General features: G+C 48.0%; 1 protein-coding gene and 1 non-coding gene across 2 annotated transcripts; both read left to right on the top strand.

Annotated features, from left to right (window-relative positions):
- Nucleotides 1-56,959: 56,959 nt before the first annotated feature.
- On the top strand, nt 56,960-270,122 carry PLXNA2 (plexin A2). Its single transcript, XM_058539765.1, has 32 exons — nt 56,960-57,587; nt 82,742-84,009; nt 89,224-89,406; nt 154,116-154,250; nt 191,040-191,140; nt 194,401-194,524; nt 196,317-196,470; nt 197,090-197,186; nt 200,319-200,433; nt 208,393-208,593; nt 210,611-210,707; nt 214,121-214,311; nt 230,664-230,815; nt 237,370-237,487; nt 239,428-239,564; nt 240,497-240,664; nt 240,811-240,904; nt 245,172-245,411; nt 246,062-246,205; nt 246,489-246,723; nt 248,869-249,011; nt 249,715-249,983; nt 251,906-251,972; nt 252,165-252,311; nt 252,972-253,131; nt 253,518-253,621; nt 257,930-258,029; nt 258,985-259,175; nt 260,575-260,744; nt 263,231-263,443; nt 264,134-264,284; nt 265,034-270,122. The coding sequence occupies exons 2-32, from the start codon at nt 82,822-82,824 to the stop codon at nt 265,127-265,129; spliced, it is 5,685 nt and encodes a 1,894-aa protein (XP_058395748.1). The 5' UTR covers nt 56,960-57,587; nt 82,742-82,821; the 3' UTR covers nt 265,130-270,122.
- LOC131405063 (U6 spliceosomal RNA) lies at nt 211,504-211,607 on the top strand. The gene has a single exon (XR_009219924.1). It is a non-coding gene; the product is annotated as a U6 spliceosomal RNA (small nuclear RNA).
- Nucleotides 270,123-288,358: the final 18,236 nt, after the last annotated feature.

The raw sequence follows: 288,358 nt of genomic DNA, 5'->3' as shown, positions 1-288,358 counted from the left end.
TGACTTTTGACAAGTCCAAAACCTCTTTTAGTCTCAGTTTCCTCAGCTGTAAAATTGAAATGACAATTCCTTGACAGGATTTTTATGAAGATCAAAATATAATATAGAAGAGATCAGCATCATAGTGGAGAGAGTTGTTTCCTTTGTCTCTCCCCTCTAAGTTACAACTAAACACGCACTCATTAACCAACACAGGATTCCCCACACAGCACAACAGGACTTCTGAGAGATCCATGCAGCTATACATCCGAAGGTGGGTGGACTGTATCCCCGGGAAGCAGTGGAACTAGATGAGCAGACTCCTCCCCCTCCCCAGCAGCAGGAATCCAGGTTGTGAGTCCTCATACAGCAGCCAGTGTGACTGTAAGAGGAGGTGGTGGCAGCCTGGCCTGTGCATGAATGCTTTCAGAATGGTAGCCTGGCACATAGGAGCACCCACTGTGCCACAGCTGCCATGCCTGTGATAATGCTCCCCACCAAGTGGTGCAGCTCAGCTCCCACAAAGGAGCTCCCACCAAACACAGCAGCATAGCCAAACTGCCTGTGAGCACAGAGCTGGCCTACATGTGAAAGAAAGCACCCCTCCTCTCTGACCTAGTGCAGCAGCTCAGCCGGGCCCCTGCAGAGCAACAAGACCGACCTGCCAGCAGAGCACAGAGGTCCCACTTGCAAGTGCATGTGTGACCTGCCAAGTGGCTGCAGCCAGCACACAAATGCAGAGCAGCCCTACCGGCACAGCTTCCAGCAGACAGGATGGGATCAGAAAACACAGCTTCTGCCCATGCACCCACCAACCCCAACAGTGGCAGGTGGAATCTGTGACCTGGGTGGATGGTGGATACTACCACAAATGTGCCAGCAAAGGATCAATTCACCAAACAGCATGAAGAAATACAGTAACAGTTCAGAGCAGAAGGAAAATGACAAGTCTTCAGAAAGCAATCCTGAAGTCACAGGAATTTACAATCTAAATGTCAGAGAATTCAAAATAGTTGTCATAAAGAAAGTCAACAAGTTATAAGAAAACTCCGAAAGACAGTTCAATGAGCTCAGGAATAAAATTAATGAGCAGAATGAATACTTCACCAAAGAGATTAAAACTCTAAAAAAACACCAAACAGAAATTCTGGATATGAAGAAAAAAATTAATGAGATAAAAAATAATTTGGAATCTATAAAAAAATAGATCTGGCATTATAGAGGACAGAATTAGTGATTTAGGGGATAGAAATATAGAAATGCTTCAGGTGGAGGAGGAGAGAGAACTAAGATTTTTATAAAAATGAAGAAATTCTTCAAGAAATATCTGAATGAATTAGGAAAAGCAACATAAGGATTATAGGTATTCCAGAGGGAGAAGAAAGGGAGAAAGGAACAGAGAGATTGTTCAAAGAAATAATAGTTGAGAACTTCCCAAACCTGGGGAAAGAACTTACAAGTACATGAAACCAATAGAACTCTTAATTATGTCCATGCAAAAAAGACCTTCTCCAAGGTATATAATATTAAAACTGGCAAAAGTCAACAACAAAGAAAAAATACTAAGGGCAGCAAGGCAGAGGAAAATAAACTACAAAGGAACCCCTATCAGGCTTTCAGCAGAAACCTTACAGGCTAGGAGAGAATGGAATGATATATTCAAAATACAGAAAGACAAAAACTGGGGCTGGCACCATGGCTTAGCAGTTAGGTGTGTGTGCTCTGCTAGTGGTGGGCCAGGTTCGGATCCCAGGCACGCACCAGTGCACCTCTTGTCTGGCCATGCTGAGGCTGCATCCCACATACAGCAACTAGCAGGATGTGCAACTATGACATACAACTATCTACTGGGGCTTTGGGGAGAAAAAAGGGGGAAAAAGGAGGAGGAATGGCAACAGATGTTAGCTCAGGGCTGGTCTTCCTCAGCAAAAAGAAGAGGATTGGTATCGATGTTAGCTCAGGGCTGATCTTCCTCAAAAAAAAAAGAAAAACAAAAACTTTCAGCCAAGAATACTCTATCCAGTAAAAACATCCTTTAGATACAATGGAGAAATGAAAGTTTTCCCAGATAAACAAAAGCTAAGGGAGTTCATCACCAGTAGGGCTGCCTTACAAGAAAGGTTAAAAGGAGTCCTGCCATCTGAAACTAAAAAGCGGAGGTTTATAAAACCTTGAGCCAAAAGATAAAAAGACAGATAGAATCAAAAATTGCAGTTCTATAACAGAATAAGTTAGTAAACACTTAATTATAACATAAAAGACAAAGGGAAGGAAAGCATCAAAAATAACTATAAACACTTCAGTTTAGTCACAAACTCACAACACAGAAAGGAACAATTTGTGACAACAATAACTAAGAAGAGGAAGAAGAAAGGGATGGAACATGCTTAGGCTAATGGAGATAAGACGCTATCAGAAAATGGACTATCTCATTTATGAGATCTTTTATACAAATCTCATGGTAACCACTAAATAAAAAATCAAAACAGAGCCACAAATCATAAATAAAGAGAAGACTGAGAAAGCCATTACAGAAAACCATCAAACTGAAATGGCAGTAAGAAACACAAGGGAAAAGAAACAATGGAAATATAGAGCAACCGGGAAACAAGAGATAAAACGGCAGTATTAAGCCCTCAGATATCAATAATCACTCTAAATGTAAATGGATTGAATTCTCCAATCAAAAGACACAGAGTCAGTGGCCTGCCCAGTGGCACAGCAGTTAAGTACGTGCTCCACTTCAGTGGCCCACGGTTCACAGGTTCAGATCCCAGGCACACAACGACACACCACTTGTCAAGCTATGCTGTGGCGGCGTCCCATATAAAGCAGAGGAAGATGTCACAGATGTTAGCCCAGGGCCAATCTTCCTCAGCAAAAAAGAGGAGGATTGGCAATGGAGGTTAGCTCAGGGCTGATCTTCCTCACACACACAAAAAAAAACACAGAGTGGCTGGATGGATTAAAAAACAAGACCCAACACTATCCTTCCTCCAGGGAACATGTCTCAGCTCTAAAGATAAACATAGGCTCAGAGTGAAGGGATGGAAGATGATACTCCAAGCAAATGACAAGCAAAAGAAAGCAGATATTGCCATACTTACATCAGACAAAGCAGACTTCAAGATAAAAAAGGCAATGAGAGACAAAGAGGGGCAGCATATAATGATAAAAGGGATATTCCACCAAGAGGATACAACACTTATGAATATATATGCACCTAACACACGAGCACCAAAGTATACAAAGCGACTACTAACAGACCTATTGGGATAAACTGACAGCAACACAACAATCATAGGAGACCTCAACACCCCACTTACATCAATCAATAGATCATCCAGACAGAAAGTTAACAAGGAAACAGTGGCCTTAAATGAAATACTAGACCAGATGGATTTAATAGACATATATAGACTGTTCCATCCAAAAATAGCAGAATACGCATTCTTCTCAAGTGCACATGGAACTTTCTCAAAGATAGACTATTTTTTGAAGCAAGGCAAGCCTCAATTAATTTAACAAGATTGAGATCATAACAAGCATCTTTTCTGACTATAATGCTATGAAACTAGAAATCAGCTACAAGGAAAAGTCTGGGAAAGGCACAAATATGTGGTAACTAAACAACATGCTACTGAACAACCATTGGATCAATGAAGAAATCAAAGAGGAAATCAAAAATTTCCTGGAGAAAAAAATGAAAATGAAAACACAACATACCAACTCTTACACAATGCAGCAAAAGTGGTGCTAAGAGGTAAACTTATAGCAATACAAGCCTACCTCAACAAACAAGAAAAATCTCAAATAAGTAATATTAAACTACATCTAACAGAATTAGAAAAAGAACAAAGCCCAAAGTCAGCAGAAAGAGGGAAATAATAAAAATTAGAGCAGAAATAAATGAAATTGAGACTAAAAAACAATACAAATGATCAATGAAACTAGGAGCTGGTTCTCTGAGAAGATAAACAAAATAGACAAACTCTTACCCAGACTTACCAAGAAAAAAAGAGAGAAGGCTCAAATAAATAAAATTAAAAATTCAAGAGGAGAAATTACAATGGCTACCACAGAAATACAAAGGAATACAAGAAAATACTATGAAAAACTATATGCCAACAAATTGAACAAACTAGAAGAAATGGATAAATTCTTAACCTCATACAACCTCCCAAAACTGAATCAAGAAGAAATAGAGAATCTCAATAGACCAATCATGACTAAAGAGATTGAAACAGTAATCAAAAACCTCCTCCCAAAAAAAGTCCTGAACCAGATGGCTTCTCTGGAGAATTCTACCAAACATTCAAAGAAGATTAACCTATCCTTCCCAAACTATTCCAAAAAATTGAAGAAGACAAAATTCTTCCTAACTCATTCTATGAGGCCAACATTACCCTGATAACAAAACCAGACAAAGACAACACAAAGAAGGAAAATTACAGGCCAATATCACTGGTGAATATAGAGGCAAAAATCCTCAACAAAATATTGCCAAATCAAATACAACAATACATTAAAAGGATGAGACATCATTATCAAGTGGGATTTATACCAGGGATGCAGGGATGGTTCAACATCCACAAAGCAATCAACGTGAGACACCACATTAACAAAATGAGGAATAAAAATCACATGATCATCTCAATAAACACAGAGAAAGCATTTGATAAGATCCAACATCCACTTATGATAAAAACTCTGAATAAAATGGGTATAGAAGGAAAGTACCTCAACATAATAAAGGCTATATATGACAAACCCACAGCCAACACCATACTTAACAGTGGAAAACTGAAAGCCATCCCTCTGAGAACAGGAACAAGACAAGAGTGCCCAGTCTCACCACTCCTATTCAACATAGTACTGGAGGGTTTGGCCAGAGCAATTAGGCAAGAAAAAGAAATAAAAGTTATCCAAATTGGAAAGGAAGAAGTAAAACTCTCACTGTTTGAGGACATGATTTTATATAGAGAAAATCCTAAAGAATCCACCAGAAAACTATTAGAAATAATCACCAACAATAGCAAAGTTGCAAGGTACAAAATCAACTTAAAAAATCAGTTTCATTTCTATACACTAATAACAAAATAGCAGAAAGAGAAGTCAAGAATACAATCCCATTTACAATCACAACAAAAAGAATAAAATATCTAGGAATAAATTTAACCAAGGAGGTGAAAGACTTATACAATGAAAACTATAAGACATTATTGAAAGAAATCAAAGAAGACATAAATAAATGGAAAGATATTCCATGCTCATGGATTGGAAGAATAAACATAGTTAGAATGTCCATATTACCTAAAGCAATTTATAGGTTCAGTGCAATCCCAATCAGAATCCCAATGACATTCTTCACGGAAATAGAACAAAGAATCCTAAAATTCATATGGACAACAAAAGACCTGGAATAGCCAAAGCAATCCTGAGAAAAAGAACAAAGCTGGAGGCATCACAATTACTGACTTCAAAATATACTACAAAGCTATAGTAATCAAAACAACGTGGTACTGGCAGAAAAGCAGACACACAGATCAATGGAACAGAATTGAAAGCCCAGAAATAAAACCGCACGTCTACGGACAGCTAATCTTCAACAAAGGAGCCAAGAGCATACAATGGAGAAAGGACAGTCTCTTCAATAAATGGTGTTGGGAAAACCGGACAGCCACATGCAAAAGAATGAAAGTAGACCATTATCTTGCACCACACACAAAAATTAACTCAAAATGGATTAAAGACTTGAATGTAAGACCTGAAACCATAAAACTCCCAGAAGAAAATATAGGTAGTAGACTCTTTGACATTGGTCTTAGCAGCATCTTTTTGAATACCATGTCTACTCAGGCAAGGGAAAGAAAAGAAAAAATAAACAAATGGGACCACATCAGACTAAAAAGTTTCGGCAAGGCAAAGGAAACCATGAACAAAATGAAACAACAACCCACAAATTGGGAGAAAATATTTGCAAATCACATATCTGACAAGGGGCTAATTTCCAAAATGTATGAAGAATTCACACAACTCAACAATAAAAACACAAACAACTCTATCAAAAAATGGGCAGAGGATATGAACAGACATTTTTCCAAAGAAGATATACAGATGGCCAACAGGCACATGAAAAGATGTTCAACATCACTAATTATTAGGGAAATGCAAATCAAAACTACAATGAGATATCATCTCACACCTGTCAGAATGGCTATAACTAACAAGACAAGAAATAATAAGTTCTGGAGAGGATATGGAGAAAACAGGACCCTCATACACTGCTGGGGGGAATGCGAACTGGTGCAGCCACTATGGAAAACAGTATGGGGATTTCCCAAAAAATTAGAAATAGAAATACCATATGATCCAGCTATCCCACTACTGGGTATTTATCCAAAGAACATGAAATCAACAATACAAAGAGATCTATGCACCCTATGTTCATTGCAGCATTATTCACAATAGCCAAGATGTGGAAGCAACCCAAATGCCCATCAACTGATGAATGGATAAAGATGTGGTGTATATATATATGATGGAATACTACTCAGCCATAGAAAAAGACAAAATCATCCCATGTGCAACAACATAGATGGACCTTGAGGGTATTATGTTAAGCAAAATAAGCCAGGCAGAGAAAGACAAACACTGTATGATTTCACTCATATGTGGAAGATAAAAAAAACACATGGATAAAGAGAACAGTTTAATGGTTACCAGAGGGGAAAGGGGTGCTCATTGTGGTGAACATGGTGCAGTCTATACAGAAAATTGTATATAATAATGTACACCTGAAATTACACAACGTTATAAACCAATATGACCTCAACAAAATTTAAAAAAAGAAAAAAGAAGTGCTCTAAACCAGCAATTTTCAAACTTTCTGTCCTGAAGATTAGCAAAGATTAAAAGATTGATAATATCTGACATTGATGAGGATAGAGGGAAACACTTTTCTATTCTGTTTGTGCTAATATAGAAATAATAATAATAATATATGTGAAAGTGTTCTCTAGGCCATAAAGTCTAAATATCAACTTTTAAGTTTTTTTTTTTCCTGTAAAAGATCTGGAGTGATAAGTAAATTAAATCTGAAAGCAGTTCCTATAATGGAACTTAAAAGTCATTGCAATGGGAGCAAGAATAACAGCATTCACTGTAGAGCTCCCAAGGAGACAACTTTCAATGGCCAAACTCATATATATACATTTCCTTCATCTGGTCAGCCAGTCAACAAATGTTCTTTGAGTACCTAGAAGTGCCAAACTCTGTTAGACTCAGGGAATGCACGCAGCCCCTTTTCCTCTAAAAGCCTACAATGGAACGTGACTAGACATCTAACATTTACTTTCCATTTATCTCATTACTTTATAGTTAGATCTGGTATAAACAAATGACAACTGCAGAGCAACATTAGAAACTTCCTGAGGCTTCCAAGTGTCTACAAAATGCTTTGAAAAATAAAAAGTGCTCCCATAACATGTGCCAAAAGAGAGAGTGAACAAGTGCGGGTGAGTAAGACCCATGGAGATGGTAGACTAAAGGGCACAAGGGGAAAGTTTCAGGAAGGAAGTTAGGGTGGAACCGAGTTGGGAGTGTCCCCCACAGCTCCAGAGGACCCCCTCCCCCTTACCAAAAGCCACTCACTTCCTTTTCTCCGTCTCTTCTCTAGTGCTGTAACCTAGATGGGAACCGCCATTTTCAAGAGCAGCACAGCACCATGTAGAAGAGCCGCCATTTTAAATTCCTCCTTTAGACCCAGTCTGATTTTATGTTAGATTTTTTCTGCATCACAGACAATGATTTATTGTAGCCTAGAGGAAGAACATGCAGGAGACCTGCATGACCTCGTCATGTCAATTCCCTCTCTGAATCCATTTCCTCATCTATAAAAGAAAGGACTTGAGCCAAAGGACCATCAAGGTCCATTTCAGCTCAAAGATTCTGTGATCCTCTGCCATTTCGAAAGGCAGCACTGTGACCGGAAGGAGTTAACTCATCTTGCAGAATATTTTAAACCTTGCATCAGCATAGGTGAGACACAGAATATAAGGAGAATCACCCCCACCCCCTTCCCAAGAAGAAAAAGCCGCCCATCATTTGCCTTTTCTTAATTTTCTTCCTAAGGAAAGTCACAGCTCCAATCAGGCTTCTAATCAATGGCTGCACTACTCACGCACAAATGAGCTAGATTTATTAAAGGAGTCCTCTCTTCGATGGAAATGGGCTCCCTGCTGGGGCTGCAAATACAGGCTAAGATTGACTGCTCCCAGAATAGGTAAAGATGTAAAGAAAATGAGAGCAGGCAAGTGATGGGGAAGAGGGCACCTGAGGCTTGTCTATGACCACACCACCACCGTGACCATGAACGGATGGTCACTGGTGGTGACCTGGATATTTGCCTGTCATTTAGGTTGATCCTGGCACACTAACCAGTAGTGATTCACAAGCAAGCATCGTCTGTCACTTCTCTACATGCCCTAAGAAAAGAAGTTCACCCAAAAACAAACTAAAGGAGAGACTCTTCCAGTGGAGACCCTCACAGAAACCTAGAGTTTCTAGGCTGTCAGAGCTGGAAAGAAACTTTGAGGATGATGTACAGCCACGAATTGAGGGGGTATTCTGTGAAAGGACCCCAATATTTCTGAATCATTGATCCCAGAAGCAGAAGAAATTAATATTTCAACACTGTAGAAATTATTCATGCTAGATAAAAATTACATATTTATGTATTCATATTTGGGGGCTGAGAGTTCCTTGTTGATAGGAAGTGGACACTTTGTTATATACAGAGGAAGCCAATGAAGATGCTGTGGACAAGGAAAACTTAATCTGTTTGACAAAATAATGTCAAGCTCTGTCTTCATTGTGGGTAGATCTGTATTTCTGGAAATTACAACTATGTTTCCCAGGGCAGAGGGTGGGGTGATGGGGAAATCAATTTCTTGTTAGTTTCCCTTTGAAACTTCAGAGAAATCTGAGATGCCTGGACCTCAGTGCAGAATATGAGCAAAGACACTTATGTGGTAGTCAGGTATCTGGACCCCGTAACACGATGGAAGATGCGAGAGAGAAAGAGAGTGAGAGAGACAGAGAGAGACAGCCAGAATAAGAGTCCTGTGCTATAAATAATAGAAGCCAAGTTGCTTAGTATCTTGTTTTAAAAATTTTTATTCTCAGTTATAATTCCCTTCTATCACCCTCAAACCTTAGTTTTGCTCAACACGTCAGCCTGAGAGAGAGCAATCTAGAAAAACAAAGCAGTTGCAAGATGGTAAGAAGAGCCAACATAGCAGAGATCCAGAGTAAAATAGACACAGAGATGATGAGGATCAAGCAGGAAGGATTTGTGGAATGTGTAAATAGTCCTCAGATAAACCACCCTTCAAAACTGTGGGAACCTGGAAGAAGGTTTGACTCTACAGCTAGGGGGAAAAGGTGGCTAGTGCTGATTCTGAATAATAAAGGGAAGGCTGGAAAACTCAGGGTCATCTGGATTCTTTAAGGAACAAAGTCCAGAGGGAGACATTAAGTGACTTGCCCAGGGTCACATAGCTGGTTAATGACAGACACAAATTCAGATAGAGACTTTGTGATTCCTAATCTTGAGTTCTCTGTAAGCCTGGACTCACCACATCTCTCCCTGCTTGCCGAGTCCAGCCAAGCTTTAAGTCACTGGTGCTTACTACTCAGAGAGAGAGAGTGGGAGGAAGAGGGCAGACAGGAGAGGCATGGACGGACAGGAAGAGGAGGAGGGGATTCATTCAGTGCTCAGGAGAAGTATACTTTCTAGAGTTATTCTTGTTTCTCACATTTTTCTTGACCTGGTTCTGCTTTTTGAGACTTGCAGCCTGTTGGGAGTTAGAAGATCAGTTAATCCTCTCGTTTTTACAGATGAGGAAGACTTCCCAGACAGTGGAAGTGGGTTGCCTAAAATTACTGGCAACTAAGAGTGAAAGTGTGTTTGGAAGCATAGAACAAAAGCAGCAAAGACAAAATGTGGAGGGAAAATAAAGAAGAATCACTCCGGTAAGCCTGTAGCTGGACTTCAGAGAGTGGTTTTGGGATTAACCTTTGGATGTCTTCCCGTCCTCCCTTCTCCACAGGCTCCCCTAAGTATGCCAACTCTCTTACTCTTCCCTTCCTTGAGCCTCTAAAATAAGTAGAGTGAGAAAATATAGCATCTTACTACTCTCCATTCCATTTTGTCTTACCCTGTCCTAATTCACCTCGTGTGAGTCTTGTTTCCCCAACACACCCAGCTCCTTCAGGGTAGGCACTGGATTCCAGGGGCACCGTACCACATGCTTTTCTTCTATAAAACACCTTGCACAATTTGGAATAAGCAATTTGTGCTCAATAAATATCTATTTGTTGCTTCATCTTTGAGAAAACTTATAAAACTTCTCAAGGTGCAAATTCTTAAATTAGAGGGAAAAATTTGCAGGTGAGAAAATGAGACTCAGTTTCCTAATCTGAAAAATGGAGAATGAGAGATTCAATGGCGTCTTGCCAGACCTTCTTCTCTCAGATGCGTCATTCTGTGAACAAAATTTAGCTGTTGTATTGAAACATCACAGTTTGCACAGAACATTCTTATACTGTGAGGCTTTCTCCCTTTCTCTGCCATCCCCTTCTCTCTCATCCCACACAAAACCTTACAAAAGCCTTGCCACATAGAGGGCTCAGATGTAACCAAAGCCTTGAAGGACTCCAGCAGTGACACAGGCAGAAATTTGCCAGGTACCTGTGAAAAGGTGGCTGCTTTTTATTGCCTTTATATTTGTTTTGTTTCAATTGAAACTCTGAGTCTGAAAGTGAGGAATGACGGTTCTGAGTGCATTTGCAGTAGTGGGAGCTGTCAGAACACGGAGTTCGCTTTGCCTGCTGGGATGGGGAACAGTCAGAGTTTGGGCTAGAAGTTGGAACTGGAAAACATTTCTCAGGCAGGTGAGAAATGTAGAGAAATGTATCAGTTGCTCACTCTCCCCAACATCTCCTTCTCCAAATCTACCAGCCTAATTCCCTCTTTGTGTCCGTGTATCATTAAAATTTTACCCATAATATACAATGCCACCCCGAAGTTCTAAGGTAACTACAGGAGCTATAAAACTATTTATGAAAAGCTTGAATTTTTAAGCTGTCTCCTCTCCTCATCGCAAAACATTTTAGGGAGTTGTGGGGAGGAGGGGGAGACCCACTCAGACAGTCTTCTTTGTCAACTGGGAGATGGTGACAAAAGATTGGAGAGAAGCAACTATGTTCCTGCCTAAACTATCCATTACTAAACCTTTGCCTGGCATTATGCAGTCGCTTAACCTTTTCCACTTGAAAAGCAGACTCCAAATTTATTTTTTATCAAGCCAGGTCACAGCTCCAAAGTCCTGCCAGAGAGGAACCACATGCAGCATCCACCCTTTCATTCTGGCAAATTTAGGCAGAGCTAAAGACAGGCTTCACTCTGTTCCCCATCCTCTGACCTTCACTTCTGAAAGCCACTTGCTTTCAAGGTGAACAAGTCTTGTCTTGGAACCAATTAAATATACATACCACAGTGACTGGAGTGTTCTTGAAAGGATGTGCAAGGGGAGTACCAAGAAAGAGGAAGCACTTCAGAATGAATTATTGATCAAGATTTCTCTTATACACATAGACACGTCCAAGGGTCTAGCATTCCCTGCCAGGGGGAGATTGCATCTTGTGCGGTCTTCACAGGGTTAAGAAAGATAACCTCTTTGCTCTAAACTCTATTTATTTGGTAGATGGGAAATGCATTTACATCTCTGTGTATTTCCTTTTGTTTGGTTTTCCAGGAAAGCCTGAATCAGCACATTTCAGAAGAAAGCTAACACGTCTGACGGGCTTAGAGAAATGATATGTGCCACACGAAAAAATTAATTGAAAAAAAAAACACTTTTCACCTATATAGCAGTTTTTATTCCAGTCTCTAAACAGATTATGTGTATTAATTAGATGTTGTCATGCATCATTTGTCACCTTGGTTTTATTAACCCAAGTGGAAACCTCAGGTTTGATGACTGTTAGAGGTGGAAAAACTGAGGCAGTGTAGAAGGACAGTGACCGAGGAAGTTAAAGGAACTGTTGTCTCTATGGACTACTCCAATCTCATTCATCTCATGAGAACTGCTATGGAGATGACAAACGAGGTACAGTTCACACGAATCCTGGCACCCTCACTCCCAGTGGTTGCCATTTTCTGTTAACCCACCTGATTGAGCTGTCTCCTGGCAGGTCAACTTCAAGGCCATTACTAGAGTATTAGTCATCTGTGGCTGTATAACCAACTACCACAAATTTATAAGCTTAAACAATATGCATTTATTGTCTCACAGTGTCTGTAGGTCAGAAGTCTGAGCATGACTCAGCTGGGTCTCAGCTTAGGGTCTCACATGGATGCGATCAAGTGTCCACCAGGGCTGGGTTCTCATCTGGAAGCTCAGTAGAGGAAGAATCTGCTTCCCTGCTCTCACAGTTTTGGCAGCATTCTGCTCCTTGCAGCTGTTTTGTGCTGGCTGTCAGCAGTAGCTCCTAAAGGCCACTCACAGCTCCATGCCACATAGGCTTTCTCAACATGACCACTTACTCATCAAGTCAGTAAGGAGAGTGTTTAGAGTCTGTTATCAAGACAGTCTTATATAACATAAGGTAACCACATTATGTGCTTTGTGATTACAAAAGGGGACATCTCATCACTTTTGCTGTATCCTATTGGTTAAAAGGAAGCTGCGGGTCTCACTCACATTCAAGGGGAGAGAATTACACAAAGCTGTGAACATCAAGAGTCAGGGATGGGGTGGGGGGGCTGTGGAGGCTGTCTGCCACACCCAGAAATCTGGAAATAGAAACTCCTTCATACCCTTAAGCTCTGTGGCAGGCTTCCAAGAAAAAAAGGTAAGAAGTTGGTCAGATTGTTTGATATTATCTATCTGCAGAAAATAGGACAACCCAGCAGAATGCTGAACTCATACAAAAACAAGTGTTTGAGAAAGATCTCAGGGGAGCCCCAGTAATTTAGCTGATTAATTGAGATGTACAGGATTAATATACTCAACTAGCAGCCACAGCACTAAAAAGGCCACCTTCAGATCCCCTTTTTTAGTTTCACGAATAAGGAAGTTTAAACAAGAGAAATTCGTTTCAATGCAATAAAGATTTATTCTACGTCCACTTTTTGCTCCCACCATCCTAAAAGCTGGGCATGAGACACAGGATGCTTTCAGACTGGTGCTGTGTTTCCCCAAGTGTGGTCCTCAGCAGGATCAGAGCTACCTGAAGCGTGTGTGATGACAGGCAAGTTTCTGGGTGTCATCTCAGACCTAGTGAGTCGACTCTTTGGGTGCAGAACCAAGTAATCTGCATTTTAACAAGAACCCCTGGGAATCTCATTCACATTGAAGTTTGAGTGTGGAGCAGCACTTGGAAATTTTAACATGCATACGGCTCAACTGAGGTCTTGTTAGAATGCAGATTCTGGTGCAGTAGGTCTGGAGTAATTCTAACAAGCTCCCAGATGATGTCGTTGTTGCTGGTCCTCCGAGCACACTTTGCATAGAGAGAGTAGAAGAGGAAGACTGAAAGAGCTAAACAGCAAAATTCTCCCTGTACCCAAAGTAACTGTGAATTATGGGAGTTTAAGTAATTTAAATATTTTAAATGAAAATCTCTGAAAACTTCCCAGAGCCAGATGGGAACTGCCTTTTTCTGTGCACATGGCATATTGTGAATTTGGGAGGAAAGTGATATTTAGGCTTGGGGGGAAAGGGCTTGGGTCAGGAGAGTGAGTGATGCCCAGGGGTGAAATTGTGACATTAGTGGGTACATGGTTAGAGAAATAAGAACACACAGAGGAAACAGCAAGGGCTCAGGAAGGCTAGAGCTTGGTCAGAGCTAGCTATAATAGCCTAGACAGAGAGATACCCTCCCTCTAGCAGGACCTAAGGGAGGGACAAGCACAGAGCATGTTGGTATGGGATCACCCAGAGGGAGGCAAAAAAAAAAAAGACAAAAAGGAGACAAGAGTTTTAACAATTATGGATCAGAATCAACCAAAGCCTCTGACCAAATGCACAAAATAGAATAGAGAGCAAGTGGGATTTCCTAGAAGAAGCTAGAGGGTCGCTGGCAGTTGGTAAGGGAGAGGGCCACTGATTTAGTTTTCCACCAGTAGTTGACAGCGGTACATTTCAAAGGCAAAAGTTTGATCTGAGCTAGAGAGTGGGAGCAGGGAAAATGCCTGGGAGGTCCAAGGTGCTAATTAATATTTTAAACCTGAGTTAAGCTAACTTAATCGTGGGAGTACTACCATTTTGGAAGGCCCGAGGCCATGTGATCTGGAGGAAAGACCATAGAACTGGGAGTCAGGAGACCTGGCTTCTCCTTTTGGTTCTTTTATTTATTCATTACAAATTTATTGAGTGTCTACCAGATTCTATGGCCTATGCTAAGTTCTGGAAAGCTTAAAATAATAAAAAATAACAAAAATGATATAATAATAATGTTAATAATATCATTTTGATTGATTTATTTGTGCTAAGTAACATCCTAAGTAGTTCATATTTATTGAGTACTTTAAAATAGTAGGACAGTCTATTGAAGTGGGTAGTGTTTTTATGCCCATTTTTCAGATGTAGAAACTGAGGTAAAGAAATAACAAGACAGACTATTTTTGATCTAATGGAACTAATATTCTAACAGTCATGTCTCCAATTAACAGAATAACTTTTGGTGACTTTCCAATCTGTTTCCTCTTCTATAACCATGCAATAATAGCTAAAAATGTTAAGAGCTCACTCTGAGTCAGACATATTATCTCATTTAATCATGAGATAATGTTATAAGGTTATCATCTTATAACCTTATAAGGTTATATATATAATAACTTATAAGGTAATTACTATTATCATCCCCATTTTACAGATGAGGAAACTAAGGTTCAGAGAAACTAAGTAATTTTCCCAAAAGTCCACATCCAGGATTTTAAGCCCAAGCAGTCTAACTTCAGACTAAAATATAACACAACTGCAAATTAGGAGATTGGACTGAATCTCTGAGATCACATCTCTCTGGAATGTTCTATCACATTCCTATAAGTTCCATGAATCTCATGTAGTTTATGACCCAGCTACTTTTGTATCTGAACCAGCTATGTATGCTAACAGACTACAGGAGGGAGACTGAAGAAAAGGCCACAACCAAAGGGCAAGTCATGACAGGGAAAAAATCCTTTTGACGTCCCTGAGCAATGGCAATGAAGAGCAAATTCAAGCCCTCCTTTCTGTGGTTGATGGCACAAGACAGGCTGTGCCCCTGTGTGGACCCAGACCCAGCACTGCATGGGGATGCTTTTGCATCTTCAGCTTGCAGACCTCAAGGCACAAGGAATAATTGACTCTGCGAGTGTAGGGATTTGTTTCAGCACAGATCCAAAATGCAACCTTTCCTGATCGAGTTGAACAGGAAAGGATTTAAATTGAGGTCCTGAACTGAAAGGAGTGCACATTAATCATGCTCATTGCCGGAGTCAGAAACAAATTCATTTTTCCAGTAAGGAGTGTTATCAAGCAGGAAATCAAGTCTGCAGGTGAGCGAGGTGGTGAGGTGCCCGAGGGAAATGACAGCGGTGCCCGGGCACGCACTAGAGGAAGTGTGTCTCCAGACTCCGTAGGACTTCACACACAAAAAATCTCCATAGATCATGTGCAACCTTTTGGCTTACATAATGGATGAACGAAAATTTAATGGATGCTCCAAAATTTGAGAGCTTCAACTTGTCCAGAGTCAAAGTGATTCATTTATTCACCCAACAAATACTTAGTCAGTGCCTACTAAGCTCCAGGCCTAAGGAATTTAGCAGAGAACCAAATAAAAATTGACCTTGCCTTTTTCAAGCTTGTTTCTAGATACAGAAAATTATCAAAGAGCCTGATAGTCATAGAAAAACCAATAGGTAGACAAGACAAATTTAGACGATGATAAATGTTATGAGGGGTGCACACGGGATGATCTGATAGAGAGAGGCTGGAGATGGGGCTATCTTAGATACAGTGGTCAGGAAAGACCTCTATTATGAGGTGACATTGGATCTGAGACCTGAAGGGTGAAAAGGAATCCATGTAATGGGCAGAGAGAACAGAGTGCTAGCAAAAGGCAGGAGCAAGCACAAAGGCCTCTGAAGCAGGAGCCAGCTTGGTCTGTTTGAGGACCTGACAGGAGGCTGCCATGGCTGGTGGGTAACGGGGAGCACAGGGGAGGAGATGTGAGAGAAGAAGCCAGGGCAGGGCAGGATCACACGGGGCATCTGCACCCTGCTAAGGAGGTAGGTTGTATTCTAAGAGCGAGTGAAGATTTTTAAGCAGAGAAGTAACTTCATTTGCTTTACGAAAAACATCACTTCGCTACAGTGTGCAGAATGAATTATAAGGGTTCCAGAATGGTGGCAGGGAGACCAATTAGAAGACTATTGCAAGTCATGCAAGTGGGAGATGATAGTGACGTGGATTCAAGTGAGGGGCAAGGGAGCTGGAAAAAAGTGGATGGATTTAAGAGCTATTCTGGAGGTGGAACTGATAGGACTTGCTAATGGATTCTGTGTGGGGATGAGTAAAAAGGCACATTTGTGCCTTAATATCACAATTTTTCTATACTTGAAGCGCTTCTTCATGAATTCGGTTTGGCTTCATACAATAGAGATATTCCCCTTGTGTGAAGCATAGTTAACCAGTCTGAGTTTCTCCTGCTCTTCTCTCGTGCTGATGACCACGACCAAAGGCAGACCACAGGAGCAAGCAGAGAGAGCCAAGGGCCCGGATGACCCACCACCTGGACCTGCAGCCTCCAGGCATAATCAGCTTCTGGGCTGGTTTGGCCAAGAGAGCAGCACCTGGAGGAAGCCAACAAGGCAAAGTGTTGGGCACAGAACATTGGACGATGGCCTTGCCCGCCATTTCAGATTTACCTCATCCCATCAATGAGGAACAAGCAACAAGATCAGGATGAGCACATGCTCTGTGTGTGTGTGTGTGTGTGTGTGTGTGTGTGTGTGTGTGTGTGTGTGTGTAGGGAAGCTGGGGTTAAAGCTTGAAAGCGTGGAAAGCAGAGGCAGGCTTGCTGTTGTCTTTAGATAGAAAGGGTTCTCCTTGGCTGCCTTAAATTAACAGAAAGAAAAACAACTGCAGCTAAGTCCTGGATGTCTCTGAACTTATGAGAATTTGTCTCTGATTTGCAGCACAGATGAGACAGGGGTGGTAAAAATTTGACCGGAACATTATTCCATAACTCAGGTTCACTCCCTCCCCAGTACCACAGGTCCCCTCTCCAAGCAGGCCCCTCCAGGTGGACCCTGGCATGCTGAGGCCAGGTCATGGGCTGGAGGGTATCGTGGAAATGCTGCCCTTTCGGGAGCTAGTCATAGCCAATTAGCCGTAAAGAGAAGGAGACATAGATCTTTAAAATTTTTTCTTTAAAACGAAATATAAATCCAGAGCTGGGCCTGAGTGGTCTGCCTTGAAAAATCAGAGAAAATGAAGTGGAATCTTAGGTGGGAGGAAAAGCAGGATTGCTGAAGGGAGATTGGAAGGGAAGGTTTTGTTTGGCCTGTGATAAAAGGGAGAGAGCCAGCAAGGAGAGGTGCTCCTCTGACCACTCAGAGATGGGGCTCCTTTCCTCTAAGCCCTTAATATCCACATGTTTTGACAAGTTACTTAACCCCTTGGGCCTTCATTGCTTTATAAGTAAAAGAGAAGGGAAAACACATAATAAGACCTTAATTGCCTAGAGACAGAGGGCTGGACCAAATCATCTCTTGAGGTCATTTCAAGGTCTAAGGCGTATGATTCTATGCGGGAGGCGGTATCGTACCATGGTAAAGAATGCGGAGTAGAAAGTAAGTTTATGCCCCAGCTCTGCAGTATCCCAGGTGAGTAGCCTGGGACAAGTCATTTATCTTCTCTGTACCTCAATTTCCTAATTTGTAAGGTACAGATCATGATAGAGTTGTTGTGAGGATCGAATGAGTAAATACAAGTAAATTGCTTAGAACAGTGCCTGGCACATGATTATTGCTCCATAAATATTAGATGTGTTTTCTCAGAAAACCAGTCTTCTGTACAATCACCCTATTATTTTGGCTCCAAAAAATTCAACACAAGGATCCTTAGGCTACCAGAATGATCTGGAGTCATCCTGTCTACTCTCCTGCTTCCGTGGTAACTTTGTCTAAACTATCCCAGAGAGATGGGAGATTGTGCCACACAATATAATTTGGGGAAGCACCCTGAGGAGTCTGGTTTCCATGGCTACCATCACAGCTGGTTGGCTCAGATGAGACCAGGAGGTCCTCTCTAGGAGAACTTGTGGATACCACAGCCACCGTAAATGAGGCCAACCAACCTCAAAAAATCAGGCGCTTGGGCAAAAGATCACCATAGGGGCTGTTTTCAAACATCAGAAAGTAACATAAAGAGCCAACTCAAGCTCTCACCCCCTGATCAATATTCCAGGGACTCATGGAGCAGAATAATCACTCCCCAAACTTGTTTTACTTAGTAAGGCCAAAGATTCGTTAGTTAACCATTAGTCTCATTAAAAGAAGAGACACGACTTCACAAAACATTGGGGACCCACGGTTCTCAGAGCCAGGAGTGGAGGCTGTCAGGAAAGGCGGAAAGACAACAGCAACTTTGTGACCTGGCTTGGGAGCTAGAGAATATCCACAAGTCTTCCCTTCTTTAGTACAATTTTGAATATTTCTCCAAAATATGAATAATAAATGGTGTGTAGGTGAGTCCACTATCTAACAAACTCAAGAGACCTTCAGGAGCAACTGCTACCTTATTCATTCCAGAAGAAAGAAGCAGCATTGCAAATGCCTTCCCTTATTTAATACAGGGACAGCTGAGGTCCAGAGAAATAGAACTTATCCAAGATCGCAGAGCAGTAGAAAGACTTGAAGATGAACTCCACCGTTCCACTTCCAGCTACTCAGGCAGACTCATACCTGATATTGTAAGCGAGGCACAAAAGATGTCTTCCCACAGAATCTTTTGGTTAACTCTCTTGCTTGACCCAAAGGAGCAATAATGTTTTGGAAAGAACAGAGAGATCATCCCTTAACTGGTCTCACTGCATCTGGTCCCTTCCCCTAAAATCCAATACTGTTGCCAGAGTGATTTTTCTAAAACTTAAATCTGCTCACGTCACTCCCCTGGTTAAGTCCTTAAATGACTCCCTATTCACTTTAGGATAAAATCCAAAGGTCTTGTAATAAGACTGTTCATTAATTGGTTCCTGATTCCCTCACCAATTTCATCCCTTCCTGCCCCCCAACACAGGGAGGGGGCACACTACATTCCACCCCTCAGAAGCTTCCCACCGGCCCCCAATAACTATACTCTCTCTCTTTTCTCCTTTCTCCAAGGTACAGAATACACTGCACACTGCCTGTCCATCCTTTCCAACTTTCCAACTTCAATTCCACCATAGCCAGATATCACCTCCTTCAGGACGCCTTCCCTCACCTTCAGGCTGAGTGAGGTTCCCTGTCAGTGCTCTTCAGGACACTGAGGAGACCCCTTAGCCAGGTTGTGTCACGACCTTTTGAGTTGTCCCTTTGCCAGTCTGCCTGTGAGCTCCCTCTAGGGCAGATGCTGCAAATATTCCTGTCTTACTCCCAGCCCCTGGTACAGTGCCTGGCACAGGGTAGATGCCTAATAGATAGGTAACAAATGCCTCTCTCACCTAAAGTAGGCCCCTTTCCTTCAGTAATTTTATATATAACTATTTACATGGTTATTTAGTTATAACCCAGAAAAAAAATGGGGAGCAGAATCAATCGTTAATTACTCTGAAAATGATAATCACCTGCTGTATCAAAGAAATAAAGTGGCATCAATAATTCCACTCAACAGATGATCCAGAAGTCATGTCTAGCTGGTTTTGTGTACGTGATGTTATGGGATAGGAGTGTGTGTGTGTCTGTGTGTGCGTGCGTGTGTGTGGAGGGAAGGGGCATGTGCAATTATGTGTGAGGTTTACTTTATTTTTGCTGATAGTGTCTTTGTGCCTGTTCCCTAAGAGCAAACTCACTAACAAAGAGAGTGAAGGGGAGAAAATGGGAAGAACTTGGAAGAAATAAGTCTGGTATTACAAATTGCCCAAAGACATACTGTCCACCAAATGGATAACACACAATGCCCTAGGAATTTAGCAACAAGCTATCAACATTCATGATCCCTTTCTCATAATAACCCCGTCCATTTACGTTGCATGCTAGAACTTACAAAACTTTTACGTTACAGTACTCATTTGCTTCTGACAACATCCCGAAAGGTATGAAGAATATTTTATCTTGTCTTGTTTTGTCTTTAAATAGTGTAATAAGCAGCCATATACCTATAAACAACACAAAAATTAGAAGCTTGATGAAAACTTGTACCTGTCAGTGTTGTGGTCTTCTCCATTGCATCCACTTCCCCGTCCCACGTCCCTTATCACCATGCTAAAGGAAACCATTGGCTTTCTTTTATAAGTATTTCTAAAAAGCATACTTTTTATTCTAGTTTTTAACTTTATGAAATGAGCATCATGCTACATAAGATATTTATGCTTTACAGTCATCCCTAGGTATCCTCAGGGGATTGGTTCCAGGACCCCAGCAGATACCAAAATCTGCAAATGCTCAAGTCCCTTATGTAAAATGGGATAGTATTTGCATATAACCTACCACATCCTCTCATATACTTTAAATCATCTCTAGATTACTTACAATACCTAATACAGTGTAAACGCTATGTAAATAATTATTATACTGTATTTTTTAGGGAATAATGACAAGAAAAAATGTCTGTACCTGTTTAGTACAGACTCAACCATCCTAGGCCTTTGATCCACGGTTGGTTGAATCCACAGAACAGGAACTCGCAGATATGGAAGGCCAACTGTATGTTTTTTTTAACTTAATATCATATTGCTAAGTTTCGGCCATATTGTTACAGGAGCTGTGGTTTATTCCTTTTGCCTGCTAGATAATATTCCATTATATAACCGACTATACCACAGTTTACTCAGCCCCTTCTCCCTCAATGGGTACTTGAGTTGTTTATATTTTTTCTGTTGAACAGTGCTACTATGAATATTCTTATGCATACATCCTGGTACACATGTGCAGAAGTATATCTTGGGTATTTACATAGTAGGTAATTGCAAGGTGATAGAGAAAGTGAATGTTTAACTTTACAGAATAACGTCAAACTGTCTTATAAAATGGTGGTACCAAATTGCATACCCGCCAGCAGAGTATAGGAGAACCCATCACTCTGTATCCTCTCCAACAATAGAGGTGACCTGAATGACCAAGAGTGATAAAACATGAGTCTCAAACTAGCATCTTTTGAGCCAAATAAGGTTACTTGTCTTGCAGAGCATTTTTCTAGTTGTTGTTGTTTTGTTTTAAATTTGAATTTGAAAGCATTTCGATGGACACTATTGAATACTATGGGCTCCACTATTCCCTGATGTCTTATACATGGGCTAATTCACACATTTATTTCATCTCCTGGCCTCTGTAGGCTTTTGAGTGAAATCCCTGTAATTCATAAAGTCTATGAATTAAGCCTTAGGGAAGAAGAGTGAATCCCAGCAAACATGCTTTCTAAAAGAATACAGGAAGAACTCAGTTGAATGCCCTGTAGATTTTTTCTAAGTTATATCTAAAAACTGAAATTGTGGATATTCTGCACCTGACAGAGTCATAAACTAAGGAGTTGGTGGGATTCAAGTTCAAGTGACAGGTGGGAATGGGATGGTACTTGAAATAAATAAAGTGTGCTGCCACAATTAACCCTCACGCCAATTCTTAGAGGTATGTATTATTAGCCCCATTTTATGTCCAAAGAAAATGAAGCATAGGGAAGGTCATTGGCTTCCCAAGCTAGTAAGTAGGGGAGAGCTGGGATCTGAATTTATGGCTGAACAACTGAATCCAAAATCCAGGCACAGCACACCATAGCACACTGTCTCCTAAATAACGCTAAGTATGTCCTCTCTGTTAGTCAGAGCACTCACCAGTTTTATGGGAAACACCAAATTTAACCCCCCAATTGTGCCCCAAGGTGGTTATAGCACTTGCTCTTGCTGTTTTGTAGAAACAGGAAATTGAAGTCTAGAGAAGGTAAGGGGCTTGCCCAAGACTACCTGGGGAGTAAGCGAAGGAACTAAGATATGAACATATTCTCCCACACTAACACCAACTTCTTATTCCATACAGACTGAGCATCAAGTTCATACCAAGAGGCCCAGAGAGGAGTCATGGCAAGCTGATATAATTTATTCTTCCTGGATAGAACCACAAGTATCCTCATAACCAGGCACAGAAGGTGATGGACCCAGAAAGGGCAAGTCTGGAAAAGGAGAGAATGATTTTACCTATACTGATCTAGAAATTGAATACTTTCACAGATGTCGATGTTGGGCATCACTCTGAGTATAATTATCTCCTTTGGAAGCCTGCTAAAATAGGAGGCACATGCCAGAGCTTAGAGATACCCTAATCCTCATGAAAAGAAGAGAAATGTTTGCAAAGCAGTCTTCCAAAGAAAAGTAACATCCTTCCTAGAAACAGTGACAGAGAGCGGCAACCTCTTCCATCAAGTTTTAATGTGATGCTCTTCTCCTTCTCAAAATAGGTTTGGAATGTTGCGAGAATAAACTGGTCACCTTTGAGAATACATTAAACTTTGAATTTTTCCAGTTCAGGTCAGCTTCCCTCCATGCTGGGTCCTGTGAAGGTTATATTGTAGAGACCAGGAGAACCCTCCAACTTCAGAATAATCCCACGGAGGAGTTATCACTGAGTTACTTACCAACAACAATTCAGATTCCATATCTGTTGAGAGAGAGAAAGTTCCTGAAAGATTGAGATGTTATTAGCATGAGCTGCTCCAAGCTTTAATGGAAGCTGTCTCTTCCCTGGTCCCTACTTCCACCCTGTAACCTTGGGGACGTCTTGGGATGAGGACCACTTGCCTTCCTTCAGGCACAGAAGTAGACACATAAGATAGACCTTGCCCTCAAAGATCTTACAGTTCAGTAGGGAAGGCATATATAGATCAGGCACAAATCAGGGGACCATGTACAGTGATACAAGCATGCAGCCAAGCCTGAAGAAGGGGGGAGAGTGATTAGTACTCTCAGTGGTGGAGAAAACCGTACAGAAAGGAGACATGAGAGCTGAGTTTTAAGGATGGATGTAATGCTCGGTTCTATCCCTTGGATCTCAAACATGTTCCTGGAACTCTTTGTCTTGGGTTTTCTCTTGACCAAAAAGGCAGAGTAGTTATCTCCTGTGTGGCAGAGAATTAACACTTTCATTTGTAGAGCTGAGATTCAACGATTCTAAGACTAAAGAGCAAATATATCACCTTGAAAGGCATTCCTATAGAGTGCAGCCCTTTTCCTGTAGTACAGGAAGAAAATAGATCTCCACCCAAGGGTTCTCCACCTATCTGGATTCGTTTCATACCTGTGGAGACAGAGGCTGAAATGAGGACCTTCAGCAGTAGCATCCTGCCTCTTATCTTTCTCCCTATTATCCAGCAATAATAGCAGCCTCTTCTATTGTCTCAGAAACCACAAGTTCAAACTGACATCTCTATCTCCTGTGACCATCAGATAACCAGAGGTGACTGCCTCTGCTTTCCTCTCCAGAGAAACTACAGGTTAATTTTGTTCCAAAGTAGTGGAGGAGAAAAGTGGGGGGTAAAGAATTGTCATCACATATTCCCCAGCAATTATGGCATCCTCACTCCTCCTGTCCTCCTCTCTCCCATCGAAGTCAAACAAAGCCAACCATTCCATCCTGATCTGTCCCTTTCCCCTGTACTATATAAAGCTAGCTACAGATGGCATGCACGGATTGATGCTCCAAAACTCCCCAGTGCCCACTCCCTTCCATCAAGCTGGTTCCTAAATCTGTGGATGCAGCAGACTTCAGAAGAGAAAGCGGTGTGATCACGCAGCATGAGCTTTGGCACAATGGAGTCTGGGCTGTGCCAGGGCCATGATGCCCAAGCCTCACCCACTCTGATGCAGCACTTGGAATGGCATCTGGTTGCCCTACTGCCCACGTGATGGGAGCCTGGTGCTGAAAGCCAAGTTTCTCTCTTTAGTGCACCCTGGGTAGTAGGTAAAGAAATTCTTGATAAAGTGGAGAGAAAGGAAAAAGAAAATGATCAGAGGGAAAGTAGTTGAGGGGATTTGAGGAAACACAGCCTTGAATACATCCTTCTCTGCTCATTCATTTTCCTGCATGCAGCTTCCCAAGGGGGGTTCTTGGGAAGAGCCAGCCAAGGAATTGTAATAAAGATTTTGGGGACCCTTTCTCCCTTGGGCATTTTTGTACTCTTCCCAATACTCCCGCCCCCAGTCATCCTAAATTCTGCCCCAGAATACTTAACAACCATAATACTCATTTACTGATATTTATTATGTTCCAAGCATTGGATAAATGTTTTATACTCATTTTCTCATTTAGTCCTTAGGCAAAACTGAAGGCTATTTCCTCCTGTTTTTTAGAAGAGAAAACAGAGATGTTAAAGAAGTTGCCAAGATCACACAGCTCTTAAATGGTGGAGCCAAGATTCAAACCCAGGTCTGTAGGATTTCAAAGCCTTTATTCCTAAAGGATCTCGTCAACCTCAACCCGTTGTCGTAACAGAGCCAAATAGTACTACCTGAAGCTCTCTATCTCAGAGGTATTTACATTTTAATAGCCTGTCTCATAAGGAGACTTCAATCAGCAAAGAAATGAATTGCTTGTAATGCTATTTGGGGCACTGTAATAAGTCATAGACGAAATACATGGGGTCAGAGGTGTCTTAAATAACCATGTGTAGTCTGTTGTCTATCTCAAGTCCATATAATGAAGCCAGGCCCATCTGAAGGAAGATTGAAGCTACTGCTCTGCATTTATTCTAGTAGAAACTATGCTTATTGGAGTTATAACCAGGAGAAATTTTGTTTGGATATAGGAAAGGCTGCCTAGTGTGGGAGCCTGTGGAAGTCTGGTAGGTGACTGTAACACACACACGCACACACACCCTCAGCTCTCACCCCCCAGCCTGCAAGAGGTTCAGTCCTGCCTGGTCCCAGAGAGACGAGCAAGGTGATGCCCAGAAAAACTCTTGGCCTTAACTGGGAACCTTGAACTTTGCCTCGGAGTATTTCGTTTTATTTCCCAGGACTTCCTAAAGACACACATGTAGTTGACATTTTCTGTCCTTAAAACAACATTAGATAAGCAAAGCAAGAGACTTCCAACACATTCTTGGAAAAGAAAAACATTTTCCCAGACTTGGGTCAAGACTGAGTTGTCCAACCAATAACATTTGGGGATTCGATTGCCACCCTCCTCCAGGCTTCCAGATCTCTCAACCCAAGTTGACTTTCTGTCCTCCTAGACCAACTCATATTGGAAATTATTTCCTGACAGGCTACCAAAGACAACTCCTTGAAAGCAACAGCAGACTCAAGTGTTTTTACCTTTGTTTCTCCCCTCCTGCTGTGTAGAGAGAGCCCATCTCCAGTGGAAGAAGATACAAGTGGTGCTGACCTGCCCCATCCTGAGACTGGCAGAGGCTGGGGACCAGTTCCTTCCTCAGGTGCTCCCTCTCACCTCCGCCTTCCCTCCTGGAGTGCTCCTGAGGCTGCCCTACCAGAAAGGGAGACGAGAGAAAGCATCAGCCTCAAGAGGACAACTCTAACAGTCCATCAATCAGATCCTGCCATACGCAAATGAATAATGAAAGGAAATTTAAACAGGGCTCAACACATTCATCCCAGAGATATGAACGCAAGTGAGCTAGATGAATATGGGCTTAAATATCCCAGGGTCACCCCTCTATGCCCTCTTCATCCTTTTAGCACAGGCAGGAAGCCCTGAATATTCTAGTTTCATCCTATCAACAAAGATATATGTTCTTTCACAAATACTTTCATAATTAGCTATTAGTCACCCAAGGTACATTTTCGTCCTAGGGGCATTTGCACTTAAGAAAAGATGCTCAAACTGGTCAATGTAAGAGCCAAAGTAAAAGCCAAAGTCCCTATTGTAGTGTCCTACAAGCCCTTTCGCAATTTGTTCCCCCACTCCCCCAAACCCACCCACTCCCAAGCTCATTTCTTACTGCTTGACTTCGTGGTTCTCCACTCACTCCCCTCCTGCCAAAATGGTCTCCTGACTGCATCTCCCATTTTATGGTCTTTGCCCTGGCTATTCTTTTTGACTGCAATCCGATTTCCTCAGAAATCTCCTTGACTCTCTCCCTTACTACATCAAGTCTTCAGTCAAATACCACCCTCCAAGGAGATCTTCTCCTTCCCTAAGCATCCTAATAGGAATTCTACCTTACCCATACCACTGCCCACCCCGTGCTCTCCCCACACCCCCTTCCCCCTGTGTTATTTTCTCTTTTTCCATACCACTTGTCATTTTATAACATGCTGCATACTTTACTTGTTTATTGTGTTTACTGTTTATTTTCCTTTATCCTCATACCCTGCTAGCACGTAAACTCTATGAGAGCAGGGATTTTTGAGTTTTTTCATCACTGATGTCTCCCAAATGTCTAGGATAATACCTGCCACGTAATAGATGCTCAAGGAATGTTGGCTGAATGAATGCTGAGCGAGAGGAATACACCTCTAATGGAGGGATTTCAAATACTCCCTAGACCCAGATATCCACTCCTACCTACCCAGGCAGTCAGGTTCACTGGACGTGTGCAGTATCTCCAAAGAGCAGGCTCCCCCGCCTCTTGTACTCACAGCTTCAATTGTCAGTCCCCTTAGATCTATTTTCCTTTGCACATTTCACACTCTGCACCCAAACATGCAGTAAATCCTCCCAACTTTTTACCTCCTGATTCGCTTCTCATTGTAGATTTTAAGGGCCCATAACCCGTCAATTTGCTTCTTTACTTGCCTGCAATTCAGGCTTTTCTCGCCACCCTCCGGTTCAGATCTCCTGGGGCTTCGTGCCACAAGGTTCAGCTTGGATGCTGGGCTCCTCTTCCTGGAACGGCCCCCACAGGCACCCCGCTGGGCTCAGAAAGGCCCTTCCAGGGAAACTTGGACCCTAGGAGGAAGTAATACTCTTGAAGCTATCTTCATTCACTGTTATCAATAATATCCGAATATGTTTAAGTAAACAGCAACAAGTTCTCAGCTCCATCAGGAAACAAGTTGAATGAAGAGTATGAGGCACAATTACGCCTCTCTTTGTTCTGAATGTCAGAACTAACCTTGAATTTGTACATCAATATGATAAGAGCAAAACATGTAAGAACCTGAAGCCACGATGATGACAATCTGTCCCCAAATTGCACATGTATTTTACAGAAAATTTCTTCTGGTCTAACTCTCTGACAGCTAAAATCAAATGATACTTTACTTTTCAACAGCTACTCAATCTCAAAGCCGGGCAGCCACTTTTTAAACTGTCAACAGCCATACTGTCAACTTTATAGCATGGAAACTCAGCGCTCCAGTCTGAGGCGAGGCTCATGCATACGCGGAGTGCTGTCTGTAGGCCTGTTACATCTGGGGAACTTCGGAGACTCCATTAATCAGAACTTCCCCCAGTGGAACTCGCCATTCCCAGCTCTGCAGTAGCTATCTGTCTCAACTTCATAGCTTCATTCTTTGCCATCCCTGCCCACAATACAAACATGATACCTACCATGAGTATATCACTTTAGAGATTCTAGGTACATTTACATCCATACCCTAATTTTACCCCCCTTGCAACACTGTAGAGTGAGCCTTATTGTCCATGTATTATGAAAGTAGTAACCAAAGTTCTGAAAATATGAGGGACTTGTGCAAGGCTCACAGCTGGGTCACTGTGAGTTAAGTTCAAACTCAGACCCTTGAGTCCACAGCCCGGGCTCAGCCTTCTCATCCCTGCTGCCTGACTCCATCACTCAGCTCTCAGTGCTTTTCAGCTCCCCAGTTAATACTTCTGCAGGTAAACTCCTTTCTTGCTGCTGACATGCTTCTCCTCATCCTAACTGCATATCAATACTGTCTCATTTGTGGACGTGCAACATTTATTTCAGGTTCAGACACCAAACATAATTCTCTACTCCATCTCCCTTCCTCCTTTGTGCTCTTGATCCACACCTTGACTACTGCACTTATCACATTGTTTGGCAGTTACTTGCTTGTGCATCACTCTCCTCCTAAGGGCTCCTTCAGGACAGGGGTTGTGTCTTACTCAACTGTATTATCCCAGATTTTAGTACAGTACTTGACATGGAAGTTTTCAATAAAGGTATGTTTTTTTTTTTTTTTATTTTGGTAAGGAAGATTGTCCCTGAGCTAACATCCATGCCAGTCTTCGTCTTTTTTTTTGTATGTGGGATGCCGCCACAGCATGGCTTGATGAGCGGTGTGTAGGTCCGTACCCAGGATCCGAACCTGCAAACCCCAGGCCGCCAAAGAAGAATGCACGAACTTAACTACTATGCCACTGGGACGGCCCCAAGACATGCACTTTTTGAGATGTTGAATGAATGACAATCATGCCCAAGAGAAGAGGGAGCATCCCTCAGAGTCCAGATCCATACCCCCACCCCCTGGCCCACTTGCATTGTCACAGCCACACAGACCCCTCTGGAGCTCACCAGGCAGAGGCATATTGCACAGTTACAACTCACTTCAAGATCTAACATCCCAGGGACCCCTCAGTACTACTGCTCCAAGAGTCTATGGGGAAACTGAACTCAGAGAAGTGAAGAGATGATAGGGACAGAAACATAGAAATGGAGGGGAGAAGAGCTGTCAGAAGGGCAGGGGGATGGAGGGATGCGGAAGGAGCATCAGCTACACCTCCAGTCCTTACCTTGATGTGGCAGGTCCTGAGAAGTCTCTGTGCTAAGAGTGATCAGACTCTGAGGCTCCTACAAGGAGAGCAACAGCTGAGTCAAGAAAAGGCTTATGTTTCAATCTAGAATTGTCTTCTCTGTAAGAAAAATCCCAAGCTCCCTGAAAAATGGCCCAGCTCTGTAGTTAGCTTTATCTCCATAAAGCCTTGCTCCAAATCCCTCTTCCTGTTGGAGCCTCTCTCCTACACACACACGCACACCATCTCCTGGGACCAAGCTCAAACATGTATCACAATGATGTAACCTGGAGATTTCTCAGCTATCTGTACGAATCAGTTAAATTGAGCTAATGTGTTAAGGCCTCCTATGTGTTCAGCAATGTTTAGGGCATACAAACTGAATAAACATGACTCCTGCCCGCATGAGCTCTCAGTCAAGTAGATCAGATAAACCTATAGAGAAGTTAGGGAAGGTATAACAAGTAATAGAGATGCTGTAAGATTAAGGGAAGGGAGAAATTAATTCCACTTGAAGAGGATCAGAACCCCTGCTGGAGTAGGTTTGAGTTAAGCTGAGCCTTGAAGGATGGCATTAGGGCCACTTTGGGAGTGACTACCTAGGTCTCTGTGTAGAACTCCCGTCACTGTCATGATTTCCACTCCAGGGAAGAACTCAGACAGGACTAGTATGCTCTCCCAAGGGCAGAAAAAGTCAACCAGGAAGCTAAAATGCAAAGACTTTGGGTTTAGATGCCTTCTCATTTTGGAACTGTGGAAGATGCTTGTCCACTAAGCATGCCATGGAATGATGCTAACTCACTTGGTAGTTGTGAGGACTCGAGATAGTAAATGAAAGCATGAATATAAAATGCGCAGAACAACACCTCGATGAAATCACCCTCTAGCACCTGTTTTTTCTTACCATCTTACATCTAACCATCTTACATCTTACCACCTTACACTCTTTAATTTACTTTCATACTTGATCCCCGGTGCTAGCTCCTGTTCCCAGTCTTGGTATCAAATCTAAATACAGGAAAATTGTGGAGGGGAGCACCATTCTATGGGAATAGGGGCACTCAGGACATGTCAGGGAATGGAGAATACTTCCACACTGCTTAACAGGGGACAAGTAAGTGAGGATAGTGGGAGGTAGTGTTGCCAAAGTATTTGGAGTTCAGAGCATCTGGGGCCATGAATGCCAAGCTAAGGAATTTCGATTGGATGGTGCCTGCAGAGTGGACCGGCGAAAGCTACTGAGGAGTGAATTGATCTGATCAGGTCTCTGCTGGCTTTCCTGAGACCGGTATCTTCACCTCAGGAAGTCACCACCCTACAGAGAAAATGGTGTTAATTCTATTCCTAAAAGATCGGGAAGGCCTTTGCCGCCTCTGTGGTCTACACTCTATTTAGGTGCGTGGAACTCCATCTTTGTACAGATATCTCTGAGGGTCTTCAATGCCATGGACTCATCTAGACGTTGAACACTGACAGGTGAGCCACAGGTGAGCACTGATGTGGCTGTCTCAGCCCTTGGTGAGGGGACCAACAGGCCTGTCTGTGCCGAGCCTTCTGCCTAATAGCATTCATGTCCCTAGATGGTTCAAGCCAAGCAAATATGGTATATCCTTTCTCATTCAAGACACATATTCTCCACCTTCCCTGAAAGCCTCTCAAGGAGAATGTGTTGTTACCTCAGTAACATGCAGTCATTTTCATTACAAATGTATGGTATTGGCCAAACCATGGGGATGGATTTCCAGTGAGCCATGCATTATTCCTTTGTCCAGCCCAAAAGGTAACATGTATTAACTACTTGGGGGCCATGAGTAACCCACCCTTGCCAGGTAAGGGCATTCCAGTGAAAGCAAGTAAACCCTAGTCATTAAAGGCAAGAATGAATAGTGGTGTGTCCAATCTTGCTCTTTGAAGAGAAAGGAAGTGCAGTTGATATTACCTAGCTAATTATATTCAAATTCCCCTCCAGCCTGAAATCCCTGGATTAGTAGGCTTGGGTGGAGCTGGGGCAGAAACCATTTAGTCAGTAGAAGTAAGGCTTTGTTCTTCTGGTTTTTGGGTTATCAAGGACTAGAGAGTGTTTCCATGGCAAAATAAATAATCTGATAGTTATAAGGAACATATTTTTTTTAAAACATAAAAATTGGACATATGGTTTGACAAGTATGAATGTACTTTGGAAAATATAAGAAAAAAGGCATTTAAAATTGCAGCTGTTCCTGAAAAATCTTTGGCATGTGGTCACCTTCACACAGTGCCCTTACTGAAGAGGAATACAGTACATATAATGCAGGAGAAGCCAATTAACACAAATCACTAATTGCAACTCTGGCTACTCTTTGGTCTATATGTAAGAATTCATCAGCACTGCTCAGCTGAGCCTCTTTGTGACTCTCAACAGCTAAGCTGGTCACTCAGATGTCTTGGCATCCTACAAGCAAGGGAGCCTTCATCTCTGCGTGTCAGGAGGTAACAAAACCCTGGCCAGTGCAGCCCTCGTGGGCAGACAGAGGCTAATCAAGTTAAAGGGAGAAATACACACTGTCCTCCCAGAGAGCCTACTCTGAGGGATTTATCCATCTCTTTTTGACCAACTTAGACCAGGATGAAGTAACTGCTTTTCTTACTCCCTATTCTCATCTGCAAAATGCATAGCTGGTCTTGCTCGCAACAATACACATACACACACCTCCATGACAATCAGTCTCTCTCTCTCTCTCTCTCTCTCACACACACACACACACACACACAAACACAGGGGATGTAAGAGCAGGCTCCATTTGATTGTAGCTCCTGGAAGGGATGCAAAATGGAGCCAAATTTGCATAGCATGCCAGACTAGCCCTCCGGCCCCTGAAACTTCACACCTGTCCCCTTGCCAGTACCCAAAGTGCCATCTGCTTCTCCGGGAAAGCCAGACACGAGACCCCCCTCTTTATGCCTTTGGTAGATGATGAGAAAACCTGGCGCAAGAAGCCTTAATTGCTCAAAAATAACTCCATGGTATGCAACATATAGTTACATGAAGACTCGCAGAAAAAGCCTTGGCAGTTTTTTACAAACGTTCAGGATAATGGTCGGGGCATGCAAAAGGGAAACTATTTAAGGATTCAACCTAGTCCCAAATTATTTCCACTGCCAAGAACTCTACAAGTGAGGAGTGTTATGTGGAGTAGAAAGTCCCACAAAAAAGGAATATGAGGCATCCAGGAAGGATCATATTTTTTCACCTACTCCACTCTGAATTTGAGATGCTCTCCTAAAGATTTTTCTACCACCTCACATAAATAATTTTACTTTAATGCTACTTTTAAAATGCAGCTCTATCTCCAGTCATGAGAGCAGAGCAGAGGGAAATTTCTTCTCCCCGGTCTATACAGCTGTGCCTGAACAGAGGCCAGCCACCTGAAACAGGAGACTTGAGAGAAGCAGGATGATTTTCAGGGTAGTTTGAGCACAGGACTGTCTTGAGGCAAGAGGGCACAAGCTTGTCAACGGTGGCACTACCAACATTCAAGGCTGGATAATTCTTCATTGTGCGAGGCTGTGCTGTGCATTGTAGGATGTTTCACAGCATCCCTGGCCTCAACCCACTACATGCCAGTAGTACCCCCTCCCTCAGGGTGACAACCAAAAATGTCTCCATACCTTGTCAAATGACCCCTGGGGAGCAAAATCACCCCTTTTGAGAGCTACTGGACTAGATGATCTCTTGAGGTCTCATCAAAGCCCATTATTGGGGGATGTGGGTGGCAGAGAGTGTTCTGATAGCACAGCGTTTATGACAGAGTGCTATCCGCTTGTTTATGAGTCTGTCTCCCATTAGATTGTAGTTTTGTGAGGACAGGAACCATTTCTGTCTGAGCACTGCTGTCTCTCCAGCCCATGGCCTGGTACCTGGTGCAAGCATTAAAGGAATGACTCAGTGACTGAATGAATGGCAGCTGGATCCCAGTCTCCTTTCTCCATCGTGTTCCCTGTGCCAAGTGCTGTGTCTTTGTGTTGGTGATGGGGGCAGGGGGAGACATCTTTAGAAAACTAATAAAATAAATGACTAAATAAATGGAACCTCTTGTCTAAAGAACACAAAGATAAGATAAATCATTTTGAGTCCTGGGAAAATTATCTCCCCCATCCTGCCCCGGTTTCTCCGTTCAGCCAGAAAACATTTTAATTTATCTTGTGAAATTTTTCATCCGCCAGACAAACATTAAGTATTTCTTTCTTCTTTTTATTTAATATTCGTTTCTCCACAAAGGTGGGTTGGCTCTCAACTCATTGGAATAAAAGCTCCATTAGCCTCAGTGCACGTAAGGCTTGTGAGGTTGGCCTGGATTCAGGGCCAGCAGAAGGATAAAGAAACCTGACACTCATTCTTCACGTAATTAGAGTTGGTAAAATAAACTGTGTGCATTTCATTAAGGGAATGGATCCATCAGGCCCAGAACAGGGCAGGAATGCCATGCTCACAGCACCAGCCTTTTGTCTCAAATTAACCCCAGCTGATAAAAACCCTCCCTGCGGAGTCACTGGGGAACATTCCTGTACCCCACCTCTTATCCCTTCATGTCATTTGGTCTCTGAGCCCACATAGCGTCTCAGCTGGCTCAAACCCAGCAAACACTATATACAGCTGTCCTCTTACACATGGCATATGTTCTCCGACTCCCCCTAAAGTCCCTTCATAGGGTGCTTCCTTCCCTCAGTAATATGATGTCATTTGCAAATACGATTCCAGGAACCCACTCCTGGTCAAGAGGGCATTGCTTTTCCATGCTTGTCAGTAGCCAAGATGGGGTTGCACTGAGAAATCCACACTTTTGACCAGCTTTGTGGCAAGTATCAACATGAATGCGATCATTGATTAGGAATCAACAGAATAATCTGTGACAATGAAATAAATTCTCTTTGAAAAGTAAACAGCCCCTTCTTAAATTCAAATTATGGTTCTTAGTTATGTTAGTACCCTCTTCCAAAAATCTGAGCCAACTAAACGCAACCTAGCTTTCAAAAAGCCAAGGTCTTTGAAACTTCATTCTGCATTCTTGGATTACCGATTGGAAGCTTCAGTCGTAGCTCCGTGTCATCTCCCTCTCTGTCATCGCTCTCTATCCTGCCCTCTCTTTAGCTAACTTAAAATCAGTATTAATTTCCTCTAATGGTCCTCTCGCAGGACATTTCCTAGGAGATGCTCCTATTTTTCTGCGTATTTGATCTATAAGACGGAGAGGAAGGCAGGTGGGAAATAAGGCAGGCTTAGATAAGAGGCAAGCCAGCTCTCCACTGACCATGGAAGAACATCTCAAGCAAGAGCCAAGAAAGGAGCCAGAAGAATAGCACGGGACTGTTAGGAAGTAAAGACAGTCTTCCAAATAGTCAGGCTGAGGAAGAGGTTACAGAAGATAGGAGTTGTTTTGTCCGGAGAGCATCCTGGCAATTTCCCCTTATCAAGTACTTCTAAGGCTCTGATGGCTGGTACTGCACAGTTGTGCCCAATCATGGCAGAGCCGAGGGAAACAGCCAAGGCTACAATATGAGCTTAATGAGCGCTGATGATGAGGGCTGTGAAACACGGCTTTCACTGTTTCTGGGAGTCTTCAAGTTTAGGAGAGGCAGTCGCTTATCCTGGAAAAACGATACTGAGCTAGCCTGTATGAGTTCTTAGGAGCATTTCTAATTCTAGAAAGCTATGAAAGTCTAGGGGCTATACCCAGGGCAGAATGTAGCACCAGAGCAGGCTTGGGATTGGGGAAGGTAGGGCTAGCAGGAGCCTAGCTCTGTCCAGTGGCTCAGTTCTTCAACTCAGCCTGGATCTCCTCTGGCTTAAACATGTTCTCAGTGTCTGGTATATTTCCCCATAGTCCTGATGGACATATTTTGTGGTGTTTTCTCTTTCATTGTCTCATTGATAGTAGTGTGTGTGTATTTCTATGCACACGTGTTTCCTTGGCCATTTGCCCCATGGGAAGTTTTCCGGAGGCATTTCCATGAGTATAGAAGCTTCAGGAGACAAGGAGCAGACAGAGATGGCTTTGGGGGTTGGGAGGGGCTCTGTTCATGCCTGTGCCTCCTTCTTCTCCATGAACTCAGCTATTTGGCATCCATGACGTCTCTCGCTTTAAGCTCACCGGAGAGTGAGCTTCCCTGCTGTTCTTTGCACACCCTCCTCCCTCCCTGCCTCCTTGACCCCTTCTATTCCCTGCTCTCCTTCTCCCCGCTGGTTTCTTCAATTTCAATGAGTTTATTGGCATGACGAATGTTACCAAAGCCAATAGCACTGAGTCTCAGTGTCTGAGGATGGATTTCACAGTGGGAAGGGGGTGACCAGGGCCTCGGACCACATTCCCACTGCGGGTTTCTACCTCAGTCTGAGGCAGGCTGCCAGGAACCTTGTTCACTTGGGTTTCCAGTCTCAGCTGAACTTACCAGCCTTGTCTCCAGACAGAAAGAAAGTTCTTATTATGGCAGAGGTCATGTCTGGAGCCTCAGGTCTAGGAGAGGGGGGGCTTCGAGCTTATGTTTTCAAGGAGCAGTTTAATAAACAAATCCCACACTGTCCTGTACAAACAGCACTGTGAAAACTCCAGCCTCCCACTGACACGGCAAATTCATAGACTGCGACCAGGGTGACAAAGACAGGCAGCTCTCAGCCCAGGCATTCACAGATTAGAAAGTGTCCTTGATGGTCTTCTAAACAAGGGAGAGTCTTACCTTTTTCCATAGGCCCTCTTCCAACCCACACACAAGAAGAACAATTTGGAGAATCAGAGATAGGCAAGAGAAAATGGATATTGTTACAACTAGAGAGCCTCAAACATCCATCTCAAACGAGTTCTAGCTAAGGAAGTCTCCTTCCTAATGAACGAAACTTATGAGGCTTATCAACCTCCTATTTTCTCTCTCTCTCTCTTTCTCTCTCCTTCTTTCTCATTTTCTCAGACACACACACACACACACACACACACACACACACCTTGTCAGCACAGCAGACTTTCCCCTCCAGTGTGCCTCAGCTGATGGAAATTTCTATTTGCAATGAAAATCAACTTTGGAAAACGTCACAGCAAGGGGCCTTTTTGCTGGCTGCCCCAAGATTGATCTGGTCCATAGGATGGCCCAGATCATTGCATTCGGTAATTTCATTCTGCTTATGATCTATTTCTTATATGATCAATATGATAAATGCGATGGAGAGCAAAGTGGGTTACGGCCCGACGCTGGTGAAGTGAGGAGGAGAAGGGAGCACTGGGCTACCGCACTGTGTGTCTCATGAAGCAGAAAAGTAATTCAGTCAGACTAAAGGCTACAGACAAGGCGGTATATTCTCTGTGATAAATGCAAATGATGTGACTACATTTCCCCCAGCACAAATCGGGGCGGGGGGCGGCGGGGAGAGAAAAGTCCTGCTGTCTGGGATCAGAGCATTCTGTTAGGAACCTATAGAAAATCTGCACAAGGCAAGCATATTCGGGGAGGTGGTGAGAGTAGGGGTGCTAGGAGGGAAGAGTTAGAATTTTCTTAAATAATCAGTGCTAATGGCAAGCCTGCTTTTCCTGACCTGACCATGCCTCTGAGCATTGCCATTTTTTTTATTTATTTATTTATTTTTTTTAGCATTGTCATTTTTAAAGCATAAACAACAGAATCAGGCATCCCGTGAGCAGAGAGCCACAAGGAAATATTGGACAGTGCACTGATCCATGAGAACCCCCTCATCTTCTCTGAGCATCAGAGTTCCCTTGGCTACAAGTCTTGTTAGATAGCAATCAGTTTCACTGTCCCCATTGTTATTTTGTGCCAGGGTCTTCTGTTTTCCCACACAAGCTGACGTATCTAGGCATCCTTGAACAAGCCATTGAATTCTCTGTATCCAAGTTTTATCATCTGTTAACGGGATCAATTATATCTCTGCTGCTGCGGGAGAGTATCTGTATGAGGATGGAATGAAATAATGTAGATAGTTTCTAAGTATATATCGTGTGCTCAAAGTGTGAAGTATTGGCTGTGGTAGGCACTAAAAGGAGAAAGAGAGGTCACTGCCCTCAGAAAGCTTAGAGATTCATGGGGAAGATGGGTCAACTGCACGAAAAGGAGAAGCAAGACAAGTTCATACGGAAGAAAGAGCCCTGGGTCAGAGGGTGCAAACCCTGAGTTGTAAGCAGGGCTCTACCACTCCCTCATTGAGTGGTTGTACGAGTTCCTTCCCCATATGGGTCTCAGTTTCCCCAAAGGACCATGAGACAGTTGAGTGATCTCCAAGGCCATTCGAGGCTCTGACTTTTTATGATGTTATAAGAAATTTAGCCATAATAAGGATACAGATGTTAAAGAGTGACCTGAGCTTCAGAAGGAAATGAAATAGAGCCAGACTGTAGAACAGGGGAAGGGCATGCTTTGGAAAATGGGATGGCAAGGACATTCCAAATGTGGACATCAACCTTGCTAAGTTCCCTAAGTGGGAGTGAGCAAGTCCCAATCAAGCATGTTCAAAGACTTCAGGTGGCTGGGACCTAGAGAAGGAGAGTAAGGAGAAAGGTGAAGAGCCATGGAAGATGCCTTTGGCTTCTGAGTCTTGCCTGGGATGAGGGAGATGGAGAGGAAGGAATGGACAGTGCTGTTGGGATGGGTAAGCTCTTCAAGCTGCAGTCAAGAGGAGCCTGACCTGCTCTGTCACCCTCTCATCTATATCAAAAGAACCATAGCCTTAGGGATCTTGCTCAGGAGGAGTACTCTGTCACCACAACGCTGCTGTTTTTTGTGTCCTTTCAGGAAATTAAATTTGAAGTTGGTCAGCCCTGCTAGTGTTTGATCCCTCACAGACACTTTCCCCCTCCTGCTACAGAAAGCCTGAGGCTGGCTGGGGAAGGTAGGTGAAGGAGGGAGTGCGGTGGGTGGGGCTGTCATGGTAAGATGGATTCCAGAAACTCTCTGCATTGGTGATCTGCTGCCCTCCCACACCTCCCTCTGCATGGAATTCTGGTCTCTGGAAAGGGACAGACAGAAGGCCCCTTCCATTTTCTCATCAAGATGGCAGACGTTATGATGAGATCTTCATTGGGAATATTGATTAAGTGGCCACTGCTCCAAGAGCAGAGCTGGGAACTGTGATCACACTGATAACTAAGCCATACAGCCCATGATGGTCAAGTCAACTCACCTGGACATTTTCCATTTGCAGGGGCATCAGGGGAATTGTGTTCTAGTATGTACTGTGTCTAACAAAGGTGTATCTTAGATTTCATTCAAGATGACCATTCGTTTGCTCATTTGATATACTTTTACCCCTGGGAAAAAGAGCTCCAGAGCACTAAAGCATTGAATCCCTTCTCTATGACTGAGATGGCTGAGGCCTGCCCAGGGTCAGACAGATGGTAATTAGAAGACCCACAGGTCTAGACCAGTCTCATTTTTGAAGGAGAAGTGGACTGGGGTGGGAAGAGGGCCATGTGCACTGCTGAGTCACATGCAGCTGTTTGCAAATTAAGAGAAGAAATAAAACTTTAAAAAATGGGAACTGCTTATTTTAATCAAAGCTTTCTCATTTTTTCTCCATCCAAACGTCTCAGCAATTGTGACGTTCAGAAGGGAGTGCGGGGCCGGCCCCATGGCGTAGTGGTTGGGTGCGTGTGCTCCGCTGCTGGCGGCCCGGGTTCGGATCCCGGGCGCACACCGATGCCCTGCTTGTCTGGCCATGCTGAGGCCGCATCCCACATACAGCAACTAGAAGGATGTGCAGCTATGACATACAACTATCTACTGGGGCTTTGGGGGAAAAAAATAAATTAAAAAAAAAAAAGAAGGGAGTGTGGAGTGGTGTCAAGGATCAAAGGGCAAGGCCTACCCTCTTTGACCTTCATGAAATGAGTTGTCTATACAGACAGCATCAGCTTCCTTATCGGTGACTGAGGATCATTAGCAAAGCAAAAAAATTTTATGGGCTTGCCATCCGAAAAAGAGGAAAATATTGTTCTTCCTCACCCTCCTCCCTTCAGAGTTAATTTTCTATTGACTTTACTTAAGCTTCGTTGGGTTCTTGGCTTGAAGAGATTTCTGACTTGCTCTTTGCCAGCAGCTGGGGCTGCTCCTCTTTTGTTAGTAATGAGTTCAACTCACATGAAAAGCCAGGGCTTGCTTCTGAGGCATTCAGCAAGTCCCAGGCAACACTTCTGCCACTGCCGCTTGCCTGAAAATTCCTCTCAAGTCCCCAAACAACTTAGACTCTGCTCCTTCCAGACCGCTCTCAACGCTCCAGAATAAGTCAAATACCAAAAATCAATGGGAATTTTCCAGTGGGAAGACTTCCAAAATCACCAAAGACTTGAATTACCTTTCCATAATTGGGAAAGTCCACCAAATAGCAGAGAAATTATCTCTTTCTTTTTCCCCTGGCTTGCCAATCGAAACACCGTCTGTTCCCAATCCAAGGCATGTCATGAGGCCTATTCCCAGCGAGCTCAACCCCAGTAATTGGAAGCAGCCCTGCTTTGCCTTTGGTCTTGGGTATTTTCATCATTGGACAGTTTGAGCCAAGACATACGTTTTGCCAAGGAAAACTTTCCTTTGAGACCTCCATCTTATCCAAATAGAGAGTTGGAATTGACTGTTGGCAGCTCCAAAGATAGTTCTGAATTATGAAAAATAGTACATATGTGTCAGCCAATCTATGAGATTGTCCTCAAGTTGAAAAAAGCAGACTTGCGCATGAACCCATCTTTCCTTCCTGTAAACTGATAAAGCCAGTGCACCTGCAACAACTTCAGAGCCCTGCTGTGTTGCCCTTTGAAGCCACCTGTCCAGTTCCTCTGAGTGTGACCCCCAAATCATTCTACTGAAAGGGGTTTGTGAGGCAAAAGAGAAAAGGCTGTGAAATGAAAGGGAAGACCTGGGGTATATAGAAATTTAGTTGCATTCTTCAGGGGGAGACATTCAAACTCCAGCTCTTGCAAGATTACAGTTTGGGGAAGGTTTGGTCCAACTTTAAGGAATTGCAGTTTTGGAAAACAGCATTTCTAGGCACTCTCTCCTTGGGGAGTGGAGTGGGTCCTCGTGAAAGGAACCCTGTTTATGCCCAGAAGCTGATGAAAACATTTTGCAAATATTCAAACCAATATCAGACCTGGAGGGGGTATGCGATCTCCAAACAGGGCAGATCTGTTATGCGATCTGCAGAACAGGGGCCTGGTAAGGGAGAGAAAGGCCCTTCACAAGGAATTCCAGGCTCTGTGAATTCTCTGCCCTGTGCTGCCTCATCCTGGGTTACTGATTTCTCTCCTAGCGGCCTGCATAGTTCCTGGAGGTGAAGTATTGCCACATCACATCCTCAGGACATTCACTTCAGTGGAGAAGAAAACTACTTAGAATCACGGAATCTCATAACTAGGCATGACCTGAGAGCACATGTAGTCAGATCACCCATCTCATGCTGGAATGCCTGCACAACAGCGTACACCCCCAATGACAAGAGAGTCCCTGCCAACAGCACAGGGTGAGATGCAGGACTGCAGAGCGCCACATCATCTCAAGTGGTAACCAGATGACAATGCAGATGAACCTACTTTGCCAGCTTGGGAGATGACTGGTAGTTAGGATCGTGGGCTTAGACTGCCTGGAGCAGACTCCCTGAGTTCAAATCCTGGCTCCACCATTAACGCCTACGTGACCTTGGGCAACCTACCTGACCTGTCTGTGCCTCAGTTCCTCACCTGTAAAATAGGAATAAAGATAAAACCTACCTCATTTGGTATTTGTGAGATTAAAATGAGCTAATACGAGTTAAGCACCTAGAATATTGCTATTCCACCAAATCAACCAACAGAGATCATTTTTTAAAACTTTTTATTATAAATAATTTTGTATATATACAAAAGCATAAATATCAGCATAAGGAGCCCGTATATATCAAAATAGCATAATGATTGCCTCACCTAGCTTCAACAATGATCAACACATGGTCATTCTAGCTTTATCTTCACTCTACCCACTTCACTCCCACCCCTGATTATTTTGAAGCAAACCATATTTAATCTTTAAATATTTCAGCATGTATCAATAAAAAGGGGGACTCTCTAAAAAATTAATAACCATAATAGCATTATCACACTCTCCCAAAAACATAAAAATAATGCCAAAATACCAAATATCAATTATTGTCTTTTATATGTTTCTCTCTCTCTGTCATTTTCTCTCTCTCTTTTGGAAATGATATGAAAAAGGGTCCACACATTGCAATTGGTTGATACCTTTCTTAAGTATCTTTTAATTTTTAGGTTCCCCTCTTCAATTTTTCTGTTTTACTGTTTTTCCCCTTGCAACTTTTTAGTCGTGAGATTAGATCATTTGTTGTATAATGTTTCTGACACTCTGGATTTTGCTGATTGTACATCATTTAACATATTCCTTTGTCCCTCTGTATTTCCTGTAAATTGGTAGTTAGATCTGCAGGCTTGACTGATTCAGGTTCAATAATTTGACAAGACTACTTCATGGGTCGTAGTATGTATTTCTCTCAGGAGGTTCACAATGTCTGGTTGGTTCTTTTATTGTGATGTTAACAGTATCAATGATCACTGTCTAGATTTATTAACTCACGGTCAGGTTGCCAGATAAAGTACAGGATGTCCAGTTACATTTGAATTTCAGGTAAACAACAAATGATTGTTTAGTGTGAGTGTATCCCAAATATACTTATACTAAGCAGTTATTTTTTATCTGAAATTTATATTTAACTGGGGGTTCTATGTTTTTATTTGCTAAATCTGGCAACCCTAATTAGGGGCTGCAAAATGGTGACATCCTAATTCTATGATTCCTTCTTTTTTTGTTAGCTGTAATACTTTTATGAAGAGAAACCTCATAAAATCTCCTCATCTATTTGATAGCCCTGAAATACAGATTAAATATGAGTAGGAGGACAAATGCTTGATTTTTTTCCTTTTATTTTTAATTTAAAAATAATGAGATTGTTCCTTCAATGATCAATAGAGGTATCATAATGAACTCACAGATGTGAATATATTTGTCGTAAATTTCAATCCTTTGCAGTTATTATCCTTTCTGGTGCTTAAACCATCCCATCTCCAGTCAGTGAGAATCTGTTCTAGCAGGCTCCTGAGTCCTTTTGACATGACACTAGAAGTGTTTGATATTTGGTTTGCTTTCTGACATGACAAGGTTTTCCAGGCTCATCTTGTATATTTCCTGCTCTGGATCTGGAATCAGACGTTTCTTCAAGAAATCCTATTACCTTTTAATAGAAAATGGTATTTAGAAAACATAATCTGGGAGCTGGGGATGCTCCATGCTACTGATTTGTTCATTATTTTTAGGTTTTCTCAATAGAGCCAGTAAACATTAAAAGATAATATAGATCACAAGTTCATAATTTCAATACAAATGCAGAACCATACAAATGGAGGCTTTTCTTCACCTCCTTGATCTCACGTCTTTTTTCTCCCATAATAAAGATCCATGTTCTCTATGACATTCATGTATTTACTCACATACAACACATACACATAAAACAGTATATGTATACAACATACAACTTCAAGTACTCTACAACTTCAGAGTAATGATACCAACTCGGAACAACGATACCAACTCTACCACCAACAATATGATTGCTAAAAATAGCTTAAAGTTTTTTTTCATTTTGTAGTTCTTTTTGTTCTTAGAGCATATCCCACTAGGGATATAAAAAATAGACACTTATTTTTTAAAGTCACTTGAAATACTTTCTTGGTGTGGTTATGCTCCAACCAGATATACATTTGAGTTCTCTTTCATTTTTCCTTTTTAAATTTTTAGGAATTGCTTTTTTGTATTTTGTTTTAAAATTATGTAAAAATATTTATATACTTCCGAAGGCAAATCTATAAAACATGGTATATTCAAAGAAGTCTAGTGCCTATCATGGTCTCCTCCACTCTATTCCCTCTCTTCTTCTGAAGGTAAAGATGTTATTTTTATGATTTATCCTTCATTGGTTTATCCATCTATAGTTACTTTAATCTAAGCAAATACAAAGATATACCTGTGTCCTCATTCTTCAAAGCTCAGTTCCAATGTTACTCCTCTGAGGCCTCACCACTAGGAATAGAGTACTCATGAAATTAATTACAGCCTGACAGTATACTAGTTTGGTCACACTAATTGTTTACACGTTGTCCCCATTCTGATTGTTCACTTCTCTATTCTAATTGGTTTTACCTGATTACAGTCCATTGTATTCACATCTGCCTCCCTTGGTAGCAAAAGTTACTAGAATTTTCTAGAGAGCCAAGACCAGACCAACCTTACATATTGTTTTATATTCCATACAGTCACAGCATCAATGAAACTTTGTTGAATTGGATGCATAAATCAGTGCCTCTTAGCCCTGGATAAGCATTCAAATTACCCATACAGCTGTATCAGCTTTTGTGAAAATACAGGTTACCAAGTTCAACCCAAGACCCACTGAATCAGAATCTCGAAACGTGATCACCAAGAATCTGAATTAAACAATAAAGTGTGACTCTTTTATACAAACAGTTTGAGAGCCATTGAGCAACAGCCACTCGGTATAAATGCCTCAATAGAGCACAAACAAGACCTTGCAAGGGATGCTTCTTAATAGATTCTCCCTCTGCTGTTTGAGATGGTGCAAGTCTGTGTCAGCAAAGCCAAAAGGAAAACTTACCTAGTCACTTAATTTACCCTGATGATTTTCTTCAGAGAAAACTTGAAGAACTGTGGAGGGTGGGTTTATGCCTTTGAAAGAGAATTGGTTGCATATAAAGGTTAATTACTTTTTGAGGTCACACAGTTTGTCAACACCTAGGATGAAACTGGCTTTGTGATCTTCTGGCCCAGAGCTCTGTCATCGTTAGCAAAACAGCTGCTTCCCTTTATCAATCCTAGGATTTCCCGAGGGCAGAGATGATACAAATCTTCTCATCCATCCAAGGGCGTTTCCATCCCCAGGCAGGATTTGAAAGCCAGAAGGGATTGTAGAGATCTAATTCAATCCCTAAGGTGAGAAAACTGTGGCCTGGGTCAGAAAGGCAGTTCAAGGCAGCACTAGGACTAGAATTCAAGTCTTCTGCCTTCCTGGTTGATGGCAGGCTTTTTACTTCCCTTGCTGCTTCAGCAATCTCACCCATTCTCGAACCATCACAGCTCACAGCCAATGCATTGATGCCTTGTGGTGTGAATGAAGCTAAATTAGAGTTGTTGACATCTAATCTCAGCCAAAGGGACTAATATCACATGTCTGCAACTGTGTAGAAGACAAGAATCAGACCCTACTCCATGTGTCTAAGCTTTAGTGACGAAAGCCATGCCAGACCTGTGTCCGGGAAGTTACACCCCATGTGAGCTAAGAGGAAGTGTGGGGAGTGGGCTGAGAAAAGATTATCTCCTCCTCCTACAATAACTCTAAAAGAGCTCTCTCATTTGATTTTTCTTGATCATCTAGCAGTGAAAAGAGGCAGTGGGTGGCAGGGATGTCCACGAGCAGGGGGCCTCCAGAAGTAGTGGCACAGTTGGCTTCCTCCAAGTCTGCCTTTTCACTTCTATCCCCAGGGCTCCGTAGGCCAGAGATAGTCTAATTGGTGTCCTGGTGGAAAGAGGTGGCGGCTGAGCTCTATAGAAACAAGGCTTAGGTTATCCTTCCATTGTGCCGGCCTACATAATCCTCACCATTGCCTGTCCCCTGCCCGCAGTTTGAACCAAAGGCAGAAACTGGAGGTGGTCCACTTGGTACATCTGGCTATTTTGGAAAGCTCCAAGGAGGCAGTCATCATGGTAATCGAATGCATCAATTAAACCCAGCAGATCTTTTTCAATCACAGGCAGCATATGCACACACACACACACACACACATGCACACATATGCACAAACACAAATACAATCGCTGGTCTCAATGTACTCCCAGGGCTCACTCTGGCCTCCCTGGCTCCCACATTGTGAGGCAAGGCAAAAAATCTATTCAGGCCATAAGGTTGAGGTGATGGGGGGTGAAGGAAACCAGAGGGGGTGGGCAAGCATGCTAGTGAACTTGAATGTATGCCAGAGAAGGGGGCTGAAGGGCTTTGAAAGCAAGAGTCCTATGGGGATGCTAATCATGAGTATTTTATTGTGATAATTTTGGGTCTCTTTCTCTCACTGGGATGCACACAAATCTGCGATGTGGGATGGGAGCCTCCCAGCTGCTCACTATATTGCCATTGGATAAAAGGTAACAGAGAAAAGCCTTCTGCCCAAGGCTGTTGGAGAAATCATTGCTTTGACTGGATTAGGTTCAAAAGGAAAATTTAGGCTAGAATTTAAGAATGTTCCAGGCTAAAAGTACTGTAAAACTATAACAGGTACCAAGAGTATTAGTAATATATTCTAGACCTCTTAAAAGTTATAAAGTGGTAAATGCCTTATCATTGGATGGATACAAAGAGATATAGAATGACTGCTTACTGAGTCGATGTAGGAGATATTTTTATAGAGGGTGTAGTGAGGTTGAATTGTATCCCCTCCAAAAATATGTTCAAGTCCTAACCCCTAGTACCCCTGAATGTGACCTTATTTGGAAATAAGGTCTTGGTAGATGTAATCAAGTTAAGATGAGGTCATACTGGATTAGAGTGGGCCCAAATCCAATGACTGGTGTCCTTATGAGAAGGCCATGTGAACACATGCACACGGACACACACACACACACACACACACACACAGAGGGAAGAGGGCTATGTGAAGACAAGCAGAAATTGGAGTATTGCAGCTACAGACTAAGGAATGTCAAGGATTGTGGACAACATACAGAAGCTGGAAGAGGCAAGGATTCTTCCCTGGAGGCTTCAGAGGGAGCAGGGCCCTGCTGAAACCTTGATTCTGACTTCTAGCCTCCAACATTGTGAGACAATATCTGTCGTTTTAAGAAGTCACCTAGTTTGTGGTCCTTTGTTATGGCAGCCTTAGGAAATGAATACAGGGTAAGATTCAATGCCTGGAGGGTCTCTTCCAATTGCAATAGGCTACAGCCCTCAGTTTGTGGGAGTTTCTTTGCTGGGAGTTTATACAGAAACATCTTTCTGGCCTAATTTCCACACAGTCCTATCATAAGAGAGAGGGAAGCCTGGGTGTAAATGAGAAGTGGGGAAACGTGAAAGCCATCGTAGGCCCTGCAGAAAGAGCCTCAATTGGACTCTTTTGCTCAAGAAAGGGTCAGATTTTGTCATACTAGGAAATTCTCTCACACGTGCACTCCCTTTCTCCTCCTCCTCATGAAAAACAACTGCATACTTTGTGCTTGCTCTAGGGGACAGGAACCAGACCCCAGTCCCCAGGGCTGTCAAGTGGGATTCCTGACTCAAGAGTGCCATTCAATCCCAAACAATTAAGATAATCCAATCAACATCGCAGACGGCACACACTAATGTCATTAGAGGCAAAATCTCCCAGGGCAGTGGGGGGAGGAGGAGGAGGGGAAACAAAGCAGAGTGGGCTCAGTCTCAAGGTCACTGTGTTCTCCTAGACTGAGTTACCTGAGACAGACGGTTCTGAAGCAACACCACGGTTCTCAGAGGCGAACGACACCGGTGTCCTCCTCTAGGGAAACCACGGCCAAAAATATAGAAGGCATAAGCTCAAAGGACAAGGAATCATCCAGAGACTTGTGGGAGAGCCCACACATGTCCATGAAGAGTGCACAGACCTAGACTCAGCAGACCTTGTTTTGATCCTGGCTTCTCCATTTATCAGCTGCATCTCCATTTATCAGCTGCAACCCCTTGGGGAAAGCACCTAATCCCCCAAACCTCAGTTTCCACATTTGAAAACAGGGACCCACTTCCTATCTTTCTATGTCGTTCTGCAGACCAAAATGTTCCAGGATTCAAGGCTTCTCACCTTACAGAGGAGGAAAATGATGCTACCTAACTTCCCCAGGGCCGCACCACCAGTTTGTGACAAACAGAGGCTGGCACAGAGTAACTGCCCTGTAAGTAGCAGTTTTTCTTGTGCCAGACTCTGGTTTACAAGACTCTCGTTTAATTCCCATAACAACTCTGTGATGTCCGCATTCTTCTGCTGTTTTACCATTAAGGAGGCTGAAGTTAGTGAGAGGTTAAGTAACTTGACTGAGACCCCAGAGGAATCAGTAGCAGAGCCAAGAATCAAACCCACTCTGGAATCTATGCTCTTAGCAAGTGCAGTTGAACCCAGCAATCTTCTTAGTATATATCTACCTGCTTCTAATGTACATGAAAACTTTGCCAATGGTAACTTGCTATACATACTATTACAATAGTTATTAATATTAACTGTTAAATATTATTACATTAAGAGAAGCAAGCGTTACTTTGACTTTGAAGCTCATCAAAAGCACAGAGGTGATTCATAGGTCCCGGGATGAGGTGGATGTAGAAATTGGAAAGCAATTTGGCACATTCTTCTGTCAAAGAGTCTTTTCTGAGCTCATCAGTCAACAGGGAAGAGAGGACAGTACCTTGTTTAAACAAGGCTGGAGGTGTTAGTGGCTGTCCCTGATGGTAGAACTGGCAGCAATGAAACTGAAAGCATCTCTAATGTCACAAAGGAGGAGACATTTGGCCTCCTGACATTCCCGTGTCATTATGTTCCTGTATGAAAGAGAGACTCAGATCAAGAGCGCAGAGCTGGATGGCTTCTGGTGTCAGCCTTAGAGAGGAACATAGAACATGGCTGTTGTCCAATGCTGATCCACAGGAGACCCCAGCATCAGAACCCACACTTTCCAAAATTTGGTCCCATGATGTTTAGCCAGTTTTTGACAAACTGGAGAAAAGTTGGGGTGAAGTGGTTATGGGAGATTGATAAACAACTTTCACCTCCAATGTAAGGTACAAGAAAAACATAAGCCATGGTCCCTGCCCATGAGGAATTTGCAATCTGATGAGAAAAATGAAGTGCTGAAGTTAAGCACACTGATGAGTAATAGGAGAGGTCAGAGGGGACTGCAGTAGGAATGCAGCAGAGCAGAATGGAAAGGATCCTGGATGTGGAATTAAAACACCTGAGTACCAGTATCTTCTCTGCCACTTACTGGACCTGTGATCTACACATTACTTAACCTCTCTGAACATCCTTACCTTTATCATCTCTGAAATGGGTAAACAATGGCAGGTTCCATTAGTGAAAGTAATTCAGTAAACATTTATTAAATGACTTCTCTATGCCAAGCTTACAATGGGTAGGAACAAGTTTATAAATTCTTAAACACTGTCTGAGCATAAAGCGCCCTTAGCAAAGGTTGGAAAAGATATAAAAGAGATGGATCTTGAGAAGGTCCTAAAGATTGTTCAGGCATTGGATGGCTAGGGGCAGTGAGGAAGGGGAATGACACATTCCAGACTGCAGGAATAACGTGAGCAGAAGTTCAGGGGATCAAATGAGCTTAGCGATTTCAAGGGACCAAGAGGGAACAAGTATGGCTGGGGTGAGTGCGTAGCAGTTGTTAGAAATAAGACTGAACACAGAGGGTTGGGCAAGATTATTAAATACCTGGGAAAACGGCCTGTAAGTCCTCTGATATTATGGTTATGGGGTGTTATTTTTATTCAAGGGAAGAAAAAAGAAAAGAAATCCATACTGCTCACCCAAACATCAGGACATTCTGTTCCTCTGTGATTGTGCTTCGTGAAAATGCTCTCCAGCAAAAAAGAAAAAGAATGATTAAGGGAAAAAAATAACTAGAGCCACATTCATTGCAGCTCCAGTGAAAGCACAGCGGGAGGAAGTAGCTGTGTTTGCCAAACTCCAGAAAGAGACACAATTGATGGGGGGCGGGGAGGGGGAGGGGGGGCGGGGAGGGGGCGATGGGGAGGAGGGGTCCAGGGTTGTTTTATTCTCCCAGGAAGATATTGTAAATAATGGAGAGGTATAGTGCATGGAAGGGGAAATTACTCTGACAGGGCCCTCTTAGGGAGGAAAATGGAACTAAATACACGTTCCATTATTCCTGATCTTTCCTTCTACTCCCCATTTACATGGGGGCTCCCGGGAGCTGATGTTTCCCCTTTGCTGTCATAAGTAGTCATTGAATGGAGCCGATCATTTCAAAATAACGGGCTGCAATCCTTCCATTGTCGTGATTAACACAGGGTAATAATTATTAGCCACACTGAAAACTGCAGAGGAGAGGTAACCGCAGTGCCCAGCTTTTCTGAAGCCAGGAAAGTTCCCCGTCGTTCCACCAGGGGGGGTGATGTCCCCGAGAGACCACAGAAGGCTTTCTGTTCTCCAGCTTCTCTCGAGGAGGCCAGGAGCTGGGGCTCCCACGTCCTGGGCAGTAGCCAGAACTGGGATTTGCTGTCACCCCGGGACCTTGTGGAACAACGCAAAATAGGGATTCCACAAGACAGGAGGCTGGAGAGCAAGGTAGGTAGGGGAAGAAGAGAGAAGGTAAATCACGATACCCCAACTTCCCATACTTTCGGCCTTTGAAACATCAGGAAATGTTGTCAGCTGCATGAATGGAAGGGGCTGGAGCCACCCATGACTCAGAAAGATTCGTAACACCAGAGCCCTAAACTGAAGAGTTTATCAAAGGCAGGCAGAGAGAAAAATCATCGAACTTGAGACAATTCAAAGGCAAAATCCTATTTCTAGGCTCTGTCCCTGTATTGCACTCCCTCGTCAATTTTTTAGGCACCAGGCTTTCTTAGCCATTGCGAGAAGGCTTTTTGTGCCCAGCGTCCTTCCTCCATTCTCCAAGGAGAGAGTTCGAGTGACGACAGTGGGCAGTGCTAGGAGAGACGGGCGTACAGAGCCTAATTCTGCTTTCTATAGTTAGGAAACCAGCACCAAATTGGGGAGGGGACTTGTGCCAGGCCAGAGAACAGCAGAAGCAGGATTAGAACCCAGGTCTCCTGACACCCAAGAGGGGGTTTTCCAACCTCTGTTTTTTAAGGGACTTAGCAGTCTTCTCATTGGAATGTTGATTCTGAGTGAATAGAAGCCATTCCAGAAAAATGGTGCTGTGACCCCACAGAGAAAGAGGATAGAAACACAGAATTACTCGTGTTGATCTTTCCTTCCCATCTCATCACTACCCAGAACATCCAGCATACGAGTATTTCACAAAATGAACAATTGTGAACTTAATATTAAACTGATGAGGAGGGGAAGTATGGACCTTTCTTTCTAGGAATTCAAAACTCGGAATACAGAAAACAACATTAAAGTGTTGTTTTCCGTTGGCTATTAATTGTTTCATGACGTGGGTGATGATGCAGCTGATTCCTGCCTGCCAGGAGCTTGTGCCATTTCTGGATTTTTCTTTTTAGACCTTAGTAGTTCACACCCTGCTCTAAATTTGCAGCATTAAAGCAAGCACTGGGGTTTGCACCTGTATGTCAGGGTATTGGACTCACTGAATCAGTGTGTTTATTTATTTCTGCATGGCGCGACGGACTTTATCCTCTGCCAGCCTCCTCTCAGGGCAAGGCCCCACCCACCTCCGCCCCCACAGGGCCCTGGACCAGCCCCCACCTGTCTGGCTTGAGGCCTCGAAGACTGCCCCAACCAGCAGACCGGAGACAGGCCCTGGGGCCGAGTCTAGCTTTTCCAACCAGCCCCTGTTCATCACTCTCATCACACGTGGGCTCCAGTCCCAGGGAGGGCCTGGCACTGTGTTGGGTACTCCAGATATCAGTCAGGAAAGAGAAGTCGGAGGCTGGGGGCAGGCAGAGGGAGAGCTTAATGTTCTGTCCCTGAAGAGTTTGCAGTCAGAGGCAGGAAGAAATTCTTCTGCTATCATTCTTGTCTTCCTTTCTCCCCTAATTAAGAAGAGATGTAAGTTTAATTCTGTTGGGGTTTGTAGGGCACAGACGCAATCAAGGAGAAGGCAGACAGTGGTGTGTTGCTCACCCTCCTCCCTGTGGGTTCCCACAGAGACCGACTGGCATGCTCTCGCTGAGGGGTGGGCGCGCCACACGCTGCACCCAATTATCCCATTATTTTGATAGGCAGGCGTGGCCACGTAGGTGGCATCGTGGGGGGCAGAGGTGACATAAGCTAGTGGACATTTGCATGTGTTGGCAACTTCTTTCCTCTGGGCCAACTCTCATTGTTAAACACACGCACCCTGCAAAATAGGGGAGAATTGAGCTCATTAGAGTGATTGTTTGTAATAATCGTGATAACAATTGCAACATGCTCTCCTTTGTAAGAGAAAATGACACTCCCGACCCTCAGTAGAACTGAAGCCAGCGATGTTTTGCTGGATTTGTGATGAGTCTGTAGGAGCCGTCCTGCTGCAGGGGCTCCCGGTCGCTGGCTGGTTGAGTGCGAAGAAGAGGGATAAAGCCCAGTGCCTCCTCCCGCTTCCTGGCATAGAGAAAACTGATGTCAGATAAACCCGGGTTCAAATCCTGACCACACCACCTACTACCTGGGTGACCATGGGACCAATATCTTGACTTTCTGATGATCATCAGTTTCTGCATCTGTGAAATGGGGTGATAATACTTACCCGGTAAGATTAGACTTTTGAGGATGAGGCATCACATAGGTAAACGGCCAAGCACTGCAACTGAAACAGAGTGGGCACCCAGTACATTTCAGCACTTACCATTAGATAATGATAACAATAAGCAACTGAAGGGAAGGTATCATTTTGTCTAATTGAAGAAATCTGGACAAAAAGATCACTTCCAATTGGTTCTGAGAGTTCCGATCTCAAAGGGATAAATTGCACTGGCTTTGTTCAGTCTTACTCATTCTCAGCCCAGAAGGCCCTGAGTGTGCCTGCCCACAAGACACTGAATCCTCAGAAAGCCCAGCTCCAACTGATGCTCTGAGGGAAATTGTCATCAGAACCAGGCTGGGTCATCAAAGCCAAGGAGGTTGGTACAGGGCTTCCTGGCAGGTGGGGGCTGCTGAGCAGGGAAGGACCCCAAAAGTGCGTCTTCATAATACATCTCAGGCAATGGGGGTCAGTGCTGTTCTAATTCCTGTACAATCAAGGGGTGTTCTCCGTGGCACCTCAGCCACTCCCCATCTTCTCTGCCTGCCTGAGAGAGCATGGGTACCTATGTGGACTGCCTAGCAATGAGTGCCAACTCCAGCATGGATGTGCTTTGCGATTCCATATGGGAAGGTAACTAGACAGAATCTATTTTGGTCTGTAGCATTTTCCAGTGGAGGCATGGGAGAAAAGGAAGGACCTCGAAGTGATGGGAGATCATGCTGTCACCCCAAAAGCAGAGGGGTATTTCTAATGAGCCCAGGAGTTTTCCCTTGAAAACTGAGTAAGAGAATGAACTGTAGAATTGTAGTTATAGCAGTCAAGAAGTAGGCTTGGATCTGGAAGGAACTTCTAGATTTTAAGACAACATCCCCACGCATTAGTATAATACTTTCTGATTCACAGCCAGTATCTTGTTTGATTCTTGTGAAGCAGAATATGTAGGGCCAGGGATATTATTTCCACTTTATAGATGAGGAAACTGAGGCACCAAGAGGCTTAGCCAGGGATTACATGACCAAAGACGTAGTGTCTCCATTTTTGGAATCTCTTAAAAACAATAAGGGAAGAGGGCCCTTTCTCAGACCTTCAGTGCCAGGCACGGAGCAGCAGCAGAAGTCAGGATCCCGAGCTGAGGCCTCCACCTCACCCTCACTGTCCATGCCTGAAGCCAGTAGTCCACGCTCGCTCCTTGTCCTGCAACGTTCTTACCTTGCAGGATTCTTGCAAATTGTTCCGGGGACCTGTTTCAGTAGGTTTAAGGCTGCAGTTGGCTGGGCCTCACAGAGAATATTCTCCTCACAGAGCAACATTCTAGATGGATGGACAGAGGGAGAGAGGGTTAGGGAAAGAGGGCAAGGTATACAGGGACACCAGCTCCACTTGTGAGAAGGTTAGCAAGAAAGGAGTGAACTCCCCCTTTGTTTGATTTGGAGCCTTAACAGGCTTGCTACTGTTAGAAGTACACAGGCAAATGGGATTTGTGAGGGGATGGGAGGGGAGGACAGTGGAGGGTGACATCTTCATGAACCCTACTGGGAATCCTGGAGCAGGTGCTCTGTTGCTGTGTGCTGGGCCCTTGTCCCCAGTGCCCGGCCTGAGACCAGCCACTCTGGCATCTCAGCAGCCTCCTCTTCCATTCATGGGACTTGGCCCACACACTCCAGTCTGGCGGTCAGACCAATCCTCTTGTTCCCAACGAGGTGGGCGGTACAGAGGGCTGCTGCTTCTGCACGGCGGCTGCCTGACAGCGCCTGCTGGGTGAAGGTGAGGTACAGCACAGAAGGGCCCACCCACAAGGAGAACGTGTCCCTGCCTTACAATGTGAAAGGGTCCCGGCAAGTGAAAGATGACACGCATCTTAGGGCAGAGATAGATCGAGTTGGTCGTGCTATCAGTGGTTTCAGCTTTAGGATCCAGACGCAAGCCTGGTAACAGACATAGACTGCCCAAAGATCACCCACAGCTGACATTGGTGGACAGGCACCCACTCGCCTCCCAACCACAGGTCCAGGCACACAGCCTCCCAAGCCCAGCCCCCATCCCACTCAAAGCTCCCTAAACGTATGCGCGCGCACACTCGCAGGCAGCATTCCCATGCTAACCACTGAGGGCTTGCCACCCCCCACCTCTGAAAGGAGCAGACTTCGTGCTGAAAGCCTGCCAAAGTGTGGCTGGCTTCCAGCACCAAAAATACCTCCTGTGATCTGAGGGGCTACCGTACTGGCATCTATTTGTGGGGCTGGAGCTGCTGCTGTGACAGAGAGAAGACTTCCCCTGGGGCTCGGCCAGTTGCCCATTTGGGCTTATTCTCCCGAAGTCTAAGGCTCGCTTTCAAGGGCCTGAGGAACCCTGCTCAGCCAGACTCGCCTCCGCCAGAAAAATACTCATTTCTCCCAGGAAAAATTCAGCTCAATCTAGAGTACTGTTGCCTTGTCCTCTCCTACTTCTCTTACCTCTTTCCCAAGTCACTCATCTAGTGACAAGCAAAGAAGAGGCCTGGGGCCGGGGATGACAATGCAGTAGCCACAGAGAACCATGCAAGGGTAAGGTTCCAGGAGTACCATGACTGTTGCAGGTGGGTGGGTTGGGGTGGAGGAGAACTCTGTTGAGCTTGCTAGGATTTTCCAAAAATGAGGGTTTGGCATAAGACAAACACATCCCCATCCATCCATCCATCCATCCATTCATTCATTCATTTGATAAATATTTATTAAATACCCATGATTTGCCCAGAACTGTGCTGGGCTGTGGCCATCCCTCCTGATGGAAATGAGGATGGACTGCAAGGCACTGGCAAAGACTTGATGAGTCCCCAGGGGCTGTTTGACATCAGCTGGATGAGAAAGAAGACATCAAAGGCCAGATAGATACCAGAAAACTCAAGTCCCAGAAAGACACAGACAGGTCTGAGGGTATGGAATCTATTGAATTATTGGTACGATTTCTTAAAAAATATGTGTGGAAGAGATAATCCTGTACTGTATACAATTCCATTAAAGGAAGAAATCTAATAAATTTGCTCCTAATAAATAATATTTGTGGAATGAATGAATACGCAGTGATCAAAAGGATATGGTTATTTGTGATTATTGAAGACTAAAGGCTCATGTATATTGCCATTGCCTCAGAGGATGTTATATCTAAATACAAACTATAAACCTGAGTTGTTCTTTTTTTATTCTGAAGATACATTGTTACAATTATGGGCTTAACTAGTAAGATCCATATTTGTTCTCGTCTCTTAGGACTAAAAACGTGAACAAATCTTTCCACTTTAATGATACTATTAATTCTTTTAACATTTTTACATATATCTGTTTTAATTTCCTCAACTGTCTGAAGATTGAAAGTAGAAATTCTCGTCTTACAGATGGACAAACTGAGGCCCAGTGATGTTAAGGGAACTTCATCCAGGGTACATTCCAGTAGACCAGGTTAGTGTTCTTCCCATTGTTATGGTGAGCATGGGCACTCCCATCACCTCACAGGACTCAGATCTCGGACCCTGTTCAGTGGCAATGTGGAAACTGGGTGACATTGTGTCATGCTGTCTGTCTTCTCTCTCTCTTCCTCCCTCTCTTTTTCTCTCCCTTTATTTGGGAAGGGCTGGGGAGGCTGGGAGCGAAGGATGAGGTGAATGGAGGAGTCTGTTTCATTTTATCCCTCCTCACTCTTCATTGTAGGCTTTATTTCTGGACCACAGGTGGGAGAAGTGGTATTAGAAAATTATTTAAATTGTATTATAATCTTCCCAAGACATGATTAAATTGAGGCAGGGAGCAGAGGTGTGACCTCTCCCAGGGTCACACAACTCTTGATGTAGAACCGAAAGTCCCTAATTTTCAGCTTCCAACTTTATCAACTAGATGTTTCCAACCCTAACACTGACTGCCTCAGGTGTAGCTGGCCAGACCAATGCTCCATGTATCAAACAAATGGGAGAAATTTGTTACAAAAGCTTCTAGCATCTTCTTCAAGTCATCTTCCTTAATAAATTGTGGTTTAGATTCCATCTACCCAGAGATAAGAAGGTAGACTAGACTTTCTGAATGGGGAGAGAAGATCTATTTATAAAGACAAATAACAATATAGGGTAACCTGTGATAATTGCCTGGAGGGGTGCCAACAATAAATGCTAAAGAAGTTCAGAGAAAAGAACAGGTTTGGATGAGGGAAGACAGCTTAGACAGACTCTTTGTGGCTCCACAGGACACCAGGGATAACCAGTGAAAGTCACAGGGAGACAAATTTCAGCTAATTACAATGAAGAAAGAACTTTTGAAGACTTAGCTAATTTCTGTAGGTGAAGTAAAGCCTAGATTTTTCCCATTCCTGTACTGAATGGATGATTGTGCAAGATGACCGGTGAGTTTAAATTCTTTTTTTTTTAAAGGCCCCTACTGCTCTGAGAATTTCATGTGATTCCCTTGAGGATTTCAGAGGAGTGAATTTTTTTTCTACTTATACCACTGAAGACTGTGGCCACGAGAGGGCAGTAGAGGGAGTTTAGCAGAATACTTAGACGTGTTGAGTCAACTCGCGTGTGCTCTAATCGCGAGCATGGACTACGCAGATCCTGCGAACTCGCTGGTGTCTAGTTTGCAGGCCCCTTTCGGAAAGCTGCGTCCAGAGGCTGCGGAGATCCTGAGACTCTATATGGCACCGAATCAATGGTCGTAAAGGCACCGAGGCATTGCCATCCGGAAACCTCTCTCACCTTAGGTTATTAAAATAAGTTGTCTTACCGCCACCTCTCTGATTCCCCTGCCAGGCAGCCTCCCTTGGTCTGGATATAGAAAGCTCCTGTCTGGTGCCCCAGGCTTGCCAGGTGCCCAGGATCCCTAACAGGGCTGGAAGCTTGAGATTCAGAGCAAGGCTTATCTTTGTATTATAAAAATAACAACAACAACAACTTCAAAACTCATTTGACAGCTTGTTGGCTTTTTGAAATTCACGAGCAAAGAAAATTTGCTCCTGCAAATTCCAAGACCCCCTTCTCAACCTCATCAGGCAGGGCTGGTTCCTCCCCACTCACCCCTCCCTCAAATTAAAGATGAAGAGGGAAGTGTGCAGGATGTGCGCGGTGACAGGTGATGCTAAGGGAGGGGGAGCCCACGTCCCCACTGCCCTCACCCACTCTGCCTGCGTCCTGAGCTCCCCGCCCCCAGGGCTAAGCCAGCGGGGCTCGCAAGGCCTCGACCGGAATCCTCAGGCCCTGGCAGGATTTCGTTGCCCCCTTGGCCACTTAAAGTGGCCAGTGGGTCCAGGCTGAGCTGCGCGCAGGGCGGGCAGCGGGGTGGCCTCCCGATGCCAAACCCTATCCTCCTTTGTTGACAGCTCGGGGAGGAGGAAGTCTGGGCGGGCGGGGGAGGGGGCAGGGGGCTGGCTGCGGCGGGCGGTGCCAGCGGCGGGCGCGGCCCGGGCCCGGGCGGACGCGGCCGGCAGGGAGGGGGTTAACGCGCGCGGCCTCTATGATAATGAGCTGCATGGTAATATAGGGAGGCCGGCGCTGAGGGCTCCGCCGCCGCCGCCGCCACCGCCACCGCGGGAGCCGGAGCTGCCGGGCGGAGCGGCGTCCGCGCCAGACTGGAGCGGGAGGGCGGCTGAGCGCAGTTGCTGGGAATTTTTCAGCCGGAAGGGCGAGCGATCCAGAGAGAGACCCCGAGAGCTGGGGAGCGGCGGGGAGCGCGAGCGCGGGAGCGAGCGAGGCAAACCTCGAAATAGATCTCGAAAGCCAGGTTCCCGGAGGAAATGGGACTGTGAACGAACCGGGGAGCAAGAAGGGAAGGAAGCGCCGGGATTGCTGATGTCAGAGGAGCCCGGAAAGTCGCGCTGGAAAAATCTGAAGACAGCCGGGGCTCTGCTGCTTCCCAAGGAGAGACACCGCCAGCCACCCCCACACGCCCCCTCGGCGCCTCCGGGTTCCCCCCGCGAGCCGGCGACAGCGCCCGGTGGGGCTGCTGCGGGGCGACGGAGGACGGAGGGGCGCGCGGACCGGAGACCGAGGGGCCACTTCAGGAATACAGATAAGTGGCTGGTGGCTTGACGTGGATTTTAATGAATTTGGACTCCATGTGGCTTTGGTCGTCCCCGTGATTTCGAGCTGCGGGCAGCGAGGGGGCAGCGCGCCGCCCTCGGCAGCCGCCGCCGGCCGAGGCGGACAGACCGGGGACGGAAGGACAGACCGACGTCGCCGAGCTGGGTAAGTCGGCAGCGCCCTCCGCCCTCTCCCCAGTCGCGCGCACACCCCGCGGCGGCTCCTCCCGCGCCCGCCTCTCTGGGGTCCCGGGCCCAGGCCCCCGGGCTCGGCTGCGGCGGGCGAGTCCCCGCACCGGTTCGGCCACTTTCGCGGGCCGGAACGCGGCGCGCGCGCGTGCGAGCGGACTCCGAGCCGCTGCCTCCCGCCCCGGGCTTCCCAGCCGGCACCGGCTTCCCAGCCACCGGCTGCTGGCGACGGCGCTCCGCGGCGCGCCTCCACCGCGCACCTGCCGGCTCTCTGCGGCTTTGGGGAGCACAGGGGTGGTGGGGCTGTCCCGACAGCTGGAGCCCAAAGCGGGCCTCGGTAGCATGAGCAAGAGAGCCCAAGGCCACAGTGGCCAGTGCTCGATTTGGGGGCGTTCACTTGGGTGCTGGAGTCCCTGGCGGCTGCTGGCTGTTCGTGCCGATCAGGGGACTTGGGAATCGAAGGGGGAATGCATCATTTGCGCGGGGTCCGTGAGGCTCGGGGAGCAATTCCAAGGCGCTGAATGGGGATAAGTGCCCCTCGACCCCCTCTGTGCTGCCTCGTGATGAAGCACCCATCAGGACCATCCCTTGGTTTGAGCAGCACCAGAGGGTTGGGGGCTGAAGTAGGAGCTTGCCTAAACTCTGAGAGGCTACTTGTTAACCATTTGAGAATATTTCCCTCCGTGTGCTCCTTCTTGCCCGCCCCCCCCCCCACAAGTGATGTGGGGATCTCAGAAAATTCTAGCTCTTTTTATCCATCCCACAGGTAGTGTCTGTAAATGTTAATCACAGTCTGGATGGGCAAGGACAGAGTCACCAGAAACTGCCATTCCAGGTCCCTGACAAATGTCCACCTGTTTGGCATGACCCTTGCTCTAAGAGGAGCTACTTACTCAAACAGCTCTGAGTGATGGAGATAGTAGGGAGGGGGGAGCTGGGTAAAAGACTTGGGGTTCTGGGTCAGTTCAGAGTCTAGAAATGAGAGCCTCGTTGGGTGGGCAATGGAAATCCAATCAGGTCTCCTGTTGGAATCTAAGATCCTAGGCTAATAGTGGCATACCAGTAGTGGGTATCCGAGGGACATAACAACAGGACCAGTTTGAGGGAGTGGGGCTGCTTGAGGCAGTGGCTTGGGGGTCCAGCAGCTTGGAGGAACCCACAGAAATTTTGGGACCCACTCATCCCGGTCCTTGTATTCACGAGCACAGTGGACAAGGTTTATGAGCAGCAGACTCAGATGAATATCAGGGCTGGGCTGGACATTTTGGGAGCAGGACTGGGGTTCAGCTCTCCCCCTCCTACACAATAGCGGGCTCCTGTCTTGCTGGGCTTCTTTCCCAGACCTTGAAACTTCACTCTTCCCTCTGGGCAGGCTTTGGATTCTGGGGCCTTCAACAGAGTGACAGAGCCTGGGGAAGAGATAGCTCTGGCTGGAGGAATTCAGCTATTCCTCATTGAAATGCACAACTTTTGTGCAATCACCCCAGAAAGCTCCTGGAGTTTCTAGTAGCCCTCTCTCCTCTGACCTCCTGGCAAGAAGAGAGAAGAATTCATTAACTTCCCCCTCACCTCACATAGCACCATTTGAATTAATTACCTGCGATCTCTCCTCCTTGGCCTGGGGGGTGCAGGGTGGGGGGTGGTGGTGAGGAGAGAGGGTAGGGAACCAAGGAAACTGAGAGAGCAATCTGTCAAGATACCCTAGCGAGGTTGTTTTTCTTTTCCCTTCTTCCACCTGGCATCTCTGCCTTTCATCCCGACCCTTCCTCATCCCGGAACTTGCTTTCACTGTCAGCATTACCCAAAAGAGCTGTTCCCCTCTGTCCCCTAGCCAACCCTCTCCAGAGACCCGCTGATAAAGAGAAGGCAGTGCAGACTGCCCTCTCTGCTCCCTCACTGTCCTCAGCAAATTGCATTAGGATGGGGCAAATTGGCTTGCAAAGCAGTTAAATGGAAGTGACATTTGGAGCGATGTGCAGTGGAGATGCTGCTGAGGAGCAGCAGGATCCGAAGTGGTAAAGTGCCAGAAGGTCTCCTCTGCCCGGGGACCACGAGTCTGGCCAGGGGATCCCACCTGGCCCTTCTCTTTGACCGCACATAAGGATGAGGGTACCTCGCAGCCTGCAGCAGGGCAGAGGGGCCGGTTGGGCTTTCAGCCCAAGTCTAAATGAAGAATAGATGGTACTGTCGCATGTCCATCCCCTGAAAGAAACCATGTCATTACAAAGTTGGTGACCTCCTTTCAGAGCCGGCCTGAATACCCACCCGTGTCCCCAAAGCACCAGAGAACGTTCACGCTCCAACTCTCTTGACCATCAAAAGCTGCAGGTGTGGATGTAAAAGTTCACCATCTGTTGCACTCGAGTCTGCGCTTAAAATGAGGTTAAAAAGAAAACCCTCAAAGAAGAGCTACATCTCTCCTAGGCCCCTTTCCCATTTACAGATACTTCTGATGAGTTCACTAATCTTTATTTCATGGGCATGTTACAAGAAAGCACACGAGCGGGAGGCAAAACCAGTGACACAGTTAAATATACAAGGCAGCAGCTGGCAGCAGCCTAAACACGCCAGTTCAGGTACTATGAAATATTTATGGTGCTGGAGTTGTCACTGTTTGGGGGTTTTATAATCTCTATCCTGCCTCCTTTTCTACAGCAGTCTCCCCGAGATATGGGGTTTAGTGTGGTCTCCAGCAGCAACACTGCCCCCAGCCCCCAGCTGTCTCCCTACATTGCCACACAGCTGTCTCCACACACACAGAATGGGGCCCAATATACTTCTGTCCATCATGGCAAATGGAGAGGCAAGGAGCGCCAAGCCGAGCCCCCCACCCCCACCCCTACCCCCACTCTGATCATAAAGAGACCGGAGCATTGTGTTACAGTCTGTTAACTGCAAATAATTCAGGACCGTCCGCAGGGAAACTAGTGGAAGCAGGCTTGGAGGTACTGTCCTTTTATAGCTCATGTGCACACCCCCTGCCCTCCATCACTACCACCCTCCCCAGGGGGGCAGTCTTTTATCAATTCACTATATGTGAATATTCTGTTTCTCCCCTTCACATATGCTCAGTTCAAACAATGATGAATGGAACTGATTCCCTTATGGGAAACAGTTTTTTCCCTTAGGTACAAAGACTTCATGCCTGATTAGAGTAAATGAGGGGTGGGTGTGCGTTCACTTCTTCTTCGGTCATTTCTGAAGGTGAGCCCCATGGTGAGAGAGAGAGAGGCTGTTCCTCCTGGGGTCAAACAGCTGGTCCCAAGGGCCTGGGAGGGATGTATGGTAAGAACAGGACACCCTCTTTCTCCTCGGCTTAGCCCTCAGGCTCTCTAGGGCCCCATTCCCTGGCATTGGGGCATATGGAACCTCTTTATCTAGCTCCACACTGTTCCATCTGGAATTTGAGGTCAGCAAGAGAGGCGAGAAAGTTCTTTGTTGGGGAGCAGGGTCCCTACTGGGTAAGAGTGTAATGGGAGAGGAGAAAGGGAGGATGAGAGCTGAAAGGCAAGTTCCCTGCTCCCGCAGTTGGTTAACCATTAACCCCCTGCCCTTCCCTGGCCATATCTCCCGCTTGGGTGGAAGGATATCTCTCGGAAACCTAGAGGACCAGCAGGTTTTCCTCTCTCGCCCCAACAGAACATTTGCTCTGTCTCCCCTCATGGCCTTCAGCCCCAGCCTCAGTCCTGGCCCCCACTCACCTTTTCTCTCCCTCTTCCCTGGCACCTGCACCCTCTTCCCACCCCCTGCCAGCTGTCCCTTCACTCAGGCATTGCCGCAGGTTGTTTGCATAGCAGGGTGCATGTCAGAGACTGGGAAGCAGGCGGGGTGGTGGGGAGCATTAACTGAGGGGAGCGAGCTGGTGTCACATAGGACTTCAAAGCAGGAGCTCCAAGCACAGTTATGGACTGCTTCAGACATATAGATCAACTCACCAGGCCCAAGTGTGCTTGGAGGGTGGAGATGGGGAGGCAGTTTTTGCCAAAGTTCTATGCCTCCAGGAACACTTGATTGCCCTCGTGTTTCTCCCTGTGATCTGGTTTGGGTCTGTTTTGGGCTTCTGAGATTAGGGCATTTGATCCATGGTCTTGTCAAAGCATTTCCAGCTTGTCACACCTGGCATCCTGAACTTCAGAAAAAACCAGCAGATGGACCAGAGATACAGACCGAGATGCGGGAGCGAAGGCACACGTGGACAGCTTCAAGTCAAGATGTGGAAACAGTCAGAGATAAATGGAGAGAGGCAAGGGGGAAAGAAAAGGAAGATAAAGACAGAGAGACTGACAGTGTGCATGGAGTGCATAGAGCCCAGAGCAAACACGGCAAGGAGGGGGAAAGACCAGTCCAGGCAGAAGGGGGCTCCTCTCAGTCATCCCAGACAAGGGCAGGCTCTGTGTGGGCTGAGTTGGGAAGCTGAAGTAGCAAGTTACCTCCACTAGAGGGGACTCTTGAAAACCAGGCTTGGCCCTCAACAGTGGCTTTTGTGCTTTTTTTTGGGGGGGGGGAAGAAAAAAATAGATGAGATATATTAGAAACTCCCAGCTGTCACTACCCGGAGACCACAACTGGTAGGGTCCTGTTGCCAGTGGGACCTCTGGGCCCCCGTCTGGTTGCAGGGGAGTGGGAGAGGCGCCTGCAGCATTAAGCGGAGGTGCCCGGGTTGTGCTAGCAGCTCAGGGAGAGGCCTGTCCTGACAGGATGCGTCTGGGGGTGGGGGGCGGGGGGCGGGGGGTAGGGGGGATGCATTCTCCAGTTAGCAGGCAGTCCAGTCGGCTGGCTGGCTGGCCCGCCAAGAGCTCTTGCCTTTCTTTATCAGCAATACAAGTTTTTGGCTCATCCCCAAGGCGCCTTCACATGCCTTCCCTTCTTCCAGCTCCCTAAATGCGGATTTTTGAAACCCTCTCAGGTGGTGGCAAAACTGCTCCTGAGGAGACTTTTTTAAAAAGACCTTTCAGGAACTCAACGCATGTCAGTGTTGTTATCACTGATTCCATCTTTGTCTTCATTTTCTCTGTGGGAACCTTTCTCTGAATTTTAATTCCCCCTTTCATTTTAGCAGAGGACAATATGGAGAGAGAGCAGAGTCCAGAGGCTTTTCTCATCTGAGGAGATAATAACTGTCTAACAGGGATATGGAAAAATATTAAAGTTTTAGGAAGGGCAGGGGGCCAGAAAGTAGCATCTTTTCAGATCTGAGACCATCCTCTGATATTTAATATGGGCTTCCCTTTGTCTCAGATGTACCTGGGGTCAAGCAGGGAGGGAAGGGAGGAGAGAGAAAAGAAAAAAGAAAAACAAGATGAATGTATCATGTTATGAAAGTTTAATCCTGCTTTTCCTTGGCTAAAATTACTTTCAGTATGAGAGATAAAAGGCAGTGGAGTTGCCCTTGGAAAGTTCAACTTGTCTTCGAGAAGGAAAAGGAGGAGGGATCCTGGGGCTCAGACTGAATAGCCGGTGGATGAACCTCTCTCCTCTGTGCCCCTCCAACACACACGTTTCCTCTGAAGCTTGGAGAGAGAGGACAGCAGCTTCTGACAGAGGCACCTCCAGTGCTTCTCTGCGCTGTCTGGGGAATTCAACTCCCAGGCTTTCTCTTTTTGTATTTAAACAGGCTCTTTTCCCACCCTAGTTTCTTGCTTGGATATGGAGGGATAGAAAAAAGAGGAGTGAGGAAGAACTCAACACCCCCTCCAACTTCAATCTTCACATTTGAGTTGTTACACCACACTTCTTGCCCTTGCACTGAGCCAAATAGGAAGACCCCGAAAGCAGGAATTGGAATCCATTTAAGTTTAAACAAATAGAAATCGATCACTTATGTAGTGCTGGGAATGCTCCTGGTACAGAGATGAACACGCAGTAGATCCTCCCTTCAAGAAACTTACAGAATCCTGGGAGGAGGGAGAATTACATAAGCCAGGTACCCTCAAAGAACTTTAGTGTAAGCAGAATAGAGTTAACTGTGTACTGGGAGGTCAGAGGAAATGAAGGCACGGAAGCTTCTGGAAGCTTTTGCTCTAGTCAGTGGAAGGTATAGATTTCCAGGAGACTCAGTTGCCTGAGAATGTCACAGTTGCCTGTCAAGAATGACTATCTAATGCTCTCGCATTCTTCAACCTCTCAGATCTACCCTCAACCATTTTTTCCCTCATTCTCCTCTGGATTTTAAGCTAACAACACTGAACTGGTTTTCTATTGTCAACATCCTAGAGCAGGAGCGTCACATCGCACACTCCCGAGGGGCTTTCATGTTGTATTCTATGTAAATTGCATTCCTTTCTGGTCCCCTAGAGCTGGCAGCGTGGACTGTCAGTGTGGTTCGTCAGGAACCATGTTATTACTCATCTGTATTCACATTTAAGTGTCCAGCACCCTGCTGTTAACTCACCCACTCTTATCTGAATGAATTTATTAAATAGATCGGACTGGAGAAAAAAATTTGGATTTTACCCCTACACCTTGGCTGAGCAGGAGAGCCTACTCCACCAGCCGTCTCTGCCATGTTTGCTGCCTGGAGAAGGAACCATTTCTCTCCAGAAAGAAGGCAGAGGAGGATTAAAGGGAGAGAGGTTAGAAGGAGGCAGATTTCAATTCAATGTAAAAACTGGCTCTAATCCTATAATGGAAGGTAGTGGTCTTCCTGCATCTTGAAGTGTTCAAATCAAGACTGGGGTGGGGGGACCCCTGTCCTGGGATGGACAGAACTAGGTGCATACTTGGGCTTTAAGAAGACTTTGAAACTCTTGCAAGTCTATGCTTTCAAGAAATATGTGGGGGGAGAAATATATATATATGTATATTTCGGAAGAGAAGGAGTTTATGACCTTCCCCCCTCAATGTGAAGAACCACTAGACTCTAGTCTCCAGGGCCTTCTACCCTCAGTTTCTGCTTTCTGCTCTGGTGGTGGAATGGGGTCTTGGGATGAGGAACTGTAACTCCAGTGCCTCCCCCACGTCCTGTGTGGCAGACGATTCACTGTCCGAGTAAAAATGAGAAAGCCGGGGATAAGACAGGCTCATAATGTCAGCAGAACCCAGGTGTTGTCATTGCTCTGCAACTATGGACAAGTCATTGAACCTCTCTCAGCGGGAGGCAGAGCAGAGGGCTCCTCCCTTTAAGGGAGAGAGGGCAGAAGGTTCAGGAGGAGAGGAAGGGGTGGGTGAAAAAGCCCTGCCTGCCCCATCCAGGCAGGAGGACCAGTGGGCAGACAGAAGAGGCAAAGGGGACGTTGCCGCTTTGAAGTGGTTTCCTGCTTCATAAAAGCGAAAGGCCTCGGCTGGGCTGGGTAAATATTACGTTGGCCTCTGACCTCCCACCTCCCCTGACTGCTCCCCGGGCTTCCCATTTTTTTCTCCTGAGCAACAAAGATACCTGAGGGAGAAGAGCCTATTTTCTGAACTTTGGGGTCGTCTGGCCAAGCCAGACAGGAAGACCAGGCTCCTTCCCTGTACCCAGACAGGAGAGTCCTCTCCTGGGTCAGCAAGTTCTACCGGGTCCCTGGTCCCCGCTCCACGTTGGCAGGTGGTGGTGTTTTCCAGGAAAGAGGCGGTCAGGATTTCACAGTCCACTGACAAGACTGGCCCCCAACCCTCACCCCAGCCGCCTAGACCTTCCTGACAAGTCCCTGGACTCTGTGGAATTAAACCCACGCCCCCAGGGTTTCTGCTAGGCAAACACCCCCCTGAGGTTTATCCGGGAATTAACAAAATTCAAGTCTATTGCCCCACTCTGAGTGACCCCCAGGGTGTGAAGCCTTCTTCGGCTTTCTGGGCCCAAGGACCCAGCTGTGAGAGACTTAGAGAAAATGATCTGAACTCCCTGTGAATCTGGGAAGCCACACCCGGCACCTTCGTGTGGGAGGTTCAGGCCCTACTGAGGGGCATCAGAACAGATGGTCAGGAAGAGACGGGTGTCAGAATGGGGTCCTGACACACGGGAACAAAGGGCCTTCCTTCACACTTGTAGCTCTTCCCTCTTCCTAAAAGATTTCTCACCTGCCGGCCAGTGCTTATCCTCCATTTGCTCCCTGGTCACCGGAGGGAGATGAGAGGAGGAGCCGCAAGACACTCTGGGAGAGCTGGCTCTTGCCCCTTACCCTGCACCTCAGTTTCTCCATCTGTACAGTGGGAATGAATGCTTTTCATGACTCCTCCGGCGCCCTTATTTGCCTTTGTTTCTGGAGCCAGGAATAGGAAGATGGTGTGAGGGGATTCGGGAAAATGACAATTGTTGCAAATGTGCAAAACTGTTCTAAAATTTAGAGCAGGAATAAAGCAGAGCTAGGGACATTTTTCCTCCCTCTCTCTGAATTTGTTTGGAATTTTCTGGGAAAAATAAGATTTTATTTAAAGAAAATCTGTGTGCTAAAGGTTTTTGTATATAAAAATAGATAAAAGGCTGAAGACTCAGTGGAGACTGGAAACTGAGAGGAAAGCAAAGGTGATCTCGCATTGGGGCCACGTGCGTGGATCAAGGTTAGCACTTAACCAGTGGGGCTGGAATTTGAATTCTGAACTTGCTACCCTTGGGGTTTTGATGCCTTCAGGTCTAAGAGTAGACGTGAACGATACTGTCGTAGAACTGGTAAGCTGGCATTTTTCTGGGAGACAACCTCCTATGGTAGGGGAAGGGGCAGATCTCACTGGGCCTCTGGCTGCCTGCCTGCAATAAGGCTTGCATCTCTCCTGCAGAGAGAGCTCCTCGGAGCGTGAGTATGAATGGGCCAGACACAGCAGGAAGAGTATTAGCAGGAGCTGGGCCCCTGAGCCCCAGCGTGACCTGGGGCTCAGGGATTGGATCTTTGGCCAGCACTGATCATTAGTCAGAACATAGCAGGATGTCTGCGGAGACACATCAGCTTCTTCTGCTAGCCCCAGAAGCTCCTGCATGGCCCTCCCAGCTGAAGCACAAGGGGCCCTGTCCCTTGTTGGAAGTGCAGAGCATGGGAAGGTGGCTCTGAGAGGAGAGAGCCCTGTGCATTCGACAGCACTGTTCTAGAGCCAGCTGTGGAAAATGAGTGTGACAAGGTGCCTCGACTTTATTCTCCAAATTGTTATCAAGAAAACAGAATTACAAAAGGAGGTGTTATGTGTAGAATACTTGGGAAATGTTTCTGAGTAATAGCAGCTTTTACCTAGGTCCACATAACAAATTTGAAACCCAAGTGCACACGGGATGAGTGGATTGCCCCAAGTCACACAGCAAGTGGCCATTCGAGGCTCTGCATTTGAGGGGTTTGTGTGCCCCAGCCTAGCCCAGCACACTCTCTTGATTCGCCCACTTAGCCACCTTCTCTTTCCAGTCTCTTGTTCTCCAGCTGGACAGGTGGTACCCAGCGACCTCCCCCGTCTCTCTCTCTCCTAGGTTTGAGCAGGCAAGCACCTCACGGTGAAGCAGTATTCCCTGAGAACTGACCTCTTCCCTTCTCGGCCACTCTTCTGGCCCTTAGGACACACCGACTGCCTCCCCATGGCGCTAGGAGGTGTGGTGTAGAAAGACCCCCTCTCTTAAATAGCTCCAACCAGCTTTCCTCCATCCCCAGCAAGCCTTGCTATTTGCACAGTCAATGGCTCGGGCAAGGCCGAGCCCCGCCCCCCCCCCCCCCCCCCCCCCGCCCTGAGAGGCACAGTGGGCACTGTTTGTGTTTCCGTCTCTATAGACTCAGCATTCACAACTTGAAGAGGGTGAGACAATGACCCGAGCAGCTGCCTGCAGACTGTGCGGCTGGGAGGCTGCCGGGGAGCGAGAGGCGGATAGTGTCCGGCCAGCCAGGGTTTGTGCACCATGCACCTGGGAGCTTTCTCAGACGAACCCGGAGAGAATGAGAGGCAGAATTGGGATCTAGATGACCCGGTCCAGGCCACCTGATTGGCTTCCTCTGCATGCCCCCAGCTTCATTGGCCAAGCTTTCCACCAGCTGTGTAGTCCCTGGGGACCTGGAGGACAAAGTGGGGCCCTGGCTCCTGCGGAAGCAGCCATTTCTGGCCTAAGGACAGGAAGAGGCAGAACACTTGTCCAGGTAGAGAAAAACAGGAAGCTTCACCAGGCACCTGCCCAGGTAGGAGAAAGGTACGATACTTACAAGGAGATTGAAATTGGCACAAATAGTTTAATTTGATTGAACAAACATTTATTGAATATCGACTATGTGCCAAGTATTATGGGAAGAAGGCAAGTCACCATCCTGGCTCTTGAGGAGTTACAGTGTGCCAAAGGAGAAAGGGAATGCACACAAATAATGGCCATACAAGTTAAATATAAGTATTGCAGGAGGACAGAAGAGAGAGAGATTAACTAGAGCCATCCAGCCCCAGAAGGAGCTATCTAGGGAGGGAATGAGCTCTACATCATGTGGGGAATTCAAGCAGAGTTGGAAGGTGAAGACCAGGTCTCAAGAAGGGATGCCTGTGTGGAGCAGACAGGTGTAGTAGGTGATGGCTGAGATCCCCACCCACATCCAAATCCTCTAACCTTGAGTCTTCCCATTTGCTGCTTGGTAAATTCAACAGAGGAAAAGACGCTGTTGAGGAGTGAAGTTGAGTGTCAAGTCCGTGAGGACCCGCAGCTGCTGGCCTTAATTCCATAGTAAATAGAGCTGGTTCTCACACCTTCACCCCCACGAAACCCCTCCAAAGTAAGGTGCCAGGAAGGCTAGGCTGGGATAAGCCCTGCTCTCCCCTGGAGCCAGAATTCTCCTAATCACGTTAAAATGAGCACTCCCTCTACAAGCAGGGACAGACCCCTCTGAACCGAGACTTGGTCAGCTCTCTGCCTGCACAGCTCTAACTTCTCATCATTGTCATAAACAGGACGGAAGCAGCTGCTCGCTCCAGTCTATTATCAGCTTGGTTGGAGACAGAGAAATTTAAATGACAGTAAGATGCTTAGCAAAGAAACGAAAGTCGGTGTTAAAAATAAAGAAAACAAGACAGCTTGTTTCATCGAAATAGAAGGGTTATTAAACAGCCCTGAATTAATCAGTGATCTGCCAGGGTTGAGAATTGAAGCGCAGCAGGGCCCAGGGCCCGGGTAGAGAGCTGGGAGGAGATGGGTGGGGAGAGAAGTCAGGGGCAGGTAGGAGCTGCCTGTGCTCTCCTCTCGGTCTGGCTGCAGGGACTGTGGAAATGTCCTGGTCTTCAGAGGGGGAGTCAGCAGCTAGTTTTCTGCACCACATATAATAGCAGGTTGGGTGGGGAGGGGACGTTGGCACCCCAGCCTCCCTCCCTGCAAAGTCCTGCTTCTGGACCCTTTCCATCTGCCACCACCAGCGCCAGCCCCTGAGGCTGTCTCCAGTCCTCAGCCCCTCCTCAGCCGTGCTTCCCTCCAGCCAGGGCTGGGCGAGAGCCAAATGTCATTTGGTGGATGACCAGAAGCTCCCAGCCAGGCCTTTTCCTCTTTCACAGGGGGTCCCCAAGAACTCAGGTCTGAGTTGACCGCCATTCCAGAAGAGTGCTAACAGTGTACCCCGAGTATGGCAGAGTCTCCCCTACCTGAAGGCAGAGGATGATCTCTGGAGGGAGTGCTCTCTCCTTGAAGGTGTCAGTTGGTGGCATCTACAACTCCAGGCAGCAGAGCAGCAGGGTGACATGTTTAACTCTGAGAGCCCCAAGTTCAAGCCTTTCCTCCGCATCTGGTACCTTCACTAAAATATTTCACCTCGAATATGCTTAAGTCTTCTCACCTGTGAAACGCTGCTGCTGATGCTGCTGTCTCTCATAGGTCTGCGTGAGGGGTATGTTAATGGATAATGTACGTGAAATTCTTAGTGAACTATGAAATCACTGCACAAATGCTCATTTATGTTACAGTGGGGTCCCTTGGGGCCTCAGAACAAAACATCAGAAGAAAAGCTGTCCAGAGGGCACAGAATGGGTCTGGGAGAAAAGCAGACTTGCTCCCACCTTGGCAGGGGCGTGGGAGGGGAGGCCGTGGCCGAGCACATCTGTGTGCCTATGTGCACCCATCCGGGTGTGCAACATGTTGGATCTTGAATCAATCACTCCAGGAGCATTTTCTTTGCTCTTTGACCTCAACATTCTTTCTCCTCACCCCTCCCTCCCTCCTGGCTGTTTACCCTTTTCCAAGCTCCTCTCTCACACCCCATTCATCATCGGCGACCAGATTCTCACTCAGGGAGTTCTTTTCATCTCCTGCCCCAGGTCCCCCCATGCTGCACCGGCCTGCCGTTCCCTCCTGCTTCCCCTCCAGCACATTCTTCTCCTTGTGCTGGGAGCCTCTCTGATAGTTGTGCCCTTCACTTTCCCTCACGGTGGGACTGGGGTCCTAGACGCCTGGAGCTGATAAGGCTGCAAGGGCCTCAAAAGTCTCTTCTCTCCTGTCCGCTCACCACCGAGGGGCTGATGCCACTCTGGGTGTTAAGGGTCCCTCAGGCCGAGTGCGTGTGCATTTTGGCACAGACCTCTGCCCAGAATGCTATCCACCCCGCAGTCTCCGCGTGTCTCTTTCATCCGGCTCCACAGCACTTCCCCTGCTCAGTGTGTGTGCGCGTGCGAACGTGCCTGTTACTTAAGAGGGGCTGCTTGACAGCTCGGGATCTTTTCTGCAAGAGCTCAGAGTCTCAGACAAAGAGAGAAAAATAATAGAGATGGAAGGTGGGAAGGTACAGGGTGGGGACACAGCCTGCTTAAGAAGCTTCCTCATAAAAAGGAATTACAGCTTTTTATTTGAAGGCTGGCTGTCGGTTCAGAAAAGCACCGGAGAGGAGGAGAGGCAGGGGAAGATAAGGAAGGGGAATTTCATCCGACATGCTGGCTAGACCCAGGATGGCAAGAGCCCCAAGAATGTGGAGCTCCAGCCACGGGAACCATCCTCGGCATCGTCTCCTCCTCCTCTTCCAATGGGCCAACTTTCCTCTTTCCTCTTTCTGCCAAGTGCGCCTGCATGAATCACCAAGAGCAGCAGAAGTGGCCCTTAAATCACCCTCAAGGCTATGAGAGGAAGTGGGGGGTGATCTGGACAGCCTGGGGCCGAGGGGACTGGGGAGAATGGCTACCAGGGCCCAGCAGCACCCAGTTCCTTCCAAGAGGCCAGGATCTCGGGAGCTGGGTCACCATGTTCTGGTGCATGAGAGTCACTCCTCACTTGGCTGAAGCAGAGCCCTCAGCGTTCTCGCCATCATACAGGGCAGCCGGCACTGCCAAGGAGATGATGCCCTTGTCCAGTGTGTCTCCAAAAACAGAAACAAGAGTAATTGGTGTTTATTCAAAGCTGGAGAGTTTACAAAACACTTTCACATCCATTAGCTCATTGATTCTCGCCACAATCCTGTGAGGTGTCCTTTTACAGCTGAGGAAACTGAGGTTCTGAAAAGTTAAACAACATGTTCAAGGTCACTGAACTAGGAAGTGATACAGCAAGACTGGAGCCCAGGTCTGTCTCCAAAGCTCATAGCCTTTTCTCTGTACCTGCTGCCTGGCACGCCATAGTGAGTCTGACCTCCTTGTAGATGAGCCTGTTCTGAAACCTTCCTAGGGGAATCTCACCCCACCCCACTCTGCTCTTGATCACTTTAAGTTGCCAATTGGCCATTTATTACTAAATGCTTTTTATGTGATCTATGATATTATATGATTTGTGGCTTTGGAGTTCTCCTGCCAAGACTTTTCCTGCACAAGCCATCTGCATTGTGCATTCTTCAAAGGCAGAGCTGGTATCTTCTCATTCTTCTCCATGCTTCTCCCCATCTCATCCACCAAACCAATGACATTTGCTCTTCGCCCAGTGGGTTCAAGATGAACAACAGCCAGGATTCTTCCCAATCAGTTTACTCCTTTCTTCACTACCTCCAAAAGATCAATTATGACAAATCATTAAGCCAAGTGTGTTAGTTTAAACCATGTCTTAGGGCAGACTAGTAGATGAGAAAAGCAAATGAGCATCCCCATCTCCTCTCGCCCTTGCTCCCCATCGTTCAGTCTAAGTACAGTACTCATCGCACTAGCCCTGCACAGGATGCTGAAGAGCACGAGGTATTGTTCCTGCCCTCAAAGAGCCTCTAATTCAATGGGAAGATAGGACATAGTCACATAAAAAAAGAGAGCCACACTGCCATGCAGCATGTGCTAAAAATAGCAGTTAATTGACTTTGGAGGAGAGATGGGGTGGGGGTGGGGAGGTCCTAGAGGCTTCACGAGGCTTTGAAGGATGGACAAAGTTTGGATGGAAAGAAGAAAGTGGAAATGGGCGTTCCACACAGGGGGAAGAGGGGACCACAGAGGTGAAACTGTGCAAGGTGTTCTGGGGACTCAACAAATGAACCAGTTTGTTGGGAGTGGAGTCACTCTAGGAGAGGTGGGAAGGGAGGCTGGAGAAAGACAGAAGGGCCAGCTTGGGAAGGACTTGAACTTGGGTGCTTAACAGTTCAGCCTTGAGTCTATCTGAACAACAGAAGGTGTTTCTGTAGGTGGATGTCACACTCTGGCCCTGTGCCTGGCAAAGTTAGACAAGGAGTCTAAGGCACAAGAAATGAAGCAGTACAAGGCCACACCTGGCAGGATAGCTATGGCTGGATTTTAGCTGCCAGTGGCTTTCACCAGGGTCCCTCTCCATGGATAGTCTCTGTGACTATCTTACATGCACCATTTTCAGGGAAGCAATACCAGGCTTGCTGGTAAAGAGGCCCACTCTTCTGAACTTTGGGGAACCCTGACTTCTGGAAATGGACAGTGTTAAAAAATGTACCTTGTTCTGGCACTAATGGCCACTGTCCGTGATGCAAGGATGAAGTCCCTAAAGCACTTAGAGGCTGGCCTTGGGAGCCACTGGGGGCAGAAAGGCAGGAGGGTCTGCAAGAGAAACAGGAAGTACTCTCACCCTGGGACTCCTAGGGGCCATTAAAATTTTTCTTCAAGAGGAGAAAGATGTGGACAGTTTCTGGGGAAAGTAAGTGGGGTTTTAGGGCCAGTCCACTGCTTGAGAGCTGAAATGAACGCCTGGTGTTTTGTTTGGATTTTTTCTTTCCCCCGTTTTTTCCCTCCCTTTCCCTCTCACTGCTGTGCATTGGAACTGTGTCATTATTCTTTGAAAACATTACGGTTAATGGCGGCATAATATGCCATTATGTGGAGTAACTGTAATTTATTTAACCATTTAATTGGGCACTTTTTACCCTGTGGCCTGCTGTCCTCCCCATTTCTATCTCAAAGAGTCTCTGGCTCTTCTGTGTACAGTAAGGATGGGGTGAAAAGGCAGGAGATACATCTCCAGGATCCTTGGAAAGGTCGTTTGGAATTTCTTTGAAAGGTGACTGCTGGCTAGCAAACCTCTTGCCACAAAACACCCCTGAACTCCACCTTGTAACAGGTAACTACAACCCACACCACCCCCACCCCCAGCCCTGCTCCATTATCAAAATAAAATGGGAGCCTCAAGTTTTGACCTTTAAAATAAAGTACTCACCAAGTCTTACTTAACATTCGAGTGAGTCTTCACAGACCAGCAATAAGAGGGTTTGGTTGAAAAATAAATTTAAAATATCTAGGAATGTGGAATAGTGGGGAAAGCATGGGCATCAGAAAGTTCTGCTTCCTAGCAGAATGATACCAGTCTAGTTATTCAGGCTTCCTGAGATTCCATTTTCTCATCTGTGAGATGGGAAGAATAATACCCATCTTGCAAGGTAATCACAAAATTAGCCATTGATATGCAAAGAATCTAGCACAGTGTGCCACGTAGCAGGTGGTTAAGAAATAATAATAAGAGCTGCTCTTCTTTATTACTTTTGTTGTAGAAAACAAATGGGTGTTGCTGTTATTATGCTATTCATGGCCCTTAGGGTATGAGGCCTCCCAACAGAAATTTGGGCTAGAGTTAGCAAAGCCGTATCCCCACTTTTATTCCCTTACCTGCCTTTGGAAGGAGCTTGAGAATTCCTCTTCCTGTCCTTTAATCCCATAATACCTACCAGAACAGCAGTCCCACTACTAGGATTGTGTAAGCAGGGTCCAGTTTAGAGTCAGGGGAGAAGTGGGGTGACCTTTCTGAGCCCCCCATAGTTCAAGGGGCAGGCGCACTCCCAGGGCCTGCTGCTCCAGAAATTCTTTCTGTCCCAGGGGTGAGGTGGCCGTGGCAAGGCGGTGCTTCTCCCTAGCCCACCCCCAGAGGGGGTTGAAGAGGGCAGAGCCCACGGAAGGGGGAAGGGGAGGGGCGGCAGGGAAGGCAGCTGCTTGAAATTGATTGCTCTTGTAGTTTAGTTTATACCGTGGGCTCTCTCAGCGCTGCCCGGGTGGCGACCTTTAGATAATAAAGGGAATTCTGGGAGATTTCTGACAGGCCCATGACATATGGGGCAGGTCTGCAGGGTCAGGCGGTGTATCTCCCTGCTCCCGGCCCCAGGGTAATGAATCTTGTTTTGACTTTGCAAAGCCAGTCCAGCCAGTGCCCCAGAAATGAGCCGATCCCCTCCCCTCCGCAACCCCTCAAATAAGTGCATGTCTTTAGAGCCCTTCATAATTCAGAGAGACAACTCCAAACTTTTATAGCCTGTGAGAGGAAAGGACAAACACTGGATGTTTTGCTAAGGCCCTGGGAGAGCTGGTACGGTTTCCAGGGCTCGATTAGAGCCCACTGGGAGACCTGGGAAGAAAACCAACAGAAAAACCCTCCCAGGAGTGAAAAGGCAATGGTCCTGGGACAGGCCAGAAAAGGAGCTGGGGTAGGGATGGAAGAAGATCACTCACTGGCCTGGAGTCACAAAATATCCCATAGGGTTCTTGGGGTCTGGCAAGTGACACACCGACTCTTCTGGGAAGGAGCAGAAGAGCGCAGGGGAACCAAAAAGGTGAGGAACCATTTTGCAGGAAAACCCCGAGAAGTGAGAGATGGGCCAATCCCAATTCTTTTTTTTTTTTTTTTTATATAGTTTCTTTTTTTTTTTTTCCCCCCAAAGCCCCAGTAGGTAGTTGTATGTCATAGTTGCACATCCTTCTAGTTGCTGTATGTGGGACGCGGCCTCAGCATGGCCAGACAAGCGGTGCATCGGTGCACGCCCGGGATCCGAACCCGGGCCGCCAGCAGCGGAGTGCGCACACTTAACCGCTAAGCCACAGGGCCGGCCCGGGCCAATCCCAATTCTAACCCCACCGGGGACAAAGCTGGGAGAGGCAGAGCAAGTGAGTTCTCTGGGCCACTGCTTTCAGCTGGGTGAAAGAGGAAGCGAGTTGTGCTGCCTTCAGTTCTCACAGAGATGTTAAGAGACCTGCTCTCTAAGTGTCTTGCCTTGTGATAGCTTGTTCAAACATGGGTGCTTGTGGGTGCATACACACACGCCCCTTTTCTTTAAAAGAACAATTCCTAAGCCAAGATGTTAGAGTACCTTATTCCTCCCTGCCATATTAGTGTGCTAGGGCTGCTGTAAAGAAGTTCCACAGACTGGGGGGCTTAAACAACAGAAATGTATTGCCTCACGGTTCTGGAGGCCAGGAGTCAAGGTGTCCGCAGGGTTGGTTCCTTCTGAGGGCCATGAAGGAAGGATCTGTTCCAGGCCTCTCTCCTGGGCTTTTAGATGACCATCTTCTCCCTGTCTCTTCAGTCATCTTCATTCTGTGCCTGTCTGTCTCTGTGTCCAAATGTCCCCTTTTTATAAGGACACCAATCAGTTGGATTAGGGCCCACCCTAATGACCTCATTTTAACTTAATTACCTCTATAAAGGCCCTGTCTCCAAACACAGTCACATGCAGAGGTACTAGGGGGTAGGGCTTCAACATATGAATTTTGGGGGTACACGATTCAATCCTTAACACCTGCCATCTTGCCTTTCTCGCCAGGACCCAGCCCCTGCTCTTCGCCCTGTCACCCTGCATCTGCCCACTGTGCCATCTGAGTGGTAGAGAGTCCATCACTGTCAGGCAGTCACATGGGATCAAAGGGCCTTGCTCCCTCCCTTTGCCAGAGCAGAGAGCCACACACAGCTCCCATCTTGCAGCCCCTCACTGCCTCACCACCCGGAATATGAGTTCTTCCCTTACTGCTGATCAGGAATGTCCCAGCCTCCCCGAATTTCCTTCTGTTACTCCTTGGTCATTGGAGATTGGCTCTGGTTTATCCACCTGTGAAAGGAATCACATATAATGACAAGTCAGGGATCTCCCTTCTTTTTTTTTTTTGTGAGAAAGATCAGCCCTGAGCTAACATCTGATGCCAAGTCTCCTCTTTTTTGCTGAGGAGGATTGGCCCTGGGCTAACATCCATGCCCGTCTTCCTCTACTTTATATGGGACATCACCACAGCATGGCTTGACAAGCCGTGCATCGGTGCACAACCAGGATCCGAACCTGCGAACCGTGGGGCCACGGAAGCGGAGTGCACACACTCAACTGCTACGCCACAGGGCCACTCCCCGGCATCTCCCTTATAGTGAGAGAAGGTGACTGGATAGACGTTGTCACCCAAAGTTGTGTTGACACACACTGGGAGGGGGCCACAGTAGCACCTATTTCACCTTCTAAGGGAAGATGCCAAGAAGGCATGGTAGGCAGAGTCCCGTTTTCCTCCTCTGTCTCACCTCACTTTCCCTCTCTCGCTCTGGGGTGAGATGTAGCCACTTAGCTTCAGATAACTGCACAGAGTCTGGGGAAAAAATGACATTCGATTAATGAAGCAAACGCAGCTGGTATAGCAGTGACATCTAAATTGTTCCTTTGGTCCTGTTATTTTCTGTAGGAAATTCTCCCTCTCCCCATGCCACCCCCCTTTCCCTTTAAATCGTGTGCATAAAATACGCTAATAACAATCTTCGGTGTCTGTGCATGAGTGACAGCTGAAATAAGAAAAAGACTAATCGTACCTCCTGCAGCCCTGTCACATGGAGATTAAATGAGTCTCTCTCCCACCCCCTCCCTGCTCACCACCCCTCTCCCCCTCTCTCTCATGGGCTCTTCTCAATGAGAATCATGGGCATTTGAATAATAATATTATAGACACCATCAGGGTGACAGTGGGGAAAAAATCAGCTCAAACCTATGATTATTCCTTCAATCTAATAATTATTTAAATACCAGATAACTCCTTTCACTCTAATTGAGGCCTTTCAGCTGTCGGCATTACCCAGGGCTTTTGCCTTCGCCCTCTCGCTCACCTTGGGCTCCCCAACGTGCCTGGACTACCTCTGAGGTCGGTGTTAGACAGAGTGACGCTTGGAATGTTTGCATGTACAGCCGCGCAAATGACGTTATGACGGGTCCTTCAGGATCATTCCACCCACAGGGGACAAGCGGAGGCCCCAGAATCTCAGATTTAGACATTTTATCCTCATGGGCTTTAATTCATAGAAATCTTAAACCAAAAGGAACCTTCTGAGGTCATTGGGACCAATCCCCTGCCTCTGGGTAAACTTATTTCTAGACAGCTGTTGGGAAAATTCAATGTCAGAAAATTCCATAGTCTTCTTGGCAGTATGCCCCCGCTTAATAACTCACTTTAGTCCATTCTGCTGCATTTCTAACTCTTTGGGAAGAAGCTTCCTGTGTTTAAGCTAAACCTGACCTGTCTATATGGTTATCTATAGCCCAGAGGGATATGGCATGGGTTACCATAGCTCCCAAGTCACAATGTAGGTGCCATTCTTGGGTGTGACAGCTGCCTGGGCCTGCCTGGGCCTAGAGCAGGTCAGAGGAGGTCATTATCCCCAACACTGAAGGGTGACATTCTGGCAGTGTCTCTTTCACAACCCCTGCCCCTTAATCCTACCACCTCCATATCCAGGCCCAGTGCTAGGCTCATTTCTGCCCATCGTTGGGCCACCATGATCAAAAGGCACCTTTTTTCCCCCAAACAGGGCAGCCTCGAGGCAGAATATAGTTGACTCCCAGGACCCTTTCACCTACAATGGAGGAAGCACTAAACTTTTTGTGACAAGGTCTAGGTTCTGATTGCAGCTTGTCCCTGACTCATTTTGGGTCACCGTGGACAATTCGTCTCTTTCTATAAGCTTTAATTTTTTTCATCTTAAAAAAAAAGTAGTGGATTGGAGTAATCTTATGATCACCTTCGGCACTGGCCCTGAATTCCTGCTTTAAAGGCGCTACTAATTAGAAAGGAGAGCTGAGGGAGAGGACGGGCTTCCTTCTGCCATGGGGGAGGAAGGAGGTTGGGGTGAATCCCGGGAGCAGCTGCTAACTCCTCTGACATCACAGCCCTCGTTGCCATGCTTGCCTTTTCTCTGTCACCATCTGGGTCCTCAGGATCCTGGCTGTGTGAGCCACCTAGTAGGTGCAGTCGTAATAATAATCACCTTTTACTGTTATTGTTATAAAAAACATCATAGCCAGAATGGTGCTGGTAATGATGGTGCAGGTGGTGGTGATGGAGGTGGTGACAGTGATGATAGAATGGAGATAGTGGTGGTGGAGCTACAGATGGGTCCCAGGGTGTGAGATCTACTATCATGAACTTGGACTCAATTTGGCAAAAATCATATCTTGACTCTGACTCCTCTTCCTACCAGCTGCTTTTGCAATGAGGGCGGGCAAGTGAAAGCATAGAGGCATGTGCTCCCAGGTCTCCTGAAAAAGGCAACAGAGGGTGGAGAGAATCCTGCACTGAGCTGAACTGGAGATGCTTGATTGTCATTTCCTCCCTGCTTTGCCACTGACGCCTGCAGCAGCTGATCAGGAAGGTATTAGATGCCTTCACTGGCTGTCACCAACACCTGCCTCCTGAATCCTGATCGGGGAGATGGTGTCATCAGGCCCTCCAAATAAAATATTTAGTGACACTTGCTTCCCAAAGAGGCAAGCGTGGCCCCTCCTTAGCATCGGGAGTACTCTGAGTAAGCTGTCGTGCCTAGCTCCACTGCTAGGGCGAGTGTCCCAGAGCAACGTGTTCTGGTTTGAGACTTGGAGTGGGGGAGAGGGAGGCTGGGAAGAAAACAGAGAGTAGGCAACTTTTGGCTCTTGACAATGCATGTGACAAAGTGACTTTACAAACTAGACAGAGAGAGGAGATATGACAGAAAGAAGGAGGCATCACGATTAAGAGAAAACTCCTGAGGTTGACATTCGCAGAAAATTGGGGTTAGGAGGAAATGCTAGGTGTACAAAGTCACAGGCCCGTGTTTACTGGCTTCTACCAAATTGAGGATGGAAAATTCATTCCGAGACAGATCAAGGAATGAATGGAGGTGAAGAGCTGGAAATATTGACAAATAAATTACTATGAATAAAGGCTGATGTATCTCAAACACTTAAAATGTGCCAGGCACTGTTCTAAGTGCTTTATATGTGTTAACTGATTTCATCATAATGATCCTATGAGGTAGATGCTAGTACTAATCCCGTTTTATATAGATAGTAAGACAGCATCACAGAATAGCTAAGTACCTTGACCAAGTTTACAGAGCTATCCGCTCTGTTTGAATCCAAGCATACATCTAAATTCAGAGCTCATGCGTTTAACCATTACACCACACTGCCTCTCATCAAAGGTACAAAGGTGGGTGCTCTTCCCCTTTCCTCTGAACTTGGGTGGGAGACTTGATCCTTGTCAGCTGGGCCCTGCTTTGGAACAGCCACCTGGTAACATCAGTCTTGGCATGGAAAGACGGAGGCTATCAACTTGCTGTTGAAGTCAGTTGTCCTTGTGAAAGCCACACTCCCAAGGTGGAGTGTGAGTCTTCCCTGCCACTGCTGTACTTTAGGAGACCATGCCTTCTCTTGACTCCAAGGCACCAGCACCTGCTACTCCCAGATGGGTGACCTTTGAGCCCCATGGGATGAATTCACTTGGCTGGTCACCAGGGGCAGTCTGTTCCAGAGCAGACACTGATTGAGGAGTGAAAGGAAAACAGCCCACCTGTAGTGGTCTGTTGAGAACTCCTGGCCTAACCAGTCTTACCAGGTAGGACAGAAGGACCTCAGCTGCTATCACAATCACAGACTGTAGAAGCTGAAGGAAGCAAGCCTCAAGGTATCATTTCATCTGAAAGGAGAAATCTTACAAATCAGTTAATTCAAAAACCCTTTATTTTAAGATCAAGAAGTAGGTTCAGGAAGATGCTAGACTAATCTAAAGCCATATAACTCATGGATGACATAGGCAGGATTTGAATCCAGGGCTCCTGTGTCCCCCACTCTTCCTCTTGCCCCATGACATCATGCCTTCTAGCCGCCAGGCCAATTTTCCCATTCATAGTTCAACTCTCAGGATCCTGCACCTCCACCAGCCTCCCTGCAGGCTGCAGAGAGGCTATGTTGGGACTTGTGCAGTAGTATAATAGAGAAGATCACCTTGGATCTAGTGCCTTTCCCCTGACACATGCTTCCCAGGATGAGCCCCTTCACAGAGTCAGGGAGGGCTCGGGATCAAAGGTCTGCACACAATGTTCATTCCCTTGGAAAGAAAGAATATGAGCAAAAAGAGAAGTCAGGGGCCGGCCCCGTGGCTTAGCGGTTAAGTGCGCGCGCTCCGCTACTGGCGGCCTGGGTTCGGATCCCGGGCGCACACCGATGCACCGCTTATCCCGCCATGCTGAGGCCGCGTCCCACATACAGCAACTGGAAGGATGTGCAGCTGTGACATGCAACTATCTACTGGGGCTTTGGGGGAAAAATAAATAAATAAAAATTAAAAAAAAAAAAAAAAAAGTCAGGAACTCTGGCAGGAGTGCGGTCTCCTGCGGTGGCTTCAATGATAATACTAACAACTAGCATAAGTTGAGCGTTCCGTGTGCCAGCCACTGTGCTAAGACGTTTCCCTGCATTATCTTATTTACTCTGATGACAACCTGAGAGGTAGATACTGTAGTCACCCCCATTCTGCCAGAAAGGGAGGTAAGACTTGACTTGCCCAAGGTCCCAAATTTGTTCCCGAATTCTACCTAATAACAAAAGCCACTCACTATGTAAACTGTGTCTCTGGAGAAGATGGGGCAGAGAGATGAGATAGCTGATCTTAACCTCACCCTGTGTCCTTTGGTGTTATCTTTGCTACCAAGGCCTTCTGCCTCCACCTACAGGCTGAACACGTGTGCGTGTATGTTATGGAGAAGGCAGGAGTGTACTCCACAAACTCACTGCCACAGGGTCTTAGAGAGCACTTTCTAAAAGGCAAAACCCCAAGAGCAGTGAGGTAACAATTATAATCCTCCTCACAGCCCCTCATGGGACACACTGCCCTCCACCTGAGGCCAAAGGAGCTTTCCTACCCAGAGACAGGGGCGTGCACAGAATGGCCTCTTGCAGTTCCCTATGCAGCTGGGGAATGTGAGGATTCTGTTATTTCCTTTCCACAGCTCCTCTTGAGGAATTCACGTCCTGCTACCGGCCCCAGGACACAGCTAAAAATAACCTCTGGTTTTCAAACCGAAAGCTCTGTCTGTCGGGAGGCTTTGCCGGTGTGCGCGTGGGGCCGGAAGGGCTGTGTCCGAGTCTCTGAGGTCAGCCTGGGCCTCATGCTGCCATTGCCTTCCTCTTTCCAAGGAAGCCTGGGGCCTCATGAATCACCCAGAACACCCCAGTGGAGCCTGGTTGGAGGAGAGCAGTCAGGTGGGGCCACCTCTGGCACCGTGGTGGCTGTCAGGCCTAGGATGCAGAGTTGAGGAGGAGGAAGGAGAGTTACTAAAGATACAGAGCAAAAACCGTGGGGCTGCCCAAAGTGGCATCTGTTCTCATTCTCACCCTGTCCAGCCAGATGGGGGGTGGGGTGGGGGTGGGGCGGGGTGGAAGGAGGCAGGACTCTCCTAAGCTGCCTTGGAGCAAATTCTTCATCCTTGGCTTGGGTGTTTCCACCCCTGCTGGCTCGTGTGCCCAGAGTTCTGTCTGGGCTTGTCTGAGAAGGCTGCCGGACAATCTGTCCAGCTGGAGAAAAGCTTTCTCTGCTAGACAGCTCACTGCCCCCTCCTGCTGCTGCTGCCTGCTGCCACCACTGTCGCTCTCCATATGAATCAGGAGCAGTGCTGTTAGAGTGATGGTCAGGCTCCGCTCTCCCACCCCCTGCCCAGGAGTCTCCAGAAGCTCTCCCGGGAGCCCCACCTTGCCCCTCTGGCCAGCTTCCTCGGAATATGGAAAAGCTGCAGAGCCTGGGGGTCTGGAGGGAGGGGAAGGAGCAAAGGAGTCAGGACTGGAGACTGACTGGGCTTCGGGCAGGGCAGGCTGAGGCCCCGGGGTTGACTTCACGGATCCTGAAAGAGTCCCGAGGCCACAGCAGTGGCTGGAACAAGACTGACCGTCAACGTGTCTCCCTTTGCTCCTCCCTATGTTTGGAGGAGTAGGATAGCCAGCCCCCATCCCCTTTAGCGAGGAGGCTGGCTCCCCCTGTGCTCCACCTGCAAAGAAGCAGAAGTTGAAGCAATTTCCCCAGGACCTGGCCGCCCGCTCACTGGGGAGGCAGTGGCTGGCATCCTCCTGTGCCCGGGAAGCAAGGGGGGTTGTCCACCCATCTCCCTGGGGCTTTGCAGGCTCCTGAATGGCACGTGTGGGAATCCTGGTCCTACTGGCCACAGCGCATTTCACTTTTCTAACCAGTTTTAACAGCTAATGATCAGGGATTCTTCTTCCTGGAGAGGACAAGGCTGAGGGGCAGCAAGAGGCACTGTTATTCAGGGTGACAGCCCTTCTCCTTCCCTGTGGAGGACGGAGCCTGAGAAAGTGAGGAAACACAGCAGCGTGAGGGGATGGAGTCTGAAGTAAGAAGGAATTATATTTGTGTTATCAGACTCTGGGAGCAGTTGATGGGGAGAGCCTGGGAGATGGCCTTCCTGACAAGCTTTTAAAAACAGGAGAGATTTCCACTTGACTGGGAGAGGACAGACGTGACAACTGGGTAGGGAAGACCAGCTTTCGTCCGACAACAGGATCGACTGGCTGGGTGAACTTAAACAGCCTTTTAACCTCTCTGAGAGATAAAAAATGATGTCTTAAGAGGACAGAAATAGAGATGCTTTATAAAGTGAAAAAAAAGGCATTTTACAGCGTAAAGGCGGGAGACCAAAATAGATAATAGGATTCCCTGAACATCTCGAGGAGGGAGAAAGTATGTTAAAAATAGAAAAACTGAAATATAGACGGAAAGGACTCACAGAGCAAGCCAGGATTGGGACCCTGGGTCAAGCAATCCTATTCACTCCTCCCAGGACTTATTTCTCATCTGACCACTCTGCCTTGTGTTTTCCAGAACCATGTGAGGGACAATCCAGGAAGGTGGAGTAGGTGAGAGCTCAGAGGATCTGTCTCCTCGTCCTTGCCCCACTCAGAATGGAACAGTGGAGGCCCTGGCCACGGGCCGCAGAGGTTGACAGCTGGTCTATGGTCCTGCTCTCAGTGGTCTGGGTGCTGCTGGCCCCCCAGGCAGCCGGCATGCCTCAGTTCAGCACTTTCCACTCTGAGAATCGTGACTGGACCTTCAACCACTTGACTGTACACCGAGGGACGGGGGCGGTGTATGTGGGGGCCATCAACCGGGTGTACAAGCTGACGGGCAACCTGACCATCCAGGTGGCTCACAAGACAGGGCCGGAAGAGGACAACAAGTCTTGTTACCCACCCCTCATCGTGCAGCCCTGCAGCGAGGTGCTGACCCTCACCAACAATGTCAACAAGCTGCTCATCATTGACTACTCTGAGAACCGCCTGCTGGCCTGTGGCAGCCTCTACCAGGGGGTCTGCAAGCTGCTGCGGTTGGATGACCTCTTCATCCTGGTGGAGCCGTCCCACAAGAAGGAACACTACCTGTCCAGCGTCAACAAGACGGGTACAATGTACGGGGTGATCGTGCGCTCCGAGGGTGAGGATGGCAAGCTCTTCATCGGCACTGCCGTGGATGGAAAGCAGGATTACTTTCCGACTCTGTCCAGTCGGAAGCTGCCCCGTGACCCCGAGTCTTCCGCCATGCTCGACTATGAGCTACATAGCGATTTCGTCTCCTCCCTCATCAAGATCCCCTCCGACACCCTGGCCCTGGTCTCCCACTTTGACATCTTCTACATCTACGGCTTCGCCAGCGGAGGCTTCGTCTACTTCCTCACTGTCCAGCCCGAGACCCCTGAGGGCGTGGCCATCAACTCTGCTGGAGACCTCTTCTACACCTCACGCATCGTACGTCTCTGCAAGGATGACCCCAAGTTCCACTCCTACGTGTCCCTGCCCTTCGGCTGCACTCGGGCTGGGGTGGAATACCGCCTCCTGCAGGCTGCTTACCTCGCCAAGCCCGGGGACTCCCTGGCCCAGGCCTTCAATATCAGCAGCCAGGATGACGTGCTCTTCGCCATCTTCTCCAAAGGGCAGAAGCAATATCACCACCCGCCAGATGATTCTGCCCTCTGTGCCTTCCCCATCCGGGCCGTCAACTTGCAGATCAAGGAGCGCCTGCAGTCCTGCTACCAGGGCGAGGGCAACCTGGAGCTCAACTGGCTGCTGGGGAAAGATGTCCAGTGCACCAAGGCGGTAAGGAGGACTCACCTCGCTCTATGCCTGATCCGAGATTCGGGCTCTGGCTTTCCTGCCGGTGCCCCATTGCACACCCTGCTCCCAGACCACCACAGGCCTGAAATGAGAGAGGCTTTCAGGCTCACGTTATTAGGGGGTAACTAATAACAGAGAGTCTGGCATATACCAGACACTTGGGGCATGTTTGTTGATCCATTGAATCATTCCAAATATATATATTAAGTTCCTACACACCAGGCACTGTTGTAGGCTCTGCTGGCTTCAGTGGGAACCATACAGTGAAGCTCCCTGCCCTCATGGAGATTTCATTAGTGAGGCAAGACAATAAATACATAAAACAGGTCGTCTTTCAAATGGTGACAGTTGCTGTAGAGAAAAATAAAGCTGAGAAGGGGGAGAGTTAGTACCCAAGAGGATTGATTCATTGAGCAAAGACTGAGGAAGTTAAGGAAAGGAGCCACGAGGGTATCTGGGAAAGCAGTCCAGAGAAAGGGAGCAGCAAGTGCAAAGAATTCAGGGCCTGCCTGGCGTGTGTGAGGAATGGCAGAGAGATCGTCATAGCCAGCTCAGAGCATGTGGGAGAAAGAATGGTAGGAGAAGAGGCCAGTCACAGGTCACGGGGACCAGATCATGTACATGTGGGGCCTTTTAGGCCACTGTGAAGCCAAGTCAGGGGATGGAGTAGGCAAGTGGATATGTAGGAGGAGAAGGAAGGGAGTCTAGCTTAACTGACAGAATGACAACTGGAGAAGAAGAATCAGGAGTCTGGGCAAAGGGAAAAGAAGAGAGGAAGGGTAGCTCAGGATCCAGACCTGAGGACAGCAGAGTCAAGAAAATTTGTAATGAGCATCATCCTGTGAGTAGCAAGTTGCTGCCATCTAATTGGTCACCATGATCCACTCATCTATCCATCACTCCATCCATCCGTCTACCCATCTCTCCGTCCATCCATTCATCTCTCCCTCTATCCATCCATCACCCCTCCATCCACTCATCCCTCCATCCATTTATAAGAGAGTATTGAAGATATTCTGAGTGCCCAGCACTCTATTGGGCACTGGGGATGCAAATATAAAAAGACATGATCACTACTCTCACATATCTCATAATCTAGTGGAGGAGAGAGAGAGAGAAAAATAGCTGTCAATTTAATGTAGTAGGTAAGAGTTTGGGCATCAGAGACAAAGTTGAGATTCCATCTGTGCTGCTTCCTGGCTTCAGAAGTAACTTAACATCTCTACATTATCGTCTGTGAAATGGGAATCATAATGCCCACTTCATGGGATGATCAGATGAGATAATATATGGCAAGATTAGCACCATGCCTGGCACGTTAGGTTTACCATTATTAGTTAACTGTTATGCCATGTGGCAAGTGCTCAGATAGATTTCTGTGCAAATTGCTTCGGACACTGGATCTGCAGCCTGGGAAAAAATCTGACACCAAGGGGCCCATATGGCTGCCCTCTGAGTACCCTAAATTAAAGGTGCCTGCCATTGGGACCAAAAACCACTGCTTAAAGCAGGAAAACAGATCATGCCCAAGCTCTGCTTTTGTTCCTACCATCATTTGCTTGGTATGATAGGATAGCGGTTAAGACAGTAGGCTTTGAAATCCAGCAGATATGTATTTAAAAATCAGTTCTACCACTTAAAACTATGTGACTTTGGACACATTATGTCCGTGGTCTGAGCTATAATTTTTTCATTTTTAAAACAGAGATAATAATGCCCTCTTTTATGGTTATTATGAGGATCAAATAGAAAAATGTATATAAAATGCTTAGCACAATACCTGGCACATAATAAGCATTCAATAAATGGCAGCTATAATTATTAATATTAATCATCATAATAAAGAACCAGTTGTTTGCTGTTGTTTAACTTTTATAAAATGAGGAGGTTGAACTAGATAATTTCCAGAGTTCTTTATAGCACTGAAATTCTATAACCTGTGGCCACAACCAATCAGGAGAAGTGGAGAGGAAACGCAAGAGTTAACTCACTTACAGAGTCCGCGGTTCCCATTGCCCAGAGGGGACCTTGTCAGGAGGAAACTGCTGATTCCTGCCTGCTTCTGAGCCAGAGAGAAGAGGAAGCCGACACCCTTCTCTGGCTCCAGTGGTTTGCAGAGAGACAAGCCCGGGCTAGTGACCAAAGACCAGCACAGGCACTGGGAGAGAGGTGACAGCAGGTAGGACCAGGAATTCAGAGAGAACAGCCCCTCACTGCCACCCCCGCCAGCCCTTGAGCTTCACACTCATCTGGTGCAGCCTTGACAGCGGGTAGGAGGGTTACAACAAGAGAGGCCTCTTAAAATCCTTATAATTCAAGGAGTCCCAGACCTGGGGACCCAGAGACATTGTGGTCCCAGGGCTTAATTTTAACATGATCTCTGGACTGACGTGGAACTCACAGATAAAGGATTTAAGCTCTGCCTCCAGAAAAGGGATGAGGAAAGGAATATCACTCACTGAATAGCAGCTATGTCCTAAAGGCTATGCTGGGCAATGTGAGTGTTATCTCACTTGATCCTCAGTATGATCCTATAAAACAAAGGTTATCGTCCCTATTTGACAGATGGAAAAACATGGTAAAACAAAGACTCACAAAAACTAAATAAACTGCTTAAATCCATACAACTATAAATGACAAAGCAGGGATGGGAATTCAGTTTAGTCCATATGACTTCTGAGTCCAAGCTCTTTCTATGTAGCTATGCTGCTTCTAAGGAAAGCCACACTCCAAGCTCTTACTATTTGAGCAAAAGTAAAGAGGCATCAGGTGTTTGGGAATATCTGATAAGGCAGAGAAGAAAGAAAGGCCAGCCAACCCCTGGGGCTTAGGATCAGAACAAGCCATTTCCTTTACAATCTGGAGATTCTAGAGTCAAGAAGGATGTAGAGAAATCCACAATCACTGGCAAGTTTTTTGCTTCTGTCATCATTACTCAGAACCTGGCTTGAGCTACGCCTGTGCCCAGACTCTGCATCTTTACCAGCTCCCGGAGAAAGTGGGAAAGAAATTGAAGTCATGAAGTCAAGGACTTTCAGAGCTGAAAAGAAGCTTGACGATTGCTTGGTCCAATCCTTTCACTTTACAGATGAGAAAATTCAGACTCAGAGAAGGTACATGACATATCAAGGTCACATGGCTAGATAGTGGTACAGACAGGACTACAGTCTCGTTTTCCTCAGTCTTACCAGGGTACCTGCTGCCTATAGTGTAGAGATGAGAGAGAGAAGTAGACAATGTAAAAAGTGGTATCTGATTCCTCTGACCTGCCTTTGTAGGAAGCCTGCAATTTCCATCATTGGCTCCCGTGATTTGCTGGTAAATATTAAACAAATGGCTATATGCAGGCAGTGGTGGTGGCAGGTGGGGAGCCTTGATTAGAAGCATTTGCCAATTTTCATGGTGTAAATACTCCCACAATGGATGATTTTAAGCCACCAACGTGATGTTGCTTTTAATGCAGAGTGCAGAGATGTACAGTCATCCCTCATGAGCTGGCTCCAGCATACCAGTGCTTCCCACCCTTCCTGAGAAGCTTATACCTTTTGCTGTGTGGGGCTCCATATTATCCAGAGTTCAAGGTTATCCTTAACCTAAAACAAGTTCCTCTTCCTAAAGAATACACACACACACAACACGCACACACGCATACAAGGGCCTCACTACCATTCCTACCAGTAACAAGAGCAGCAGCTCTTTACAAAACACTAAGGAATCACAAGATACGAGTCTCTGTTCCCTTTGGATCTGAGACGGGAATGGAAGGGTAGTTCCTGGTTTGCAAAAAATCACATGCCCTAGCTCATAAACCCGTTATTCCAAGGAAATGAGGCTGTCAGGGAGTGATGCGTCAACCCGCTCTTCCCTGGTCAGGGTGAGAAGGAGGTTGAAGGGAACAGGTTCCAGGTTTCTCCCCCATGTTTTCTATGCTTCCCACAATAGTCATTTCCTTCCTCCTCTGGGATGCCTTTCTAGACCCAGAAGGAGCAGCTGCCACAGGACTCAGGGCTCTTTCTGGCCCAGAGTCTGCAGCCTTTGCCTACAGAATTCCATGTTGTGCAATCAACTGGAGGGTTTCAGAGGACCTGTCATGGCCAGCCCCAGGATAGGCACTGTGCAGAGACACAAGCCCTCCACAGCTCGCGTCCTCAGGAAGGATAGTCTTTTTTTTTCTTTTAAACTGAATGAGATCTTAGAAATAATCAATTTAACATCCCGTTTAACAGCCCTGAAAGAAGATGTTACTGGGTCCAAGTTGACACAGCCACTTAGCGGTAGAGCAGAGGCTGGAATTCAGGTCTTCCTACTTTTTGTCCAGCGATGTTTTCATTTGCTCAACGTGATCATCTTTCAAGAGTGCCCCAGTCTCTCCTGAAAGATACTCTCTGTACAGGCACACCACCACTCCCTTCAAAAGCCTGGTAATAGGAAGGCCATCACCTCCAGAATTCTCTTTTATTTGTACGTACATGAACATTGTTGAGGACCTATAATGTTTAATAGTGGAAACCATGGTGCCATGCAACGAAACTCTTTTGCATGCATCATTTCATTTGCTCCTCAGTAATTCTCTCAGAAAGACAGGCAGGTAGTATGACAAATGAAGAAACTGAGGTTTATGTAGATTATGTAGATTCCAAAGTATAAGGCCCTGCTCAATATTATGATGACCCTTTTTAATGTCTCCCCAGTATAGGATGTGGTGAATAACTGAATGGCTTAAAATTCCTATGCCCAAAGGCAGACCTTGCAGCCCAAGGAACAAACAAGAAACCCTTTCCAGGCTGGTAGAAATCCTATAGTGTTGCCTCTAGATTGAAACTCTGTTGTCTAAATAGAAAGATCACCACAGAATGGCATGGTCCACAGGGACATTAAAATGATCAGAAAATGAGTTCAAGCAATCAGCCTTACAAATTGCCCCTGGATCTCTTAGCAGAAAAGTGAATGGGTGACTGCAGGTGAGTCTGAGGCAGGCTGCTGGTTCCTTGGTCTGGTTTCACAGGAGCCAGTGTGGGATTCGTGGGTCAGCTGGTGAGACATTTCTGTTTGCAGCTTGGGTTGTGCCGCATAACCCCATGTCTGTACCTCTCAGTGGCCTGGTGTCCTAGGGTTGGTGGTTGGGGGTGGGCAGTGTAGAGTGACTCTGCCATGCCTTCGCTGCTCTTCACCCCAATTCCCTCCCCTTCCCTCCAGCCGGTCCCCATCGATGACAACTTCTGTGGACTGGACATCAACCAGCCACTTGGAGGCTCAACTCCAGTGGAGGGCCTGACCCTGTACACCACCAGCCGGGACCGCATGACCTCGGTGGCCTCCTACGTTTACAATGGCTACAGCGTGGTTTTCGTGGGGACTAAAAGCGGCAAGCTGAAAAAGGTAAGAGTCTGTGAGCCCAGATGCCCCGTTGCCGTTCAGCTCCTCAGCTGAGAGCCCCTTCTGGAAGGGAGCTGTTGGTGGACATTTAACTATAGGCAACTCTTAATTTTCTTGGGGAGGTGTAGAATGAGGGGGTAGGTAGGGGGTAATTTTGTGGCTTATCTTCTAGCTGCTTCCCCCAGCCATTAGTCACTGAGCGTTTAGGGAATGCAAACATTTCAATATTGCCCAAACTTCAAGGAATTAGGAAGGTGCATCTGCCTAAGGGAGGAAAAAAAATCACTCGTTATCTCCAAATCAAGTACAACTGATTTTTTGATTATCTATATTATGAATCACCCACATCACACATCCCTCTGAACAGCCTTGTGGAGTTGATTGTCCTGGTCAAAAGTCTTTGTTGAATTCAAAGCAGCTGGTTGAAGCAGATTATGGATCCCACTGCTAAGAACCCGGGCAAATGATGGTGCTGCTCTCTGATGGCATATGGTGCCATTCTGCTGTCTTTCCTCTTCCTGCAATCACAGGCTCTTCCCCTCCCCTCCACCCCCACCCTCCAAAACCTGAGCTGCCAGGAGGGAGTAGACATCTAATCCCGTGCCTGCCCTGGGCACCTCTGCCAGCTAGAGGGCACAGGCTATCTGGGGCTGGCGGCACTGGAGGCCTCTTGTGCGGCAGGCCAAAGCCAACAGCTTGTACCTGCTTGTCTAGTGCTTAGGGTGCAGAGACGGAGCACAGTCTGGTTCATTATGTGGGATTACAGCAACCACATTCTTTCCGGTCCCAGCTAATCCCTTTTCCCAAGCTTACCCTCCTGCCACCGTGCCCCAGTCCCACCACCTGTGGATCAAGGCACATGCAAGACCTCACTGAATCTCACCCTTTGATGTTGACATCCCCCCTGTAGCTCTTTCCTTCTAATCCATTTAGAGCCTCTGGAGAGATGTTGTTTGGGAGTGTGGAAGGAGGGTGGCAGAGAGGGAGCCTGAGGAAGAATCTCCGTGTTCTGCTTGTTCTGAGTTGCTGCCAGAGGAGGTGAGAAAAACTGGTCTGGGTTTATGTGGAGATGCTGAACCTTCCAGACCTCTTCTGATTCTCGTGATACCAAAGCGCTTTAACCCTTTCCCGCCTCTATGGAGAGGTTCCTATGTGTTCCTGTCCTGTGCCCTCTACTCTACCTGGGTCCACAGTCTTGTGCTTTTAGGCACATGGAAGAGAGGATGAGTGTGGTCCCTGCATTTGCTTTCCCAGTGGGGGAGGGAAGGAGTCACCTTATGAGATTCCACCAGGATTTGAAAGTGGCATATTCTACAAGGACAGGGTTCAACTTGGACCCCTGAGGCTGGCTACTTCCCTGCTCTCAGCCAGGGTTACCGATACAGTTGGATAGATTGTGCCTTGCATAGGGACGTTGGGCCAAGGGGCTTGTGGGAGTTGAAATCCAGCATTAGCTCTCCTTGTCAAGCCATGTACCCTAGGGTACAAATGTCCACCCAGAGGGGCTCCTCTTACTAATTCATCTGCCCATAGAGAACACCTGTTTCTAAATTGCACAAAGGCTTTCTGGGAGCCAGCAGTAGCCACAACTAGGCTGGTGCTCAGCACCTCCCTCTATCCTTCCTGCATCTTCAATCACTGTTCTGGATATTCTGTGACTCTGTCTTCTTTATTCTCTTGAAAGTTCTATTAAAGGCAGGGGTCATATTTGTTTCCTTTATTTGTGGGGACTTATTCATATTTTTTAATGAATTTTTTGTATTTATTCATATTTATTTCCTTCTTCCTGCCCAATCCTTTCACCAAGTGTTCACATATGGGATAGGCCCCAAAACTGTTTTGGAAAATAGAACCACTCTCTAAGGAACCTTAGAGATCATCTGGCCCAATACCCTCATTATTCTGCAGGGAAACTGAGACCCAGAGAAGGAGAATGACTTTCCCAAGCATAGAGACTAGGACAAGTTGCTTCTTGCCCTAACATTCAATTTGGCACCCCAAAGAAGCAACCACGGAGCTGGAGGATGGAGGCTGAGAACAATCTTCAGGTCCAGGCTTGCTACAGAGGTCAGCCAGGGGCCACTCTCTTGGGTCCTAGATCTGAGTGAAGAAATTAATGTTTGCTGAATGGAGGGATGAGGACAGAATAAAGGAAGAATGACCCAGCCAGACTCTGAGCAACCCTTGTGCTGACCTTCCCCATTTCTCTCTGCATCTTGTGCAGCACAAACAGGGGCTGCCAGGGGGATTTTTCCAAGCCACACACCTGAGTTAGCCAAGTTCTCTTGGCCCTGTCAGAACCCTGGCAGACAAGTCGCTGTGGAGACAAGTCAGCGGGTTCAAGGGCAAGGCTAGGGGCGTGGCCGCCCACAGCTTGTTCCAACCTGCAAGTTGGCTGCTCTTTCTCACTCTTTACTTGGCCTTTCTGTGGCTGTTTCTATGAGCTCATAATACCCTTCCTTCTCCTCTGTGCAATTCACCCTTCCTTTCCACCCACACTCCTTTGAGGCACCTGATACTCATACCCGGGCTCCTGCTGGCCTCCCCTTTACCCACCCACGTGCCCCCACCCTCTCTAGAGAAACAGTCCGTGAGGAATTTATGGAATGTCCCCAGGAAACTCTACCATGGTCCAGGCCCCCATAGCTCTTTCAACACAGGAAGGAAAATGAAGAAAAAAACTAGCTAAGAGTTTGGAGAGGGGAGGGAAGCAGGGTGCGTCAGAACTGCTCACTTCTTCCCTGCCTGACCAGGCGTCTGTCAGACTGTCCAGCCCTCATCCACTGTAGCCCGTAGGAACAGGATGTCCCTGAGAGGGGAAGTTTAGAGGATGCAGAGACTCACTAGAAGTGGCATGACCGTTATGTGCTGTGTCACATACATGCTCATACACTGTTCTCTGCTAGACACATGGAGAACATTGCAGACGAGGCCACTGCTGTCTGAGCCACAAACATGCAGGAGGAACAGGCAGAATAAGGACAAGACCTCAAAACCAAGATGTGTAAGACTTGCGTAGGCTAAGGGTCAGTGTGTTACATGATAAGAAGACAGGCAGATTCACCACAAGGATGGAACAATCTCAGAGAAACCAGCTGCTATAATGTGATTAACCTGGAAAGTCTTATCAAGGAGGGAGATTACCAGGATTTGCTTAAAGACTGAATGAGACAGATAAACTGATGAGTTGGGGGTGAGAGAGAAGGGCATTCTAGACCTCAGGTGCCACATTGAGAAGATGCAAAGCACATGCAGGGAGGGTCTGGAGTGCACAGAGGTGCTTGGAGGACCTGGCGAGGTGGAAGGTGGAGGTAGATAGAGCACTGTGAGGATCCAGGCTCTAAGAGAACCAAGTGAGAAGGATCTTGGGATTTTTGCTGACCGCAAGGTCGACATGAGCCAACTGTGTGATGCGGCTTTACCAAAGTTAATTAGTCTTCACCACACTAATAGAACAATTTCCAGGTCGTGAGAAGTGGTAACTCCTCTTTAAATTGGAGATAACATTGTAAGGCAGTGTTAGTCCAGTGAAAGTGCGAGATAAACAAGAGCTGGAAGGATGTAGGAGTCACACTACGTGAAGAATATTTTTAAAAGGATGTTAACCCAAGGAAAGCAGAATAAAGCAGGAGACAAAACAGCTTTCTTCAGATAATATAATTTATGGAGCATTTATTATGAGTCAGGTGTTATTCTAAGATCTTTATATCTATTAACTCATTTAGTCTTTATATAACTCTATGAGGTAGGTGTTGTTACACTTCCATTCTACAGATGAGGAAATAGAGGCCAAGAAAGGTAAAGAAATGTCTCCAAGGCCACATGGCAAGTAAGCGGCAGAGCCAGGATTTGAACCTCGGTCATCTGGTTTCACAGTCGGCGTGCTTCGCCATTAAGCTGTGGGAGATGAATTAGACTTATTCGGTGTGGCCCCAGAGGGCAGAGTGGGGCCACTGGATAGGAGTCACAGTAAAGTAGCTTTCCACTTAATACAAGGAAGAAGTTTCTTGCAGCCAAACTGTCCCATAATGGAAAGAGTTGACTCAAGAGGGAATGAGCTCCCAGTCAGTGGAAATATTCAAGCAGAGACTGGGTGGTCACTAATGAAGGAAGCTGAGCGGGGCCTCCTGCACCCACCCCATGACCTTTTCCATTATGCTGCCACTATTTCTCTAACTCCTTCTGTAGGAGTGGGTGGTAAGAGGGGGCAGGCTGTGGCAGAGAAGAGGAGCAAAGAGGGAGGCCAAGGCACTCTGCGTGTGGGCTTTGAAGTCATGTCTGGATTCGCGCTTGCCCTCAGAGCATAGCAGAAAGCCCCTCAGGGTCAAGGAGGAGATACTTGGCACAGATGGGGCAAGGCATGGCCAAGATGATGAGGGCAGGCAGGCGTGGGGCAAGATGTAGGGGCGGGAAGCAGGGTGTTCTGGGGCTGGCACGGTGGACACTGATGACATTCCTCCTGGCTAAGAGCGGGCTGTGGGAGTCCAGATAAGAGATGCTAGGAGCTAATACCAAAGCAGATGGAGGGAGAGCAGTGGGAACAGAAACTGCAAGCTCATCTCATAGGACTTCCCAGGTTGAAGGGAGGAGTCCAGGGGGCAATCCAAGCACAAGTGACGCGCGCAGGAGGGAAAGGGCCGAGCTGAGAAGGCAGAAGATAGCAGGACATGGGAGGAAGGACTCTTAGCGTTCGGGGAAAAGTCCCTCTGGTTCCATCCTTCCATTTGCAGCTGCTCAACTGCTGCCTCAGCCCTGGCTTTACGACCCTGCAGGCCTCCTCTAGCCCCTCTGCCTGGGGCCTTACAGCAGCGGGAGTCGTGGGTCCTCTGTTCTCTGTCCCCACTGGAAGCCTCACCTCCTGCTTAAGGGCTGCTGACATCTCCTCTACCATTGAGAGTAGCACCCTCCTCAGACCCCATACAGCATGTAGTTTTGCTCCGACAGCATCTGACATGGGAGCAGCTGCTAATGTGTCCACTTCTCTTGAGAGTTACAGACCCCAAAGGACAGGGAACCTCTTTTTCGTATTTATGTCACTCATCCCCACTGCCAGATCCAACATCTCTCACACATTAGGTGTTTATTAAATTTATCTGAAATTTCTCAGGTACCTACTCCATGCCAGACACCTATTTGCATTGACTGGAATAGAACCAGACACCAAGAGTGACTCCTGTTGACGTGGCTAGTTTGCAAAGGAAGGAAGTTAGGATGAGTTGGATAGGCTAGAGGGGGAGGAGGTGGGGGAGGGTTGCGGTGGCGGTGGGATGAGCAGTCAAGAAAACAAGAGAACCGCTGGTGGGTAACAGGAAAGGAGTCTGTTTTCTGGTTAACAGCATTTGGGAGAGGGTGGAGTGGTACTTTCAGAAATGTTGACTGGGGTGGAAGAAGGGACAGCGTTTACACTGTTGCCTGGACATCGCTAGAATGGCGTGGACAGCCTTCTGCCTCACCTGGATCAGATGTAGGCTTGCCTTCAGCAGGGAGGCAGGTACAAAGGCCCAGGTCACCACCGCCCGCACCCGCCAGCCCTCTGTTTACAGGACTCCTGGACATGTTTGCAAATCCACAGCGACTTAGTCCTTTTCAAGTTCTGAGGAGGGCCCTGGCCTCTTTTGGCACCACCTTCTTTCCCATTAGCTAACCGTGGCCACTAAAATGCCTGTGACATTCTTGAGGAAAATTCTTTCTGACTTTCCCTAAGGGACATACCAACCCAAGGTCTCCAGTCCGCAGCCCACAGGAAGCCCTGACATCCCAATCCTATTCTTCTCTTTATAATCTCACAAACAGTTTACTAAGCAAAGCCAGGAAAGCTGTGAGCTTAAGCACTGGGAAGAATCCATCAGGAGCACCAAAGTATTAACTCTCTCAGGCCCTGGGGTCATTGCTCAGTTGTTTGATAACACTGATTATTTCTGAGATACTTTTCGATGGTCCTTTCCATCTTCCTCAGATACTTCAACTAAGTATGGTGATTGCTCCCTGCCTCTCTGCCCCGTTTCACAGATGTGAAAGACTGAGCCACAGAGATATTGGGTATCTTGCCCAAAGTGATATGGCCCCTCCATTGGCAATATTGACATTGGCATTTATACTTCCTCTCAAAACACACAGAAGTTCCTAATCTGTTACTTGGCTCCCTCATGGGTGGGGTTGTCTTGGCGGACAGGAGGCTAAGTTGGATGAAAAGCTGAGAAACATGCCTTTCTGTCTGTGCCACCCCTACCAAACAATAGCCACTCATTCCTCTGAGTGGAAATGATTCACTCGTCTCTCAATGTGAACCCTGGATCAAGTAAACAGCCGGGGCTGCGGGTCCAATTCTAGGAGACCTAGCGGCTCTTCTAGGTCAGTGACCGCTGACCTGATGCCCCAACTTCCCTGGGGCATCTCAGCAGTGCTGGGGGCTGGGATAGTGGGGAGCAGGCCCCCTCTCCCGTTCCCCAGAGCCTGCATGGAAGAGGTGAGGTGGTGGCTCGGAGCTCACCACCACATCCCTAGTAATGAGTTTGGCTCCCTGCCCAGGCTCCTGCCGCCAAAGTCACTGTTTGTTTTGTTGTTTTATAGGCCTCTTGGGTCCCGAGAACTGGTCTTCTGAAAGCTGGGAAAGGCAGCATTTGGTTGGCACAAGGAAGGAGGCATATTTACAGAATCCCCCCACACCCCTGCCCCCGGCCACCACATCCCCCTGCTTGACCATGACAGGTGTGGAGAGAGGGAGTGGGTTTCTATCCGGAGCCCCAGCTGACCCCCGGGAGGAGGCCCTGATCTCCCAGAGCCATTCTGAAAGGGAAGAAACTAAAGATTCATTCATTTTCGCACCTTTTGTGCAGCGCCTTATACACTTCAATCTCCGGCAGTCCCTGGATGAGACATCAGGCTGTGTGTTCAGCAGGCTGCTTTGCAATCCAAGAGGCAGTGCCTAGAGCGCAAGGCTTTATCATGGGACAGGTGCAGCACAGGGAACAGTGTTTCGGGGCCGGGGGAGGGGGTTATGCTTCAGGCTCACAGAATCCACGTGACCCACGTAGGCTGTGCAAAATTTTCAAGTGGCCATGGTGCTAATGTTTACAGAGCTCTCCTCTTTAGGAAAATACAAACCACATAGATGCACATCCTTGAGCCTTGCCTGCCTGTGGATACAGAGCGTGGACATATATCTCAGGGCTGGAAGGGACCTCCAAAGACCACCTGGTCCATTCCTCTGCCTTTGAGTGGGAACCTATTTGCATAACAAAGAGCATTTGAGCTCAGGATGCAGTCCTGACACCAATCCACTAGCTGTGTGACCTCTGAGCTTGTTTCCTCATCTGTAAAATGGAGACAATTATAGTACCTGCCTCATGAGATTCTAACGAGGATTAAATAAAATCATCATTGCATGAAAATTTATCGAATACCTACTATGTGCCATTTGCTGGGCATACAGTAGTCAACAGAACTGTGAAAAATGCCTGCTCTAATGAAGGTTATATCTTAATGTGGGAAGACAGACCAAGAAAACATAATTAAGCACAACATATATAGTATGTTTAGGAGATAATAAGTGCTAATGGAAAAAATAGAGCATAATGAAATAATTCATGTACAGCGTGGTGCTGAGCTGGAACATATATGCACTTAAATGTTACTACTATTGTTTCTTAACTTGTGAGCCTCAATTTTTGTCTTCCATGGAGTGGGGTAGGAATAAACACTTTGCGTTTAGTTGTAAGGACTAAATGAAATCAAGTATGAAAAGTACTTAACTATAGTGCTTGGCACAAAAGTGCTCTCCATTATTGTTACTAACATCTTTGAGGCTTCCCCCAAAGCCCACTTCTACTCTGGCTCCCTGGGGAAGTGGAGCTGTCAGATCAGCCTCCTTTTTAGTGACATGTTTGCAAGTTCAGATGGAAGAAGAGAATCCTGCCCCCTGCCCCCAGCTCTGAGTCATGGGAAAAAATACTTAGAAGACTAGACCAGCTGAGCCGAACTAATCTAATCCCGCTGGACATTGCCATCCAGCTGCATTAGTCACCAGTGAGAGGTTTCCGAGTCCCATATCACCAAACAATATGTGCTGACCCCTCCCCAGGGCAGGGCTGGAGGAAGTGGCGGTTCCACTCTTGCAGCTTTGCAGAATTAACTAAAACAGGACCGTTCTCTGCCCTTTGCATGCTCTCAAGCCAACCATAACATCCTCCTGCTGCACAGGTCTGCCTCAGATTAACTGTGTGATTTTGGGGGGACCTCAATTTCCTCAACTGGTCCACTAATGCTGCCTTGCAAGATTGCTATGCCCACCAGACACGGGGGATGTAAAGTACCTAACACAGAACCCAATGCATAGTAGGTGCCTAATAAATGGCAGCCATTGCTGCTATTAGCACTAATGTTATGAGTGTGAGTCTCACTAGTATTACTACAGCCGCTCCTATGCTATTACCATGCTTTTCTTCAGAGGGCCTGGATTCCCTTGGTTTCTATTACCTCATTAATCCCATAACATTTTATTTATTTATTTATTTATTTATTTATTTATTTATTTATTTTTTGTGAGGAAGATCAGCCCTGAGCTAACATCTGCCAATCCGCCGCTTTTCGCTGAGGAAGACTGGCCCTGGGCCAACATCCATGCCCATCTTCCTCTACTTTATATGGGACGCCGCCACAGCATGGCTTCACAAGCAGTGCGTTGGTGTGTGCCCGGGATCTGAACTGGCAAACCCCGGGCCGCCGCAGCGGAGCGCGCACACTTAACCACCTGCACCACCAGGCCGGCCCCCCATAACATTTTCTGATGAACAGGAATGGTCGGGATATTTCTCTGCTCTGTTGCAGATGATCATACTGAAATTCAGAGAGATTATGGACTTGCTTGGGGTCACAGGGTCCACTGGGGGAAGATGTGGGAATTGGAACCAGAGCTACAAATATTTCAGGTGCAGACGGGGCCAGCATACACCTAGGTCGCTTGTATAATCCAGGACGATGGAGCTAAAAGCTTGCGGCTACTGAAACTTCTCTTTCCTTCTTGTTATCATGTGTCCTTCTGTCCAGGGAAGCAGGAAATATATGGAGATACAAGGTGGTGAAGGTCAACCTGAGATTCTGTCCTTTGAAGTCTCTTCCCGGGATTCTATCCCTCTCCTGGCCTCAGCCTCCAGAAAGGTTTCTAGACTCCAAAGTTGGGCAGAAGTTTAGGAGCTGGTGCCATTAGGGTTGTCCCAGTCAGCCATTGCTCTCCTATACTGCATTCTGATTTTCTACTTTAAAGGTGACTCCACCAGCTGGGTGTCCCCGCCTAACCTGGAAAGAGCAATGGCATCCACAGACTTTAGTGACAAATCAGGAATTCTCACGCTTTCCTGTTCAGGGATGGGTGAGAGCGCACCAAGGAAGGGGGAGAGGCCGTGGAGTTGGGGCCCTGCAGAGGGGTCAGGACCCCTGGGGAGAAGGTGGACTCCATCATGAAAGATCAGGAATCTTCCCCTGATTTTATAGCTAGAAAGGACCTCAGAAAACCAGTCCAGCCTACAGACTTTGGGCAGGTGAGATGTTTATTATTCTATTTTATGGGTAAGACAGCTGAGGCCTGGAAAGGTTAAGTGATCTGCTCAAAATCACCCAGGTTCTTAGCCCCAGGGGCAAGACTAAAATCCAGGATTTTAGATTCCAATTTTTGAGCCCCTCTGTCTATATCATATGGAAGAACGTTCCCACTGCAAAAAACATCAGACTAACCTCCACCTCTCCCTAGCATGCAATCATTCCCTAATCAGAACCTAAAATTGGTCTGGGGATCATTCTCCGCCAGGCAGGAGTCTAGCTTAGCTTCCTATCCCAGGTCTGACCATGCAGGCTTGCTCTGGTTGACCAGCATCCCTAAGCCCTCACTCTGTGTATCTTGGGGATCTTACTAGAGCCTGGCCACCAAGGAGCTTACTTAACCAAAAAGAACGCTTGCCATAGGGCTAAGAAGTTCTGACAAATCAGAACACTGAATTGGGAATCTCAAGTCTTCCATGTTAGTCCTCTCTCGAGACACACTACTTTTTTTGAGGGAGGGGGGTTATTATAAATTAATTAATTTTTAATAATTAGTATGCTAAGCCCTGCGCTAAGTGGGTTTTTTTCAGTGAAGCCTCATCATACCCTTTTCAGGTAAGTATTAATATTATGTCCATTTTCCACGTGAGCAAACTGAGGCTCAACAAAGTTAAATAACTTGACAAAGTCACATTGCTACTAAGTAGAGAGCTGGAATTTGAATCCAGATCTCTCTGACTCCAGACCTTTGCTTTTAACCACTGGCTTTTAGCACTCTATTGGACTTCTCTAAGATTCTGTTTGTCCATCTGTAACCCACCACCTACCCTACAGAGACCTGCAAGAAGATGCACGAATTAGTGTTTTTCTCTTCTTTGGATAAATACCCAGAAGTGGAATAGCTGGATCATATGGTATTTCTACTTTGAATTTTTTTGAGGAATCTCCGTACTGTTTTCCATAGTGGCTGCACCAATTTACATTCCCACCAGCAGACCAGCAGTGTACAAGGGTTCCCTTTTCTCCACGTCCTCTCCAACACTTGTTATTTCTTATCTTTTTAGTAATAGCCATTCTTACAGGCATGAGGTGATGTAATCTATACAGAAGTCGAAACATAATGATGCACCCTTGAAATTTATATAATGTTATAAACCAATGTGACCTCAATAAAAAAAAAAGAGAGAGAGAAATGCACAAGAGAAGAGTGGAAGGACTAACACTTTGCACTCTTTCAAGAGAAAATGCCCTGGAAACCCTGGACATGGCAGCTGTCACCTCGGCACATGCTGCCTTGTGTCACTCCCCTCGGCCTCCTCCTCCCCCTCCCCACCCATCTCAGCCTAGGCCACAATGGATGGGGTGGCAGCTTTTGTGCCACACACAGTTCCCAGCTGACTCCCTGTTCTCCGGGCATCATTGTTTGCTGTGAGCTTTCTGACGGGGAGACAAAGGAGTGTTGCTGACAAGGCCAAGAGCTGCTGTGTAAAGCGTGGGGCCGGGGCCCGTCACCCGAGCATCTCTTAGAGCCCCAGGCTCTTCTTCAAAGATGCTGTCTGGGATCTTTTGTCTGCCAGTCATACCCATTCAGAGCAGGCTGGGCAAAGGTTTTAGGGGGAGGAGGACATTGAGAAATGGAGTCATTTTGATCTGGCAAAATTGGAAGAGACATTAATGCAATAGTTAACAGCAAACCACTGCTGGGGGGATGGGTCCGAATGCTTGTTCTCTGTTTATGGGACTTATGCAATTCCATCAATATTGATGTCTGATGCCTTTGATTCTGACACTAATCATTGCTATGAATTAAATTTGCAGCCATATAATTAGGATTGCTGTTAATAGGGCCCTGAGCTAAGCACTACCATGCAGCATGTCTTTTTCTTGATAGAAAATGGCATCCTTGGAACTCTGCTAATGGGGCGCACCTGGGATTTGCCAAGAATGATGTGAAAATTATACGTTCTGTATTTGTATTGGGCCTTTACTGAAATACCTGCAAGTAAAGGTAAGGCTGGAGGGAAGGTTCTCTCCTGCCCGGTGCCGTGGGCAGCAATTAGGTATCTCTCCCGCTCTTTAAAGTCTTTAGGAAAGGATATTCCAGAGCCAATGTTGGTCGCTCATGGTCAAGCCTCAGACAGCTCACAGTCAGGAAGGTCTTCCTTAGTCTAACCTAGTACTGGTCGGCTTAGGCTAAGAGACTAGATACTGTGGTGATTTCTTTCTCAGACTTTAGGGTGGCTATGAGCCAACTAAGGGAAGAGGAACATTTCTTTATGCCCTAAGCTTGGTTAAAAGGGGCTGAGCCAAACTCCTATTGCTAGGCCCGGTTGGGACTCATTTCCAGAAGGATGATTGGGCAAGACCCCCACTCACAACTGATTTCAAGGGTCCCCCACCAGAGAGCTCCCTGGGCCACAGAGTACCAGTTAACCTCGCACATAAAAGAACCTGCTGCTGCACATGGTGGGAAAGGATGAGCTCTCTCTCATGTTGAGATGCTTTTCCAGGTAAGTTTGCAGCGTATTTAGTCCCCGAGGAGCCCAGTCTTTTATTGTGATCAGGCCCCCAGTTCAACACTGGAGACTCTAGCTGCTGCGTTCACTCTCAGTCTGAATAGTCACGTGTCATCATGCACACAAGGGCTCGCCAATCCTTTTCCAACAATAGCACATGTGGTGACCCCTCCCTTGTCACTTGGAATCATAATATGCACCAGTTGGCATAAGGGATGCATTAGTCCCTGCTCTTTTGACCTTCAGACTGAAAATTTTTCCTCCAAACCGGCATTTATTGATTTTTTTACTTTCATTTTTTAAGTCATTGTGAGAAGACAGTGGTTTGAGTTCAAGTCCTAACTCTAGTATTTATTAAGTATGTGACCCTGGCTATGTTACTTAACCTCTTGGAAACTCAGAATTGAGAGTTCTCACCTTTAAAAAGGAGATAATAATATCTACTTAATAAAGATCATGATAAGGTTAAAGAAATATCTAAATTGCTTATCACAGGTCTGCTACACCTAATGACATTTCTCACCCCCCTTTCTCTTTCTCCTCTCACATATACCAGATACAGAAGACGAAAGTGATAGCTCTTGGTACGCATCGCATTCAGAAGAATGCCACTTTATTTTCCACCCATTCTCAGGGTCAGCACACAGAAAATTAACTCCTCTCAAACAAGTAGTGAACAGGAACATGAATTCCAATTGTCTCCAGTCTTTTTCTCACCATACACTAAAAGGCTGAACAGGGGCTTCTCACCCCACTGAAGGCTCCAGGGTCCCTTAATTCTCAAGTAGTGCCAGGTCTTAGGTGGATTGAATCCTTCCTTGAGTGCAGGGCCCAGAGCTCCACCACAACCCATAGGTGCTGAGTGCTTCAAGGGTATGAAGAACAGGCAAGAACATCTTAGCGTAACCCAAAATGGAGGCTCTTTTTATACAGTATTTTTATTCACTTCTGCCTCCTGCCCCCCACATGCTGTACATTTACCCATTCCATGTAAGTTCACACTTAAAGGCAAACGTGTGGATAGGTAGCAGCTGGCCAGTGGCCAACATTAACCAGAGAATGTAGGTACTTTTCCATATAAAACCCTAGAAAACAATGTATGTGGTCGAGTCCTCAAGTACCCGAATTTTTCATTAATTAACAAACAGGTATTTTACTCTTCTTACCTGAAGTTGAGAGGGGATGGAGATCCTTGTTGGGTTATTGTTGGGGTTGCTTTTGATTTGGTTATCACTAAGTAGAGAACATTAAATCAGTCCCTTTAATATTGAAAATTAGCCTGATGTTGGGCAGGAACATAGTTACTCTATATGCATGCAAGCACACATTCAACGTGATTATCCTCACCTCGTTCTGTTCTCTTGTCACTTGCAAGATCTTGGATGATACAAACAAAACCCAAAACTGACTCACCCTATGAGGCAATGTGATGCACCCACAAATCCTCCTGCACCTCCAGTCTTTCCAAGAGTCTGACTATTCTGGAAGCCGTAAAACATTGAGTAGCTTCAGTCTCAGACAGATTGGTGGTATCCCCAGAAGAATGGCCACAGTCAGAGAAATAGAGGAAAAATTATGCCCAACCTCTCCCCACCATCAAATCAAAGAAATAAAAATTCTGTCTCCTTGGTGCCTCCCCAATATTTATGTCTGAGCTCAGCAGACACCCCTGGGCTGCAGCCAGTCTGTGTATTAGCATTAGTCCATTACGCTTTTTATGATGCATGTTACCCACCCTCCACCCCCCTCCCATGCAACATTTTATGACTGTCCTTTTCATTTCTGGAAAGAGCTTCACAGAATGGCAGATGCTTGCATTTCCCCACTCTTTGGGGAGCTATTTGTAGGCAGCCTGTCTCAGGCCATAAACAACGGGAGATAAACCATAGCCACTGGCAGGAAATGCATCCAAGGCCAAGGAGGTACACAAAGTAGGGGGCTGGGGTAAGCTTGGTGGGGTCTGTATAAGCCCAGTGGCTGGCAGGTCTAGGGTAGATGCTTCCCACAGAAGGAGAGTCAAGGGGCTGGTGCAGAAGTGCATGCCACTCTCCCAGATTTCTGCAAAAACTAGAGGGAAATCCTACCACTCTCCCTCATGCCCGTCTCCCCCACTGAAGCCACTTGTCCCTTAACTGTGATCAGAACCAGTAAACTTTCCAATAAGGAGAGGATGGTTCCTTTTGGCCTCGTTTTCTCCTGCCAGTTCATGTTGCTACATAGATTACTATGTGCCACTCATCTCCCATTGAGGCTTCTAGATCTTGGAGCAACTTCTTGCAAGTTTGTCTGCCATCTCCCACCCTCTCTTCCTGGGACATCCACCTCCACCCCTTCCTTCTTCCCTCTCCAATACTCTTCCGCCCCTCATGCCCAAGACCAAGGCTTTCCAATCAATCACCACTACTTCTGGCTCATTAAAACTTCAGCCAACATTCTTGTGGCCACTGCAATGGTGTTTATTTATTTATTTCAGCTTTGGAGCTGCACCCACAAGAAAGTCACTTGTGCGCTGTAGGAGACAGAACCTGTAGCCAGCTTTGCTCCATAAAAGGCACCCCTGAGAGAAGAAAACAAAATTCTGAATGAATAATTGGTCTAGTGGAGATTTCAGATTCTTCCTACACACACAAACGGCAACCAAAAACAAGGACTAGAGCAAAGGTAGAGGGGGGTGGGAAGTGGAGAAGGGCAGCCAGCAAAGCCCGGAATAATTAGTGTATCGAAGAGTTTTCTTTCTCATCAACCCCATCTTAGTGGCAGGACATAGACACAGTGTGGAGGTGATGGTTTTTTTTCCTCCTCCTTATTTGGTTTTGGACTCCACATCAAATGGAAACATGTAGATGAAAGTGATGTGCATTTAAAATGTATGTACACATCAGACTGCTGGAGATAGTAGCTATTATACTGCGTGTATGTTTTTTTGCAGTAAGCTGCTAAATTATTTATTGGGCACTGGGCTTTAATCTCATAAACCTGCCTGCGGGCCCCAGGCACCAGCAGCCTTAGCGCTGCATAAAACACATGCATGGGGCGGGCTGTACCAGTGCTCCGGCGACTCTGGGTAGTGATTGTTCGTTTCCACTCCTTCTTTTCCCCCAGATCAGCTCATTAACAGCAGGCAGACCCTATGAAGAATCTCCTCATCTTCCCATCACTGCCAACTTGAAAGTGATTTGCATCTTGTAGCAGACATGGGCCCCAACCTGAGCATACAGGAGCAGGGGGGCTGTTGCAAGAGTCTGTTCCCAGGGTCTCTTTCCTTGGCCAAGGGACGACAGCCTCAGACAAGGGAGCAAATGACTCCAGGGCCACTGGGGTTGCTAGGATTATCCAGACCTAAGTGCTCTAAGCTTTGAGCTGCCTCTGCCACTTCCAGGACTTACTGATGGATGACCCTGGACAAATCATTTTATATCTTGGGCCTCGATTTGCCCCTTTTAAGTAAAAGTGATCTCCATTATTCTCTCTGGTTTCCAGTCCAGATGGCAACTCTCCTGGTACAATTCTCCCCGTCAGTCTCTGAACGCCAAGAATACAACACCCTTAAATTTGTTTAGTGGTTTGAGGTATATGAAGAGCTTTCATGTATATGTCACCCCTTTTGAGCTCATCAGAGTAATCCTAGCTACCCCATGGGCTGTGATCCTATGGATAAGGATACTGGCCCTGAGGAGTCAGGGATTTGCCCAGCATCACCCAGCAATGACACTGAGATTGGAACGTGGATGCCCATCCTTTGTCCATTCTGATCGTAGCCTAGATATGTGAGCTCACTAGCATTCAGCTAGTGTGGAAACTGAGGCACAAATCATCTCTGACACCCAGGCCCCCTAGGGCTGGTTGTGTGGGAGCAATGTTATCATCAATGCCCCTGTCATAGAAATTTGAGCACAAGAAGGTTGTGCTTTCCAAAGCCTGGGCCTCTGCTCTCTTGGAGCAAACGAAGCAATGTTGGGGCGGTCTGGGTTTCATCATTCGCTGTGCTGCAGCCGCCCACATCTTACAACTCTCCCCGGCGAAGTCAGAGGGGCAGGGAGACCCAGTAGGAGGATATGACAGAAGTTGGATGCACAGGATTTTTAACCTGTCTTCCAGGATTTAAGGGGTCCATGTTCTACCACAAAAAAATATTATGCAAACATTTGTATGTCTATAATTTTTGTGTAGAGAGCCCATTGCTTTCATCAGATTCTCAAAGCTGTCTGTGGCCCTAAAATGTGAAGACTCTTTGTCTAATCGTTTTAGTCAGTGTGCCTTTGAACTCTAGGGTGACCACTTCAATCTCCCAGTTCCATTCTCTTTCAGTCAGAGCATCTTGCTTTCATCTATTTTATGTGTATCAGGGTTATGAGTATTATTTTTTCGTTGTTAACAAAATCAGGTTCAAATGACAGATGATGAAATGTTGCGCCTGCCTGACCATCACTTGGTGTATACCCCTTGTAACAGGCATACATACGCCATGCTCACCACCTGCCATACACATACACACACACACACACACACTCACTCACATATATACAACACACACAAACTCCCACCCCCAAACCTCGGGTCAGTGGCAGCAGAACAAGGCAAGGCTGAAAGAACCCAGATTATGGCCAAGAGGTGAGCCAGAGGATGAGGCAGGGGGAATAGATCAGGCACGGGGGAGGAGTGGGACGTTGAGGACTACACCTGCGGGAGACGGAGTAGAGGCCACAGTCTTGGTTGTAAAGCCAAATCAGACAGCACAGGCTGGGAGAGGAGGCCAAATAGGTGGCTCTGAGTGAGTGTCCGGAGAACCAGACCAGGCCAGAAGGTAGGAGTCCTGTCAGCTGGGTGGGCCATGAGGCCAGGGGAGGGGAGTCCACACGGGGAGGATAAGAATTGCCCCATGGAAACTTGATGCGTTTCCATGCTCCTTTCCCCCTCGGATGGACTTTGTGTGTGTTGTTCTCTCAGACTAGGAATACTTCTCCCTTCCCCTAGCTCAGCTAAAACCTCATATTCAAGATGCTGTGGCATCACCTCCTCCAGGAAGTCCCCCTTTGTGTGCTTCATAGCACCCCATCACATGGCTGTCAGAGCGGAAGAGCACAGTGTTTGAGAAGAGCCAAGGAGTCCTGGATTCCACTCCTAATTCTGCCCCTTAATATCTGGGTGACAGTGTGAATCACTTTGCCTCACTGTGCCTGTTTCTTTGTCTGCAAACTGGAAATGATAATAGTTTCCGCTCACAGGCTTGTTGTGAGGGACATGTAAATGAGTGCATACATGTAAAGCACATAGATCAGTGTCCAAAATAGAATAAGTGCTCAGTAAATGTTACCTATTATTATTATATATGTTGTAACTCTCCTTTTTCTTTTCTCTGTCCCTCCATACACTCAGCAACTTTAGGATAGATGCTGCGTTTATCATTTCTGTGCCTAGAATACCAACCAATGTTTAAAAGGGAAGAAAGGAGAGGGGGAAAGTGGGGAGGGGGAAGGAAAGGAGAAATCCTAGGACAGGAGCCACCTCTCGGCCCCAGTCATAAGGCATCTTCTTGATGTGAGTCAAAAGAGGCGTTCAGGTGTGTGCTATGTTCCAAGTAAGGTGGGACTTAGGGGTTCCTACCAGTGTCTGTGGCTGGCCATGGGCAAAGGATGAGGTTCTTTGGAGAGAGCACATGATTCCAGCAATCACATCTCCTACACAGAAATTCAAGCCATCATTGCTGCAGGCAAATCCCTTTCAGACTGCCCTCTCCCAGAGGGGAAAATTCCTCCAGCCTCACTTAGCTCACGGCCTCACTTACCTGTCAGTGCTCCATCTGCAAACCCCAGCAGATGCCAGGTCTGCACCAAAAGAAAGCTGGCAGCAGAGACACCAAGGTGGGCCGGGTGGTGCCCTTCCCCACCCCCTCTGTGATTCCATCAACCATCTAAAGTCCAGAACTTAGAAGACTGTACTCCTCCTGCCACCAAGGGTTTGAAGATGCAGAACTATGCCCATTATTACTTAGTGTGTCCATTCATACATTCACTCACTCACTCGTGCTTTCAAATACATCACTTGTTGCTAATATCTCTATTAATTACATTAAGCCAATATTTCTCAACTGGGCAATTCTGTGGACATCTGGCAACGTCGGGAGACTTTTTTTTTCTGAAAATATTTTTTATTGATGTCATAATAGTTTATAACATTGTGAGATTCCAGTTGTACGTTACTATTTGTCAGTCACCATATAAATGCGCCCCTTCACCCCTTGTGCCCACCTCCCACCTCCCTCTCCCCTAGTAACCACCAAACTGTTCTCTCTGTCTGTGTGTTAGTTTATATTCCACATATGAGAGAGGTCATACAATGTTTGTCTTTGTCTGTCTGGCTTATTTCACTTAACATAATACCCTCCAGGTCCATCCATGTTGTTGCAAATGGGACGATTTTGTCTTTTTTTATGACTAAGTAGTATTCCATTGTATATATATATACCACATCTTCTTTATCCAATCATCTGTTGTTGGACGCTTGGGTTGCTTCCACGTCTTGGCTATAGTGAATAATGCTGCAGTGAACATAGGGGTGTATAAGCCTCTTTGGATTGTTGATTTCAAGTCCTTTGGATAAACACCCAGTAGTGGGATAGCTGGATCATAGGGTATTTCTATTTTTAATTTTTCGAGGTATTCTGGAGACATTTTTGATTGTTAAGTCTGAGACAGGAGGTGATACTGGCATCTAGTGGATAGAGACCAGGGATGGTACTAAACATTCTACAATGCACAGAACAGCCCCAACAACAAAGAATTATCCCACCCAAATGTCAATAATGCTGAGGTTGAGAAACTGATCAAAGCAACAAACATTTATTGAGCATCAACTATGTGCCAACCATCGTGCTAAGCACTTTACTTCATTTAATCCTCCTGCAACGCAGGTACTATGACTATTTATCTTTCCAGATGAGAAAACTAAGGCTCGGGGAGGTTAAATTATTTCCCATTCATTCATGTAATATGGATTTATTGGACAACTCAGTAGGTGGTGGATTTGGAGAGCAAACCCAGGTCTGCCGGCCTTAAAGTCTGTGCTCATCCATTAGACTATGCTAGCTCTCTGCACAATGTCAGGAAAGAGTGTTGAAATAAGTAAGTGAAGGAGAAGCATAAATTTTGGAAGGGGACTGCAGTTGATAAATGCCACTGGGTATGAAAAATGATATTCTTTCTCCTTTCCCGCCGACTTCTTTCCCTCTCCCCTACACATACTCACAGAGTCACAAACACACATACAAGAAATTGAACAAAATCCTTGAGGCCCCAGTTTGCCTTCAGGTTTATTTTGGTGTGGGTGGTGATTTTAGCTTGAGATTGCTCCCTCTTTTCTCTCCCCGCAAAATGTTTCTCATCTTGCAAACACAGCCAACCTTTGGCTGGGAGAAGGGCAGAGATATTTCTCCTGCTCTTGAAGTGTCTTGATAAAGATCTGCTCTCCCCCAGCCTCCAGCTTTTCCTGGTGCTGATTTAGTGCAGACTGTAGGAGGTGTGGTATTTTATTTGGAGCTCTTGCCTGGTAGGCTGTTTGGACAGGGGCAGCCTGCGTAATGGGAAAAATATAGACTGTGGAATCAGACCATCTGGGTTCAAGTCCTATCTTTGCCATCTACGAGGTAGACGAAATTGGGAACATTAGTTAACCTTATTGAGATTTGGTTTCTTCATCTGCGAAATGAGAATGATGATACCTACCTTGAAGGGTGCTTTGAAAATTAAATGAGGTCAGGTATGTTCATCTTTTAGCACGGTGCATGGCCAAGAGTGAGTCCTTGAGAAATGCTAGCCCGTATGCACTTCCTTCCAGGTTGGCTTTTTCCAGGGGATCAGACAAATGGGGAGGTGCTTTAACTGCTGCCCCAAAGCCTATGTCCTCCTTCCATCAATTACATATGTTACATTTGTGATGGTAGGTTAAAATACCACCACCACCCCATTAAAAAAAACAAACAAACATAAATTGAGCAAATCCCTAGAGAGAGACCCAGACACCTGCAGGTTCTATCCCAGAAATACATGGCTTGGTGATGCCCTGCAGGTGGAGGAAAAGAAGGCCAGGAACTTTCACAAGATCTTGGTCATTGTCCCAACAGGAAGGGGAGCAACAGTTCAGGGAGGGCAGAGTACTCTGAAGACAACTTGCCGCAGCTCTGGCTGTCCTGCTCTCTCCGAGGAAGATTTTTGACATGAGAGGTCTTCAGGTCTGCTTCACGAGGTCAGTGGTAGGGAACTAGGCTGTCAGCACAGAGCAGAGAAGAATTTCAGATTCCGAGTGTTCCTGAGGAATGCCCTCGCTGTGAAGTCTCTGTCACTACTGCTCCACTCCCTTCCAAATCCAGCCTCCCAGTGTCTCTCACACACTGTGGAACTGAGATCAGCTAGGTAACAAAAATGTCTTCCTCTTGCTGGTCTGTGACACGCCCCTGCCAGTCTGAAAGCCATTACCTTTTCCAGATGTGGAATAATTGCAGAGCTAATCACCCCTGGGGTCTGCTGGGATCCCTCTCCAAGGGACTCCAGGTCCTTTTATTTAATCCTCATGACAGTCACTAACAATAAGAAGAAAGTGGAGATGCAGAGTAGAGGAGCTAAGATATTTGCCCAGAGACACAGTGAGCTGCTCGTAATTCCAGCTCAAAATTCTTAGGCCTGCAAAACACTGAAATATGTCTCTTGTCCCTCCCCCCTTACTTCCTACAAGAAGAATTTTATACAAAATAACATTGCAATTCCCAGGGCAGCACTCCAGTCCTTAGCTACCTCTCTGCAGATGTGGGGCCACCTACTCCTCCCTCATCCCATTTTCTCCATCACCGCCTCCTGCCTCCGAGCCTACCTTCCTGAAAGACATTCTTGACACTGTCATTAAACAGCTGCCAGCAACACCTGCTGGCATTCTCTGTTGCAAGGATAACAACCCAACTTGAAAAAGAAAGAAGACTGAACAAGAAAACCTATAGGAGGTGGACTTGTGGGTTTGGGGCTTTTTGTTTTTTGCTTTTTTGCCAAATTACATTTTCTGCATTTCTCTGTTGATTCTCCTAGTCCTTCCTTTGCATTTTCCACTCTCTACCTATGCATCTCCTCTTCCAACGCCCACTTTGAAAATCAAGAAAAGAAAACCTGTTTGAGGATTAAATATGGTGTCATCATGTGGCTAGGATCTTGATACCTCAAAGAAAAGTCACAGGGCCTGTTTCCACCCACCCATGCCTTTAACAGTAGAGAGACAAACAAAGACAGAAGAGCCAGCCTTTCCCTCCTCCCTTCCTGGGCCCCCTTCCGACAAATCCTGATGCAGGGTGATGAAGATAGTGTTCTCAGAACCTGAGCCTAATGATAACTCCCTCAGAAAGTCATTACCTGGGTGGCTTTTCCAGCTCTGTGCCTGCACCCTGCAGTTTCGCCTGTTTATCCAAGGAGCCGTCACAAGGAGACCTGCCACATCTTTGCTTACTGCCCCAGTGGTTGCTAAGCCTTCACAGATGCCTCCTCAGCAGGCCCTACCATACTGCCCACAGAGGTCTAGCCCACTTGGAAACCACCAGCACCTGTCTTTGCCCACACTGTCCCTAAGTGCCATGGGATCCCGCTGCCCAGCTAATTTCTTCCTGCAGCCAGCTGGAGCTCAGATAAAAGCCTATTATTTTTTTAAGATGATAGGTCAAAAGCAATGGATTTTTCTGCTTTCAGACAGAGGCCAACAAGGAGTAAAGCGGCAGCTTTAGGAAACCGAGTTGTATTTTGTGGTTGCCACAGAGTTGGGGCTGGTAAGGGCTGGAGGGGTTGAGTTACTGGAAGCAGGGTTCAAGGGAGCTTTCAAAGGTCAACCCGGGTGGAATTTGTGGGAACGATGGAACTGATGACTCCGCTGGTTTTCTATTGTGTCGTGGAAAAGGCTTCCAGGGAATTTTTGCCAAGTCTTTAGAAGAAAAGATATATATAGCTAAGGATATGTATATTTATAGGGAGATATATGGATATATTTATGCCAATCATGCCAATTAGCTCTGCAGGGAGGAGGAGGTGCTTCTGGAAGGAGAGTGGAGCACCAGGATCTCCCTGCAGCTCTTTCGGGCCCTTGGGAGAAGAAAATAGCATCACGGAAGATACCAGGATCCTTGGCCTTCATCCCCAGGGGCCCCATCTCCTGGACTGAGAGAGGCTCCCTAATGGAGGCCATGCCTCTCAGCCCAGAATTTTCCTTTGAACTGTTCAGGCAGGTCCCCATAGTCTAGAGGACATCTTGGAATGAAATATTTCTGGGAGTCTGTGATCCCTGAGTAACCTAATCTGCAGAGCAGAATGTGAGAGGCAAGGAGTCCATATGGGAAAGTGCAGGGATGCCAAGGGGGAGGAGGGAGGTTTGAGGGCTTGATGCCCGAAGAAGGGAAGGAATGGCTCTGAATTCCTTTGCTTTCCACCTGTAGGAACAAAGCTTAATTGGCCTTCGAGGGACCCAGACTCTGATTTTAGAGGCACTGAGTGGCTTGCCTGCTTAGCTGGGACCATCTGCTGGCCCCCTTGGAGCCTGGGAGAATAGCTGAGGCTTACTGAGAAATTGTGCTAAAGATTCTTTCCGGAAATCTCCCTGGAACTACATGGTGTATGTGTGTGTATGTATGTGTTTGTGTGTGGTATGTATGTGTGTGGTGTGTGTATGTGCATGCATGTGTGGTATGTGTGTACATGTGAGGCGTGTGTGGTATGTGTGTGCATGGTGTGTGTGCGCACACATGCGTGCATGTGTGGTATGGGGGGATGTGGTGTGTGTATGGTGTATATGTATGTATGTGTCTATGTCTGTGGTGTGTGTGTGCATGTATGTGTGTACATGTGGGGTAAGAGTGTGGTGTGTGTGTGTGATGTTTGTGTGTGTCTGTGTGCATGCATGCACGTGAGGTGTGTGTGTGCACGTGTGGTGGGCAGTATATGGTATGTGTGTGTGGTGTGTGTCTGTATGTGTCTGTATGCATGGTGTGCATGTGGAGTGTGGCGTGTGTGAATGTGGTGTATATGTATGTATGTGTGTATGTGCATGCATGTATGGTGTGCATGTGGAGTGTGTGTGTTTGTGGTATATATGTATGTATGTATTTGTGTGTGTTGTGTGTGCATGCTTGTGTGGTGTGTGTGTATGCATGCGTGCATGTGCTCTTCCTGACTTCTCTCCATCAAGGGACCTCCTGGAGTGGGTAAAGCAGCCAGGCCCATGAGGGAGTTGGGTGGGAGGCTTAGCTGGGCGTGCCCAGTATCTGACCCTGCATCTCTCATACCATCTCCATCATGTCAACAACTTTCAAAATTGACTGAAGCATAACCACTTGCCTCATCCCAGCCTGTGTCCCCCGTCCCCATCCCTGTCTCTGCCTGCCCCAGTGGAGGCCCCGGGGTGTGATGAGTAAGTTAGGCTACTGACTACACTACACCCACCTTATCTAGGATTGCCCTTGCTATACCTTCCTTGATGTTTCTGAAGCAGTGGCGGGGATGGGAGGCAGGATGTTATTGCAAAACCCATTTGGCTGTAGGTTCTGCCTGAATTCCTCCTCTGCTACAGACAGCCGCGCCCTCCTCCCCAGGCAAACTGAATAGCTTAGTACTAGCAACGAGACTCAAGGCCTAAAGAAGCATAGAGGTTGGCAGAAAAAACATAATAGACATTCTTACACCTCCCTCCCCTCCGCCCCTCACCCCACCACACGCCCATCCTTAGGGCCAGTCATTCCCTCATTCCTAAGAAACAGGCTAGTGTGTGAGCATCTGGAGAAATTGAGAATGAAAGTTAGACTCAAGTAAGAACTTTCTAGAACAGCACTGTCCAAAATAACTTTCTGTGATGATGGAAACTTTTTCTATCTGTATCATCCAATACAGTAGCCACTAGCCACAAGTGGCTATTGAGAGATTGAGATGTGTTAGTGTGCTTGGGGAAATGAATTTCTGATTTTACTTAATTTTAATTAATTTGAATTTAAATAGCTACCTGTGACTAGTGGCTACTGTACTGGATGGTGCAGTTCTAGAATAGGAAGTAGAAACAACTTAGAAGTTGAGGACAACTTTAAAGCCTTAAGGAGAATCCTCCGACTCTCAGTCTTGTTTGCAAAGGGGCAGTTTTGTAAGATGACACAGTGCAGTTTATTTTCCATCTGCCCCAGAGTGAGCCAAATTCCCAGCCTAAACACCAGACAGACCTCCTTCTATGATCCGTTCCCCAGGCAAAAGAAGCTGAGGGATGAAGTAAGCAGGAGAGGGGCCCAGCCCTCCCGCTGAGAACCACCCTCCATGGCACCTGGCCCTGGCTCCCCATCCCCAGCAGGGACCCCAGGAGGCAGTGGGGGTGGGGGCACGCTGCAGAGTGGTCCTGCAGCTGCAGACATCTGCTCTCCCTCCGTCTCTGCCCCTTCATTTCTTTTCTGTCAGCAACAGCTCATGGCGGCTGATGGTCAGCAGAGTCAGAGAGGCCCTGCAGACCTCTTTTCCGGCTCCCTCTGGTCCCCCTTCCCTGCTGAGGAAGGTTAAGGGGGAAAGAGGAAAAAAAGAGACAGGAAGGCAGACTGAGGGTGAAAGGAAATGTGAGTGACATTCAAGAAAGTGACTTCATAGTGCCCTCGCTGCCCTCCCTCCGGATTCAGGATGAACCTTGTCTGGTTTGTAAGCCATCGGTGCCTTCTCCCCTTTCTGAGTCATCAAACCCCGGCGCCCCCATCCCCCAGCCCTCCCGTACACGCAAGAACACATGTGCCTCTCCCATACCATGGCAGGTCCATCTGTGACCTTTATTCTTCTGACCTCACCCTTGGAGGGGGAGGGAGCCCCAGAAGAGCTTTCACTCCCTATCCCAGACTGAATAAATTCCACCTTCTTCCCTGACTTCAGCCTTCCCAGTTCCTCCCCGTATGCAGGAGGAGGAGAGGACAAGGTCTCTTTCTGGGCCGGGAGGTTGGCAGCCCCGGCTGGATTCCACATGTGGAGAAAACCGGGTGGGGAGGAAGTGTTCCTTTTCTGATCCAGGCCCCTTGGCCTCTGCTGGCTCCCCCGGCCAGGGAGGTGACCACCCTGCAAAGTTGCATTAATTCACCGGGCCGCCCAGCTGCCAGATTTTCCTCAGAGACGGGCTGAGCTGCCCCTCCTAAGGTGGGCGAGGACCCAGGGGAACTGGGTGCAAATTCCTTCCACAGCTCTGCTCAGCTGTCCGGCAGCCCTTCAAGCCCCTTTCCTTTCTCATACTGCAGAGGACAGCAGAAGAGCCCTCATTTTGCTACCAACCAGCAAAATGATGGTGGATACACCTCAGTTTCCCTATCTGCAAAATGAGGAGATTGCACTGTAAGGCCCTTCTAGAGCTAACATTCCATGAATGTAATTTCCAGAAAACTCCACTCGTGTGGGCTAAGGAGGGTACTTTTAGCAGCTATGGAATTGCAGTGAAATCCTCTTGTGGTCCAGCTCCTCATCTTCCTGAACTAGTTTGAGTCACTCAATGCCTCATGTTCTGCGCTTTGGAGGTGAGCTGAGCTAGACTGAACAGGCCAGTGAGAGAGAGGAAGGATATTAAATAAGTTAGCCTCTGTTTGTGTAGCAGCTAGAGCAGAGGGCAGTTGAAGTGAGATAATAGAAAGAACTTCCTAAATCGGCTCAGTACTTCCTAAATCGGCTGAGTTCTCAGGGGATTGCAGCATGATCTTTCCTAGCAAAATGTCCCACTAAGCAAGTGAGAGGGGTACATTTGAATCTCGAAAGTTATTTTTCAGGGCATGGTTTAAAAACACACGTTCTCCTCCTATCTATCTGCACGCCACCACTTCCCATCCCCAGACCCTTTCTCTACCTTCCCAGGCCCACGGGGGCCTGGTCTACAGATGGTGGGATGAGGTGGGCTCTGGAGGAGGGGGTCCTGCCAGAGAGTGAGGGTGACATTCCCCTCCCAGCCCTTCACTGACTCCTGACCTCTGCACCTTTCCTGCCAGTGATCCCTAAATTACTGAGCTGTCTGCCCCTCTCTGGGGAGGAGGGAAGCAAACACGGCTGACAGGAGGTGGAGCGGAGAAAGTATGAGGTGGAGGTCAGGGGTCCTTTCACAGTATGTTTTGGCAAAGAAGGCCTGTGGAGCAGCCAGTGGGATCAGACTTTCATCCTTCCAGAACTTCTCTAACACAGAAAGCAAAAGCTGTCACTTGAGCGGTGATTTGGAGCACATGCTCTGGGGAACCGGGACACACCCCCCAGGGTCCAGCTACCTGGGGGAGGATTAGATAGCAGACACAGCCATACCCTGCGTCACTCCTGCAACCTCTCTTCTCAACCTGGTGAGGTGACAAAAGTGCCTGGAAAGGCAGCAGCCTCTCTTTGAGGGGGCTGCTCAGGATGAGGAAGGCTCAGTCAAGAGGGTGGATGGGAGGGTCCTCAGAGCCCCAGCCAGGATGGAGCTTCTGTGATGCTCCTCATCGCCCTCAACATCACCACGTTGCTCCAGAGAACCACCCGTGGAAGTCTGTCTCCTGTGCAGGCAAATGCAGGTCTGAAAGGAAGGAAGAGTCGCAGGCTCAGGGCCTGGACGTTAGAGTTTTCCTGCTGAGTGCTAGAGGGCTTGGACGGCTGGGAGTTTGGGGTTCCAGAAGAGCCAGCCCCCATCATCTCTTCTCAAACCTGGGCAGAAGGGAGACACCAAAAGCTTGAGCTGCCCAGGGACATAGCTGTTGCGATTCTTGCCCATGATGGCCCCACTCTCTTTCCCACACGCCCAGCTTAGTGTCCTCTGCCCCAGCTCCCCTTGGCTGCTTTGGGTTGGGAGAGGGCAGCAGCAGCAAATACAAATAATAGTTCCTGAGGGGCAGGAACTCCATACAATGAGGTGGTCTTAACCAGAGCAAAGTCTCCAAAAATACTCAGGCCATGGTATCCTGTGTCCACCACCTGCTAACTGTGTGACTTCAGGCAAAGCACTTAACCACTGTGACCCTCAGTATCCTCATCAGTAAAATGGGGATAATAATAGTGCCTCCCCACATGCATGTGGATTCACTGTAAAAGTAGATGCAGAACACACAGCACACTGCCTGATACGAGGAAGTACTTGGTCCATGTTAGCTCTTTTCTGTTCTCTTTCTCAGCTCTCTTCTCTGTTGGTGGCTCTCTAACACATACCTGGTGACAGTCCACTCCTAGGCAGCCACAGCCACTGCCATGGCCAAGGCACGGACTGAGTGATAAACCCTTTTCCCTGCCCTCATCCTGCCCCCAGCCATCTGGGTGCAGAGGTGCCTCTTAGGCCCCTGAGCCAAGCCCTTCTCCCACTCCCCGATGCAGAGGCGTTTCCTCTGTTGACAGCCTGAAGACAGGTCATTTTTCTTCTCTTCCCATATAATGGCCTTTACTCCTCTACCCACCACCCCCTTTTCAAACCTTAATGACTTTAACATACACGCAGTTCTTTAAAAAAAAAGAAAAATACAAGCCCCCAGTGAGCTGCCCCAAACCTCTTGTAGTGGAGGAGAAACAACCTAAGCACATGTTCACAAGTCACTGCCTGCGATGACAGGGGGCCCCGTGCTAATTTCCTGTGGTGTTTGAAGCCCAGCGTGGGGGCGGGGCGGCAGGCAGCCAGACGGGAGAGATGGAGGGGTTGGGTATGTGGTTGTTCCCTTTGATCCTCCTAGAAACGCTGTAGCGTTTGGGGAAATATTTCATCCTGGGAAATCTTGAAGAATAAGAGAGATGGGTTGGGCGGGTGGCGGGGTGTATTGTGGAAGGAGAATGCTACCACACGACCTTTCCTCTCCTTGAGATTCTGAAGCTCCACTCCGTCTTGTCCCTCTGGGCAAAGGGAGGGAAGAGAGATCTCTGAGGAGAGACTCTAGCTCCACGTATTTATGGATATGCTGAAGCCTCCTACCCAACGTGCATGGTTTCTGCCTCCAGTTTCTCTTTGTGGCTTGCCTGAGAGACGTGGAGGCCAGCAGAGCCCCGGGGCCCTCATCTCTCAATGCATGCAGCATCCAGGGTGAACCTCTCCTGCTGCCTTCCTCAGGGCTATCTCCTGACTTCCAGGGCTGGCATCTAGTCTGTGAATGAATACCCACGGATGGGCCGGTGGGGGTGGAAGGCGGGTACTGCCTGCCTCTTGGCTGTCTCCCCAGCCCCTCACCTGCCCAGACAGACCCCAGAGCCAGGAGGGAGGAGTTGACTGACTGGAGGGAGGATCCAGCAGAAGGAAGGGAGGACACAGGGCTAGGAGCCCTGGCTACACCCCCTGGCGTGGAAATGGAGCTGGCTGGGTTCCAGGGTTTTCTCTAAAGCAGAAGCAAATGCACCAAAGCTGCAACCTTACCCCTGACCGAAGATGGGAAAGTGCCTGTCTGACCTCACGTTATTGGTGCTATTATCATCATTATTGGTAATATCACCATCATCATCCTGTAATTTACCAGTTTTAATGGCAGGGGGGCTTAGGCCTCCTCTGGGCTTTCATGTTAAGAGAAAATGAGTTGTGGCAGCCTCCCCGCCTCTCTCCTCCCCCTTTACCACCCACAGGGCCTCTCCCGTCCTGTCACTAGAGACTTTCCCTGGCCCAGGCCCAACACGCCTTCATGCTTGTGGGGACGCTGTGTGTCAGGGTTAGATGCCAGGGCAAGGGGGAGGCCCCTTTGCTGTGAGGTAGCACATGTCCCTCTTCTTCCAAACAAGAAAGACTTCAACCCATGCCCTAAACCAGTGGTTCTCAAACTTGGGCACACATCAGCATCCCCTGCAAAATTGTTACAACAAAGATTGCTGGGCCCCACCTGTACAGTTTGGATTTAATAGATATGGGATGGGGCCTGAAAATGTGCATTGCCCTGATGCTGATTTTGCAAGTTCCCAGAGGACGCTGATGCTCTTGGTCTGGAGACCATGCTTTGCAAACCACTGCCCTAAATCATCCTAAATTGGGTGTATTTAAGGGGTGAGTCACTTGAACTCCCCTTCTCCTCCCATCCTCATGGATACAGGTGTTTGCACTGTGCCTCATTCAATACCCTCCAAATTGGGTTCCCAGTTGCGGGGGTGGAGGGCCCAGGTGCAGTGTGAGGTAAGGGAGTGCTGCTGGCTCTCACGCATAAGGACCCCGTGGAGAGAAGGCGGAGGCGGGCAGCACCCCCATCCCCACCCCCTGAGGATTTATTCCTTCTTTTGGCATTTCAGGCCTTCCTCAGGAGGGGGCTGGGGCCAGCCTGACTCACCATGTAAACCTTTGTCGGGAACACTGGGCCCCAGCCAAGCCCTCCTCCTTCATTCTTCCCCACCTGTTCCTCTAGCTGAGCTTCAGGCTCAGCGGAGAGTGGCAATGTCCCTGTGGACACTGTCCCCACGCCCATGAGAGAATGGGCACCCAGGGTGCACATTGTGAGCACTCATTCTCAAAGCAAGGCTCCCACAATTCTGTGCTCTAGCTCTCCCCTCCTCGCTACTACAAAAAGCTCAGGGATTCTCCTCCAAAAGCAGCCCTGGGAACATGGCTTTTTCTCTTTCATCCTTCTAGTACCACTTGTTTGCAAGGAAAGGAGGAAAGAGGGTAGCAACTGACACTTGGTGAGTTCCTACTGCATAGCAGAGACCATGCAGATCATCTGCTATCAACAGGGGTGTTTTCTCCCTAATATTTGCTGCAGTCCTCAGGGTAAGGCCCCAGACTTGTTCTGCAATAGCAGGTTTGAAATCGCAGGGCATATACTGTACCCAGGTAATAAGAGATGGGCAAAGTCTGGCCCAGTGGTCCTCAGACTTGAGCAGTGTGTATCAGAATCACCCGAGAGCTTGTTCAAACACTGCTGGGCCCCACCCCCAGGGTTTCTGATTCAGTAGCCCTGGGCTGGGGTGAGACCTGAGAATTTGCATTTCTAACAAGTTCCAAGTGGGGCTGACGCTGCTGGTCTGAGGACCACACTTTGAGAACCACTGGTCTGGTTCTACAGCCCATCGATCAGGCTTTTGCTGGCTGTAATTCCATGTTTCATGTCATCATAACTTTATTTCTACCCGTACACTCTTTATGAGTTCTTCTGAGGTGACTAAGGAAAAATGTGACCAGCTTGCTAATTCCATGTTGTTTATTCATTCAAAAGATAATAATCATTGTAGTAAACCCTTATGTAGTGCTTACTAAGTGCCACTGTCCTAGAGCTTTGCATATATTAACTCTTTTAATCTTCATAATGATCCTATCTGTAATTATTATCCCCATTTTCCAAATGAGGCAACTGAGGCACAGAGAAGTTAAGGTTATACAGTTAATCAGAGGCAGAGCAGGGATTCAAACCAGGCAGCCTGGTTCTAGAATCTGTACTCTTAACCAATCCTTGACTCTCTGAGTGTCTAAGTTAGGCACTATGCTGGACTCTGAATGGGTTAGGTAGGAAGAATACACAGATGAATGTCACATTTTTTCCGTATTAACAAATGGAATGCCATAGGATATGTACCAAGTACCAAGGCAGAAACATATACCACCTGCTGAGGGCCTAAAGCAGAGAGAATGAATGACTTGGCCTGGGAAAGTTGGAGAAGCCATCAAAGAAGAGTGGGCATTCGAGCTCAGCTTTATAAATATAAGAAGGAGTTCTGAGCTAGACAAGAGGCTAAAGGCCCCTCCCCAGCAGTAGCCAAAACAGTCTATGCAAAGAAAGACACTGTGTACGCGAGCACAGCGAGCACAGGAGACTATGAGTGGCTCGGTGCTCAAGGAGCCCAGGGCTCTAGAGGACGGGAATAGGCAGAGAGGGTAAGCCACCGCAGACGCAGGCTGGGGCCAGGTGGTAAGCCATCATGAATGGCATGCTCACGGGCTGGACTTAGGTAAGCAAGGGGGAGCCATTTAAGGTCTTTGAGCAAGTCAAGGATGTAATCAGATATATAATTGTGAAAGATAACTCCAGGTTTTAGCCTTTGATCCAGCATGGGCTACAAGGCAGACACACCAAGAGCTAACCTCCCCCTTCTTCCTCAGTCACTTACATTCCCCTGAGTAAAATCACTCTTTCTCTGGCATTTTCTATCTACCTGGACAACATCCCTTGATTATCTGTTTCCCACCTTGGGGTTTTTTCTAGTTGATCTTTGTCATTCTTCTCAAGGCTTTTCCAACCTGTATCAACCTAATTCTGACCTTGTCACTCCCCATCTTTGGGTCTTATTCTCCATGACCCCAAGTCATGTTGCTATATAGCCTCAAAGCCCACACTTGGGTTGACCAAGTCTCCTGCTCTGGCAAGTAAAAGTACACATGGATACACACAGAATTCAAGAACTATAGGGGTCACAGCCCTCCCTCCTACCCACACCCATGGAAATGGATGGGCCCAGAGTTCATTACAGACCATTTGGACCCCCTCTGCAGTGCCCATCTCCACTGCATTTAAAAGGCTTTGCAAGATCTATCTCACTGGGCTCTTATCGTCTGATTGGAAATGCTGATGGGAACTAATGCTAGAAGCAACATCCTTCAACCTCCATTTCCTCACCTGTGAAATGGCAATAAGTCCCCACCCATTTATTCAACAGATTTTTTGTGACCTTAAATCAAACCTGACTTTGAAAGCATTTTGTAAACTGTAAAACACCAAATAGGAGGTAGAAGGAGGGTACACAAGTCTGGTTGCTTCAGACGGGAACAGAATTAAGCCATCAATTCACTTCAAACAAAACCCTGAGATACCACTAAATGGGAGGCCAACCCGTGTCCAGCCCTTTACCCATCCAATGAGTCCCTAGGCACTTTTTAACTATCTTTTAAACTGTAGGGTCTTCTGTCTTGGGCTGTCAGGTTTTCTTGGGCACTCTCTTAGGAAGACTCGCCTTTCTTATACCCTTTCTCCAGCCTGACCTCTGCCTCCGGGGCCTCAGGTTGTAGCTCCATTCCCTGCTGGGACTATGGATAACCTTTCCAGAGTTCCAGTCCATTCCCCAGGAGAGCAGTGACTACTGGTGTGGAGCCAGCTGGCCCAAGACCACCCAGCAGAGGATATAAACCTCACCAGGCTGCCTAGAATTTTAAGGGATACAGGCAAAGGTAGGCCTTGTTCACCCTAATAGGATCTTTCAGAGGTCATTTACCTCTTTCTCTTCCTTTAGGCCAGGTAGCCTCTATCCTTTCCTACTTGGATGCTGGAGCCTTTGTGTCTCTCATTTAGAGGACTCCGGTGTGGCAGCCATACCAGCCCTGGGGGATCCAGTGGGGGAGAAAGGAGGCACCTCTCCCCAGAAGGAGCAGCTCCGCTTGCCCAGCAATGGGCTATAGTCCATAATGGAGTCCACATTTCACTGTCGGATGCTGAGCTGGCGTGAGTGGCCCTGGGTGGAAGACCCACACTTTGTTCTTGACCTAGCACATCCCCATTGTGCCACCCCTTAGGGTGCATGATGTGCCACCCCACAGTCACCCCTTAGGCTTCCTTCCCATTCTCCTTCAGTCTAGTTTTGGAGTCTTCTTCAGGTAAAGGGTCTCCACGTGTTCCACTTCACTCATCACACACCTCCTCCCAAAGATTTCTGCAGGATCAGCCAATCTGCTCACTGCTGGAGGGCCGGTGGATGTGCTGTTGAGTTCTGTTTTCTGAGGGGTCTGGGAGCTCCCACAGAGTTGCCAGTGTGCAAAGTTCCAACCACAGCTGACTCCCAGCTGAGCCAGCTCCCCCAAAGACGCCAATTCCCCAGGCCTGGCCAGAGAGTTCCCAGCACCAGGGGTGAAATTCAATTTTGCGTGCCAGAGACATTGAGGGAGACCAGGAAATACCAACACATTTCCTTGAAGGGATTTCTCCTGTGTTCGCTACTGCAGTCTTGGGAATGTTGTCACTTTGCAGCAGTGAACTTGAGGATGTAAAGGAGAAGAGGAGGCAGAAGGACTAGTGCAGGGAAGCGGGGTACTGTGGAGCTCGAGTCGTGGTGGAGACTTAAAGAGGAGGAACTGGGCAGAGCCTCCAGCAGGAGGACCTGACAGTCCCTGAGGTCCTGGCATACCAAGCAGCTTAGCAGGAGGCCTGGGAACACCTCCCACTTCTCCCTCTGATGGCATCACTCGGCCGACCAATTTAGGTGAGCCGCCTTCTTTACCTGCCTCTGATGCCCTTCCCAGCCATCCCCCCCTCATTTTGTCCTCTTCTTCTCCCCACCCCCGCCCCCAGCCCAGCTCCTCCATATGGTCTCCACATCTGGCTGATGACCATCTAGAGAGTTTGACAATGCCTTCTTCCCTCCCTCAGCAGCCCTTACGTCCTCCCACCCCCACCCGCTGAGTCTCCTTATGACTCTACCTTCTGTGTTCCTCCTTGCCTCCCCCAGGTGCCTCTGCAAGAATAGAACAAGAACACAGGCTCTCAGAAGAGTTCTCTCTTCTCTCCCCACCCCCAGCCCCCTACACAACCGTAGGCCACCAGGCCTTATCAAGTCCCTACTCCCCTTCTTCCTACATTCAGAAGCCCCTCTCACGGACAGGAGCTGAGGCCAGTCAGTGGCAGGGCCCCGCCATTACCAAGCAAGCCCTAGACACATTTGCAGAGACCAATCTCCTCACGACTCCCAGACTCTGGCCTTTGACCCAGTACCCTCCTCAGAGGGGCTCGGCATAGGGAGAAGACCCACATATGTCACTAATTTCTCTTCTTTCCAAGGATCTGCATCCTCAGGCCCCGAATTCTGTCCCTGGTGTGAGTGTGTGCCTGCGTGTGGGTGTGTGTACATACACACATCACATCTTGGCATCCCGGTGCCTGTGCAGCGTTCCCAGGCGGGATAGAGGAAATGAAAGTCGAGCAGACTGGAGCAGCAGATGTTAATGGGAGTTCTTCGTCCTGACTAGTGCTGCCCATCCCTCTGCAGGTCAAGCCAGTAATGAGAGGATTAATTTTAGTTTCCCTTCAATCTCAGCCCCAATAAGGCTGGCTAATGCTGGTTCAGCTGGTAACATTTTCATTGGCAAATCCCCCACCCACCCTTGAGACGGGCTCAGCATACACACTTAGGCCCAGAACTGGATCTGCCTGGAACCAGAGCCTTGGCCCAAAATCTTGGCCAGATATGACAGCTTGGTATCAAAGGACCGATCCTTTGTCCCATTACAGACAGATTAGAGTGGAAAGAGGACTGGGTGGGACTGTGTGCGAATCCTGGCTCTGCCATGTGTTAGCTATGTGACCCTGAGAACTTCACTTAAATTCTCTGAGCTTTGATTTTGTCATTTCTTAATTAGCATAATAACCTGGGACTCATAGGACTTGTTACGAGGATTAAATACAATAATATATTCACATGTAGTAAGCGCTCAGCAAATGCTAGTTAAGTCTCAAGCTAAACGGTGCTCACAGTGCAGGGAAATAGAACCATAGACTTTTCAGAGCCCTTAAAAAGGCTCGCTAGTCCACACCCTCAGTGCAGTGGTAGTGGCAGCAGTAATACTAGTAAATACACCTAATGTTTCCTGGGCCAGGTTATGTTCTAAGTGCTGTATATGTATTAATTCATAATCCTGCACCAACCCATTTTACAAATGAGGAAATTCGGCTCATGGAGGTTAAATACCTTGCCCCAGGTTATGCAACTCCGTAGTGGTACAGCCAGGAGCCAAACCTAAGAAGGGCTCCAGGCTTCGCTCTCCACTACTGCCCTCCGCTGCCTTCAGATGTGCCAGTGAGGCAGTTCCAGCCCAGACAGGGCAGAGACGTGTTCGAGGTCACCCAGCTGTTAATCTTCTCCCTCCTAGGCCTGAGCTCTTTCCATGGCATCGGGCTGATTGGCCACATTCTTTAGTAGGTGCTGGAGTGACCCATCTTCTGCAGCCAGCCAGCCCCAAAGCAACAGTTACTCCTCTCTCCCCTGCTGCTGGAGAAAGTGTCCCCTGAACACAAACAGCAGCTGTGTGCAGGCTCCTAAGGGGAATCCCAGGTAAGGCCAGAGCCCGCCCAGCACCCCCTTGTGCACAGACAGACAGTGGACTCAGCACTCTCCCAGGACACGAGGAGATCAGCTCCGTTTGCCCTCCAGAATGTTTTAGGAAGAGAAGACAGCTTCCTTGGGGGCAGTTGCCACCCAGGAACTCAGAAGCCCAGCTCCCCGGTGGTGAGATAAGTGTCAGGGCATGTGCTCTGCTCAGCCTGCCCAGGCTGAGATCAGAGCCTTGTGAGCCCTGGGTGTCAGCTGCAGACGTGGACAGTGCTGTGGGCATATCTAGCAGGCAGAGGCATCAGAAATGGAAGAAAAGGGGGCAGCAGTAAGTTGCAGGTACTTAGGATTGCTTTTAAGGCAGTGGCAAAGTAGAGAGCCAGAAATAGAGGGGAGAACTGAACATTCCCTTTCACAAGGCAAAATCCAAGCATCCCAGGCCTTTCATAATATGACCCCACCTCCCTTTCCAATTGTACTTCCTCCAGCCAAAAAAATGTTTCTCCATGAGTTAATAGAGGCCCAGAGCAGTGGCTTTCACATAAGTGTACAAACATGATGTGCATCTCTCCCTCAGAGCCATGATCCTGATGCTCACGCGAATATTTATGAAGCACCTGCCATGTACCAGGCTCTGCGCTAAGTGCATCGCATGCATTTTCCCATTTAATCCTCACAACATAATCCTATTCGGGAGGAGCTACTATCATCATCATTTAATAGTTAAAGAAATCTGAGTTTAGAGAGTAGATGACGTAATTTAGGCAAGTTTCTTAAACTCGCCGTGCCTCCTCGCGTCTCTCACCTCTAAAATGGGGAACTACCTCATCATTTTACTTTGAAGATGAAATGAGATGGTGCATGTAAAACATTTAGAATAGTGTTGGCCAGAGTAAGCATTCAAAAAAAGTTAGCGATGATTATGATTGTGATTACCACCAAGTCTGATGGAAAGCACCCCACCCCATTCCCAGAGGACTTAAATCTTATTGACCCTTAGGCTCAAGTTGTGGGCAGCCCCCTACTTCCACCACCCTCACTACTCTTCTTTAGTATGGACAATTTGTCTCTTTCCAAGTTTGTCAAAGCTACTTACCTTTAATCTGTGTCCCCTTGTTCCATCTTGCAGTCAGATTGCAGCCCTTAGTGAAATGGTTCCACCTATTATAGCACCACTGCCAATGACACCTCCTCCAGGAAGCCTTCCCGCCTCGGCCCCAACTGATCCCTGAATTCCAGGCATGACCATCATCTGTATCAGGCATTTGCTCACTGACATTGCTCCCTTTTATTTTTCTTTCCTTGTCTTGTCCTCTGCATCAGATCCTGGGATTCTTGAGAGCCAGGACTGTATTTTATTTCTCTTTATACTGCTAAGATATTTATCACTCAGGAGGACCTTAAAGAACTTGTTGATTGGTGGATCACCCCATCATGGTTAATTGTTCATGAAAAACAATATAGATTATTAGAGTAGAAGGCAATTTTTGTCAGTGTTGAGGCCTATTCTGAAGACTAAAATAATTTTGGGGTCACAGAATCATATCCTGAACGCTGTTCGACTTTGACCACACCAGATTTGTTCCATCTTCTTGTGCTTGGCTGAACTAGCCCCTTTCTAAGCACCCCTACAGATGGCTCTTGCCGACAGGCCAGCCCCTTAACCCCCGATCTGGCAGGCACCCAACCCCACAGGACCTTCTGCTCCCCCGCCTCTGTAGGTGGCTGTGCCTCTCCTCCTAGCTGCAGTTAAGATCCCACCCACTCCCGCTTCCCCTCAGCCTGTCAATCACGAGTCTCTGGAGATGGTCCCCAGGGCACATCCCCATTCTCCCCAGCCTCTAGTCACAAATGACTGCTCCAAGGCAGGCTGGTCTTTGTTTAGCATTCCTTTCATTTGACTTTGGGCTAAAGAGGAAGATAAATGACATTCTGTCTCTTTAAGGTAAAAAAGAGACATAAAAAAAAGAGACCTCTATTTTTTTGCCTTTTAAGAGAAAAAAATCCTCCAAGTTATTAAGGGAAAGAAAATAATTTGACTTGAGCAGCCTCTGGCAGTCTGGTGATGCTGAGACAATATACCTGTCAGCATCTATCAGGTTTGGAAAACAAAGCCATCTGCATATGGGAAAATGCAGGGGGGCCGGGGAGTGAGAAGAGGTGGTGAATATCTAATGAGGGATGCACAGGGCACCCCACACCTAGCTGGAAAAGTCCTTGGAGATCCTGGCTTCCGTGGTTGGCGGTGACCAGAAAAATCCAGACGTTTGGGGAGGGAGTAATAAGTTTGGAATTTTAGAATTTTTTAAAATAGTAAAGATTTTAGAGTTCATCCAACCTAAGCCCTTCATTTTGGGGGGTAAAGAAACTCAAGACCATAAAAGGGAAGTGACTTGCTCAAAGCCACACTCCATTTGTGCCAAAACCAGGGCTAGAATCCAGTTTTCTTGGCATTGTGGGTTTTGTTCTCTCCTCTGCTGACTGAAGTCCTTGTCTCACCTGTTGAGAATGCTCTTTCGTGTTCTTCTTCCTCTCCCATCCCCCGAGCCCTGCCTCAAATCTGTTTTCCATTCTTCTGGGCTTCTCCAGATTTTGCCCATGTGAACCCCAATGTAATCTTCAAGTCCAAGTCCGAGTCTCTTAACTCGTTGATGCTCCAAGCCCGTTGCCTGCTTGCTCACAAGGCTGGGGTCACTCTAAAGCATATTTTCTAGGAAACAGGCTCTGGCTTATTTCTAGACAAGGCCAGATGTACCCCAAATATACTTTTGGACAGAGCACCAATCTGCCCTGGGGCTGGGTCTCTGCAACATCCAGTCCACTGTGGGAGACAGAGAAATATTCATGATGAGTTAAAGTTCTGCCAACACACAAGGCTGATGGTCCAAGACTTTGCTGATCATGCGTAACCCATCTGAACTCTCCCTGTGTCTTGTCGTCACGCCATTAATCTGCAATTATTTATCAGTTTTTTAGTATGTGTCATGTCTGGGTCTGGAGCATGTGGCCTGTTGCTCCCATCTGCCCATGACTCTCACAGTTCAGTCACTTCTTTCCTCTGTCTTTCTCTGTAGCATACGAGGAGCACAGTACAGTGAGGGGCTTGCCTTTACCCCAGCCCAGCTGTTCCACGTCTGGTAACTTGGTCTGGGAGCATCCGCAGACCTGAGAGAGGACAGTAAGGACCCTCTCTAGGGAGTTCATGCTAAAGAGTACAAGATGCGCTGATGATTAGCTCAGCCTTGTACGAAACCGCTGAAGGGGCATATTTTTTTTAAATGAACTTGGGGGTGGAGTCTTGAGTCCACAATCCTGGAGGAGTCCAGCCTTCTGCTTCGCAGAGGTCCCACCTCTTGTGTCTGCTGAGACGTTCTCTTTCCATGGTCTCGTGTCCTGGTTGAAACTGAGACTTACTGGGATACCATAACCTGGCCACAGACTGCCAATTGCGAACGGTGTTGGGGCCCACTAGTCTCTCAAGAGCAATGCCTATCATTCTTTAAAACCACTCATACTTTATCTTCTTTCTCTTTTTATTTTCCCTGTTTCAAAAATTAGCAACTCCGCAAGCATTTAGAGCCCACTGAAGGCACCAGAAAGAGCACTTGGGTCAGACACCTGAGTTTTTATCCGAGGATAAAAAATCCTAGCTGTCGTGCCTTGGGCAAGGCACTCAACCTCTCTGAGCCTATTTATTCTTCAGCAAAATGTGGCAATATACTCCAACACATGGGGTTGTTATGAGGATTCAATAAAAGAAAGTATGTCAATCATTTATTTATTCAGTAAGTATTTCCTGAGCAACTGCTAACTATTGGTCACAATTCTAGGGGTTAGGGATACATCAGTGAACAAAACAGATTAGAGCCTCTTGCATTCTAGTGACCCGTTTTAAATTTAAATGAATGTGCCATAAACTGAAATCTGAGTGTGAGGTACTGTTCACCCCTATCGTCCATTCCCTCCTCTGCACAGATGCCTCCGCTCCTCATCCAGACATGGCTATGTGTGAAGAGAGGAGAGGAAAGGGAGAGGAGCACTAACATTCCTCATAAATGACACCTTCTAACCTCACCTGTGATGTGGGTGTCTTTGTGCCCACTTTCCATATAAGAAAACCAAAGCTCCAAGTGCCCTCCTAAATGGCCACTTGCCTAGGGTTTCATAACCAGTAAGTAGCAACACCAGGATTTGAACCCAGGCCTTCTGAATCTAAGGCCCTGCCCTTTCGGGTCCATCAGGCTGCATCCATGTGGCAAGTTCACCTTGTCACCCATCTCAGCATTAATAATGCTGGGCCCCCAAAGTCAAAGAGTGTTTCTGTGATGGATTGTGGGGGTAAGCGGGGACGGGGCAGCACGCAGGTGCTGTGTTTGCGTCTGCTGCGTCTGTCTGTGTATGTGTGTGGGGTTTCAATGATGGGGATCTCAGTAGGGAATTGGTATTTGGGCTGCTAAATCACCACAATTTGTATTAAGCAAAAACATAGTCATTATGCACCACGTGCGGGCTGCTGCGGCTGACTCTGACTCGCATTAGAGAAGCAGGAAGCTGATGGCACTTTGGCCTGGGGTCTGGCAAGAAGCTTCCGCCAGGGGTCCTGAGATGCCCTTCTGGGGGCAGGATGTAGGGGACAGGTGGTGGGGAAGCGAGAAGAGAGGGGGACTGGGCGTACGCACCTCAACTTCATGCAGACATGTGCTTCACCCCCTCCTACCTCTATGGGCCTCTCATCAGTGAGGCCATTCCAATTCTCATTAACACAAGTAAACACGCATCCCAGCACTGGGCAGGGGCCACATGTGTTGATATTTAATTATATAGTGTGCACTGAGTATATTATGGTGCCTCCAGGGAATAGCAGCTGCAGACAATGAGGTGAAATGGAGTGCATTCAAAACTACTTAGTTAATTAATGCATTAGTGTCTCACTTTGTTGGGAGGCGGGCTTGGGGGAGAGGACACCACGTATTTTCCTGGTGTCCTCCTCTCCCTTCCTGTTCCTCTCTTCCTCTGAGTTTTTTCTTCCAGAAGCTCTATGAAATTCTCAACAGTCAGGGCAGTCCCCAGTAGGAACTGTGGTCAAAGATTTCGTGAGCCACGAGGGTTAAAACTCGGCGCTGACATAAGGAAGTGACGCTTGGAAATCACTTGTGGATTTCCTTTGTCTGGTTGATGCCAGTCCCCAGCGACCTAGAGACTCAGGGAATCAATCGGCAAGCTGACATCCCAACGCAGCTCCGAGCTCCACTCTCTATTTTGGGAACTCCCTCACCCGTTCCCAGCCCCAGGTGCAGACAGGTACTGAGTTGCACGGATTCCCATTATACTGGGAACTGAGTGGTTGGGGGCGAGCACGAGGGAAGAGTGCTGTGAGTGAGCCACCCAAGGTGCCTGCGAGGAACTGAAGCCAGAGGTTAGCAATCCATCCACTGAGAATCTGAAAGGGGAGAGGCCCTTTCTCCTGAGTTCCTGCCAACGTGTGCCTCCCCTCCTCTAGCTCCACGCTCCTTCCTGCCTTTGGTTAATCATCATGTCAATGCATGACGCCCTCATTTTGTGTTCTTTGCAAATCTCATTCCTGTAGTACTTTGCACATTTGTTGATTTTCCTTTCTTCACCCCCTACCTTGTGGACTTTATCTCTCATTCTTTTGGACTTCCGGAACATTTTCCAAATGACTCCGTGTGCATTTGTCATTCAGCCTTGGAGTTATCTGTATTGCTCCTTCCCAGTACAAGCTGCTGGGGGCCAGGCCCAGATCACAGCCAGCTTTCTGGGCCCAGCCCCGTTCTCTGCACAGTAGGCATTGGAGCAATGTTTGAAGTCATGCATTCTGTCCTCATGAGATCTTCAGGAAGTCCCTGCAGGTCGGTGATCAGGTCGTCTTGGTCTTTTGGAATCCCTGTTCGCCCCTCAGTGGGCAGAGCCTGTTGAGGGTTCCAGCAGTGCTGAGCACTGGCTGCTTGATTTCCAGCCAGCCTAATACCAGCTCTTAGGGCAGCTGCCGAAGCCAGAGACCTCACCGAGGGAAGGGGAGACTGGGAGTGGAGCTCAGGTAACCAGCTGCTGGTGTTTCTGTGGGAGTTCCCAGTCAGTTGAGATTTCTTTTCTCTCTCTTCCAAAATCTCACTACTTTGGGTTGATTTCTTTCCACTCCATGTGTTAAATGTGAGAAATGTAATCTGCCCTTCCTTGGGGTGATGGGGATGAGGTCCCTTTTCAGAGTCCTGTCTCCTTGGACCACTGGAGATGGGTCCTGCCCTCTCATGGGAAGTAACCCTCAGTTTATCTGCACAGAATAAATAGCCCTCAGCGGTAGCAGGACATTAACCCTTAGAGGGGACTTTCTGAGCAGGAGGGAGGAAGGAGTGTAGTAAGCGCTGAATCAGTTTGCCAATGGAAACTGTAGAACATTTGTTCTCTTCGGCCAAGATATGAGACCCAGATCCCCTGGCCCACAAAGAGGGTGAACTCTCACCTGGAAGCGGGGGGGCTCCTCTCAGTCCTGGGACTCTGCAGCTCTAAGCTGAGGAAGGGACGCCCCAGCTGCAAGCTTCCCTCCAGGTCCTGAGGGAGTGAAGACAAATGGCCCCAAGACCAGCCCAGTGCTAGACCAGCCCTGGGACTAGTAGAGGCAGCTGGGCTTGTGGGTTTTTAAGACAAATGAAATGGAATGAGGGCTGTTAGGGAGGGCTCCACGGGTTTTTCCCTGGTAGGAGGATTCAGAGGAGCCAAAACTCTGAGAGAGTAGAAGATACAAGATGAGACATGGGCAGGAAATCAGAAAACCCTCATTCAAGTCCACACTCTGCCACTTCCCAGGTACATGACCTTGGGCAAGTCTCATAAACTCTCAGAGCCTTGTTTCCCCATATATAAAATTGGGATAATAATTCTCACCTCGTGGGCAAGTGGTGAGGCTGCAATGAGGTATTGTATGTGAAAACACTTCGGAAGCAATAAAAACATTCTATAAATGTAGGGTATTATTATTCCCTCCCATCCATTACTTGGTTCCTTTTCCTGGGTGAGAGAATGTGCGCTATAAAATGAATCAGATCTTGGGCACCCACCACCCCAAGCAGAGAGGGCTAGGTGACTGCAAGTAGTCCCGCCTACTACGTGGCTGTCCAGACCTTATAGAAGCGGCACAATGAGTCCCTCCATCTCCACGCTCCTGGGCAAATTCAAATTCAAAATTGGCAAATTCAAATTGGAGGCATAATAGAAGCTGAGGGGCCGGCACCGTGGGTTCCATTCCTGGCTTCCTGTCCAGAGGCTTCTCATCACTGTAATTCCAGGGCACCGCCCCCGCCTAACGCTCTTTGCTAACAGAGTGTTTTTAACCTGCCACCTCCTTCCGCTTTGCCGATCTGCAGACAAGGGTCCCTGCAAGATAACAGAATCCATTAGTGCCGCTAGTGTCAGGCTTTGCCTGCTAAGTATGTCCTGAGGATCTCCCTCCGCCCCTCCCCCAGTGGAGCCACTGCCAGCAGAGGGACACTCTGAGGGTGAGGCAGGCTGGCTCTGGGGCTCAGGTGAAGGAAGCTCCAGTGCAGGCCCTGAAAGGAGTTTGCATTCCCCTTTCTTCAGAGTTTACAAAGATGGTCCCAGCCCTTGCTTGTTGAGGAGCCAAATTATCCCACTTCTGAGAGCGAGGATCAGATGCTCTTGTCTTCCCTTTTCCTTTAAAATCCTGCAGGGATTTGGGAGAAAGTATTTCTTAGAAAGTGTCTGGAACTGGCCCTCAAAGGAAGACACCACCAAGTGGTAACTGGTGGTACACCTATTGTGGGGTGGGGAGGAAGGCCCCCCCTTGCAATCTCTTACCTCTTGGAGATAGGAGCAGGGGAACAGGATCTCCAGAGTCCTGAAAAGGATTCTGGGAACTGGGGGACAGAAATCTTGGCTCCTCTCTCTTACCCTCCTCAGGTCGGTCATCTTGGTCGTGGTGGAGCAGAGGAGTCAGGGAGAGCACAGAAGGGGCAGAGGAGGATCGGCTGGGAGGGGCAGGCTGGGGCAGGGAAACCAAAGATCTCTTCAGCTGGAGCTTGCCGGGCTGAAGGTGTCCCCTAGCCAAATGCTCTCTAATCACACATGCATACACCAGCCCCCTCCTGCTAAGGCCAATTTCCATGCTAAACTGTTCATTATTGCCACCCAGCAACACTGTATGGAAGTGTCAGAACCCATCAGTGTGGGGAGAGTGGACAGGTGAACACACGAATACATCTCCCACCCTGCGCTCCGCGGGTAGGCCCAGACCCTGGGGAAAGGCGATGAGAAGCTGCGACGCTGACCTCCAAGGGTAGGAGAAGGGCATCCAGCCCAGAGGCAGGGCTAAGTTCACTGAGCGAGTATTTCCTGAGCATCCACGTGCCTGTGCTGTGTCAGGCACTGGGACACAGGACAGAACTAAGCACGGGGCGATGGGGAAAAGGACATCAGCGAGTGACTGCACCAGTCACTGCTTGTTACAGTGGTGGCCAGTGTTAAAGAGATGTCCAAGGTCCCATAAGCAGGTGAGAACCTGTAATAGGGGAGCAAAGCTATTGGGGGTGGGGAGTCGGAAAAGGCTTCCCTGGGGAAGTGATATGCAAGCAGGGTTGTAAATGCTTCACCAGCCTGTTTCACCCTGGTGTGCACAGATTAGAGCCCTGCCCCACACCCCTCCGGGCACCGTCCTCATTTCTCCTCCCTCGCCCTCATCCCACAGTCAGTTCTTGGTCTCATCCAGGTGCCCCACCTGACCTCCCTTACTCCAGCCCTCGACAGTCTCTTCCTGAACTTGTGCTGGCTCCTGCACTCCCCGCCCTCAAGTTAGTGTCCACACTCCATAACCCTTTACCAGCTGCCCACAGCTTTTCAGATGGAGCTCAACTCCAGAGCCAGGCCCTGGCATCCCGCCACCAGGATCGCTTCATCTCTCCCTGCACCCTTCCCCACACCACCTCTGCCACGCTCACCCTTGGTTCCAGCTCTGCTGGTCCCCTCGCTCTTCCCTAAGTGCCCCTTCTCAGCCCATGGCTGTGCCTTAGCTCAAGCAGTTCCCGCCACGTCTCCACCTCCCTACCCTTCACTTGAGGCTCAACTCCCATCCTACCTCCTCAGTGAAGCCTTCCTAGATTTGTCCTTTCTGACTGGGTTGTCCCTTTATAAGCCCATCGTCCTTGTCGTTGGCTCCAGCACTTAGCAGCACTGGCCCTGTATGTGAGTTATTTGTATTCCTTTCCCCTAGGGCCGGCCCCGTGGCTTAGCAGTTAAGTGCACGCGCTCTGCTACTGGCGGCCCGGGTTCGGATCCCGGGCGCACACCGACGCACCGTTTGTCCGGCCATGCTGAGGCCACGTCCCACATACAGCAACTAGAAGGATGTGCAACTATGACATACAACTATCTACTGGGGCTTTGGGGAAAAAAAAAAGGAGGAAGATTGGCAATAGATGTTAGCTCAGAGCCAGTCTTCCTCAACAAAAAGAGGAGGATTAGCATGGATGTTAGCTCAGGGCTGATCTTCCTCACAAAAAAAAAAAAAAAATTCCTTTCCCCGAGGCAGTGTGCACAGTGGTGAGTGTCACAGACTTCAGAGTGAGACTGTCTAGGTTCAAAACCTGGTCTGGCCATTTTCTAGCAGTGAGACTTTGGACAAGTTACGTAACTTCTCTGTGCCTTACTTTTGTCATCAGCAAAACATGGGGCTAATCGTAGTGCCTATCTCAAGGACTGTCTTGGGTAGTTAATGTTCTTAAAGCACACAGAACAGTGCCTGCTTGCTATTATTTTTCTTTCATTTGTTGTTGATGCCTGGTCTCCTAGCCTGATTGTGAAGTCCTTGAGGTCAAGAAGCACACAGACGTCATCGTCCCCCAAAGAGATTTTGCTTCTCCCCGTGGTCTCCTCTCGTAACTTCTCCCAGAAAGAAGCACAAAAGGCTCAAACTAGGAAGGACCTCAGAGATCATCTTGAGTAAATGCCGATTTTACAGATCAGTAAACTGAGGCCCAGATGAGCTGAAGGCCTTGCTCAAATCACACAGCCAGTCAGCAACAGTGCTAGAAACCTAGCAATCAGGGGTGTCATACCTGGGTCTAACTCTCATCTCTCCTGCTCCAGTGCAAATGCTATTTCTATCTCCTTTCTGGTGACCTCTCCAGCCTTCCCTTGGCATATCATTGAGCCCCACTTTCAACCCACCCTTCAGCCTCTACCCTCCCTGCTAATGGGTCTCAGCTGTCCTCAGCCCTTTGGCCCTTCCTCACGAGGCAGGATTTCCTACCTTCCAGTCAGGGTGTTGTGTGTTCTTTAAATAGGGAGCTGTGCGCTGGTTTGGGGCTCAGCCTTACAGAGACTCCAGGGCAGAGAGAGACCAAGTCCAGGCAGACAGAGGCTGGCCCCTGATCCCCACCCACAACCAGCACCCGCCCTGCCAGGAACCCGGGCCACAGTCTGTCTCCTCCCTCCACTGTGGATTTGATACAATCTGGAAAATGCATTAAACATTACACAGTGTAGTTGACGCATAATTAATAAAGTACGGATTTTGGCTGGAAGCCTCAACTTAAAATAGCACCATGACTGTGGGGAGAGGAAAAGCAGGGGAGGGCGGCTCAGAAGATGGCATGTGATGAGCACTGAGACCTTATCTCTGAGAATAACGGGTCCACTTCTCTCGGAAATTAGGGAAGGAGGAGAAAGATAATTTTATTTGTTTTTTATTAATAAGGGTGAGACTGGGGCTCAGAGAGGCTAAGTGTCTCATGCAAGGTCACTCAGGCATCACAGGATAAGAACCAGGGACCTGAGCTGGGCCAGGCCCTTTGACACTTGTCCAAGCTCTCAGGTAGTAGAAGACCACCACTGTCTATCGCGGAACCACTCTCCGGTGAAGTTGCATTCCAGGACTGTTTTTAATTTGAGAGATGTTTTAATGACATTTTGAGACAGCCTGTTCCCTCGCCGATTCTCCAGAGAGGCTGGAGGGAGCTTCACATCTTCTTTGAAGAAGCCAAAAAAAGAGCCTTTTCTTCTGCAAGCATGTTCAGAGAGCCCTTTGCTGCAGTTAACCAGCCTTCTGGTGTGAGGGGAGAGGTGAGGAAGGGGCTTGAGGAAGTGGAAGGAAGGGGGAGAAAAGGCTTCTGTGGTTAATTCAAATGCCTGGCCTCGGGGGCATTCTCTATTGAAGCTGGAGCCCTGCTGCTTTCTGCCAGCCAGAGCCCAAACTGGTTTTCTGAAGCAGAATGCAAATTTCAGCCCAACTAATCAACCCTGCCATGGCAGCATCACCTCCAGCCTGCCAGTCATTAACAGACAACCCAAGGCAGACCTGAGAGATGAAGAGTGCCAGCCCTGGGTGGAAGAGGCTGAGTTGGAAGGTTCTAGAAACTTCAAAATCAAATCACCTAAAGCATAACCTTGATACCAAAAGGGAAACTGAGGCACATTTCACCAGACACAAAATCCTGATATAATCCTCTCATGCCACTGGCAATACTTTCTTCTTCTTTCTACAGGCAGAAATGAACTTGATCTTGTTTAAACAGCCATGAATGGGTGAGGACATGTGAAAGTCTATTATATAATGAGACCCTGTGGGCCATCTATGAGAATAATTAATCTATTAATTATGTGGCATAAGGAAAATAGCACTGGCTTCTGTGGCATGACCTGTGTTGCGTTTGTTTCTATATGCACAAAGCATACACACTATTCTTGGCACATAGTAGGTCTTCAAAAATGTTTGCAGCCAGATTCAGGAGACCAAAATCCAATCTTTGCTGTAAACCTCCCAGAGCCCAAGTCTATTCAACTGTAGGATGGGGACAAAAGTCTTTCCTTTCCTCCGGCCTGTTGGCTGGATTGAATGAGATGCGTTGTCCGTCTGGAAGCCGTGCAGTGGTGCAATGCTGGGTGATGTCAGATATCTGGCTGCCTTGTTCTGCCTAGTTCTTGGTTCTCCCTTCTTCCCTCTCATGCCTGGGTCAGAGCCAGCTAGACATATCTGGCAATCAGAAGGACACAAGGACTTTCTGCCCTCGACCCCCGGGCTCCCCATGCAGGCACCTTCTTCTCAAATATCCAGAACTCGAACCCAGAACCTTATACAGCTACTTCCCAGGGGGAAATAGGTCAGAGATCCAGAGCTGGGGCCCAGCCATCAATCAAATTCCCAGCCTAACCCTTTCTACTTGTGGGGGTGGGGTTGTACTAATGAAGGAGAGAAGGGCAGAGAAGAAACGCACTATCTCTGGTGCAGAGGGAGTGTGGGGGAGGCTGGTGGGAGGGGCGGGTTGGGTTTCACCGGCGTTCCATAGCGGGTGTTTTTGCTGTGCAGCTGAATCAGAGCTGAGGGAGCTGCTGAGACCAGGGGAGCCTCCGTGTCGACTGTGGGCAAACCTGATAGCCCATCTGGAATCCATCCATGGCCTGCCTCCCTCCCCCACGTCCTGAGCTCATTGGTGGAGCCACAGTGGGGAAGCAGGCTGGGCAAATCCCCAGGTGCCAGCCCACAGGTCCCTGCTGCTCCTCCCAGCTCTGGAAGCACAGGTCCCCCACGCCCTTTCCCCTCAGAACCAGAGAGAGCTAATCTTATGTCTCCGAGTAGTGCAGAAGAAAGGGGAAGAAGCCTCAGAGTTCTAGCCATACCAAGGTTATTCAGAGGCCCTGAGAATACGGGCCGCATTCCATGTCAGGAAGAAGTCTGGATGGGCATCAAGGTAGCATTGGGCTTTCAGAATCTTCACAGAGGAGTCCACCAGCCCTTGGCTGTCAGAGTCCTAAATCTCCTTGGATATCTGGTCACACATCTCCCATCACTCCAATATCTTAAATGCCCAAACTCTGGCGACGGAAGGATCCTGGAGCTGGAAGACATGGGGTTGTGCAAAGAACAGGGACAACCAGCTGGCTGGGACCTTGTGCTCTACCCTCAGCTCTGCCACGGTGGTTTGCTTTGTGACCTTGAGGGAGTCATTTGCCTTCTCAGGGACGCAGTTTCCTCTTCTATAATAAAATACCTACCCTCGCAGGATGATCATAAGGATCATGGAAGGAAATTTTAGATGACAGAAACAAAACACAAAATGTCATTACCACCGTCTCTGCAGAGCAGATGGTAATGCAGTGCCAATTACATCAATAAGTGCCAGCCTCAGCTGGGGAACTCTGACCCCAGGCCCCTATCGGCTGCTACTCTGCAGAGTCCTCCCCAAAGCCTGTGGGAGAAGGATTTATTTCCCCATTTTCCTGACATATCCCCTACTCCCTGAGTCAGTAGGAGTCGTGGCGGTCTTGTTGTCACCCACCATGTTTTATTAACCTTTAACCACCACCCCTCCAGCCTTTGAGGGTGGGTACCTGTGGGGCTCTCTTCCCTCTCGTGTGGAGACATGCATACTCCCCTCTGTGAGCAGGAAGGGGTACCCTCCCTGGGAATACCTCCGCCTGCTGTGCTGCACAGAGCTGCTATGGGGAGGATCCTGAAAGCTGGGAAAAGTTAACCCATTTGTGAGAGAACCCGAGAGGGTCAGAGGCAGCTCAGACCACCTGGAGGAAACTAGGCCCTTTGCCCACTGCAAATCTTTTTTAACAACAAACTTTGAGAACAGCCTGTTACCCAGTGCAGCTTCCTGCATAGTGTTTGCCTAATCCGTCTGTCCAAAATCCCTCTCCAAACACGAGGTTTCCTGCCCAGCGCTAGCAATCAGAGAGCTAATTATCTGAGATTAGAGGTGGAGTGGGGGGGTTCCCTTTTAATTGCAGGAAAAAATTAGCCCAACTGATGTTGGCAAGGCCACTGGGATTAGAACTGAAGTCCAGGTTTGGACACAGGTCACTTAGGGAGGTGGGAGTGCCCTGTGCTCTGGGCTGGTGTCTTCTGCTCTTGACTGTCTCTAGAGTCTGTGAGATGAGGGTAGAAGGAGGGATCCAAGAGAGGGGTGTGTGTGTGTGTGTTTGTGTGTGTGGGTGGGTGGGTGGGTGTTAGAGAGAGAAACAGGGAGAGAAGCAAAGAGACAGCACAGAGAAAGACAAAGAGAGATAACAGACACACAGAAAAACAGGAATTGACAGGAGAAACACTAGGAAGAGAGGGAGAAAGAGATGCGCAAGTGGGAGTTAAAAGGAGATTGCTAGTGAAAACAGACAGACGCATGCTTAGACGCCCCTCTCTCTCCACACAGTTCTTGTGGGTCAACATTTCTGCCCCTTCCGCTTCCGAGGGGGGAGGAGCAGAAAGGCAGCAGAAGCAGGCCCCCTCCTGCCTTCCTCTTCTCCCTCTCCCCACTTTCCCTCTTCTAGTGTCCAGCACACTGACCACGTTTTGTCACACACAGTGCAGGTGACGAAGGCTCTCAGCCCGGCAGGGGACAGGGATGGGGTGGGGAGCTTGGACTCCACTGGGCTCCCAGTGATCTTGAGTTTCCTCTGTGACCTGAAGATGGGGCTTCCTGCCAAACAGTCCTTGCCTTCTCTCCTATGAGAAGAATCTCTTGGCTCAGAGAAGCATTCATTCATTAATTTATGAATTCATTCTTCCATTTTACAAATAGGTAGGGAGCATTATTATAGGCCAGACCCGTAACTGATCTATGGATTTTTATTAGCCCAGCAGAAGGCAAATTGAACTCAGGCTCTAAGTTTTGAGTGGTATATCCCCACCTCTTGCCTCTCTTCCAATGCCTCAAATATACTTAAACCATCCTGGGAACAGTCCAAGCCCTCACTCAGAAACACCCGCTGGCCAGTTCCTACCCACAGAGACAAAGAATATGAGCATCCAGTGTCAAGGCAGCATACATCGGAGTGCAAATTCATACGGTGCATACAAAGTATATTAGTGTGTGGGTATAATTATTTTTATGTATTCATATCCCACTTCTTTCCACAGAAGGAATTAGGTGACTTATAATAAAAGATTTGGCAAACATATATAATGGAAACTCACATGGAACTAGAAAATCCAAGCCACAAAAGAGGAGTGGAAATAAATATGCTAACAATAAAGCCAATATAGGCACCAAGACCCAAAATCAGATTTGGCCTGAGTATCCTAGCAGCCAAATCAAAAAGGGAAATGGGAAGAACTAGAAATCCTTACTCTGATAGAAGAAAGTATACCTGTTTTTCAGGAGAGACAATTCCCAGACGTTACATTCTGAAAGTGATTTATCATGTGAGACTTTGTACAGAAACCAGGACAAAAGTTTGACGTCAAAATCAGAGGTGTCTTTTATGTGGCAATTTCTTATATTAACTCCCACTAAAGTGCCAAGGCTCTGACATCCATGTAACAATGAACACTCAATGAATTACTCTCATGGAGTAGCCAAGAATAAAAAGGAAGTAGATGAGCCATTAAGGAAAGTGAAGCTTGCTAGTTAAGTTTTTGTGGTCCAAGTTTGTGGCTTTCTGGAGTTCCAACTTGACTCAAGGTTAGAATGCAATTTTTAAAGCACCCCATTGTGCTTGGCATTCTGCTAAAAGTTGAATAAAATGAACTATGTAGATTCAGCGTCTACATTTGGGAATTTATCATTTTTGTTGGCACTTCTATAGGGGCTCAGACAGAAAAATAAGAGTTTAGAATGATAGACAGTAAGATGTTAACATCATAAACAAGACAAAAGTGAATGCATTTTTGGGAAGCATGTGGCTTAATAAAAGATTGCATAATCGAGGCCGGTCTGGTGGCAAAGCAGTTAAGTTCATGCGTTCCGCTTTGGCGGCCCAGGGTTTGCCGGTTCGGATCCTGGGTGTGGACCTACTCACCACTCATCAAGCCGTGCTGAGGCGGCATCCCACATAGAAGAACTAGAAGGACCTACAACTAGGATATACAACTATGTACTGGGGCTTTGGAGAGAAAAAAGAAAAAGAGAACGATTGGCAACAGATGTTAGCTCAGGGCCAATCTTCCTCAAAAAAAAAGATTGTGTAATCAAACTGACCCAGGTTCCAATGTCTCTCTACCATTTACTGGTTGCATTACCTAAGGCAAGTTACCCAACCTCTCTGAGCCCCACTTTCTTCAGTGAAATGGGTTTTGGGGATTCGAGTAGATATTTTGTGTAAGGCACCTGGTGCCCCATCCAGAACGTAGTATGTGCTCAATAAGTGCTAACTCTACTCCGTTCTAAGATTACTAAATAAGGCTAGATTCCTAGTGTGGGGGGAAGAGCCTTGAGCAAGGCAAGGAGACTCAGAAATTCTCTGATCCTCGCCAGGGCAGATGAGGACCCATTGCCCCTTCCGAGAAATCCCCTCAAGGCCATCACTTCCTAATGGTTGGGAGTATCAAAGCCAATTCTGCAGATGTTCCAACCATAGTTTCTCTCTCAGGGAGCCCCAGAATTTTCTCTCTCTTTGCTCTGTTTCTATCACAACTTGACTGGGAAATCCACGACCCTCCTTTCTCTCACCTGTTTTCTTTCCTCTTTGGAAATGCCCAGGACTTGGATTTCGCTGCCCTGTAAGGTCGTTGTTTAGGTCCACTCTTCCTTGCCCAGCGCCATAGTCTACCCACACCTCAACCCTCAGGTGCCCCTCCTCTGCTTGTCATGGGAAGTTCAAGTGTCAGGTAGGGTGAGGGGCACTAACTTCTGCCTCTCCTTGAGGTATCCTTCATCCAGATTGGATGTCAGCCAGCCTCCAGGCGACAGCAGAAAGGGGTAAGGACAGGAAGCCATGTGACGCTCCCCTCCCACCCCACCCCACCTCCCTGACAGCTGGGGACCCAGAACACTCTTGAGACGCAAAGCTGGACGGGAAGAGAGAGGCAGATCCAGAGCATCCAGGTGTTGGGCCAGGGGCCAGCACACACCAGGCTGGTCCTTCAGACACACCCCTTTGCCCACTCTCTCCCGCTCTGCTTCTTTGCAGTTTCTCTGGTACTTTCCAGCTCACTGCCAAATTGTCAAAACCTACGAGCGGCAAAGTGCTGTTCAGTTAATGATTCCAGTCCCTGGAGAGGGGGAGCGCTCTTTTAAGAGAAAAAAATACAGAGGAGTGGGGGTGTGGGAGAGGCAGAAGAGGGGGCTGCTTTAGTACTTTACACAAAAGCTAAGCTGCAGCTCCTTCTAGCTCTTTCTGAGGAGCAGATTAGAAGTGGGGAGGTTTGCCCCGAGCGGCCTTTTCTCTATGGGGAAAAGCCTGGAGCCTCCCCCTCACTCTTCTCTTTTTCACAAAGTAAAAAGGGTCTGAATTAGAAGGCTGCCATCCTTTCGGCCCCAGTGGCCTCAGCCCTCTGTGTCCCCAGCACAGGTCCTGTGGAGACCCTAGCAAAACCATTCCTTCTCACTCAGAGAGGCTGCCTTCAAAAGCAGACTGCAAACTCCCACAATGCAAAGGGCTCCTGCTCTGCACTCCTGCAGCTCCCTCCTCCTCCTCATCCTCCCCCTCCTCCTCCTCCCCATCCCCCTTCTCCTCCTCCTCCCCTCCATCCTTCTTCTCCCCTTCCTTCTCCTCCTCCTCCCCATCCCCCTTCTCCTCCTTGTCCCCTCCATCCTCCTTCTCCCCCTTCTCCTCCTTCTCCTCTTCCCCCAGCCTGCTCCCTTGGAAAGGACAGACGGTGGGGGTGACCAATTGCCCCAATGGGCCCTTGAAGAATTCCCTCCCTGCCCAGTTTTCCTCCTCAGCCTGGTCCCACCCAAGTCTCTGGATCAAAAGTAAATCAATCAAAAATTCTTCACCTCCATGCAGCCCTTTCCAGTGTCCCAAATGCCTTCCTGTTCCCTGTCTAATTTGTTCCCACCACAGCCTTGTCGAGTAGGCAGCATTGTTTTTCCCAGTTTTGCAGATGAGGAAAGTGAGAATTAACTGCTTGGCCGAGTGCCCCTGTGTGGCCTCTACCCCAGCGAGTTAAAACATCAGCCCTGACTGAACAGTCAACACCTATCAGAAGGGAAGATTGAAGTGTGGGGCTTGAAAGATCTAGAAAGGAAACTGAAAAACCTATGAAGAAGCTGCCTGAGATGAGACCTGTGTGCTCCTTAATTTCCGTCATCTCCAAGAGTGATCTGGCTTCATGGGGCATTTTTTAGGTTATTTTGTTCCACATTGTCCCTAGAATAGTTCCCTGCGGTCCTGGTCCCTGTCATCTGCTCACATCCTCATACAAAGAATTCCGTCGGCTGCAGAAATGCAGCCACTCCTCGTGTGCGGTGATGTGTGGCAGCCCAGGGTCCAGGAACACATAGCATCCTGGGTAGTGGAAACCTCTCAGAGGTTGGAGGATGTGGGGAGGGTGGAGAAGAAGAACAGGGGCTGCACATTGCTGACCGTTGAGCCCACTGGATATTCTGCTAATGCTCGAAGAAAAAGCGTTAGAAGTTTGCTCCTCATCTGGCCAAGCCCCGCTTCCCTCCTTCACCCTCCCTGGTGAGAACCCGGCACCTGCTGTACTGTTGTACCCAGCCACCAGCAGGGTCTGTGTGCTGGCACTGTGCCGGGCAGCTATGGGGCGTCAGCACAAGGAGAGGGTAAGCATTGAGGAGAAGCAGGTGTCCAGCCAAAGAGAACAAGGTGACCAGAGGGTCTCAGAGCAGTGATGTCAGGAGTGGAGCTAGAGTCAATGGCAGGTCAGATTGGATCAGACAATCCTCACTCACCAGCCCCTACCTCACCCTACCTTGATTAGAATGATCTGGCCCCAGAAGAATAGCAATGAATTAATTAGGGGTCTGTTGTCATGAAGTAGCTCATTATTAAAGTCCCTCTCCTGGGAAGGGAGATGGGGAAAGGTGTGAAGACAACAGCTATTCAAACAGAATCTTTTAAAAGAGCTAGACCCTCCCCCAGCTGTCTGTTCTGCCCTTGGGCTCTGCCGGGAAGTCAGATATACCGGTCAACCGCCTGCGCTGGCTACCTGGCTACTGCTCAAGATTTCAGGGGATGCAGACGTTCTGGCCTCAACTCCCGTCCCTTCTCCTCTGACAGTGTTTCTCAGGTCCCAACTCTGACCACCTAGTCACCACCTTAACCGCCGCTTTCCATCTCCTTGGAGCCAGCGGAGCTCCAGCTTAGTGGCCCTGGAGTTCTCTTCATAGCAGCTCCTTGAGTGTCTGTATAGTACTTTCCTTCCAAGAGCTCTTACCAGTTCGTTGGGGAGCCAAAAAGATCATCTCGACAGAAGCAAATGTGTATAGTGTGTTTATGTACCGGATTCCAGAAGATTTGGTGGAGGGCAGGGGGCTGTGTGCAGCACGATTTCCTCTCTCTACCCATTCTTTTCTAGAGATGGGAAAACAGAGGCCTAGAAAAGTGAAGGCCTAACAGAGTTGAGATTCTGGCTCTTCTGCCTACGAGCTCTGTGACCTTGAGGAAGTTACCTCACCCCTCTGTGCCTCAGTTTCCTCATCTATAACATGGGAATAATAGAGTTGTTGTGATGATTGAATGAGAAAATGTGTCTAAAGCCCTTAGCGAGATGTCTAACAATAATAGAGGTTAAATAAATGTGAGCTATGACTAATCTTCCACTCCTGCCCAGTTCAGCAACAGAGATTCCTTCATTCCCTTAGCTTGTGTTACTATGTACATCATGTAGTACCAAATGCAGTAAGGCATATGAAGCTGTACAAGACATGGTGTCTGTTTTCTAGAAACTTACAATCCTAGGAAAGATAACTGCATGTGTTCACAAGTAACTGTGCCAAGAGACACACTAGGTGCTATGGGAGTTCAAAGGAGGGATCAGGACAGGCTTCATGGAGGAGGTGGCATTTAGGTTGGGCCTTGAAGAATGATTAGGATCTAGGAGGTAACATAAGTTATCAAGCAAAGGCAAGACCAAAAACCTAGAGACACAATTGGAAAATGATGAGAAGGCCCTGTTAGCTAGACCCTTGAATGACAAATTGAAGAATGTGAACTTTTCTAAATTATCAATGGGGGCAATTAAAGGTGTTGTGTGTGTGTGTGCATGTGTGCATGCAATGATTTATTTTTTTTCATATTCCAAAAGTAGTGTATGTTCATCATAAAAAAAATTAGGGGACCGAGATAAGCAAGAGAAAGAAAATTACAAACACCTGAAATTTAAGGATTTTGCATACAGAAAAGGCAGGATCAAATAAGTGTTTTAAAAAGATTAATCTGGCAGTGTTGGGTAGAACAGATTAGAGCAGGAATATGCTGGAGGTAGGGAGATTTCTCAGGTTACTGCAGTGGCACAGATAAGAGGCAATGAAGAATCAGGCCTAGCCTGTTAGCAATGAGAAGAGAAATACAGTGACATGGAGGTGGTCTCCGTTTCTCTCGGTTACGGCACATTTTCCGACCCTGGTGTACCCATGGCACATGCGTTGTTTCAATGACTTTTCCTTTTAAATCTCAGGGAGGGCCGGCCCCGTGGCTTAGCGGTTAAGTGCGCGCGCTCCGCTGCTGGCGGCCCGGGTTCAGATCCTGGGCGCGCACCAACGCACCGCTTCTCTGGCCAAGCTGAGGCCGCGTCCCACATACAGCAACTAGAAGGATGTGCAGCTATGACATACAACTATCTACTGGGGCTTTGGGGAAAAAAAATAAATAAATAAAAATTAAAAAAAAAAAAAAATCTCAGGGAGTCTCCTGCATTCAGGCAAAAGCCCAGTGTCAGGGAGCTGTGCTCACAAATCTAGACCTCCCTTCCCATCCTTACAGCCCAAAATGCCATCCTCGGTGTTAATGAAAGCAAGAGATTACTGTTCCAGATTATAAAATGTAGGACAATTTTCCGCCATTGAAAAGAATGAGTTAATTAAAGAGGGTAATAACCCTCCTCACGCCCCACCCTTGGCTCCTTTTCCAGACTGCAGGTGGCCTTCTTTGTCACATGGAGGAGACAGCCATATGATCTATTTTGTTCCCCAGGACTTATCTCCAGGGGCACCCAGCACTTTTTAGATGTAATTTTTAGTCCCAATGCAGGCATTGTCCTCTTGTTTGACTAGGGGAAAACCAAGGCCCCAGAGGGAGGCAGAATGAAAGAGACAGAGCCCAGCCTTGGAGTCAAGCAGACCCAGTGAGCCTTGCTCTGCTACTTACTAACTGTGCAATCTTGTTCTAAACACTTAACATTTCTTGTTCTATGAAACAGGGAGGCCTACCTCGTAGAGTCTTCAAGATTATTCGTGTTCATATCTCCAACTTTTTGCACACTGGTTATTAACATGCTCAAAACACGTTCAATTAATATATTGAACTAAATTGATAAAGGGAGATAAGTGATTCAAAAGACCGATGTATATCCAGTCCCAGAAAGTTCTCATTTCCTTTGCCTACTCCCTCCCTGGGAGCGGGATGGGGCATTTCCAAGGTGGTTAACCTGTGTGTCAACAGGCCTAATTCTCACCACACCCCATTCCAGAGCTTAGTGAGGAAGGCTGCACCACCCTTCACATGGACCCTGAAGGGTGGTTCTAAATCATGCTCAGTTCAAAAAGCCTAAGAGGTTAGATTCTCTCCTGAAACAGCCAGGGCATCCCCGGGCAAGTAACCTGTGTGCAGCACCTTGCGTGGAGAGTCTGAGAGCCCTCCAATTGCTAGAGCTTTGGGTGAACAGAGATCTCGATTTGGCAGAGGTTGCTTATTACTCATTATTAATTCCTCCTCCCACCCCCTTGGCTCCCCCCAGTTCCGTGCACTCCCTGTGAGTTATTGCTTTGATGCCGTGTGATTTGATTTCATCTGAGGCTGCTTGATACCTCTGTTGTCCCTCGCTGTGTTTATCTTATTGTTTCCCAGAACAATCAAGAGCTTCCTCTGCCCCTGGCAGCTTCATCTTGTTCCCGGAGCCTCCTGACCCGATCAAGTCTTGAGCAGGAGCAGCGTTGACAGGTGGAGCTGGTCTAAGGCCAGACCCCTGTGCTCCGGAACTGCCCAACGTCATTCACCTCTCTAAGCTCTCACCCCTTCCTGGGCCTTGGAGCTCAAAGCCCTCCCTGACCGGTAGAACCAAGAGATTGGATTCTTTTGCTTCTAGGTCTTGATGTCACTCTCCCCTGAGTCGGAAAGGGAGAGGCCCCTTTCCGGGATGGGGGAGTTGATGCCCTTGGAAGTGCGGTTTGTCAAACCACAGGAAGGCGTGAAGCAGAGGCTGCTCCTCTCGGTTCTATGCGCAGCATGGATCCGTGATTGCTTGGCCGTCTACCCCCGGCTGATGAGGAGCAGAGAAGCCACGATAGAAAAAGAGACTCCCACTCTAGCCAACCTCCTCAACCTAACCGCTGAAAACTTACCTTACTCATACTAAGCGCTCAGTAAATGTTCACTACTTCCCCTATCCTTATGAGCCAGGCTCTTCATTCTCAGACTGTTCCAAGATGCAGAAGTCCAGAGAATAAGTGGTTCCTCTTGGGACCTGCTCCCCGCATTCCAGGAGAAAGCCCTCCACGGCCTTCTGAAATCCAGGACCCTCTAGCCCCGTGCACCCCATTGCTAGCCCGTCCACCCCCGGATTAATATCTAGGGCAGCTTCCTAATATGCACAGAAATAGAAATAATTGTACATGGAAATGTCAATCTCCAGTGTCAGCCCTGGTGATTGACCGACAACTCACTGGGGACCAGTGCTGGAAGCATCTGCATGTGTGTGGGAGGGTGTCTGTGTGTGCGTATGCAAGGGTGGGAGCAGCCCGAATGTTCAAAGTTTAGCATGTCTTAGTGGCCTCCTTCCTTTTCACGGACAGGAGGGAACTTTGCCTTGTCTCCCCTCTTCCTCTCCTCTCCTGTCTCAGTGCAACCCCCAGGCCAAGTTATCCAGGCTCCTGTGTCCCTCTCCGATTATCAGAGCATTTAGGGCCAGGCTCCCAGCTGTGCTCCAGGGAGCCTCGGCCTGCTGGGCTGTGACTCTGCATGGTTAGTTAACATTTGCACAGCTCCAGGGGGTGGGGTAGGGGGTGGGGGGCAAGCCAGAAGCACCCTGGAAGTTGCTGCTGCTCCTTTGTGTGTGTGTGCACGTGTGTGTGTGCACGCATGCGCAGGGTAGAAGAAGGAAGAACCTCAGAGGCTGAATTTACCAACGACTTCAATCTATAAATAATTCGGGTCATGAAGCTCTACAAAAATAAACTTCAGCATGAATCGTCTCTCTCGCAACCCGAAATGCACAGCTGCAGATACACTTGCTCATTAACTCACTCCCGAGTTCAGTCTGAGCAGCACCAGGCCTTCTCCACCTTTCCCCTCTTTAAAGGTCTAAACATGTGAACACACACACGCAGACAAACGCACGTACACATGTGCACACACGTACACACATGCAGATACACACACACATGTACACATGCACACACACACACACACACGAACACACATACACATAGACACACGCACACATTCATTCACCATGCAAGCCCAGAGTCCTGAGGCAGAGATAAAATCAAGTAATAAAACCTCTTCCTAAGTGAATTTTGGGAGAAAAGGTACCAAGAGCTGCTGAAATTGTTGCTGAGCCCTCAGTAACTGCATGTCAAAGGCCTCACCCTCTCTGAATACTCAGGTCTGAGAGACCAAGTTTCCAAGAAATCTGGGCTCAGACATAACAATAACACTTTTATACTTACATCACACTTTAAATTTGCCAAAGAACTCAATTTCCACTCTTGCTTTTCAGTTTAGGTATCCCCTCCTCCAGGAAGCCCCCACACAGGACCTTCCTCAGTCTGGGTGAGGTGCGGCCTTGCCCTCCGTGTTGGCCTCCCTGGTTTCCTCGGGCAAACCTCCTCTCACAAGGGGTGGCCCCTGTGTTTGTGAAGACAGCTTGGATTGTCCATTACCCCATTCCTCCGGCCTCCTAAGGGGATCCTTCCTCCCAGTGTCCCCCGCTCTTAGCAGAGGCCTGGCTTGCGGTAGGCATGTACTCGATGAGCATTGGACAATGCTGAAATTCATAGCTAATAACTCATTTCATTCTCACAACATCCTTTCCGAGCTAGTAAAGACAGGAGTTACCACCCTTATTTGGCAGCTACGGAAACTATTACACAAACAAGTGAAGTCACTTGCCTGAAGTCACATAGCCAATTAATGAGAAAGTTGGGATTAGATCCCAGCCCTCCAGACACGAACCACTGGTTCCCTCTGCGTGGTCATGCCTCGCAAACCAATCTGTTTCCTACTGAGAGGCCCAAGAAGAAGATTCCCAGTTCTATTGCTCTGCAGCAGCTCTTGCAAAAAAAGAAAAAATACTACTACTACTAATAATAATAAAGTGATATTAGAGTGCCAAATCCCAATCAAGCACTCCATAATTTAGGGCTAACTAGAGAAGAAATACGTGCACAAGAAAACGAGTTTAGAGAGACATGCAGGTAAGCTAGTTAATTGGTTATGCTGATTTGAATTGGATGTTCAAGTAAAGAGTCTGGCATTAATTTCTGTACAGACCTAGCTGTGATTTAAAGGAGAGCTACTAATAAGATTACTCGTTCATTCTCATTTCAGAGAGGTCTCTCCCACCTGGAGGACCAGACAGTACATCTTCCCTGGATCTCACCTCACATAATCCTGCCCCAAAGCCAGCCCTGAAAAACTGACTTTTAGCCTCCAAGCAAGGTCTCCCAAAATTAGATTCTGAGTTTATTGTTGTCTCCAGGAAGTAGGTAATTGTCCCACTTTGACCTTGGGATCTAAAGGAGGAGGAGTGGATGAAGAGAGAATTTGCACTTTCAGTCTACCCATCTGCTCTGTTCTCAGTTGCAGTGAACAGCTGGACTTGCCTAACGTTATCCTCTCTTAAGAGAGTCACAGAGTAGCTGAGAAATCAGGATCCATGTGGGAATCCCAGTGCTACCATCCTTTGGCTGTGCGATCTTGGGAAAGTCACCTAAGTCTCCATGTCTCAAATTTCCTATCTGTAAAATGGAAATTATAATAGTATTTGCCTCAGGGGTTCTTGTAAGGATGAAATGAGTTAATGTTGGTTAAGTACTTTCCACAGTACCTGGCACATTGTAAAAGCGATAGAAGTGGTAGCTATTATTAAATTCTTTGGGTGAACGGGGCCCTTTGAAAATTTACCATGTCCATCCTACCACCTTCAGGAAGGACCGCATATAACCATGAAGAAAGGTTATCTCATGTACAGAACCCTCTTGAGAAGGAGGTTACAGCCTCCTGTGGTCACTCATTCTGCAGTCAGGGCTCCCCACAACAGGAATTCTTACTAGATCGAGCCTAAATCTCCTTGTGTAACAGTTTACCCACATTGTGTCATTTGCTGGTCTCAGTAAAGACTGTCACCCTCCACTGTAGCACACTGTCCTTCTTATCATATCTTCCGAGCTTTGTCCAAGCAAAATGGTGCCAGGAGCTTCTGCATGTCTGCTGAGGTCCAGCCCTCCCAGGAGCAGAGGAGCCCAACTAGAAAGACATGTTCAAATGACTCAATTCCACCCATCAGTGTCACCTCCCTCCTCTGCCCTGTCCCCTACCTGGTTGGACGTCAGGACCTGTGCAGCTCGGTCTAATAATGCCCTTCTCTTGGGCTGGCTTCATGACCTATTTCAGTTTATTATGTCCTTGTAATCATTGAAACCTGGCCCTGGAAACACAAGCTTAACAGCTGAAGAGAACTGTCACTTTGTGGGACACCACAGAATAGGCTCAATCAGTTGGATTTTAAAATCCCACCTTTGTTTGTGACTCTCTGACAGCTCTCTCACCACCACCATCGTATGTCTGGCAAGGGTGGAGGACAACTTTGAAACTCAAACCTTTCTATCCAAGACAGAAGAATCTGGGGAATCGTGTGCTTGAACCCTTCTCCCTAGTAGGACCCTTCTCCCTGTCCACAGTCTCCATCAGCCATGTACTTTCCTCTGGACCACACCGGCTGGGGAGCCCGTTTGAGCCCCAGTTCCACCACGACTAGCTGTGTGCCTTGAAGGGAGAAGCTCAGAGGAGATGGGCACCAAAGCCCTTGCAGGTCCAGCAGTTTTTACAAGTCTGTGATTCGCCTGTGATAGGCACTGAGCAGATTGCTTCTTCCCATGCTTCAGAGAGGAAAACTGAGGCTCAGGGTGATGAGATGACTGATCTGAAAGTGTACCATTAGGGAGAAATCAAGCCCAGGTGAGAACAGAGTCAGACCGGAAACCGGGGAAGCCTGAGTCCCAGACCTATACTCCGCCCACCTCGGAGTGTTGCCCAGAGCGAGCAAAGGGAATTAGGGAGGGGAAGGGTCTCTGCTGCCCAGCGGCCTCCCCTGCCTTCTGCCTGCTAGCCCTGCCCCCACCTCATTCCCCTTGATCCCCTGGCCTCCTGGCCCTATTCTCCATCTTCTCTGCCCTCCTGTAAGTATCCTGGAGGGCTACAACAGCTCGAGGCAGAGAGCGTGGGCCAAGGGAGTAAGTGGGCAGGCGCAGACTTCCTGGGCAATAATGCTTCTCTCTCGAGGGATTTAGAGTGAATGAAATAGGATAGCTTAGTTCAGGTTCAATACCAAGAACATTTTCTCTTCTGGTTTGGTTTTAGCTCTACCATTTGAGAGTTAGGTAGGTTTGATGCTGGCTTCAACTGATTTATTAAAAGATTGAGGTTGCAGATGGAAAAAAAATCCTGCTAAGGTCTCTGATTCAGGAAAGAGTGAATGGCTGAGATTGGTCCTAACTGGGAGGCAGCAGAGTGTGTGATGATAAGTTGTATTTGGTTCACTTCCAGCTCCAACCTGGTGATGGGTACCATTTAGTCCCAGGGACCACAGAGGGAGGGCCAGACTTGTGGCTTTCCTCCTTCTGACTTTGTGTCCAGGACTTGCCAGGGATCCAGGCAAATGCCCAGGCTCATGGGTTGGGAGGCTGCTGTGCGTGGCAGAGGGTTAACCAGCCTCCGCAGGCAGGGAGATCCTGGGCCGGGCCTGAGGGAGGGGCTGGTTCTGCAGCTCCTGGGGCTGAGTCAGTGTCTTGAGACTTTAATCTCCTTGGAAAGGAGCAGCTGTCACAGGGAGGGTGGTAAGAGGCATGGGACATTTCCCTTGCCGAGGAAGAAGCCGAGCCTCTACTCCCCATTTTACGGAGACAGAAAACTGAGGTCAACCCAACCAGAAGTCATGACTATCACGCCTTCCCTCTACCTCCTGCAATAGCTGAGAACTTTTGTGGTCAAAAGCTACTGCATTTCTGGAAGAACCTCATGGAAATTTGGGATCTGTCCATGTAAGAGAGAATGCTGCTTTGAATATTAAGGGGAACGCTTTTAATTGTGGTGCATTTTCCAAAATAGAGACCCTTGTTCTTCCCTCTGCTTGAATCCATAATCAGATTTGCTCCCCCGTGCGGGTGGAGGATAGTAGCCTCAGCCCCATAACATCATCTCTGACCCCAGAGTCTTCCTCTACCCTATGAGAATGAGGTAAATGGCCCCTTGACCCCTCCCCTGGAAGGAGGGGCTTTGGTGACAGTTGCCAAGGCAACAGCTTTGAACAGCAGGAAGCCCCTAGCTAGGCAGAATAAGGGCAAAAGAGGAGCTTAGGGGAGAGAGGAGAATCCAACCCACAAGGAGAGTTACTGGGGTAGGAATGGCTGAGAGTTTCTTTGGTTCCATTGAGGTCACCTCATCTTCAAGCCCAGAGCCCCCCAAGTCACTCACCAAAGCAGGTGAGGACATGGTATCCCTGACTCTAGGCCTGGCCCCACTGTTCCCACCTCTGAGGTCTAGACACAGGGCCTCAGGCAGGAGTCTGCTATTTCTGCCACTAGGAGCTCCAAGGCCACAGTTTCCCACCCCACAATGGGCTCGTGGTTTGCTTCCCACCCACTCCAGTCTAGCCCAACCCAACAGGTGCAGACTGTGCCCAGGATCAGGCCCCTCAAGTATGCAGATTCTCAGGAGGGTAGACAAATATGAATGGAAGCACTGGTCCTACTCCCCCAAGTCTGCAATAAATAGCGCTCTTGACCCTCCCTCCCTGGCCCATGGGAACTGAAAATGCATCCATTTTTCCATCCTTAAATGTTCATTGTGGCATCAGCCACCAAGCTTGGCCTTTGGGATGAATAACTCATGGTCTTTGCTCTCAGGAGCTCTCGGTAGGATGGGAGAAGTGGGCAGAGGGAAGGAAATGGTTAGAGGTACAAGAGGGAAATCAAAGGGAATAGGAAGGGGAAGCCTTAATCTTCAAATCTTTCAGAGAAAATGTCTTTTGACCTCACTTTGATTTAGCACTAAAGAGTCCACGATACTTCATCGGCTGGTCCATAGTTCATGTCCTTTCAACAAGCATTTCTCAAGCATTCCCTTTTATCCATCACCAGCTATGTTCCCAGCCCCGTTCTAGTCCTCAGAGGGTTATACAAGAAATAGAATACACATCCCTGCCTTCAAAATGTTGACGAACTTCCACAAATGTGAAGCAATTATAGAACCACTTAAGTAGGTGGTCAATACATGTTAGCTAGTACATATGCAATGAGCAAATCAATTGATTATAATCCTAGGACACAATGTCTGGTAGGAAAAAAGCCATCAGGGCGAGGAGAAATTAGTGTGGTGGAGAGATTGGGGAAGGCTTCATGGGGAAGTGAGGCTTGAGCTAGAGGGGTTTCAGATAGGCAGAGGGCAAAGAAAAGGAGCCAGGGTAGGGAATGTGGATCAACAGTCAGCTGCTGTGCTGGGAACAAGAAACCTGGGGGTGAGGACACATTCAAACCAAGGACTCCCAGCCACTAACTTTTTGTTTGACCTTAGGGACCTCTCTCTGGGTGGAGTCTCAGTATTCTATACAGAGGTTAGCTTAGATTAGCGTTTCTCAAACCCCCGGACCAGCAGCATCCATATCACCCGGGAATTTGTTAGAAATGAAAATTCTCAGGCCTCATTCCTACTGAACCAGAAACTCTGGGGGTGGGCCCAGCAAAGTGGTTTACCAAGCCCCCCAGGTGACCTCAGGGCACGCTGGTTTGAGAACCACTGGGCCACATCAGTGCGTCTAGACCCTGGCCGCTCATGAGATTCACCTGGAGAGCTTCGATACCCAGAGGAGATGCCTAGGCCCTAGGCACAGAGATTCTGATGAATGGATCCAGCCCTGGCATCCATATTTTTTTAACCTCCTCAGATGATTCTGATGTGCAGCCAGGGCTGGGAAGCTCTGGGCCAGATGGCATCAGGTCCTTTCTGACTTATTATCCTGAGATGGGCTCTGAGAGACTGAGCCAGGATCCCTGGCTCACCAAAATCACTGGGTGGATTTGAACACATTCGGTGGATATGTCTGGGGGCAGAAAGACCTTCCTCAGATCCTAAAACCTTGAATCTCTTGATGACCAGCTTTTTGATGGTTTATGTGATTGTCCCACCATTCTCCTTACCTGCATAAGGCAGAAACACTGTGTGCAAATGTTGACTCTCCTAACCCAAAGACAAATAAGTATGCATAAGCACACACTCACTTGCACACACACTCATCACTGTGCTGTAAATATATGTAGACACACACAAGAATAACCACATAGGGATATTCAGAATCACATCTAAGGGCATATAGGCACATACAAATAAACTCATCAGCAAGCCCAGACCCAGCACGCTCAGACCGTTTGGGAAAGGATTCCTCATGGTGGAAACTGGGCTGTTTGAACTTAGGAGCACCTCTATCTTCCCTGCAACCTAGCCTGGTTGAGGGTGGCAATGGGGGCAGGATGGGGGGATTATCTTCTGTAAATGATCTGCTCTAGGCTGAGGCAGCTAACCCACAGAGGACTGCTGAGTACAGATGCTGAAGACACCCTTGTTTCTTTCGCAGATTCGAGCCGATGGGCCCCCCCATGGTGGGGTTCAGTACGAGATGGTCTCTGTGCTCAAAGACGGGAGCCCCATCCTCCGGGACATGGCCTTCTCCATCGATCAGCGCTACCTGTACATCATGTCTGAGAGACAGGTAACTACCGACACCAATCCCTCCTTTTCAAAGCCCAGGAGGAGCTAATAACCTGTGACCTTTGTTCAGAAGCTGTTCCATCTAATAAGAGAGAGCTCTGGGCTTGCTGCTTGGGTGTTCTGGGAGAGGCAGAGTCCCTGGAGGCTTTTGGGGGAGCCAGAGAGAAGTAACTGAGGCCAGCCACTTCCCGGAGGCCTCTCTCTGGGCCACAGCCCCTGTCTCAGTGCATGATGAACAGCCCCGCAAGAACGGGCCAGACTGCACGGAGCAGCTGGGTGTGATTAGAAGGTAGATTTACTGCTCCAAGGCCCACAGAGTCTGCAGCTCAAGGGAGCCAAAGAGGTGTAAATAATCCAGGCCTCCAGGCTGGGCCCAATCCTGGGAGAGACGGACCCAAGATAGGGTCCCAGAAGGAGATAAAAATCTTGGCCTGAGTCTTAGACTGGTGCAAGGTAGAAGCCGGCCAGGTCTGGGAAGCTGAAGGACTGCCCTCAGAGATGGGGAACCTTGAGAAAGAAGCGTCTACCCTCTGCTGGGTAACAACTGAGCACGTTCCCCACCCTCTCAGATGGAGAGTTATTCCTCTGGACTCTATTTACTTTGAATATGTGTGAGCAGAGAGAAGGCAAATGCAGGGAGAGCCGTGGTGAAGGGGAAGAGGAAGAAGCAGGGAAAACAGGATTCACCAAATCAGTGGAGATGCAGAAAGCAAAGCCAAGACCTTCAGAAAGGCTAGTTCCTCCCATTCAGTCAGTGAGTCTCCCGTTGTTCAGCAGGAGCAGCGGTCTTGGCATTGACCTCAACGTGGTAAGTAAGATAAAGGCCAAAGAAGGAGAAAAAGGATTGTGAATCTGTCCTGGTGCTGAGGACACTGACTTCCCAGCAAGCTTTCACGAGGTGCCTCCTAGCTCATATGTCATTCTCAAAATAATCTGCTAAGATTCCAGGTGTCTTTGATCAGCATCACCCTGCCCAGAGGTCTCTTTCGCTCCTTTCTTTTTGAATGAAGAATTCTGAATCCGGGGACGAGGGATGAGTAGAGGGAGGACAGAATGGGCACATGACAGCATAAGGGAAGCAGTGACGCAGCTCTAACTTGAGAATTACTTCTTGAGAAGAGATGACACAAATCATATGCTAATTGCATGCAAATTGCATCCAGATCCTCTTGAACCCACCTGTCTTTTTACCTTCTCTTGTGTGGCCCCTGCGGTTGAGGCATAAACAGGTCCAGATGGGAATTTGGTAGAGCTGGAGGAGGCTTTGCCTAACCTGGAATAGGTAAGACAGTCTTGGAAATAAACACTGACCTATCATTCAATAAAACATCGCTGGGTCCTAAAAACACCCATTTCAGGGCACATAGTTATTGGGAACAGCATGCTGGGAAAACATCAAAATGAATGGGACTTGGTCACTACCCTTAGGTTGCTTACAATCTAACGAGGGAGAGAGACACATACCCAGATTATCTGTAACATTAGCCTGTAGTCTGTAAATGCTCTGCTTTTTCTTCCTATTTTCCTTTGTTTATAGACAAAGGTTATTTTTTAAACAAAAATAGTAGATGCTTAGCATACAAATTCAAACAATACACACAGAAAAGTAAATAGAACTAGTCTACAAACCCCACTACCCAAAATGTAACACCCTCTTAACACTTGGTGAGTACCATTCCAGACACTTCTGCAGGAATATATACAGATAGGATAGATGGATAGATGGCAACCTAGATAGGTGGATAAATGGATGATCAGAGGGATCAAAGAGACACACATTATACATGATATTTTCAAAAGACATTACGTGTGGCTGAGGACCAGGCAGGTAACTCTGGGAAAAAGCTCTTTCCTGACTTCTCTCAACCCAGTGAATTGGAAAAGCAGAAATAGCAAACAGAACTGACCAATGAGACCTTAGTGGAACTGAGAAGATGCCAAGGCACATATTTTGGCTGCATGCTTTTCCTCAAATGGGATGCTTTCTGAAATTGCATTCAAAATGTAGCCAAAGTAGAGGGCCTGAGTCAGGACTGGAGGCTCATGAGTGGCCTTCAGGGAATATAATGACCTCTTGAAACCGTATCTGATGTCGCCTCTGAGAGCATTAGCTCTGGCTAAACCAAGTGTCCACATAGCTTATATCTAAATATCCTCTCCTTCGTCTTTATCTTCTGCCTCAGCTGCCCAATTCTTGTCCATCTGCACCAAACAGAGGGGTTTAGGAGTAGCCAGTCATGCTGAGCAGATATAGGAAGAATTTGAGTTTAATGCCACGGGGCTGTATCGAGATATTAGTCAAAGTGAGATAGTTGAGGGAGCTCTCTGTGCCTGGTAGAGCTGTGATCAGCAGGCAAAATCTAAGGGAGATTTGTGGTGGAGCTCTGAGGCCTGTCACCTGGAGAGCCGTAAATCGTGTAGAAATAGGTAGCCAGGTGGTTTCACCAGGAGCTGGGTCCAGAGACAAGGGCCGGGAAGAGCTCAGGGGGGCCGTCTGTCTGAGGCTGAGCACCTATGAGGACAGAGTCTTCATAGACAGCTCAGACCTCTTCAAGGAAACAGTTGAATGTGTAGCAAGAGAACAATCAATGAAAATGAAGTCAGATGATCTGGGTTCTAGTCCAGCTTTTGCTATAGCCAGAAGTATGGCCCTCTCACAGCTTCCGTTTCCTCTCTTTTAACGTAGAGGAATTGCATCCGGTAATAGGATTGTCTCTGCAGTCCGAAGTCCTGATTCGGGTCCCATCTCAACATCTGATATCCGGATGGCCTCAGACAAGTCACTTCACCTCAGTGTGTTTCACAAGGGTCAACGTGAGCTTCAGTGGAGATAATAAATGAGGAATTTCTTTCACGCTGCCTCACACGCCACACAGATACTCATCCTTCAGATTCTCTGTGGCGCCTTCCAGCTCTCAGCCATTACGATTCCGTTACTTGGGAGGGTAGTGACTACGAGTGGTGATTAGGAAGAAAGTAAGCAGCAATGTGGCACCGCCCGGGGGCCTCAGGCTGAGCCAGGCGGCCTATGTTCTAGTCCTGGTCCACCTCTAACTAGCTGGGTGACCTAGACCCTTAACTCCTCACCTTTAAAGATGGAGGTAATAAATCTAACTCTAGAGTCTCTTTCAGGTCTTAAAGAGACTTGGCTAAGATCTTGGGATCTGGACTCTTCTCCATCTCCAGTAGCACAGTAGACAGTCTTGAGGTTAGACCAAAAGAAGAACTTTCTGAATGAGAGTTTTATAAGGCTATGTGTGCTCATACAAACTTCTTCCCTGAAGGTGAACACTGTAGAGAGAGTAGAAATGCTGGCTGGTCATGGGTAAGCGTATTCCTGTTTTGAGGCAGTGATTTAAGACTTTGAAGTTCTCTAAAAGACCTAAGACCTTATAAGACCTCATGGCAATGGGGTTTCCCATTACTTTACAATAAATCTCCAGGCAGCCTACCCTCATCCTTGTCTTCACCTTGTCCCCAACTCTTGTCTCTCTGTCCCCCTCCCCCGCTCCCAAATCATGGCACCTGTTGTATCCTTGATGCCATCTGACAGTAGAGCCAAGTCCCTTGTCTCTAATTCTGCCTAGAGAGGTTTTCATCTCCCCATAGAGCTAGACCAATCCAATATAACTCATGGGCACTCTCTCTCTGTCTCTCTCTCAGTTAATTAAAAGTAATTAAGAAATAAGACTAGTAAGAAGTGTTGGGTCATTAGTGCCACTGCCTAACAAGTCGATGTTAATATACTGTTAATAGAGCTCAGGCTGGCCAGTCCCAGGGGAAAATTTGGGAACTGGCTCCCCAATCCTGCTAATTGCCCAGGTACTCCACTGATAGGATGCCTGGCTCTTCCCTAGAAAGCCAGCCCCAGCTTCCTCAACAGCGAGTCGACAGACAGATGTTGTGGGCGTGAGTACAAGTCGCTCCCATATCCTCAGTGTCTAATGGAAGTCAGACAGCGAGTCCGGGGAAAATCAAGCTATGAGCCAAGTGAAAAGCCAAGCAACAAGATGAAAAGAAACTTGATAGCCCCAGTTTCCACCCAACTTGTCAGGCTGGCCACTCCCAGTAAGGGAATATAGCTCAGTACTCAGGGTAGATGGGAAAAGAGTATGGGGATGGAAGCAATTATTCTATTTTATACTTTAATTAGTTTGAATTAGCAGAGGGAATAGAGGCATAAAATGATCCAGCGAAGGGTGAAATGGAAAAAGGGAGTCACAGTGGCGAATGGCTCCGTGCAGCCTGGAAAGGGCCTTGGGAACAGCAAAAAGGCTGGCGATGGGGAGTGTGTGTGTTTAGGGTGGGTGGGGGCATGGGATGCTGCTGTCTATTTCAAGGCCTGGAGAGGCACTATAGCATAGTGATCAAGAGCTGGAGCATGGGAGTCAGACCAACCTCCACTCAATCCATAGCCACTTACTAGGCATATGGCTTTGAGAAAGTTATTTCTCTTCTCTAAACCTCAGTTTCTTCGTCTGTACAATAGGCCTAATAATGCTTACTGTTGTGAGGATTGAGAGAATATACATAAATTACCTAGTACTGTGTGAGACATAGTCAGTGCTTTCAATAAGTGGTAGTGATTATTATCATTATCGTATTGTTAGTAGTAGTAGTATTAGAACTTCTGGGATCAGAGAGCACTAGAATCATCTCCATTGTAAATTATGGCTGAGACAGAGATCCCAGTCTCAGGCAAACACCTCTAACCTGCCATTCCTGCTGCTCTCTGCCAAGGGACACCACAGAAGCCTCTGGGCTGGCTGAATGACAGCATCAGGCTGAGTTGCTCATAATCTGCTATTTATTTTTAAAATCCAGGAATGTGCCCAGCAGACTAAACAGTCCTGCTCCCCTCGATACATGTGGAGGCAGCCCTGGGGCCATGTGTGAGGCCCAGGAGGCTGGTATTGCAGGCGTCTGTGGACAGAAGGGAGGGGGACCCTGAGCCCTGGTCATCCCCCAAGCCTTGAGGACCCTATCTGGCTGCATGTGCAGACACTTGGCCAGAAAGGGGCTATCCATGGGACTTTTCATTTCTGGCCTCTCCAGGTGAGTAAACCAAGTCTCAAGCTCATTGCAAAAGATGAGGCTGCCATTCTCCAGGTAGTGGGCACTCAGACCCTGGTTTTGAATGCCCTTATGTGTGTCAGTAGTCAGCACACTATTCTGGTTATTTATGGCTATGTAGCAAACCACTTCAAAATTTAGCGGCATAAAACAACCATGTTTATTATGCTCACAAACTGTGTAAGCCAGGAATTCAGACAGGCTGCACCAAGAGAGGGCTTTTCTCTTCTCTACAACATCTGGAGCCTCTGCTGGGATGACATGAATGGATCGAGGTGACTAGAATGACTAGGGGCTAGAATCATTTGGAAACTTCTCTCACATGTCTAGCAACTGGGAACTAGAAGTCTGGAATCAGCTGGGACTATTGACCAGAGTGCCTTAAACAAGGCCTCTCCATGTGTCTTGGGCTTCCTCACAACATGGTGGCCTCAAGATAGTCAGACTTCTTGAGCATGGCAGCTCGTGGCAGACATGACAGCTAAGGGGTCTGAGAGTGAGTATTCCCACAAATAAGGTAAAAATATTGTTGCCTTTTTTATGACTTAGGCTTAGAAGTCACATGGTTCTCTCTTCTACCTGCCTCCTCACTTCTCTATTGCCAGTCACCCCAGATGATTCTGATGCATGTGCCCATGAGCAGACTTTGAGAAACAAGGCTCAGGGAAGATAAATACATGGTTTCTTGTCTCCCTGGGTCATGAACCACAGAGCATCAGAGCTGGTAAGGACTTCAGAGCTCACCCATCCTGACCCCAGATGGGAAATAGGAGGCTCACAGAGCACCATGCAGGTTAGCTGCCCTTTCAGCATCGTGCAACACCCAAGTCCAGAGTTATCAGAACTGGTTTGATTTTCCAAAACTCATAGGAAATGCCAGTAGCTTTAAAGGTTGCTGTGGATTTGCTGAAGGTTGTGTTGAGTCCTAAATGAGGCCCTCAAAGGTCTGGGGGCTCTGAAAGTGCTTCTGAGAAGCCTTTGAGGGAGTCCGTCAAGAGCAGGATCACACTGCCTGGAGAGTGCCCAGACAGTGGCGTGTGGCTTTAAAGTGTTCTCCTGGGCGGTCTCTCTGTGGCAATATTGCATCAGCCCACTCAGAAGGTGGTCCTCCTCGTGATCCACCTTCTGTTAGCAGGACAATGGGACTTCACCCCCGTGGATTACAGGAAACTGACTTTTTAACCAAGTAATTTAAGAGAGTTGGGGCAGGAAGAACTTTGGCATGGAGTTATTAGAAACAAAAATTATTTGGAAAAGATGGTGAAGCCACCCTTCTCTGAAGGTCTCAAGTGCCGGGGAGACACCCCCACCCCCCAGCTCCTTTCATTGGTTTAAGACCTTGCGCAGGGCGGGGAGGAGGGATGGAAAGATAGCCCAGACCCCTCTAACGTGCCATCCCAGCAGTGTCCCACCTGCTTTACCAGAGAACTAATTTTGATTTCCTTGGTTTGGGGTGGAAGGCCTGTCGACTACAAACCTGGACCTAGGACCCAAAATAAGAAGCGTTTTCAAAGGGCCGATTGTGACACAAAGGTATTAAGTCTCCTACCTGTGGCCACAGCCACTGAAGTGCCCAGCCCCTGAGGCATCTAAAGACTTGGAGAAGGGAAAGAAAAAATGTGGGGCACCACACTTCCAGATGTTCCCTGCTCATTTATTTTGACATCTCAGGCTATTATTTTGATTGTGCACATTTGTTTAGTCCAGGCGATAAGGCTTCCCAGGGCGCAGGCAGAGCGTGCCAAGGTGTATTTTTACAAGGCGGTGGAAGTCTCAGTAACAGGAGCCCTCCCTTCTGCCTGGGCTGGGAGGCCTGGGCTGAGCCACGGGGGAGGAGGGAATGTGAGAGGCAGGAGCTGGAGGAGAGCCTGAGGGACTTTGGGGAGAATTACAGAGTTTGCGGATTAGGAAAGTGAGGATAAGCGAATTTCTGCTGTACTTTTGTTTTCAAATGTGTCACTTTCAATCCGAGCCTTTGATGCACATGTGTTTCTGGTTAAGGATGCAGGACCCCAGTGTGGCCGAGGAGCTGAGAGCACTCATCTCAGGGCCTTTCCCAAAGGAGGGGCGGAATCCTGCCTCCTTGGGGAGGAGGCGTAGGAATAGTAACCACTTCAAGCCTGAGTTTTGATTTTTTCCTCTTATCTCCCCCCATTTCAAATGTCAAGGAACAAAGAGGCTGACACGGAGCTGATTCTCTGGCTATTAACAGTCTCATTGGAGCATTTTTTATAAATATTTTCGCATGAGGGAAAGGAAATGAAAACCCACCCTATTAATCAGACGCTTGGCTTGTTGTATTTAAGAGAGAAAACTCCAGCCTCTTATTTTAAAATCTTTTGGAAAGAAATGATTGAACACAATGCCCAAGCTGGGAGAATGGGTGCCAAACTAACTCATTTCTCCAAATGGGCAGGGGGGCTGGAGACTTTCTCTAATCCTTGGCAATGGATTTGATTTCTCTGTCTAGTTAGGTATTGCTGAATGCTGACACTCTGACGGCCCAGAATGAAGATCCTATGACTGAGAGATGAGAATTTTAGTGCCCCAATACCAGAAGGAAACTCTCCCCTTATTTTAAAGATGAGGAAACTGATGCTCAGAGAGAGGACTCACTGGCCCCAGTCATCGTCTGAATTGCCAGAAGAACCAGAATTAATCCTAATTAACATGATCCAGCCCCGCATTCTTTTCCCAATTCAACAATGCTTCTCTCAGCATAGGCAAGAAAGAAAACTAGTTGTGTGTAAAGACTTTCAATTAAAAAAAGTTAAAAACAACCTGGGCCCAAGAGAGTCCCTGAAGATGTTCCCAAGGGTCAAATTAAAATAGGGAACGATTTGCATCTCATTTGCATACATCCACTCATTCATTCAACAGACCGTTAAGTGTGTACCATGTATAATGCATAGAGCTGTCCACTGACAAGTCATTTGCATATGCAGATATAGATAGGGCAGTCTATCTAAGTAATATTCCAGCAAAGATCTTAGAAATAGGCTGCCCCGAAGATAGCTACCTTTTGATTTCTTTCCGCTCTTTTCAGTGCAACAACAGCACTGCTAAATGTGCTTTTGTGTAGAGATAAATAAAACAGAATCCCTGCCCTCAGGGAGGTCACATTCTGGAGGGAAAGAATAATGTATAGATAAATTACAATATAAAGTGAGCAGTGCCATAGCAGAGCTATACAGCTTGCTCCATGATTGAAGTAACTTATACCAACCAGGGAGAGACCTATCCTTGTCCCTCCATACTTGGGATCACTCAGAGGACTCACCCTGTCCCCGACACAGCAATCCAGAGCTAGTTGAGCCTCAGAGATTATCTATTGAAGAGCAGACCTTTATTTTTCAGATGAGGACTGGAGATCTGAGGGAGAAGGGGGGGTCTACCAAGCCAGAGTGTGAAGAAGCAGATAGTGATCAATGATAGACAGTTTCCTGCCCCATGAAGAACGTGAGCTCTAGACTCTGCCTGCCTGACTCCACCATTTATTGCTGTGTGACCTTGGGCAAGTTGCTTTACCTCTCTGTTCTTCAGTTTCCTTATCTGTAAAATGGGCATAATTATGACATCTGCTTGAGGGTTAAATTAAACAAATTAATACATAAAAAGCACTCAGAAAAGTCCCTGGCACATATTATTACCTGCTTAGTAAATGTTGGTAGTAGTAATTATATTTTTACAGTTGTGCCCTGGTGTATAATCACCAGGCCAAGCCCTGCAGATCGTGCTCTGCATAGAGCCACACCTAAAAAAGAAACTTAACCCCCCTGCCTCACCTCTGAGCTCTACTTTATTTAAGATGTGTTGAAATCTAACTAACATTTAGTTCGTGTTTTTCTTGTTTTAATTTACAAACATGACCCCAGCTAATCCAACAATCCCATGAGATAAGTAGTATTGTCCTGGCGTTTTTTACCGATAAGAAAACTGAAATTGTATCTGGCTAAGTAATTTGCCTGGGGCCACCAAGCTGGCAAACAGCAGGGCTGGCCCTTCAACCCCACACTTCTGAAGCCAAATCCACTCCTCCTGCTTCCTGAGACGGCGCCCCCTGGCCGCCGCGTGGTGCGGCAGGCACCTCCCCTCCTGCTCCCTCTCCTCCGGCTCCAAATTCAGGAACGGGCTCAGAGGCCGCTTTCAAGGATCCAGGAGACCGACCAACACAGACTCACATCTCCTCACTTGACACCCCCAAAGAGACCGGAGCAGTGCACTGTTTTGTTTAAAACACAAGTAAAGGGAAGTGAGCACTGCCCTGGGCCTTGCATGAACAGTCACAGGATGTGTCTCTGGTGGTGAGAGTGGAGGGAGAGAGAGCACAGTGCCTGAGGAAGTTACCGCTGCTGTTTATCCTGTGCAGCAGGCCAGGCGCCTCACGAGCATTATCTTGACTCCTACGACAACCTCGCAAGACAGGTGTGATCGCCCCCGTTTGACACATGAGGAAGGCTCGGCAAGGTTAAGTGACCTGAGCCAGGCCGTTCATAGGACTCTTAGGAGGCAGAGCTAGGGTTGAGGTGCATGTCTGTTGGTTGCAAAGTTGCAAAGCTCCTGCCCCGCCCGCCTTCTCTCCACCACTGAGAAGGCTTATCCGGGGACCCCAGTGGGTGATGTCATGACTCCTCTGCATCTCTACCTCCATCCACAGCTCAGCCTGTCGGGCAAAGGAAAACCTTTGCAAGGAGGGCGAGTGCAGAGCACGTGAGAGGCCTTGCACCGAGGCCCCAGTTCAGCCTCCCCGGTGCAGCTCCAGGTGTGAACCAGGCAAACCGGTATTGGCTCAACCGCTGGCCCTTAACCAGGGGTTCTTAGGCTCTGGAAAGCTTTCTGTGCTCACCATCTTGAGTCTTATCCAGCCAAATGCGGGGGCCTGTGGTGACGCCCCAGAACTCTGCAGCCTGCTTTTTAGCTCCTTCCCGGAGCTCCCCCTCGCGCTCCCTGTGTTGAGTTTCTGTAATTGAATGTGTTTTATTTAGACCGTAACAGTTAGTGCCACTTTGGATTTCCAATTAGGCTTCAATCAGAAGCCGAGAGTCTGATTTGTTTTGTTGTTTTGATCAACACAAAAGATGGCAACATCAGAGGAGCCGTCGTGAAAAGTTATTTCCATCCACTGATGACTAGGACAGTTGCTGTGATGTGAAGATACAGCTTCAGAGGTGCCGAGAGATGCACCAGGTGTCAGGGAAGGGGGAGGGAGGACGGGGCAGTCAGCGAACCCTTGGAAGGAAGCACGATTGAAGTTCTGAGGTGATGTACTACATCGTCTCCCCCAGAGCAGGTGGGGAGGTGGGTGTGGGGCATAGGTGACTTGATGAGGCTCCTTCCTGTGTGGGTAAGGGTCCTGGGTGCCCCTGCAGGAAGGAAAAGGAGTTGGTCTCCACTTCAGCTGGTTTCTCACACAAATGGCTCAGGCCTTTTATCCAGGAGAAGCTCCATGAACACAGGGTTCCCGTGAGGCGGGAAGCTGACCATGGATCGATTTCTCCAGAGAAAGTCCTCTGAGCTCCTCAGCCAGAAGTGACCAGCTGTGCTGGTTTGCAGAAATATTTGGGGGGCTTTTCCTCACTGCCTGTGAGTTCTGGCCAGCTGCTTACACATGCTGCCCTCAGACAAGGTTTTTCTCTGGGGACTGGTCCCAGGGACAAAATTAAGAATCCAACTTGGAGCTGCTGGGGAGTTGGGGGGAGGGAGGTGGAGGGACGGCAGAGGGGTGGGGAATTGGTAAGTTAGGATTCTGCCATTGGTAAAACATCATATAGTCCCACCAGTGCATCTGAGTTAAGGCCGCCTGGAGCCTCAGTTTCCCCAGTGATAAAATGTATTTGAATGCCCCCTGTGGCTGTGACATTTGGTGCATTCCTTCTGGCCATGAATATGTTTCCAACAGTGGCTGTGTGCACGGCACTTGGAGGCTGACCCAGGTCTGGGTGTGCGTGTGCTTCTGAGGACAGGGGTGTGTAGGGGGTGAGTGAGAGGAGAGCAGGCGTTCCTGTGTGTTCTGGGGGTGTAGAAGGAGATCTGCTCTAACACAGCTCCTTCATGCAACAGGGCAGGGTTGTGCTCGCTGGGGGAAGAGCAGGTCCGGGCTCCTTCTACTCACGGCTTGCTCTGTTTTCAGAACCCCGCTTGGCTGCATTTTTCCAGCTGGCCCTTTGGTCTTTCTGTAGCCTGCCCAGCTCAGGGCCCCAGCATCTCAGCCACGTTCTCCACTTCTGAGTTTGCATGCCACAGGCCACATAGTTCAATTCCCTGAGCCTTTGCCACTCTGCACGGAGTAACCTTTGTCACTCGCCCTCCGGGTTATCCCCACTCCTCATCTCTGCAAACAGGTTGGGGTTTGAAATTTGCACCAGGTGGAGGGAGAAATGGCTGTGTCATCAGCTGCTGGTGGCTTAGCAAACAGTCTGGGTTCAGCCTCTGTCCCTTAAGTAATATTTAATGATGAGAGGAGGGAGATGGGCAGAGATGAGAGTCAGGCAGAGGGAAGATTGGAAAGAGAAAAATGAACAGAGCTGAGAAAATGTCTTAGTTAACCACTCAGCCACGAGTAATTCATCAAACAATCTTTGAGGACCTATTGTGCGCCCAGAGCTCATCCTCACAAAATCACATGTACACCAGGAAAACACTATTACAATACAGTATGCAGAGTGTGGGGAATGTGTGAGAGGATGCTACCTGAAAAAGCCTGTGAGTCAAGGAAGGCTTCCTGGAGGAGGCGATGCCCTAGGTGAATTCCTGAAAGGGGAGGGATTGACCAAGTGGAATAAAAAGCAAAGGAGCATTTCTTAAGTGAAGGGAAAGCATGGAGGCATGAAGAGTTTGGCATATTTAGGGAATATTCCCCCAGATTTGATATTGTTAGAGCTGAAGGCAAGGATTAGGAGGCATCAACCTTTGAAGAATATCCATAGCACACAGGGGAGCAGCCTTCAGATAGGCTCAACCCACCTACCCTTACCAGGATGAGAGGAGCCTGGGCCCAAAGAGAAGCGCTTCAGCCTCCGCCAGCTCCTGCTGCTACAACATAGGACTTGGGAGAAAACAAGCATGCACCCGGCTCCCCGTGCTTCTCCTTCTCTGGCACAAGCCCACCAGCAGGCCCCCTGGGCAGGCCATGGATCTAAGCAGCACAGTCAAGAAAAAGGATGCCAGGGCTGGGCAGAGCCCACTGCGGTAGCCCTTCAGATCAGGCCCATCCCGCCCCGGACAGCCACTTCTCTGTACAGCGAGGAAACCTCCGTCCATCTCAGGTTCATAGGAAGAGGAAAAGAGACATAGTGAACCCGTTTTGTTCATTCATTTGGTCATTGCAACATTTCTTGGTGGCAGAGACCTTGCCTCTCTGGGCTGCTTCTGTCTCCCCAAGAGATCGTACAGTGTTTGGCCCTTACTAGGAGCTCAAAAGGAGGGAGACAAGAAGGAGAACATACAGAAAGGAGACATCATAGGATAGTGTGAGGAGCTCATCCTTGGGGGCAGAGCCATATTCAAATCTTGGCTCTGCCGCTCTTCAGTAGGGCCTGGCTTATCCTCTCTAAACCTCAGTTTTCTCTTCTGTAAAGTGGGGATAACAATAACCCTGCCTAATAGGGTTGCTGAGACCATTAAATGACTAATCTCTGCAAAGTGCCTGGGACAGAGCATGAGCCAAACCCAGAAATGGCTCCTGCTAAGCCCTGTTGCTTCTCTCTGTTCTCTCAGGAGCTCCCTGTTGCACTGCCGCTGAGCCCCCCACCACTAACATGTTGCTCATTTTTCATCCTTAAGTCATCTGCCAGTTGCATCTATTTCTAGTCTCTGTCTTGTGAGACAAGAATAAGGAAGGGAAACAGATAACTGCAGAGGCTCATTTGCCAATTGTCAGCTCCTGCCGTCAGCAGAGCTCTCTGTCTGCTTCTCCCTGGGTGCCTGGAAAAATCATTGTGACCTTTTATTTACTGGTTGATCTAGTCAGCTCTGGGCTCCGGGTCTCTCTGCCTCCCCCCTCTCCAGCCCGCCCCCAACATCGCCCAGCGCTGGCTCCCTGCCTCCCAGGCCCCATCACACTGCAAGATGGGCAAGCTACGCTGTTCCCTCTGAGCCTCCCTGTCTTCATGACCAGATTCTTAAAAACCTGTGGACACAGAGGAGGAAGAACCAGAATTATTGATCTCTCCTGCTCGATCTTCCTGCCAGGGAGGATTTCTGCTGCTGATCTTCTTCTTCAGGCCTCTTCATCTGTGCCCATTTCACTGAGGAGCTAAACTGAGATTTAGGCCAGCAACTGACCTGCCCCAGAGTTGCTCAGTGAGTCAGCAGCATTGCCCAGAAGAGCGTGTGTTTCTCCCAGCCCCTCATCCCAGAGTTTGCCCTTGGTGCTTTACCATGGGCTTCTCTTTTCATCCATTTCCCCTCAACCTCTACCCCTCCCTGCAAGGCCTGCTGGCCTGGCTAGCCTGCCATGGCCAGCAGCTATTTCTGCTTTGCTTTCTCCTTCCTCCCTGAGCCCAGCCATGTGTTCACTGACAGCCCCTTGGAGCCAATTGGTCTGAGGTGTGCAGCCCCGGAGGGCGTGGGGGTGGTGACAACCATAGTGGTGACAAGGAGACAGAGATGGCTAACGAGTAGGTGCTGACAAGAAGATATACCACAGAGGTCCCGAGAGGCCAGGAATGAGTCAGGCAGACCCAAACTACCCATATCTTGATTGGCCACAGGAGTTAATTGGGTCTGCAGCATGTCTGTGTGTGTGTGAGTGTGTGCTCACGCACACATATGGGTATGATACACATATCAGCTTCCAGAAAAAATTGTCCAAGGTAGAATATGGCTTCTTACTCCATCGCCTTCAGGCTGTCTGCCTTGGACTTCCCAAAGCCTTTGTGGCCCATCTCAGAATTGGCCTCCCTTTGAATTTGGGGAAAGGAATTTTAAAAGCCTCTTGGGTAAGTCACCTCCCTGCTTTCCAAGCTCTCTTCTTGGCCCTCGCTGTCAGCATCAATTTTCTACAGGGAGTGATTTAACCTTCATTTATTCATTAATTCTTTTTTCCCCTTAACTTCATTAGGTAAGATTTATAAAGGTGCTGAATTGGAAAGGTCACCTGTCCCTGGGCCCAGGACACAGTGTGCCTTCATCTCCTCTCATGAGCTTCCTTCCAGGAGTGCTCTGGAGACAAGGAGGGGAGGGGAGGAGCAGAGGAGAGAGCAAAAGCAGAGCCTCCCCAGGAAGGCAGGGCACGCAAGGGGATGCCACAGATTCTGAATGCGCTCCATGTTACGTGCTTGCTTGCTGTCGGGAGGCCCGACAGCATGGGGGATGGGCAGGCTCTGTTAAGCATGTCTGGAATCCTGGCTCCACGTCTCACTAAATTGACCTTTGCCAAATTATCTAATCTCGTTAAGCCCACAGTTTCCTTTTAGAAAAATTGTTGGTAATGATAGATTGTGCTTCATCATCAGGTTGTTGCAGAGTTTAAACGAGGTGATGTCTGTAGAGCACTGAGCACGGTGGCCGGCACACAGCAAACACTCAAGAAGCAGTAGCTTTTTAAAAAGATCTGTAATTGTCCTGGTTGAGCCCTGGCAGTCGTTAGCTCAGTAACTGCTAGAGACTGGTACGCAGGGAGTCTGATTCCTTCAAGAAGAGAAAGCCCACATATTCCACGATTGATCCCATCTCCAGAACCACAGGAAAGCTTTAGCTTGTGGAGGAGCCAGAAAGAACCAAGCCAGCACCCCTTGGTGTCAAGATTGCTTCCCGGGGCCCAGCAGATTTCTGCAGGCTAAGCTGGCATCGTGCTGTCTGCCGTGGCCTGGCCATGCTCACTGTGCCAGGCCCACCCGGGGATTATCCAGAATCCTGGGCCTTCCCCATGTCTCTGAGGCCTGCTGGGCTCAGCCTTTAGCCATCTCATCTCAAGGAGCTGTCTCTCTCATTAACAACCTCCCTCGAAGGAGGGGAAACAGACTACAGGCTAAAGAACCTTGCAGGTGTTTTGAACTTGTAGAAAGACAAGAGCATCTTGCTGCCACCTGCATGTGTCTTGCTCCTCGTGCCCCCAACAGAACTCAAAACCATCCCAATCAGCATGAAGTCAGCTCTCTGAGCGTCTTTAACTTAATGATAAAAACTGCATTTCTGGTGAATGTCTGTGTATTTGGTGCCTTCGCCATTAGGCTCTAAGCTACTAGGGCACCGGATGTGGGTCAGAGGTACCCCATGCACTCCTAGTGCCGACTGTACAGCCAGAACTCAATCAGTGTTTGAGGAAATAATTTTAATAGGAAAGCACAGAGCAAAGCAGGCAGGCAAACCTATTCTGTGTGCCAAGCTGAGGATATCGGGTTTGAATATGATCACAGAGGATTACAAGAATTAATTTTATTTTATCTAATATTCTTAGAGTTGGGGCCTCTGGAATTCTGCATGCAAATTTATACTCATAGTGCAAACTGGAGCATGCCCAGATTAATGGAGAAAATGCTAGTCACCTCACTTTTTCCAGAACCCTGTTTCCCTCACCTGGGATCATATATTTGTTTGCCAAAGATGTGCTAAAGAGTAAATTCCAACAGAAGAAGGAACTCTACAGCTGGGTGGATCTGACCAGTGCCTCGTCTATGCTAGATGCAATGAACAATAGCCCTCCAAGGAGCGTGGGGACTTCTGGGCAGTAGGCACAGGAGACCCAAACTGCTAGTCTGCTCCCAGGGCAGACCTCAGTGGTATGCAGATCACTTCACATGTGTGATATTTGTTTGTACTGTCCTCATGCTCTGGGATTTAATGGGATTTGTTGGGCATTGTTCATAAACAATGCTTGACCTTTTTAGAGTGGCAACATTGCATCATTTTATTTCATGAAATAGGGCCCTACACGACAGGCCATTTGGTATAGTTATTGTTCCATTTTCAGATGAATTTAGTTCTAAAAACGGATTTGGTTCTGCGACTCTCACCGTATCTGCTAAGATCACAGGAGAGACTCGTCACTGAATAGCCCAGATAGGAAGTATCATACCTGATCTTCACGGTCACTCCTCATTATCAGAGTTCTTCCCTGGTTCTCTAGCTGTGGCCACGACTGCAGCCACCATGCCTGGCATCTAAGGACAATGTAGCTTGTGGCACTATCTTGGCCTGGCTGTGGACAATTTCCACTCCCTGTAATTCAAGCCAAGTCAATATTGGAATTTGTAGGAAAGAAAGAAGGCCTCACATAGCCCTCTTTAGTTGAGCTTGCCTGATGCATCAGTATTAGTGAGTGGTACATCTGGTTCTATTTTGCATGAAGTTCAATTTCTTTACCTGTGGCCCTAGGCTAGCATCTAGTGGCCTTGGGGTAATGATGGTAGGCATCAGCACAGAGAGCAAAGCTGCACACACAGTTCAGTCTTTAAATATTTTCTGTCTCTGGGGTCAATTGGACAGAATAGATACCGTATCATTCCTGAAGCTCTCAGGATGGCTGCCCTAAGGGACACATCTCACTTCAGTTATAAAACTAAGGTGATTGATGGTTCCTGAGTCCAATGAAGAGCCTAGTCCTTTTCAATACAGATTATAAACCCCTCCTACTTCAGCGACTGCCTTTGGCCCAGAGGCGTCGCTTTCCTGCCTCCGAAGGCTACAGTCTTAATGTATAAAATTACTTTAAATGTAAACAATGACAGATAACCATTAGAGGAGAGGCATTCTTTTACATTGTAAAAATAGATTTGGGAATTGTCACTTTTAAGAGGTAAGAGAGAGACATATGGACAGAATACCAAGAGACTCTCGTTTGTCTCTTACCATTAAATCTAAATCGTAAAACCATAGACAAGAGACTCTTATATTTGGAACCTGTTTTGTTTTCCTTTGTTCGTGAGAAGCGTATGGAGGGTACAAAAAGCACACACTCAAAAAAATGTGTCATTTCACTGCATTCTGGTTTCCCCCAAAATGAAGACTCCATCTGCCTGATCTCTAGATCTATAACTTAGTGACTAACCTTGCTCCAGTGAGATTTCTTGGGGCAAACAATGGGACAGTTTCCATTATGACGCTTGGTTATGTGTGGGTATATTAAGCTCTGTTCCTTTACCTTCTTGGCTTTGAATTAAGAAATTTGGGAAGTTACTAATACATGCTGCAATGTGGATGAACCTTGAAAACATAATGTTAAGTGAAAGAAACCAACCAGAAAAGACCACGTGTTGTATGCTTCCATTTATATGAAATGTCCAGAATAGGCAAATCCATAGAGACAGAAGGTCAATTGGTGGTTGCCTAGGGCTGGAGCAGTTGGCGGGGGCATAGTGGGTGGCAGGGAGAATGGGGAGTGACTGCTAATATAGAGTTTCTTTTAGGGAGTGAGGAAAACATTCTGAAATTAATTGTGGCAATGATTGCACAACTCTGTGAATATACTAAAAACCATTGAATCGCACACTTTAAGTGGGTGAATTTTATGATATGTGAATTATATCTCAATAAAGCTGTTATTTAAAAAAACTTAGGGGGGCCGATCCCGTGGCATAGCGGTTAAGTGCACGTGCTCCACTGCTGGCACCCCAGGTTCGGATCCCGGGCGCGCACCAATGCACCGCTCGTCAGGCCATGCTGTGGCAGTGTCCCGTATAAAGTGGAGGAAGATGGGCACAGATGTTAGCCCAGGGCCAGTCTTCCTCAGCAAAAAGAGGAGGATTGGCATGGATGTTAGCTCAGGGCTGATCTTCCTCACGAAAAAATAAATAAATAAAGTCTTAGGAAGGCTGGGCCATAATTGTGTGGCTGCTCCGTAACATCTCCTTCTCCTGGTAGCCACCACCCAAGAAGGCCTGGCCAACCCCCGAGGGAGGAGGCCAGCGTGCATCATCCGAGGGGTCTGCTCTCCTTCTCGTTTTCTCTTCCTTTTCCTGTCTTCTCTTTGCTCTTCTCCTGCCTCGCTCTTCTGCTCTTTCTTATTCCTTCTATCTCCCTTCTTTTTCCTTCTCCCCCTACTGATCCCACCAGCCATTGGGCTTTCCTTGACCCCAGGAAGCTGAAAGGGGAGGAAACAAGAGATAACAGTGAAAATTAATCGTAACTGTAGTAATAAACTACGAATATTATTATAAATTATTATTAGAGCTGTCCGGGACTTAATTTAATCTCCACAACATCCCTATTAGGGGGATAATTGTCCACATTTTATAGATGAATAAACTGAGACTCTTCTCAGTAACATGCCCCAGCTTGTCAGGGGCAAAACCAGAATTCAAACCCAGGTCTGTCTGGCCTCAGAGCCTATTTTCTGAAGCATGATAAGACCTTAAATATGAGGCTGGGCTTGGTTATTTATTGATGAATTATAATAGAAGTAATTTGATGGGGTTCCAAACTGCAGTCTAAGATCTCATCTGTTGGTCTGATATTTATGGCCATTTATGGGTGATATCTATGTGGCTGTTCCATTCATTATGGTTTTCATTAAGTCTCTAATCCTGTTTAGAAGTCTGTTTGTCATTTTTAACTTCTCTGTTTAATCTTGGGCAGCCCTAATCCTTCCTCACTACAAGCCAGAGGGAGACAGCTCCCGATGGCTCTTTTCTTCTCACAATTGGATGCAGGCGGGGGTGGGAGGAGGCGATGAGTGTGTTAGGAACGTCTATGTGTTGTGAGTGTGTGTGACATGTATATGTGTACGGAATATCAGTGCGAGCGTGTGATGTGAGTATGTGTGAAGTGTGTGTGGTGTCAGCGTGTTGGTGTGGAATGTGAGTGTATGGTATAAATGTGTGTTTGTGTTCATGAATGTGTTTGTATAAGAGCATGTGTTTGTGGAGTGATGGGGCATGTGTGTATGTCAGGGGGCTATCGTTCATAGTATTCTTTTTTCAGAAGCACAAAAATTCTTGAGTTAGGGCCTAACCATTCGTTTCCAAAGCACAGGGGGTCTTCCCCCCGCCCCCTTCTATGTGTATAGATCCCCCTGGGATGAGAGGTTGTAGAGAATTCAGGAAGACCTAAGGAGCCTGCCAGGCTGTGTCCCCTGAGATCATCTTGGGAGTTGGTGGGGGTTCCTCTCACTCATCATGGACCTTGAGCCTCTACTTGGAGTCCCTCTGTGATGGAAATCTCCCTCCCTCCTGGAGTTGTTGGTTTATAGAAAAATTCTTCCACTGGGCTATGCTTCCCTGAGGGAGGCCTAGAGTTGTTTTCTTTTTTGATTCTTATTTAAAATGCCTACTCTCAAGGAATCAGTAAGAAAAGAAATCTGAACGGAGACATCCTTTATTGCGTCCTTCGCTGTCCCCAGAGCACACCCCAAAACTCATTCTCTCTGCTTTGGCTTATGACGTTCCCCCCCACCCCTCCTCAAGTCCTACCCTCTATGGAGCCTTCCCTGCTCATCAACCCACACTCAACTCTCACCTTCTCTGGACCCCGCAACTCCCCACAGGGCTTGTAAGAGGCATTATGTTTAGCACTTAAAAATATTCTGTCTCTGGCTCAGCTAGGCTGGAACTCCAGGAGACCCACACCACACATTTTAACTCCCTATTTCCCTAGAGACTTTGGGCATCAGGGCCATCAGATATGCTGGTTCAGGTTGTGTACTGCACAAAGGCATCTGACTAAGGGGCAAGTGGAGGCTGAAACCGAGTCCTCCCTCATCTTACCAAGCCATGCACCTAGAGGGGGGGCCTTTTTCAAGTTGCACAAAAGTGCTATACTGGCTGGAGGTTGCCCAGACAGGGAACTCGATCCTGTTGTCTCAAGGCCTCCAGTAGCAGCCAGAAGAATGCTTAATGAGGGAGACAAAGGGTGCAGCCTTCCCTTCCCCAGGCCTCAGCAGATGAAGTCTGGACCCCACAGTCCTCCTTCAGAGGCCTTTACTCTGTCTCTGATTAATCCCATCGCACTCTGATCACCACTTAACTCCACATGCCCACGTCTGGCTCCAGCTTAATTTTCACATCTCAGTATCTGCCTTTTAAGTGTCCTAAATCTTTTTTTCGCATCTTTGTTATGTCCTTCCAGCTAGTTAGCAAGCTCTATGAGGGCAGAGAGCGTGTTTCCATCTCCTTTGCTTTGGGCCACCCCTGTGACATCTATCCCAGGATTCTGCCCCAGTGGGGGCTAAATCAGTGCTGTTGACACACTGAGCCACCAGCTGAAGGAGCAGAGAAACTGGAGTTCTGTGCTCAGGGCCATGGGCCAGGGCATCGACCCCTCTCCCCAAACACGAGCTCAGCCAGGCGTCTCGGGGGATCCAAACACAGCCACTCAGCCTCCCTTCAGCTCTGGACCTAGTGACCCACAAAATGTCCCTAAGGATTAGAAAGTTCTAGAAAAACTCAGCCCTTCTCATGGTCTCTCTCTAGGGTGACACAAAGCGCGGGACAGGGAAATTAAGAAGTGGTCCTTGCTCTTCGCCAGATTAATCTTTAGTTATGACTGAGTGAATGATCCATTGGATTCCTGATGTTCAGTAGCTTGGTAGGGACTAAAGCTGTCCCCCTCCGGATGTGTGTTTGGTTTGGATGAGGAGCTGGCCCATGCAAAGGCAGTGCATCCTGGGACATGGCCCTTAGCTGGGTCTGTGACATTCTGGCTTGGTTATTCCCCTGCAGAACAATGTATAAGGCATGTCTAGCCCACAGCAGCCAGAAAAAGTATCTCCTGCCTTTCCTTTCTGAAGACCTCCAACCCCAGGCCCTTGGCTGACCCACTTCACTTCCATCCCCACCTTTCAGCATCGGTGCCCCCGTGCCCCCCAACACACTCCCACACTCCAAAATAAAGCATTCAGGCAGTATCTAAATAGCGGTATTGACACTCCATCCCCACATGCCCTGAAATGGTAATGTATCACCCGTGGTGCGGATCCAGACGGAGCCCGATTACGCTCAGGTGGGTAGAAGTCCAGGTCTAATTAGAGTTCCAGGGAACCAAGCCATTGTATTATTAATGATTCTCCAGCAACGTTCTGATTAAAACAGTAATTTTAATAAGCACAGCTCGATGCTAAGTGTTCACTGAGCACCTAATTACATCAGTTATAACTCCAAAATTATTTAAAATTCCCCTTTTTTCCAGCAGACCTGGCATGCACCAAATAAAATAGAGACTCAGACAACTCGGTGATTATTTGCTCTAATTGACTTCCTAAACACCTGCTAAAAAAAAAAAACGAAAAGAATCTTTTGTCTCTCTTCTGTCTCCCCACGTTCCCCTCCACACCTCTCTATCCCCAGAGGCTCTGTGACATTGGATACATCTGAGGCCACCATTGAAGGAGGCCAGGACGAGAAAGCAGTGAGGAAGGTAAAGATTTGAACAGTCCCCGCCACCACCCTCCAGGCGAGGGGAGGCTGCAAAGCTCCAGTCCCGCTGCTTGCTCAGGCAGGGCTGGGGGAGGCAGGACACCCAGAGGGCTTCTAACCAGGAGCCAGTTCCTCATGACACGCTTGTCTTCGTTAGACCAGCTCTGGATGTCATATTTAATGACCACGCTTGCATCTCCTGGAAGGCAGAGGCAAACGGGTCAAGAGGCTTCCCAGTGTGGTAGTTCTCAAATTCTTTTGACCCGCGAGCCACTTGAGTTGAAAAAGAGACCTCACACCTGTTCACTCCCTAGAAGGACACCAGGATTTCAGAAAGAATGGTCTGCTGAATTATCTGAGAGTTGAGTTCCAGAGTTTTCTTTTTTCAAAAAGGCAAGTGATCAGTAAGTAAGATAGACCAGACTTGTGCAATAAACGTGATCCTGAACAATGCAATGTTGTGGCTCTCACTTCATGAGACCCTCCTGACGGCATGCGAGTCAGGAAGGGCAATCCGTAGCGTTCTCGGGCCCCAACAGTGTGCTGGGAGATGGAATCAACACGCAGCTTTATTTCGCGTCCCACAATCCCTTGGCCTACGTCTCTGGCAGGCTGTGTAGCTCAACAGCTCACTCTTGCATGATGAAAGTCCTTCAAGTCTCAAACGCAGTCTCAATTCAAAATTATAATGTCCGGTTCCAGACCAGATGTAAAACTCTGCTCTTGACTGACGCTCAGATCTTTCCCCTCCCCCAGGACCTACTGTACCCTCCCCACCTGCAGCCATGAGGGGTGGGAGGCGTGTTTCTTCTCTTTTCTCCTTTATCTTTCTCCACTTGGGCTGTTGTTACTGACCACTTCAGAGGAAGGGCAGGGGAAGGGTCAGAGAGGTCCTTTCTCACTTGAACTGGAATTGTCACAAGAGAGCCTCATGTTCTCCGAGCTGGCTGACGTTTCTGACTCTTTCAGGGCTGGGTCCTCCGTGGGCCCCTGGACCCCCCTCTGCTGAGCTTCTCTGGCTCTAGCTCCCATCAGGCAGGTGGTGCTTCCTCTTGTCCTGGCACTCTCCCCTCAGGCCTGATACCCAGCCACGTAGATGCTCCCAATAGGGTCCCAACCCCACCTCCGGGGGGTCCTCTTGGATAGGTCTTAAAATGCTGCCAGGCCAGCTCTCCTTACTCAGTCCACATCTGGATCTGATGCAAGGAAGCACACATCCTCGGCTTGCCACCATCACGGGGAGGGGCTCAGTGACTTTCCAAGGCCCTGCCTTCACTCTGTCCCCTAAGAGCTGACCAGCCCACCCTCTGGATTTCCTGCCTTCTGGATTTTCCTGTTCACTCTGTGCCCTACAGTCCACGGCATGCATCTCAAGCTTTCCAAGTGGTCCTGTTGAAGGGTAGCTAGGTTACAATGTTCCAAGAACTTTCTCCAAACATCTCACAAAATCCCCTCTTTTTCATTCCTTCGACCCTTTCATTGCATTGATCTGGGTCGGGGACCCAGAGTAAAGGGCAGAAGAATCATGAACTTGGATCTTAAGAATCTGCTCTGAAAACTTGCGTGACAGTCCACCACCTTACTTTAGCATGCAGCATTCATTGTATCTCAGTGCCTTATGGATGCTTTAATTTTGACAATAATATTTCCAGTAATATTTACAAATGTAGAAACTGAGGCTCAGAGAGGTTACGTGGTTTACCTAGCACAGTTGAGTACATGGTAAAGCTGAGCCATGTTCTCCTAACATGAACAGTCGTGTCCTTTCCATGACACCACACACGTTTGCTGAGTTACAAACATTGTCTATTTAAAAAAAAAAAAAAAAAGCCCTCACGTTGCCTAATGGATCCCAGCAGAATGCCAGGGCCTCAGCCATACCTAGAGATCTTTCTTCGCCTAGTTCTTAGTACATTTACTTAAGGAGCTTAAAATAAAACCTGGATCACTGGGCAAGTGCGATTAGCTTCTCAGCAGGTATTTATAGACCTATTTTGTGTAAGAAACTGAAGTTGCAGCATACAAGGATATCTCATATGAAGAAATAAAAAGCAGAGCCCTATGAGTAACCTAAAAAGATAGAGACCTAAGAGGAGTTTAAAAAGTGTGTTAGAGTCCTGCTGGTTGGGCGGGGAGTTGGATTCTAGATTTGGAGAGAGAGGTCACAGAGGTTGGTCAAGGAAGGGTTCATGGAGGAAGGAGAGCCCAGGGATTTGCACGTGAGCAGGAGAGGTGAGGACATTCTGATTAGCAGGGCTGTGTGAGCACAGTTAGGGAGGCAGAACTGTGTAGAGCGTGAGTGCAGGCCGGCCTGCCAGGAGCAAAGGGTTCATGCTAACAGGAGGGGTTGAGAGTAGAAACGTCAGCCTGGGTGGGGAAGCATCAGACTGGGGTGTTTGGGCTATAAACTTCACCAAGAGGCAGTTTTTTCTTGTTTTTGAATTGAGGAGTGGTGGTATTATTTCGGTTTTTTAGCTGAGGCCATCATTACAAAACACTGCCTCTTGGAAGCCTTCCCTGATCTGCCCTTCCCCTTTGCTCTTGTACCTATACCACATCTCGATCATAGCACTAATATTTCATGATAATTTGGGAAGTTTGTCTATCTTCCTGACAACACTGTGAGTACTTTAGGGTCAGGGCCATGTCTGTTCACTCCTTGAACTTCATGCCTGCACAGAATATATACCAGGTGCTTAATATATATGTATTAATAATAACTAACAGCTATATGCCAGACATTAAGCTAAGCATTTTCTAATCCTGTGCCATCCTTCATGCCTAAGAGGCAATTTAGTGTAGAAGTTAAGAGCCTGAGTTCTGCAGCCAGCCTGCCTAGGTTCGAATCCCAGCTCTACAGCTTACTGGCTATGTGACTTTAAATGATTCACTAAGACTCACTGTGCCTATTTCTTCCTCATCTGCAGATAGTAAGTCTCATATAAGCATGTGGTATTATCATCATCTACAAATCAGCAAATGAAGCTCAGAGCTGAGGAATATGCCTAAGGTCACACATTTCATAAGCCAAGGGGCTGGGATTTGACCCAGGCAGTCTGACTCTAGGGCCCACCCTCACCTTTACCCCTTAACCTTTTTGAAGAAGAGGAAAAATGAGAGTGTGCAGAGCACATCTAGTATGGAAAGAACAGAAGGGAACACAGTGAGGCCATCAGCCACCATCCTGCTGTGAGGACGTGGGCCTGCAGCTGGGGAGGGAGGCCACAGGAGTGTAATGACAGGAACGGACATGGGACACATCATGAAAGAGGAAATGCAGAACTTCTCCTTTTCCTCCGTTCTGTTCTGTTTCCACCACCCTGACCTTCTATGATGTTCCCTCAAATCACTTTTCTTCTCAGCAAACTTGCCCTGATACATACCCATTCCTGGACTTCTCCATGCACCTTTTTATGTTTGTTCTTTGCTCATGATCTTATCTCCTCATAGAATGTCCTTCCTGTATGCCTGCCAATCAAAATGTCACCAGGTTTTCAAGGCCTGCCACAAAAGATGACACCTTCCTGGTCCCTTCAGCCAGAAGTAATCACTCCCAGCTTGGAACCTCTTGTATGACATTTTTGACTTTCTAGCTTACCCACCAGAGGATATGCTTCTTGAGGGCACTATAGGGCCTGGACTAACTCCTATTTTTTACCACCACAGTACAAGACTTGATACCTGGTCTGTTAAACAAGTGACTAGATGAAGGAATGAAGGGTTCACACCTGGATGGACTAATGAATGAGTGAATGAATGAATAAACAAGCAAATGAAAAAATTATAAGTGCCAAGTGTATTTCAACCATATGCAGGTCTACTTGGTTATAAATCAAGTCTACAGGAATGCAGATTCACAAAGCCGGGCCAATCAACCCATACGGACTAGCCCCCGGGTACAGAGCACTGTGTCTGTGCAATCCTTGCTGCCTCCGTGGAATGATCTGTATCCAATTGGCCAGTCTATCCAGGTTCCCAAAGCAGCACAGAGGCACAGGATCTGGCCAAGCATAGAAGCCTTCCTGCCTCGCACATCACCGCCTTGCGAAGGTTCCATAAATGAATGAATGACATGAATGAATAAATGAGCTCTATATAGAAAGGAAATTAAAATTTTTTAATATAAGTATAGGAGACTCTTTTTGTTCCCTTAGGCAGAAATTTAACACATAGTTTTATACTCTATCTCTCTCTCCCCCCCCTCCCCCTTACACACACACACACTCTCAGCCACTCACGTACTAACTTGTCCTAGGAAGCTGTGGGTGACAAGAAACTGCTCTGTCCTTCACGAGGCAGCTAGCCGCTTAGCATACTAAGAAAAATCAGAGAGAGTATTTTCAGATCTGATGTTTCAGGGAGGAGAAGATGGCCATGTCTCAGTCAGTTAGAAAGGAAAGTTGAGAGATGGCTAAGAAGATGCACTCCATGGGGTCCACTGGAAACCAGAATTCTGTTTCACAATATGAAGCTCCAGTGGCTTCTTGCCGACTCAGAATTATACAACAGCTAAGTCAGAGAGGTGGAGGCCAATCTCAGATCTAGCGCCTATGTATAGAGCTGAGCTGGCCCGGTGCTTTCTTATGTACGCAGCCGTTTACTGAAGAAGTTTACTGAAGAAGGACCTGGGCGGTTGGCCTTGACCAAATCTAGTTGCATCTTATATCATTTGGTAGGATCACTCCCCCTATATCAAGATAACCTGGGGACTTCAACCTGGGGTCCCTTGGTAACCCCAGAAGCAGATTCCAGGGAAAGTATCAAAGATGGAAAATTAGCACACAAGGAGTCCCTGAGAACCTACAAGCTTGTATGAATAACCGTGAGTGCCAACATCAGAGTGTGAAGTGCAGTCTGGCACCAGGAGGCAGAAACCTGAGCTTGGTTGGGAGGCAATACCAGGAACTCTGCCCCTGTGGTCCCCTTCAGGAGTAGTGGTGTCCTGAGGCCTGACTTTCCCTCTCATAGAAGGATTCCCTGAGTCCTCATCTCAAACAACACTAAAGTTAACCTCCACCTTCTACCTAGACAACAGCAAAGATGTTCTTACCCCAGATCTCTGACCAGCCTCTTCTTGGTCCTGATGATTCCCACCCCAAACCTCACCTTCCTAAGCTTATGGGCCATAGATGCTTCAAAGAGAATTCGAGATTAACTGGACCTCGAAACCCTCTTGCCTTGCTCTTCTGGTGACTGGAAAGTGGGGGGACCAGAAGTTGAGGGGTGGGGCCCAGAGATCAGGGCCTATTAGGCAGATACTCAGCTCTTAAATAAGATGAAGGTCCATGTGGTAAGGCTAGACTTGGGCTCTGTGCATCTATTTGCCTCACTGGGCAAATAGAAGTGTGGAATGAATGAATGGAAATGGTGGGTAAAGGGGCATCACTGCCTGGTTGCTCTATCCCCTGCCATCACCACTTTTCCCCTCCTGGGGCAGATGAGTTGATGTCGACTCTATAGGGATCTTTGTGGGACCTGGCTAATCCCAGGCATCTGGTTCCCAGGTGAGAGATCTGTTTTAGTTATTTCTTAGGCCTTATTTCCCAAATCCTCTCATCCCCCGTTTCCTATCCCACCTTTTTTCCTTAACTGAATAAATCCACAGTTGTCATGGAGACAACATAGTATCAGCATCTCTGCTTCTTTGTAGATCCTTCCAAAAAACAGAACTAGAAAGGGCCCTACTTCCACCTCCCTAGCATTTCTGGCCCGGGAGTCCTGTCTGAGAAAATCTGGTATGGTATTTAGAATATCTGCTTTGCCTCTTCGGTTTCCTATCCTCTGTACTTTTTCCTTGCTCAAGTTTTACCTTCATCCTTAGGAGACTAAGCTGAATTTGGCTTCTTTCAGCCAAGGACCCTGAGTTTCAGTACACCCAGCTTCCAGTAGGGATTATGTCATTAATAAGGACAATAGTTTGAGTAGCCATGCTGCTTTTCCTGCAAAGGGCAGACATAATTCTCCCCATATGATGGATCAGCAGTCTCAGCCCAAAGAGGCTAGGTGGCTTGCTCAAGGTCACCCAACACACAAGCGCAGAGCCTGGGCAAGGGCCTCTGCAGCTTTCCCGTGCAAACACTGCCACCTTCAGTGAAGTGGGGTCTGCGTAAAGAGACTGAGCATGATAACTACCACTATTAAGCACCAACTGTGTGCAAGGTTCTTTGTGTACAGATGTCACTTAAGCCTCAAAACAACCTTGTGAAGTTGATATCATTATTGTCGCCATTTTACAGAGGAGGAAACTGAGGCTCCAAGAGGTCTGACAACTTACTAAATGTAGTATAGCTGATAAGCATAGGCGCTGGATTTGAAACTGAGGACTGTCTCCTTCAAAGTCCACCTTCGTAACCGGTCCAAAATATGGCCTCTACCTGAAAAAAGAATTCAGGAGGGGCCATTGCCCTAGCATTCATCAAAAGGATGACTTCCACTGTTTGGGGCCAGAAGTTTCTTTTCCCATTGTCCTCTCCCCTCTGACTCCTGCATGACCCTCTGCTGGGTTTTATGAATGAGGAGGAAAAAATGTCATTGAAAAGTTCAACCAATTTTGGATTCCACTCTCTGAGTGATAGATAGCTTTAATTACTCCGAATTACTCAGCCACTCCACTCTTCTCCCCCAAGTCATTAAAAATAGATTTTCTCTTTGAACTCCGCTCCCCCCTCAGGTCTCCAGATAGTCAGGAGTTCTTAGGAGACAGCCCCAGGGTCAGCTCCTGGTCAGAAGGTTGCATGTTGCTTTAGTTGCAATCACAGGCTGCAGAACCTCCAGCTGGTTTTCTGGGGGTTTGTGCCTGCCTTTTCTTAATGATATCGATCATGTGACTTTCACAGCTCAGAGGATGGGCAGGGGGCTGGGTTGGTGTTTACTTTATGAGGATTTGAGGGGATCTCACACATGACTATTGATTTTTAAAGAACTGGATCTAACACTGGGAACAAATGATAATGAGTTCTTCACATTAATTACTGGGAAGTTGATTCGAAGGAAAGACAGAAGATGAAAATGTGAGCTTGGGGCCGGCCCCGTGTCTTAGCGGTTAAGTGCGCGCGCTCAGCTACTGGCAGCCTGAGGTTCGGATCCCGGGCGCACACCCACGCACCGCTTCTCCGGCCATGCTGAGGCTGCGTCCCACATACAGCAACTAGAAGGATGTGCAACTATGACATACAACTATCTACTGGGGCTTTGGGGAAAAAAAAGAAGGAGGATTGGCAATAGATGTTAGCTCAGAGCCGGTCTTCCTCAGCAAAAAGAGGAGGATTAGCACGGATGTTAGCTCAGGGCTGATCTTCCTCAGAAAAAAAAAAAAAAAACTATAAAAAAAAAGAAAATGTGAGCTTGGAGGTGCTCTGCTCCCTAATGAGCGGGTGAGATGGGTGAGACAATATTGTTGTCTCCATTTTAAAGATTTAAAAAATGGAGGCTTGAAGAGGTTAACCGGCTTGCCCAAGGCTACACAGCTAACACTTGGCGAGACCAGGACAGAAAGCCTGTACCCCTCCACTACCCAAGCCGTGCTCACTGAGGGCTCCGGGACATCCTGGAGGCTCAGGATGGAAAATGTGGAGCCTACTCAGAGCTGCTTCCACTATGTTCTGGTCCTGGCTGGCTTGAAAAAAAATCCAGCCGGGGGTCTTCCACTCTCACCAGCCTTCTCCGTCTTGCCCCTCTGCTATCACCCCTTTTGTTGTCTGGCTCTGGATTCACCAGCTGAATCACTGTGAGCAAACAGAGGAGAGTAAATGAGCTAAGAGGTATGCAGTGGTCAGGCAGCTGAACAGAATTGCAGGGTCCAATAGCTGCCCAGGCACTGCGGCTGGCACCTGGTATCTAGAAGAAAGAAAGGTGACCCTGACTGCCAGCCCCAGGAGAGGGGGCTTGCCCTCTTCAGTGCTGCCTCTGTTTCTACCTCAGCCTGGGAGTCAGACAAACCTGGACTCCCATTCTGTTTCTGCCACCTGTAAGGCATGTCGCCTTGGGCAGTTTATTTTAACTTGAGACTCAGTTTTCTAATAAGTATAGTGAGCCTAAGAATACCTCCTCTGCAAGGTTGGCATAAGGATTAAATGAGATAATACACATAAAGTGCCTGGCATGCAGTAGGTGCTGGATAAATGGCCGCTATTATTATTACTGTTCCTGCTGCTCTATTCTGTTCAACAAGCTCAGTCAACTACCCAGCTCAGAGCAAGGTGGTGCCAGCCAGGAGCCTACCAGCCATCAGCAGGTGACCTCAGTCCCCGTCACTTCATCCCCCCATCCGTGGGGAGCAGATCCAAGGAGGAGATCTCCTTGCTGTTTCAACATCCCCCACCCCCACCCATTCTCAGCAAAGGAGATTTAGATTAAGATGCTGCTTCAGGCATCCAGTAGACCGTCAGCTGTTTCCCTGTAAAGGAGAGAAGAGAGAATGTGGGTATTTCTCGGTAGAGATTTGCTGAGCCAAAGGGGATGTTGTACGAGGCACATCAGGAGCCAGGGGAGCCTGGCTCATCCCTGGAGGGTCCACTTTGGCTTCAGTGCCTGAGAGATTCAGGCCAGGGCTGGGGCTGGGCTGGGCCTCCCTGACCATCTGCTCTTGCTCCTCTCCCTGTGAGGACTCTGAACCCTGGCCCACCGGGGAAGGACAGAGCCCTAATCTCTCAGGCCTCTCGATGCTGACTGCACCTGTTCACCACAGGGCTGGCAGGATTTAGGGTAAGCCTGTGACGAGAGACTCCACCCACCCATCCATTGCCTCAAGTAACTGCTGGGCACCAGCCAGCTACTAAGAGCTGTGGAGTCAGAGAAGCGAAAGCCTCACCTGCCCTCAGGTTACTTCCTGCCTCCCGAACCCTGCTCTGATCTGGCCTCAGCCTCTGTCTCCTGGAACTGACCCCTGAACCTCCTTTCCCTCCTCACCCTGAAAAAGATCCCTTAAAGCATATCACCATCACGGGCGATGGAGGACTCGCCTTCAGCCAGCCACTTCGCCATTCACTGGGAGACCAAGCCCAGGGTTAAGCCAGCCCTTTGGGGGTCTCTATTTCTGGTGGATCAAATGGAACTCCTAATAGAGAACAATATCTATCCTCTCCTCCTCCCTGAGGAGTTGTGCAGAACAAATGAGGTAATGTGTGTGAAAGCATTTAGAAAATGCTGAGGCCCTCTCACTATTGTTGTGATTGTGCCACGGACCTCAGTCCACACACTAGCCCTGGCCAGGCCTCCCTTCAGTCTGCCCGCAGCTGTGTATGTAAATGAGCATCAGATCTTCCCTTGAAAACAGGTTTGGATTGGAGAAAAGAGGAGAAAGTGGGTCTGAGACCCTGCAAACTCCAAGGGGAAAGAGGGTGGGGTGGTAGAGAGGGATCACCAAGAGGAAAAGAAAGAGGTTTGGGGAGCCAGTTGTGTTTCAGCTGCTGTGTGCTCTGCCCCAGGCCCTGGGAACCAGAAGGCTGTTGATCAGGCCAACTGCATGCTCCAACCAGGCTGTGTGTGTCACCTCCCACCCCCGCCACCTGGCTCTCAGCCACTGAGAAGGCCTCTGTATCTTTCCTTGTGTCAGGAGGCAGGGGACACGTGTGGGGACAGGTGTACCATCTGGCAGGGGGGGAGCAGATTCCGGGGAAGCAGGGGATTAAATGCTCAGTCCCCAAGGGACCCCACCAGTCTAGGGAACAGCTTTCCCTTATTCCTTCCTTTCTCCGTGTCTCTCTCTTGCATAATTGCAAAGGAATCCTGCAGGCCTCTTGAGCAGAGTGCCCACGCCAAAGCTCCCTGAGGGGAACCCCTGCTCTCCGTCCTTTGAGCCACGACTGTCTCTTGATTATGCCTCTACTGTGGCATCCATCCCACTGTATTGAGATAAACTCTTTCCTTGGTTTTGTCCTCAACCAAATCTTGGGCTCCAAGAGGGCAGAGAATGTACCCCAATGCCTAACAGAGAGCTTAACACAACATAAATGCTCAGTAAATAAGGACTGCATGGGACCCAGGTACAATCTATTGTCAGAATCCTATGTTTGTTCTGCTTGTAACTCAAGTGTTTCTCCAGTAGACCCATACAGGTCCTCAGAACCATGTAGCTCCTTCCAGGTGTCCACGCGGGCTGGCAGAGATGTATCATTGATTCTCTGCCCCCAAGTTCACTCGCCAAAGGGTTCCTCTTGCTCACTCCCCCATTGGGGAGCTCTTCTCTCTGGAGAGTCATGTGTTTGCATCTGATGGTAGTAACTGTCCAGGGCCTCTGTCCAGGATGATAGTAACTACCAGGGCCACATAGCCTTTCCTGGCCTCACTCTCGATGGTCCAATGTTCTTCAGATCTTCAGGAATGAGGCTGGTTCCAGCAGCTCCCTCAGTGACTTGTCCCCACAGCCAATAATAACCTGATATCTTGTCCCTAGCTGTGCTAGGCCTCCTACCCTGTGGGCTACCCAGTGTGCTGAAAGGAGAGAGGGTGGGTGGAGGGGAGAACCCCCTCAAACTCTGCACACCCCTGCTGAGCCCTTCCCACGTAAATCTCCAACTTCACTGAATCAGGCCAAGGAAGGCACTAGAGACACAGGGCCCCGGGGCCAGAGGAGCCAAGAACGCAGTATGAGTCACCTTTAATTAAGAGTATTCCTTAGGAAATGACTTACTAGGACAGTTATATTCATTAGAGGTGTAATTACAAGACATAGATCAAGCAGAAAAGAATGCAGAGCATGAGGCTGGAGTCCAGTCCCTAGCAGCTCCATGGTCCCTGAGAGAAGGCTGTGGAGGGAGTCAGGAGAAGGGCGTCCTCGACTGTAGACTTCTCTTCGCCACACTCATTTGCCAACCCAGCCACCCTCAGATCCCAGCACTCAGAGTGGAGGGGGTGGGGGAGCCTCAGGCATAATTAAAATGCAATCATAATAAACAAACTCTAATTAAAGTGCCATAGTGTCCCATTAAACTCTGAGTCAGCCCTGACAAGAGTGCCGCCTGGCGCGGTGGACACTCTCCAGGAGAAAGCTCTTTTTCCTTCTCCAGCTTCCCGAGACAGCTCCCATCCCCACCCCATCCCACCCCACCCCACCAGGTCCTAGAGCAAGTGCTTGCCTGTCACCTGGGGTGCAAAGTGAAGTGGCCCCTGACTCTGGAGCCTTGAACTTGGTCCTTTCCGGCCTTCATAGACTCAGAATTATTAGAACCAATTTCTCCTGGGCATAAAGCAGTCCCCAGAGTACCTCCCACTACCCTCCTCCCTCAAAATCAGTCTAGTTCCTTCCATAGCCCCAAGGCAGAGTTTTATTCCATTTCTTCCTGGCCCTAGGGCCTGACATTTAAAAAGACTTCCCCAAGGAGGTCATCTATATCACTGGTTCTCAAACATGCATAAGAATCAGCTGGAGAGCTTGTTAGAACCATTTCCAGGGCCCCATCCCAGAGTTTCTGACTCAGTGGACTCTGGATTTTCATGTCTCATAAGCTCACAGGTAATGCCAAGGGTGCTAGTTTGAGGACCACGCATTGAGAGCCATTGCTCCTTGAGAGCCACAGAGCCACCTCTTTATAGAGGACATTCTTTTGGCCAAGGAGTGACAGGCTGGAGAGCTTAGAGATTTCATATATTCCAGCTCTATGGTCTCAGTCCTTCATAAGTTAAGCCAAACCTGCTGTTCCAGATTTATACCCATCACTCTCTTGCCCTCATGTAAAGTTTTCTAAAGAAACTCTGCTTTCCTCTGTTTGCTTATGTGGTTCTTTCCATCTGGAACACTCTTCATCTGTGTAAATATTATTCACCCCTGAAGACCCAGACACATGCCATGTCCCTCATAAAGCCTTCTTGGGACTCCCATCTAGAGCAGCACTCTCCCATAGAAATAAAATGTGAGCCACAAATGCGGGCTACATGTGTAATTTTAACTTTTCTAGCAGCCATATTTTAAAAAGTAAGAATAAACAGTTGAAATTAATAATAGATTTTATTGAGCCCAATATTTGCTAAATTTTTCTTTTCAACATGTCAATAAAAATTATTACTGTGATATTTTACACTCTTTTTCTCCATACTAAATCTTCAAATTCCAGTGTGTACTGTGTCCTTACAGCACATCTCAGTTGGGACTAGCCATATTTCAGATGCTCATGGCCACAAGGGCTAGTGGCTATCACACTGAACAGCACAGACATAGAAGTATTTTCTCGTTGCTCTGAATTCCCTCAGCCCTCTTTCAATACCTCTCTTAGAACACACATCACTCTTGTTTTTATTGTCAGTCTGTTTGCAACTTGAAGGTGATGGCTGTTTTAATGCCGCTGTTGTTTTTATTCTCCTGAAGTGCCCAGCACTGGCCTGTATGTAGGATGTGATCAATGAATATTGGTTGATGAATGAATCTAGGAACACATGAATATAGGAAAGACAGAGAGCCTATGGAAACATCTGACCTTGAGGGTCTCCTCCCAGTCCCTGTGGCATTTCTTTCCTCTGGTTTATATATGTCTATTAGATCTTTGAGGAGAGAATAATTCAAGTTTTAGACGCCCCCCTCCCCATAAGTTTCCTGTTTCACTTTGCTCTTCAACACAGTGCATTAAAAAAAAAAAAAAATCCCACCAGGAGGGCCCAGGAAACAGGAAAAATAGTTGTGCTATTGGTTTCATGTTTGGAGAAGAACAGGGTTCTCACTATCTCCGTGGCACTTGGCGTGAAAGTGGGCTTTGTTGCTGGAGACACTGCTCCCATTCAGGGCTGCCTTTCCCAGCTGCTGAGAGCCGGGCTGTGTTTTGACAGACAGGCCGAATGCAATGCAGACAGTTGTTTTAATTTCCAGCCAGATGCAGACATCACTCACACGGAGCCCGAAATCCAAGAAAGGGAGGCCGGGCACTGGGCCTCTGCTCTCAGGCCTCAGAGGACGGGTTGGAGGGGGCTAGCGGAAGCCAACCGGGCGGCAGAGGTCACAGATATCTTGAAGAGCTGAGAGTCCCCGGCCCAGGAGAGGCACGCTAGGAGAGTGTCTGGCAGGCACCTGTCAGAAAGGTGCTTCTGGTAGGAATCAGAAGCCATGAGTCAGGGGTCAAGGGTTGCTCCTACGGCGATGTGATATCAGTGGCTGGTGGTGATGGCTGGATGTTATCTTTTCACTGTACAAGTTGTTCAGCACAGAAATCGTAAACAGTCTCAGGAAGGAGTTAGGTAAACTGTAGGAAATAGACTCCTGAATGTCAGAACGGGAAAGATGAATGCAGCCTTCCTCTGAGGGCAGAAATACCTTCCACAGCCTCCCACACACATGTCACTTTGACTCTGCATCCCACTGATGGGAATTCCTTCTGGAAGCAAGGTCTATTGCATTATTGGACAAGCTTGACTTTCTTCTGTTGAGCTTTCCTGAAACTTTTCACCCATGAGTCTTACTGCAGCCACACTGCTGACCTGTAAACATTGGAAAACAGCTTCCATGGCCACCTTGAGATTTGTCTTCTTTGAGCTAAATAAACATCCCAGGTCCATCAGCTGTACCTCAGAAGCCACATCTGGGTCCCATTCCATTGTGACCACCCTCCTGGAAAGGATCTCTGGTTGAGGAGCACCCCTCTTGGGGCACGTTGCAGAGACCTGAGCTGGGGACTCCCCAGTGTAGGGCAGCGTCTCTCAATCCTGACACTCTGTCTATCTGTGCAGCCCAAGATCAAAGCAGACCTTTACTATTACATCACCCTGTCAGGTCATATCGAATGGAGAGTCAACGCAAACACTCGAGTTTATTACACATTGCAAGATTTTACACTTATCCTTGCTGTATTTCATATTTTTATTATTAAAGGGAGGTTAAGGGTGCTTAAAGCTGATCATGTCACTCACCTATAGAAAAGCCTTTTAATAGGGAATAAGTGTTATGATGTGATAAGAGTGGGGAAGGGGCACCCAATAGAGAAAAAGAAGGCTCCTGGGGCTGGTGTATAGACCTTTCGTCATCCAGCCCCCGCTTATATCCCACCCCGCCCCATCCAGTGTACACCCTACACTTGAGTTGTACTGAACTTGTCCATGATTACTTTTGCTCATGGTCATCTCTCAGCTTGGAATGGCCTTCCAGGTCTCTGCATCAGGCCCACTCTTACCCTGACTCCGCTGGCCCCTTCCCCCAGACAGGTTGCATTGGGTGCCCCTCCTCTAAGCTCCCAAGGCCCCCCAGGGCACACACCCACCCCATGCAAAGAGTGTTCAGCACAATGTGGAGCAGCTTTCGGTTTGTAATTACCAACTCCCACTGGACTGTGAGCTCTGCGGAGGCAGGATCTGTGTCTTGTTTGCTGCTGTTTCTCTATCGTGTTGCACCGGAGCCTCTGCATAGTGACATCTGATAAGCATTTGCTGGATGAGCGGTGTTAGACTCCAACCCGAGCCTCTCAGGAGGATGCTGTGAAGGCGTCTCCGTCAGGTCCTTTGTCCCCCTGCCAGAGGCAGAACACTGTGCTGCTGGACCACAGGTTGTGTTTTCACTTGAGTTCACACATCCAATAGGTGGGGGACCTCTGTGCCCTAGCAAATGAGAACCCCATTCCCAGCCCAGCAAATGTTTTTGCAGCCCAGCAGCCTCCTGCCCCAGCCAGCCACAGATACCTAAGACATATCAAATGGAGGACTTCAATCTTCTGACCCCCTTGCCTGACCTTAACGTCACACATGCTGGGCAGGTAGGGATGAGTAATGTCCAAACAGGCCCAGCTCAAGTCCCTGCAGGGCCCCACCGGGAAGCTAGGAGGAGTTTGCACAGGGGTACCTTCGCTGGGGGGCAGGAGCTTGATCTGCAAATTCCTCCTTTCCCTAGCAAGACAGAATCAGACAGGCAGCTCATCCCTGTAGATGTTCCCATTTAGCCAGACTTTTCAAAGGATGGGAGATTTACTAGAGAAACTGAATGCAGGCATCAGAGAATGGGGTAATTGGATCCAGGTGGTATGTTTGGTTAGCTGTAAAGAGACTGTGGCATATGATGAATATTATTTGATAGGAAAAGATTCTCTTTCTCTCCCTTTTTAAATGTTTTCTGTGCAGGCAGGATGTCTCAGCCCAAGCCCAGCTGAAACCTCTTGAGAGACGAGTTGGTGGCACTCAATAGCCTTTCAACAGTGTTAACCATTTTTCAGCACTTGTCCCGAGCATGCCCAGCTCTCACGAGGACTTGGGCGCAGGCAGCAAGACTGGAGGATTTGCTTCCACCTCTGGTAAAGGCAAGAAGCCTTGGGTCTGCCACCTCAGAAACACATTCTGCTTAGTTGTCCCTGCCGTGTGCAAGGCAAACAGATGAGAACATTGAGGCCACCGATTTACCCCCCAGTGTCACCTCTTTAGGGGTGGTAACAGTGCAAGCATAGGTTGATATACTTGGGTCTGAACACAGATCTGGGAGGTGTCACTACCTGATCTAAATGTGCTCTCTTTCCTCTCTCTGCCAGATCACCAGGGTCCCTGTGGAATCATGCGAACAGTACACGACTTGTGGGGAGTGCCTGAGCTCAGGGGACCCTCACTGTGGCTGGTGTGCCCTGCACAACATGTAAGTTTGGGATGTTCCAAAAAAGGGCCTGGAACGCAGAAGACCAGGTACTTTCCTGGGAGTGTTGATGAGGGATGTAAGGTTGGTTTGCAGGCAGAGAGGAATTTCCCTCTGCTGAGCAGTAATTCTAATCGTGGTCAGAGTGCTGAGGGCAGGAAGGGGAAGAGGCACGGCTGGGCATTCTTTCCAAGTGCAGGGCCTTTGCTTCTCTGTCTCATTTCACTTCCAAATTCTGCCCTCCCAGTCTCTCTGAAGTCTACCTTGTCAGTCCTGGGAAGGGTAGTGGTGTTGGAAGGACTCACAGGGAAGCTGTAGAATCTCTAGGTTTCCCAAGAACCTCCTCGGTACAGCCCGACTAGGTGCCTCCTGCCGTGAGCATGCAGATGGCAGTGCGCTAGAGTTGAGAGGTTTGGGCTCCAGTTAGCTGCTGTGTGACTGTGGGTGGTCCACTAACAACTCTGGGCCTCCATTTCCCCATCGCCAAATAGGGATCATGCCTACCTCGCAGGTGAATTGTGAAAATTCAATGAAATAATAAATGCTTTGGAAATAAGGAAGCCCAGAATAGGCTACACAAATCAAAATAATTATTATGGACTCTGAACCCTTGGGAGGACCCTTCTGGCCTCATTAATTCATGATTCCAAGAAGTCCGCGTCTCACTCCAACTGGCCTCACATCCCTATTGAGATACATACTGGCTATTGAATACCAGCTCAATAGAAATGCAAAATTACACTTAAACTTCCTAATTCAAAGAGTCCCAGAGGGAGAGAAAAGGGTGAAAACTCGAAAGGCAGGAGCTGGCTAGGAATTCTGCTCCCCAATGGAGTTGGAAACTCCATGGCTTGGTGCCAGCCAGCAAAGCATCTCCATGAAATGTGCCGGGTTTGGGGTGGAGGCGGAGGCGGAGGGCCAGAGTTCAGGGTCCCCGCACAATAACTCTTGGCTTCCAGCCTCTGCAGCAGGTGTTGGGAGGGCTATAGAGGGAGGGAGGGAAGCAGGCGCCTCACAGATGCAAAATCCGGACTGGATTTGAGCCCACAAATGCTGGGTTCCCTGCTAGGGTTTAGAGGTAAGAGACTCCTCAAAAAGTTTTGCAAAAAATGCTCTCACCAGAGACCCAGACAGTGAATCACCATTTAGATCCGACAAGTGGTAAAGATGCTGATGCCACCCTTGTTGTGCCCCAGGAATGGCAAAGGTGGCTAAAAATGGGTTCCCTTCAGTAAGGCTGACCTGCCGGCCAGCAGGCTCTCTCCTCCAGAGGATTTCTTCCTCCAAAGAACCTGACAGCCACCCCAGCTCCGTACAAAGTGTCCTGGGCTACCTGACCTCATTGTGCAGTGGGCATGTCCAGCTGTGCCACCCACTCCCTGCTCCTTCCTACCCTGCCCTCCCAGCTTCCGCGCCAGGGGCACTTCTCACATGTAGAACACACCACAATTATAGACGAGGATTATTATTTATTCAACAGTAAGGACATCACATCCCCCAACTTGTACCAGTGAGTGCCTACAAATCTACCCACAATGCCCGGTTCTCCCGGTGGCCCCAGACCACCCCTGTCATCCTCCTGGTCTAGGTCAGCTGTGGCTACTAGAATGACCAAGGGACATCAGGATAGTCTCAGATTTCCTCTGTCCTCTAAACTCCTTACCTATCGTCAGAGAATCCTTCCTACGTGCCAGGGCACACCTCTCCTTCTAGCTACTCTGCCTGCCAAGAGTGCATGAGGAACAAGCTTTTTCCTGTCTATACCTGGAGGTTTCTGCTCTTCTGGCCATTCTCATCTCCAGCAGTCCCACCGGCAGTGCCCTCCCATCTGCCACCACCAGCTCGCCTTGGTAAGCGGACTGAGTCGCTGGGCCCACCTCCAGCTCTCAGGCCCACATACTGGACTTTAATGGAAGCAGAGGGCTGAGGGAGATTGCTAAAGAGCCTGTGGTCTGGGGGGATTTGAAACCTTCCTGTCTCCTCTGTATGCCTTGCTCTTGCAAGTGTGTTATTGTCTCCGAGGCTATTTATCTCTGTTAGGGCTGTTGCCATAAATAGTATGATAAAAAAGAGCCATTTCAGTGAGTCAATGAGATAAAGGCTCCAGTCAAGAGCTCACTTTAGAGCTATCTTAAGGATTCACTTAAACCTCAATAATTCTTTTCTTTGACAGCATTCATATTTAGATCCATTATGTGCCCGGAAAGGAAGAGGGGGCGGGGCCTGGGGGGAGTCCCGGTGGGAATCACTGCCTGACTGTGGAATCTTGTTGTGTCGGGTGGCTATTTGGTTTGGAGAAGCAGCAGCCCTGGAGCGTGTTCCTGTGTGACATAGGTGGTGACCAGACGTTCCCGCGCGCAGGTGTCACCGTGCCCACCTGCCGCCATGGGCAGAGGAGCCTAGAGCCAGAGATGAAGATGTCAGGATAAACGGCCACACGAGCCTTCTGACAGAGGCAACCCTGGCTGTGACTTCTTGTCTGTCTCTGTCTCCAGGCGTTATTTCACACCACAAACATTTATTTAAAATATACCATGTGACAGGTAGAATACCTCAATGAATAAAACATGGTCCCTGCCTTCAAAGAGCCATTAATCCAGCCACAGGATCACATGCATGCTGTTCCCACCCAGCTAAGACCCTGTTCAGATTTTTAAATGTCCCTGGAGGAAAATAATAATATTAATAATTGTATTAATCATCATCACTATATTATTATTGTGAGGGCTAACAGGACATTTTCTAAGCACTAACTCATTTAATCCCTACACCGACCTTATGAGGTAGAGTATTATCCTTATCCTCACCATTTTACAATTGGGGAAACTGAGGCATGGAGAGATTAAGTAACTTGCCCAAGGGGCCACAGCCAGCAGGCAATAGGTCTAGGGTTAGAACCCAGGCAGCCTGGCCCCAAAGTTCATGTTCTTAGCCTCTCGTGTGCTATTTTTCATGTTCCCCAAATTTCCCTCCCTTGCTCATGGAGCATCCCATAAAGACTATATCTATCAAGAGCTATTCTTTATGTCTAAACTGCATCTCTCGTGTTGGCGGTTAATCCTACTTCCTCTTAGTCTGTCTTTAACTGCAATAGAGACCATCTGGGAGTCACTCAGGCCCTCTGGGATAAATGAAAGTCGTAATGAGAAGACAAGCCACAGGCCCCAGAGCAGCAAACCCCTCTTACTTACCCCAAGGGGACGATGCAGCCAAACAGATGGGTCTCCCAGGCCTGACCTCTTGCGAATCTGTGTCTGTGGCAGGTGCTCCCGCAGGGACAAGTGCCAACGGGCCTGGGAACCTAATCGATTTGCTGCCAGCATCAGCCAGTGCATGAGCCTTGAGGTGCATCCCAGCAGCATCTCAGTGTCTGAGCACAACCGGCTGGTAAGTAACCCATCAGGGGGATGGTGGCGGGGGGCACATCTGTGGATGTGTTCCTTTAACACTTGCACAAGTATCTGTAAATGGATCATACTTTAAATACTCCAAGGAAACTTTGTATTTATAGAAAACCTATGGTAACTCTTATTGTAAATGGCATATTCTCCATAGTTCTTGCAAATTCATTACTTATTGATCTGTTTTGTAAATCTACGTTTTGTATTTAGTAACAAACATCTACAACATAATGCAATCCAATGCCACATAACACATCCCTTGGTATATGCTCTATTTATAATCCTCCACTTGATACAGTCTCTCACAGAAACCTGAGAGTTGCCTTTGTGTGTGTGTGTGTGTGTGTGTGTGTGTGTGTGTGAGAGAGAGAGAGAGAGAGAGAGAGAGAGAGAGAGAGACAGACATCGAAAAATTCAGAGACAGAGAGACTGAGACTTAATTCACAGTCAGTGTGTGCTTAAAGAGAATATTAAAGAGAATAAAATAGCCTTTAACCACCTGTCGAGGTGCGACCCAAAATATTTCATGTCCTCAGGCCCTGCACAATTATTTTATTCTGAAGGTTTTATGAGCATTCACGAATGTTAATTAGTTAATGAACCTTCCAAGATTTCCGTTCATTCATCCCCACTGGGAGGTTTTGGCTCCCATGGAGCTGAGGGAACAAACAGCAGAGTTTGTACCTAAGTCTCTCAGCCCCATGGAAACGAAACTGGGGCAGAGATTCAGCTGCAAACAAATGTATGGCAAGGCTAGGTGATACCATTGTGACTGAGAAATCCACTGCAATAAATACCGCCAGGTGTTGGTAGGAAGACAAAGGGAGACCTACCTACAGCATGGCTCCCACGTGGAGGCCACAGGGGTGTTGTCACCATGAACCCTTCTGGGCACTCCCTACTGCCAGAGGGAGCCAGTCACATTTCCTACCTATTGTTTTAAATACCCCTTAGATGCTATATTGTAGTAATTGGGTACAAACTCATTTCCACTGAATTCAGAGCAGCATTTTGCCATTAAATACTTTCTCAATCAACAGATTCTTCTGACAATCTGTGATATTTTTACCATTCAAAGGAGGGTGTTCATACTTGAAAAGGCTGGAAACCACTGGCCTAGATCATTGGAACCCATAGGGAACAGCAGACATCATCTGAGCCATGGGTGTCCACTTAGGCGCCTCATGAAGCGACTGCCCTACTCCAGGGGAACTGTCAGGGAGCAGAGACCCCGGAAGGGACAGAGAAGCAGAAACTCCAGGAAACCCATCACCTTGATAAGCAGCCCCTGAATGACAGCCATGGTGAGGAGCTAGCTATATTCCACCAACTTGGTGAACTCCTGGTAACCCTCCAAATTGGTGACACTTATTCTGCCATGACCCAAGGCTAAGGCTTATTTGTGAAGGGCTCAGCTCATGACTTGCTTTCAAGTTTGCATGGTTTCATGTCCAAGTGAGCAGGATCTGAGATGGATTTTGGTACATTTCCCCTAGTGCCCCTCCTCCTTCCCCCAGTACTTTCTGTTGCTAGACAAGACTAAAAAATAAATTAATACTATTATTAATGAAGACCATTGACCCTGCACACCCCTGGCAGCACTACAGTAATTGTTCAGTTTCTAAGCCGGAAAATCACCTACACCAATGTCCTCCTTTATACATGAGGTCAAGGGAGATGAGTGAGCAAGCAGGTAAGGGCAGGGCCAAGCCTGGGACCCAGGTCTCCTGAGCCCAGAGGGCTCTTTCTATAGGATCATCCCTTTGCCCCTCCCACAGCTCAGCCTGATTGTGAGTGATGCTCCCGATCTGTCTGAGGGCATCGCCTGTGCCTTTGGGAACCTGACAGAGGTGGAGGGACAGGTGTCCGGGAGCCAAGTCATCTGCATCTCACCTGGGGCCAAGGATGTCCCTGTCATCCCTCTGGAACAAGGTAAGAAGTGTCTGCCGTGAGAGTCACATGCTAAGGGCTGCCATACCAAGGTGGCAAGGTAGAAGTCGCAGGATATGGGGGTGGCAAGTCCCAGCACAGAAGTTGCCTGACCAAGTCTCCTTATGCCAGACACTAATATGGGTTTATGTAATTTAAGGCAAACCATCATGCCCCAAAGCGAAATTCAGAAGGAGGGAAATCCCTTGCTCCCATTTGGGTTAAGGCTGCAAAGAGTTTTTCCAGACTTCCCTTTCCTTCTAGGAATGGCAGTGGCTTTAGCCATTGGTTTTCAGTGGGGTTCTCTCCCCAGAACTGGGGGCTTGAGGGGTTCTGGCCTAATATTTATGAAAGTCTTTCAGTAACTGAACATGCCTGACCAAGGCAAGGGGCTCTGTGGGATCTGATTCATTACTTCTCCCCTAAGTGGAGGTGTGGGGTGTCTGGGTCTCAGTGCTGGCCTGGTAATCAACAGGACAAAAGGGATGCCCTTAGAAGGAGAGGACTCAGGCAGGTTCCATCTACCATCTATGCCCCAAGAGAGCCCTGGAGTGGGGATCTCTCAGGCTTTCCCCTGGGCCCCTAGGTTGTCACTACCTCTCATTTTTTTTCTTGTTTCCAGACTGGTTTGGGCTAGAGCTGCAGCTGAGATCCAAGGAGACAGGGAAGATATTTGTCAGCACCGAGTTCAAGTTCTACAACTGTAGCGCCCACCAACTGTAAGCACTTATCAGAAAGTCCTGTCTGAGATGCGTGTAGGGTTTCTCTGAGCTCCTTTAGGACAGGAATTATGTTGTTTTTACCTCACAGTCTCCCTGTGGGGCCTGGCACGTTGTCTGGAACAGAGGAAGCTCTCCATGAATGTTACTTTCCAGTTCTGTTCAGTTTATTCAGTTATTTAAACTTAATGGCATTCACTCTCCACAGCCTCTGATCCCATTCAGTCTCCCTTGCCCACCTCCCCAACCCCCATCACACCTACCCTCAGCTCTCAAGCTAAGACAGTAAAAAGAGGGTTTGAAGTAAAGACAAAGGTCATGGCCTGGGAACCCATAAGAAAAGTGCTCCATTTTAGAGTAATTGGTGGTGGCTTTGAACATAGAAATTGACAGTGAGTGGAGTTCAGGCACCTCATCCATGACCAAATAAGGAAGGACTCAGAGACAAGAGAGTCAACTGTGAATACAGTTACCCCAGAGAAGGGCAGGGAGGGGGATAGTAGCCTCACCCAGCACACAGGGGAAGGACCAGCTGGGACGGGGCGAGGAGGCTCTAACTCCACCATTGTCCAAACCCAGCCTTCAAATTAATTTATAAGGAGGAAGGGGAAACCAGACCAAACCACCAGCCTCCTGAGGGGCTTGAGTCCATCCCAGCTGACCTCACCAGCCGTCTCCAGCAGTGGAATGTTTACCGATGGGTGCCCACAAGCTGTGAGATCCTACAGCTGTGCAGGAAGCTGGGAGCATTTCATAAGTAACAAGCAAGACCAAGAGTAGAGGAGAGAGAGACCCATAGTAAGTTTCTGCTGATCCTCTCTGAAAGAGAAACTGAGACTCCTTCCATACCATCTGGAAACTCATCACTGTTTGATTTAGAAAGAGAGAAACACAGGTCTCTATAATAGGGCTACATGAAGGCCATGGGACCAATGACCCCAGACATTCACAAGGAGAGAGATCAAGCAACAGCTCCATTGCAGAGGGAGCAGTAACTGGGAATATTCTATGGACCCATCCTTCCCATTGCCCAGGACAAGAACAAACTGAGCTCTACGTAATGGGCAAACCCCAGTGGCATCAAGTCTGTAGGGTCCAGGCTGTGGGCACGATGGGCTCAGCAATCCATGTGGGGATAGTCTGTTTGCAGCTAAACTCTAAAGGAATCTTTGGCCATTAAAATAGACAGATGAGCCAGTATTCCTTAGTCTCCCCTTCCCTGATCTTGATTTTCATGATTGGCATCATCTGCTGGAGTTCTAGGTCTCCACAGTAGTTAAGGAAGGAGACAGAGCTGAGCCCCATTGGGACAAATCAGTAGATGTGCAGAGAAAGACAGAACAAGTGGTAAAAATGGCCTGGGGGGTGCCAGGGCAGAGCATTATGTGGCTGAAGCTGAAATGGACAAAATTGCTCAGTAACCACTGCATCCCAATCCCAGCTAACCCTGTTTTGGGAAATACAGGCATCTCGGAGAGAGAACTTCCCAACCTCCTTCTCAAACTCCAACACAGTAGTGATGGAATCCATTGTTTGGGAGAGCATCCTCATCTCCATGGCAATCCAGTGTGATGTCACCACTTTCAACCATGGATTGCTATGGCAACAGAGATGCTGTCACAGGCAGCAAATTTCAGCAGGAAAAAATCCATTTTATTGCCAAACGCTATCTTACCCTCTCTATTCCTGGCATTCATATTAAAAATCACAGAATCAAGTTCAATCGTCTCTTTTTAATATGGTAAACTGAGGCCTGCAGAGGATAAGTGCTACAGTGAAGGTCACAACATTAGCCAGTGGAAGAGCCGGGTCTTGAACCCCATCTCATCATCCTTGGTCCATTTTCATTACTTAATTGATGAATCATAAGTTAGCAAGACCCAGTCGATCTGGCCTAAGCTCAGAAATGAAATAACTTTGGGGATTTCCAGAAGGGAACAAAAATGATCAGCATGGGGAAGATGAAGTGTAGATGGGCAGATGCACCCAATACCCTGTGGCATATTAGCCAAGGACCCTTGGATCCAGCCCCATCTGCCCAAATGTAATCAGAATGCCCACCAGGTGGCGCCAGATTGCAGACCTGGCCCTGACCCTTTCAGGTTAGTCTAGTTGTGAAAGGCTAGACTAGGGGAGCTAGCAAAGGAGCAGGAAGACCAACCCCACCTACAAAACCCATTTCCATTATAATGATCTGATCACACACACAGAGCCAAAATAATATACACAGGCTCCAGGTGAGACCAGAGGGAAAGAAGCACTCATCCTGGCAAGAAAGGCATGAGCCACACACATAGCCTATTGCTACCTGTGCCTGGCTACTTGGAGAGTGGGACAGAGTTACCATTTAATGCTGTTTCCTCTCCCAAAGCCTAGTAACACAGGTGATATGAACCAATTATTAACACTCAAATATGATTTAAGAGCTTGAAATAACAGGTAATTTAAGCACTTGAAAATAATACGCACATTTAGCGTTGTACTTTTCAAAACCATTTCCTAAACATTATCTCATTTGACACTAAGCAACTCTGTGGAGTAGAGAGGAAAGTTTTATTTCAGACAGGTGAAGAAATTCCGATTTAGAAGGTGAAGTGACTCGCTTGAGTGATCCTAGTAGCAGTGGCAGAGGCAACACTGGAATTAGATCTAATTTCTATCCCAGTGCTCTTTTGGCTATTTTGTCATATAAGTGGTGGTATGTTGGTAAATGTTTAACTACCAGCCATTGGAAAAAACCTAGTATGTAGCATTTGCCAATTTCAGTGGTGTAAATACTCCCTTCATGGCCAATTTCAAGCTACCAACATTATGTCAACCTGCTTGCAAAATTGGTGAAACTATAAATAATCAGCTCTCACAAGCTGGTATAGGCCAGCTATAGCATACCACCGCTATATAAGTTGCATTATTCCCGCTCTGGACTCATTTTTTTTTTTCAATTTTCTGGTCCCATGAATGTCATGGATGGAGAATCGACAATTCTCAGTGCTGAGGGATGCCCCACCAATCTACACTCGTGAGAGTGAGACTAGGGTAACAGACTTCCATCATGACACCTGGGCTACCTGGTACCCTGACCTTCCTTCTCTGCTCCCTCCTCTTTGCCTCTTACTGTCTCTGTCCTTGCAGGTGCCTGTCTTGTGTCAACAGCGCCTTCCGCTGCCATTGGTGCAAGTACCGCAACCTCTGCACTCATGACCCCACCACTTGCTCCTTCCAGGAAGGCCGGATCAATATCTCAGAGGTAAGCAGGGCTCACCTGGGCATGGCAGTGTTCCCAGTGAATCTGAGTGGACCTCCCCCTTCAGATGGTCAGTCCAATGGCTTGGCCGTCTTCTTACCCTGGACTCTGTTGATCCTCTTCCCAAAGATTCTACATGTTGGAAACCCTGTTATTATAAAGCTTTAAAAAGTGGTAGCAAATACCCCAGAGGCGGAGAATTGTGCTGTATCTACTAGACTCCTAAGACTCTATGCGTTCAAAAGCTTGAGGGGAACTGGGAGTTGAAATGGAAAGCTAAGAGGAAACGTATCCAACCAAACAGACTCTATGGTCTAGAAGAGTGTGGTGAACGGCATTTATTCTTTGAGTCTAAGCCCTTTGCTTGGCTGCAGACATAGTCTAGTTCAATAGAACATTCACTCTCAACCATTTTTTCATGCCAACCTCTCTTCCAAGTGTAAAATTCAGTGATTCTTTGACTCTGATGTATGACTGAGTGGGTGGCCTTATAGAAAGAGAGAGAAATTCAGCTGGTAGAAAGAACCAGGCCTTACTAAAAGTCCCATTTTATTATCTAGTCAATGCTCCATCCCTAAGGCCTGACTCACCTTTGTTATCAATGCAGTGAGATATCAAATTGCTTATCGTTCCATTGAATATTCCATCCAATGATTTTTCATAGAGGTCGACTTTTACATATTCAGAGCATGCCTTAAGACAATGAAGCCTGCTTGTGGTCTCCCTTTCTTGTGTCTAATGTTTTTCATGCCCCAGGGTAGCCAATCGGTTGGGTTTGAACAACTATAGAGACCTTATGTATGCATACAAACGCACATATGCATATATACACATTCCCCTATTGTTCCACCTTCTAGAAAATCCACAAATGTAAGTAAGTGACAGTATAGCATTTGCATATACTACTATAGCCTTTCTGTGCATATCTCCCTCTTGCAGTAGACTACAGTCTCCTTCAAGGCAAGGGCTATGTCTTATCTTTAAATCCTCCGTGCCATATTCAGTGAATGTTTGTCGAATGCATGCATGAAAGAATGGATGAACCAATGACCACTTTACCCAAATGCCTTTGATAGGAGGGGTTCCTTAGATCTTGTTACTTGTCTAAGATTTCAAGAAATAGAGTCTCTTGTGTCTCCTAATCTTGATAGAAGTGCTGGTTGCTTCCACGGATAAACACAAGGAAGTAGGCCTTGATATACATATATCAAATCAACACAATGTACACCTTAAATATCTTACTATTTTGTCTATCATACCTCGATAAAGATAAAAAATAAAAAAAATTAAAAAAAATAAAATACGAAAGTAGGCCTTGAAAGGCTTCCCAAACACACACCCATGGCCTTGAACTCTTCTTAGTTTCTTAAACTATATATATTGTATTCAGCCAGAAAAATGGAATGTGCCTGTCTTGAAAGAGAGAAATGTAGATGGGGCCCACAGGTAGTATTTAAGACAGACCCATCCGCACTTGCCTCAGCATGGTGGAACCAGTTATCTAGCGCCCTGAGAACGTTTCCGGAAAGGGTTTTCCTCCAGCCAGTTGGCGTGCTTTGATGTAGCTGACCTGAAAACACTACACTGGTCCTAGTGGACACTGGAAATTAATCCAAGCCCTGGGATTCTAGAAGAGGATGGCACTGCTTTCAGGCCAATCTTCTCACTCAGAGGAAGGGGCCCAAGAGCTAAGGGTATGGAATGGGGGATGGTTAACCCAGCTTGGGAGTCAACAGAAGGATGGCGAAGGTGGGCCAGGAAGAGAAGCCACGTGCCGGGCTGCTCAGAGGCAAAGGCTGGGCAGTGCAAGATCATGATAAATGGTCTCAGAAACTGACCTTCGCATTGGCCGCTTCTAAACTTCTAAGTTCCTTACTACAATAAATGGAGGCAGACCGCAGAACACAGAGGGTGAGGTGCAGATCTAGACAAGAAAGAGCAGCTGCTTCATTTTCTCCTCAGGGCTCCCCCTCGGGCAGAGAAACCCGAAGCCAAGCCTGAAAGCCACCCAATCCGCAGCTGGAGCGCGGGCAGGAGGAGTGTGTACAGAGTAAGACAAATAAACTCTGCCGGGTGTTGAGGCCAGGAGGGCTGAGCCCCAGATAGCTAAGTGGAAACATGCCGGCCTCCCTCACACCCATTAGAAGTCTCTGGAACACAGTTCCCTCTCAGCCTAGGGTGAGAGATTCAAGCGTTCCAGAGAGCTGGGCCTGAGAAGGGCTATTGCAGCCCCGCGACTCAGGATTAAATTAACACGGAAAGAGCCCAGGGGTAAACCCAGAGGCTTCCCATCTCCTTTAAGTTTCAGTGCCTCCCCTTCATGTCTGTTCCTGGGCTGAGAGAGGTGCCTCATCTCCCTCACCTCCCCATCTCCCCAGAGCGGGAATGGGCCCACTGCCGCTCTCTTTCTGCTAATGTGCGCCGGCCCCTGGCACAGCTCCAAGGGTTGGCTCTCCCTCTGGAGGGCAGTGAGGGAAGCCCAGATTCCATCCAGCTCCTGACTTTTCTCAGGAAAGGAAATAGGGTGCAGGTTCCCAGCGAGGTTGCTAGGGCCGCTTCCCCAGCTTCTAGGAATATTACTTTAGCTCTCAGCCACAGCCACCCACGCATCCCTTCTCAGCAAATTGCTCCCAGGCCCTGCTCCCTTCTGTACAAAGCCCCATTTCGGTGAGCCCCATTCCTGCAAATGTGGGGAACAGCAAAGGTGCACATGTCTAGCTTGAGTGAGGGTCCCCTTAGTCTCTTAGGAGTCCTACCTGATGCCATCAGGTTCTTTTGGGGACTGGAAATCCCTTAGGCGCCTCTTTGGGCTTCCTGGAATATCTATCTTACACTTCCAGTTAAGGGCCCCCTAACTTTGAATCAAAATTTTATGTCTATCTTTTTCCTAGAAACATGTAACTGATTAGCTCCTTTGATTTATATATAGCAACATTAACATATCACCCATTTGCAATTCTCTCACATGTGACAGGAGTTCTCCAAGTGTGGGGGGTGGGGGGACCAGCAGCATCAGCATCACCTGGGAACTTGTTAGAAATGCAAATTCTTGGGCCCCAGCCCAGATTAGGCTAAAGATTGAGAACCACTGACATATGGCATCTCAATTGAGTCTCGCAACACACCTGCAGTTTCACATAATTCCTATTTGACATATGTAGTAACAAAGATGCTAAAAATTTAGGTTTTTTGCCCAAGGCTACAGAGAACTCAGGCATCCAAAAAAGCTGAGTACAGTGTGCTTTCTACGGAAAATCAGGGCCGGTTAGCTTGTTTGTCTCATGGCCAGAGGCACGCTTGCCGGCCTGACCTCAATCTTCTGGCCCTTTGCTCTTGGTCGTGAGGGTTCAGGGTGTGGGAGGGACCAGCACAAATCCATCTCCACAGATGGAGAAACTGCCTGTGGAACATGGGTCGGTAGTGCCACTTCCAGATACAAAGACTGCCAGCACATGAGGTAAACCTGCCTACTTCTTTCCAGAAGGCTGATGGACCAATTTTCCATGCTTAAGCCTGACAACAAAGAATGAATGCAATTCAAAAATAAAAATATTAATAGTGAAGATTATTGAGGACTTATTATATATGTAACATTATATATATATATATATATATATATATATAATCTCATTTACCCTTAACTACTCTATGAAGTGGATTCTATTATAGATGAATAAACTGAGGTTTAGGTAAGTTAAACAATTTTCCTATAATCAGCAAATAAATGCAGAAGTCATGATTCAATGTCCCCAAGCTGGCTCTGAATGAGTTGAAGTCCTCTGATCCTGCATGCACATACACACACACACACGACAAATATGCAATAATAATATTAACATTGTTAATCCAGTTTATTACCCCTTAGAATATACTTTCATATCCCTCTTTCATGCCATCTAGGGTCGTCAGGTATTATTGGCCCCATTTTATAGATGAGGAAACTGAATTTCAATTGAGCTATCTCTTGAGCTCTATTAAGGCAGTGAGCCGGACCTTGCCTCTACTCAGAGCACAGCAGATTTCTAATAGGGTCCCCACGATCCCTACCTCCCTGGGCCGGATCAAGCTGTGACATGGTGTTAGCAAGCGAGTGTGCACAGGAGTATGTGTGGCTTTCAGCTTTAAAAGCTCATCTCCCGCCATGGCTAAACCAGGCCTAGTGAGATGTAGATACATAAATATCTTCTTTACGCCCTGTCCCAGGGGTAAGATAGAACCAAATAAATCGGATTAGCTTCCCAGGATGCTGGCTGCTGTCTCACTTTGAAGTCCAGTGGGTGAAGATAATGCCATTTCCACATGGCAGAAGTCGTATCAGAGGGCTGAAGCGTCCCCAGTGCTGAAAGCTGCTGAAGCACAGCTAAACAGAGTGGGTGATGCGGCTGAAGACTCTCAGGGCTCCTGTGCCGGGGGCCTGCCCTCCCGGCAGCTGTGTCTCCTCCTCCCCAGCCTCCCCACTCCCCTGGGATATTCCCAAATAGGACATCTGTTCATCTTGATTGAAACTCACATTGCTGCTCAGGAGGGGATCCTGCTGCCAGTTGGCCTAGAGACAGAGGGAGGAGTAAGATGACCTAAGAGCTGGTCAGAAGACCGGAGGATCAGCAGGAGCAATGGGTATTTTAACGATGTTCACAACAGTCTTCACGTTCTGCGGAAAAACCATGGCATGATTATTTGCTCTCTTGATCTTAGGACAGGAACTCTGTGTGTGTGTGTACGCACGTGTGTATGCCTCTGTGTGTGTGTGTGTGTACTCACAGAAGCAAACAGGTTGGAAGTGGCCTCACTGTATCTGATGAAACCCATCACCTTCCTCAAGCCCCAGAGGCATTGAAGTTCCAACAACTTGGCAGTTTTCTGGTCTGCTGGCTTTCCTACACCTGCCCTCAGCCCTCACCACTGCCATTTCCACCCAAGACTTGCTGCTCCCTCGTTAACGTGTTCACCAGAACCATCTCACAACTCAAAGGGTCTGTATCTTCCCATTTCCCAAGAAGGAGACGGTGTACCTGGGCACTGACCACTTCTTTCCTTTGCCCTGGAGAATACAAGGAAGAGTTCTGCCCTATTTGGCCTGAGAGAAATAGCCAGAAAAACAAGCAAAGCATAAGACATCCTTTTCTACTGGGGCAATCTTGGAGCCTATGTAGGCATTTGGGAAGCCCCTAATCATTGCCCTTAAATTAAGTCTGAAAGAGCAGATCACGGGAAATTTTTCTAACACTTTAGAAATCTTTAAAACAAACCAACTCATAAGAGTATTTATAAAGTCTACTTATGATTCTCCAACCTCCAGACTGACAGACTTAGCCTAGCCAAAAAGATGAGGGTGTGGTGTGTGTGTGTATGTGCATCTGTGTGTGTGTTTGTGTATTTTTGTGCATACACATACATATATATATATATTTTTTGTCAAAGTTAAAAGGATTCTACAGTCTTGTTTACTAACCCAAGATATCATACTTGCAAAAGCACATCTTTAAGACGCTGCTACTGAAATTTGAATTTGTTCTCTGAGCTCATTAGACTTGAAAAGCAACTGGTCATCATTTACAATATATCAACTAGCTCTGAGTCTGAAAAATCTATTCTCTCTCTCTTACAGGTACACACACACGCAGCTCATTATACCCTAGCCTTATTTCTAGTCTAAATTAAGATTCTAATTTATTAGACTCAATGGGGATTTTTTAGCCACCAGCAGAAAGTAGCATCTCTCTTCCCGTGACATGCCTGGGTTTTCCTAAAGTGGTGTTCATTTTTTTTCTTGGCTATAAATATATGAAAGACTGTCAAGAGTGCCCACAGGGAATGAAAGTAAAAGTGCAGTAAAGAGCAGGTTATGGGTTGGCAGCTTGAGTGAGTGGCTTCTAAACAGGAACCCATCTGTTCGGGGGTTGCCTCATGATCCCGTCTCTTGTGGAAACCTTGCCTGCTTGGTGTCTTCACATGCAGTTGGCCTACAGGTCAGGGACAGCACCAGTGACCCCAGAGATTCATCCAGGCCCTCCTAGACAGGTTTCTGTGGGAAATTTCTCCTGGACCCAGCTCTTCATAAATCCTCAGGTTTCCTTTAATAGATACGGACACGCCAATTTAGTGATCAGGTGACTCCAGAAACAATGACCATTTCCACCCCCAGCTTTGGGAATCAAACTCGTCTTCAAGTCCCTTAATGTCCAGAAGGCAGAGCTTTATCCTCATCTCTAAAGAATCTAGAAAGTTAGAGCTAGCAGGAAAGTTTGAGATCTTTTCATCTGTTGCTTTGTTTTCCTATTTTCCATTTACCTTCCCACAAGCAATGACTAAGTGTCCCCTACATGTCAGGAACTGGGATAAAGACTGGGGATACAGAGGGGAATAAGATGCAGCCTAATCCTCAAAGCTCACAGACCAGTGAGGAAGACAAGTCAACAAGAAATCACAGTTCTCAAGGCCAAATGCGATCATGGGAGAATATCCATAACCCCTTTTGAAGGCCAGTGCGGGGAAAGGGTCAGAGACAGCTTTCCAAAGAAGGAGATGCTGAGCTGAGTTTGAAGGGTAATTAAGAGGCGATCGGCTGAAGAGGCACTGAGGCAGGGGCAAGGAGGAAGATGGGGTGGAGGGGCGGGTAGCAGTGAGTGTTTCTGGCAGAGAGGAAAGCATCTTCAAAGGACCAGAGGTCCACAGGAGGTGGCCCCTCAGAACTAATCTGAATACGATGATGTGCAAGAGCCTCAGGGTAAGATGTGGGCAGGGACCAGATAGTGAAGGACTTGCACAAGGCCCAGAGAAAAGAAGCAACTGCCTAGGCCCACACTCTGAGTAAGACAATCACTGTCCCAGTTCCCCATCCAAGGCTGTCCATTGCTCAGTATTGACTGTGTCACTTAAGGCTTCTTACCAGCATGGGACCGCCTCCAGCATGAGGAGAGGGACAACTGATTGTCCAAGCCTGGCCCATACGTTGCAGGAAGTTCCGCAGTCCTGGCCCCCTGCACTAAACGCCAGCAGCGCCCTCTGCAGAGTAGCAACGTCAACGCCACGCATTCCCAGATGCTCCCTCAGAACCACCGCAGAGGAGTAGGGGATGCAGAGAGAGGCGTCTCCCTCAAGAATTTCCTTACTTGATCCCTGGAGACAGGAAATGATTGCATGTGGAGGTGACTGCCTCGTCCTCACTGCCAGAGGCTACTGGGCTCTGTCTTCCCTGGAGAGGGAGAAAGAGGGCAGGGAATTGGAGCTGTGGGGAGGTGGTAATTTGACCTCCAGGGGAGAAGCAGCATCTAGGAAAAGAATTGAGGAAAATCAATCTCGCTCTCTCGCTTCCTCTCTCTCTCATGGTCCTTCCCATAGCCCCGCCCCACCAAGACATTATTTTTTCAGTTTTGTTTTCCAAAGCAACATGGCATTCACGCAGGGCCTGGTAATGAAATGAGATAAAAAGCCAGAGCAAGTGTTTAGAGCGTTGCTGGGAGGGCTTGATCCACCTCCTGGAAAGGCGGGCTCAGTCGGAGCCGAGAAGCTGAGGCCTCTGATAACAGAACGCCTCGGGTGGGGACCAAGCCAGGGAAGAGGAGCTGGGGCCGGGCGACAGATGAAACCGAGAGGTGGGGGTTCCCGGTTGGGCACAGGGACGTGTGGTGCCTCTTTTATCCTGTGTCTCAGGAGATAAAATCCACAGCCTGCCACACTAGTGCTTGAAAATTAATTCCTAAATGGTAACATGCACGCCAGATACAGGACAAGTTGTGGGATGGGGATGAGAATATCAAAGCCCCGGGAGCTCAGAGATAGATTTCGTTTTCCCTGCTGACTCCACGTGCCCCTTAAATGAGGTGCGTCCTTCCGTGGGTGCAAAATGCCTGGATACAGGAGGGTCAGGCCTGGCATCGGGGCCCTGTCCTCTGCCCTGGATCCACTGAGCAGGACGGTGTGAGCCAAGGACAGAGGGAACCTCTCTGCTTGCTCCCTCAGGACTGTCCCCAGCTGGTGCCCACGGAGGAGATCCTGATACCAGTCGGGGAGGTAAAGCCAATCACCCTTAAGGCTCGAAACCTGCCGCAGCCTCAGTCCGGCCAGCGAGGCTATGAGTGCGTCTTCAACATCCAGGGGACCGTCCACCGGGTCCCCGCCCTGCGCTTCAACAGCTCCAGTGTCCAGTGCCAGAACAGCTCGGTAAGAGGACTCGGGCTCCAGCCCTGCCTGGAGCAAGGCTTTCTCTCACGCCCATGCCAAGGCCTCCACCTGGCCTGCCCCAGCTTCCAGAACCTTCTGGGTCCGAGGGCTGACCCCACATCCCCAAGGAACATGCAAGCACCCCGGACCCCTCAACCAGAGCAGAGCAGGTTAATGGTATCCGAGGAGGTGGAATGTGTGAGGACCCTAATGGCAGAAGTGGAGAGTTTTGTGCCCTTTCTGAGTTTAAAGAGCAGCTCTTGGCCTTCAGTGAAACTTCAGCCAAAGTGAGTGACTCCACCGCAACCCCTGTCCCAGCGAGTGGATAAACGGAGGGTGCTATGTTGGAGGATGGCTGTGAGAGAGACCAGCAGGAAGTGGAATGGGATGAGGGGAGGTGGGAAGGGAGGAGGAGGAGGAAGCAGGGATTTTCAAGAGCAGTGAGGGTTAAACCCATCCAGAATGCCAGACAGAAGCACGAGGTGTTTAATTATAATACTAGCCCAGAGAAGATCTTTTCATCTGCCAACTCCCTGTCTCTGACTGTGGGGGGTCAGCTGGAGATGGGGGGTGGGGGTGACGTGACAAAGGTGTTGAGGGAAGCTAATTCGCCAGGGAGAGATAAAGAGAATCTGGGCCTCTTATCAGGGAGCTGTCAGATTCCCAGGTCACAGGCGCTTGATAGAATTTGTAATTGGTGGAAGGCCGCCAAGCGCTAGGGGAAGGTGGGATGAGAAAGAAATGGAACACAACAAAGAGAGGAAGGCAGCAGGAAGGGCTGGGGGCAAGAAGGCTGACAGTGACATGCCCTGAGAGCTAAGTGGGCAGGGCTGGGGCAGTCCCCACGGAGGGGATTCCCAGAGGTCTCCTTCACAGAGGCGCAGGGGCTGGGCCATGAGAGGGGCTGTTTCTGAAGAGTGTGAAGGGCTTAAAAGTCCTCCGTGGGATCAGCATGGGAGAGAGGGTCAATTCCTGGCCACAGCTTGAGGCCTTTCATGGTAGTGCTGATCAGATCTGTGCCCAGAAAGCTGTGGGCACTTTCCCTAGTGGACTGTTGACCAAAGGAAAGCTCACATGCAGAAAGAAAGGACCACTCCCTGGGGCCAGCCACGTGGTGTAGTGGTTAAGTTGGTGCACTCCACTTCAGCAGCCTGGGGTTTGTGGGTTCGGATCCCAGGCGCAGACCTACACACTGCTCATCAAGCCATGCTATGGCGGCATCCCACATGCAAAGTAGAGGAAGATTGGCACAGATGTTGGCTCAGGGACCATCTTCCTCAAGGAAAAAAAGATAAAAAAGAAAAAAAGGATCACCTCATGGCCAGGCCAACCAACAGCTCCACCGCTGTTTGTTACGCACATGCTCTGCTCAAGGCTCTGTGGGGTTTACAGAGCAGTGCGTGGACACTCTAGAGAGACTAGACTTGCACATGAGAAGATGCAAAGCAGCTCCCGGGAAGTGCAGGGTTCAAGACAGAAATTGGCAACACCAGGGGACAGAGAGGTTGAGGGAGGGCTGGCCCTGCTGTCAGAGAAGATACCTGGGGAAGGTGAGTCTGAGCTGGACTAAAAGAATACAGATGAATTGAAGGATGGGGGCTGTAGGGAGAGGGAGGCATTCCTTATGAGATGTGAATTGAGCGGAGGCACAGAGACGGCCTTGGGCAGGTGTTTTGAGGCAGGTGGATTCAAAGATTTCTGTAGGAGGGCAGTGGAAGGGAAGGTTGGGAATGTAAGTTTGGATTGGGTAATGAAAGGCACTGAATGCCAAGCTAAGGGGTTTGGGCTGGATCCTGTTGGCATTAGTGACTGGGAGTCAGGGGGAGGGTGCCTCAGGGAAAATTTGAATAGCACATGGGATTCCTCTGATTCTGCCTGCTCCTTTCTTGGTCCAGAGGGAACCAGGGTCCGTGGTTTCTTTCCTGCTGTGGTCCTGGTCCCCTGAGATGCCAGCAGCATCCCTGACCCCCTGTGATAGAGCCTCACGAGCCATGTGCCTCTGCCCTTCTCCCCGCAGTACCAGTACGACGGGATGGACATCAGCAGCCTGGCCGTGGACTTTGCTGTGGTGTGGAATGGTAATTTCATCATCGACAACCCTCAGGACCTGAAAGGTAAGCGGCTACTTCCTGGAAGAGTTTTGATCTTTTCTCGACCCCGGGAAGGACTGGGGCTGAAGGGATCAGAGCCAGCAGCCGGCCGCTGTGCCATGAATAACACACTCCCTCTGTCAGCGGAACTCTTCAGAGGATCCTAAAGCAACATTTGGAACCATCAAAGGAGTCCTGTTGGGAACCCTGTTTTATTACAACCAGAGCATCCGCCGGGCAGCTGCTGGCCCATTGCATTTTTCTTTGGCTCCCAGAGACTTTGAAGTGTCTGTGGAACCTGACCTAGGAGAGCAGCAGTCAGGAATGTCCTGCCAGTTTCCCTGGAAATGGAGACATTGTTTCCACTCACGTTCTGGTTCCCCAGTCCTTGGCCCCGTGACTGCACAAAGAAGGTTTTGCAGGCTGCTCCCCTGGTCCTGAGGTGGGTGGGTGGGACCAGCATGCTGACACAAGCGCACAAGGTTGCAAGGAAGCTCAGGAACGAGCTGGGCTGATGCTGGAGGGGCGCTCCATGAGGGCCACCTTTATTCGTCATCCTACAAACTCCTGTGGAGCTCCTCTATGTGCCAGGTAGGCGCTACCCTCAGTACAGCAAATACCAACATTCCACCCTGCTCTCAAGAGTGACGAAAGTTTCTCCAATGTGATGAGCGCTCACTGGGGGTAGCACTCCCTGAGTGATTTATTGGAGATTAGTTTCCTTAATCATCACAACAGCCCTGAGAGGTGTGTACTAGTATTATTCTCATTTTATAGATAAGGAAACTCGGGCCCAAAGAGGTTAAGAAATGGACCGAGAGTGCTCGCCTTGGCAGCACGTATGCTAAAACTGGGACGATGCAGAGGTTAGCATGGGCCCTGTGCAAGGATGACATGCAAATTCACAAAGCATACCGTGTTTTTAAGACAAATAGTGCATGGTATCACTAAAATGTGAAATCTGAAAGAAAAAAAAAGGTCAAACTCATAGAAACAGAGAGTAGAAAAGAGGTTGCCAGGGGGTGGGCGTGGGGGAAATAGGGAGAGGTTGGTAAAAGGGTATAAACTTTCAGCTATAAGATGAATAAGCCCTGAGGATCTAATGTAAAATGTGGTGACTATAGTTGATAACACTGGATTATGTAATTGAAATTTGCTGAGAGAGTAGAACTTAAATGTTCTCACCAATATATATATATACATATATTTATATAAAGAAATATATATATATATGGATGGATCTATTAACCAGATGGGAGGAATTCTTTCACTGTGTATACATATGTCAAATCATCATGATGTGCACTTTAAATATCTTACAATTTTACCTCAATAAAGCTAAAAAAAAAAAAAAGAAGAAGAAAGAAATGGACCGAGTCAGATAAGAGCTGGGATTTGAACCAAGACAGTCTAATTTCAGAGCTCACGTGCTTAGCCACACCACTGTCCTCCCAGTGGCTCATGCCACCATGGGATGTGAAGCCTCCTCCCCCCCAGAACCCCATACCCCCACCATGAGCCATGTCTCACCACATTTCAAGTAGCTAGGGTGGCCACAAGCCTCTCCCTCAGCCTGAGGGTCACCCCCTGGGTACAGAGAGGGAGACCGAGGCCACGGTAGGGCCTGTAAGTGCTTCAGCATCTATGGGGCTGCAGCTCCCTGTCCCACATGCTGCCATGAAAATCGATGCTACTTAGGCTGGGAGAAAGAAACTCAGCCAGGGAGATTTTTTTTCTATTTCTCCTCATACCCAGGCCAGATTTTCTCAGTGCTAAGAGAGAGAAATTTCCCCTGCCGAGGATCTGGGCTTAGTTCCCAGAGGTTGCCTTTGCACCTGGAGCTTAGAGAAAAACGGCCACATCCAAGCTGTCGCATTAGAACCCTCCCTGTGTCACTCAACAACTTTTAAGCAGCTCCTTGAGTGCACGGGCAGCGGCGTCTTCACCTTCTTCTCCCTCTCAGAGTCCAAGTGTTCCTGGAGCTATGCACTGTGTTGAGTAGAGAGGGCCATAGTGTTCAAGGACTCAGGTTCTAGAATCCAACAAATGGGAGTTCAAATTCTGGCTCTTTCACTTATAGCTATGTGAACTCAGACTAATTCCTGCTCCTCTCTACATCCCCATTTGCTTATCTGTGAAATGGGGGAAAGGATGCCCTCCTCTCAGGGTCATCATGAGGCTCAAATGAGATATTAGATGTGGACCAGTTGTGCATATTAATACATGCTCAATGTGTAGTTGTTCATTTTAAGATTCCCGTGTCCTGCCCTGGACCTTAACTAGCCATAGAAATGAGGATGTTTAAATATAGTCCCTGCAGCTGGGACAAGGGGTGCTTGACAGAGCAGAGGAACAGATGAGGACCTATGGAGGAATAAAAAATACCCCTCCCCTGGGGATGTACCTGACCACCCGCAGAGGCATGCCGCCCAGTCCTGAAAGCTCATGTCTGCTTGACCAGAAGAGTTAAGAAATGACTTTCTGAGTATTCTGCTTCTGAAAAATTCTACTTGGGACTCTGAGTTCAAAACACCAGCAGGCAATGACTATGCCTCAGGCTCACAATACACAGTTCTGCTGACTGGCCTGTCTAGGGCTTCTAAGTCAGTAAGAGACGAAGCAGAGGCAGAGAGTGTGCAGACTCCAAAAGTGACCTGTTAAGTAGCCAGTAAGTCGTCTCTGGGGACATTCTCTCCATCCACAGGGACCGCGAAGAGGACTGTGTCAACTCTGTTTTCTTATCAGCTCTGCCTCCTCCTTTGCCAGCCACCTGGCCTTTCTTGAAGCCCAAGCCAATCCCTCTCCCAGACCCTGCCAGTTCCTCGTATGTCAGGCGAAATGCCTCTCTCATCTCAAGACCTACAGTCTTTGCAGCCCAGCGAGTTGGAGTTTCAGACCCCAGCTTGGGGAACTAACCTTGTTAGCTCCAAGAGTTGTTCCATCTCTCTTTCAGCTTCATTTTTAGCTGTAATGGGGAAATTAGTCCTTCTTTCTTGCAATAAGGGCCATATGAGAGAGAGGCAGCAGCAGAAGACTGTAGTTTAAATTCAAAGAAAAGATAAGCATGTGTAGAACATCAGATATGTTACAGGCATATGACATGAAAAACAATGATTATTCTCATGTTATAGATTAGGTAAACAAGGTTCAAGGAGGTTAAATTCTCTGTCACATTGCCAGGAAGTGAAGCCAAAATTAAAGCCCTGATCTGATTCAATCTAGAGCCAAAACTCTTAAATAATATTTTCTGTAGTGCCTATAAATGACTGCTAAGAGGCTCAATTTATTACTACTTACCCATCAATTATTCTTGCAATGATAATGATGATCATTGGTGCTATCTATGGTTGGGGATTGCTTCTGTCACACCTGCAAGAAGAGGATAAACTGTGAGAAGTCTTCTCCAATCCCATCTGTGACTGCCCCTCTCTTTGCAGTCCATCTCTACAAGTGTGCAGCCCAGCGGGAGAGCTGCGGCCTCTGCCTCAAGGCCGACCGGAAGTTTGAGTGTGGCTGGTGCAGCGGCGAGCGCAGGTGCACACTCCACCAGCACTGTACCAGCCCCTCCAGCCCCTGGCTTGACTGGTCCAGCCACAATGTTAAGTGCTCCAACCCCCAAATCACGGAGGTGAGTCCCCCAAGTACCCAGAGCGGGACAGGATGGCCAGGAGCCGACCCCAGGGCAGTGGGAGTGCAAGTTGAGCCTTTGTGGAAGGATTCTTGGCGTAGAGTGCAATTTAAGGTGTAGGTGTATAAAGCCTTCTGTGGGTGTCTCGATGGCCCATGTCCAGGTGTAAGTGACAAGTGTATAGAAGCATGTCCCCACGCCTATGCACGAATGTGCGTGCATGTCTGTGTGCACATGCACACAACAAGGGAGGCGGAGCCAGCCCAGCCTCCCTGCCAGTCTGGCTGAGCCAGGTGGGGACAAGAAATTGGCTGCATAGTGGGTGAACATTTCAGAAAGCAGGTTTAGCTTTTCTCAGCAGAAATGTGATTTCAGGAGCTGCAATTAGCTCAGAGTCGCAAAGTTGAAAACGGAAGAAAGTAAAGGCAGGTGCTACATTAGCACCGTGCCATTTCTCAGGGTTTACTCTCCGTCCCAATTTGTTTGTGCATTTTAATGGAAAGAAATAGGTAATTAATTATCCTGAAAAAAAAATGATGTTTCCTGAATAGCAAATTGCAGAGGAAGATGAATAGATGATGTGAATGAACATGCAGCTGCTTAGGCTTTGAATGGCCTGGGAGAGGAATAGTTGTATTTAACTTTGGTTGCATTATGTGCTCATCACTCTTCACTGCTCCCTATTCACCGGCTGTCACTTGTGCTTTGAAACTAATTGCACATTCCTTATGGTGACTAGGAATAAAGGGCCGGGCAGGTACCCCTGTGGTCCGCACATTTAAGGAAGCAGGGAAGGGCTGCTGCTTTTCTGCCTCTTTCCTGAGCACATACACTGTCCCTTTCCCTGCCTCGTGTTCCCTGCTGGCCAAAGAAAGCAACTCTGGCTCTCACCTGTGTCACAGAGTATTGGGAAATTTCTGGAGCATTTCAGAAATTTCTGGAAATTCTGGAAATTTCTATGATCATTTCGAAGCTTCAGATCAGTAAAAAGAAAACCTTCAAGAGCGAATGAGTGTTGTTAACCTACAGATTTGAAGAAGGAGCAAATATGTATTTAGTGTGCTTGGTACTGTCTCATTTAATCCTCACAACCACCACGGGAAGTAAATATTCTCATCGCCATTTTACAGATGAAGAAAATGGGGCTCAGAGGAATGGAGTGAGTTGCCCAAGTTCACACAGCTGATAAATGGCAGACCCAGTGTTTGAGCTCAGATTTCTTTAATTACAAAACCATTTTTAAAGTCTCTACGATTTGCCCAATTAAGGTAAAACAAGAAGTGGTGCTTGCTCTTCATTTATATCCAGCCTTCCTAGCTGACACAGACCAGGGAGAGGCGTCCGCCCTCGTGGCAGCGTATCTCAGGGAAAGCGCAGTGCTGTGGGAGAGCGTCTACATCCAGGTCCTCATTCCTCTGAGTGGCATGAGAGTGTAGACCCTGCGCCTCAAAGATTGGGCTTCTTCGATGCCATTTGGCTCTTGGACGTGGCCAGCGATGGTGCCTGCTGACTTTCTCCTGTGTCTCTATCTTGCTCAGAATGTGCTTGCAGGGGCTGCTAGTGGTGCCCTGTCTCTGCCCTCAGACAGCTAGCTCCCTAAGCCACCCAGGGCTCCATGCTTTCTCCCTGATTCTAGTGATTTCCAGCAACTGCTGACCTGAGAACTTGCTCTGTTCTGTAATTCTTCTTGCTGCAGCAGTTGTCAGTCTCCATGTCTCTGTGCCTGTGGTACAGGAGGGCTTAAATCAGGCAGGGACTCACTTCCATCAGCCCCTCACCAACCCTGGCTGCTGGCCCCTTCCCAGCCCGAAGGCAGCCTTCTCCCTGGGAAACCTCTGTCTCAGACGCCCCTGCTCACTGAGCAGGGACTGACAGGCTGCTCTGTTCACAGAGGACACCCAAGCTACACGATGCTAATTAGCCCCCTGAGGTAATTAGGCTGTAATTGATTTTCCCAGTGAACACAGCAGCAGGAGTCAGAGGCCCCAAGCTGTGGGGTCTCCTTTTGGTGTTTTTCAAGTTGAGGCTGTGGAGACATGAAAGTGCATCTTTGGGGAGAGACAAATCCTTGCTGTGTCTCAAGCCACTCAGGGGACATCATTCTGGACGGGACATGTGGGAGGGAGGATCCAGGCCTGGAATGTTTTATTCACTATTGTCAGGAATACTTTCTCTCATTTTGCATCTCCTACCCCCAGCCTATCCTTCTCTCCCTGTAAAAGTAATTTTCTATTTTTTTTAACTTTTCATTTTTGAAATAATTTTAGACATATAAAAAGGTTCAAAAATAGTACAAAGAACTTTCATATACCCTTAGCCCAGATTCTCCAAAATTAACATCTTACATAACCACAGTACAATTATCAAAATCAGGAAATTAACATTGATACAATAATGCCATCTTATATACGGGCCTTGTTCACATTTTGCCAATTGTCCCGCTGATGTCCTTTTTCTGGTCCAGCATCCAATCCAGGATCACATGTGACATTCCATTGTCATGTCTCCTAGTGCTCTTAATCCTCAATCTTCCTTTGTCTCTCATGGCTTTGATACTGATGAAGAGTACCAGCTAATTATTTTGTAGAATATCCCTCAGTCTGGATTTGTCTGATGTTTCCTCATGATTAAATTCAAGTTATATATTTTTGGCAAGGAGTACTAAAAAAACTGTAGAGTGCATGTCTAAAGGGCACAGAAGCCAACTTGATTTGGCCTGATAGCCAAATCTGGGGCAATTTGAGCAAGAAAGTAAATAATGATACTAATGGACTATAAGCAGTAGAATAAAATCAGAATCTATGGTTCTTATTGACATAAATAAACAAACAATTCATGGAGAGAAAGGAAGCTCTTCTTTATACTAGAATTCCAACTCATAATTGTAGAAGGACTTAGAGAAATAGAAAATCACCATTTGGCAAAATTCATAGTAATAATTGTTTCAGGCAAGAATGGTCAAGGAATGCTAAAATTAGTGAATGAAAACATGATGAGAGGGGCCGGCCCCATGGCTTAGCAGTTAAGTGCACGCACTCCACTACTGGCGGACCAGGTTCGGATCCCGGGCGCGCACCGACGCACTGCTTGTCCAGCTATGCTGAGGCCACGTCCCACATACAGCAACTAGAGGGATGTGCAACTATGACATACAACTATCTACTGGGGCTTTGGGGGAAAAAAAGGAGGAGGATTGGCGATAGATGTTAGCTCAGGGCCGGTCTTCCTCAGCAAAAAGAGGAGGATTAGCATGGATGTTAGCTCAGGGCTGATCTTCCTCACACAAAAAAAAAACAAAATATGATGAGAAATAGGGTATTTACATAATCTCAAGCTATCTTCCCATGAGATACTTATTAATTACAACCAGAAAAACAGTAACTTTACAGTGAAGAAACCTAGTAGACACTACCTTAACCAAGTGACCAAAGTTAACATCACCAGGAATGGGAAGAGTCAACCTCATGGGTCTCTCTATAGGATGCACTGAGAAGGGCACAACCTCATTTCCATAGTATTTGTTACCAATAATGTATAATTTGTTAAAGTAACTTTTAAGAAGATTCAGCTCATTTTCTTTACCTCGGCTTTCTTGGCTAAATGCTTGACATTGGCATAGATCTTTTTCTGAATAATCAGAATCGATGCCCTTTTATATGTACCTCCCCCTTGTCCTGGCCCTTATCTTCAAAATGTGTACCCCCTCAGTGCAAGTCCACGTGCAAACAGAAGCCATTTACTACAAAGATCCTTCTTGAGGGGTGAGAGAGAAGCATTCTGTGATGGCCTGGCTGCTGCAGGCAGCAAAATTTCCAATGCTAGAAACAAGTGAAGACTGGAATGGGTGCCGTCCTGCCAGAAGGGCAGGGAAGTCAATGAGATAATCTCGAAGAAGGTCTTCTTTAGGAAAAGGCATGGGCTCAAGCTTAGTTCAATAAACAGCTGTGTTCTTCCTTAACCCGTCCTTACCCCAGTGTCTCCATGGCAACCAAGCCCACCCCTGGAGACCCACCTCTTATGGCAGCTTCATGTAGGACACGGCTTACAGCCTATCGAATTTCCCAGTTTGCATAAACTTCAGGTTAGGACCGCCTCAGGACTCACCGTCTGCTCTTTCTCAGCCAGCCCATGGTGTGATAATGATGCTGTCCCCCGTGGGAGGCATCCCAGGCTGCTCCTGTTCCAGCTGTCATCCCGGGCGTCTGTGCACGTGTCACCTGTTCAACTCCAGGAACGAACGGGATGTGCAGAGGATTGGAAAGCCATGAGACGCCTGGCCTACCACATTTCTGTTCTTCCCAGCATATGCATCAGGACCTGCTGGGACCTCAAAGAGGAGGACATTACAAAACACCCACTAGAAACAAAGGCCCAGAGAAAACATTTTCTGAGAAATTGTGAGTGGGCAGCATCCAGCAGAAAGGGAAAAGAGACTGCATATGTTCTTGGGAAGAGAAATTGAGGAAGGATCAAGGGGCTTTGGAGCTCACGTGACAGAAGTCTGCACTCAGAGTGAGTGTATTCGTCTGCTAGGACTGTAGTTACAAAGCACCACCAACTGGGTGGCTTAAACAACAGAAATTTATTGTCTCACACTTCTGAAGGCTAGAAGTCCAAGATCAAGTTGTCAGCAGGGTTGGTTCCTTCTGAGGGCTGTGAGGAGAATCTGATCCATGCCTCTCTCCCAGCCTCTGGTGGTTGTGGCAATCTTTGGTGTTCTTTGGCATTTAAAAGCATCACCCCAATCTCTGCCTTCGTGTCCACATGGTGTTCTCCCTGTGTGCATCGAAAATGCACAATTTTTCTTTTTAGTAAGTATCTCCGTCATATTGGAGTAGGGCCCACACCAATGTCCTATTTTAACTTGATTAACCTCTGTAAAGACTGTATCTCCAAATAAGGTCACATTCTGAGGTAATGAGAATTAGGACTTCAACATACGAATTTGAGGGGAATAAAATTCAACTCATAACAGAGCATTCTGAGCAAAAGGAGGAGATGCCGCAGTTCTAAGGAAATTAATTCACTCAAATGAGTGACTACTGTATGCCATGCACTGTGCTAGGCGTGGAAGTTATCACATGGATAAATTTGTCCTGGGTGGGGATGCCGCCTCTCACTTCAGAGCCCCAGCCTGTCCTTGAACATTGGCCGCCTGGAAGAGACTGGAAACTGCTTGCCCTGCAGGCCACTCTGCTGCCTCCAAAGGGCCTAGGACAGAAACTGATAATCTATACCCTTTGCAGTTGTCTCCTGTTTAGAAAGAGGACTGCAGCAGAGACCTAGGTCTCCACACCTAATGAGGACACTAACCTCAGGCCAGGGACATGAACAGAGCCACATCCTAGCTCTGGGAGTTTTAATAGCTTTTCTTTAACAAGACTCTACTATGTGCTAGATCTGTGTACTTTGCATACCTACTCCTCCTAACAACTCTGCAAGATGGCTATAATTATCTTCATTTAAGAGGTGGGGAAACAGTGCTTAGGGAGGTAAATTGCCCAGAGTCACACATCTGGTTAGTGGCAGAACAAATTCAAAACCAGAGCCTTCTGACTCCAGAGTGCAGACTCTCTCGACCCCGCCATGCTACCTCTCTTGGTCAGAGGGCTGGAGGGGTATTCCCTGGCCATACACTTCCCCACCTCACCCCACCCCAAGTGTAGCAAATGTGTCTGTGCCCAGGACCAGAATCCTCTTGGAAGGTCCCAGGAGATGCCGGAAAACTGGAAACATTGGCTACATACAATACCTGGTATTGAGTCTTAAAATAACCTTCACCTGTCTTCCTAAACATATGTAGGTCCACACTTATTCCTATGCGTTGGGGGGGGGGTGGACAGGAAGAGCATTTTGGGGTGCATTTAAGCTTAGGGCGATCACTTCTTGCCCATCCAGGATAGATGTTACTTTAATTACGTGTGTTTCTTAAAGCTTCCAGACTCGATGTGGTTGGTTTCTGGGGTGATGGTTAAGGTGAAAGTTGGAAATTCCCTAGCCTGGTGGCTCTGACTGCTCAAGTCTCTCAGCCTGAAGGGACAGCCCAGAGGGTGGGGCCCAGGTGGTTCACACCTGCAGGTGAGACCAGAGATCAGGGTGAAGTAAAGGCAAAGCAGGCTTGCAATGCAAGGGATGAATCCCCAGTGTTGGGTCCTTAGAGAGTGACCTGAAACCTACCACCGTTTGAGTATCAAAGAATGTTCCTGTGTGTTTCTGAAGTCACTGCCACATTGCCCAGTAAGGCCACACTGATGCCAGGCCATAGGGCCACTGGTTTCACAGTTATCTCTCTGTTGGCCACTTTGTAGCTTTTACTTTATAAATTTTTCGGCTTCAGTAACTTCCCAGCACCTCACTAGTTCATGCTTAGGGAATATAAATTCTCCTTAACATTATCTTAGCTACATGTAACTGGAAAAGAAAACCAGTTGTAGAAAACCATGTGCACTGCCCTCCAAAACCAAGATTAAATAATTGTTGATACGATAGTTTGAGATGATCCCTCACTCTTGCTTCCTCCTGCTCTCCTCTGGACCCAATAATTTAAAGTAGATTTTGCCCCATGGATTCTCTCAGATGCGAATGCATTTGTGAAACAGTTTCAGGAGCTGGACATTGATACATATTTATCTGTAAGGCTGCACCAAATCTCTGCGGGAAAGGCCACAAGCCACCTGCCTAGGGCCAGCGTGACTCACTGCAAAGTTCCCAGGAAATAAATAAATAAGTCAGCCAGCTTTCCTGAGAAACAAGTCGGCACTCTGATCTCCCGTTCATTTATTTGCAGGCCTCATTAATATAACATCACTGCAACAAACAGCTAATGGGGGATGGTGTCAGGATGAATAATGGAGTTACTCTGCTGAGATAACAATTAGGTTTTGAATGTACTATCAGCTAAGACAGAGCCAGCGAGGATTCACGCCGGGTAGGAGAGCTGGTACCACCGATACGGTAGATTCCTGCAGAGCTCATCAGCTGGGCTCTAGCCTACCGTGAAGACTGTGCACACCCGCATGCACACACATGCTCACACACACCAAGTTGGAAAAGAATGTGACAGTTTGCCTTCTTGGATCTAGCATCTAGGTGTCTTCGAGAGCCAGGATGGGAGCAAAATTTGCAGGCACCAAGTTGGCATCACTGCCCTCTAAAATCAGGAAAATTCTAAGCAACAGGAAAGGACTAAATGGATTAGTCAGGAGAGGATTAGCTGTCTACATGCCCACAACTTGTCCTCATTGGCTGGTCCTCATTAGCGGGCTGCTCAGGGCAGAACCCTCCTCATCCCAATCTCAGACACAGGAGCTTTTATTTATTTTTGTGTGTGTGTGAGGAAGATCGGTCCTGAGCTAACATCTGCCAATCCTCCTCTTTTTGCTGAGGAAGACTGGCCCTGGGCCAAGATCTGTGCCCATCTTCTTCCACTTTATACGGAACGCCACCACAGCATGGCCTGACAAGTGGTGCATTGGTGCGCGCCCGGGATCTGAACCCGGGCCGCCAGCAGCAGAGCGCGCTCACTTAACAGCTACGCCACGGGACCAGCCCCCAACAGGAGCTTTTAATACAAAGCATCACCATCATTTGGGGATGCTCCATCCTGGAGGAACTTCTCTGGGAGCCAGCCTCCCTTGGCTGCTCTGGGAGGCTCTGACATCAGTCTCTCTCCTCTCCTCTTAAGAACCCAGGCTAGGGTGCTGAGAGCCTGCTAAAGACATGGCAAGAGCTTCAGGCCCATCAGAGAGACAGCCAGCGCTGTGCTGGGCAATTTCCATGGACCAGCCACTTTCCTTCCACAAGTCAGGCTATCTGCCCCTGCCCTCAGTCCCCACCAAGAACTATACCCAGAGGCTACACCTGCATAGGACGCTTGTAAAAGCATAGCCACTTTTTCTCTGGACCTCAGCTACCCTGGTTTCTGACTGGGTTTCTTAAACATAAAGTAGTAATGAGAAAAATAGTCGCTCACATTCAGTGAATGCTTACCTGGCACCTAGCACTGCGCTGAGTACCCTATGTATGTTATCTCATTTAGACACTTTACAACAACTTTTATGAGGTGGAAGCTATTATTATCATTAGCCCCATTTTACAGACGAGGAAATCAAGGTACTGTGAGGTGTGATAACTTTCTTGAAGTCACATTGCTAGTAAGTTTTAGAACTATGAGTTAACCCTCAGCTACTTGACCCTAGAGGCCCCACATTTGACCAGGCTACCATCCTTCATCTCTTTTCTGGGCTCGCTTAGACAAATAGAACTCTCAGTCCACAGCACTGGGGGAGGGAAAAGAGCTGGCACCAAGCTCTTCATCAAGCCTGCTGCAGAGATGGGGAGAAGCCAGTCGTCCCCACTCCCAGAATCATTTGGGGAGATTGGACATGCACAGGAAGAGATGACAAAGGGGCACGGCCTGTGCCGTGGGGACTGTGGACGTTCACTGGGGCAGGGGCAGAGAGCAGGGAGGATGGGAGCTGAGAAGTTCAGAGAGATGACCAGCAAAGCCAACTCCAGAGCTTCTTGGAAAGCAGCAAGTTATGGCCTTAGCCAAGGGAGAGAGCCTGGGGAATCTGAGCAGATCAGATCTGGAACCCACGAGCAGGCTGGGGCATGAATTTTCACAGTTGATCACCTAGGGGTCTCTGCCGGGACAGGTCAACTTAGGCGGTGTTGTGTGGAGGCTGAAAGCACAGGTTAGATAGACCTGGCTGGGCTCTGCCACTCACTGTGTGATCTTGAGCAAGTGACTTAACCTCTCTGGGACACTATTCCCCATCTGTAAAATGGAAATAATAATAGTACCTCCCTCACAGCTTGAGCCCTAAGTGGGATAAAATATGTTAAGGCCTTGGCACAATTCCTGGCTCATGATAAGTACTTAATAAACGAAAAACCGGTAGCCGTCATTATCAGAAGCTTCAATAACATGGAGCCGAGGCCCTGTTTCTCCTCTCCCACCACGTCTATCAGGCAGGATATAGAACCAGAGGAAGACAGAGTCTCCATGATGGGAGCCAGGCTTTATGAGGCTCCCACCAAGAAGGGGTCCTCCTCTGACCCCTTAAACCCCTACCCTCTAGGAGGCCCCAACTCCACCCCTCCAAGGCTCTGCCTGAGACCTAGAAATGGCCAGGCCGGTGTTCCCCAGGCTGCCAAGCCCCTGGGCCTTCAGCACCTCCCGCTCTGCTCCCTGGTGCAGCCCTTCAGAGCTCCCCAGCTGTAATTAATCGGCTGCATCTGCTCTCACCCTTGGGCGGCTTTGTGGCCCAGTTCCCTCCAAATTGTTCAATTAGTGGCTGCAAGAATCAGGGTGAGTGCAGCATCACGGCAGCTGTTTTCCAGGTCACGGCACCCACGGTGGAAAACAAACATGACACAGTCTGGCAGGAATACAGATTTGGCTGGGGTGCTCTGGCGCCCGGCAGGGCTCACTTGGGCTGTACTGCTGGCAGGTAGGGTCTGAGTAGATGGAGAAGTGGCTCCTCAAACCAGAGGCTCCAGGAGGCTTTGAGAGGACGCAGCAGGAGACAGGAGTCTCCTAGTTGGTCCTCTACAGTCGGCACATTCCAGCCTCCTCCCACATCCTACTGGCCTAGGATGACCAGATGAAGAATTCCTTGGCCAGGACTTGAACCAGCCACCTTTATACCTGGGCATGGTTAGTGACTGTGGCTGGGGCAGGGTTTAGGGCTGCCGGACTGAGCCCTCTGCCCTAATCTGTTCCCCACATTTTCCTTCTGAATCCTGCCAATAGACAAACTTTTTATTCTACAACCAGTTAAAAAGCCAATACTCTTAAGGCAAGGTAGTAACACAACTTAATGTTCCATTAAGATGCAAATAAAGGTTTCTTTGGGGAAGAGAGAATAGCAGGCTGAGAGGTGCCTAAAATGAAAGAAAGAACCCCAGGGAGGGAAAAAAGAACACAGGAAGGACACCAAGGGTTTACCCGCCCTCTAGGATTTGCCCAAGGCCAGCCTGGTTAACAGCCTGTGTGACAAGCTGGGGGAAGTCATCGACACAGGCCCTCCTTACTGCACATCAGACAGGCCTTTGCTCAAGCCACAAGCCTACTTTGGGTCATTACACTCTCAGAGGATGCATGGAAATCCGAGAGTCCAAAGAAAAGCATCTGAAATGATCAAAGGGTTTAGAAAACAAGATCTTCCAACAAAAGGCTAACAGAATTGCAGAAGCGCAGGCCAGGGGTGACTTAATTGCTGTCTTCAGTATCTGAAAGATGTTTGATGAGGAAGCAGCTGTTCAGTCCTCCATTTGATGAGGAATCACACCAGAAATTGGCTCAAATCACAGTAAGAGAGACTGCAGGAAGAACTTCTTGATTCTGATGATAAAATACAACATCACTCCCAAGCAACGCATAGGCACCTCCATTCTTCCAGTCATCATTAAAGAACTCAGTTTGTTCTAGAATCTGGTTGAGACCAGCGTTTCCCAGTAACTGGGGATATTTATTGATGGCTGCTTTGTTCCAGGCAGTGTGCTAAGTATTAGGTTGCTACGCAAAAGCGAGATAGTCCAGGTCTCAAGATAGTTATTGTCTTATTGAGGAAAGAAGACATTACAGTCCAGCGTGGCCATTGCTGTCTTGGGGTGTTCACAAAAGGCGGTGGGAGTGTAGGAGAAGGCGCCATGAAGCCTGCCCAAGCAGGTCAGAGATAAGCCTCACTGAGGAGTGTCTGTTAGCAGAGCCCTGAAAGAGGGGTAGGCATTTGTCAGTGGACAAACCTGACAGGCAGAGGGAACGGCGTGTCAAATGCACCTAGGCTTAGACCCTGTAGCTGTGGGGACCCTTAGCTGTCTCCCCAAAAGCACGCATAGTAAATAAGAGAGCTGAACCGGAGCTCTGGGCAGGTGGGTAGGGGAGGGGCACACAGCGGAGTCAGCACAGAACATAGTGGAGACCCTCAGTAATCCCCTTTACCCCCACTCAGCAATAGCAGCTGCTTCTGGGCTCCTCTCTCCCTCATCCCCTACTTCTGGCTCTCATTTCTGAGATACACAGAGGAGAATTTAGATAGATTTCTGGTCCACAGGATAATATCAAAAGCATGGGGCTGAAATTAGTCAATATCTAAAGATCTTCCCAGCTGATTTCACAGGTTTTCAGCTCCCTTCCCCCCTCTCCACACCCCCCCGACACACACTTGCTCGCATACATCCCGAACTGTCAAACCGATTGTTTGGGTGGGTGTCTCATTCAGAATTACTTTCCTGAAAGAATTCATTGACTTTATTGTGAAATGCTGTGCCTACCCCAGAATGGCTAATAGCCAGGGGAAAAAGAAATGGCAAGAAAGGAGAGAGGAAAGAATGAAGACCATTTTAGACAGGGCCAGTGTCCTCCCAAATTATTCTGGGTGAAAGGGTGATGTCTGACTCAGAATATGCTTTTGTGCAGTGCCCAGAATCCACCACAGCCAAGGCCCTGCCCTGAGCAGCATGGCCACCCCCTGCCCAAGCTCGGGTTGCAGGACACCTCTCGGGCTTCCTCCAGTCAGCCCATGAGCAGCTCTCTCTACCCCAGCATCTGAGTTATGAGTTCCCTGGTCCATGTGTCCTGCTTCCGGATCAATTGGAAGATTCCCACCATCTCTAGGCTCCCTACCAACACCACCCTCCCCTGTTTCTGTGATCTAGGACAGCACAGGTGCAAGAGGAACACAAGGAAGGAAATGACCGATTATCAAGACCTGCTCTCTGAACCACCATCGTTTTAGGGACTTTCCAAATGTTGTCTTACTTATCTTTCACAGCATCCCTGGGAGGCAAGCATTGTTATCTGTTTTCTGATAAGGACACTGAGATTGAAGATCACATAGCTCATAAGTGTCAGAACTGCAATTCAAATTCAAGTCTGTTGCACTCCAGAGGTCACTCTCTTCCTGCTGCAGACACTGCCTGAGCATCAGGTGGTCTCTCTTCCTGACTCCAGAGGAGCCAGCAGCCCAAGGGCCATCTGAAACTGGAAAGCAAGACAGGTGGATCTGGCTACCATCCCGGCCATATATCAGTCTCTCCTCTGTCAATGGGGGACTCTGTATAACTCCACCCTGCCCTTGCATCCTCACCTCTGCAGGAGGTTGGCTCTCCCCTCCCCTGTAGCCCCACAGCTTCTTCCAGATCTAGAAGGGCTTCCATGGAGTTTTGCAAGCAGTAGCTGGGAACTCCTTCAACTTACCTCTTTAGAGACCCGCATGGAGAGGCCAGACTTGGCTCCCTAGAGAACCAACCTTTGTGCATGCTATGCTGGGTGCCCTGCAATCTAATGCTTCTTTTGAGAGAGAGCCTTGGGGGCAGTCTCCAGGGTGGGCCTGGGACCCTGCAGCTGCCTGGTCTGAAGTGGTGTCTTGAAGGATCCTGTTCACTCGCTCTGTGGAGAATAAATTCTTTTCCATCAAGCCTCCCCTCTGTGGCCTCCTCCCAATACTTAGTCCTGGGGAGAAATGAGGAAAGCGGGATGCCTGAGGTTTTACCACCCTAGGCCATCGCACAGACATCAAGGCCCTTTTACTCATTCTCAGAGTCACCTGCAAGCCCTCAGGTGGCAGGGGATGTGTCCTACAGGAGACTTTCCTCTGTTCCTTCGCACTCTGAGTCCAGACCTCCAACTTGACTCTCTCTGATTTTTAAGCTTGGGGAGAGCAAAAGACATGTGCAAAGGCACAGAGATTTTTAAAGTGCGTTGTATGTACAGAAACTGCTGGTCTCTGGGTAGAACATGGGGGACGTAGTATGGGATGGCAGATATGGTTAAGAAGTAATAAGGACCAGAACCTGAAGGACAAGTGCCAGGGCAAGAATTAGGAACTTTGCCTTGACAGTGGTCAGAGCCCTCGAAGGTTCTTAGAGCAAGTGACTAGTAACCTGATCAAGTATGCGTTCGTGAAGGTCACCCTGGCAGTATGAGGAAGTTAGATCTACTGGAGGAACATGGAGGCCCTTTTCATTAGTGTGGGTGAGAGGTGATGGAGCCCTGCTTATCACCTACTCTGGAACATAGAGCAGGGCACAGATTCAAAAGACACCTAGGAATAAGAACTGATGGTGCTTGGTGACCATATTTATTATACATGGTTGGTGAGAGAAAGGAAGCAGTTGAGGATGCTTGAAAGATTCCTGGCTGGGTGCACAGTGATTCCATTAACCTTGAGAGAGAATCTGGGAGGATAATCAGGTTGACGGTGGAAGGAGGAAAAATTAAGAGCTCATTTTTAGACAAGGTGAAATTTGAGGTGCCTGAGGGACGTACACGTGGAAGCGGAGATGTCCAGTAGCAATTGGATATATGGATATGGAGCTCAGGAGAGAGGCCTGAGCCAACGAAATAGATCTGGAAGTCATCACTAATGGAGGCCTTGGGAATCCTCTTGCAAATCAAATGCTCACCACCTCATCTATGTTTTGGAAATACAGACTTTTATACATCAGTTTTGTTTTAAGCAGGGAAGATAGAAGCTATGTCCCTTGTAAGCCCCAGGGCACAGTGGCTGCTAAGTACCTTCACCCCCAAACTCCTTCTCCACCTACTCCCCGTGCTGGTGGCATAGCACATAGTGTGTGCCATGTGAGAAAGAAGACCCATGTGGACCCAGCATTCCCCAGGCACTTTCCAATGACCCATGAGGTCTCTGATTCTCCAGGTGTGGATTCCAGCAGCTGTTAGCTGGGTTAGAAGGGATCAGGCTGGTGTCTCTACACCCCAAACTACCTATCTCTTTGACATGTGTCTTCATGCCAAGATTATAACACTTGCTAGTAATCAAAAAAAAAAATGGTCTTCCTTCTCTAAACAGTCTAAGCTGGCTTATGCTTCTGAGCAGCTGAGCAGCTCTGTGCTAACAAATGGACCCTACAACACCGCCCCAGTGCCCATGACCATGTCTCTGATCCTGACCCTTGAATGTCACAATGACCCTTGAAGGGGACACTACAATGACTTACTAGCAGGAGGAAGCTACCCCATGGTAGCTGCCAGCACCACTGAAAATCCGCAATACAATCCCCGCATGCTACCTGCAAGATGGAAATATTTTTAGGCTTTCCAGAAAGATTTCGTTTCACAGTTTTTCTGAAAGGTTGTAATTAACTGCAGCGAGCAAAAGAATGTATTTTTAAAAATAAATTGGGGGGAGGAGAGAGAACCAATCACCACAGTTTTGTCAGTTCCTTTTGGTGGGTGGGTTCCTGCATCCAGGTGGCTAGGGGAGGGAGGAAGGGCTGATGGAGCTCGTTCCAAGTGGACCGAAAGAGAACCGGGTGGACACTCAGAGCAAATTCTCTCCTACTGGTGCTCCCCTGCAGGGGAATGGAAGCAGTTCCTTCCCTGTTCCTCATTAATAAGGGTCCATCTCCCAGAGCCCAGGAGGCCTGGGTACCTGAGGAAACTGTGCCACGGGAGAGTGGAACACCAAAATCTAGTATTGGTTATTTTTAGAGTCCCCAGGGAGAGAAAAGCTATGGGGCTACTGGTTCCTCATACCAGCTCCTTTCTCTCTAAATTGTCCTTCCTGCCCCTATACTCACCCCAACGCACAGAGATGCTCTGAGCCCCCTCTACTCTCTCTATCAATTCATTTCATGAATCTTGTTTATTTTTATTCATAAGGTGGAATATTTTATTCCCAGAAAAGGGAGTCAGAGCCATAGACAAGGCAACTTGGGTGAAATGAGCCCCCAGATGAGAGATTTCAGGGCCTGGACTGGCAGGGAGAGAGGGAGGCTGCACCATATAAGGCCTGCAGAAGAGGATAGGAAGTCAGGAGGTCTGAGTTCTGGTGCTGGCTCTGCAGCCACCTTACTGAGACCCAGGAGTCAGCTGGGAAGAGAGGGAGGAGGTACATTGCCAGTCCTCATCCTCATCATCAGCTCTTCTTTGCCCACTATCGCCTGGGGATTCATGGCCAAGCTGGTGGCCGAACTCATGGTGCCCACATCACAGGAAGGCAGCAGTGCTCCTTTAGGGGAGACAGAGCCTTTGACAGAATTTTCACCTGTACTCACCTATCATCTGTGCCATGGGGCACAGTGAGTCTGCTGCGCACTGGACACTCCACCAGCATGTACAGAGTTAAAGGAGGCTCCCCAGAGAGAGCCCAAGGACAGAAGAGCCCAAGGTGCAGCTCTGCCCAGAGGCCCCATCTGAGAGGTTCTTGGCCTTGACCTCTCTCTCCCTCCCTCCCTGTCTCACCTTTCTTATGGTGTAGTGGAAAGACCCCTGGACTTGTTTATTGTTGTGTGTACAAGTTGTACAAGGATCTTAGAATAAAATACTCTAAGCCCCCTTCCAGTTCTGAAATTCTGTGTTCCTCTGCTGCTTAGGACTGCATTCACGTCTAATTTCCTGCTACTTCAGACAACTACGGACCACAAAGTACAAACTTATTCACTGGGATATGTTGGATCCCAAAGAGCTGCATTTTTCCGAGAGCCTGATCTATTCCCTGCTCCTTGGGAGAACCGGATTCTGCAGTTCCTTTTCCTGTTGGGTCAAAGCAAAATGAGACAGTCAGCATTGGTGACTGAATTAGAAATGAATAAATAAAGATCTTTGCTAATGGGGAGCTAGCAGAATTTGGAAAATCCTGAAGTCATTTCTTCTTGATCCTAGCATGTGTCACAGGATTTGTTTTCAGAACAACGTCAAACACACTTTCTGTCTTTGATCATCTCCCCTGTTGCAGCACCTAATATCAGACTCCTCTGGGGTCCCGTAGCTTTTCCCCGGAATCTACCTTATCACTGTGTGCCCAGAACCAACCTTATTTGTGGCCTTCTTTATCTCCTCCTCCTTGACCATAAGTTCCTTGAGGGTGAATTTCCTGTCGTATCCATGGTTGTAACTCCTACCGAGTCTAGCACACAGGAGTGGCAATAATAGCACGTCACCATTACTAAGCCCTTTCTGGTTTACGAAATGCTCCCAAACACCCTCTATTGGGGAGCTTCCAGGGCCAGGTTGATAGCGAGGATTATCTCCCTTCACAAATAAGAAGAACTGAGGTTCAGGGAGATTATGTGACTTGATCACAATCAGGCAACTAGTAAATTAGAAATGCGTCTCACACAATGATTTTCTGCCTTGAGTCCGGTACTTTCTGATAATTTCTTTTTAATAAATGGATGAATGAATGATCTAAAGAATGAAGGAAGTAGTGTAAAACAAGATGCTGGGATCCTAGATAAGGTAAAAAGTGGAGAAAACACACTCAGTTCGCCCAGATTCCAGGTGTCCATCGAAGTCCAAGCCTCCCTCAGGGGAAGGGAAAGGGCACTGCTGCCTCTGCTTCTGTGGGACCGGGTTTGCTAATCCCATTTCTCTCCCGCAGATTTTGACGGTGTCTGGACCGCCTGAAGGAGGGACTCGAGTGACCATCCATGGCGTGAACCTGGGTCTGGATTTCTCTGAGATCGCCCACCACGTGCAGGTGGCTGGGGTGCCCTGCACGCCCCTGCCGGGGGATTACATCATCGCTGAGCAGTGAGTCCAGTTCACTCCCATGGGAGATCAGAGTAGGGACTCTCCCTCTCCCTTCTCTGGGACTTTTCCAAGATTCATCTCCCATCTCCCTCCTTCCAGGGACCCTGCCCCCAGAAGCCTTCCCGGGGCCCTCTCCTATCCCACCTCCACTCTCGGAGGGTCGTGTTCTGTTCCATTCCCGGTGCCCTGGCTCCTCTGGCATCAGGGCTCCCCACGTGATGCTGCCCCTCATTCAGTCTTCGCCTGCCCGCTGACGTGACTGAGCCACTTTCCCAGCCAGCCCAGGCTCCTCCTCTGCCAGCCCCCATTGGAATGCATCCCACAAGGTGGGCTGCGGGCAACAATTTGTTTGGCTCATGGGGCTCTGACAGCAGCTTAATCTGAGCAGGGCCTCCGCCGGAGCAAATTCATTTATTTCACTAAGGGAAATGTCAGCTGGAAATTAGAAAATAGGCATGTAGTGGCGGAGAGGCGAACGGGGCTCCAGGAGTGACATATGTTCCAATTTGGGGTGTTTGTTTGGCAGTGGCGGCCAGTGTGCAGTTGGTGGGCAGGAGGTGGGCACGAAGCTGGGGGCGGAAGGGTAGAAGGAAGGATGCTTGTCCTCCAAAGAAGGAAGGGAAAGGAGGAGCCTGATCATTCTGCATGGTTTGTCATGTAAAGTCGGGTCAAGCCACCCTGATTCCACTGAGAACACAGCTCTGCAAGGGGGACCAGGAGCCTGACCAAGACCATGGCTTGGGCGAGGAGCCTGTCCCCCTTAGCTCCAACCTCGTCAGCCTGGGTCCTCCCTCTGCTCCCCAGAGCCAGCCTTTAGTAGGAACCCTAAAAATAGCATCACTCGACCTGTTATCAGCACTTGCACTTTCTCGTCATTATCTCATTTTTAATTGGTAAGGACTCTGAGAGGTAGATATGGTTATCACCATCTTACTAACCTGGAGAGAGCAAAAGACTCAGAGACGTGAAATGACTTCCCCAGTTCACTCAGTGCATAAGTGGCCAAGGCTGATTTAGAACTCAAGTCTCCTGACCCCTAGTCCAGGCCTCTTTCCAGAGATGGAACAGCAATGGCTCAAGATTCCTGGGTAAGAGTGGCCTGAAAATTCCATGATTCATCAGCACGTGGCTTCGAGGGTCGGGGGCCGTGATTCCGGGATGGCCCAGAGCAGGGTCAGAGTCAGAGGGGTGAATTCCCAGACTTTGAGGGCTGGTGTGATGCCTGCTAGCCCCAGCAGGGAAGAAGAAGGAGCTGACCTGATCCTTCAGACTTTCAGATCCTTCAGACCTGGTCCTTCACTGACAGCCTTATCTCTGCAAGTAGTGAATCTTGGAAGAAACACTTGGAAGAAAGAGATGAGGGAGAGGAAAAGAGGAAGGATGTAAGTAGCGCTTCTGAGCCAGAAGAGGAGATAAATGCTGTTGGCACAAGAGCCAGGACAGCCTGCAGGGGTCCTCACAGTCAGACGGTCTGCACAGAGCCCAGCACCCTGCCGGACTGGGCTAGACACTCAGCCTCCCTGACCCCAAATCTACCTTGGCCTCAAGGACCTGCCTTGGGCCTCTGGACACAGACCAAATCTCCAACTTGGTGAGATGCCACAGGACTCCAAAGGAACGGGTTTTGGGAGACCGAGGGGTAAGGCTTTGAGCTGAGAGTGCAAACACTTGGGCAGCTGCACATGGAAATCTCGTAAGATTTGGAATTAAAAGATGTTCTGAGTCCTGGTTCCTCTACTGACCAGCCCTGAGATCCCAGCAAACTTCCATCTCTCAGACTTTCGTCAGCCTAATGGAACTCGTGATTCCTACTGCACAGGTTTTGGGGGAGAATTCGGTAAGATGAGAAAATGGAGTCTGTAACGTGCCATAGAAATGTAAGGAAATACTGTTCTATCTTTGACATCAAAAGCACTGCACTCCCCCAGGGCCACAGGGAAGAAAGTGCCAGAGAAACCGGAAGTGAGGATGTGAAAGGAGCCTGGGGAGGGGAATGGTCGCGAGGGGTCCCTGCCAAGGCTGGTGTTCACCCTAGAAAGCCGCCACTGCTGTCTCCTCGGGCATGGGGCAGGCAGGAGGCAGCACACACACTCCGCACCTCGGCTGGATGCAGCCTTGGTTTCCAGCCGTGCCAGGCTCATTACTGCTCTCGAGGTTTCAGAGTTTGTTAACATCATTAAAGCCTCCATCCCGGGCAGTGAGCAGCAGGCACAATCGTTACAGATGTCTGCGAGAGATGAATTTGGCTAAATGGGCCCGGTGCAGAGTCCCGGGTGCAGGCAGGATTCGAGGGCACGGTAATGAGTCACCATATGCTTGTGCCGTGCCATCTATCACTCAGCAATTAGGTTAATGTTGGTTAAAGGGCACCGCTTAGTCCTGCAATCAGCACCCCACAGGTCTGTGGAGGGCTGGATGATTCCATCACAGGACGTTTTCTGGGTGATGGAACACAGGTTGAGGCTGCAGCTCAGCCCCTCCTGGGACAGGGGGTCTGTGTGAGATGGACTCAGCTTGGGTCTTCAGACCCCCTCCTTCTCATCTGCTGCACCTGGGAACTCAGCCATGGCTGGATGGATGTTAGGTGCACGTGCTCCCCACCGCAAGGATGCACACTTGTGGGGAGAAAGGCACCGTCTATGCCAGTCTATGGGAGGTGGTGCAGCATGGGGGAGAGGGCACTGGGCTGGTGCCAGGAGCTCAGCTATTGATGAGTGAGGTGACTTTGGGTAAGTCATTTTGCTCCTTGATCCTGAAATATTTCATCTGGATATGAGTATGGAACATACCATCTGGAAAAATGGGTATATAGAAATAGATGATCTCTATAGTCACTTCTATGATCCTTAGGATGTCAGAAGCAGTAAACTATATGCCCTATGGAATCTGCAACTCCCACCATTAGAAAGCTTGTCAGTGGCACCAGTGTGTGTGTCTCTAGAAGGTTCCTGTCAACTAGGAAGAGTCAGGCCTTCAAATGTTGAAGCTATTAGTCCAACTTCTCATTTTACAAGGAGAAAATTTAGGCATCCCTAGCTGTTGTCTCCTAATAATACACAGGGAGCCTAGAGCCACCAGGGACACGAGGAGGAGGCAGGGAAGGCAAGTGATCCCCAGAAATCAAACCACAGGAGCTTTGCTGACTTGTAAGGCCTGAGGGGGAAGTGGTGCACACACTGCTGCCTGTGGTCATCTACAACTGGGAAGGTAGGGGGCACAGATGGTTAGCTCTCAGAGCCTTAGGAACCCAGCCAGGTCTTCCCTCCTGCCTTGTCCCCTCCACCCCCATCAACAACCACAACTCTACCCCAGCATTCCTGCCATATCCACCCTGTCCCCTCCCCAAAAGACAGAGAGAGCACTCCGTTAATTCTAGGAGCAGTAGAGTGGAGTGGTCAAAGGTATGAGCTTGGAGTCAGGCTGACCCAGATTTAAATCATGGTTCTGCCGCTTTACAGAACTGTGGCTATAGATAAGCCACTTAGCATCTCTGAGCCTGTTTCATTGCCTATAAAATGGAGAGAATAAGACCCGCCCTGTAGGAGAGCCTGAGGATGACATGTGATCCTGTCTTATACAGTGCCTGCCACCATCACAGCTCAGTAAATTGTTGCTCTTATTATTATTAAGGTACAGAATCTGCTATGGCCTGACCCTCATTCCTCAATGTAACCCTTTCTACTCCCTGCAGCTGCCTTTGCTTCTCCCTTTAACTCCCTATCTCCCTGAGCTCAGAGAACAAATGCCTACAACACATACACCCAAGGATGCCTTTGCATCCTTCCCTGTATGCACTGGGTCCCAGGAATGAAAAGGAGGAACAGTTAGAGGTCATTGGAGTTCCACACTGCTCCTGATTCCTTAGGACTCTTGCCCACTTCCCAGACCTGCCAACCAAGGCCCTTTTCTACAGCCCGCTGCTGACCACAGCCCCTCTCCCCATGCACTTGATAAAGTAGAACCTTGGGCCAGCCCCGTAACTTAGCAGTTAAGTGTGCGCGCTCCGCTGCTGGCGGCCCGGGTTCGGATCCCGGGCGCGCACCGACGTACCGCTTCTCCGGCCATGCTGAGGCTGCGGCCCACATACAGCAACTAGAAGAATGTGCAACTATGACATACAACTATCCACTGGGGCTTATGGGGAAAAAAAAAGGAGGAGGATTGGCAATAGATGTTAGCTCAGATCCAGTCTTCCTCAGCAAAAAGAGGAGGATTAGCACGGATGTTAGCTCAGGGCTGAGCTTCCCCACAAAAAAATAAACAAATAAAAGTAGAACCTCATTCCACAGGTGGAGAGAGGGGTCAGTTGCAGGGCCGAGGAAGGGAACCCATGATCCAGCTCTGGGACCTCACTGCAGCCTAGCCCCTGGTCCCCAGTATCATCCCGGTCCAGGCGGGGCATTCAGAGCCAGCTGCAGGCACTCAGCCTTGGACGTGTGGGCATCCTCCACCTCCCATCCATCCCTCTTCTCCCAGGTGCTTGATGTGTAAAACTTATCTTTTGGAACGTGAACCCTGAGCAAGAAAGTGTTCTAGAAAAGACAATGTGCCAAGAGGCCCCAGCCCATTGTTCACTCCCTCCAGGGACAGCTGAACAGGCCATTCTAGTCCTTCTCCTCTCCTAGACAGGCCCCGGGGCCCAAGGAGGAACAAATATGCCCGTGACCTTCACATGTTCTCATATTTCCTCTTTGCATGGCTCAAGCCTGCCGTGATTTCTTCTTCCCTTTCTTCTCGAGGATCACTCCAGCAGAGTGTCCAAGGGGGGCGAGTGAGGGACAAGAAAGCCCTGGTGAGAAGAGAGGGAAAGAGACTTATCTGCTCCATCCTCTTCCTTGCCATCCTCTCCCCAGACTGCTTCTTCTCTGAAGCTCCCTGAGGTCGCAGGGCGTGGTTTGCAGGATGGCGGGGACCCCAAACAGGGGCAGGCGCTAGGGCCCAGGAAACAGGAGGAGAGAGTCGTTACTCCAAGCCAGTAACAGCAAGGAAATAACCACACACAGCACCTTAAATTAAGCTTCTCAAATGCTCTGCTAATGAGGTTTAAGGAGACAGTTACGTGTAAAATACTAATTGATCAGCACTATCCTCTTTACTCTGGGTTCATAATTAATTTATTTATTCATAGAGAAAGGAAAGGGGGAATATCCTTCCATGTGCATTTGGTACTTTCTTGTTGAATCTAATATGCTAAACATAATAAGACAGTTATTGCATGTTAAGTAAATATTCACCAGGAGTGAAAGTACTTATTTGGGATTAACTGTTAGGAAGGAGATGGAGATCAGTGGCGCGTCGCGTGTGAACCTGTGGTGTATTTGTTTAATGCAAGTTTTATTACATCGAAATGAAATCTCTGTTTAGTTACCTTCCTTTCTAGAGAAGCTGTTGAGATAAGCATCGCTCGGTTAAACACGGATCTTCCCCACCGTGCCAGGATAATGCTGAGGATTAGTGTAGAGGGGTCTGTTTTTCTGACTCCCACTAAGCAAGCCTACCAGGGGCACCAGACTGCTCTGAACCCTTAAATGATGTTGGGAGGAAAGGAAAATCCTTTCCTCTGTCCCTGGTTCCTTTTTGCTGAGCCTGGTGAGGCCCTTTCCCACCACCCTATGCCTTATAATTCCACACAAGAGGTACCCCCAAGAGCCTGATTTCTTCAGTCCCTCCCGTATCCTGCAGCTGCCCACCCTTTCTAGAAGGCTGCTGTGGCTAAGGCAACCAGGCTCTAAATGTGCTTGTTGTAACTTATCTCAGGCACCAGGGAAGTCATCACTGGGGGTATTGATCTGTACTTCATGAGAGAGAAGGCTGCACCCCCTCTTCCCTCCAGCTCTCCTGTTAATGTGAGACATGATTTCCACCCCCAGGGTCGGTTCACTGCCTCGCCCACTAGCTAAGTGCGCTCTGCTCTTGATTAAGTGGGAGTCCAGTGTCAACTGCTGTCCTAATGAACTCGTCCACCTCCCGCCCCGCCCCGTCACCTCCTGCCTCGGGACTCCACTCCTCCATTGTGCTGGCAGCTCCTGTTTGGGGCTCGCACTATCTCCCCAGATTATCTATTCCCTTTTTAAAACTCACTGCAGGAAACAAACCACAATTGAATTGGTTTGGCAAATAAGCCTTCACTCCCTCTTTCAGGGAGAGTTGCAATGTTGGCTTGTCACACAGGAAAGAACACTAAATTACTTCCCTAGATCTCTGTTGGACGACAGGTTTATTCCACAAATATTGGGCAGCTACCCCGTGCTGGGCACTGCATGAGGCACTAGGGACTACAGGCTTGTTCAGAGAATTAGGCAGCATAGTATTTCGGAGGCAGATGGGGCTTTAGAGATGATCTTGTCCAACTTCTCACTATACAGATGACAGCCTGAAGCCCAGACAGGGCAAGCACTTTACCCACAGTCACACAGCTAGGTGTGAGCAAGCTGAGTCTTGGTCTAGCACTATTGCAAGACTGTGATGAGTCACTCACTGTGACTGGGTGAGCAAGCAAGGACAGGGATGCTAGCTCTTGCCAAGCCTCTCAGGAAGGTTTGCTCTCTCCTCAGGATCGTCTGTGAGATGGGCCATGCCCTCGTGGGAACCACCTCTGGGCCTGTGCGCCTGTGCATTGGCGAGTGTAAGCCAGAGTTCATGACCAAGTCGCATCAACAGTACACCTTTGTGGTGAGTACGGGGTCCAGCGCCGGGCTGCATGCTTCCAGCAAGGGCAAGATTCTGTTCCAGACCTCTCCCAGGATGTTCCTACACTCCCCCTGCCAAGCCAGGCACCTCCAGGCTTCCCGCAGACTGAGTAGGAGACCAGAAATGGGAACTTCTGGCCTCACTTCTTTGCGAGCCTGTCTTTCCGGGCTAGAATGCGTGTGTGGCTGACAGTGCTGTGGAGACTTTGGTGTCCCAGAGAGCCACAGGTCAGAATTCTAAATAAGGCGAAATCAGGCCTTTCTTAGAAAGTGGATCCTAGACAGACGCAGGGCGGGGAGGGGCTGCCCTTTGTCCCACCAGTGTGATATCTTAGTCTAATTCCAGCCTAATGAGGACAGATCGCCTGAGGGACCTAATTAAAAGGGTCTATATTTATCCACATGCTTTGTTTTCTGCCAAGAATATTGTAAGTGGAAGTCTAGAGGAGTCACTTGAAATCCTGCAGAGACGTGTGTCCGTGCGCAGGACCACAGGAGTGGGGTGTACGAGGGAGCTGCCTCCGTGTGTTGGTGTGGTTACACGCACATATTCACACACTCACCTGAAAACATCTCCTCACACAGAGGCAACAGGTAGTGGAATCACAAAAGCTTTCTTTAAGGCTGGTACTGTATTCCTGCTGAATCAATAACTTGCTTCTGGGGCCCTGGAGTCCACTGGGGCTATATTTTTACTGAATCAATAACTTGCTTCTGGGGCCCTAAAGTCCCTTTTCTGACACTTGCCTACATTGCCACATTGACTTCTTCTTTAAAAAGTGTTAACACCACAGATGGGGTCAAACCAGCCTTGCTAAGAGTTTTGAAAAATCATTAGACTACTAAATTCTATTCTCTCTAAAGCATTTTACTGCTTCTTTTAGGTTTTCCAGTGTCTGCCTTCTTATCCCGGCATCTCCACTTTTGTCTCGCACTAGTCTTCTCTCTCGGATTGGAGAGTACCACGGCTACCTGCAGCCACCCCACCCCATCTCCTACACAGGGTCTTGTATGAGAAGTAAACACAGAGAGAACAGATGGAGAGAAAACCGTAGAATGTCAGAGCTGGGAGGGGCTTTAAGAGATAATTTAGCCCACCCTCCTCTCTTGACAGAGGAGCAAACAAAAGCCCAGAGTGATCCAGAAACTAATGAGTGGCTAATATGAACCAGAATTCATACCTATGTAGTTGCTCAGTTAATTACACTTTCTACTCCACTCCACTGCCCTCCAGGCAGAAGCAATTCCTTTCTGATTTAGGTCGGCTGCCTGATGCATTTTAGGCCAGACATTTCTTTTAAGCTTCAGGCTTAATTTTACAACTTAGTGAGCTTACTAGAAAGTCCTGGCCAACAATGGGCCATCCTCCTGATGAAGGTTGGAAAAGCCATGTCTAACATTTACTGACAGCTCTCTGCGCCGGGCACCGTGCCGTGCCCTTCACACACTTAGGGAGGGACAGAAGGACATGTGCATGGGCCATGAATGGAGGATTTTAGCCTCTTGGTGGCCCAATCCAGGCAGGGACGCTTAATTCAGCCCTATCGATTTTGTGCCAAAAAAATCAGTACAGGCTCTAGATAGAGAAGCATTTTCAAATTGTTCTCAATTTGTAAACTGATTGATAGATTAGTCAGTGTCACCTCTGCCTTCCGATCAGTGTTATGAGCGTGGGATTCCCTGGGGAGTTAATTAATTCCAAAATGTGGCCCTTCTGCCTTCCCCAGACACGCCCCGAGCCTCTTCTTAGAAAGGATCTCAGCTCCAGGGCAGGCAGAGGGAGCATTTGGGATTAGAAAGAACAGGAAAAGAATCTCCACTCCAAGCAAGGACACAGTCCCTCCTTCTGTCGTTAAGTCTAGTGTGGGTCCATCCCTTTTGGCAAAACCTGAGCTGTGATCATTTCTCTGCTTCCTCCCAAAGAACCCTTCCGTGCTGTCACTCAACCCCATCCGAGGCCCAGAGTCGGGAGGCACCATGGTGACCATCACAGGCCATTACCTGGGGGCTGGGAGCAGCGTGGCCGTATACCTGGGCAACCAGACCTGCGAATTCTATGGGTGAGATGGGCTCGAAGGAGCACTAGAAGACTGTATGTGTGAGGTGTGTGCACACATGTTCCTGTGCACGTTCACACATATGCCTGCCTCATCAGCTCCATGTTATGTGCCACGTCCTGGACCCAAACACCGTTCCAGTCACTGTGAGAAATATATACCACTAGTCGATTTATATTTCATGTATCATAGGGGCTAGATACTTTTAAAAATAATTAGAAGTGAGGGCTATGAGAACTACTGATGAGGAAGGCTCCCAGGAGCTCTCCAGTCACCATCAGGACCCAGCACTCATGAGGTGCCCACTATGGTGACTTGAGAAACACAGAGAATGCATGGCCTCAGTCCTCAGCAAACGCACAGACTCATCCTCAGGACGTCTCTTGTGCATAAAAAATTGAACACCCAGTATTTGTCAGATACTCCGATGAAGCCCTGGGGAGGTAGAGAATCCTGAGAGAATTCTGAAAGAATCCATGAATGCGAACCCAACTTGCCCAGTATTATCTGATAATCTCCTCCTTGGACCGTAAACTCCCTAAGGGCAAGGATTGTGTGTTCACTTCTCTGCATAGTAGGTGCTCAATGATATTTATTAACTGACTGACCAGACGCTAAGCACTGGGTAAATAGTCATATTCTAGAAAAATCCAGAAAAGAGGAATTCCCCCAAAGCCCATGGGGCCCTGCCCCTGCCCCACATTCTCTAATCTCCTCCTGCAATTTTCTCCCTAATCCAACCAGAGGTGGATCTCAGGTAAAATGAGGCACTGAGGGACCCTGATGAGGGACATGTTCCCTAGTATAGAGTGTAGAGGACCCAGGAACACCTCCTGGGTCACGCCCTCAGACAGAGGAAAACCCCTTTTCAAGCCAGAGGCTGCCCCCTATTGCCCATGCCTTTCTTCACAACCGTCCCACTATCTCCCTGCCAGGCGGTCAATGAATGAGATCGTGTGTGTCTCACCCCCATCGTCCAATGGACTGGGCCCAGTCCCTGTTTCCGTGAGTGTCGACCGAGCCCGTGTGGATAACAACCTGCAGTTCGAGTACATCGATGACCCCCGGGTGCAGCGCATCGAGCCAGAGTGGAGCATTGCCAGGTGAGGTGGAGGGTGGGAGGACTGCACCTGGCTGCCACATGGCATAGTCCCTTTCACCCAAGTGTGGCTCCTGAGAGCACCCCAGGGGTTGAGGTGGTAGCAGTTTGAGAGTTTCTTTACCTAATCCAGCCTCTGCTTGTTCCCAGTGGCCACACACCCCTGACCATCACGGGCTTCAACCTGGATGTCATTCAGGAGCCAAGGATCCGAGTCAAGTTTAATGGCAAAGAATCTGTCAATGTGAGTAACCGCTGGTCCGCCCAGCCCTCGGTAAACACAGCTACGTGTCTGTGTTTTGCAGTGTGATGAGCTCTGTGTTAGGCGCTGGAGCATCTGACTACCGGAGAAGAAAGTTCGTTCAAGACACTGAGCCCAAATCATGGCCCCAAATACCCAAGCCTTTCAATGGTTTTTATAATTATAATTATTTCTTGTCATAAGGTGATAGAATGAGTGTATAAATGTACTGGCTTCTGAGCTAAAGATACAGAGCAAAAGGGCTCCTGTTTTATGCCATATTCACTTTGAAGTCCGTTAAGAAGCAATATGGGAGGGTGAAGAAATTCTAGCTCCAAATTCAGACATTTCTGGATTAGAAGCAGGACCCTACCATCTGTTATCGGTACAACCATGATCAAGTCATTTAACCTCTCTGAGCCTCAATTCCCCGGCTATAAATGGTGATGATAAGACTCTCCTCGTGGATGTGTACCATGTAGCCGCTGGTTGGCACTGAGGGTGGCACTTGATAAACGTTAGTCACTACATGCAGATAATTCCATCCCGGTTGCTAAGATTATCAGGTTGAACATTTTACTTTGCTCCTCTGTGTAGAGCTGTGTAATTTTTTTTTGACTACGGATTTTTGTGATTTTAAAGAAGTTCTCGATCATAAGAGCACAATGTCTGATATACTGTTATAAATTTTTTAGTTTGTTCTAGTGGCTCCATCTCACTCTTTTCAGCCAATATTTTCTGAAACGTTCATAATTATAGTCCAGGAGATGCTATTTTGGCCATTATTTTTCATATGAATTACTGTTGTTACTGCTTTGGCCTTCAGGAAATTGATGAGGCTGAGATGGAGATGGGAAGGATGGTGTATCTACCCTCTTATCCCTGACACATTCCCAGCATGCTTGAGGCTTCCTTAGGAAACACAGAAATAGACAAAATGACAGCGTGCTAGAAGGCTAGATCTGGAAAGGTCTCAGGGATCATCTGGTCCAACCCCCTCATTGTATAGCTGAGGAAACTAAGGCCAGAAAGGAGTAATGACTTGCCCCCAATCATAACAGTGGCTGATGGCAGGGCCAAGCTAGATCCCAAACATCTGGACTCTTCATAACTAGACCATGTGAGATGCCAGTGGGCTTGATATCCCATCATGCCAGAGACATGGGGGTAACTAGACCATGTGAGATGCCAGTGGGCTTGATATCCCATCATGCCAGAGACATGGGGGCACCGGTATCACACCTTCAAGACCCACCATGGTCACAGCTCTTTGGACTAGGAGGACCATATGCCTCCTTATCCCAAGTGTAGAGCTTGATCATGGGTGAAAGAGCCGCTGCTCCACTCCACTTCCAGACCAAGGCTGAGTGTTCCCAGGAGCTCACAGACCACCTGCCTTTGTCAAAGGGGAATGGTAAGCTCACACTCAGGAAGAATAAAAAAACCCAAATTAGGTACATATTTTAAAATTTAGGCTTTATTATTATTCAGGTATGGCAAGGCCAATAGACCAGGAGATGCGTGCCATTGGAAAGGTAGTTTGTTACTCACAGATTCAAGAGAAGGGGGCATGCCATGCCCTGGGGGACCACACAGGGAAGCACCAGAGTGGGTTAAAAAGCATAGAGAGAAAGAGAAACTGTGGCAAGAGCCTTTACTGTGGCTTCCACAGGAAGGAGCTAGCAAAGCAAGGTGAGCAGGTGTGCGACTGGTCAAGTTGAATCATTTTAGGGGCCCAGAGGCTGTCCCTAGTTGTTGGGTACCCGGCCTTGCTGTGATTAGGGAAGGGGGATCATTGCCCAGAGTATGAAAGGAAGTGGTTGGGGCTATGGGCTCTGGATTGGTTGGTTTGCGTTAGAAGCGCGTGCTCTAGCAGGCAGGGAAGTTCGCTGTCTCTAGGGACTGGCTGGCCTGGGGAAGGGCAGCCCCTCCAGGGTCAGCAAGCCCCCAAATGTCAAAGCATCAGAATACAGGAAATAAAAGACATGATTAATAGAGTACAGAGGGCATTTTGGAGAATGAGTACGTGACTGACAAGGTCGACCTCCAAAAGCTGCAACATTAGTGCCCAGAAAGCCATTTGAAGAGAAGACTGGGCTGAGAAGGCCTCCCCGCTACCTGAAATCCGCCTGAGAAGGCTCAGGCCCTGCGTGCCCTCTCCCCTCACCAGGACGCATTTGCAGCCCTGGGCAGGAGTCTCTCCAGCACTTCCCCCAGCCCTGCTCCACCACCTCAGTGCTTCAAGGAGTTAAGAGGTAGTTCCTCCCTCTCTAGAGTTGAGGGCCCTCAGCCTCAGTGGTGACCTGCCTGGAGTCTGCAGGCTGGCAGGCCTGGAGGAGAGGCCTGGGCAGGTAGTTTTCCATCATGCTGGCTCCACAGTGGGAAGCTGATAAACTCCGCCCCATGCCTTCTCTTTTAGGAGTGGTGGGAAAGAAGCGCTTTGCCCTCACAGCCCCGCTTGGGCCCCATCACGTCCTCAGCCCACTGGGGCTACCCCTTGCCTTTGGGTTTTAAAGCAGCCCCAGTGAGAAGTGAGAAGGGCCGAAGCGAAGGCCGCAAAACCCAAAGGAATGTTTGGCAGACAAAGTGCCGATGCAGCACGGGGCAGGAAGCACACAGAGGCCACTTGTTCTGGGTGATTTGCTTATTCATAGAGGAGTTCAGACTAGGGGTGCCGGAATGAGCAGGGAAGAGACGGGGGTGGGGAGTGAAGGAGTGCACTCAGGCTGGGTGTCTGCCCTGCAGAGCCCAGGATCGGAGGCTCCCTGGCTCAACTCTACCCTTTTGACAGCACCCTCCATCTTCCTCATGCCGGAGTGTCCCCAGCTGGAACATGAAAGGGACATTAGGTTCATAAGGAGCTGCTGAAGTGGGAGCTGAAAAGGGCAGGAATGGGAACTGACCTCCAATGTGGCCTGAAGCCCTCGGGGAGCTGTTTTGTTTAAACTCTTAAACTCCCTCTGGAAAGGGAGGGTTAAGACTTGGACTTGGAGCTCTGACAATCTCTATGCAAGTGTCAGCTTTTTTGCGATTTCACACACGGTCTTGTTTTCTGAACATGAAACCCGTGTATGTGTATGTTGGCCAGACACACAACACGTGTGGACCCGCCAGGACAGCGTGTACTTGGGCAGGCAGAGTTCTCACAGATGCCCCTGGCTGTTACTGGGACACCGTGGCTCCCAAAGCCGAAACGGAGCCATGTGGAGCAGGAGCCAGGAGGAGAGGGGGTAGGGGGCCAGGTTTTCTTCCCAAGCCCTACGGGAATCCTGTAGTGCTTTCTTCAGTCCAGCTGCAGCCTTGGGCAGCCCCAGAACTAAACCACTGGAGGAGAGAATGACACAACTCATGCTAAGCAGGGGCCAGCCCAGCTAGGATTTTAGTTGGAAGACCAGGGTCCACTAAGAAAGAAAGGACATTATGACCTCAGTGTCAATGCCAAGGTTATACCCCCGTGCAGAGTTAGGGGGCGCTTGGTTGGAGAAGAGAGAGATCATGAGTAAAACATTTAAAGAGCGGAAGGAGCCTTTTCATTCATCAATGTATTCGGTAAACATTAATTGAACACCTACAATATGCTGGCAGGGTGCACATCTCGCACTACTTCCTGCTCCCCACCACACACACACACACACACACACACACACCCAACGCTGCTCCTGTGCTACTTTTCCTCAAACATTCCATGCTCCCTCACCCCCCAGGCTTTTGCTGCTGTCCCTTCTGCCTGGGACTTTTCCCCCACGCCTCCCTCTCCTTGTCACCAACTCATTCTTCAGATTAGATTTCATTCATTTCTTCCCTGAGTCACGCTCACTCTGCTTCAGGGCACGCACACATGTTCGTGCACGCACAGACACTCCCACGGTACCTGTACTTCTGTGCCAGGGCGTTTCTCACATCCATTCATGCATTTACAGTGCTAGTGCCCCTCCTGTGCTCCAGGCCGTCTGCCAGGACCATGTTGTAATGCTTGTTGACTCGGTCGTCTCCCCCTCTAGACTGTGACGATTTCACTAGATGGCCCCAACTCCTAGCACCCTGCCTCACACAAAGTAGGCGCTCAGTGTTGGTGAATGAATGAATGAAGTTAAAATGCAACTCCCCCCAAAAAAAGCTTTCACAGTCCTTTTCCTCAAGGGGCTCACCATCTAATGAAGACAAGCAAGTCACCCAATGGCGACAGGCCAAAGCAGGTGGGGGGAGGGGCGGGGACAGACCCCCAGCCTCGCTCGCTCAGCGTTTGAATGCTGCGCTCTGGGCCTCTCAGGTGTGTAAAGTCGTGAACACCACCACCCTAACCTGCCTGGCACCCTCTCTTACCACGGACTACCGGCCCGGCCTGGACACTGTGGAACGGCCGGACGAGTTTGGATTCGTCTTTAACAATGTCCAGTCCTTGCTCATTTACAACGACACCAAGTTCATCTACTACCCCAACCCGACCTTTGAACTGCTCAGCCCTACTGGAGTCTTGGATCAAAAGCCGGGATCCCCCATCATTCTGAAGGTAGGAATGCACCAAGAGCAGGGCCTGCCACGCACCGTGGTGCTGAGAGCCCCCGCTCCCCTGGCCGGTCTTGTGCTCCTTTCCACACACGTGGACTCGCAAAGCTGTCAGCTCCCTGTAAAGGGAGCTTGTTTATAGATATTGACCCATCGAACGGCACGTCTTGCCTTGGGATTCTCAAGAAACACTGTAGAATATTTCTGTTTTTTCTTGTGAGCTTCAGAACCCAAAAGCCCTGCGGTGCGTTGGAAGTAACCATTTCCTTTTATTGACCACTTCCGTGGCCGCCGTAACCTGCACACAGTTTCAAGAGGTCATGGTTCCCTGGACGATCCGTCCGTCCAAGTGTTTTGTTACTCCACTGCGTTCATGCGTATCCCATGTGTCTTCCCAAATTTTCACTTGATCAGTGTTCTGTTTCCCCTTCCTCTCTTTCCCGGTCTCCTCCTCCCTTTCCTTCTCTCTTCCCTCCATTTTCTCTCTGTCTCTCTAAATTATGGCTGTTAGAAGTCCTCTCCAAAATCTTACCATGGTCATTTGTTGGCCTTTGCATTGCTGCCTTTCCCCCGTCTCCTTCATCTTTTTAAATAGGCAATTAACTTCTGCACGCACATGTCAATCATTCCTATTAAGATTGCTGTTATCTACAGGGCAAAAACCTCTGCCCACCTGCCTCTGGAGGTGCCAAACTCAACTACACGGTGCTGATTGGAGAGACCCCATGCGCTGTCACTGTGTCCGAGACACAGCTCCTCTGCGAGCCTCCCAACCTCACGGGGCAGCACAAGGTCATGGTGAGTAAACCTTATTATTTCCTTCCCTCCTTACTGTGTGTGTGTGAGCTGTCATAAAGAAAGCCTCTCTCTTCCACCTCCTCCATGTCTCTTCATCTCCATGCCCTGCATTAAAGTGGGTAGAAGTTGGGAACACAAGAAAAGAAAGGCAGATAATAAGCAGGAAGTTGTTTTGTATCCAGACCTGCACTGTGTGGTTGTGGTCTCGCATGTTCCTCCTGAAACCGTAAGGCTTCGATGGCATGCCAGGGTTCTACAGCGTCTGTGTGTGTGCAATGCACAGGTTCACGTGGGCGGGATGGTGTTCTCGCCCGGCTCGGTGAGCGTCGTCTCAGACAGCTTGCTGACCCTGCCAGCCATCGTCAGCATCGCGGCAGGCGGCAGCCTCCTCCTCATCATCGTCATCATCGTCCTCATCGCCTACAAGAGGAAGTCCCGGGAAAACGACCTCACTCTCAAAAGGCTCCAGATGCAGATGGACAACCTGGAGTCCCGTGTGGCCCTGGAGTGTAAGGAAGGTAAATGGAGGCGCTCCCTCGCTTCCTGGACCCTCTTTCTTCACCAGCGTTATTAGCCCCTTGCCTACAGACCACTCAACTTTACTTCTATCCCTCCCACCCCAAGCCATTACACTCCACTTTGACCTCTCTTTTCCTGTGAATTTCCTTTATCCTTAGGGCCAGAGAAGTCCTATTAAGGATGCCCACAGTGAGGCCCCAGGCCTGAGCACACTGTTCTGGTCCCTGTGTGCCCTGAGTCATCCCACAGTCTGGCCGCCTTCCTCCTCCTCTCAGGGCCAAAGTCTCGCCGCAGTCAGAGCCTCCTGAGCCCTGTTGTCTCAGACTCTGGATCCCCCAAATGGGAGTGTCTGGCTCCTGTTTCTTGCATGGCCACCCTCGCCCACCCTCGTAGCCTGTGGAAGCAGCAGCTGCAACAACAGGAATGGCGGGCGAGCACCTCACCCCCCTCCCACTCTATCCCCTCCCCCAGGGTTTGTTTTCCATCAGTGCTGCAGGCTGAGCTCTCTGAAGGCCACCACTTGCTGGCGTCCTTGGCTGTGGACGTGTGTGGGAGTGAAGATTGTGTTTTCTTCCATCTCCCACGCAGTCACAGCCGCAAGGTGACAGGTGTACCTGCCGTCCCCTTGGGCTGAGGACCCAGTGGGCTCTCTGGGTAAACATCTCAATCAGGAATCAAAACATTTCTCCTTTTGCTGCAAACCTCAAGATCAGAAATAAGCCCTCTGCTAGATGAAAGGGAAGAGCTGGGCTGGGGAAAGGTGGGCAGCGGCTCCTCCCGGTGCCAGGGCTGGGGAGGACGGGGGAGGGGGTACCAGAAGGCAGGCTTGCCACCAAAGGGGTGCTCCCCTGTTGGCTGAGGACCTGATGGTCAGGACGCCCCAAGGCTGGGTTTGGTTTTAGTCTCAGTTTCGTGTCTGTGTGTGTGTGTGTGGTGTGTGTGTGTGTGAAAATATACATAACATAACATTTACTGTTTTAACCTTCACTGTCTCTACACCCCAGGGCTCTCCCCTCCTCCAGCCCTGTGGCACTAAGTACATTCACAGTATTGTGCAACCATCACCACCATCCATCTTTGGAACTTTCTCACCATCCCCAACTGAAACTCTGTACCCATTAAACAATAACCCCCCAATCCCACTTCCCCTTGGCCCTTGGCAACCACCATTCTACTTTCTGTCTGTGAATTTGACTACTCTAGGTACGTCATATAAGTGGAATTATACATTATTTCTCTTTTTCTGTCTGGCTTATTTCACTTAGCATGTCTTCAAGATTCATTCATGTTGTAGCATGTGTCAGAATTTCATTCCTTTTTAAGGCTGAATAACATTCCATTGAATGCAAATACCTTATTTTGTTTCTTCATTCATCTGTCAGTGGGCATTTGGGTTGTTTCCACCTTTTGGTGGTGTGAATAATGCTGCTGGGAACATGAGTGTATAAGTATCTGTTCAAATCCCTGGTTTCAATTCTTTTGGTTATATACCCAGGTGTGAAATTGCTGAGTCACGTGGTAATTCTTTGTTTAATTTTTAAAGAAACCACCAGATTGTTTTCCAGAGCAGCTGAACCAATTTACTTTCCCACCAGCAATGTACAAGGGTTCCAATTTTTCCACATCCTTGCCAACACTTGTTGTTTTCCATTTTTGGTAATAGCCATCCTAATGGCTATGAAGTGGCATCTCATGGTCATTTTGATTCTCCTTGTCCCCCAAGGTTTTTGTATGCTGATTTATTGTCCTTCTTGGAAAAGGGGAGCAAACCTGCCTGTTCTGGTCTTTGCTTGATCCCCGTGGCCACTGTTTTGCCTGCTTTCAGCATCTGCAATATCTTTACAGAATGACCCAAGTCATGGTGTTCTTCCTTTTTCTTTGTTTTAATTACACTTGTAGTACATAGAAAATTCAAAATTATAAATAAGCATAGAGGAGGAAATAATATAGAAATCACCCATATTCCTACCACCCAAGAAAGAGGGCCTGGAGGTATCTCACTCCCTCTGTAAACACACCCCTATAACCCTCCTTGTCTCTACACCCGGGCCCTGCTCCTCCTTCACAAGCTTCTTCTCCCATCTCTCCCCTCCCCTGCCCCGGTTCCCCTCCTGAGCCTCCCTATATCCACTGCACTTTCACAGCTTTTGCCGAGCTCCAGACAGACATCAATGAGCTGACCAGTGACCTGGACCGCTCAGGAATCCCCTACCTGGACTATCGTACCTATGCGATGCGAGTCCTGTTCCCTGGCATCGAGGACCATCCCGTGCTGCGGGAGCTGGAGGTAACGCCGGCCGCCCTCGCCCAGCCACCCAGCAGGGATGCAGGGCCTGGGTTTCCTAGGAAATGCCAATGGGGCCCAGCAGCTCGGAGGAAGGTCAGGAGTGAGGAGGAGAAATAGCTTGCAACAGCATCAGCACAACCGGGATATTCCTGATCAGGAAGATCACAGCCAAGGGGGGCACCTGGGCTCTGTGGGATGATTCCAGGGGAAGGCTCATTGTTTGTCATTTTTTAATTAATGACTGAATTAATTAACTAAGATTCTGCCTCATTCTCAAATGGATTTAAGGGGGCTTAAGGAAAGACGTAGGATTCTGTGAGGTTTGTTTGTTCATTTGTTGGTTTGTTTTACTAAAGATAATAAATCAGGATGGAGGAGATTAAGGGGAGACTAGTAAATGGAGTGAGTCTGATGGGGCATCTCCTAGTGTACCCTTGGGAAAATCAGATGGACGGCATCTCCTCCGAGGGCTCTGCCTGGAGCCCCACCCTCCCAACCCAGTGGAAGGTCAGAGCAGACTGTAGACTTCAGAGACGGGCCATTCCTACATCATCGTGGGTGGGAGAAATGGGGTGGGGTGGATATAGGCGTCGTGGAGAGGGTCCTATTGCTGGTGTCACCACTGGCAAAGGCCCTCAGTGAGAGCCCGGGCTAGGAGGCCGGAAACCCATCCTCTGACAGTGCGCCCATCACCCCACCCCAGGTGCAGGGCAACGGGCAGCAGCACGTGGAGAAGGCCCTGAAGCTCTTCGCCCAGCTCATCAACAACAAGGTGTTCCTGCTGACCTTCATCCGCACCCTGGAGCTACAGCGCAGCTTCTCCATGCGTGACCGCGGCAACGTGGCCTCGCTCATCATGACCGGCCTGCAGGGCCGCCTGGAGTACGCCACCGACGTCCTCAAGCAGCTGCTCTCTGACCTCATTGACAAGAACCTGGAGAACAAGAACCACCCCAAGCTGCTTCTCCGCAGGTCTGACCCGCAGCTGGGCGTGGGGCAGGCGGCAGGCATCTGAACAGGGCTGTGAGGCCTCATTAGATCAGGTCCCATAGGCAGCAGGAGAGGGTGCCCCTCCCCAGAAAGACCCCTGTCCATGTGTCTCCCAGTGCAGTCTGATCTTCCTTCAGCCTGGGCAGCTGTGCAGGGTGTGCAGCTGCTAAGTCTGATGGAGGAGCACAGGCCTCGGCTCGGATCTCGGCTTGAACCCCAGCTCTGCCACCTGCTAGTTGTGTGATCTTGGGCCAGTGACGTGGCCTCTCTGCTGTTTAGTTTCCTCATGGACAAAATGACACTAATAATACCTGTCTCGCAGTCTCTCTCTCCCTCCCTGTGCCTCTAGAGCTGCACTGTCCAATAGGATAGCCACATGTGGCTATGAACGAAAATGAAATAAAATGTAAAATTCAGTTCCTCCATCACACTAGCCACAGTCCAAGGGCTCAGGTGCCACACATTGGCCGCCATATTGGACAGCGCAGATAGAAAACATCTCCGTCATCACTGGAGGTCCTGTTGGACAGCGCCAGGCTAGAGATTCGGTGCAGCCTGTCCCTTCAGCACCCAGCTGCCTGGATCTGAATCACCAGTGTCCACCACACATCCCCTCCCCAGTTGCCATTTTCCTGGCAGAGGAGAAGGTTGGAGACCTTGGCATCCACCCCCTGGGTCCACTGTCTCTGGAGGCCCCAGGAAACTGAGCACAGCTTCAGAGCTCCTCAGGCAGCAAAGACTGGTATACGCCACCTCCGTTTCACTGCCTTCTCTGAGCAAGGTCTCAGGCATCCAGGTCCCACGTGGGGTGAGGAGGGAGAAGGGACGGCTTTGTTTTATGAGTACTGAGCCCCTATCCTGCCAATCTGAGCATTAGAAACTCTCATTAAGAACTGTTGTATTTAAATTAGAGCTAATCTCAGGCACAATGCAGGGAGAGGATGCTGGGAGGGGCCAGGGGAGAAAGCTACAATTTCTTCTGCCATTGTCACTCTCTCCCAGACCCAGATTGCTGAGCTGCCCTGGCAAATGCCTGGGATTTACTGCAACCAGAGGATATAATTTGCACCACGTGCAGGGAGTTAAAACACCCCTCCGGCATCCCCATCACTGAGGGTCTGTCACAGCCGCTTTGTTCCTTCCCAAGTCCCCAGATCTGCGGCCCAGGATGGGGGTGGGGGAGGGGCGGTGCTTGCAGGAGCAGATGCCTGTCAGCTAAACACTTCCCCACACTGCTCTCTACCTGAGGAGCTGGGATCCACGACCCCATGTGACCACAGTGATGACAGCTATGGGTACCAGGCGCTATTCCTAGCACTTTACATATATTAACTCATTCAACCCTGACAACTCTGTGGGATAAATATTATTATTATTATTGTTGTCCCCACCTAGAGATGGGGAAACTTAACCCAGAGAGGTGAAACAGCTTACCCAAGCTCACACAGCCAGTACATGGCAGAGCCAGGATTTGAACCCAGGCAGTCCGACTGTGAGTGTTTGGAGGGGCAGGTACCAAGGACCTTCTGGACGTGGAAAATAGAGTATTCAGGCATGCGAGGAATCTCAGAGGGACAGGGAAACTCTATTTATCACCCTGAAGCCAGGAGGGAGTAGGGAGAAGGGGTCCTTTACAGCCCTGTGGGATGGGTGCTCAACACCTTTACCCACAGACCTGTAGTACTACTCCATTTCCACAGGAGATTCAGGCCCAGAAAGAAGCCTCTGGCCCAAGGTCACACTTCCGGCTACTAGCAGAGTTGGGCTAGGACCTGGGTGTCCTGGCTCCCAGCCCTGTGTTCTTTCGTACCTTGTTCTCTTGGGTCATGGCCCATACAGCAAGCCTTGCCCCGCACTGAGACCCCTCTGTAAAGGACTGCCCCTCGTCCCTTCTGCCTCCCCAGGACAGAGTCTGTGGCTGAGAAGATGCTGACCAATTGGTTTGCCTTCCTCCTGCACAAGTTCCTGAAGGTAAGAGTGGGAGTAAGATGGGGGGCTCCTCCTCTGTGCCTGGCCATCAGGGCTGCATGGGGATCCCCTTCAGGAACAGGAACCTACCTGGCCAGGGTGCTCCAAAGCAAAGTGGGCCTAGGAGCAAGGTCAGGAGAGGGAAGGAAGGAGGCTAGTGCCACCACATGCCCCACGCCCTGCCTGTGCCCACAGGAGTGTGCGGGGGAGCCACTCTTCATGCTCTACTGTGCCATCAAGCAGCAGATGGAGAAGGGCCCCATCGACGCCATCACAGGCGAGGCCCGCTACTCCCTGAGCGAGGACAAGCTCATCCGGCAGCAGATCGAGTACAAGACCCTGGTGAGGAGGCTGGAAGCTCAGGGGACAGTGCAAACCTCCTACCTCTGATCCATACTCTGCCTTCTGAGCATAAAGCCAGTCTGAGGGGTCAATAAAGAGGCTGAGAGACCGGCCTGGGGCAAGTCCAAGGGGCATGCTAAGTGTACCAAGGGCAGGCAGACACTCCTGGGCTCCCCCTCCCCATCTCATTTGGTGGACCCAAAGAGCTCTCTCTGCCTCAGTTTACCCAAGATAATATTAGGGGGAGAAAAAAGATCACCTACCAATAGGTATGAGGAAATCAGTATTATGGTAAAAAAATGTGAGGCTGTTGATTCCTAATATAGAGGCTTTGGGAAAGTGGGAGGCCACCCCTTGATACACCTGGAACCATCTCTAAACCCCTATGGTGCCTCATTCCAGGATCAGACCCTCCCCTAAGCCATCCAGGAGCTAGAAAGTAGAGTCCCGGTTCTTTGAGAAGGAAGGGGTGGGCATAATGACTCACGCTGTCATTTGGCAGACAGCAGGAAGGTGAGAGAAACTGAGGCATGGAGAGGCACCCCTGTTTCTCCTGTAAGGAGGGTGAGCCTTGGAAAGAGAAGATTCAAGGCCTCACTCCCTCTCCCTCAAATTGCTCTTTCAACTCCCATCCTGCCCCCACTCTCTTGCCACCTGTAGATCCTGAACTGTGTTAACCCTGACAATGAGAACAGTCCAGAGATCCCAGTGAAGGTGCTAAACTGTGATACCATCACGCAAGTCAAGGAGAAGATCCTCGATGCTGTCTACAAGAACGTGCCCTATTCCCAGCGGCCGAGGGCTGTTGACATGGACTTGGGTAGGAGGCCTGGCCTTGGAGTGTTGGGAAGGGGGTGGACGAGCAGTTTCCAGGAGGGCATTTGGGCTGTGGAATGGAATGGGAAGATGGGAAGCCCTGCCCGGCATACAGCCCCTCCTGGGGGCGTGACTGGGTTCTGCCCAGGTGAGGGGCCACCTGAAATACTTCTCCCAGGGCACTACCTGCTCAGATGTGGCAGCTCTGGTGAGGCCCACACTTCCCCCAGCTGCCTTGACCTCATGGAGCCCCAGACATCTTAAGCGCTATCATTGCACCAGCTTGAGGGAGCTGGGGTTGCCAGGTCCCTAGAGGAGGCATGACGGGGTGATCCTGGCTCGCAGCCCCCACCCCCTCACACTGCTACCTGTACCACCCCCTCCACCCAGAGTGGCGTCAAGGCCGGATCGCCCGAGTTGTGCTGCAAGACGAGGACATCACCACCAAGATCGAGGGTGACTGGAAGCGGCTCAACACGCTGATGCATTATCAGGTGAGGGCGGGGCCTCTCGGTTTGCTCAAGGGCTTTGCCCTAAGGACCTTTGACCTCCCAGAATGTCTCCTTCCCTCTAAGGTTTGCTCCAAGGCCCTCAAAGGCCTTAAAGGGGTTTTCTTATCTCCTATTTCCTCCTCCTCCCTGAGCCTAAAGCAGTGATTCACACTACCGATTACAATTACTGAGGGTACTTTTACTGAGGGTACTTATCAAAAACGTGAGTGCCTAGTATTCATATCTCTTCTGTGGTCTCATAAAATAATTTCTTTTTTTTTAAGTATTTTATTTAGGTCATATTGGCTTATAACATTGTGTAAATTTCAAGTGCACCTTATTATATTTCAGTTTCTGCATAGTGGGGAAGTATCTTGGGGTATGGATGACTGGCCGTGAGTTGATGACTGTTGAAGCTGGGTGATGGGAACGTGGGTTGACTATGCTCTTCTCTACACTTATGATCTTGTTCAAAATTTTCCATAATAAAATGTTGCCAAAAAAAAAAAAAAAGAGTGCCCAGACTCGCCCTAAGAAACTGACTTAGCTGGTCTGGGGTAAGGCTAGGCATTTCTATCCTATACATCTCTACGCCTGCAGAACAATTGCGTATTGCCAAGTCCTCCACAAGGACAACCACCACAGGCGTCTGCCACTTTCTCTCTGTGGCTTCTTACTAATGCAGCTTACACTTGTCTTGGAGTGTTGAGGGGAATGGGATAGATTCGTCTTCAGGGCTTACATTCTGCCACTTCCTAGCTGCTGTCCTTGGGGAAATTACTTAGGCTCTCTTCCTTCTTCTCTGTAAAGTGAGGTGGATAGTGATCCCTGCCCCATAAAGTTGTGTGGAATAGATTAAATATAGTAGATAAAATGTTTAGCATATTGGCACACACATTGAATGAACAGTCAAAAAAAATCCCAGCAAAAGAGCAGAAGATCCAGGAGGTATCTGCTCCCATCTCCCCTTCCCTCCCACTGTAATCACTCATGGCTGGAGGTCTCCCTAAGATTAAGCACAGGTGGGCTGGTTGGGATTCAGGAAAAATACTAAAATAGAAGCTAGAAATGGGAGACACCGAGGGAAATGAAACCAGCCAGAGGAAGCGCCTCAGCCTGCAAGACCCTGTGGGATTGCCGGATTGGTAACATCCTCACGTCTGTGCCTCACACGGGGAGGGTGCAGCGAGGCTGGCAGGCTGGGCTGGCAAGCACCGAGTTACCATCAACCAGGCCACTGGGGGCCCTGAAGGCCAACAGGAGCTGTCTGGGAAGCTCCCAGAGGAAGCTGGTAGGGGACACTTGGGGACCCCAAAATGCACCTCTCCGGGCTCCATCCCCCCTACTGGCCCACATTCCCTGTGCTGACACTCTGACTGGACCCCTGCCCCAGGTGGAGTGAGTGTGGTGTAGCAGGAAAAGAAGAGGCTTTTCGAGCTGTATTTAAACCCCTGCTTCCCCGCTTGCTGGTGGTGTGACTTTAATCTCTCTGAACCTCAGGCTCCTCATCTGTAAAATGGAGATAACAACCCTGACTTATGAAGGTGGTTGGAAGGATTAGAATCAACAGATGGGGCACCTAGGATGTATACTTACATCCACTGTAGCTATAATCACTCCTTGTTGATTCCACCCCCACGTCCACTTCACACAGTGTTAATGCATCCTGTAGCACAGGTGTAATGAACCATTAGAGCTGAAGAAGAAAGTGCGAAAGAGATAGCATTATGGCTCCAAATCCTAAGTTTCTCAAGGGCAGGAGTGGGGCCTTTCTTCTCTGTCTGTGATGCCCTAACACTTGTTACCGGGCTGTCCGTCCTATGGCTCCCAATCAGAAGAATGGAATATTCTGTTCTTTCAGAGCTCATCAGACAAAGCACTTTAATTCCCTGGTGTCATTTATCATTCATGTATTCATTCATTCCTCAAATATTTACTGAGCTTTACTGCATGCAAGGTACTTTCCACACTCTCGCCCTCAGTGACAGGGGACAACGGGGATTATTCTTCCCTTTGGGAGACGGTGATGATGATGCTCATAATAGCAACACGAATGCCACTTCTTACTGAGTGCTCACTGGGCACCAGGCGGCTCTCAGCCTTTACCTGTCCTCACTCCTTTAATCCCCTCAACAAACCTGGACACAGTTATTATCCCCATTGACAAATGAGACAACTGAGGCACAGAAGGGTTAAGCAACTTTCCCGAAGCCTGGCAGCTAGTAAGTGGCAGAGCCACCATCAGACCCCGCCAGGCAACTTGACCACAATTTTGCACCACCTGTTTGTGGAGAGAAAGAGATTCTGAGAACTGAGGACAAGAGAGATTTAGCGATGAAACCTGGAACTGAGTTGAACTGTGGTCGTTTGAGTCACGTTGTGAATCTTCCTTTGGGCGACAACAAACCATAAATGATAACCTAATCTGTTCCTCTGGGAGTGAACACCCCTGCTCCTGTCAGGCTTTCAAAGGATCATTTCTAGGCTGTCAATAGCAAGGAGAGTTCCTAAAAGACAGAGGGGAAGAGGTCCCCCTCAGTTCCAGACCTGGTGCTGATGGTGCAAACTGCTGGCTGTCCAGGGAGCTGCCCCAGCTGGGAAGCCATGGAGCATTGGCACCTTCCAGGCATGATGGGGAGTGCAGGGCCCGGCAGCTCTGTCCCATCAAGTCAGAGCATTGCCCTCTCTTACCTTCCCTTGAGTCAAAGGTCCTTGGAGCCCCTATAGGAGAAAATTTGCATAATCTTAATTAACAAAGAGATGTTAAAAAACTTCCCTGGCTCCCGCAGATTTATGGGGAGGGTGAAATTAAATACCACAACTAAAACCGGCTATCAGGGAATCTCGTTAGCACTAATGTTCATTTATAGTTTGACTTCCCCACATTTAATTCTTTTTTGCTGGGAGAGAGGGACTGACAATTTAAGACCCAGAAAGATGGTTTTATGACTGGTACAGCTATAAATCAAACTTATAAAGTTCATAAAAATTGTTAAAATAAAAAATGGTTTAATAGGAATGTTTTATGGCCCATAACATTATTATAGCTGTTTTATTCCCTCTGCGTTAGGGGTTTAATTGGATCGCCACAATTCTGGGGATTCTCCGTTTTTATTGGATGGAGGGTAATGTTAAATCAAAATGGCCCCAAATGTCTTCAATATGGCTCCTCATTTCTCAGCCCTTTCCCTCCAGGCTGAGTACTGGGTACCCTCACAGAGAACGGGGCAAGACACCATCTTTCCCTCTGACTCCCCAAGAGCAACTGCCTTGTTGGTGAAACTCAAGGTGGCCCAGGCATTATAGGACCCAGGCCAGAAAGAAATCAGAGCCAACAGGGAAAATGGGCTTCAGACTAGTGTGACTTGAAATAAAACCTCAAATTAGGATATCATGAGGAGAACATGTGCTCTGGGGCCTAACAGACCTGGCTACAAATATTGGCTCTACCCTGTATTAATTATATGACCTTGAGGATGTTGCTTAGCCTCTTGATGCTTCAATGTCCTCATCTGTAAAATGGGAATAATTGTATGTAACTCACAAGGTTGTAGGGAGGCTGGGTCTAGCCCAGCACTGTCCAATAGAAATGTAATGCAAGCCACAGGTATAGTTTTAAAATTTTTACTAGCCATATTTAAAAAGTAAAAATAAACTGATGAAATTAGTGTTAAGAACATTTTTTTTTAACCCAATTGATCTAAAATAGTTGTCATTTCAACATGTAATCAATATAAAAATTAATAATGTGGGGGCCAGCCCAGTAGCTTGGTGGTTAAGTTTGCGCACTCCACTTCAGCAGTCTGGGATTCACAGGTGAGAATCCCAGGCGCAAACCTACACACCGCTCCTTAAGCCATGCTGTGGCGGCTGTTCCATATACAAAAAATAGAGGATGATGGGCACAAATGTTAGCTCAGGGCCAATCTTCCTCAGCAAAATGAGGAAGATTGGCAAAGAATATTAGCTCAGGGCTAATCTTCCTCAACAACAACAAAATTATTAATGAGCTAGTTTGTTTTATTTTTATTCATCCTAAGCCATTGAAACCAGTGTGTATTGTACATTTATAGTACATCTCAGTTCAGACACCTACCGTGCATCTCAGTTTGGACTCACCAAATTTCAAGTGCTCAGTAGCCACAGGTGGTGAGTAGCTACCAGTCTGGACAGCAGGAATTGTTACTTCTAGTATTCCTGAACTCCTCGTGCTCTACCCCACACCTATTCCGTAACCTTCTAGAAGCACTTGACTATTCAATTTCCCAAGACACTGACATTCACCCAGACTATCTTTTACACCCTTCTCAGGTGTCAGACAGATCGGTGGTGGCTCTGGTCCCCAAACAGACCTCCTCCTACAACATCCCTGCCTCTGCCAGCATCTCCCGGACATCCATCAGCAGATACGGTGAGGACTAAGAAGGCAGTCTGGGCCACTCAGAAGGGAATCTTCTGTGACCTACCAGGGACCCCTCACCGTGCCTTCTTATAGCAGGAAGCCCTTGCTGCTGCCAGCCTCCAGTCAAAAGCCTTTGCTCATTTGTTTGCCTTCCTCCCTCGTCCAGTCATTCCCAGAGCAGCCCATCTCCTCAGAGCTGCGGGCACAGGTGGCACCATGTACTCTTCCTTTGATAGCCCTGGGGAAGAAGTTTGAGGGGCCCAGAACCAGGGAGGCACTGGAGGGGAGGTTCATATATCGCAGTCCCAGTTTATGCCTATTGTCCTGGCTGCATTATTAATAGTGACCCCCTTTTACCCTCAAAAGTGTCCCAATTCGAGCAATAAATTGGCCATCATAGCCCATCCACCCCAGAGGAGTGCTGAGCCCCCAGTGCCCTCTGGGCAATGAGGTTCAGTACTTCACTCTCTCTTACTCCATTTTCTCTGGTTTTCTGTATGCACTGAGGCTTTGGGCCGTCCAGCTAAAGGATACCTCAGGAGTGTGGCCAGAAGCTCCAAAAAGGCCTTGGCAATTCCATATTCTAGGCCCCAAGTAAGAAGGGACCCATTAATTCCTAAGAGTTACTCACAGCTCCTTAGTATCCAGATTTTTATCAAAGCCCCTATGAAAATATCTGGTTGACATTTTACCTATTGATTATTCTTTGCTGGAAGCATCAGAGGAGGGTGGACTCCCAAATTCCCAAGGGTCTCTCCAGCTCAAAGAATTTCTAACTCCTCTTTTTATAAAAAGGTTTCAGGCTGTTCTCGTGCTAACCAAGGATCCCTGAAATAACCCACCAAATATGAAGTCCCAGGGTCCCCTTCTAATTGAAAGTGGGGGCAGGGATTCTAGAAGGATTCTACAAGCAAAGATGATGAAATCAGTTGCTTACAGGCCTCCACTGCCCCCTTCTCCTCAGACTCCTCCTTCAGGTACACAGGCAGTCCTGACAGCCTGCGGTCCCGGGCTCCCATGATCACCCCAGACCTGGAGAGTGGGGTCAAGGTGTGGCATCTGGTGAAGAACCATGACCATGGGGACCAGAAGGAGGGTGACCGGGGCAGCAAGATGGTGTCTGAGATCTACCTGACCCGGCTGCTGGCCACCAAGGTAACCTCTGCTCTGCCCAGCCCAGGGAGGGTCCATCCTGCCCCCTACAGCACAGGGAGGAGGTCATAGAATCTGTCCGTCAAAGGGGGCCCATTCAGACAAGTAGGTCCAGGTCCTGGGGCGGGCTTTTCAGGGGATCAGGCCACTGCTGTTCTCTACCCTTTGGCAAAAATCATAACGGTATCATTGCTTCTGGCCCACTCCTCAAGACCACCATTACTCTTCAGAGGAGTGGCTCTCTCACCTCCGGGCCCCTTACCCCTCAGGAAGATATTGGAGTTTTCTTATTGCTGTTAGCTGGACAGATATGGCAGCCTCCATCATCATTGCCTTTTCTACCCACTTTCTGACCACAATGGGAGGGAAAGCACCAAGACCTGGTCCTGCCAATAATCCAAGAGAAGGCCCGCTCTTCCCATTCCAACCCATCCACCCCCACTGCTGAAGGAAGTGCGGAAGCGGTAGTGCTGGAAGCTGTGATCTAAAGCTGTCTTCCAGCTTCCCTAGCAGAGAACAAATATGTCTATAAGTATGGTGATCACACGGCCCATATTTTTGCCAGGCCAGGCCAGATTTCAAATACTCTCCCCGACTGACCCCACAAAAGTGCGGCTGAAATTCTAATATAGTGGCATCCAGATTACAGCTCTCAGACTTGCTCCCAGAAATGGCACAGAAAAACACCATCAGACCACGCATCTCAAATTTTGCTTTGCCTAATATGCTAATAAGAGACCAACAAAGAGAAACCAGAAAAGGTTAGAGATATTCCTTCCCTTCAGAGGTGTTCCTTGAACCTATAAAATGTGAGACCCTGACCCAACCTTGTCCCTGCCCCTGAGACCCTCCAAGGCCCTGTGGGTCAGGGCTGTGCCGGGGTGTTCTTGGATCTGGACCTTTCACCTGCACCCCCACTCCAGACATTATTTATCCCAGGCCACCAATATCGTAAGCCTCTTCACACCTTCTTATCAGACCTCCATGGTCCTGCCAGGAGGCTCCCAGTCCCCTAGCTTGTTCTTCAGACACCCCCTCGTACCAGCCTGTCCCCTCCACTCCCGGTGAGAAGCCTGGACTCCGAGCCCTCGTTGTCTTCCTATCAAACACCCTGCACCCACATCCGCCTGGCATGGACAAAGCATAAATGCAGCATGTGGCTGCAGGTTGGAGGAGAGATTCTTCCCAGGAATCTGCAGCCTGTTCAGCACCCCCACCTTACACCCCATCAGTCCCCTCACCACCCCCACCGCACCGTCTGCACAGCCTGGCATCGCAGAGAAATTTCCAAGGCAAGATCTGTCCAAGGCACCATCTGGTCTGCCCGTCTGCTGCCTGCCGGCCCACCTCCCCCCACCTCCCCCACCCTCCACCTCATACTCTCCCGCCGCCCCCCTACCAGGGCACCCTGCAGAAGTTCGTGGACGACTTGTTTGAGACCTTGTTCAGCACTGTGCACCGGGGCAGCGCTCTCCCCCTGGCCATCAAGTACATGTTTGATTTCCTGGATGAGCAGGCAGACAGACACAGCATCCACGACACAGATGTGCGGCACACCTGGAAAAGCAACTGGTAACCCCTCGGGGAGCCCAGGGGGAGCTGTAGCCTGGAGAGGCCGCAAGCTGTGGGGGTGGGGACCAGCAGGGACCAGGGAGATGGGCAGCATGTTCTCTGCTATGGCTGGGCAATCTGAGGCTCCTAGGACAAATAGCGCACATGTGCTCTACAGACCCAACATGGTCCCCAGGTGCGGGCGCCAAGTGGGGCCTGCCTGGCTTAGGGCCCGGCACCGGGATGCATGCTTGAGCTCTGCACTTTTAGGTTGAGACCCTTCCTCAAGACGCATCTCCTCCCTAACTCTGAGGCCTCTGGTTCTCAGGAAAGGGAGCTGGGGGAACCCACACAAAGAGCCACGTTTGAGACCTAGCAGCAGAGCTTCAAAGCCAGGCAGTGTCGGCATTCTGAGCAGAGCGGAATCGAAGATACTTCCTGAGACAGGCGAAGCCCTGAGTTAAACTTTGTCCCCTGGGGAAGTTGGCCACTGCTGGGGAGAGAGCTCGCACCTGCTGTAGACTCTAGCCCACTGTCATTGCAAACTTGATCCCTTTAGGCCAAGTTATTCCCGGGTGCCATGGCTCTCAGGAAGCCAGGCAGGATGTCCTGCAGGCATGACTTTCCTAAGGGAACCACCACAGCCAGACCCAGCAGTGAGACAAGCCGCTCCCACAGGCCCCTGGCATAAGACTTTTCTCTCCTGGGTTTTGAACCTGGCCCACAGACCAAGCTAAGGGCTGGGTTCCAGGTCAGACAGGGCCCGACCAAGAGCTGGAATCAAAACCCTTCCTTCAGTAAAGAGCACACTGAGGGAAGAGAGGAGGTCCAGGCATTTGGGCTGGGCAGGCAGCCCACACAGCTGTCTGGAATCAGCGATCTCCTCAGAAAACAGAGCCGACACAGATGGGCCCCGTCTGTTATTTAGGAATCAAAAGTCCTAGCAACCAGCAAACACTTTGGAAAAACTCAACCCCAACCCCAAATATTCCTTCCTCCTCCGGGGTGTAGTGGTTGCCGAGGCCTCTGAGTCTGCAGCTTTGATCACAGTGGAGTGAAATGGAGAGACTCTGGGGGTCGTGGGGCAAGGAGCCCACAGCGCACTTCACCGGGGCAGCCCTTTCACCTGCCTTCCCAGGGCAGGGCCATGGCTGTCTCCTTTGCTTTGGAGGATTCCCCAGCCCAGCACTGGAAGTGGCCAATTTCAGGGAAATCAAGAGAAAGTTCTAGATGATCCCTGCCCTGTGCCATCTGTTACTGGCCAGACCCAAGTCATAGAAATGCCCTACCCTGGAGTTGTGGTGGGGAAAGTCCCCATATCTAGACCTCAAATAGCTAATGTCCCAGGAGAGAATATTAGAAGCTCCCCAGAGCTGCCCAAGGAAGGGGAGGGTGGAAGAGATGAGTCACCTCTCAGCTGAGGCAGCACCTCCCGGGTTACAGGAAAGTGAGTGATCCTGCTGTACTTTGCAAGATAAGCAGAAATCATAATGCAGGCACTGGAGTGGGTAATGCTGATCTTTCCCAAGACGTGGCATGAATGAGACCTTTGGGAAAGTTTGGGGCCCTTGAGAGTCAAGAGAAGATGAAGAAGGGGAGAAGAGGGGGAGGCTGGATTGCTGGAACCTTATCCCCAGCCAGAAGGACAAACACTCCACAGAGGAGCCCAAAGAGTTAAGGCCCTGCAGGCAGCTGGTGGAGAAGGCAGAGTTGGAAAAGGCGGCAGCAACAGCAGCTGTTCTGGTTTTGAAGGGGAGTAAATGGGCTTATCCTCCTTATGGCCTAAGGAGCAGAGAAAACGCATTCTCCTCCGATTATAAATTCCCGGGTTGCAGAAGGGACTCTCCTGACGACTGATCAGTTTCTCTTGGGGTGGGAAAAACTCTGAGCCCCAGTGAGTCATTCCCAGCCTGCCAACAACCGCCTCCTCTCCTCCCTCTGCCTCTGCCCAGATCCGAGAAGGCCCTGAGGAGAGTCGTGAAAGACCTGCCCCCAGGGGAGCCTGTTCCTCAGCCCAGTCAAGACTGGCCAGCCCTGGGAAAGGCTCCCGGCAGCAGGGCTGGGCGGGGAGCACAGCTGGCGCCCTTTGTGCCCGCTCTGAGGCAATGCCTGGGGCTGCCCTCGGCATCCTTCCGGACAATGGCCACGGGCATGGTGCAGGGACTCTAGGAGCCTGGTGGCTTTGTTTGAAGCTTGAAAAATTGTGCAGTCCTCCATGCTTGGGCTTCCCTGGGGGCACAGAGGCCTTTGGAAAAGACCGCTGGGAGGGAACAGAACCCACCACACCCACCCCTCAGTTGTTGGAGAGCAGGGTCAGGCCCCCTTGGGGTACAATGGTCCCTCTCCTTTTCTCCCAGTGTCAGGAACAGCTTAGGCTGAATTAGAGCCCTGGCTGGACCAGTTTTCTGTGATTTCATTTGCGTTTGCGGAGGAGGGGAGGAATAGTAGGGACAGCATCAGGGGCATGGAGGTGCAGCCCTCAGGGTCTGCTCTGCCTTCTCCTACAGCCTCCCTCTGCGCTTCTGGGTGAACGTGATCAAGAACCCGCAGTTTGTATTTGACATCCACAAGGGCAGCATCACAGACGCCTGCCTCTCCGTGGTGGCCCAGACCTTCATGGACTCTTGCTCAACGTCAGAGCACCGGCTGGGCAAGGACTCCCCCTCAAACAAGCTTCTCTATGCCAAGGACATCCCCAGCTACAAGAGCTGGGTGGAGAGGTCAGTAGCACCCTCCGGACAGGCCCATGCCCCTTCTGCCTGCTTCATCCCCGCCTGTGGGTTTCACTGACCGCGGACTCAAAACCGCATGTGTGGTACCTTCAGGACCTCATGCTCCCCTCCTTCCTTGTCCAAACTTCCTTCCTAGGGGAGGAAGGGCAGCTTTGTACCCTTGGAAGTCAGAACATTGTCATTCTAATTACCCTTGACTGAGCACATGCTAAGCACCCAGCACTGGCATAAAGATTTCATATATATCATCTCATTAAAACATCCAACAGAGTTGTGAATTATTCCCATTTTATGTGTTATCATCCCCATTTTACTGATGAGGAAACTGAAGCACAGAGAGGCTAAGTAACTTGCCCAAGGTCACACAGCTAGCAGGCAACAGAGCTGGGATTTGAATACAAGGAGTCTGGGCTTTTTAACCACCCTAGAGGGCACTGCAGCTGGGAGCTCTAAGCTAGATGGAATCTCCTGAAGAAACTCTGGCCTTAGGGAACACCGGTCTCCAGGCCCTAACGTCAGCTTGAGGCAGGAGGCCAGAGGAAGCCACATCAGAAGAGAAATAGGGAGGCAGGAGCACTTGGGGACCCCCTGTGCTCTCGAGGGGCCTGGGACCAGGGTAGGTGTAGGCAAATGTTTGCTGAGTCCCCATCAAGAAGCCTGTCCTCCTCTCTCCGGCAGATACTACGCAGACATCGCCAAGCTCCCCGCCATCAGTGACCAGGACATGAACGCCTACCTCGCTGAGCAGTCCCGCCTGCACGCCGTGGAGTTCAACATGCTGAGTGCCCTCAGTGAGATCTACTCCTACGTCAGCAAGTATAGCGAAGAGGTAAGACAGGGCCCTAGAAGAGACAGAAACCAACACGCGGCGAGCAAGGCGGTTAAACAGAACGCCTGGCTCAGTCCTCAGAGAACAGCAATAGAGGGGAATCTGGAAAACATTCATGGAGCCAAAAACTCACGAGCTCAAAAATCCTCACCGTTCCTTTAGAAGGCAGCCTACCCTCTCCTGATTCATTGAACTCTTTCTTATACATTTCATTGTCTTTCGCTCGTTGTTAATGCAATAAATAACACTTTTAATGATGTAATTGTTTTTCAATTCCAAGTGTTGTGCGATTAATTTCATTCTTTCCTAACAATGAATCAGACTGTTCTTTGCACTTGGGCAGATCCTGTCAGTTACATTTCTGATAGACAGGTGGACCTTAACATGAATAGGGGTTGAACAGGACAGCTTCAGAGAAGTCACAAGTCGTGCGTTAGCACTGGACCTGAAAATAGTATTAGTGATAATAATAATAGTAGCTAACACTTACCTAGCACTTCCCATATGCCAAATATTGTTATAAATACTTTAGATAGATACATACATATATACACACATATACATACATATATACATACACACATACATATATATTACATATGCATACATATATATTCAATAATTATTTACATTATTTCAAGTTATGTTCATTAGGGTGGAATGGAAAGGTAGAAGGATGAAGGATTTGGAAAATGGCATCTTCTATACTGAGTCCTGAAGTCTTCCCCACCTTTGTTTGTGTTCCTCAGCTCATTAGGGCGCTAGAGCAGGACGAGCAGGCCCGGCGACAGCGGCTGGCATACAAGGTGGAACAGCTCATAAACGCCATGTCCATTGAGAGCTGAGAGATGGAGCCTCACGTTCCTGGGCAGAGGGACCCATGAGAGCTGTCACACTGGGAGTCTCAGAAGGAAGGACAAGGGAAGGGGATCAGCCCCCAGAGCTTGCTGTCCCCTGAGACTGCATCCCGGGGAGAGGGGAGGGCCCCTCTCCCCACGCCAGACAAGTTTTGTCACAGCCAGCTCCTGCAGGGAGAGACCATGGGCGTCATCCATCCACATCGAGAATGAGAGAGAAGCAGGCGCAGAGAAGGTGGTTCTTCAAGCTGAGAGGCGCGAGCTGGGCCAGCTCTGCCTCTGTGACTGCTGCTTTGCATGAAAACTCATTTGATGTATATTGGGGAAATAATGAGAACTTTATTTAATTTTTTTTAAGAAAAAGGAAAACCAGAAATAAAACAAAACAAAAAGCTTCCCTATTAATCCCGTCCAACTTTTGTTGAATTCTGATTTCTGTCCCCCTTCCTTCTTTCTCTCCCCATCCCTCCTTCCTCCTGTAACACCTATTTCCAAATGCCAGAAAAAGCCTACAAAGAGATGCTGAGAGAAACTGGAGGGAAAAGGCTTGTTTCCTGTCCCTTGAAATTAAAAAAAAAAAAAGAAAATGAGGAGAAGAAGAATGAGCACAAGTTCACCAAACACTTCGCAAAAATAGAGGCCAGTAAAACCTGGAATTATCCCAGCAGCAGGAAGAACATGGAAACTGCGGAACTTTGCACAAATTGCAAAGCCACCAAGTGGCTCAACCTGGCTGACTGGCAATCGAGCTTTACATACCACACCCCTGTATATTCTCATCTCTTGAGAGGAGATATGTGTCTATAGAGTACCAATGCTTTTTGCTACGTTTTTTTTGTTTTGTTTTGTTTTATTTAATCCCAAACCTCAATGAATGAGAAGCTGATCTTTGGTACTTTTCCTTTTGGTTTCCCCAAAGTTACTCCCAGAAGTGGGGAGAGGGAGGCCTCTCCCAGACCGGACTCCTGGCCTCCCTGAGGACATTGGGCAGCTCTGCCTTACGTCAATCACTGTCATAGACCAGGCACCTGGGGAAAGGGCCTGGAGGTGTGTGGCCCAGGCCTCTGGGAGGTTCCATTTGGGAGCTGATTTGGGGACTGGGTGTTTGGCTGTGGATTCCACTCCGATCTGCCAGTGGTTTCTTACAATTAAAGAGAAAACAAAAATCAAACACTGTTTACAGCAAGCAATACTTGAAGAAGATAGGTTAAAGACACTGCAGTATTTATTGATATGCTTTCTCTCTTTCATTCTCTTGGGCCTGGAGAGGGGAGACAACCCTTCGCCAGGTGTGGAAGCTCCTGATCTGTCTGAGCACTTGCCTCGTCGATGTGACTGGCATCCCTATGTTGCTGTTTTCGTCTGCCTCTCTTTCTGCCTCCCATGTCCTTATGAGTTTGAAGGACAAGTGGTGGCTATTCACTGGGTTCTTTTCCTTCTCTCTCTCTCCTGCTGACACCTAAAAGCATGGATGACCAACTCTCCTGAGTGTAGTTTCCAAACAGAGAGATCAAAGCTCCACGCCCTGGTCCTGAGGCCCCATGGAAGCCACTGGGAGTTATCCAGCAGAAGGCGGCTCTGTTGGCACAGGACCTTGGTGACCGGGACAGCCATCAGAGTTTTCAGGCCTCCCACACTGGCAAGGATCCAAGCAGCCAGCTCCAACTTCTCTGCAAGCAGCACAGGAGTGAGGAGGAAGAAGGACAAGAGAAAGGCGAAGGGAGGAGGCAGGAGAGGACCAACCTCCCCTTCCCACCTTCTACTTGACAAGGGGCTGCAGTGCTGGGAAACTGGACCAGCCGTTCCCGGAGAGACCAGACCAGGGCCATTTCCTCTATAATTAACTCTGGGCCCCAGTTTCTCTGTGCCCTGATTTACCTCCAAGCCATTCCAATTTCCAAAGGCTCTGCTGACCACATTGGATTCCCAGGAAAGGGCTGGGGGAAGGGGAGCTCTGAGGGCTGGCTTCCATCCCTGGCGTGTGGCTTTGGGTCGCTGTGCTAACCATACAGCAGACATTGCCTGGTCTCTTCAGCTCCAGTTTCTTGCCTGAATGCAGCTGACAAATGGGAAGAGAAAAGCATTCAGCAAAATACTCAGGAAACTCGCTGTTTTCATTAGAATTCACAACCAGCCATGCCAAGGCCACTTTCTTCTGATAATCCACTTCTGTTAAAGTTTCTCTGGGCCCTACTAATAGCCTGAAAGAAATACTAATGACTGGCCTTCTACACTAAGCCAAAGCATCTGCTCTTCATAGCACCCAAAGCTTATCAGCTCAGAGCCCGTGGTTTACGGAGAGGAAAGGAGAGGAGATACTGGCAAGAGGAATGTGAGCAGGGGACTTTGTGCCACCCACAAAGATTCCAGCCCACCCTCATCTTACTTCTGAGCTCTGAAGGAAGATTTTCTGATTACATTGCTGCTCAGACTGGCATCCAGGGCTTTGCTCCACCGAGAAGTAAAAGAAAGTTAGACATCTCAACTGCATCTTAACCAACTCTTACCTCTATGCATCTACCCAGGCATCTCCCAGCACCTACTTTTGGTGACCATTCACTGCCCCTGGGGATGCTTCCTTGAAGGTTTTTGGGGAGTATGGAGAATGATTGGGGGGGGTGTCAATTGGAGAGGAGAGGAGTGGAGAGGAGCCAGAGCTGGCATGAGCGGCTTGGCCAAATTTCTCAAGATTCCATGAGATAGTTGGGGAACATGGGCTGGCAAAGGAAGTGGCACATGGGCATCCCTAAGGAAGGATTTAAGACGAAGGAAAACTTGACGAAAGCCAGACTATGAGGGTGAAATGTAGAGCCTTGTCCGCTTTCTGGCTTCCCACCTGTCCCTCTTCCACCAACTCTTGGCTTTAGGGTGGCAAGAACCAATGGAGTCCACGCCCTGTGGACTGGGGAGGAGAGGGAGTTGATTGGCCTCTCTCCTATTATCCAGTTTGAAGATCTTTTGACCTTGTATAAGGAATAAGTATTAAAGTCAGCCCCTCCTCCACGTGAAGCCATCCATCTTGGAGGGAGGCAAGGAGGGAAGTCTCTCTCAAAAGTCAATCCAGCTTAACTTTGTTTCATTGATCTGCACAAGAGACAGTTCTCTGGAAAAGGAAAAGGACCTCAGAGTGTGCTTGGCAAGACGGAAAGTGCTAATGGACAAGATGGAGATAGACAAGAGGTCCATCCTGGTGGAATAAGTCCCTCCAGCCAGCATGGGTTTGGCAAGCTTCTGTGCTTGCCCTCCTACTTCTCCCCACAGCACATCTCTCAGAACCATTTCTGCACCACCACCGGCACAGAGCGCCCCCTCCTTGCAGAGTTCAGTCATTAAAAGCATGAACTAGCTGCTGACTTCCCCAAGGGAGAGAACTGTTTCCTATGTTCATTCATTCGGGGAACCTTCTTGAGCAGCAACTGTTTGCTAGGCACTGCTCTAGGTGCTGAGAAACACCAAGGAACAAGACCAAGAAGGTCCTGCTTCTGGCAAATTTAATTCTTCAGGCTGCTGGTCCCGCCACCAACTTAGCAGGCATAGTTCTCCTCCCTGACCTGCAGAGGGCATGAGTTTCATAGGGGGCTGGAAGAAGGAAGAAGGCCAAGGAACCCAGCTGCCTTACTTTATTCTGGGGACACTCCTCGAGCAGTGAGAGCCTCTCTCCTTTCCACTGCCGCCGTCCCTTCTGGTGGCACTCCCCTGCTGCGTGAGCTCCTGACCTTCCTTCACTTCCACCAAATGAGGACAAGAAATAGCAGTCAAGGCCTCTGGCCCTGCCAAGCTTGAAACAGAAGCAATGGATGGACGTGCTAGACTAAAAATTGTCTGGACAGAACAAATAGAGAATGTTTGAAAGGCTCTGGCTGATAAATCTCCAGGTGCACCCCGTTGCCATACCTGCCCCCATTAACCTGCAGTCGGTAAAACTGAGCCCACTGCTGCTCTGTGGGAGGCCGTTTTTTCCCAGCCACACTGTGTCATATGTGAGGCTCCTGGGGGATGGCCATGGAAAGGAAAGAAACGAAACTCGGGGGGCTCTGTGGGTGAGAAAATGCAAAGCAGCCTCATAGACATGGGGCTATGGGAGCAGATCCCATGGGGAGACTTGGGAGATGATGTTGAGACCCTCTGATGCCTCGGCTCAGGAACAAGCTTTGAGAAAATTGCGGCATGCTCTTCATAACTCCAAAGTCTCTCTTCCCTGTCTCTTTCCTTTCTCCTGATTTCCCTAAAGAGTGAAGTTTTAGTACCTGGGGCTCAGTAATGCCCATGAATGAAAGATAAAATTTCACTCTTGGTATTAGGGAGGTCCTGGGAGATGGTCAAGACCACTGCTTGTCAGACAGAGCCTCAGCCCAATAAGCAAACTGGAGATCTCGGCCTTTCATGGACACCCATGTCTTGTTCTCCTCACCTTAAAGGCGCTCTGCCTTCAGACCGGGCTCTATCCTTTCTGCAGTGCAGCCTGGTCCTCCTGTTCTAGCCTCAAGGAAGATGGGAGGCATCTTCTGGATTTCAGTCTAGGCCCTGACTTTGGCTTTATTTGCTCTCTCTATTGGCATCACGGGTGGAGAGCATAATGGGAAATAGTGCCCCCCAATCAGAGCAGATGTTCTCGAGTGTGTTGGGGAGGAAGAGACAAGCTCTTTATACCACGAGACTAGGGACCTGAGCCCAGCTGCCTCGCCCCCTGACCTCTCCTACTCAAACCCACTCTTCTTGACACACTGGAATCTGTATTATATATATATTTTTAAGAAAATACAATGATAGTTGTCTGGTTTTGTTGTTTTTACAGGTGTTGTGGAATAAAAACTGTAAGAAAATTAAGTATTTAAAATGTTCCAATAAAATGGGGTTTTTTTGTTATTCTAATATATTATCGTGTACCTATTGTAAATATGAAACACTCCTATTTTGCAAGCCAAGGACACAATTTGTACTGTTGTTATATATAAATAAAGTTTACTGGATAAAAAAGAATCTTAAATCTTCGAGTAAATCTGGTTGTTCAGCAGCCTATATGCAGAATAACATTTCAGGGGCATATTTAAGAATCAGGGTATTCACAGGAAGATGAACTAAGTTGTTTTGAGGGACTTCTAGAATTCTCTCTGGAGCCAGAGCTTATTAATGTCCAGTCATCATCATCAACACACACGAGCACGCGCGCGCGCACACACACACACACACACATACATAATCTCTGCTCTGGGTTGTACCAATAGGTGAACACTGCCCCCTAGCCCCAAGACCCCAGAATATAGCTCTTCTCCAACAAGAGGCTGATAGCGTGAAGATGCTTGGGTTGAAGCCCTTTCCCAGGGTGAATTAGGTCTCAGAAGAATAAGGAGTCCACCCCCAGCCCTTTCTGAAAATTACATTCATTCATTTGTACAAAACATTTATTCAGCCTCTGCCGTAGCCTGGTATGTGGTCAGTGCTGGGGCATAAAATAATAAATGAGAAAGGCATGATCCTTGTCCTCATGAACCTTTTAGGGTGGTGAAAATCATAAGGATTCTGAAAAAGGAATGTCTCAGCACGCCAAGGGAAGGGTTTTTTGTTGTTTTTCTTTTATTTTCAGTTGAGAGATTAAGGATGAATCAAGGGAAAGATGTCAGATAGTGTGTGCTTTTATGTCCAGCACAGGGAGATGGAGTGGGTGGGCTCTGGCCTAGGAGTAAAGGCCGTTGGGCTGACTTGGAGTGCAGAGGCAACGAGGTTAGAGGGAGGGAATGGATTGTTTGATCTGAGGATGCCACACTCCCTCCTTTCTTCTGTACTTTTATTTTTCTATTTTTCTTTCTCGTATCCCAAAGCATGTGGGTGACGCTTCCACTCTCGGCTGGTAAAGGGAGTAGATGAGGATAAGTTGAGAACCTGTCCATCAGACATCACTGAGCATGCCGGTAAACTGCTGATCATTCCCTTCATGGTTATGAGGTTGGAATTGTTTTATAGGCCCACAGCCTTGCACCCGACATAAAGAGTAGAGGCTTCTGAAGGATGCGCTGCAGCCCTTGCCCTTGGAGAGCCTCCAATCTGATGGGGGAGCTAGTCCCTGCCTTCAGGGTACCTCCAACCTGATGGGAGACACAGACCCTGCTCTCTAGGACAGTCTTAAATGGACAGCCAGCACGTGTCAGAATGGGGCCTGGAGTAGAAAAACAAAAGCATGTAAACGAGTGCATATTAATAAATACAGTGTGTGCTAAAGTGGTAGAATTATAGTAGATTCAAAGAGAGAATTCTTGTGAAGATTTTCCAGTCCTAACTTCACAGCCTCTGAGTTTATGGTGTTTGTGCGTGCGCGCATGCACACACACACACTCCGTTCCCCGAGAGACTGGAGAGATGCAAATGCTGGTCCTGAGGGGGAGAAAAAATGCAAACACAACACCCTGAAGAGCCTGGAGAGGAGCACGTTGCTGTGGCCTGTATGTAATTAGTGCATCATTCTCAATTGCACGGAGGATCTTGTTTGTGAGTGCACAAACCAACACAAACCAGCCTTCACTTCTCTTTTAAATGCAGACCTAGAGCACTGAAGGCACTGTGTTCTACCACAGTAAAAAAAGGCATAATCGTTTCTCAGTAAAAGCAATAATGTGGCCCCAGCGAGCTCCTGGCCTGTTAATAATGTGGGGCGGGGGCAGTTAGATGAGACTGGCCTCTGTCAGTGCCTGATGGGGCCCCTGGAGTCGGCTGGGCTGGGACGCAGGGCCACACGGACTGGATGGAGGAGGCCATTTCTCTGTATGGGGTCCTTGCACCCCTGAGTTTCTCTGATCTTCTTGCCTCTCTCCATCTCTCCCCTCAGCAACTTGGACTTGGGGCACTTCTATTATATCTGTTACATGAACTATCATTCTCAGGGAAGGAAGAAATGGGGGCGGGGGGAATCTACCAGGTGCCTGTCTGTCCTGTTCACTGTTACAGCCCCAGGACAGAGCACAGTGAGCGCCTGGCCAACAGCAGATGCCCGATAAGAATGATCTGAATAAAGAAATGATCGAACAAATGAATTTTGTGAACCACCTACCATAGTCCAGGCATTGGAACATGCTTTCTTTTAGGCCTCTCAATTTCATATGACAGGCATATTCCATTTTTATGGTCTGAGGCTCAGAGAGGTTAAGGAGTTTGCTTAAGGTCACCCAGCTACTCCAGGGTTCAGATTGCATGCTCTTTCCACCGCACTCCACTGCCTTTCATTTGCTCTAGAACCATTTAATACTGGGAAGTCTTTCCCAGAAACGGATCCTTCCTCTTGTGACAAGCAGGTGCCATGGGAGCACTCCTCAGCATTCACTAATGCTCATATGTATCCAACACAATTGCTACCTATTCATCACTTGCGGTGAGCATGACACTAGACTAGGCACCATTAGACATCTAAAGGTGGGGGGAAGCTAAGTCTTAAAGTTGCAGCTTTCTCAGAATTTACAATCTAATGTCAAAACCAAATCATTATTCTAAGAGAGAAAGTCTCACCCCTTTTCTTAGTGGAACTTAGATATCGTTTTTACTACAAGTACAAAATAATTTTGCCAATCTGCAGCAACAGGGGTCTCAGAGAGCTGGGCCCCTCAATTTGAGGGAAAACCTGTATGATAAGCTACTCGAGACAATTTAGGGACATGGGTGCTGCTGGTAATCTGTGCTTGATCACAGTGACACCACGACCTGTCAAACTTCTCTGCTCAGCAAGTGAGCTGAAGGATGGAGGAGGCTCCCACCTGGGTTTGCATTGGCTACTAGAAGCTTGGAGGCAAATTGGGGGCCCACCAGTAGCACAGAGGCAGGACTTTCTGCTGCGTGTTATTATAATATTCATCTTATTCCTGGCTTCGCTTGATGTCTCTGCCTCATTTATCTTTATTTCACTCCCTGCTCCTTTCTAACTGCTAGGTGTCATGTATCCCTGGCTAAGAGCACAGTCCTTGGATTCAGATGGCCTGGGGTTGTATTCCATTCCCAAGCTGTGTCTGGGACAAGTTACATAATCTCTCTGTGTATCAATTTGCAAATCTATAAAATGGGGATACCATATATTAAACAGCGTTTTTGTAGGGGTTAAATAAGATAATGTATATAATGGACTCCATAAATATTACAATAGGTAAAGAAGAGAGAGAGAGAATTAACCATACATCCTTCTTTTATAGGCAGTCCAGCAGGACCCACAGGCAGAGGAGATGAGAGTCTCTATCTGGCTGTGGGAAGAAGCTGAATTAATGTTCATAGGTTTCAGAAATGACAGTTGGTACCTGAGAGTTAAGCCCTTAGGAGACTAGGCATGGATGCTGACCAAGAAAAATGGGAGAGGAATTAAGGCTTCACCCAAAGGCAGAGCCAGCTATGAACCAGCCAGTAAATATGCTGCAGGAAAATGGAAAGTAGCAGAGAAAAGTGGATCAGGCCAAATCTCCGTGTGCTAACACCACAAACAGAGCCCGTTCAGCCAAGTCAGTAGATGGCTTCCTGAAAGCCTGACCAGGACTAGGGGCCAAAAAGTGCTTGGAACCTAATAGGAAAGATACCCCTTCACTCAGAGAGCCCGGGGAAAGTCAGGTACACAGGCCCAGGGCAGGGGCAACAGAGAAGGTCAAGTGGGCTGGAGGCAGAGGGCACAGACCCCAGGAGGGCCGATTCCCAGTAGGAAGCCAGGAGAGCAGAGTAGGAAAGGGAACGGAGCGCTCACCAGACCTTCAAGGGGGCCTTATCTGCCTCCCCTCAGGGAGAAGTCTGGGCATCTCTATCCCCAACTGGTTTCAGGTGAGCGTATTACTCAGAGTTTCCAGAGAAACAGAACCAATAGACCAATAGGGAGTATTAGTGTGTGTGTGTATGTATGGAGAGTAGACAGAGAAAGAGAGAGACTTTGTGGAATTGGCTCACATGGTATGGAGGCTGCAAGTCTGAAATCTGCAGGGCAAGCTGACAGGCTAGTGACTCCAGCAAGAGTAGACCTTGCAGTCTTGAGTCCAAAGGTCTAGAGGCAGAATTTCTTCTTTGGAAAACCTCAGTTTTGCTCTTAAGGCCTTCAACTGTTAGATGAGGCCCACCCACATTATGGAGGGTCATCTGCTTTGCTCAAAGTCTACTGATTGAAATGTTACTCACATCTAAAAAATACCTTTGCAGCAACACCAGTCTTGGTGTTTGACCAAACAGCCTAGACAAGTTGACACATAAAATTAACCACCACAGTGAGGAAAAGACAAATCAAACACTGAAGCTAAACTCCATGCATGTGATCTGCAAATCCATCCACTTGGATATGTTTTTTTTCTGTTGTGGTAAAATACACACAATATACAATTTACCATCTTAACTCTTTAGAGTTCAGTGCTATTAAATACATTCACATTGTTGTGCACCATCACCACCATCCATCCCCAGAACTCTTTTCATCTGGTAAAACTGAAACTGTACTCATTAAGCAATAACTCCCTATTCTCCCCTCCTCCCAGCCCCTAGCATCCACCATTCTACACATTGATGCTTTTTCATCTTTCACCCTTAGTTTCCTAGTAGATAATGCTTTTGAAAAATCCCAACCTTTGCTAGCTAACCCAAGAAGAAAAGGGACAGACATCCATGACGAATGGAGTGTCTTTGAGGCCAGGAATGATGGAGGGGCAGGGAGGGCTCCAGCTCCAGATCAGGGAAGAGGGGCTGACTCTTGGGCTCATCATGGGTAACAATAAGGAGTGGAAAAGACTGGCAACCATTTCCTCCTCTGGTTTTTCTCCCAAACTCATAAATGTCTGTATTATTGTAGCCCATTTACAAGAGGCCCACCCAGGAAGCATACACCAGAAACGGGTAGAAAAAGAAAATTTGGCTGTTTAATTCCCAAGAATCATGCAGAATCCAACCTTCCTGATCCATCTCCCCAGTCTCATCTGTTCTCGGTTGTCCCATCTTCGTTTGGCTCCATTTCTCAGTTCCTGATGGTCACCTCAAGTCCCCCTAACTTTGATGACCTGTCTTTGAAAAGCTCAACCTGGAATTCTGATGCAGTGTCTCAAAGTGTCCCCAGCCACACAGGAGAAGAGCCTGAAGCATCAGACACAGAGAATACACAAGGAGCTCTCCACCCTCGCAGTGCCTCACTCCACCTCCACCTGGGACACCCTCAGTGACTTTAGTTTTGTGTGTGTGAGGAGATCAGCCCTGTGCTAATATCTGCCAATCCTCCTCTTTTTTTGCTGAGGAAGACTGGCCCTGGGCTAACATCCATGCCCATCTTCCTCCACTTTATATGGGACGCCGTCATAGCATGGCTTGCCAAGCAGTTCGTCGGTGCGCGCCCGGGATCCGAACCGGCGAACCCCGGGCTGCCGCAGCGGAGCGCGCACTTAACTCCTTGCGCCACTGGGCCGGCCCCCCTCAGTGACTTTAAAGGCCACAAAACCATTGTTGGAGCTAAGTCCCAGCTGATGGCAGTGAACGTTGAGCTTCAGGGACTGCAGGAACCCGCCTCCTCCTCTGCATTAGAGGCGGGCCTTCATTTTCACTTCAGCTCCATTCCCCTGTTAGAAGAGTGAGGATGCCGAGCAAGAAGAGAAACACCCACTGTCACTCCTCTTGTCCATTTCCCCCAAGATGATGAGGTCCTAAGTTCTTCTTCAACCTTAAGGAGGAAGGTAGAACGTGGGGAGTGTATGCATGCGCAGGGGAGCTGGACAGGGATTCTTCTCCAGGACAAGCCTGTCCCTGTTCATTTGTTTGTTTAATCAAATATTTATTGGGAGCCGTCTATATGCTATACTCTGTGCTAAGCACCTGGAAAAGTCTAGGACCTGGTGCCTGACATCCTAATCTTGTGAGCTTCCCAGGCTGTTATGTTCATCTGGCAGCAACGATCTTGTGTCTAGTGTACACTTCCTATTGTTAGGGCTACACACACATGATCTAATTGACTCCTATAAAAGCCTAAGGAAGCAAATATTATTTACTCCCATTTTTGAGATGAGGAAACTGAGGCTCAGAGTGATTATATAACAAATTCAAAATCATACAGAGGTTAGTGACTTCATCAGAGTTTGACCCCAGATCTTCACAAGCTGTGGCGTCAGTGGCCTCAGAGAAAGGCTCATTGCTCTTTGGGGCTCAGGGAAGTGGCCTCGCCTCTTCGGCACACGGTACTCAAAGCAGAGGGGTAGAAGGGCCTTACTGCTCAGAGCCAGCCTGCAACAGCAGCACTCAAGTTTCCTGGGCCTTCAAGTGTCTCCCAGCCAGAGCTAGGCCAAGATGCTAAAGTCCACAAGATGTTTGGAGGGATGGGTTTTGCCACTGGGTCAACGTCCTCAGGAACCTGCTCCAGCCATTGGGCCTGTCTCCTCCTAAAGCCCTAATCTGCCACTAAACCACTTTGGGTGGCCTTGACAAATCTCTTCTCCTTGTTCAATCTTAGCTTTCTCCTTTATAAATTGAAAGGGCTTAGAAAAGATCAGTAGTTTTCAGCTTTTTATCAAAGAACTGCTCATACAGAATCCAGATCCTGGTGAAGTTACCCTAGCGGAGACAGAGAGAGGAAGCCAAGAACCAACCCACTCTGCATCCCCTCCTGGCCCAGGTCTCCCCCACCACTATCACCCTGGGTTGTACCCAGTGGTCCCCTAAGGTCCACCTAGGGGCTACCCTCCATATCAGACAGGGGTGCCACCAACCCACAGCTGCATTGTAGACCAGGTAGAGAGAAACGCCAATGGTCAAACTGGAATCCAAGTGCAAAACTCAGCCTCAGATCCCAGGAAGTATGGGGAGAGCAAGGGCCAAATATGGCACCAACATAGGGATGGGTAAATGTGAAGTAACAAAGAGGCAACAGTACAAGTGGCCTGGAGCAATTCCAGAGTTGATGGAGTATGCAGGCGCTTTTTACAGAGTTCCAGCCTGTAGGAGAGGGCATTCTGCATTCCTTTAAGGAGCTGCCCTGGGTAAACATCCCTTCACCCAGACCCACCCTTAGCTCTTTTCTCTTAAGCCTCCATTGGTATCCCTGTATCAGGAAATAATCCATAGAGCATGGGGGCAAAGTTTCTTTCTTTCTTTTTTTTTTTTTTTGAGGAAGATTGGCCCTGAGCTAACATCCCTGCCCATCTTCCTCTACTTTACATGGGACGCCACCACAGCATGGCTTAACAAGCGGTGCGTCGGTGCGCGCCCGGGATCCGAACTGCGAACCCTGGGCCGCCACAGCAGAGCGTGCCACCGGGCAGCCCCGGGGCAGAGATTCTTAAGCATTCTTGAAGAACATAACAAAAGTCACCTGAGTCTTGAGGCACTTGTTTTACACTGACAGAGGACCAACAAGATTTCTGCTAGACTAAGAGACAAGGGAGAGGCCTAGAGGTGGTGCTGGATGTGGAGGGAGCCCCATCCCAGGATAAAAGAGTGATGGAATGAATGGGAGGGATCCCCAGGGGGAAGAAGGAGAAAAGCAGACTATGAGATTGTGGACTTAATCCATTTATACTTGAATGAAGACCAGGATTACCCAATATGATTTGAGATTTATTTAGCCTTTACCTGCCCCGGGGTTTGTTATATTGTAAACCCCATCTGGCAAAGAGTTGAGAAGATCTTAAAAACGAAAAGGGATTGTGCTGGCTCAAGAACCAGGCTCCTACTTCAGAGTTGACCTGGAGACAGGACAGCTGAGGAGAAGAGTGATGAGTAGGCCAAATCTCTACCCTAAAAAACAAAGAGAGAAAGGAAAGGGAAAAAGACACACAGGACCTTTTGTGATGCCAAGTGGACATGGAGACTAAACTTGGCACCTTTCCTATTCTTTTTACCCCTTTCACTTCTCGGTCCACCCAGGCCATGGAAGAACTTCCAGAGGCAACAACTCCACGTCACCATCTCAGGAATCCCTAGACAGGAGGGACTCAGCACACAGCCCTAGAGTCCAGATGTTAGGGAGGCTGGAGGCCAGCCCTTCCCACCAGCGCAACCTGCCCATCCTCCGCTGCTCCTTCCCTGTGCCTACACTCCCATTGCCATTTTCCTCCTCCTTCTGTGTGCCTTTGCACCGAATTAAAATTGTGTTTAATCAGAGACACAAGAAACAGCCATACAGACATGGGACAATGAGCCCAGCTCAGCGAGCCCTTGTTCAACACACCACCTTTGAGGAACCTTCCTCTGATGTTCTCTGATCTTAGTCTTTAGAAAATTCTGAACTTGGAAAACTGTGATGGGATTCTCTCTTCCCCCTGCGCTCCACCCCTACTCCCTCCAGGCTGCCCATCTCTCCTTTCAGGGACCCCTTGCTCTGGTCCCTGTAGGGGAGGGGAAAGGACTCGGACCCACATACCACAGACACCCATGCTTCCCTCCTCCTCAGCCTTGAGCTGGTCTCATCCTTCCTGGATCTCCTCCATCTCTGCGTCAGTAACATCGCCAACTGGGTATTGTTCAGTGATAACGTTACAGGGACAAAACCAGCTCCCGGGGTCTCATTCCAGTCCCCACCACACAGCAAAACAGTGTCCCTAGGGGAAGCTCCACCGGAACCAGAGACGTCCTAGCTGTGGATTCACCCATCAGACCAGATCTCCGGGGCCTCAAGGCCCCACCCAGCCCTTGTTATCCCAGCCCCCAGGCCTGTGACTTGGTTCACTTTCAGCTTTCTGTGAACTGAGACAGAAATATAGCAAGATGGTGAGAGAATTATGACAAGCCAAACCATTCCCAGGCTGCCAGCACAGCAGAGCAATGCTGAGACTGCTTTGGCCGGTTCCAAGAGCAGCTGAAGGACGGTTCGTACAGATGGAAAAGACAAGAGACGTGAGGCAAGGGTCCTGGAAGGAAACAGAACAGCCTCAGGGCTCTAGTGGGAGCCTCGTGGCCCTCTCCTCCTTCTTCCTATAGAGCCTGGTCAGGTCAGCCCTGCTGGGCATCCAGAGGAGAGGTGAAGTCCAGGAGGTACATGTTAACAAGTTAGATGGGAAAACACCCCGAAAGTTCAAAGCTGGGCTGGCGTGAATAACAACGAAGGGTCTCACCAGGCCTTTCTCCAAGGGAGTGCCCAGCCCTCCGTCTCTGATGTGATTCCCAGAACACGAGGCTGGTGGAGGTGGCATCTGCAAAGGCAACAGCTCACTTTGCGACCTTGGGCAAGTCACTTGACCTCCACGGCTCATTTCTTCTCATCTGTAAAATAAGAGGGTTAGATGAAGTCATCTCCCTTGTCCCTCCATCTCTGTGGTTTCATGATTTCTATGACTATCAGAACAGAGCAAGCAAAATCTGAGAACCAGGGAAGGAAGTATCTTACCAAGACACACAAAGTAAAGAAAAGAAAAAGCCAAGCTCAGAACCCAAGAGCTCAGGTTCCTAGCCCAGGGCTCTACCTGCATCAGAGGAAGGCTTCAGAATAATAGTTTTCACTATTACATTTCCCATGCCCCCACTAAAAGCAAAATCCCCCCACAAACGCAAATGTGCTTTATCTTCTCATGACCAGATCCTTCACTATCAGTCTATTCATGCATTGCCCCTTCCAGACAGCATTCGAAGTACGTTTTTTTAAATTATGGATTATCCACATGATAGAATGCTATAGGCCGTGAAAACTGAATGTGGGAGCTATGTTAACACATGGATATGTGAATATGCACTAACTTCCAAAGGCAAAAAGGAGGCTCCCCGAGGCCTAGGACACGCGGATTACATGGGTGGAAAGGCAACCATCTGCTCACTGTTTATTGACCAAGATTAGAGGCAAAGTTAGATTGTATTTTTTTATTAGCAGAGATTCAATAAGTGAAGGCTGATTATGTTAAAATTCTTGCCGTTTTAGCCATCTCAGCCATTGTTTCAGACAGAATGAAACCAGGTCCACAGAATCCTTTTTAAAAAAATGAGCTTCCCCTCTCCTCTTCTTCCCTGTGCCCCACACTCTGCTTCCCATCCTCACTGGGCACCGGACTCTCCCACATACACACTCAACCTTGGAAGTCAGCAGGTAAAAAGGCCAACTTGCCTGCCTGGCTGGGAGGAGGGGGCAGCAGCAGACTGGGGAGAGGGAGGGGGGGGAAGGCAGGACGTGCAGGCAGAACCTCTGCCACAACTGAGGATGGCTGGACCCTAGGGTGGCCTAGGTAGAGAGGCGACCACAGAGCCCTGGCTCAGGCAACCGGCTTCCAAACCCTGGACCTCATATCACCAGATTCTATTACCATGAGAGCTGGAGTTAGAGACCCCTCAAACCTCCAGTAGCCTAAAGCATTTTCTCCAGAAGACAAATTCCCTAGTGAGAGGAGTCCTTGGGGGAAGGGCTGCAGTTCTGCTTCTGGCTGAGTCAACACAGCTCAGAATAATCTCAGGGTTTGGAATTAGACACAACTGGGGTGAAAAATAGGCTCTGCCACTTAGTAGCTGGCTGATATTAGGTGTTTCTTCCTCCCTCTGAGCTGTATTCTAATGTGTGAAATGTGGTATTAGCTTCAGTGGTTCTGGCGAAAATCGGACTAATATGTGTAACGTCCTTTGCACAGGCCTGGCACGTAGCAGGCTCTCAAGACATGAGGAGGTTTCTATCCTAGCATTATTATCTTGCACCACCTCCTTGAAATGTTTTGGCCCCTCTTTCTCCCTCACTCTTCTCTGGGGAGTCTGGAGACTGGAACTCTCCCACAACCAGCATCTAGCTGTGCTGTACTGAGAGAAGAGCTGAGGCAGGGGGCAGGCCTCAGTCTCCACCAGCCTTGGTGTTTTCTCACCTAAAAACTGAAACCTGGCATCAGACTGCTCCATCCAAGTCCCTGGGGGAGCTGAAAAGCTTCCGACTAGAGGATCTGATCACCGGGCTGACTCTGTATTCCGGAAACGAATCCCGGTTTGGGAGAAAGCAGGCAGTGACTCCAAGAGCCATCTGGAAGGGGTGGTGTTTCCAACTAGTACTGGAAAAGACCAGAAAACAATCAAAATAGTGTGGCATTAGCACACGAATAGACAGATTAGTGGGATTAGACAGCCTAGAAACAGACCCTAATATATACATAAGGACTTAATAAATGGTAACAGAGCATCGTAAATCATTGAAGAAAGTGTGAGTTATGCAAAAACTGGGATTTGGGACAAATGGCTATTTGATAAGGAGTCAATTTTGATCCTCACCTCGTGGTACACATCAGAATTGCACTTAGACCAAAGAGTTAAACCTGCAAAAGCAAAGGAAAGGGTAAAAAACCCAGAACATGTCATTTTCCTGCATTGTGAGACTGAACAGTCTAAAGATGCAAATGGTTCATGAATTAAGATATATGTTGACTCCAATCCTTTTCAAAGTCCCAAATGGTATTGTTTTTTTCTTGAACTAGACAGCGTGATTCTAAAATTCATCTGGAAAATGAGCAAGAATAGCCAATTTTTTTTACAAAAACAGAATAATTGTGGGAGATTTGTTCCACTGGATAATAAAATGCTACATTTCATATACGAATATGTCATATTTTGAAATATGTGAATGTATAAAGATACAATAATTAAAACAGTGTGATTATCATGAAAGAACCGATTGAACAGAATAAGACAGGTCAGAATAGTCTACTGTACATTAAAAAAGAAATTTAGCATGTGATAAAGGTGGCACCCAAGCCAAAGGGGAAAGAAAGCATTCTTTAACACATGATGCTGGGCTAAATGGTTAAGTATTTAGGGGGAAAAATCTATTTAAATCCTTATCACATAACATAGAACAAAACATTTCAGATGGATTAAAGATGAATTTCAGAAGTAAAAAAATGAAACCATAAAATACTTAGAATAGTATAGATTACTATTTCTATCTCAGCGTGGAGATGGAATTTCTAAGCAGAAAAGCAATCGGAAAAATCACAAATTAAAAATAGATATATTTGGCTGCATAAAAATTCAAACCATCTCTATAAAAAACATCATAGAAAGTAAAAATAAACAGCAAAATCAACCTGAGAAAAATGTCGGCAACAAAAACATCAAAAAATTAATGTTCTTAAAATATAAAATAGCATTTATACATAACAAAACCACTAAACCCAAAAGAAAAATGTGCAAAGAACGAGCATAGGCTATTTGCAGAAGAAATACAAATAGCGGTTTAAACATACAAAGAAATGTTGAACCTCACTAGCAATCAATATATGTGAAGAAAACACAATAATGGAATACATTTTTTTCCCTATCAAATTAACAAATACTTGTAAAAGTCAATGCAGAGTATTGATGAAGGTATGGTACAATGATGGGCCACTCACACACTGCTGGCATGATAGGAATTTGTACGATATTTCTAGAACGCAATATGGCAATAAGCCTCAAGAGTCTATAAAATATTCATTCTCTTTGTTGCAATATTTCCACTGCGATTTTGAGCAAGTAAAAGTGAGAACAAACATATACAGCCATGCATTGCTTAACGACGGGGATACGTTCTGAGAAATGCATCCTAAGGAGATTTTGTCATTGTGCGAACATCATAGAGTGTATTTACACAAACCTAGATGGTATAGCCTACTGCACACCTAGCCTATATGGTACTAACCTTATAGGACCACCATCGTATATGCAGTTCATTGTTGACTGAAACGTCGTTACGTGGCACATAACTGTATGTTCATCAATTTTATTTATAATAATAAGTAGAAACAGATTAAATACATCCATGTTTTTGGATATCCAGCAAGATTTGGAAAGTTAAATAACTTACAGCATATCCACAAGATGGAATATTATATTATCACCTAAAATTGTGCCCATAAAGAATTTTTAATGATTTGGAAAACTGTTCACAATATGTTACAGTGTGATCTGAACAGGGCAGTGGGGTTGTGGGTGAATTTTATTTTATTTCTTACTTCTTTCGTTTCCCACCCTCCCCCAAATTTCTACAAGTGTAATGATGCTTGTAACTTTTTTTCTTAAAGAAAAACACATGTACTCCTGAACTCATCACTCTTGTGGTGAAGCAAAAGTACTCTCCCGTGCCCTCATCTCAGCGTACAGTTTTCTTCCAGGTCCTAAACTAAACTATACTAGTTGGTGGCCTCTTTTCCTCCCCTGAGGTTGCCCAGCTAGGACTGTAGATGGACCCTCACATCATATGCTTTGTAGCAGGCCACGCCACCCACAGAACCTGGCCCTCAGGAGAAGGCAAAGTGATTCCTCCATCTTTGGCATGGGCAGAACCTACCTAGGTTCATATCTTAGTCCTGCCAAGTATATATGCTGGCTGGTAACCTTGGGCAAGTCTCTCCAACCGAACTGGAAAGTATGCTCCAGGAGGGCGGGCTCTATCTTGTCCACAATCATCTCTCCCAAGGGGATTCAACAGATGCAGAATGAATGAGTGAACAACGTTTCTTCTGTGAAGTGGGTAAAATAAGCCCATTTCCCAGAGTGGTTGTGAGAGTCAAATGCAATGATGTATGCAAACAGGCAGGCCCACTTGCATACATCACCAGCTTTGTGAATGCTGGTGCTCACACCACACCTGGCTGACCACAGACAAGGCATGGGCTCCCCACTCTCCTAAGGTTAAACAGCTTTGCTGAAGGTATAAATGGTTTAGCCTTGTCTCTGTGAGTTTTCCCAGATGGTCTGAAACATGTGGCTTTTTCCTTCTTCTTCTTCTTCTTCTTCTTCTTCTTCTTCTTCTTCTTCTTCTTCTTCTTCTTCTTCTTCTTCTTCTTCTTCTTCTTCTTCTTCTTTTCCTTTTGGTTTCCTCTGAATCGATTCCACCACTGGTGAAGGGCAGTAAATTAATAACTAGATTTCCCCCCACGACAACAAGCCCAACAACTAATAGGCTCGATATCTCCCTCTTGCTGTCTCACTTTGGGATTTTCCGGGTGAGATATAAATAAGCCAATTCTATTAATAAGCCATTTGGCCAAGGGAAGAAAATACACTTCTGAGATCCCGAGGGGCCTGGGGAAGTCGCTCAGTGGCCCATGGAGCGGAAGACTTGATTACAGGAATGAAGCATTCCGCCTCTGTGCCCTCCTCCCTGCAAATCTGTACTCCCAGCAGATTCGACTCAGTCTTCGGGGGTGGAGGGAGGAAAGTTTTGTTAAGTTTAAAAATTATAATTTAGATAAATCTGTGCATTCATTGGCCTGAGGGTGTCTCTGGAAAATAATAGTCAGCGGGTATAGAACCTGCCGCTTTTCATGGACTTTATTGTCTCCTTATAATTAAGTCCTGCACAGAAATCCAATTACAAATGTTCTCAATCCCCCTCCAGCTAAGTGCTAACAGAAGAGGGGAGGAAGGCTCCCGGATTTCAATAACTCTGGATAAAAATTAATATCGTGGCCATGTTGGCTAATTAAAAGTGCCGCCTCTATTAGCGGGCCTTTATATTAATAAATTAGACTATTATTATCATATCCGACAACCAGGGCCCTTATCAAGTTGGCTCTGTCAGCCTTGCTCTTGAAAGCACAAGTTCATTGCCCCGGGTACAGGCTCCTGTGGGAACAAAGGGGATGACTCCATCCTAGCCAGCCATTTACTGAGATGGGCGCCTTAGCAAACACTGCCTCGTGGGATCCTCACACCAACCGTCTCTGGTATGTGTTATGGTTCCTGCTTTGCAGTTGAGCAAGCTGAGGCTTAGATGTTCAGTAACTTCCCCTAATAAGAGGCAGAGGTAGGATTCGAACCTGCAGCCTTAGGACCCTGAGTCTAGCGCTCATCACATTATACCAACAAATTTTCCTTGCTGGATGTGTTGGGCGGGTGGGAGGTTTTTACTATGTACTAGTACCTAGAAGGTGGGAAATTTTCCCTCAATAGATTTCTTTGACTTATTTACTAATCCCCACCTGTGGCCCGGGCAACTGTCCAGGGCACTGGACACAATGGCCATCCCTGCTCTCCAGGGGGCAAGTAAGTATTTATCATGGCAGAGTAGCATAAGGTGCAACAGGAGAACACCAGGAAATAGCCAAGACAGATTTGGGGGCTAGGGGAGATTTCTCAGGGGGGATGGCATCTAAGCTGAGTTTGGAAGGACAAAGAGAAGAAACCCAGGCCAAGTGGTGAGCCAAGGGGGAGGAGATTCCCAGGTAAAGAAATCCTGTGTTCGAAGGCATGAGAGAATAGCCATAAGGTATTCACTGTGCCTGAAACATAAAATTCAAGGTGTGTAATGAAAAAATGATAAGGCTGCAGAAGGAAGTGGGGCCAGATCAGATCAGGTGGGGCCTTGACCCCTCTGCTCACAGCTTGGGCAGTTTACCCAAGGGTGATAAAAAGTCTTTGAATGGTTTTAACCAGGGATGATGTGAATAGAACTGCATGTTGTGCTCATCTCTCTGGCCGGAATGTGGAGATGAACTGGCCACAGGCCACCCTGGAAGCAAAGGGCCCGTTAAGAGTAAAGCAGGAAAGATATGAGGGTGACCATGGAGATGGAGAGAAGTCCATTCAAGAGATATGCAAGAGAGAGAATCAACTTAATTCAGTGACTGACCACAAGTACAGTGTGAGCAAGAAGGAGGAGCCACATCTGACCCTAGTTTTCTGGCTTGAGCAAAGTGGAGGGATTCCAGAAGATGGGAAAGAGAGGATGAGGAGCAGCTTTGGGTGAAAGATAATAAGTTCAATTTTGGACATGAAGAGCTTTCAGTTCCCGAGGGACTTTCAAGGGTGATTGTCTAGTGAGCTGCCAGATACATGGGTCTGAACTTCAAGAGAGATAATGGCCTGGAGATAATGCTTTGGGAATTATCAGGTCATAGATGATGATTACAGTATGATCATAGAAGAAATCATCCAGGGAGAGTGGGCAGAGTGGCCAGACCGGTCCTCAGTGGGCGTTAACAATCTTTGTTCATCATTTCAGCAAACATTTACCATGCATCCTCTATAGGCAAAGCACTCATCTCTTGTTACCAAGCATTTCCATCTATGAGGATATTATTTCCTTGGTGACAAGAGATGAGGAAGATCATGTCCAATTTCCAACCTAGGCTAGATGTCCTCCAACCCACACAGAAACACTGAATCTAATGTGAGTCATCAGTATCTATTGGCAATCCAGTGAACACGAATTGAATTCCAGCTCTATGCCCAACCTTGGGTCGGCCTCTGATTTACTCTAAGACCAGGATTTATTTACTCTGATTTATCATGAGACCAGAATGACTGAGAAAAAGCACGCAAACACTTTCTCAGTCTCAGAGAACATTTACCCTAAGTCACCAGAGCCCTGTAATGGAACCCAGACCCAATCATTTTAATGTCTAAATTGCAAAAATAATGATAATAATGAATGAAATACTGACTATACTTAAAGAATGAAAGCTCTTAAATGTGCTGGTGGTGGGAGGGAGAGGGAGGAAAGAAAAATATCTGAAAACAACATCTTGTTTTTACAAAGTAGTGAGCCAGCCATTGGCCATCCATCAATTAACAAACGCAGGAAAGTCCAGATCGACAGGACTCTAAGAGAATGGGGTGAAGGCTACAACGCAGTGGATTTTCTCGTGATAAGGAGGTTGTTTCAGCTTTCGTTGAAAATCTCTCCAGAGTGTCTGGTTGAGCTTTCCTGCTCTAGTAAGTTGGCTGATTTTCAGATCCTGCTTTTGGGTCAGACCTGGGGCAGGTGAAGAGGCAAGCCTGGCCAGGGTGGAGATCAGGAGGTTGTTTCTTACAGAAGATTACGAAGTGTGAAGTCAGAAGGCAGATCCACAACATTGCATCTAGAGAAGCACCAAGATTAAAGCCACACGATCAGATCCAAGACCTGACCATCAACCCAAGCATCTAGAGAAGGAACTGAATACGTGGAGTCAAAATAAGAGGTCAGGGGGCCGGCCCAAGGGCATAGCTGTTAAGTTCCCGTGCTCCTCTTTGGCAGCCTCAGGTTCTCAGGTTTGGATCCCAGGCGCAGACCATTCACCACTTGTCAAGCCATGCTGTGGCAGGCGTCCCACATATACAGTAGAGGAAGATGGGCACGGATGTTAGCACAGTACCAATCTTCCTCAGCAAAAAGAGGAGGATTGGCAACGGATGTTAGCTCAGGGCTAGTCTTCCTCACAAAAAAAAAATAAAAAACAAGAGGTCAGGGGTCATGGATAGAGTCAGGAAGCTAAAGAACGGGAAGTAGGGGGGCCGGCCCCGTGGCTTAGCAGTTGGGTGCACGTGCTCCGCTGCTGGCGGCCCGAGTTCGGATCCCGGGTGCGCACCGACGCACCGCTTCTCCAGCCATGCTGAGGCAGTGTCCCACATACAGCAACTAGAAGGATGTGCAACTATGACATACAACTATCTACTGGGGCTTTGGGGAATAAAAGGAGGAGGATTGGCAATAGATGTTAGCTCAGAGCTGGTCTTCCTCAGCAAAAAGAGGAGGATTGGCATGGATGTTAGCTCAGGGCTGATCTTCCTCAAAAAAAAAAAAAAAGAACGGGAAGTAGGGACAATGGGGAGTGGAGGGAGTCTGAGGGAATCGCAGAGATCAAGAATTGGTGATATCTGGCTGTGTTAGTCATCTATTGCTGTGTAACAAACCACCGCAGAATGTAGTGGCCTAAAATAACAAACATTTACTATCTCCCAGTTTCTCTGGATCAGGAGGCTGAGCATGTCTTTGCTGGATGCCTCAGTTCAAAGCCAGGGTGAGGAAGGCTCCCCCAGCAGCCCTGGAGCCCCCATGAAATCTGTGGGACGTATCCCAGAGCCCACATCTCCCACAGCTTGGAGCCCCAGTGACAGGCCTTGTGAACGCACTTCCAGATGAAACTGATGAGCTCCACCGTGGGAAGACGCCCCCCAGCCCCATCCCTGTCAGCAGTTGACACAGAGCCCCTCTCAGCAGTCCCAGGGCCCCTCACTTCTCTGACTCTTGCTTACCCTTCTCCCCCACCAGAGCTCCAGAATGCATGTTGAGCCATCTTTTAAATTTTCTGGTTGGCTTGGCAAATTGCAGGTGCCCCCTCCCCAGAGCTCTAGGCCTATGTACCACTTCTATTTGCATGTGGCTACCATGCTCCCTTCTCTCTGCATTCTCTCACTCAGGGAGCACCAAACCCCAACCTCTATATCAAATGAGCCTCCATGCTACTGAGAGGCTGCGCCATCCCTTCTCTTCTGCCCTCCTAAGCCAGGGCTCCCTCCCTCCCTAACCCTCGCCCCCAGACTCAGCCATGAGGCAGCTCCACAAGCCAAAAGGGGTGGGAGAGGGAGCAGGAGGGAGAGGCTGGG

This window comes from Diceros bicornis, chromosome 4 (genome assembly GCF_020826845.1).
Source record: "Diceros bicornis minor isolate mBicDic1 chromosome 4, mDicBic1.mat.cur, whole genome shotgun sequence".
In the NCBI taxonomy this organism is placed as follows: domain Eukaryota; kingdom Metazoa; phylum Chordata; class Mammalia; order Perissodactyla; family Rhinocerotidae; genus Diceros; species Diceros bicornis.
This window is presented reverse-complemented; position numbering and strand designations above follow the sequence as displayed.

Coding starts and splice junctions, on each gene's coding strand:
- PLXNA2 (XM_058539765.1), top strand. CDS start 82,822: ATGGAACAGTGGAGGCCCTGGCCACGGGCCGCAGAGGTTGACAGCTGG. Junction 260,745..263,230: donor CACACCTGGAAAAGCAACTG/GTAACCCCTCGG, acceptor CTTCTCCTACAG/CCTCCCTCTGCGCTTCTGGG. Junction 264,285..265,033: donor TCAGCAAGTATAGCGAAGAG/GTAAGACAGGGC, acceptor TGTGTTCCTCAG/CTCATTAGGGCGCTAGAGCA.